The sequence below is a fragment of the Megascapheus bottae genome, chromosome 23 (assembly GCF_031878675.1).
Source record: "Megascapheus bottae isolate mThoBot1 chromosome 23, mThoBot2.hap1, whole genome shotgun sequence".
Classification (NCBI taxonomy): Eukaryota; Metazoa; Chordata; class Mammalia; order Rodentia; family Geomyidae; genus Megascapheus; species Megascapheus bottae.
The window spans coordinates 11,930,260-12,183,040 of record NC_143531.1 but is presented as its reverse complement, the minus strand read 5'-3'; the positions used below and the strand labels follow the sequence as shown (position 1 = coordinate 12,183,040).

Below are 252,781 nucleotides of genomic sequence, written 5' to 3'. Positions count from 1 at the left end.
ACTTGAGCCACAGCACCACTTCCAGCTTTTTCTATGTATGTGGTACTAAGGAATCAAACCTGGGTCTTTGTGCATGCTAGGCAAGCACTCTGCCAGCAGGCCATGCTCCTGGCCCATCAATTCCAATATTTGCACATGCTGATGGATTTTTCTGTATGGTATGGTCTATAAGACAGCTGGACACAAAGAGAGAGCTGGTAGAACAGTGAAGCACATAATCCCCAGAGCAGGTTCCTCTAGCATCTATGGTAACGTTGCTATCTTATCTGTCTCCACCCAGCCTAACTATTTAATAACACAGGCATTGTAATGTCCACAACCACAATATCCATTCAATCCTATGACATAGGTCTTGGTGAAATATGATGGATTCAGCAGGAAACTTTAAGACAAGTTTTATCAATTCTCTTTGGAGAAATTTCAAGAAGTCTGCAACAAAACAGACTGGATCTTCCAAGCAAGATAAACACAGACCTGTGACGTTATTCTAAGCTATGCTGAAGACTGGACTTCTCCAAATCCTCCAGGCTAAGGACACAGGGAATCACTTCGCTGACACCAGTGAGGAGTTACCTTTGTCCTTGCAGTTGGGCCTCACAGTTGTCTGAGACGCTTCCAGACAACTACGTTGGTACTTGCACTTCCGAAACAGATACTGACCTTTGACTAGAGTAGAAATTGTGTCCAAAGTCAGGAAACTCTGGGAAACTCCAAGGGTGAAAAGGAAATACATTAGGTAATGTGTCCACAAGGATGAAGTCATCAAAGTATGTTTTAGGGAGAATGTCACTTTTCTTTGTGCCTTTGTTGATATATTCGGTCTCAAATTTTCCCAACAAGCAAATATAATTTAACAGTTTTAATTCATTAATAAACTCAAACACCAATAACTATCTATCTAGTGTGCACATTTAAATCTTACTTGAAAAGTTACCACATATATAGTAACAACTTGAGAACACAGATTTACTGAGGTAATTTTTCTTTTCTTTTCTGTGGTTCATGGGGCTGAAACTCTGGACTTGAGTGCTATTTCTGAGCTCTTCAGCTCAAGGCTACCACCCTATCCCTGGAGCCACGGCCACCACTTCCCATTTTCTAGTGATTAATTGGAGATAAGAGTCTCACTGTCTTTTGTGCCTGGGCTGGCTTTGAACTGTGATCCTCAGATCTCAGCCTCCTGAGTAGCTAGGATTACAGGTGTGAGCCACTGCACCCAGCTTGATTTTTCTTTTGTAGATATTTTTTCTTTTTCCTTTTCTTTTATTGTAATTAATAGAAGGGTTACAGTTATATTTGCCAGATAGAAGGTGCATTACTTCACACACATTGATACCCCTTCTCATGTTTTTGTCCCCATTTAAATTTTTTTTATAGACACATCATTTTCCTGGACACACCTCTGCCACAGAGGAAAAGAAAAACTGGACTGACACCCATTTTATAATGTTCCTTTAATTAAGGGGGATATTAACAAACTATTAAATTCTTTCCTGGTTTCAACAAGAAAGAAATAGCACATCTTGAGTAATAGCTGGGATTTTAGCTGAGCTTGGCCACTTAGGGACCTGATTCCTTTATGTATGATGCTGAGCACCAGTGGTTCAGACCTGTAAACTAAGCTACTTAGGAGGCTGAGAATGTGGTGATCCTGGTTCAAGACCAGCCCTGGCAGAAAAGCTCCTGAGATTCCATCTGGATCCAAAGCTGGACATAGTGACATATTCTAGATACTGCAGATGCATCATTCAAGACAATTTATGTACATTTTCCCAGGTGATGTTCATATTGTCCCAAGAAAGTTGTTTCAGTAATGGAGATACCTATCATTTCCCCCCTTTCTCTGTTCTTTTTCACTATTTCCTCCACATCTTTATCATTACTCCAGGAAGGGATGGAGTTTCATGTTATAAGAACTTGATCCACCATTTCAAAGTTGACTAGACCATAGAGAGGTACTTGATTCATGTAAACTGTGTCAATTATGTAAATAGTTGTAGTTTTCACTTGGCTTGGGATATATTATTTGAACTAGCAAGGCTTCTAATGGAGACATCATGTTGGATCCATTTTTAAGCTTTGAGAAAAATGAAGAATAAATAAAGATGACAAGACAACTTGGTTCTAATAGGGACCGAGGGATTCAGAAATTCTATTATACTTCATTTCCTAGATTCACTTGCTTCTGAGGCCCACCACACTTCTTGTCTTTGGGGATTTGTAGACACTATCCATATTGTTATTTCTTCTTTGTTCTTAAATTAAGTTTGAGTAAATGGATCTACTCCATGCACTCTACGATATTGGTTTCCAATGAAGAATTCATATTTTCATTTTGTGAAAGCAACAGGTCATACAAACTGTTATCAGTGGATTATTAAAGATAATTCACAGTAAGATAAACAAAACTCAGCCCAACTCAATGACTCTTAAGTTCATGTTGTTCCCTAGATTAATTTAACTCTAAAAATATCCACATTTTGTCTGCTAAAGTCATCCCAGCCTACTAAGATAGAAGCCTCTGTGATTTTCAGCAGCTATTTCTGTGCCTTATTAAGAGTTTGAGATTCAGAACAATTGCTTATTGAAAACAGGCATTGAGCATCCATATATTCATCTTCATCATAGAATCTGGGGAAGCGAAACTTCCTGTCCTCTTGCTGAGCTGGCCTTCTTTCAAGGACTCCATTCTAAATTGCTTTTGCAGAAAACATCTATCTCCTGTTGTCCTCATCTCCTCTTAAGGAAAAATTTCATTTTTTGGATCAATTTTCTATGCACAATTTATCATCACTAGAGCATCTTGATTGTTTATCTTCATGAACTGTTTCCCAGAAGTAATTGACATATATTAATTTTTTCTCTTCCAAATTAGCCATGAACCCAGCATTACTCATGTAATTTCCCAATAGCTCAGCGTTAGACTTTAGCTCTTAGCCTCCCTTTATGGAGGAAGCAAGCCTCACTTAAGTGATCCTATTACCACTGCCGAGCTCACTTGGCTCTTGTCCTGGGATGGGGGACCTCACAGTTCTATCATTCTATATTGCTTAAGCTCCCAGAAATCTGGATTCAGGCCATTCTTTAACTCCGTGATTATGTGTATAGCTTATGGTAAAATGCCTTTAGTGTAGTTTAAGCAAAGAATCCACCACTTGCTATCAATCCATCAATTCTAATAAATAAATACATTATCAACAAAAAACTTAAAAGGAATCATCTTGATGTCCAATGCTAGCAAGTTGTCTTCCTTAGATTATTTTCTTGTGCTATTCTTACACATGTACAGTTTTCATCTACCTTTACTAGTAGCAGATGCTATTTTGTATTTGGCTTTAAGTTCTAAGAAAACATTTTTTTCCATCTTTTATCATTTGATTGGTCATGCCTATCAGATTAGAAGTATTTGTTTCCAGTTACCTCTTAAAGCAAGGTTAAATCTCAATAGGGAGTAGGTCGGTGACAAGCTCACACTCATTCCACTTACCAAGCTTGTTGGTCACATGCAAACAAAAGCCTCCCTGGCAAGCATTGTTATGGATTCCAGAACATTAGTGTTGTTATTTTTGTTGTTGCCTGGTAGGAGATGAAAACATACCCATCTCTTTCTTGACAGTAATCTGTGTGGAAAACACTGAGGCTTTTTTTTGTTTTTTAAACTGAGTCCAGAGGTAGCAGAAAAAGTAGGTGGGAAATCACTGCAATGACATGTTTTGTGCTGGGACTGATACAGTCTAACAGGGAACAACATGCAGCACAGACCAAAGCAGTCTTTCCTCTGGGCAGTCCAAGGAAGGAGCCACTGTCTTCTTACCAGTGAGGTCCCAAATGTCCTTGTGACCACTTAAGATGGCACTTTCTCCTTCTGAGCACATTTGAGACTCAAAGGACTTTCAGCCTTTCTATCACTATTACTGGATATCTTCAGTTCTCATATGGATGCTCAGTGCTCACGGATTTCTCTCACATTCTTTTTGTGTTAGTATGGGGCTTGAACTCAGGGCCTGGGTGCTGTCCCTTAGCTTTTTCAATCATGAATGATGTTCTTCCACTTGAGCCACACCACCACTTCCAGCTATATGGTGGTTAATTAGAGATGAGTCTCACAGACGTTCCTGCCTAGGCTGGCTTTGAACCTCAGATCTCAGTCTCCTCTATAGTTAGAATTACAACTATGAGCCACCAGTGCCCTATTTATCAACTCTTTCTTACTATGAAGCTGTCTGGCCATAGACTCCAAATGGGCACTGACCCTTTAATGGTAGTGTCATTTCCTTCCTTACATTGGAAGGAATTCTAGGAAGGCGATTTTTTGTGTGTGTGAGTTTTCTTGAGGCCAGAATTTTTATACAAATTTGGCCTCAAAGGTGCCTGGTATATACTAAGTAACAGTCAAATTTCTGTTTGTGGAAAAACCTAAGATTCATTGTTTCTCCTTTTTCCTCTGAAAGCACAACCTTAAACCATATACGTTGGGTGTAGACATAAATCACTATTAAAATATGAATTATATCCTTCTTAGGGGAAAAAGGTAAAATTAAATGCAGTTGCTGTATTAAGAGCATACCTCCTTTCTTCAAGAAAATTATCTAACTTGAACTGCACCTTAAAATGAGGGACCTTGTCTGCATTGAAATGCACTTTAAAATCAGGGGCATGGTCTGCACATAGGCATCAGTGAGTAGTTGTTGGTCACACCAATATCTGATTTGAAAGCATTCTGAACATGCTTAACATAATGTGTTCCTAATGACAGACTGCAAAAAGCTCTTCTAGGAGGGACGATGACTTACAACAAATGAATCTGGGCCATGGAGTTTCTGGGCATATCAATTTCAGCTCCCATACCACCTGCTTTCTCTCCACTTGTCTTTGTTTTCAATGTTGCATTCAGTATGTATTTGGGGAAATACTTTGGACTGGCAATTCTAACAGGCTGCACTTTTCTTGCCTACCATGGGAGAAAATATCCACATAAACAGATGTTAGGACAAAGACAGGTGTTTTTCTTTGAACTCAGGGACCTAGACTCTGCCCCCTTTTCTTTTGCTCAAGATAAGCATTCTACTACTTGAGCCACAGCAGCATTTCTGTGTTTGTTTGTTTTTGGTATTTTATTAGAGATCAGGCTCATGGACATTCCTGAGCTGGCTTTGAACCGAGACACTCAGATTTCAGCCTTCTGAATTGCTAGGATTATAGGCAGGAGCCAACAATGCCCTGGGAAGGCAGTGTTGTTTTTTTGTTTTGTTTTGTTTTAAGAATACAAACTTTGTTTCTCCATTTGCTTAATGTACTAAAGTACTGCTTATATCAGCACTGAAGAACTTAAATTCACACACTATTGCATTGTCCAATGTAATAATAAGGAAAAGGAGGCATGGTTTGCATTTTTTTCCCTTCATGTACCTAGCATGAGACTTTGGTAGCACAGACTGTCTCAGTATGAGAAAAGACCTACTATCACAACTCAAATTATGGTTTTGAAAGATTACCAAGAGTCCTAAAATTTTCCTAAATAGGAATTTTAAATTAGTCTAGGGAAAGAAAAAGGTTTCAGAGGAATGACATTTGGTATTACATGAAGTAAAGGAAAACTAAACTTGTCTGTGAAAAAGTAATCTGGAGTCCTTCTAAATGGAACAGATGCCCTTCAAAACTATTTTCACGAGGTTTTCTCAGTTGTGCTATTTAGATTCACATGGATTCTGTTTTTTTTTCTTCTTCTTCTTTTTACCAAACATTACTATTAACTGCAGGTCTTCTAATGCTGTGCTGCTCAGTATAGTTCTGATTTGCCAATCAAAAGATGTTCCTTCCACTTTCAAGTTCAGGAAATCAAACACGAAAGTAATTATTGATAATTTTGCCAAAACCCATGGAAGATGCTGTAGTAGAACAAGAACCGTGGCCTCTGAACCCTGAAACTATTTTTGTTGTCCAGTATTTTAAGTTTATTTTTGTCTCATGTTCTACAAAAGAGCAGCGGTAAACATGCGATCATCAGCCTTCATAAGCTAAGCTTTGTTCCCGGGGGCATTAGAAGAATCTTGTACAAGAACTCTCTAAATGCCCTGAATACTTTGAATCCTAAGCTCTTTCCCAGAGAATCTTACTTTTCTGGATAACATTTATTCACTTGGGGGAAAGGAAAACCCAAAGTGGGTAACAATCAATCTTTCAGAAAACACAAGATGTTCTGGATGCATCAAAAAAAGTATACAGAATGTAAGAATGAGGGCTGGGTTTTTGTCCTGACACTAGGCAGATGGTACCATGATAAAAAAGATAATTTATAAGAGCTTTAAGGAAGCAAGAATAACTAGGTGGGGAGGGGAGGGAGAAAATTAGTAATTTTACATTTTAAGGTTATAAGTAGCTAGTTCAAAGCCAGCCTGAGCAGCAAAACCAGAAGTGAAGCTATAGCTCTATGGGTAAAATATTAGTTTTTTGAACACATACACAAAGCTAAACTGAAGTTATTATTTAGATATTCTAACTTACATTTTTCTTGGGTGATCTTTAGTATGAATGGCTCTCCCTCTTCTCCTAATGGTACCAGAGTTCAAACTCAAGACCTCGCACTTGCTAGACAGATGCTCTTACCACTGAGCCCCATCTCCAGCATGTTTTCTTACTGGTTATTTTTGGTGTGGATTCCCGCCTACGTGTGGACCTGGGCATAATCGGCTTGTGTTTGGCTTCTTGTCATAGCTAGAATCGCAGGTGTGCACTCTGCCTGGGCTTCTAATGACAAGGGGATTTTCCTGAATTTTCTGCGGGGCTGGCCTCAAACCACAGTCCTATCCATTTCAGAGTCCCAAGTAGGAATGATTACAAAACTGAGCCACCAGCACTCATCAGAATCTTATGTTTCCCAGATCTTACATGGAACAGTACAGAAAAACCCCTCTAACTTACTTTTTCCACATGAAGTAAGAGAAGATATTCAAGATGCTGTTATTTCCAGAAATCTACTTTTCTCTACACTTTAAGTTAAATGGATGCAGTATCTTCCTGATACTGTGCCAATGTAACTCAACAGTTAATATACACTATAATGCAAAAAGTATTATTATACAATGTCCTCAGCTAATTTCTAACTCAGTAATAGAGCCAATATGACCAGTTCTAAGATAAACCAGAATCACCTAGATGCCACACAAGAGAAACAAACACACAGTACCACCCACCACTCAGATGAGAAGGGCTGGGAACAGTATACAGAAGAAATAGCATTGGAGCTGAGCACCCAAGGCCAGAATCTTATCATGTTTTAAGGTAATGCAGAGAAAGGCCTTGGTGTCAACAACAGCTGGAGTTGGGTTGATCCTGCCTCATTACTTTAGATATATTGGTCTCACTGTCTTATCTATTTATAACATAGAGTATTATTGAAACCTTAAAAAATTATCTTAGTTGTGTTTGAAGCTTAACAAGAAGCAGTAATAATAAGGGTATCCCATAGCTGGTCCCCCATCAAATGAGGGAAGTTAGAATATTCCACCTTGGCTTGCTCAGTGCAGCATAAATACTTTTAGGGTCCAGACTTAGACTTCTGACATTGGACTTGGATCTAGTATTCAAGACCTGAAACTCAGAATGTGACAGAAACTGATGAACACATTACGATCAGGTTAACTAACCAGGCCAAGAAAATGTACACAAATCAAATAATATAGCTAGTTAAGTATATAGGGAAAAGTTAAATCTGTTGTGAGAAATAAATATCCTATCCTTGGGAAACTAGAGAGAAACCAGAACTCACATCTGGGGATAGCAATAAAATTCAGAATAACTCTTCTGAAATAATATTTGGTCAGAGATGGAACCTCTTCCCAGCCCTGACTTGACTCTAAGGAATTACACTAATAAAATGATCTCAAAGAAGGGAAAGCCTGTACAAGTTTATTACATCACTACAGAAACCCTGTGAGTTATCTTTTGTTCCCCACTCATGCCCTCAGCCCCAGCATAAGGAGTTTTCAATGCAGTGGTTGTAGCGGTCAGCTTATTCATCAAGGTACAGGCCTTATCTTCTCGACAGTGGCAGGCCCCATGGTCTCCTTGACACACTGGGGTTGTATTGCCGTGGTTCTGCTGTACTCCATCCTCTTCTTGCTGTCTCAGGACCTGTTCTTGGTGTTTTCTGCATGGGTACTCTGTCCTGACACCTACTTGGACTCACGCTTCTTGCTTTTCTTCCCAAGAAAGCCTACCTGTACCGGCTCAGCTCCTCCTCCCAATATTCCCTTTCTGTAAGTTCTATGTTCGCAATTGAAGAAATCAGTATATTAATGAAAGCTTAAGCAATTTATCTTCCCTTTGTACTCCATGCTGTCTCTCAGAGATTCAAATCAAGCAAACAGTTACTACTCTTAACTTCTTCATTAAACTCCCTGTGAGCATATCCCCTGCTGTAAAACAGGGCTGCGCGAGTTTCATCTTCATCACAGGGGACGGAGCGCATGTAGCTTGGAGACAGCCAGCCAGGATTTCTTTATGTTTCTTTCTTTTTTTTTTTTTTGGTGGGTCATGGGGCTTGAACTCTGGGTCTGGGTGTTGTCCCTGAGCTCTTCAGTTCAAGGCTACCGCCCTACTCTTTGAGCCACAGAGCCACTTTTGGTTTTGTGGTGGTTAGTTGGAGATAAAGAGTCTCACGGACTTTGGTGCCTGGGCTGGCTTTGAACCCTGATCCTCAGATCTCAGCCTCCTGAGTAGCCAGGATTACAGGCATGAGCCATGGCATCGGCTTGACAGTCAGGATTTCTAATTGACATGTATAAGCTGTGTGACTAGGGTAATTTATAGAACTTAATCAGAGCCTCCAAAAGGAAGTAGGCAACACTTGCCTTATATGGTATAGTCACATATAAAACCTAAAACAGTGCCTGGTGCACAAAAAGTAGTTAGAAAAGCCATGCATGGTGGCTCATGCCTGTAATCTTAACTACTCCAGAGGCTGTGATCTGAGGATCTCAGTTCAAGGACAGCCAAGGCACTAAAGTCTGTGAGACTCTTTTGTTTCAGTGATTTGCCAGAGGCTGGCATTGGATCACTGTCTTCTACCTCTCCTGCGAAACTGGTATTTCAGGAGCATCCCCACTGTACCTCGCCGCAAAGTGAAATCTGCATGTCAGGAAGATCATGGGAAATGTGGAGAATAGGATGCAGAGAAGCCAGAGAAAAGGCCAGTATTTAGTTTGTGGATGAGGGCAGTGGGGTTGCGGCAGACGGTCTAGATCTCAGAGTCATGGAAAGGGGCAGGAAACTGTCACAAGAGTCCAGAAGAGCAAAAATTTCCCAAAAACATTCATTCTAATAAGCACAGGGGAAGGATGAGGACTGATGGATCACACCTGTGATCTGAATTACTTAACAGTCTGAGACCTGGAGGAGAGAGGTTCAGAAAGTCCAAGAGAGTCCATTAGATAATCAGCAAAATGCAAGATGGCTCAACTAGATCATTGTACATGAGTGAAAAAGCCAAGTGCAAATATGAGGCCCTGAGTTCAAGCCCCAGTACCAGCATCTAAAACGACAGAAAAGAAACAATGAGAAAGAAAAGCAACTGTCAAGTTTGAGGACAAGAGGGGTCAAAGACATCATTTAAAAAGACATCAGTAAGCAAAACACAAGATCAAGACCTGGGATCCTTCCAAAGACGTGAAGCTATTACCATGGAGAAGAGAACTGAAACAATAAAAAAGATGTATCTCCAAAATACAGGGAGGAACTCAATAACTATAAGGAAATTATATACACTGGCAAGAAAGGGGAGAGGCTGGCTAAATAAAGGCTTTTCCAGCAAAGAAATAACATGGCATGAAAGAACAATAGCATCTATAAACATTTTATTCATGTACTGAGTTGGTGGTTTTAATCTATCAAAATCATTGTTTCTTCATTTATAAAAATTAGAACTCTTTAAAACAATGTCCCCAAATATCTGCTATGAAATTAAGCCAAATCTTTTCTTTTTATATATCAATAAATGTCCAGAGGAGACAAATAAAAAATTATTTATTTACATACTTCATGTCTCAAAAGTGTCAATGACATTTCAACAGAAAGTTAGAAAAGGCTTATAGACCTGCTTATCTCTTGCATTTGAGAGTTCCTTACAGGCTGGAATCTTGATGGCAGAACTTCAAAAACTCCATTCACTTTCCAAGGAAGTGCCAAACTTGCTCTGGTTAAAATAAGGGAAATGGTAGGGAAGGAGTGGAATAGTAGAAGAAGACAGAGAGGAAGAACAAATTTAATTAAAGACCTTTAGGAAGCATTTAGGCAGATAAAGAATAACCTTAGTAAATCATATTTCTGCTTTCAATACTACTTTCTTCTAAATTCTCATCTAAGTTTTGTTAGTTGGCTCAAACATTATGCAAAAAGACAAAAAAAAATCCTAGAACCAGGGCTGGGAACATGGCCTAGTGGTAGAGTGCTTGCCTACCATGCATGAAGCCTTGGGTTCACTTCCTTAGTACCACATACACAGAAAAAGCAGAACTGCTACTGTGACTCAAGTGGTAGAGTGCTAGCCTTGAGCAAAAGAAGCTCAGGGACAGTGCCCAGGCCCCTAGTTCAAGACCCAGGACTATAAAAAAATCTAGAACCTTCCCACCTTATTTTCTATACTTTATGGGTTTAGTCTCCAGTAAAAAAATGCAGACGTTAGTGTTCTTCCCATAAAATTTCACTGCCAGGGCCAGGAGTTTGACCTAGCATGCACAAAGACCCAGGTTCAACTCCTCGGTACCACATACATAAGAAAAAAAAAAAAGCCAGAAATGGTGTTGTGGCTCAAGTGGTAGAGCTCTAGCCTTGAGAAAGTCCAAGGACAGTGCCCAGGCCCTGAGTTCAAGCCCCAGGATTGGCAAAAAAAAAAAAAAAAAAAAAAAAAAATTCACTGCCATCAATCAACTACCTGAAAAGAGACACTATTATACTCTCAGAATTACAGCTTTGCTTTGCAGGGATTTGCTCAATTCTTTACATCTACTAAGGCATTCAAAGTAATAGTTATTATTTTCCTCTAAATTCGTAAGGTAAATAATTATTCTTGTAGCATTTTACACTAAAAATCCTTGCAATATCCCCCAAAACAAATGTGATGTACATATGCGTGCATTTGGAAAAATTTACCCAGAACATTATTACTTGATTTTCAAACAGCTTCAAATAATACTAATCAAGAACACAGATACATTGTAATGAACTTACTACCTGACAGATGAACTGTAACACTTCTATACATGACCCTGATAATAAAATACAATAAAAATAATTTTCAGTACTACACATTTTATTTTATTTTTTTGTCAGGATACATTTTATTTTTAAGGTCTTCAGTTAAAACTCATTACTTTTATAAAGTTGGGCTTGAACCCGGAGATTCACCAAAGCTGGGCAAGTGTTTTACCACATCAGCCCTATTTTTGTTCATCTGTTGTTTTTCAGGCAGGGTCTCTCTAACTTTGCTTGGGTTGGCCTTGAACTCAAGTCCTCCTTCCTCTGCCTTGAGAGTAGCTAGAATCATAGGTGTATACCACAGTATACCACAAGCGTGTAGTCTTTTACAAGTTTATCAGAACTGCAACTTAATTATACAAAAGTCATTGCAATAATTTTCTAGCCTAAAAGTAATAAATGCATTTCTCTTTATTTTCTAAAATTAGGAACTTTGGTATCTTAGAAAATCTCAGTATTTAAAATGTATGCCACTAATTTATATAATTTTTTGTTAATTATATACTTTTAGCTCTCATTACCATAATAAATAAACTTAGCTAACTTGCTCTTCAGAATCTAAAATATACTTTACCTTCAACATTACTGTCTTTATTCACTGAAGATGTTGCTACCTGAAAAGAACAGGAAAACAAATCTGTCGTAAATTATATTTGAATGTGAAAAATGAACTCAAAAATAATTTCTAATCAGAAAAAAATATTCCCTTTTGCCTTTTATTATCATTGCTCATTCTTTCCCACAAAGAACCACAGATGGAGAGTCAAGTGAAAGAGTGCACACTGGCAAGCATTTCCTAACAAAATCTCAAGGGAACCACTAAGGGCTTAGGACTCAGAGCAGGAAGCTTCCTTTCAGTTGCTTCCAAGGCTGATGTCTTAGGAATGAAAAGTCAAACATAACACATGCAAACACATGGCATGTGTGTGCATGAAGATGCTATATATATAATTTAGCTGTATTCCAGAACTTGCCTTTTCAATTTATTTTGGTGGCCAAGGTCAAGATTCTTAGAACAGAGAAAATATAATCTACAGAACCCACATCTGAAAGATTTTCCTGAGATAAAAGGCTTTTTAAATTAACAACAATATCTTTAACATTTTACCAAAGAAATCCAATATTCATAGGGAAGGCATAAAGCCTATTATGTAGTTTAATAAATCATTAGAAAGGACTGTGTAACTTTTCAGTAAATTAGGTACTAACTGATCCATGTGAGAGGTAGAACATGCCAGCCACAGCCCATTTATAACAACTTCCTTCTTATAATAACAAACCTTTTAAGATTCACATTTAATAATTATACTTTCTAATTCTCTGATTGTGTCTATCCATCCTTACTATAAAAGACCTGAGGAGGACAGCAGACACAAATGGAATACTACATGCCATATACATAAACATCTAACAGTTAAAATAGTCCAAGTTAGCAAAGTAAGCAACAGGATATAGAATATATCTGGCCCAGTTATCTTGGTATGACCCCCCCTTTTTTTTTTTAAATGATGTGAGAGCTCCATTTACAATTCTAGACACTTCAGAGGCATGTGACTTGACTTGGAAACAGGCACGTGGCCCTGGTTTTGTCTCCCTCAAACATAGGCAGAAATCCCAGATGGCACACCTGTGCCTGTCCTACCTCCAAATGGTCATTCACTGGCCCCTGCAGAAGAAATGGTGCGCATACAGTCCACACAGAAGTGTGGAAGTGTGGATCTGGGATATTTGGCAGATGCAGGGCCTGGTTTTTCCCAGGCTCTGGAAATAGGACTAAAGCTGTCTGGACAAAGACTTCCACAGTCTTGGGTAGTCAAAAAATACCTCAAATGAGGACTCCTGATGAGTCCATAATTTTGGCTCCTTAGTCTTTCTGCTCTGTGAAAAAGGGATGTAACTTTTCAAAGTAGAACCTCTCTGAAAAAGCAGACCTGAGGCAGGCCCCTTGCTTTGGGTAAGAAACCCAGTAGAAAGAAAAGTTTGATTTTTCTCAAGATTATATGAGTTTAGAGCCAAGCATAGAGGCTCTTGCCTATAATCCTAGCTACTCAGAAGGCTGAGATCTGAAGATCAAGGTTCAAAACCAGCCTGGGCACAAAAGGACCTGAGACTCTTATCCCCAATTAACCTCTAGAAAATGGGAAGTGGGGCTTGTCTCAATGGTAGGGCGGTAGCCTGGAGCTGAAGAGCTCAGGGACAACGCCCAGGCCGAGTTCCAACTTCTGAATAAAACTGCTCTCCATAAGTAAGTAGAAGACATAGGTGTGGTCCTCATTTTATTAGGAAAGTCTGACAAAAACAAAGACAATGGACTCTCTTAAAAGGAATTTTGCAGTAGGATGTTTACAGACTTCGTACAAATGACTCGCCTGGGTTGCTAGCCTACCTTCACTGCAGATTTGGGACAGTGTCTATAATCTCATAAGCCAAACTCTGACAATAAACCTCTTCATATGCAGTCATCTGTTGTTTAACAACAGGTATAAATTCTGAGATGTACCAAAAAGACAGTAGTGCAACACCAGCAAAAGGCAAATAAAACTATTAATGAAATTAAATCTTGACAATAGCTCAAAACCTAGATACATAAGGCCATATAGGATGAGGTTGTATGAAAGGATCTCCAGGATATGGAAACAAGAGCTTTATCTTGTATGATTGTTGTTCTTAATGAACTATGTTATTTCTTTTCTCTTTTGTTGCCCTTTGGTTAATCTCATATTGTTACAGTATCTGACTTTGTTACCTGGTATATTGTATATACGTTTATTTGATTATTTGAAATAGGAAAGGGAAGGGGGGGAACCGAGATGATTGGAAGTGGGTGGGGGAGAGAAATGGGGACAAAAACACGAGAAGGGGTATCAATGTGTGAGAAGTAATGCACCTACTATCTGGCGAATGTAACTGTAACCCCTCTATATATTACAATAGAATTAATTTTTTGAAAAAGAAGTTAAATCTAACTCATATTATGTTTTCTTCACCTTTGCTCTAGAACTCCAGTAGTTTTCCACTTCATTCAGAAAAAGAAACCTGGGGCCTGGAGTTTAGTCTAGTAGTAGAGTGCTCGTCTAGCATGTACAAAGACCCAGGTTAGAGTTCTCAGTACCATATACATAGAAGAAGCTGGAAATGGTGTTGTGGCTCAAGTGGTAGAGCTTTAGCCTTGAGAAAGCCCAAGGACAGCATTAAGGCCCTGAGTTCAAGCCCTGGGACTGGCAAAAACGGAAGGAAGGAAGGAAGGAAGGAAGGAAGGAAGGAAGGAAGGAAGGAAGGAAGGAAGGAAGGAAAAAAGAAAGAAACCTGCCTCTACTTCTATCCTTAGATCCAAACATTTCCTGTCTGAGCTCCCTCTTCTCCAGACTCTCTGTCTTCCAGGAGTTAGTACAGTCTTCTTGAACACTCCCTGAACTGAATATGAGGCATCTGCAGTGCTCTTCCTTCCAGTGGTTAGTTGGCTCATTGCTTTACTTTCTATAATGTTGAGCTCAAATGGCAGCTCTCTTCTCACAGGTTGTGAGCACCTTTTATATAACTACAATTCTCATCATTCTCCAGGAATGTTAGCCCCTCTCTCTGCTTCCTTTTTATAGCAGCATTTTTGGTGTACTGACGTACTATGTATGTCCTGCATTGCTTATAAGAAAGTATGCACTAAAATCAGATCTCCATCTCCACAAATAAAATCTGATCTTCACCAAGGAGAGGGGTTTTTGCATTTTTAACATTGCATACTCATCTTTAATACTGCACCCCCAGCATGGAACTCTTACCACACAGCAGGCCCTAATTAAATAGTTAATGACTTAGTAGAAAATAAAAACCTTGAGAAATTAAAGGCAGCCATAATGAGCAAATAACATTTATGAACATTTTAGCTGATCCTAAAGTAAAAACCTAAATTCATTAGTTTTTACCTCACAATTAGTTTTTAAAAGCCCTTAATTTATAAATAGGGTTTCAATTCTAAGATGCCTGCTGAATGCTTCCTTAGATACCTACACTACTTATATGAATAGTAATTTTTTTTAATTTAGTATTCTCCAAATGAAACCTTTATACAGCATTGTCACTGGGACATGTAAAAGTCTATGGATGTCTTCCTGGCTTGGAGAAGGAACACTATGAGATAGGTGAACTAAGTGGAAATAAAAATGGTACTGCTGTAGGAAAAAACTAGGAGAAAAAGGGGTGAAATTGTCTAAAAAGAAATGTACTTTTTACCTTACTTAAATCCTTCTGGACATCTCCCTTACAATACAAAAAAAAAAAAAAAAACAACAACCAGGAGTTTGGCCTAGTGGTAGAGTGCTTGCTAGCATGCACGAAGATCCGGGTTCAATTCCTCAGTACCACATACATAGAAAAAAGCCAGAAGTGGTGCTGAGGCTCAAGTGGTAGAGCTCTAGGCTTGAGAAAGTCCAAGGACAGGGCTCAGGCCCTGAGCTCAAGCCCAGGACTGGCAAAAATCAAATCAAAACAAAACAAAACAAAAAACAAAAACAAAAAGAAAAGGGCACTCTGAATCTATTTTATTTCCTTCTTTTTCCTCCAGCCAACATTCATCAACACCAAGGGCCAGTCCCCACACAGAAACTATACATGACAGATGACTCATGGAAATATGTACATAATAATGAACTCCTGATGCCTAGAAACATTTGAAAATGCTATTTAAAAATTCAATAAAGGGGGGCCAGGAGTTTGGCTTAGTGGTAGAGTGCTTGCCTAGCATGCATGAAGACCCAGGTTTGATTCCTCGGTACCACATACGTAGCAAAAAGCCAGAAGTGGTGCTGTGGCTCAAGTGGTAGAGCTCTAGCCTTGAGAAAATCCAGGGACAGTGCTCAGGCCCTGAGCCCAAGCACAGGACTGGCAAAAAAAACCAAAAAAACAAAAACCTTCAATAAAGGGCCGGGAGTGTGGTCTAGCAGCGTAGTGCTCACCTAGCATGCATGAACCCCTAGCTTTGATTCCTTGGTACCACATACACAGAAAAAGGCCAAAAGTGGCACTGTGGGCTCAGGTGGTAGAGCACTAGCCTTGAGAAAGCTCAAAGACAAAGCCTGGGCCCTGAGTTCAAGTCCTAGGACTGGCCAAAAAAAATAAAAAATAAAAAATAAATAAAAAAGGTGCCAGGAGTTTGGCCTAGTGGTAGAGTGCTTGCCTAACATACACTAAGACCAGATTTGATTCCTCAGTACCACATACAAAGAAAAAGCTAGAAGTGGTGCTGTAACTCACATGGCAGAACTCTGGCCTTGAGAAAACACAGGGAGAATGGTCAGGTCCTGAGCCCTGGCCCCAGGACTGGCAAAAAAAGAAAAAAAAAAAAACAACACACACACACACACACACACACACACACACACACTCACACAGAATTAAGGCTAGAGGTATAGTTCAAAGGGAAAAGGCCTATCTAGCAAGCATGAGGCTGTCAGTTCAACTCCCAGTACCAATAAGAAAAAAGCAAAGCCAAAAAAACCCAATACCAAACACAAATAAAACCAAAAGAATAAAGCAAAGCCAGACCGAGGTCCTATAATCCTAGTTACTCAGGAGGCTGAGATCTGAGGATCTAGGTTTAAAGCTAGCCCCGCCCCCACCCTTCAACTAAAGTCCATGAGACTTATCTTCAGAAAACCGAAGTGGCACTGTGGCTCAAGGGGTAGGGCAGTAGCCTTGAGCTAAAGAGCTCAGGGACAATGCCCAGGCCCAGAGTTCAAGTCCCAGCACTGAAAAAAGAATAAATTAAATCCCATGAAATTATTCCCTGGAATAAAGATGATAATTTTTTTTAACATTATGCTTTCCAATAGAGCTGGAACTATTTCATTGCTATATATTTCAGTATTTCCATGAGACTTCCCAGGACACTTATTCAATTAGAGGGTGCTGTAGATACTTTCTCCGTACCGACTCGACTAATGATCTTGCTTCCTCTTGAGTGCAATGGAAAGGGCTATCACACACTTGCACATTTGTGCTGCAGAGCAAAAGAGAACAGTGTTAAATACAATGCAAAATATGCAATTGCCAAAAAAGAAAACCAACTCCAACTTGACTGTGTAATTTCAGTCAATGAGCAGGAACTGAATGGATATAAATCAAGACTATTAAAGTAATACTGTACTGTCTAGAATTTAAAAATTCCGAATAATATATAAATCCTAACAATTTTCTGGCATGTATATAAACCCATACAACTCCAATTCACTTACATTACAGAAAAGTAAAAGTTGATCCATAGCATGTGAGAAATTTTCCTCTATATGATAAATATTTTAACTAGTAATGGAAGGTGATTTTCTTTTTCAGATTAAAGATAACAAGAAGCTATATGAAGATTAAAAATAGACAACTATAGATCAGTTTGGGAAGGCAGAAAAACTCATCAGTCAGGGTAGGTAAAGTCCAGGCCTTTCCTGGCTGCCACCACACAAGGCGTGCTTCCAGATTAATGAAGAGGGACTATTTTCCCCCAGTTACTAAGGCTGAACTTTCAACATTTCTTTAAAGAAACCGGCATATTAAAATTGATAAAGGAAACTAAGTATGGTAGCTCACGCCTATAATCCTAGCTATTCAGGAGGCTGAGATCTGAGGATCGAGGTTCAAAGCCAGCCCAGGCACTAAAGATCTTGAGACTCTTATCTCCAATTAACCACTAGAAAACTAGAAGTGTGGCTATGACTTAAGGGGTAGAGTGCTAGCCTTGAGCCGAAGAGCTCAGGGACAACACCCAGGCCCAGAGTTCAAGGCCCATGATTGGGGTAGAGGGATGGGGGGAGAATTTGGGTTTAAATACTCTTTACTAAAGGTTACTTTAAATGAAGAGTATAATGTATTTTATAGGGTTCTTGAAATTAATAGAAAAACACATATAAGACACTCAAATTGTGGAACTGTATAGTACTCAGTAAATGTTACTATTATAATGCATTCCCTCTTATTCTCTAGATGGGCTACTGCAAGAAAACACCATAATTTAGAAATAAAGTTCCCTTCAGAGCAAAGATAATTAGAATCAGCTAAGAAGGAATGATGGCAGACAGTGGATAACTGGGAAACAACTGAGCCATGGTAGGGGATGCTATCAACTTTAGGAAGTGTAGCTGTGTGTTGATGAGTGAATTCCTTCCGTTTCTCTGGATTCAGAGGGGCCACAATGTTGGGGGGCTCTTCCCACCAGGTTCCCACACTGACACTCACCATGAATCCTTTATTGTCAGCTGTAGTTATCACTACCATTTCACAACATAAGCAGTAATCACTCTCACTGATAAAAGGAGTATAAGTGCTACTGTGTAAACCTCACAGGCTCACAATTAGGGAGTCTGTAAACAATATCAAGGCTATATAAAGCCTCAACAGAGGTAAACTACTAGGTGCCAAATCAGATGAAAGAAAAAAAGAACACTAAAATATGTAAGTTTCTTTTTTGCTGATGGTACTTGGGATTTGAAACTCAAGACCTTTTGTTGCTGGTCAAATGCTCTTCCACTTGAACCAATCTCCCAGCCCCTGGTTTATTTTAGTTATTATTCAAATATGGACTTGTTTTTGCCCAGGATGACCTGAATCACGATCCTCTTCTTCGTATCTTCCACGTAATGGGGATGACAGGCATGCACCACCATGCTAAGCTTACTAGATTTGGTTATGGGGTCTCACTAATTTCTGCCTGGGCTACCCTGAAACATGGTTCCTCTTAATCGCTACCTCTCTAGCAGCTGGAATTACAGCACTGTTCCCATCCTGCAACAGTTTTCAAGTTGCAAGAAATTTAAATATTATAAAAAATCTTTATTTTTTTATTCTGCTATATTAGTGTATGTAGAGAAAAATCTACATGGGATCCACACAGAAAAGATCTGAGGCCCACATCCAAAGACTGGCAAATAAATATTTTAAATGTTTAAGATTAAAGTTTAAGTTATGTATGTTACATGTAACTACTGTTTGACTCCTCTTACTCAGCTAATAATCCTGATTGTGTTGGACAAGATTTACTAAGAAATGATGCTGGTGGTATGTTGGGAAGGATGGGGAAAAAGAAAGGTGAAAGGGGCAACACCAATCAATATGTACTGAACTCATAAACTGACATGCTGAATGGTAAATCCTCTGCACAACTATTTAAAAATAATGAATGAAATAGCATCACTCACACAGAAAAGACAATTTTGGGGAGTGTGCATGATTCAAGTGGTAGAACATCTGCCTGACAAATGCTAGGTCCTTAGTTCAAACCTCAGTAATGCCATAAAGAAATACCCCAGGACAAAAATTGTAATCCTAGTTACTCAAGAGGCTAAGATCTGAGGATCATGGTTCAAAGCCAGCCTGAGCAGTCCATTGTCTAACCAAAAAGCTGAAAGTAGAGCTGTGCCTCAAGTGGCAAGCACTATTAGTGAAAAAGCTAAGGGACTTGAGTTCAAGCTCCAATACTGGCACAAACAAAGCAAAACAAAACAAAAGACAAATGCTTACCATTTTATAGCTCCTCCATCACACTTCTTCATAAGCAATGCTTTCCAACATTCATGAGCAGATTTAATGACTTCAAGGGCAAAAGCCTAGGTTCAACCAAGAACAGATATGGCAATCACATTGTTATGTTAACCCAGAACTAATCTCACTATAACACTTACCTGTTACATGATCAGGAGCTCCAGAGCCAGGATAACTTAAGCATACACCTGGCTTTCTTATTTGCCAAAGTGCAACAATTCTAGGGGTATTCTTAACCTCACTAACTAAATGAGTACAAGAGATAAATCTGTCTCAGGGGCTGTGGATCACATCAGCCCTACCAGTTGTTGGCCTATGGCTGCTTTAATAAATATTGCAATGACAGACTAAACTATGGGACCTAGAAAGCCTTCTGTGTATCTAGGATTATAGGCATGAGCCACTGTGTCCAGCTGGGAAATTTAAAATTTAAAATAAAAGCTCTCTCAGAGCTACTGTTGGCTAAGATAATGGAGAATAGTTTAATTTTCAACAAGGCAGTGCTGGGAAATCTTGCTTAAGATATAAGATAAGAAAAATAATTCATTGTCTGAATCATACAAGAAAAAACTTTCAGCCAAATATGTTCAGTTAATTCTAAGTACTTGGAAAACATTCCAGAATTTGCTTAAGGAGCTGGCAGAAAAATCCTAGAATAGAAAAAAATAGAAGCCATCCTTTGAATCGTGCTAAAGAAATGCAATTAAAAATTTTTTTAAGTTTGACTCCATGTTTTTTGTTTTTGTGGTAATTCTGGGCTTGAACTCAGAACCTGGGAACTGTTCTAAGGTTTATTTTCTTTGTTCAATACTAGTACTCTACCACTTGAGCCACAGTTCCACTCCCAGCTTTTTGCCAGTTAACTGGAGATGATCCTCAGATTTTCTGCCCGGGCTGGCTTCAAATCATGATCCTTAGATCTCAGGCTTCTGAGTACCTAAATCAGGCATGGGCCACCAGCACCTAGAAGGCTCCATGTTTTTAACCTTGCAGTAAAGAGCAATGTACAAAATGACTGTACTATGAAGGAGTTATAAAAATGACCCAGTCTTCAGAGAAGAATTGACAACTCACTCTTCCTAAATTCATGACATGATGGAACTACCCTATGTCAATAAAGGGATACAAAATACATATTTACAGGGACATACATAAAAATAATTTATCATACTGATTTCACACACTCTTTTATCATTCTTATGTAAATTTTAAGCTCTCATTATTGTGTCTCATTTCACTTATAAAACATGTTTTACTTACTAGTACCAGTTTAGAAGTTTGTGGGCAATTGCAACTTACTGTAACAATCTGAAAAACTCTGTGACTTCATGGTCTATTTTCTCCATTGGTAGCACATTACAATTTATGGTGACTGCAGCATTCTACTAGAAAAATCCTGACAGTAAGGAAACCCAGGCTTCTTAATTACTTTGTAGCTTATCTTAATCAGGTCAGGATGAACAGTCAAGAAGGAGGCCTCTATGGAATTACATTAAGGATAAGTATCTTTCTCCTCAAAAGAGTAAAAGGAGAGTTTTTCTTCATAGAAAATTTGCAAAGTTAAACTGATCATAGAATTCCTTCATTTTCTGAGAAAGTGTACAAATTTTACATGAGATGACTCACATGGCTATTTCTCAGCCTTTTGGATTTACTTAGATCTGAATTATGTCCTTAAACATGCAATAATAAAGCACTTTTGTCATTATACTTATACACACATTCACATTAAAAAACACAAATGAAAGAAGTATTTGTGCACAACAGCAGGAGGTACATTTAAAAGTAATAATTCTTATGTTTACCTTGTTTTTGAATTCTCCATTAAAAGCAAACTTGTTTTCTGCTTTTCCTTCTGGTACCTTATAAAACCTGAGCCAATTCAGAGTAGCTTCCAAGTAACCTGGTTTGAACTTCTCTACATCATCAATATCTGTAAAGGAAAAACAACAACAACAAAATATTTTGTTAAAAAACACACTTCATTTCATTTAGCGCTAAGGTCCCAGACTACAACAGCAAGGAAATAGCCCTCTTCTCTCTATAAAATACTGTTTCTTCATTCTACATTTACTGAGCACCTTCAGACCACATGGTCATGTTTGGGTATATGCAGTTAATGGATAAATAAGGAGAGAGAAAGAAAACACCACAAAAACTGGGAGGTACAAGGGCCAATCAGACAAGGAGAAAGGTAGAAAGAAAATCACATGAAGGCAAGGGTGTGTACCCACAAAAATGGCTTTGCATAGCTGGGACCTGGCTGCTAGGAGGAAGTGGAAAAGGAGACACCAGGAAGGGCCAGGTCACTGAGGAACATGTACATTTTACTAAGGGATCAAGAGCATTTTACAGACATTGGCGGGATTAAACCAGTGAAAGTGAAAGTTAACCATGGATGAGGCCTAATCAGATGAGAACACACTAAAGCTGTGTGTAAATGCATTTTTACCCAGATATTTATTAGGTTCTATGTGTCTGTCTCTGTTCCAAGTAAAAGTGTACTAGCTAGCACAAAGCTCACACCTCTGTTTGCATCACCAAGCATCATGTGTTTATTCCCCAGGCATTTATGTTTGTAATTTTGTTATAACTACGAAATATCACGAATATTATACAAACCAATGGTATTAACAACCCAAGAGTTCTGAGAATGGGGGGGCAATACTTAAGTGGGGGAGAACTTACATGTCAAGTGCAAGGCTCAGACACCCTCCCCCTGCAAAAAAAAAAAAGAGCCCTGGTCTCTGTGAAATTAATTTTGAATGTTTTAAAAGAATTCAGTAAAACTGGGGGCTAAAAGCATTTGCTATCAAATTAGGCCTGGGTAGGAAAACAGAAAAGCAAAAGCACTCTACAATGCTGCTGGAGGCTTTATAAGTCAAGTAGGAAGAGGAATTTAGATAAAGAGTCACAGATGGCATCTGATAAAATGCATTTTAGTAGACTCTTGGATGAAGCTATATGAGACTTTTAGCAGTATATTCCAGGGAGGAAGACAGTGCAAATATTCTTAGCTAATACCATACTGCTGATGAGTAAAAATCCTGAGGCTAGAGCAGAGTGAAGAAAGAGGATTGTGAGGAAAGTACAGAGAAGCAACCACAAACCAATCCCATGGACAGCAGTCACATGCACTCCTGGGTCCACACCAGACACTTATGGCTTGAAATATGAGTTCATTTGGGCAAAGAAGTCTATGTTTTAGGGTACTCTCTCTCCATCTACTTTCTGTTCTACCTGTATTCAGGGAAAAGTAAAGCAACAGGTCCAGTTTATAACACTAATGAAGCCCTTAAAAAAATCTGGAGTGGGTGTATGCTCTATCTACCTACCTACCCACCAACTTATCTGTCTTCTATCTCTATATATGTGATGACTGCTTTTGGTTTTAAATACATAACTTGCTTTTTTTGGTGGGGGGACAGTATTAAGGTTTGAACTCAGTGCCCCTAACTTGCTAGGCAGACATTTTACCACTTAAGCCATGTCTCCAGACCTTCTTTTAGATTTTTCTGATTTAGATTTCTTAATATTACAGACTTGTCCCTCTCAGCTCTTTGACACCTAGAATCCTGCATACTTAAAAAAAAACAAAACTGACTTTCCCCTTCTAATAGTAATTCTTCTCAATTCTTTCAAAAGTGTACCAAATCTGACCATTTGGCATCATCTGCCACAGCTCCACTGTGGTTGGCACTAAAGATTAAACTCCAAATGAATTGAAAAGCATTTTATTTTCTTTTTTGCTGGGCCTGGGTTGTGAACTCGGCCTGGGCACTGTCCCTGATCCTCTTTGTGCTCAAAGCTACTAGCATTCTACCACTTGAGCCACAGTGTCATTTCTGGTTTTTGAGTGACTAACTGGACACGAGAGTCTCATGGGAACGTTCTTGATCAAGATGGCTTCAAACAGTGGTCTTCAAATCTCAGTCTCCTGGTAGTAACTAGTATTACAAGCCTGAGCTTTCAGCACCCAGCTTTTACTTTTAATTAAAAAAAAAATCTGTAATATAAATTTAATGCCATGCTTTTGTCATTATTTTAAAGAAAAACCAATTAATCAATGAAAAAACAAACCAGGGAATAGCGAAAAGCTAACATTTTGTTCAAAGTTATTTTAAAAAGACAAATTCTACATATATACTTGCATACTCAAACAGTCCTAGAAATATTGGTAATTTTTTCCAAAAATAGGTTTATTACAAGCTTATAAGAAATCTCATATGGTCAAGAACTTGAAAGTGGTTGAAAGCATAGCTTTGGATCACACACATCCACTGAACTTCCAGCATCATCTAATAGGAATTCTCCTGAAGTACTTAGTGTCCCCAAGAAATCTAACTCATGAGTGATGTAAGCATTGTTTCTAAGATATATGGAGATATCATAGTGAATTCTATAATATGTACAATTATTATGCTAATAATAATGATGGCAATAAAACCAAAACTGTTTCTTTCACCAGGGCCTTTCCACTAAAAATAATGGGTTAAAAGTATTTCCTGTAACACAAACATAGATAATCATCTCAGCAATTTTAGACATGAAGAACTCAGACTTTAGGAGTTACTCTATGAGTTTTCCAAAGCCAGATAACAAACAGGCAAAGGGGAATACTTTAGAATCTACTGCCTTCCTCATATTTTACATGATAGAATTATGATTGAAACCTAAAAACTATAATATGTCAAGGTTCAAAAAGATCAACAGACTCCCAGTAATTTAATTTGTAATTATAGTGCATTTAACTCAATCTGTCCCTGTTCTTCAACTACCTCCTCCCACACCCTACCCTACTCACCCACGTCTCTAAAATTATTCATTAATAGAATCAAAGGGAAAAAGATGAAAAAAGCTACCTTCTCACCGGACCTCTAATTATCATCTTAGTGATGCCTTCATTATTTAACAGAAAATGATCCTAAATCCCAGAAGACAAGACATTCAGCCAACTAACAGAGTAGTTTTTAGAAGAGCTATGTGATGCAGCTTTGACCATGAACTCCTGGAACCAAAAGGGACTCAAAATGGCAGAGGGGTTATTTCAGGAGTTAGTAACCACTCCCCATCAGGTCTCTGTTTCCTTATTTGAACAAATAGCAACAGAGGGATCTTGAGTGGAGTTATGATAAACTTGCTTTTGGTGCAGCTAGCATGAAGACAGTGACCCTTCCTAGCTCAAGCGTGCATCCTGCTTGCTAACCCCATACAGATTAACTTGAATGCTCTCCCTAAAGATTATCAGACTATTCCTTCTTCTATTTTTTTCTTTCCCAGAAACAAGAAAATCAAACACTACACTTGGATTTGATTGTTTAAAAATATAATTATTACAGGGGCATTTCAAGTGTTTGCTCAATAAATGAAAGGTTAAGACATTCAGATTCTACATTTATTCCTCTCCTAAGAGACACTAAAAGGAATGATGCAGGTTTGACTTGCACAAAACTCTCATAACTTTAGAACAAGTGGAGAGCTAAAATAATTTCCTTAACTTTTTCATTCAGAATGCATCACACCAATATGATTGGTCTGATTTCGCTATGTTTTAAATCTTTCATATATTTTTTGGGAGGCCAGTCCTGGGGCTTGAACTCAGGTCCTAGCACTGTCCTTGGGTTTTCTCAAGGCTAGAGCTCTAGCACTTGAGCCACAGCACCACTTCCAACTTTTTCTATGTGTGTGGTACCGAGGAATTGAACCCAGGTCTTCGTGAATGCTGGGCAAGCACTCTACCATTAGGCTAAACTCCCGGCCCTGCCTTTCATATTTTAAAACTGTAAAATCACTGCACAGGCAATACGTCTAACAACACTCTGTTCATTTATAAAGGGAAAAAAGCAACAGAAATCTTCCGTATTCACCACGTAGAAATCGATACTAGGCCTTAGCTACCTGGTTCTTGACATTCCTTCCCTACTCTAAGGTCCCACGGTACTAAAAGTTCTGAGGAGAGTCAAATATCTATTTGGAGCTTGGTGAATTTCCAAAGCTCTCTACATAAGGGTACCCAAGAGAGAAGTGAGAGAAGCCCCAGTATTTCCATTTTGTGAAGAGCTCTGAATTTGGTTATTTTATAAGCAAGTACTATTATTTCCAATGGCCCAGTCATTCTCTGTAGCCATGCCTTAAGAGTTGTATTAACTTTTTTAGGCAATTAAGGTACTATTACAATCATTAGGGCCTGGAACCTCATTGCAGGGCACAAATGGTCTCCAAGTGTTAATGACTCTACCAGTGACCCATTTTATGTTTGAGAGAACAAGGTGTTTGTGTTCCAAGTGTTATTTAGACATTTTTGGGGGGAGATATTCCAGTCCTAGTTGGTAAAACTTGAAGATTTAGTAATGTTAAAATTACAGAAATAAGGTTTTCACTAATTGAAACATGCTCTGTGATGTAATGGTAAATTTTAGTTCACTCATATCAAAGTTAAAAATTAAAATATAAGCCGGGCGCTGGTGGCTCACACCTGTAATCCTAGCTACTTGGGAGATTGAGATCTGAGGATCGAGATTCAAAGCTAGCCCAGGCATGAAAGTCCTTGAGACTCTTATCTCCAATTAAACCGCCAGAAAACTGGAAGTGGCGCTGTGGCTCCAGGGGTAGAGCACTAGCGTTGAGCTGAAGAGCTCAGGGACAGCACCCGTCCACAGTTCAAGCTCTACAACAGATACTCCCCCTCCAAAAAAAAAAAAAACCAACAACAACCTAGACTATAAGACAACAGACTATACTTCATCCAGGTCTGCACACAGGTCCATTAGGAGCAGAAAAGCTATTTTATCACACAACAACTCCAAAACCTCTTTGAAAACATCACAGATTAAATATGTTCATAGCAATATAGTATTAAAAAAAGAAAAGAAAAAGTACCTAAATAAAGGTTATCATGGAGATCAGGCCACGCCCTGAAGTTATTCCGCACTATATAGAATGGGAGCATTCAGGTCGTGCTGGCTGGGGCAGCTCCACGTTATAAGCAGACGGTGTTAAGGCAGGAAAACCCCAAATCTTGTTTGTGATAGTAACCAGCCACCACCTGTCTAGTTCAAATCATGAGGCATGACCGATCACTTACTCAAATAAACAAATATCACCACTTGTGAATTATCAAATTAAGTCAAGAATAAATGGGTATATTGGCATATCAGAAGCTGGGCCTTGGTGGTTCATGCCTATAATCCTCGCCACTCAGGAGGCTAAGATCTGAAGATTTTGGCTTAAAGCCAGCTGGGGCAGGAAAGTCCATGAAACTCTTTCTCTTCTTAACCACCAAAAAGCTGGAAGCAGAACTTTGGCTCAAGTGGCTGAGGTAGAATGCCAGCCTTGAGTAAAAAACAACAACAAAAAAAAACCACAACTTGGGGCCGGGAGTTTGGCCTAGTGGTTAAAGTGCTTGCCTAGCATGCATGAAGACCTGGGTTCGATTCCTCGGTACCACATACATAGAAAAAAGCCAGAAGTGGTGCTGAGGCTCAACTGGTAGAGCTCTAGCCTTGAGAAAGTCCAAGGACAGTGCTCAGGCCCTGAGCTCAAGCCCAGGACTGGCAAAAAAAAAAAAAAACCACAACTTGAGATATATTCCTTAAGAGTTATTGCAATAACTGAAGGAAATATAATATAATCAAGAAATGTTTAGAGATGAATTCTCTGTCTGAGAGTAGCAACTTAAGTCCATAAGAAAAAAATAATTAAGAAATGAGGTGTAAACATGTTATTTGCAGAACTGGAACAATCAATCCATAGAGCTAAAGACAGGGGTGAAAAGACAGGAACAGGACAAGAGTGGGGTTGGAACAAAGGGAAGAGCTGAAGGAACAACATAAAGGGATATGAGTCAGTGGAGGAGGAAACAAGGAGAGAATGGACAGGAGACAGCAGCATACACTTTCCTACGTGACAATACCATTTGTTGACATGTCTTCCTCTCTCGTTTCCCTTACTCCGTATGACACTACTCAGACAAAAGATTAGATTGCCTTTTACAATCTATGGGAAGAAAATTAAAAGTAAAGTATGTATACTAAACCACACATACATCAATTGTGCTTTACATGACCATGTTTTAAGTTCTAAGGATTTTAATAACACAATTGATTTTTTTCTTTCCTGGGAAGTTTCAGACTTACCATGAAACTTTGCAGCTTCAGGATCATTTACATTGATAGCAATTAATTTCCAATCTGTCTCTCCCTCATCAATAAGAGCCAAAACTCCAAGGATCTTCACCTGAACCACTTCTCCCCGAGAAAGAACCTTTAAAGAGAAAAGGAGATGGCACAATTTGCAAGGCTCTAGAGAGATTACCCAAGTAACATAAGAACCCATGCAAATGATACAAAACACTAGACAGAAATTTAAGTTTTAATACTAATGTAAAAGGAACCATGAAGTTTGCTTTGCAACATCCCTTTAAAACCTATTATTTTATAACTTTCTTTTTTGTCTTTTTTTCATATATTTTTTATTGTAATAGAAGGGTTACATTATATTCGCCAGATAGAAGGTATATTAATTCACATACATTGATACCCTTTCTTATGTATAACTTTCACTTCTACCTCAAACACCAGTATTACCCAAGGTGGGAGCCAAGGGTGTTTTTTTAAATTCTTGGGACTCACATAAAGCTTTTAAAAGTTCATTCTAGAGCTGAGGGTCAGTGGCTCACATCTTTAACCCTAGCTACGATCTGAGACTTGTGGTTCAAAGCCAGTATGGGCAGGAAAGTCCATGAGACTTTTATCTCCAATAAACTACGCAGAAAATACCAGAAGTGGCACTGTGGCTCAAGTGGTAGAACACAAGCCTTGAGCAATGAGAGGCTCAAAGACATAGCCCAGACCATGAGTTCAAACCCCAGGACTGGCAAAAAAAAAAACACCTAAAATTATTTTATTATATATTCAGAAATTTATTTAAATTTTTTTATAGGCAAGAAGAGAGCATGTCTAATGGATCATAATGTTTCATTAAAAATATGTGCTCTTTTATTGCATAAGAGCATAGGAACATTTTATTTCTGAGAAACTATTGCTCTAACATCTTTATAAAGAAAAAAAATCAAACCAAAAATGCTTAGAAAAAAATGGTAACTTCAATCTGTATCAGTTTAACGAATTTATACCAACTTTATAATGCTTAATTTTAGATACCAAATGAATAATGCATCACCTCTCAAGAAACTTACAATGCTAAAAATTTCTGCCTGTGGCTCACAATCATATTATCAACTTCAAGGATTCTGTGTGATTTCCTAGGCCTATTAATGTGTGTTAAAGGAGACTTTCTATCAGTGTTCTATACATCCAACTAAAGTATTATTCTCATGATCATGCACAGAAGTCAGACTTTACACCACACATCTCCCAAGTCTTCTTTAAATGGTGACTGAATATTTACTTCCTCTTTTTTTTTTTTACCAGTCCTGGGCGTGAGCTCAGGGCCTGAGCACTGTCCTTGTACTTTCTCTAGAGTTCTATCACTTGAGCCTCAGCACCACTTCCACCTTTTTTCTATGTAGGTAGTACCAAAGAATCCAACCCAGGTCTTTGTGCATACTAGGCAAGCACTCCACCACTAGGCCAAACTCCTGGTCCTTTACTTTCTCTTTAGTAAATATTATGACAGACCATATAGACAAAAGGCATAAACTGCTCTGCCTGTCAGGAAAAATGTACTTTCCCACTGTAAGTCTACCATTCCAAGAAAATTACACAGCAATTTATTTTTAAAATCAATACTGCAGGACTAAAGTTCATCACATTTGAAAGTAAGCTGGGATTCTGTATACCTCAAAGGTTTTAAGTAAAATCAAACTTGGGTTATCAATTTTGGTAGTCACTGCAAAAAATTTCAAATGACAGGATTTTTAGTTATAAACTGTGTGGTTGTATTCTTCCACTATTGTTACAAGAGGCAACCTGAGGAATACCACTTCATACAATATTTTACATGTTTCTCAACAGGAAAATAAAGACAATATCACTTACCCACTATGGAAAGTAAAGAGCCTAGGGAAAGCTGACTATGAACTAAAAATCTACAAGATCATCTATAGATACTCCTGTTTTCCTCTTGGAACTCTACATGGACTTGGCACACACCTACCCACTACTGATCCTTTAGAGTCTGGTATGAGCAGAATGCCCGAGGCCTCAAACGTGTGTTCTATGTGGATTCAGAAAGTTCTGTGGTGATTCAGAATTTAAATGGGGGTAAACTTCAACCAGATCCAGTCAATGGAGGAAAATAATGAATACTACTTTAAAGTCAAATGTGACATGAATTGGGTTTTCCAGTATTGCATCATAACTTACTAAAACTGAAAGGTTTAAAATAGTATGTATTTATCATCTGTTTCTTTCTATGGTTCAGGTGTCTTGGCCCACAGTCTGCCTTCTCTGCCTAGGGCTACACAAAGCCAGAAACAAGAAAGAGGATTCTCTTATGCTGGTTTCTTGTAGTTGTAGGACAGAGGCCACAGTCTTCTCACTGGATGTCAAACAGGGACTGCTCTCTGCAACTAGAAGTTAGCCTTGGTCCTGCTCAAGTGCCATGCCTTTCTCATCTCCAAACCAGCAATGAGACATTTGCCCTTCTTGCATGATCTGCTCCTATGACCCTCTTGAGTCTTCCACCACTAACCAGAGCAAACTCTTTGTCTTTAAGGGCTCACATTACGACACTGAGCTCTCATACTACCCACTGCTGAGCCTCAAGAGCCTGGTCTGAGCAGAATGCCTGGGGTCTAAACTGCTCCTATGTTACAGCAAGCTAGGAGATAAAACAGCACAGTCTAGAGCGAAATGTCTCACCATGTCCACAGAGCCAGACATCTTTCAAGGACCATGCTGGAAAATCCATTTATCCCAAAAGAAAAGAAAGGAGAAGTTCTAGAACAAAAATAAATTGTAAAAAAGAAAAAAAGCCCCCTCAAACCCAAATACGTACATATTTATCTGAAGAAAAAACATGGACAATATCAAGTGAAAACAATATCATTTATTGGGATAACAGCATTTTAAGGGAAGGTTTGTCTTTAATTGCTTGAATAAAACTAGAGTTTTCTGTAATAAATAACATTGAGGGGGGAAACTTAAATATTTGGGAAAAAAAGGCCAAAAATAAAAACAAAAGCAGATAAAAATTAAAGAATCTTTTCCTAGAGAAGAAAAAAGTAGCATTTTTGTGATCACTGAATTCAAGTAATAAGCAGGCTTACAAAACAGTAAGTTTAGTATATAATTGCAAGATTGCTTACTAGTAAACCATGGTGTCTAAGAATCTGCTTTTTTCTCCCACATGCTTCTAATAATTTCATCATTCTAGACTAGCTTTTCAGTAGCTCTTGTTAATTCTCCTAACATCTTACCGTATTCTAATCGATATTCAAGTGGAAGTACTTTCATTTAATCATTTGTAATTAACATCTTATTTACACAAAACATTACAAAGAATAGTCACTAACTTCTTCAGAAATTAGTACATACCGGCTATATACTAAACTTTAAAGGTAATATGCTTTCAATGCTGTGTTTAAAAATCACTTATATTAAAAATCTTTAATTTTATTCTGCATATTCAGTGATTGACACATTTATATATTGAGTTTTCTGAGAGTTATTAATTTGTTCTGTCAGTAACAAATTAGTGTCACTAAGTCAAATCAATTTAACAGATACAAATATTTTCATAAGATTCCTTCCAGTTAACCATCTCATTAATTATATGTTCACTGACATATCTGTACATGGATGAAAATAAAGACACTCTAAATTTAATCTTTTCACTCACACTTAACACCTAACACCTACATAATGTTTCAACCAATTTAACATTTTATATTAAATATAAACTCATTGCACTCAGAGAACACAAATTTTATATAATCTTTTCATCAATATAATATTATTTAATTTAGTGGCCTTAAGATTATAAATGTTACTATTTTATGATAATACTCTATCAAGATACATGGATGTGGTTGAAAAATACAGCATAGTATCTGGGCACAGGAGGGATTCCTTAGACTGTTCATCGTTCTTAATCTTTCTTTTTTTGGGGGGAGGGCAGCCTTGGGGTTTGAACTCAGGGCCTGGGCACTGTCCTTGGGCTTTCTCAAGGCCAGAGCTCTACCACTTGATCCACAGCACCATTTTCTGGCTTTTTTTCTATGTATGTGGTACCAAGGAATTGAACCCGGGTCTTCATGCATGCAAGGCAAGCACTCTACACTAGGCCACACTTCCAGACTTAATCTTTCATTTTATGTACAATTTGCTACCATCTCTGGGGAGAAAAAGTTCAAAAAATAAATTCTCACAACTACAGCTTAAATTTTAAAAGCAAAACTTGTAATTTGTTCTTATTTTTGCTGGGGATACATAGGAATTATAGTCACATACACATATGAATCATAACTAATCTGTATAGGAAACTAGAAATATTCAGGAGTTTGAGATCTGAGGATTGTATTTCAAAGCCAGCCAAGGCAGAATAGTTGTGAGAGTCTTATCTCCAATAAAACTACTCAGAAAAAGCCAGAAGTGGAGCTGTGGCTCCAGTAATATAGTCTAGCCTTGAGCACAAAGAGGCTCAGAGACAGTGCCCAGGCACTGAGTTCAAACACCAGGACTGGCAAAACAAACAAACAAAAATCCCTAGAAATACAAAATGGAATGAGGCTTTTTAACCTGCAGGAAAAGAGTAAGAGGGAGGGCAAAAGAAGAAGGAAAAAGGAGAGGAAGAAAAGGAAGCAGAGGAGAAGACAGTGGAACAGAATAAACGCAAGAAGCAAAAGAAATACAAGAAAGATGAAGAGGAAGAAGTAAAACAAATGAAAAGGAAGAGAGGCTAGAAGCACTTGGCTTTCATTGGTATTAAAGTTTGTGCGTGGATAATGTTAGGGAAGCTGAGGACAGACAGGGCTTGGCAAACTTCCAATAGAGGGGCAGATAGTAAATGTTTCAGGCTTTGTGGACCCATGATCTTTCCTACAATTCCTTTTTTTTTTTGACCAGTTGTGGGGCTTGAACTTAGGGTCCAGGCATTGTTCTTGGACTTTTCTCAAGGCTAGAGCTCTACCACTTGAGCCACAGCACCACTTCCAGCTTTTTTCTATGTATGTGGTACCAAGGAATCGAACCCAGGTCTTCGTGCATGCTAGGCAAGCACTCTACCACTAGGCCAAACTCCCAGCCCCCTTTCTTACAATTCCTCAACCCTACCATGTGGTACAAAAGCAGTCCTAGACAATGCACACATGTTAAGCATAGCTATATTTTACATATCAGGGGTGGCTGTATTTTCTTTGCTATCATTTACCAACCCCTAGGTTAAGAGAAGGAAGTAAATATATAAGAGACCAGATATCAGAGAAATCAATAGCTTGTACTTTGAAGAGTTGAAGGACTAGAGGCAAAAATGAAACTTTATAGCATGAATAAATCAAAGCACATGTTGTACCAAACATAGTCTATAAAACCAACCTTGGAGCCTATTTCACAAACATCAATAGGGTCATTATCTCCACAGCAGTCTGTGTTCTTATCTTTCTGATTGGGATCTTCCCAAGTCTGAAAGAGAGGCAGAAATGTAGGTTAATGCTCACTGTAATAACTTAATCTTTCTACATGATCGTCAAGTTTTATAGATAGCTATAATTCAAAGGGGGGAATTCTCGGAAATTACACAGGCCCAAGGGCAAGACGCCAGTATGTTCCTAAGCATCATGATAATTAGAACAGATTTATAGTATTTCCTCCCGGTCTCATTTGTCTGTATAATCATGTCTGAAAGTGGGTGGTCCTCCAAATTTGGTCAGTAACTTAATTCATGCTCACAAATCTCAAGAGCTTCAGTTTGTGTGCTTCTACTGTCGGTGCTCTTGTTTCTGAGTTTCTACTGGCAGCCTCAATAGTGGCTTCTCACTGCTACCTGGCATAGTGACACTAGAGAGATCCTGTTTTCCATTTTTGAAAATAAACTTCCTCATCTTTAAATATCTTTAAATGTGTAGAAACAGTTTTCCCTTCATAAACAAAAGAACAGGACATTATATACTACAGAAAAGAAAAACCCTTAGGAGGGATGAGGGAGAATGATGTCAATCAAGAAGCATTGTACTTATAAACTGAATGGTGACCTCTTGGTATAACTACTTAAAGACAGCAAAAAATAACAAAAAAATTAAAAGAAAAACCTTTTTATCTCATTTTTTCCCCTAAAGAAAAACCTCGGTATCTTAAATTCAATATACTAGGGGAAAAAATGCAAAGAGCCAATACCAGTGGTTCATGCCTGTAATTCTTCCTTCATAGGAGACTGACACCCGAGGATCAAGGTTCCAAGTCAGCCTCAGCAGACCGATGTGAAAGACGCTTATCTCCAATTAAACAGCAAAAAGCCAAAAGGAGAGATATGGCTCAAATAGTAGAGTGCTAAACTTAAACACAATGTTAAGCAAGAGCGCACAGCCCCGAGTTCCAGCACCAGTACCAGACCAACAAAAAGTCCACAAACCAATCTGTGAAAAGAAATTCATTCAGTTTACTAAAAATATTATATTACTGGGTACAAAACTGTGTTGTAGTTTTATAAACAGACAGCACAACAGATCTTTGCTATCAAATTTAAATATCCTCTAGGACCTACTACTTTCCCAAAGCTTCCTAACTGCTTGTTCTAAATGCAACTCTACAAGTTTCTCAAAAGCTTCTGGAATTTGCACTATAAGGGCTATAGACACTGTGTCAACTCAAGATTCAATTTATCGCTACTATCTTGGATTTCAGATTACTCAAGTTTAGTTGTTATAATTTTATGTCAGTAACTAAAAATGCATACTTATTAATAGCCAACTCCAGAAAAATGTTTTTTCTCATGCTAATTATAGTATACATAGAAATAAACTGTCCTAACCCTATTAAAAAAAAGCAACCATGTCAGACAAAATTATACTACCCAAATATTAATACTACTAATACAAAATAAAAAATAATTCTTCATCTTCCATACTACTTATAGATAATAGGTAACTTCTAAGTCACACTCATAAACACTGGGGAATAGGACACTATTATCCCCATTTGTACAGATAGATAAAGTGAAATAAAGTGTTTAACTTGTCCAAGTTTAAAGTTTCTAAGCATTTATAATGCCCCCCATTTTCTTTATTTTTTTGGGCTTAAACTCAGAAGCTAGATGCTGTCCCTGAGCTTTTTGCTCAAGGTTAGCACTCTACCACTTGAATCACGGCATCACTTCTGGTTGTTTTTGTAGTTTTGTGAAGATAAAAGAGTTCTACAGACTTTCCTTCCCAGACTGGCTTCAAATCATGCTCCTCAGATCTCGGTCACTTGAGTAGCTACGATTAGAGGCATGTGACATCAACACCAGGCATAATGTCCAAATTTTTATAATGATAGCCAATTCTATTTTGTTTTAGATACTTTTTTTTTAGCTTTTTTTAATTAAAGAATTTATTAACATTGATTTTTACATATTTCAAATGACATGTTTAACAAACAAGTATTCAAGAAGGGAATCTCTATATCCAATCACCGGTACTTAGTTTTTAGAACATAATCAAAATTAGGCTAAGGGTTTGTATACCATAGATACATATTAATTTATGAAATAAAACATTATGTCTATAGAATCATAGGTTTTTATGTCTATGTAGTTATTTCCAATACCATATCCATAGCATTGGGTATGTGAATATTGAGTCCTTGCTCTTGCCCTGTTTGGGTCTAATAGCCACATATTAAGGATACCATGCGCCTTTTGTTCCTTTGCTCTTGACTTGTCTCATTTAACATGATTCACTCTTCTTTTAGATACTTTTATCAGACTCACCTAAGCACATTTTCCCACGGAAGTTCCATTCTTCCTCAGTTTTCCCATCACTCTACGTTTTTCTAATTGTTACCAAACACCCATCTTGAAGATGAGTACAATATTTATTGAAAACTATCTAGACCAGGAATAGTAATGAATAGGAAACAGCCAATACCTTGAAGAGTATCAGCCTAATGGAATTTATGACAAATCCTTCAGCATTTGTGCTGGGGGAAATGTAAGACCAAAGTACAGTTAAAATCAAAATCCTAAAGATAATTTCTCCTAAAGCAGGATCCTTTCTCAAGCCTCTTAACCCCACTCCCACAGTCAAAGAAAAAACAAATGTGGTAAGCCAGAGAAACTGCCTTAATTAGGTAAAGCAGCAAGATTCCATCCTCCTCAGCCACAAACTATTATGACTACAAAATCAAGACCCCCTCAACTGAGAAATTTTTCAGATATATTTTCATTCTAAAACCGATTTTTTAGTATTCATTCATTATCTGCATGGATACTATCAATGAATATGAAGCTTACTTTGGTTAGTGTGAAGAAAGCCTTTCTTTATTTTGAAAAAAACCCAAAACTGAACTTCTATGACTTGCACTAAACTTGGTTTTGGTGAGCATTTCTGTCTATTGACTTGCTTTCTCCCATAACTATATTTTCAGTATTAGCCATGGATTTAGTTTCTACTATTAGGTAAAGCATGCTTAAAGTATACAATGATATTAATTTTAAGGCCATGAATTCCTGTACAGAAAAAATACCAGGCTGATTCCATGTCTGCCTCTAATGAGTTAAATCTTCAGGCCCTTGGTTTTAGTTGAAGAAGAAATACACCCTAAATGACTTCAATTTTAACTTGAGGTCATTTAGTATAATGTCAATGAGAGGAACACTTGACTAATTTAAAACTTTGAACATGCCCTCTTGTGGAGTTTTAGGCGTACGACAAGGCAGAAAAACTAGAAATTAAGGAAGTTCAAAATCACAGTATTTCTCTCAGGAAAATGAAAATTAATTTCTATAACTAAATATATGGACAACTCAACTAAAACAGGCTTTAGACATGAACAGGCAATTCAAAGAAGCAGAAACATGAACAGCTTATAAATGCACAAAAAGGCCAATCACAAAAATAGACTCTAAAACCACAACACTACTTCAAAGACTTAAAAAGAATCCGATAGTGTTAATACTAATAAGGGTATTTATGAGTATAAGTTACTGCTGAGCAAAAGTGGCTCATATCTATCATTCTAGCTACTCAGGAGGCTGAAATTTAAAGATCAAAGTTCAAAGCAAGCCTGAGCAGGGAAGCTGACAAGATGCTCATCTTCAATTCACTACCAAACACTGGAAGTGGATCTATGGCTCAAGAGGCAGAACGCTAGGCTTCAGTAGGAAAAAAAAAATTCAAAGCCAGCATGCAGGCCCTGAGTTCAAATTCTCAGGACCAGCACACATACAAAAAGAATATAAGTTCTAAACAATTTGGGAATACTTACAGAAAGCCATCTTAAAAAAAAAAGCTTTAAAATAAACTATTAACAGGAACAGTGTTTTATACATATGACAGTAAAACTATAAAAAAGGTACAACTCAAAATGTGTAGCCTAATTTAAAATGTTTGTAGTTTTGTTGATTCTTTCTATAGATTTTTTGGATTCCAATTCATTTAATTCTGCTTTGATTTTAATAATTTGCTTCCTTCTAGTGGGATTAGGGTTGGTTTGTTGCTCTTTTTCCAGGAGCTTAAGGTGACACATTAAATTGTTGGTTTGCGATTTTTCCAATTTGTTATTGTAGGCACTCAGAGCTATAAAGCTCAATGGTTTCCCTCATTTGTCATAATCAGTAGAAACCTTGGGCTCTCCTAGCAGAGATTTGCAATAGAGCAAAACCTTGATACAAAAGGTCATATAGTATGATGCTAAGTGAAAGGACCTCTAGGATATAGAAACATAAGCCATATAATGAATGATTGTTGTTCTTAATGTACTATGTTATCTCTCATCTCTTTTGCTGTCCCTTGGTTATCTCATATTGTTACAGTATCTCATTTTGTTACCTGATAGATTGGATATATTTGTATTTGGTTATTTGAAATTGGATAAGGAAGGGGGGAAAACAAGATGAGGGGAGGGGGTGGGGGGGAGGGAAATGGGGTCCAAGACATGTGAAAGGGTATCAATGTATGGGAATTAATGCACCATCTATCTGGCAAATATCATGTAATCCTTCTATTAATTACAATAAAAAATATAAGAAAAAAACAAAACAAACAAAAAAACTAGGTCCATCACTTTCAGAAGGATTTTGTAACAATTAAAAGAGATAATATACACTTAACACGATGTCCTCTTAATACATTATAGCTGTTATTCATTTACTGGCTCAAATGAGCCCATAATGTTTTTTTCCCTTAACTAAATAAAAAGTACACAGAAGGCAGTAAAATAAATAAATAAATAAATAAAATGTTTGTAGTATGTTTAAGATCATTGCTTTGTCATTTCTTTCTTTTCTTTTTCTCTTTTTCTTTTTTTTTTTGGCCAGTCCTGGGGCTTGATCTCAGGGCCTGAGCACTGTCCTTGGGCTTTCTCAAGGCTAGATCTCTACCACTTGAGCCACAGCACCACTTCAGGCTTTTTCTACGTATGTGGTACTGAGGAACTGAACCCGGTCTTCCTGTATGATAGGTGAGCACTCTCCCGACCCCATGCCCTGTAACTTCTAAATATCAACCAATATACTTGTAACCATCATGCTCTGGCACAAAGGTTCATATGTAGGAGGGTCCTGAGAATTCATTCCTGATTAAGCAGGATTCCTATCACCAATCAAAGGGCAGTAATAGCTACCCAGTAAGAAACTGGATTCCCAGCTTTCAGTCAGCGCAAGAGTATCTTTTAGAGGCTTTGTCATGGACATCATCACTGAGACATTACTGAGAATTCATTACATAAACACTCTATTGGCTCACCTCATTTGTCACTCACAACCACCTTGTTGGGACACATGGTGGGAACATATATAGGGATCAACAATCTTTAGTATTTTGTTTCAAGCTCTAAAGCCAATCTTCCAAGCAGTTGACTTGATGACTGCTCTCAACAAATTTCCCACTGTTGTAAGATATACCATAGGTGAATAGCCAAATGTAATATTCATATATGCCTATGAAGTTGAGTACTTGGATATAAACAACCATCAACAAAATTCCTGCCTCCTGAACACCTGTTCTTTTTTCTATGCTTTATTTTCCCCCTTTCCACACCTCCCACACTGTAACCTGCTCTATAATTCATTTAATTCATTGTGCATTTCTTCTGGCTAGAATGCAGTCTTGATGAGAATAAGACTTTTTACCTGTTTTGTTGACAGTAATATCCCAATTGCTCAGCTTAGGGGGTTGGCACTATTTTTTTTGCTGTGAATGAATGAATGCATTGCATATGTGCTATTCATAAGAGTATATGGGTTGGTTTTCTTTTCAACAACTTCCGTTCTAAGCATTTTAAAAAAGCATTGAATTTAGTTATTTTTATTTGGTCGATGGCTGGGATATGCAATCTGTAAGCTTAAATGTACACATGAATACTCATAAGACTAGCTAGGATTTAAACACTTATCAAAGATTTTTGCTTAAAAATAGTTTATTTCTTCTCCTCCACTTGCTTTCAGTCACACTGGCCTACTGTGTTACTCAAATATGCCCAGCATACGTCTACTTTGGGCCTTTCTCTGTTATTGTTTCCTGTTGGATTGCTTTTTTCCTAAATGTCCACAGTACAGTATCCCTCACTTCCTTTAGGGTCTTTTACTGAAGTAATGCTTTTCATTGAGGTATTTTCCATGTCTAAATGTCACTCCAAAGTGCTGTTCCCTCCCTTCCTCGCAGTTATTAGGGCTTGAATTCAAGGCCTCCTGTTTACTAGGCAGGAACTCTTACTACATGAGCCATGTTCTCAATCTTCTTTGCTTCTTAGTAATTTTTCAGGTAGGGCCTTACATTTTTTTTACAGGGTTGGCCTACGATCATATTCTTCCTACCTTTATTCCTGTGCAATTGAAATCACAGGCGCACACTACCACTCCTGACTTACGGATTTGCATGGGGTCTTAATATCTATTGTGCATCCCAGCCTTGAACCACTGATCCTCCCAATCTTTACTTCCCAAGTAGTGGAGATTACAGGAGAGAGGAGGCACTTAATGAGCCACCACACCCAGCCTCTCTGCTTTGTTTTCCCCCTCCTCCCATGCACTTACTACACTTGGTTTATTGTTCATTTGTCTGACTAGAATACAAGTTCCTCGTGAGTTTTTGTCACTTTTATTATTGCTTTCCTACAGTACTTAGAATAAAAACACTGCCTGGAAATAATTAAACACTCAATAAATATGTATCAAATGGAAGAACAGTTCTGTAAGCTTGGAAATTAGAAACACTGCAGAAGTTGTGTGGAATGGAAGTAAGGATGAAGGAATAAAGTTGCAAAATGAGGATGGAGAAGTAAAAGCAGAGGCTGGATCATGCAAGGTCAGAGAGGAACTTTTTCTTTTTGTGGGTCATGAGGCTTGAACTCAGCCTGGCCACTGTCCCTGAGCTCTTCAGCTCAAAGCTACTGCCCTACCCTTGAGCCAAGCCCTAGTTCCTATCTTCAGGTGGTCAATTGGAGATAAGAGTCTTAGGTCCTTTTGTGCCTGAGCTGGCTTTGAACCTTGATCTTCAGATCTCAGCCTCCTGAGTAGCTAGGATTACAGGCGTGAGCAACTACACACGGCTCAGAACACAGATTCTTAATAAATGTCTAAAGAAATGAACAAATGTGAACTCTATTCCTTCTTGATCTTCCTTACATGCTTCTATTTTTGTCTGCCTCTAATTCAGTGGCTTCTTTGGCTGGCCCTTTTCCGTTTATCCTCACCTCTTATCATCCACAGAAGTTCTTTAACCTTTCCCTGTTGCGTTAAGCAGAATTGTCTATTAGGCACTTAAGGTGTCAAAAAGTCTGCTTTTCATTTCAGAAGACATTTCCATCCTGAGCACATCCATTTTAGGAGTGCCAGTTAACCAAGAATGCATCCACGTGGGTGGTCTAACTGTAAGAAAGGCAGCCTGGCTCTGCAGAGAACAATTTTCCTTTTTCTGTGAATGTTTATTCAAAATGGGCAGCTGTTTTGCTGGGTTGGAATAAAGCCAGAAACCCTCTACCCCCTTTCCTAGAAATTACTTAAGCACCATCTTTGAGTTTCGTGTAAGATATTAGCACTAATACCTGAAAATACAAAAAATTAAACCTCCAGGGAGATGTTCTAATGGGGTTATAAACATAAAAATACATGCTTCTTTCTCTCTGTCCCCCAAACCTAGACTTTAGAGCAAGCAAACATATTGAAGGTTCTTAACTAAGCTGAAATAGGAAAGAAAGTTAAAAGAGCAAGAATGACTGGAAGGATAGGAGACAAACCTGTCCAACGAGAACACTGTCTTGTCATTACATTGTCATTTAGTATTCTCATCTTTCCTGCTTTCTACTTAGAAATGATAAACTACTAAAAGTGAGTCAGTAGACAATGTAACTCAGTTCACATGTTCTGAAAAAGCTAACAATTTAAAAAATAAAATTCGCTGTATATGAATGGATATTACAAAATTACAGGAATGATTACAGATTAAAAAAAATCAACCAGGTTCTGGTGGCTCACACCTGTAATACTAGCTACCCACAGGGCCAAGAGCTGAGGATCATGGTTCAAAGCCAGTCCCTGCAAGAAAGTCGATGAGATTCTGATCTCCAAATAACTACCACAAAGCCAGAAGTGGAGCTGTGGCTCAAATAGTAGAGTAAAAAAGCTCAGGGATGTACTCAGGCCCTGAATTCTAGCCACAGGACCTGCGCGCGCGCGCACACACACACACACACACACACACACACACACACACACACACACACACACACACACACACACACACTTCATAGTGGAGTCCAGAAAAAGAAATGTGCTCCATTGTCTGGCAAGTGATCACACTGTGCCAGACCTCAAGATCTTCAGCACAGACACATATATAGTTTGAAACAAAATTTATTGATACGATAAAACTGTGCAGTAAAGAATTTTAAATTTACCAATCTCTCCAACTGTCAGGTCCTCAGAATCAATTTAAATTCAAGTAGCTCACAGGATTTACAAGGCAATTTTTTTTGTGTGTGAAGACAGACAAGTTTTACCATTATAAGAAACGTTACCTGAGGGAGGGCCCCGTAGTTCCATATATAACCCTTGTGAGGGAAGATGTTGGCCACGAAACGCAGCTTGCCGTGCTTCGCGTCTTGTTTAATGGGATTCAGTGGTTCCTTGGTGGCAATCTGAGCAGACCAGAAGGGGACAAAAAGCAGTGAGCACTAGATGTGAAAGGGTGTATCCTACGTCCAAGTACTTTTTACATCTTCCATATTCAGACAAAATATGCATCTTTTAACTCACTGGTCAAAAGTACTTTCAAATAAATTAAGTCAGCTCCTCCTACTACTTTAGAGTACCATATTTAAGATGGAAAGAAAACATCTAACTAAGGGGTTCGGGGTGGGAAACTGGGACAAAAACATGAGAAGGGGTATCAATGTGTGAGAAGTAATGCACCCACTACCTGACAAATGTAACTGTAACCCCTCTATACATTACCCTGACAATAAAAAAAAAGAAAGCATCTAATTATATACAGAGGCTATGTAACATTTTTTGCACTGTGTTGTTCCTAACACAGGTAATAGCATGATTGGAATGGCAATAGGATAAAGATTAATCAAGCTGTTTCTTGTCATTATTCTTGGGCCTATTGTTACCAACAATCTTTATGATAATAAAATTAAGTCAAAGATTTTTTTACTTGTGGTTTGAGATTGAAAATCCTTTGTAAAAAAAAGAGAAATAAACGACACTCACTCTTACTATCTTTATTCAACATAAATTTGGAAGTCCTTGCCAGAGAACAAGTAGACAAGAGAAAGAAATAGAAGGCATCCAAGGAAGATGTGGAACTGTCACCATTTATAGAAGATACAATCATATATTGAGAAAACTCTATAGTATGGTTTCATAATACTAACTACACTGAAGTTGCAAGATAAAAATCAATACATAAAGCAAATAGCATATGTATCCCAAAAGAAACAGATTATATTAACAACACCCTAAAAGGCCTAAAAATATTTACGAATAAATATAATAAATAAGAGAAAGACCTGTACACTAAAAACTGAAAAAATGTTGATGAAAGTGATTAAAGAAGACTCATATAACTGGAACAAATTCTACAGTCATGGATTGGAAAAAATTAATAATGTTAAAATATCAAAAAAAAAAATAAGAAAAGAAATATCCACACTATTCAAAGTAACATGAACTGGGTTCAATACAATGCAATCCAATCTAAATTTTCAGCCATTTATTTATTATTTTTTTGTGTGTGTGAGTCATGGGGCTTGAATTTGGGGCCTGGGCACTGTCCCTGAGCTCTTCAGCTCAAGGCTACCGCCCTACCACAGGAGCCACAGCCCCACTTCAGTTTTCTAGTGATTAATTGGAGATGAGTCTCACAGAATTTAGTGCCCGGGCTGGCTTTGAACCATGATCCTCAGATCTCAGCTTCCTGAGTAGCTAGGATCACAGGTGTGAGCTACCATTCCCGGCTCTGGCTTTATTTTTAAAGTAGAAATGGAAAAGGTAATTCTTAAGTACACACACACACTCTGAATAGTCAAGAAAAACATGATCAAAACAAAAACAACAACAAAAAAAGATACCAAGCTGTACTACAAAGCTGTGGTAAGAAAAGGATAGGAGTATGGGTGAAAAGAAATCTGTCATACTGATTAGTAAAAAAGAAAGCTCAGAGATTAATCTTTCCTCATGTTTGATCAGTTGATTTTCAATAAGAGCCAATAATATACAATGGGAACAGGAAAATGTCTTCAGTAAATAGTATTAAGACAACTGGATAGCCACATCAGGAGAATGAAGTTGGATCCTCAGACTTTATAAAGAAAAATCATTATAAAAATGGTTTAAAAGACTTGACTTTCTAGATTTGATTCCAAATACACAAGTAACAAAAGCAAAAATAGACAAATTGACTACATCAAATGAAAAAGCTTTTGCAGAGCAAAGGAAACAGTTGACAGTGGAGAAACAATGTACATAGTATATACTGTATATGCAATATATACTACAGTTTGATATATATTATTATACATAATATATATATATATGATAGTTACAGGTAACAACACACACACACACATAGACATACCTATTAAAATTACTAATAATTTCTCCAAATATAAATTCTGAAAATTATACACGTTCATAACAATGCTTAACTTTAACTTAAAATAACACTTTTCATCAGCTCCTAAGCTGTAGTAGTTAGCTATCTAGAGTGCCAAACTAAATTTCCCTATCAACTGTAAGAGATCTCATCTTACTGAGAATAAGTTATAAAGAAGTCTGCAACTATCTCTACTTCAAAATATGCCAAATAGCTAGGGAATGCTTTTATATCATCATTAGACTAGCATTTTATTCTACATTGATAAATACATCCATACCTCCATTTTAGCATTTGTCCACCGAGGTACTTCTACAACCATATTAAACAAATTCTGTAGAAAAAAGAGAACATGAAATATTTTATCTACTTTTTTTCACTTTGAATTAGAGAACCTACTCCTAACTTAATAAATACAGCCTTTGAAAAAAGACTACAGGTTTTTGTCCCACAAAAAAACGTTCAGTGTCTACCTTATACATCTACCTATTCCTTGTATTACTTGTAGAAATTATAGACATTGTATGAAACACAGCAGAACTGAACCGATCACATTTGACTCCTAGTGCTGAGGGCTATTACCTTTAGATGTTCCTTTGCAGTGCAATCACAAAAGTAGAATGGAGTTAAGAAGAGGTGGCGACTGTCATTTTCTAACTAAAACAGGAGAGAGAGCCAGTCCCTCATCTCTGTTCAGGGAAAGAAGTGAGGCCATCTCTGTCCCACTTACCACAAAGTAATTAGGAAGATCAGTAACATAACTTAAAGAAAAATACACACAGTTATGAAGTCAGATTTTTGAAAACTATATAAGAATATTTACATCTAAGATGCAATGAAATGGAAAATGAAAAGTATCAGTATAGGCAGATATACTTTGCAAGGAATCTTCTAACCACAGCCATCAGATGGCTTAATTTTCTTCTATACTTCATAGACTGCTTCATCTAGATGAGACTAGATCAGTAGAAGTAAAAGCCATGCCACAGCATGTCATACAAAGGGAGAATATTACAGTTATAGGAGACACAAATGCCTTTTTAATCAGGAAGAAGCAATGGTTCCAGATAGAACTACCCCAGGCATGGCCCTGGAGCAGGCTAATCTGCCAACTGGTTGTTACTCACATTTAGAAATCTATACAGGAAGCTGACAGCACTTTTCATGTCTGTGAATCTAATCATCAAACACCGGAAACTGAATACTTTTCATCATTCATTTTGATCCTATTTCTAAACTAGTTCACAACAGACAGAAGAACACAAAAAACCACAGTTAAATATACTTATTCTCAATAGTGCACACATCAAATCACCTGGTCAGCTTTAAATAATTCAAACAATGCCATTTGTACAATTAAATGTAAATATAAGTTCGATGATATTTATTTTTTCAGGTGAGAATAAGTCTTTCAAATGGCAAGAGGCAAACCCATAATGAGGTAAACAAAGCCTAGAGTGAGTTCCCAGCAAATACTCCTTAGAAGAGTATCTCCTACCTAGCTCAGCAACCTTGGCCTGGCCCTGCTGTTCTGTTTCATTCTCTATGCTCTTTCATGAGGTGCCCCGCACCTGTTTAAATATGTCTCAAGAAGCCGTTCAAGGAAAAACCCAAGTAAGTGGCAGATGTTCACATAATGTATTCATTCCCTGAAAGCCTAGCTGCAGAACAAATGCACGTGGATGAATATTCAAGATGACAGAGAAGACCAGGGCCAGGAGGACTGCAGAACACAATGACACCTACCAAAACCACTCACACAGACCTGAATTAAGCCAAAGCACAATGGGCGAAGAATAGGTCTGATTTTTTTCAGCCTGGAAGTCAGATTCCCCTTCCTCATCATTTACTCCTGATCACTAAGGGCTGATTTCTAACCTGCCTTTCTTCTCTCCAGCTACAATGCATTTGGCCTGTAATTTTCAGAGCTCACGTTAAGTCTGGGTTTCCAAAGACTGGTGTTAATTATAAGCCAACAATGGTCTGCCAGAATTTATTAGAAAGACACAAAGATAAAAGAAGGCACATATCAAATCAGACAATTACATATGTGGCAGGGACATTTAACCTTTCCTTTAGACTTTTTCTCTCTATTTCTTCCTCTGAAAATATAGAGGGAAAAAAAACCCACAAAAATTTAAAACATTAAAAAAAAATAATAGCCACTAAGTTTTGTGTAACAGAGGAGGGGATGAGAACAGGAAGCTTGCTCTTCTTTCCTCTTAACTCTTTCAAATGAACACACATCAGGTAGTCTTTAACATGTGAACTTGATTACAAGAATTAAATTTTAATTTCGTCATCTGGACTCAGAATATACTTTTTCCACTCCTTCAAGCAAATACACACACACAGGCTAGTCCAACATCAAGTACTTATCTACAAGGACACTGGCTGTCAGACTTTTTGTCTAGGATGAATCTGGAATACTTGCTAAGCATGTAGAGATTCTGATTTAGCAGATAAGAGACCAGAGGGTCTAGGACCTCAACTTCAATAAACTCTGCAAGTGGCTCCAGATAATTCAAGGATGATCTGACAAACACTAACTTGAGAAAACAAAAGAAGGATGGGAGGTATTAAACAACCCTCTTGCCCATGTGTGGAAGAGGGATCACAGACTAGGGACAAAAGTCTCAGTGAGAGAAGAGAAGAGATGCAATGCGGCTGGGAAGGTAAGGCAGCAGGGAAAGCTACCTGGTACCAGCAGGAAGAATGGGCACCTAGAGCAAAAGGTGTGGAAAATATCAATCACATGATATTTGAGACATTCTAAAAGGTTTAATAGTCACTTAGTTATAAACTCTTTTAAATATATCGAAGGCATTTATTCTATCAAGCCTATAGTTGGTATAACATTTTCTTTCTTATTCCTTAAAGTTCTACAATACTTCCACTACTTTCTATTATAATTTAACAAATAAAGAAAATCTGATGCGGTCTCATGAAGTGCATTTACTTTAGGCTAGTCTACCATGATACATAGTTTGCTACCGAAATCTAGTTTTATATTCATTCTCTTAGGTCTTTCCCTTAAAAAATGAAATGGTAAAGTAGTTTCTAAAGCAGAGAAATCAAAAGACAAAGCAGAATAGAGCATATCAGGAGGGGTTAAAAGGGACTGTTATTTATCCACGGGGTGCAGAGTTTCCATTTGGGGATGACAAAAAACTCTGCAAACAGTCAGTATACTTAATGTCACCACACTGTACATTTGTAAAGTTTAAAATGGTAAATTTTATGTTAGGAATATTTTAGCACAATATGAAATTAGGTCATAATACCAGCTCTAACTTCCTTAAAGAAATACTAGAAGAAAAACATTGTAATGCACAAGAGTCTTACATGGGAAAACTCACGAGTTTACAAGGTCCCAAGGAGACAGTATAAAAGAGATTCACAAAATAGAAACTTTCAGGTATACCTCATATTCATCATTTCGTGCTTTCTTCGTGGGAATACCATTTTCCTATAAAAGAAAAGACAGCATTTATGAATGTAATACTTCACAGAAAAATACAGATGCTCTGTAAAGCAATACAAATACACTTGCTGTCTACATGTCCCATTAGAGAAGCTACTCAGAAATTTCCTCCACCCACCAGTAATGTCCAGTGAACTAAGCACCAAAGTGTTTTATAAAATAAATTATTATAAAAGCTAAGTCACTGTCAAGAGTTTTTCCAGGTTTTTATGAAATAAGCAAAGGTTCTGTGCAGTCTTTAAGGAAAGACTGGCAGTTTCCAGTGAGTACACTTAAAACAGTCATTTCATTATTGAAATGAAACTCCAGGGAGCATGACTAACAAGCCATGAAAGTATCGGCTGCACCTCCTGCCTGTGAATTCTACCCAGGTGTGATCATTATGCCTCCACGAAGCATTTTTAAATTAAACTAGACTGTGTGGTGGGTTGGGGAGAAAAATTATTCCATTCACAAATGTATACCTGGTACATATAACATTTATATACCAAAATGACTACTAATGAAGTAAACAACAAAAAAAAACTATTATTGTCACTATTGTTAAAAGTAAGCCCATTGTTTAACTCAATTCTTACCTTTAATCTTCACTTCCTAACGAATTCTAAGCTTTATGTACCACTAACACCCCCTTCCTTCCAAATCCTATCCTTACCCAAATTTTCATTCACGGCTGAGGCTTACATCCCTGTCACTGCGTCTGCTTCTCTTCTTGACCTCCAACTACAACTCTTTCTTTCAGGGTGTTCTTAGAGAAGCATTTTATGGGAATGACAGAAATACTGTCTTTATTTCCAAAACAAGTAGAAATCATACCTCTTTAATATCCACCTTCAGGGGAATATCATGAAAGGGGGAAATGTAGTGACCTGCCACATTCTCTGCAAAACAAAAATAAAAACCACAATTAAGCTATGATGCCAGCTCTTTACAATGATAACTTGATTTACTATGATCTGTACTTACTTTCTCCAAAGCTAACTTAAACCCCCAATATTAAGCTCAAGTCGTTTTGTTCTGCTTTGTTGCCAGTTGTGGGGCTTGAACTCAGGGCCTGAGCACTGTCTTTGGGCTTTTCTCAAGGCTAGCATTCTGCCACTTGAGTCACAGCACCACTTCCAGCTTTTTCTATGGACTGTGAACCGAGAAATGAAACCTGAGTCTTTGTGCATGCTAGGCAAGCACTCTACCACTAGGCCAAATTCCCGGCCCCAAGTCAAGTTTTAAAACTTGTTCCTGGACCTAGAATGTTGCCTAGTGGTAGAGTGCTTGCCTAGCATGCATAAAGCCGTGGGTCTCATTCCTTGGTACCACATACACAGAAAAGCCAGAACTGATGCTGTGGTTCAAGTGGTAGAGTGCTAGCCTTGAGAAAGTTCAGGGACAGTGCCCAGGCCCGGAGTTCAAGTCCCAGGACTGATAAAAAAAAAAATTGCTCCTATCTGAACAAAGAGAAATGATACCATCTAAACTATACTATGATGCTCAAAATCATTCGCTAAAACACAGAAAATGCCTAGAATAGAGAAAAATGCACAAAAATCTCATTGAAAAGACACTAGTACCCCTTTTCCCTAGGAGAATCTTAATAAAACCTCCAGTTTCTACCCATCATCCACAGAAAGGTGAAACAGTCCCCTTTTATAAAAAGAAACGATCTGTTTGCACTTACAGGGGCAAAGAAGTCTATATCAAGATAAGCTGATAAAGAGTTGCATGATTAATTTTCAGACTATATGAAAGGAATCTAAATTAGTCATGTTAATTTTCTTTTTTTTTTTTGTTTTTTTTTTGCCAGTCCTGGGCTTGAGCTCAAGGCCTGAGCACTGTCCTTGGACTTTCTCAAGGCTAGAGCTCTACCACTTGAGCCTCAGCACCACTTCCGGCTTTTTTTTTTCTATATATGTGGTACTGAGGAATCGAACCCTGGTCTTCATGCATGCTAGGCAAGCACTTTAACCACTAGGCCAAACTCCCAGCCTAGTCATGTTAATTTTCTAAGCAAACTAGTTGTCTATTCCATAGTAGCAAAAATCCAAATTATAAAAAGTTTACTAAGAAAAATTTTATAACTCAAAAAAATAATTTTCCAGCTATTAACACAACAAAACAAGGTATCAAAGAGCAGAAGTAAGCAATGCTAGATCTTTGGTCCCATGTAAATGACTGTTTTAGTTAACTCAAAAGACAAGGCAGTATCCATTGAAATTCTTAGACACAGAAATTAATAAACTGGAACATTTAAAATAGTTTTATATACAGTCTCTTTGCACTCTCCACAGGAATTAATAGTAAGAATTTGATGAGAGAAGTTTCAAGATTGTAGATTACATCTACCCATTCTTGGTAGCTGATTTTTTTTTTTTTTTTTTGCCAGTCCTGGGGCTTGAACTTGGGGCCTGGGCACTGTCCTTGAGCTTTCTCAAGGCTAACGGTCTGCCACTTGAGCCACAGAGCCACTTCCAGCCCTTTCTGTGTATGTGGTACCGAGAAATCGAAGCCAGGTGTACCTAGCGTATCTGTGATATATTTGCAGGTTTGGCCAGAGTAATTGTATGGCAAGAGCGAGCCACACACCCTGTGCAAATAAAACCATCCTGAAGGCTAGAGGAAGAGGGCAAACCTGCTGCAGATCAGCCAGAGCTGACACTAAATGGTGCACATAGGTGAAGGCCTAGGGGAAAGAAGCAGTTATCCTCAGAGGGTGTCATGACCCAGGATGTACACTCTGGACCTTGTGTGGACCCCTCCTTGATTGCTGCCACACCTGACTACAGCAGCCCAACCAGAACTGCTGCAACCCTGGAAGAGCCCTGCCCATAGCCCTCCCCTGCCAGCCCTACCCTGCTCAAGTTGATGCCCTGGTCAGAGCTTTACAACTACCTGCCATCATAGCCAGTTACACAGTAACCACAGATGATCCCACTCCCGACGGCAACTGGGTGTGAACACAAGAGGAGAAGCAGACAGAACACAGAGGGCCAAAGACGGGAGGTGAACCCTGCTCCGCTGAAAGCCCCGTCCCACGGGAAGAAGTGCTGACATTTATCTTATCAAATATATTTTTTATTTTATTTTGCTTTCTGTTTACTGTTACTATTAGTTTTCCATTCTTTTATTTCTTAATAACTATATTTTTCTAAAATAATTAAACTATATATATATATATATATATTTTTTTTCCTAAGCACTGTCCTTGGACACTTTTTGCTCAAGGCTAGTGCTCTGCCACTTGAGCCACAGCGCCACTTTCAGCTTTTTCTGTGTATGTGGTACCGAGGAATCAAACCCAGGTCTTTGTGCACGCTAGGTGAGCACTCTACCACAAGGCTACGCTTCAGCCCAAACTATATTCTTATATACTATTTCATATATCCTCAACCCATATGAAGAAAATCTACATCTTTGTATCTAGCAAAGCTATCTTTCAGGCAAAAATTTTCCATGGCATACAAAAACTAGAAACGCTGCAGAAGATATGGAAAGGAAAACAAACATGGCCCTGAAAACAATGGGTAAAAATTTCACTAGACAAGTAGGTAAATGAGTAATAATTAGAAAAAAAATTGAACACTACCAAAAAAAAAAAAAACCCTCAGGAATTGTGTACCTTTTACAAAACTCCCAAATGCTAATGATCTCAATTCTTTAATCAAAAGACACAGATAGGTAGGTTCAACTAACAAACAACACCCAACTGGGCACTGGTGACATACACCTGTAATTGTAGCTCCTCAGGCAGCTTAGATCTGAGGATCATGCTTCAAAGCCAGTCCAGGCAGGAAAGTCAGAGAGATTCTTAGCTCCAATTAACCACCAGAAACCCAGAAGTGGAACAGTGGCTCAAAGTGGTGGCAGCTTTGAGCAAAAAAGGCTGAGAGACAGCTCACAGGGCTTGAGTTCAAGTCCCATAACTAACAACAACAACAAAAAGATATCATAATCATAAACAGGAAAAACATACAAACCATCCAGTTTCATAAAACAAACACTAATGGACTTCAAAACACAGATATACTTTAACACAGTAACAGTGGGTGACTTCAATATTTTTACCAATACATAGATAACACAGACAACAATCAGCAAAAAAAAGCATCAAACATAATAGATGAAATGGACTTAATAACTGCAGAATACTCCAAAACAGTAGCTCAAGGACATTACCCCCCCCCCCACACATATATCTGTCCTATGTATCCCATTTTAGGATATAAGGAAAGTCCGAAGAAATACAAGAAAACAGAAATAACTTTTTATGTTCAAACATAATGAAATAAAACTAGTAAACAAAAGTAAACAGCAAGAAATATATAAATAGTGGGGGGGGAGGGTAATGGGTACCAAGACATGTGAAAGGGTATCAATGTATGTGAATTAATGCACCTTCTATCTGGCAAATATCATGTAACCCTTTTACTAATTACAATAAAAAATAAAGAAAATAAAAAATAAAAAGAAATATATAAATACACGGAAATGACAAAATATATTTCTGAATGCTCATTGAAAAAAATAAAAGGGAAAACCAAACGCTCCTAGAATCTAGCAAAAATTAAAACACAAGTTACCAGAATCTTTGAAATGCCACAAACATGGTACCAAGAGAAGGGTTAACAGTTTTGAGTGCTTACATTAAAAAAAAAAAATCAGAATCAAAATCAAATCTCAAAACTAGGAATATGTATTCCATAAACACTATTTAGGGAGAGCAGATAATAAATAGTTGGTCATCAAATAAATGCATTTATAAAAACAAAAGTCAAATATCTTAAAAGAGGAAAAGAAATATTTCCTATGTGCCGCATGCAATACAAGTCATTTCTACACAATCGCATTCTACAGAATAAGTCCATTTTACAGATCAGAGAAACTGAGCTGAAGGATGTCTTTGAAGATAAGAGTGGTTAGGCCAGTCATAGGACTGTGTACACTACTGGAGCCAGGATTATAACCTTATGTCATTTTAACTGCTAGTTTAGAACTTTTAGCACAGCACAGCTACTTTTGGAAGTCACAGAAATTCCCACATGGTGCCTCCTGAAGTAAGTCCCAGGATTCACTGGGGTTACTAAAGTGTTAAGTGTGTTAAGAGAAATAAGTGCTTAATGGTTTAAAAGTTTAAGGCAAGGGACTGGGAGTTTGGTGTAGTGGTAGACTGCTTGCCTAGCATGCACAAAGACCCAGGTTTGATTCCTTGGTACCCCATACATAGAAAAAAAGCCAGTCTTTGGTACAACATAGGAAAGAAAGCCAGAAGTAGTGCTATGGCTGAAGTGGCAGAGCTCTAGCCTTGAGCAAGCCCAAGGACAGTGCTCAGGCCCTGAGTTCAAGCCCCAGGACTGGAAAAAAAATGTTAAAAAAAAAGTTTAAGGCAAGTTATTTTACATCATAATTTTAATATCTGCGTTATTATTCTCTAAGACAACAACAAAATCACAAGTGTTCTTGTCTGTTAAATCATGAAATCTTTTGGAAAAGAAAAGGTAACTGCTGGGGGTAGTGGCTCCTAGCTGCTCAGGAAGCTGAGATTTGAGGATCACCATTCAAAGCCAGCCCCAGCACTAAAGTCCGTGAGACTCTTATCTCCAGTTAACCACCAGAAACCCAGAAGTGGCACTGTGGCCATTGGGGTAGGGGTGGTAGCCTTGAGCCCCAAGATCTACCAAAAAAAAAAAAAAGGTAACGATAACCCCCTGGGATGTTCGTGTTCAATGAAGCACAGTTTAGAAAATGACCACCTCCTTGTTCCATGGTTTCATAACGTGAAGTTATTAACAGGGCTAGGGAGGGCACCAAGTCTACCTGAGGACCCAGTAACATAAAGTAAAAAATGTCTGTCTTCCACTGTATTACTTCATATACTTGGAATAAGATTAGGAACATAGCAATTGTTTCAGCTTTAATAACAGAAATAATCAATTAATGCTGAATAACAATACTCAGATAAGTAATGCAGTGAAACCGAAGTATAACCTCATTCCTAGGTACCTAATACTGCTATACATGCGGCTAAATTTAGAGTCAGCATGTGTTAACATGTACACAATATGTAAATGATCAAATCAGTGTAGTGAGCATTTCTCATTTGTACTTGTTGGGAGCCTTCAAACTTTTATTCTCTAGATACTGTAGGTATCATTATAAAAAGTGATTTCTGCATCATTTTCCCATTACTCATCTTCAAATGGCTTCCTACCGCTTCTATCAAGTAGTGAACAGCCCTAAGTCAACACTGCCATCTGGTGGCTAGCTCAGGAATTACTTGGCCCAATACACCTTCCAATCAGCACCTCACCATTTGGTCCCTCCCCAAACCAGAATTATTCTACTTCTTGTACTGATCCCAGTAAACTCCATTTTTCTTTTGTGCTTTACTTATCAATGGAATAATAACAATAACATTTTACTGATAGAAATGCTATCACTTCAAATCACAATTATGATGTACATTTGCAATGCCCCTAAACCAGCCTTGTACCTCTAGAAACTATTACTCTTTGTTATTCATCCAATGGCTTCAAGAAATACCAGTGCAGCTGGGCACCTGTGGGCTCACAAATGGAATCCTAGCTATTTTGGAGGCTGAGATCTGAGGATCTGAGTTCAAAGTCTGCTGGGCATGAGTCATGAGACTCTTATCTCCAATAAATTTAGGGGAAAAAAAAATCTGGAAATGGCGCTGTGGATCACTGGTAGAGTGCTAGCCTTGACTGAAAGAAACTCAGGGACAATGTCCAGGCTCTGAATTCAAGCTCCAGGACCCCCTAGCACTCCCCAAAAAACCCAAGAAGATCGACCTTGAAGAGCATGCCAAGTCAACCATTACTTATTGTGGCTGACAAAATGGCCCCATAATCACCTGTCCCAACAGCACACAGTGGAAGTTAATATAAAACCAGTATTAACACCTCAGTGTTCATTCCAGAGTACCAGGCTCCAGGTTCAACACTGCTTCCACTCAATCTCCACATCCATACCTAATCAGTGTCAAGCATGTTTCCTATTACCAGTTATTTTTGTTGTTTATAACTAATTTCTGTAGCAACTGCAAGCCCAGAACACCTCACTATGCTTGTAGTTAGGCTTTGTCTGCCACTGTCACTGCCATGTTTCTATGGAAAATGATTCTGAGTAATCACTATATTGTAACTTTAGGAACACAATCCATTCAGAAATTTAAGACTTAATGATAAGTTTCTTGTCTTTCCCCTAACCCCTTTTTGAGACAGGTAATTTCCATGTGTAGCCAAGGATGGCCTTGAACTCGTGATCCTTCTGCCTCCGCCTCCCAAATTCTGGAATTTCAGGCCAGAACTTCATCAGGAATTAAGGAGTTTACTGTTAAGTTTCTTTGTCAGATCAGTCTTGACTAAAGAATAAGAGTGGCAGTTTAGCAAACAAAAATTAACCAACATTGAAAGGAAAAAAAAAAAGAAATTTTAGGCCTAGTTTCATTATAACCACAGACCTTGGGGCAAGCTTTGACTCTTTTCCCCCTTCATGAATTCTTGGGGAGTCTCTTAACTCTCATCACCTTCAGGAAGAGCTGGAAACATTTTCCCAGGTTTTTATTTATCAACTCTTTTATCATAAATCCTTGCTAAAACTTAGAAAAGAAATCAGGGAGGTCATCTAATAGGGTAAGGCGCTGGGCCTGATGGACGGCGGGCATGAGGCCATTCCCTGAGGCCGGAAGGAAGGTCCCGCCGGGTGCACACTTTCAGGCTCTGTGCCTTGGCTGCCATGGCACAGGTGGGGGACATTTTCCCCCCCACCCAGCGGTGTGGGCCCTGGCTGTGGGCCTGGCCGGAGGTCAGCCTCGATGTGACCCCCAGATCGGAGTGCACGTGTGTTGGGGGGGTGGAAGCCGGTGGGCTGGGGTGGGGCTGGGTGTGGGGGGATTGCGCGGAGGGGTCGCGCGTGACCCCGGCCGGGTGGGGGGGAGGCCTCGGGCGCGCCCCGGCCGCCGCCGCCGCTCCCCGAAGGCGGTTGGCTCGTCCGCGGGTCCCGGCCCTCCGCCTGGGGGAGGGCTGTGGCTCGCCCCCATACGCCCATTGGCGGGTCCCGAGTCTGGGCGCGGGACCCCCGCCTCCCGCGTGCGGGAAGGCAGCCCGGGCCGCGCGGAGGGCCGCAGGAGGCCGCCGGGGCGCGCGGGACGGCACCGGGGCCCCCGTGTCCCCCTCCCGCGTCCCCGGCCCGGCCCGGCCGCTTCCCCGCCGGCCACTTACTGAAGAAGACGCGGTAGTCCAGCGTGTGAGGCCGGCCGCGCTCCTCCGTGCTGAACCCGGCCATGGCGCGGCGCGCCCCGCCGCCCAAGCTCGCTCCCCGAGGCGGGCAGGCGGCCGCGGCCCCCGCGCGCCACCCCAGCCCCGAGCGCAGCAGCGGCAGCAGCGCGCGCATGGCGTAGAGTGCGACCGGGCCCTGCGCGCCGAGCGCGGGTCGGGACGGCGTAGGGGACGGAGGGGGGGGGGGGGGCTGGACGGCCGCTCGCGCGCCCCCTGCCGCCCGGAGTCGTTACTGCAACCCCTGCCGGGATCCGCATCCCTGTGGGCGAGGCCCCCAGCGCAATGGGGCTTGCCTAGCACGCTGAGGCCTGGAGGTCAAACCCCAGTACTTCCAATAAAAGAAAAAAAAAAATGCCAGGCAGCACTGCCTCACGGCTGTAATCCTAGCTGCTCAGGAGGCTGAGACTCGGCGGATCAAGGTTCAAAGCCAGTCATGCAGGAAAGTCCAGGAGATCAGTTGACCATCTAAAAGCCCAGAAAGAGAGCTGTGGCACAGGTGGTGCAGTGCCAGCCTTAAGCACAGAGGTGAAAGACTGTGCTGGGGGGCCTTGTGTTCAGTCCCAGCAGCAACACACGCACGCACACACACATACACACACACACACACACACACACACACACACACATTTACGGCTGGTTATTGTGTACCTGCCTTGCTCAAACCCCAGCACCTCAACATAGAAACAAAACGACCAACAGTCACGCCCACCCTCCCTGAAGAACTCTGCTGTCATTCATTTGCTCATTCATTTACCCCATCAATAGTTACTATCTCGATAGAGTTTTATTACACTCAGTAAAGTAATAGTGATCACTCTATGCCAGGGCTTACTGTAGAGTAAACCATATCCAAACATAAGAGAAGACTAACTGTGCAAAAACATCAATATAAGACCTTCTTGTGAAAATTTGACCTTGATCTGGCCTCTCGAAAACTCCTTTCTCCAAATGCCACCTCCTCCTAATGTGGCCCTCTAATATTTAACCAATGGTAAAGGTGACTTCCCTCAAACTGCATGAACTAATTGTCTTCTATCCCATTAGACAATGGTCACTTAAGCATCCTTTATCCTGGGCGCTTATGGGCCAGTCTGACAATTGGAGGCGAGAGCCATGCTACTCAGAGTAGAGGGTGGTGGTAGGCAACCACGGGCAGTGTGCCACAAATGGCATTTTCTCTTACTGTAAACCAGCTTCATCAAGGAACTGCTAGAATACTGCAGAGACCTTTGAGAATTCTGGAGGTTTCCACTCCAAAGGGAAACAGAGCTCACTAGAGTGCTTCCACGGGGCTCAGCATTCTTTGAGATAGTTGGTGACAGTTAATATTAGAAGCCTGGTCCAACCATGTCCCACACATCTTTTGAAGGTGTCACTAACCACTAAGGCTCTCTACTTCAATTGTAGATCCAATAATAATCATGATAATCATAATAAACTATTCATAAGTATGCATAGTATTTACCAGTACTAGGGTTTGGACTCAGGGCCTTACACTTTCCTAACTAGTTTTTTATCACTGGAACCCTATCCCCCTACTAGCTCTGTTTTTTGGTTGGTTAATTTGGAGATGGAGTCTTACCCACTTTTCAGCCTTGACTGGTTTTGAACCACAGTCCTCTGGATATTAGCCTCGTGAGTTGGTAGAATTACAAATATGAACTGAGGATGTTTGGCCTAAAATATTTTTGTCAACATGGGTGGCTTTATTATGTGTAAATTTGACTAGGCTAAACTATAAGGCAAATGCTCTCTTAAAATGAGAAGACATTTCTTTCATGCATACATCACAGTGGTGTACAGTACAATTTTCTGATTTATATTTTTAAAAAGATCTTTGAAGACCACATGTTTCACCAAGACAAATTCCTACTAAGATGAAGTTGTGAGTTCATAGCAAACGGTCTATTATTTCTTAACATAAAATCAAACTTCCACTGCATAGGGCTTCAGGGCTTGAGAAGCAATGGTTTTAGATAGAGAAACAGCAAAAAGACAAATTTTCTCAAAGCACTATTCCTCAAATGAACACTATTATATGTATCCTAATGCATATATCGATTCAAGGAAAAGTCTGGCATATACTTCCAACACCTATATGGGCAATGACTTTTCCCACCTCTGACAGCACTAAATAAACTCACCTGGTTAGTTAGGGACACATTATGTTCATTCTGATGTGTGAAAACCATTGAAACTCGGTTTGTACCTTGGGATCCAAACCATTAGGCATCATTTGTAAATTGATCTGGGTTCCTTGTTGCCATCCTATAGAGGTGACCACCCTTTCAGAGAAACTGACAAGCACGCTATTCTTTATATTACTGGGACTACTTGGTCTGGGTTTATTTCAAAGCCAATGTCCCTTCTAATTTTCATTTTATTGAGAGTTCAGTCATCCTTTTGGCTGCCCACACCTCTGCTAGCTCAATGAGCAAAACCTAAATTCCCACAGTTCAATTCTAAAAAGGTTTCTAAACACCTAATAGAAAATATCAAAATTCTTTTAATATATATACATACAGCTATTCCATCACAGCAATTTTTAGTTCTCCAACTCAGGGGCTTTTTAAAATATAAATAGGATGAATGAATCAGCATTTCACTGATAATCAGTTTCTCTTTGTATTTCATAGATTATATAGACCTGTCAACTCCATTCCTATATGATTATTCAGCAGGGCTTTTGTTTTTTATATATTTGAAAAAATAATTCAACTTAAACATTAAGACAAAGTTCTGAATACTGTGTTAAAAAAACTACATACATGGTCAAAGTGAAAAGGAAAGTTTCAAAGTGTCTGAAACCTCTAACAGGCAAAATGACTGAATTTCTAAAAACCATTTTGATGGCTCAGCCTTTAAGATATCCAGTAGCAAACTACAAAGTTTGCCTTGTGCCTAAAGTGACATTATTTTAAAGTTCTTTTCTGACCTTAGATCAATTCTGAACATTGATTTGTTTGAAAGCAGTTTCTAACTGGCTGCTCAGAAAAAGCCACTGTTGCTCATGTTCACACTGGCTGCTTGATCAGTTGGAACAGATCTGGGGTTATGTATCCCAGAAATGTTTTCCTAAAGCCCAGAAGATGTAAACACAGAATCCAAGCTGCCCAGATGCCTTACAGTACCCCGTTCCTTAACCACAAAGTAACCTAAAGATAAATGTCAAGATAATTCTTTGAAGAGTTGGTGTCCATCTGGAGGTAGGAGACAGGAAAACTTTGCCATGTGACTTCAAGATTTCCTGTAGCCAACTTGATCATAAAATGTGAATGACAGCTACTTAGGAATGACAGGCACTTTGTGAAGAGAATAAAGAAGTTTCCAATGATTTGAGGGGGAAGTTTTACTATATATGGTAATATGTGGCCTTTTCCTGAGACTGGCTTTGAAGACTCCAGGGTTGTTCTCTTAATCCTTGAGCAGCGGGATTTGTGATATATTCACACAATATTCCCTAGCCATATAATTTGACCATAAAACAGAATGCGGGCATAGCACAATTTACAACTTGGATAAACATCAAAAGCATTAGACTAAGTGAAAGAAGCCAGATACAAAGGGTCTAGCTTAATTAATTCATGATTCCTTTTATGTGAACCATCCTGGATAGGCAAATCCACACAGATAAAAAACAGAGGAGCTTTTGTCAAGGGGCAAGGAGAAATCAGAGATGATTACTTCCGGGTTAGGGGGTAATGAGAGTGTTTTGAAACCAAAGGAAGTGGTGGTTTTACAGTGTCATAGCTACACAATGAATGCTGCTAAATTGCATGCTCTAAAATAGTTGTAAGGTATATGAATTTCTTGGGAAGTTTTTAAAGGGGAAGTTATGTCCAATAACTTTGAGAACAATGACTTTAGAGTATATTGGCCCCCCCTTTTTTTAAAAAAAATAAACTCTTGTTGGTAACCTTATTAATCCTGTGCAATCCTTCCTAAAGCAATTGTTTAAATGGGGTTAGAAGCCTGGCTTAAGTGGTGGGGCAGCTACTAGAATGCATAACCCTGAGTTCAAACTCTGGTACCACCAAAAAGGAAAAAAAGGTTATAAATACATAAGTTAAAAGACACAATTGAGAGCCGGGAGTTTGGCCTAGTGGTAGAGTGCTTCCCTAGCATGCACAAAGACTTGGGTTCAATTCCTCGGAACCACATACATAGGAAAAAGCCAGAAATGGTGCTGAGGCTCAAAGTAATAGAGCTCTAACCTTGAGGGAAAAAAAAAAGACCAAGGACAGTGCTCAGGCTCTGAGTCCAAACCCAGGACTGACCCCCCTCCAAAAGACACAATTGAAGAAGAAACCAATCATATTAAAATATATTTAGAAAAAAATAAAATATATTTAGAAATCCAGAAAATTATTCTAATAATACGTTTGTATTTTTACTTAGGCTACAGCTAGCAATAGATGACTTTGCCATAGTAGTGAGTGTAAAGTATAGTTAAGAATATCTGGACAGAGCCGGGAGTTTGGCCTAGTGGTTAAAGTGCTTGCCTAGCATGAGCAAAGACCCGGGTTCGATTCCTTGGTACCACATACATACAAAAAAGCTGGAAGTGGTGCTGTGGATCAAGTGGTAGAGCATCAGCCTTAAGCAAAAGAAGTTCAGGGACAGTGCCAAAGCTCTGAGTTCAGAAGCACCAGGACTGGCAAAAAAAAAAATAAATAAATAAAGCAAGACCCATCCTTCAGTTATCTTTCAGAAATCTAGTCAGAGATTTATGTTCCAACTTGCATTGAAACAAATGGGCCCAAGAAACCAGACTCACAGCCAATAAAAACATCACTGGGGTACCGGGAGTTTGGCCTGGTGGTAGAGTACTTGCCTAGCATGCACAAAGACCCCAGTTCAATTCCTCCGTACACATACATAGGAAAAAGCTGGAATTGGTGCTGAGGCTCAAGTGGTAGAGCTCTTGAGAAAGTCCAAGGACAGTGCTCAGGCCCTGAGCTCAAGTCCAGGACTGGCAAAAAAAAAAAAATCACTGGGATTGAGAAATGGGAAATAAGTTTAATTCTCTGAGGGGGAAAAATGTGGGGTTTGTGGAGTTGTTAGAAATTATTTTAGACTGATCATATCTAAGGGAAAAAAAACACATGTCCTAAGAAACAAAAAAAGAATAGGTTAATCAGGTTGGTTTTAACCCTGTGCCAATGATTTACATAATATATCTGGTATTAATATTTCAGTCTTTATGGATATTTACTGAATTGGACATAATAAAATTTATCATACAAGAATCACATGTGATTTAACTACATATTGATAAATGGTATAAAAAAGAAACTTGTGCTTGATTAAGTATTATTGCTGCTTCTAGGTGAAATAATATTAAGAAATTGTACCTTCAGATGACACTACAAATCCCTTGTAATATCACAAATATTATAGTCATAGTAATACTTTAATCCAATTCAAGGTTTGAGCTACTAAATTGGTAATAATAGGTTCTGCACAAAATCTAATGAGACAATCCATTTCCTCTGTCTATTTTCTAGATTTTTCCCCTTAGGCCGTGAGCAGTGGGGATTAATTTTTTAAATAATTTATAGCATTTCTATATTTTCCTCTTTGATACATATCTGACTACATGGAATCACAGGTTTCAAACTGGATTCAAAAGAACTCCAGGTTACAAAGGCAGTTCCTTGGAGAAAATTTTATATAATCCATTGGAAGAAAATTAATTATGTATCAACCTTATCACCACACCCAAAAATAATTTCAGGGTACCTCCTCCCTTAATGCAAAGTAATAATCCATAGTTTCAGTTGATGTTTTTAATGAGAAGGGTTAAAAATTTGACAGTTGAGGAATTTTCCTTGTTTAAAAGTAGTATTTTTCTGGGTGCCAGTGTCTCATGCTTGTAATCCTACTTATTCAGGAAACACAGATCTGAGGACTGCTGTTCCAAACCAGCATAATCAGGAATGTCTGTAAGCCTCTTATCTCCAATAACTCCACCAAAAAAAAAATGCTTGAAATGGAGCTGTGGCTCAAGTGGTAGTGTTCCAAACTTGAGTTGAAACAGCCAGCCTTGGCAGAAAAGTCTGCCAAGGAACCTCCATCTCCAATTAACTAGCCAAAGACCATACTGGAGGTGTGGCTCAAAAGTGATAGCCCTAAGCAAGCAAGTCAATGAAGAGACAGAGGGAAAAGCACAGAGTTAAACTGATGCTATTCTATAATTGCTAATATTTATGAAGGTCAAGCTGTGTTCTTTACAATCATTGAGTGTTTTAGTATTCTATGGAGTTTTTTTATGAGCTAATTATCAGTGGAGAGGTAGATCAATTTAATACATCTTAAGTACAGAATTTCAAATCTCTATTTTTTTTTTTTTTTCTGCTGCTTGGGAATGTAGTAGGACAAAGGCCCTGGGAGCAAGAGCTTTGATGAGTTGAGCTTCCAAGGAAAGGAAGCTCTCTATTTGTCCCAAGTTTCCCATACAATAAAAGCCTTTGAGAATTGGTAACTACCTTGATCACCACAAGGAGGAGCCAATAGAAGAAGGAAACTGAGCTGACTTCCCCCGTGGAGCCCAGAATTAAGGAAGTGAAATTTTTTTTTTGCTCTTTTGTTTGATCTTTGCTGCTGTTGTTTCTGAATCAAATCTATTCAAACCTATATTTAGATACAATGGTCACTGTACCAATAAATCTCTGTGTTGTTTATGCTAATTTCTGTTGCTTCCACCCAAGGGCACCCTAACCTACTCAGTAATCCTCTTTGATAATCATGTTAAGTATTGTGTATTTCTCTATACTGGTACTTTTTCATGGTTCTGTGTTTATCAACTTGTTTTTGTTACAGATGAAATATATATATATATATATTTAATTGTAATTAATAGAAGGGTTACATTATATTCGCCAGATAGAAGGTACATTACTACACAAAAATTGATACCCTTCTCAGGTTTTTGTCCCCATTTCCCTTCCCCCACCCATCCCCTCATGTCTTCCCCCCTTCCCTATCGTATTTCAAATAAACAAATAAATGTATATACAATATACCAGATAACAAGGTAAGATACTATAACAATATGAGATAACCTAGGGATAACAAAAGAGATGAGAAATAGCATAGTACATTAAAAACAACAGTCACACATTATATGGCTCTTGTCTCCATATCCTGGAGGTCCTTTCATTATTTCCTATTTTAAATGACATTCTCATTCTTCTTGTATACTGATCTGTCTCTACCAGGTACAATCTCAATGAAATCTGGAGTCTGTTGAACATATACGAAGAAACTATGCCTTCAAAGATACTCATACCATTTGATAATAAATTTCATCAGTTGTACATTATTTGCGTTCATTGCCATAGTCTCTTTTTATAATAAAAATACAGAAAAGCACACAGATCCATGCATGTATCCAATAATGGACAGATATGTACATCGCACATCCAATGGAGAACTCAGTTTTAATTCCTTCTTTTCTTTTATCCACAAATACCATTATTGTTTCCTAGATAGGCAGACCAAGATTTTAAAACAATACTATTCTGTATGGCATTAAACATATACGCAGGAAGAATTGTACTTGTATGTAATATTTGCTAACATGTTTTACAAAGTAAAGGTATTTGTTCTTGACATTTGTCAAGTCTTCTGTCCTCATATTTTGAATCAAGGATTTTCCCATCTAAACCCATTTTTCCCATGTAATTTCTTAATTTGGGAGAAAATTTCTAACCCCAAATCTGTGTGAGGGTAACTGCGATTGTGATTTCTCAAAGGCAACCTTGAAAAATCAACAATCAAGTACAGATACCAACATCAAGTATCACCATCAGAGACAAATACATCAGTATGTTTTTCTGAATCATAAGGACCAGGTTTGACTATATCTAGAATTATGAAAGGGAAAAGAAACAACAAAAATTAACAGCAATTTCTTATAATTCTAAAGTGTTCAAGGTTTCAATGATCTCAAATATATAAATTGAACAGTTCTTGGGGAAAAAAACTAGAAGAAAGGGCTTTTCTTTGAATGTTTTCACTACAATAAAATGACAAATATTTGAAGACATAGACACATTCACCCTGAGATCAATATTAGACAATGCATTCATGTGAACATACATGAAATGACATGCCACAAATATGTGATTTCTGAATCAATTAAAAATTTCAAAATAACAAAATTCTAAAGAGTGAATTACATTGATAAATTTTTTTTGTCCAGTCCTGGACCTTGAACCTATTAGGGCCTGGACACTGTCCTTGGGCTTTTTCAAGGGTAGAGCACTACCACTTGAGCCACAGCACCATTTCTGGCTTGTCTTCTATATATGTGGTACCAAGGACTCGAGTCCGGGTCTTCATGCATGCTAGGCAAGCACTCTACCACTAGGCTAAACACCTGGCCATACATTGATGATTCTTTAACAAAAACAAAATGGCATACTGAAAGGCCAAGAAATCAAAACAGGGTCAATAGTTACTAGAGTGCATTAATAACCATTTTCCCCTTCTAGGTAATATCACGTTTCACCCACTTTCACTGACTAGCTTCTTGGATTAATGGTGTTGGCTCTTTCATTTATTTTACACAATTGTCTCTTTAATCTCAAGAAATTGGGCTTATGGCATTTGTTCTTCTGAAAATAACATTCAGGGGTCACCGATTTTACCCCATCCAGTGGGGTTTCTTAGACTGTTTTCTAATGAGGATTCTCTTAGCATTTGATAGCAGCTTCTTCCTTTACAAATTCCCAGCAATTACTTTCCAGTATTTTTATCAGGGAAGTAAATATGATTTTGCACTAAAAAAAGCACAATAACACAGAAAAGACCATTTGTATTTCCTCTGTGAGACATCTGTTCATAACCTTTGCCCATATTTTATTACTGGGGTGTGGGTAAATCTTATCAGTGTCTTTGAACTCTTTCCATTAGGACATTAGTAAAAATAATTCTTTTCACTCCCTGGGATAATTTTTTTAGCTTATAATTTATTCCATGATTTTTACTTTAAATATTTGGGTAATCAAAATTGTATGTTTTTATATGTATTGCTTGGAAATAAACTCAAATACTAGAGATATTTATAAATTGTAGTACAGCCGGGTGCAGTGGCTCACGCTGGAAATCCTAGCACCTCGGGAGGTGGTTCAAAGCCATCCTTGGCACTACAAAGCCAGGAGATTCTTATCTCTAATTAATCCCCAGAAAATGGGAAGTGGGGCTATGGCTCAAGGATAGGGCAGTAGCCTTGCACTGAAGAGCTTAGGGACAGTGCCCAGGCCCGGAGTTCAAGCCCTTGACCCCCAAAATAAATAAATAAATAAATAAATAAATAAATAAATAAATAAATAAATAAATAAATAAAATTGTAGCACAAAAGGCAGGATAACCTGGTACTGAAAAAAAATCATTCTGACAAGCACTTCATTTTATTCATGCAAAATGGAAAATGGAAGAACGGTTACTTCCAGAGATTGAGGACTATGTGAGGGAGAGTAGAGAAAGGCTGGTAAGTTACAGTTAGATATCAGTAATATGAGCAGTTTCAGTGTCTGTTCCACAACAGGGTTGCTTTAGACCACAAAAGTGTACTTTATTGGTCACCAAGCTAGAAGGAAGGGCTTCATGGCTTTTTTTTTCCCAACTGGAAAGAGAAGCCAGAAGAGAACAAAGTGTTTAACTTAAATTGAACATTATACAATATACACCTGATTTAAAACATTCCAGGAAGCTATGTACATATGATCATATAAGACGAGACTAAATGAAATGAAATCTACGATATGGAAACAAGAGATTTATCTTTGTGAATTTGTTCTTAATGTACTATTTTATTTATTTATTTATTTATTTATTTATTTATTTGCCAGTCCTGGGCTTGAGCTCAGGGCCTGAGCACTGTTCTTGGACTTTCTCAAGGCTAGAGCTCTACCACTTGAGCCTCAGCACCACTTCCAGCTTTTTTCTATGTATGTGGTACCTAGGAATCTAATCTGGTCTTCGTGCATGCTAGGCAAACACTCTACCACTAGGCCAAACTCCCAGCCCATACTATGTTATTTCTTTTCTCTTTTTTCCCTTTATGGTTAATCTCATGTGGTTACTGTATCTGACCTTGTTACCTGGTATATTGTATATCTGTTTATTTGTTTATTTCAAATAGGGAAGGGAAGGGGGAAAACAAGATGATTGGGAGGGCTGGGGGTGGGAACAGGAACAAAAACATAAGAAGGAATATCAATGTGTGAGAAGTAATGTAACCACTACCTCACAAATGTAACTGTAACCCTGACAATAAAATAAAAATTAAAAAAGAAACATCCCATGGTCTCCATTACTTTGGATTCTTTTTGTTGTTCTGTATTAACTAAAACTAAATGTAATAAAATTTAGGAAGCCATTTAGCATTCAAACCACCCTCCTTTCTCAGGCATTCTCAGTTTATTCGTGGCATTATTCAGCTTGTGTGTGTGTATATATATATATATATATATATATATATCTGTGTTCCCATTTGAGATTTTCATCTCTCCAGGATAGGATGGTATAAGATTATTTCAGGGAGAAGAGACAGTAGAATTGTTGTTTCTCTAATGTACCCACTGCCAAATATTCTGAAAGGAATTATTACTGACCTTATGTCACATTTTTCCAGAGTTTTTATTACAAGTGAAACATTATTTTGGCAACTGAAGAAACAATATAAATTGACTCTATTTCAGACATGCTGACTTAGGTCATCTACAAAACAAACAGAAAAAGAAAAAGGACATCTTAGAGAAGCCATATTAATAAAGTTTTAGTAATTTCTTATAAGCACAAGCCCACCAAGAAATCACGAATGGGCCATGTAATGCTAATATCTACAATACCATATAAAGTGTTTTTTTCCAATCAGGAAAGACACACTGCAATTTGGCAGGAATATAAAGCCCACCCAGAGATAGGGTAGATTAAGAGTGCTAGTATTAAAAATAAAAGAGTGGTAGTATTTACTGGTCTTGGTTCCCTTTGTAAAAGGCAAAATGGCTAATCCAAATTTGTTCAAAGGACCAAGATAAGTATCTTGTTGAAAACCTTCCACGTTTCCTAGGATGATGAACTGGGATTCTGTTGCTCACATCTGTGTTGTGTTTGTAAAGATTCTCTCTCAGCCAGGCTTTGAAGACCCATGTTTGTAATCCTAGCTACTTAGGAGGTGAGATCTGAGGATCATGGTTCAAAGCCAGCCAGGGTAAGAAAAGTCTGTGTGACTCTTATCTCCAATTAATCACAGAAAAAAACTGGAAGTAGCCCTATAACTGAGGTGGTAGAGCACTAATCTTGAGCAAAAAGCTCATAGACAATACCCAGACCCAGGTTCAAACCCCAGGATGAGAAAAAAGATGTCCTCTTCTCTTCTCTTCGCTTCGCTTCGCTTCGCTTCGCTTCGCTTTGCTTCGCTTCTCTTCTCCCCCCTTCATGGATTCTCCTCTAAACTTCAAACATCAGGCTTTTCTTTTCTGCTTTCTATAAAATGTTTGCTCCACTATAAGCTCCCTATAAGCATAATTTAGCATCTCCACCAGAAGGCTGAAAGTCATGGGTTCACCAATCAGAGACTGAAACCTACTAAAAACAAAAAACAAATAGCAAAACCAACCCTGGGTCAACATAACCCTTTTCTCTTCATAGGAGAATTATCTTGGGTATTTTGATACAGTAATATAAAATGGCCTCATACATTGTCTAAAATGAAACTAAGAATTCAATATGTAGTAGATAAAATCAGATGGTTGTTGAAATAAACTTACCCCAGACAATCCTTAATAAATGGATAAAGCACTAAGATTCCAAATAAGCTATATTGTTTTAGCAGAAATAGTATTGTAATGATAACATGTTCTTAAGTCATTTATAGAAAACATTATAGAGAGAAAGGCATTTCAAGGAAACCTTTGGACTTTTTATGGTAATAAGCTAGAAGAGCTCAGAAAAGTTAGCAGCAGTAGTTCAAATCAACTTGTACCATACCTGCGTAAGTCTGGGGAAGGCTTGAATAACATGGAGATTACCTTTCCCTTCTTTATGAGTTTCATTTTTATGGGAATTGATGCTTATCAGTGGAGGAAACACTGAATCAATCTACTTCAAAGAGACTCCGGTTGTCTTGCTTTCTGATGCATGAAGGACAATGCGGAACAGTGAGGTAAGAGAGTGGATTAGGTATAATGTGAGTAATTGCATGTTTCCAATGCACATTTTCCAGTACAGTGTAATGTTTCTCAAACATTGTTAGAGGCTTAATTTATGAAAAATGATGAAAAGCCAGAACCTTGTATAGGGTTTGGATCCAATTTGCTTTTGACAGATTTATAATCTGTCATAGCACTGAGCACATGTCACTAAGGTCAGAATCAACACAAATTATTCTGTACATCCTCACTAGCTGAAGTTATTTTGGCAATCGCCAATGAGGTCAGAATTCTGAGAAGTGATGATCTATTCTTGTCAGGAGCAAACACTCTTATGTACAGCCAACAACAGGCACTGGACAAGTATTTTAACTGGCTTGGGTGTCTTCTTGTTTTGCTCTGATTTGCCTTTAGGATGAATGATTTAAAGGACATACGACTGATTACAACTAACATAAAAATGTGTCTGTAGAAGTGATCATCAAGTGCATGGGAACAAGTTGGACAAGTCAACTTGTCACAGGCTATCATTACATGTGGCTTTTTTATTACACTTAAATTGTGACACTCATTTGCACACACATCATTATGTCTACTCCTGAGGACTCTCACCTCCCTTCTATTCCTGGAGATGTGATGATGGATATCATGATGGTTATATACTATTTCTCTCATAAGCTTAACCACAGAAGGGTCAAGACTCCTTAGGTTTAAACCCAGCTTCTCTCCTTAGCAGTAGATTAAAGCTACTGTCCCCTCTTCTGCTTGAGACTTGATCGAACAACATCGTGCTAACAGTATGCTGAAGGAATTTCTCTGCATACTTTTCTATTGTGAGGTGGGCATGATCTCAGTAGGTACTATCTCCTCTCTTGCCTTTTATGGTCTCACATAACCTCTCTTACTATTTCTTGCTGCAAAATCTTTTTGTTTTACCTGCCTACTCTTCTTCAAAACAAGCTTTTTCAAAACAAATCTCAGTTCTGAGAGTCTCATAAACGTACTTCAAACATTGTGTACATCTTGTTTGTAACAGAGTTAATAGTCAAATAAAATTTAGTTGGTTTAAAACCAGATGCATCTTTGCTTTTGTTTCTCTCTATTCTAGATTATTGTTAATCCATATATGTTTTCCTCCCACTAGGGGAAGAGAGTAGCCATGCAAAGACTACATGGCCAGTGAGCCCTTTCCTCTAAGAGTCTAGCCTGTAATCTTAACTAATTAGGAGGCTGAAATCTGAGGATCATGGTTCAAAGGCAGCCCTGGCACTTAAGTCCTAAAGTCTGTGAGACTCTTATCTCCAATTAACCACCAGAAAACCAGAAGTGGCACTGTGGCTCAAGGGATATGGTGGTAGCCTTGAGCTGAAGAGCTCAGGGACAACACCCAGGCCCAGAGTTCAAGTCCAACAACCAACCAAAAAAAAAATTCTTGGTTGTTGCTGGGAGCCAGTAACTCATGCTATAATACTAGCTACTCAACATACTGAGATTTGAGGATAGCAGTTCAAAGCCAGCCCAGGAAAGGAAGTCTGTGAGACAATTATCTCCAATTAAGAGTATGGAGCTGTGCCTTGCAGAAATTCACAGTAGAACAAAACCTAGATACATAAGGCCATATGGTATGATGCTAAATGAAAGGACCTCCAGGGTATAAAAACAAAAGCCATATAATGAGTGACTGTTGTCCTTAATATACTATGTTATCTCTCATCTCTTTTGCTGTCCCTTGGCTATCTTATATTGCTACAGTATTTCACCTTGTTATCTGATATATTGTATATATGCATATTTGGTTATTTGAAATCAGATAGAGAAGGGGAGAGAATAAGAGGGGCGGGGGTGAGGGGAGGGAAATGGGGACCAAGACATGAGAAAGGGTGTCAATGTATGTGAAGTAATGCACCTTCTATCTGGCGAATATAATGTAACATTTCTATTAATTACAATAAAAAATATATGAAAAAAAGAGTTGGAGCTGTGGATCAAGTGGTAGAGCACTAGCCTAGAATAACAGAGCTCACCTGGGCCCTGAGTTTAAGCCCTAGGACTGGCAAAAATGCACACATGCATTATACAGTTTGCATGAAGTTTTTATGAGTGTGCAGATCACAAATAAGTAATAAATCTTTCCTAGACGGTACTCAGCCCTTTTCTTGCAAAGCTGTTTTCAATGGACATTACAAGCACAGAGGATGGTTGGGAAAGGATACAGATTCTCCTCTAAGTTCAGACTGTTCCTCTAAGGGCACACTGACCTAGATATAGTTGCCATGGATACCATAATTTTGAATTTAATAGTTTTCTCTAGAGGAACAGCAATGTAGCTCTATGAAATGCTAAGCTCAATCCGGAGCTCTGCCTTGAAAGGTGAAGAAACTGAGTCAGGAGGCAGCTGGGTAGTTTATCTGACATCAGAAGGGTTCTCAGAAATTAGTGAAGTTAAGGTCTATGATTCATTCAGAAACCAGGATGTTTTTAAAACTCAGTCAAGCTGGAAGACATGCTTCTCACTATAAGTGATTTACATGAGTTCTTATGGCATTTATTAAAAGAATACTTTTTCCCCGGTCATCTATAACTTCAGTTTCTCATCTATAAGCAAAAAGCACAAACAGCTACTTAGCAGCAATATCCTGAGCTCTACATAAGACAGGTTTCTTCATAAAAGAAAACCGAGTGAAATGGCAAAAAAAAATGTCTAGAGAATGGAAGAATTCAGGATCATTTGTTTTAATTTTAGTTTCCAGGATGATTTGATGGCCATATTTTAGGAGACTGCAATATATACAATCATGTACAAAAAAGATGGCATTATGACATAAATTTAATCTTCGACCATAATTGTAATTTTTCTTCTTTGATAAATATTATCAATTACTAATACTCATAATAAATTTTGTTGTTTCTCAAAACTAAAATAAGACCTAGAGTGCCATCTAATATTTAGAAGCTAACTAATATCAATTTAGTACTCATTTGAAGACATAAAGTGAGGAGAAATTGGAGAGAGGACAAACAGCAGAAATCATTTAAATGCTCCCTTGAAAATGAGAACAGTTCATTTCATCTTCCAGCTGTTTTGGCCCAAGTTTCTGTTCCGCTGAATAATTGTTAAATGAATTCTGAAAGATCACATACAATTGGAAATTGAACCCAATGATCCAACATAGACCTGGCATTATTAAATAGTTTTCAAAGATTCTAGTGGCACTTTTTCTTGCTTATGTGGCTGGTTTTGCTCACAGGCAGGCCATCTCATGCACTACCAAAAATGTTCTTCCTTCCTAAGATAAATTTCCTCCCAACAACCTTGAAAATCTCGTAATGGATGATTCATTATAGCTGAGACAAAGGCCCAAGTCCAATCATATGTCATTGCTAACATTACTTCAGTCAAGAGGATAAAAACATTAGGAGGTTTGCCTCCTTCCAGGCCTCAGCTCCCATCCATTGTTTGCTGACAGGGTTATTATGCTGTGGCTTGGTCTAGTGCATTAACAGAAATGGTTGCTTTCAGGAAGCACATCAGTGGATATAAAAATACAGCTACAAAATAGCAAGGCTACTGTGAGCAATTGATAGTTGAATAGGGAGTACTCAAAGCTGGCTTTATGACCATCTCACAGATGCATTAATGACCTCATCTTTGAGGAAATAATATCCTTTGGTTCTTCCTTTTGTTTCCACCTCTATACTCTCTTTTCTCAAGAAAGCACTAATAAGAAAAAAAAAACTTTAGCTTTCCCCCAAAATCGGTGGGCTGATTAAATAACCATTTTTTGCCAGTCCTGGGACTTGAACTGAGGGCCTGGGCACTGTCCTTGAGTTTTCTCAAGGCTAGAGCTCTACCACTTGATTCACCCACAATACCATTTCTTTTTTATTTATTTATTTATTTTTTGCCAGTCCTGGGCTTGAGCTCAGGGTCTGAGCATTGTCCTTGGACTTTCTCAAGGCTAGAGCTCTACCACTTGAGCCTCAGCACCACTTTTGGCTCAACCCTTGGCTGGTCCAACTACTTGCTGTTTTAGATTGCAAACATCTATAGGAATGACTTCTTGGGTGACAGAGACTTCACAAAACTCCTGTCTCACAAAAACTACGTGTTAATATAATAGTAATCAATGTTTCAAGTAACGAAGTTTCAGGGCACAGGGGTATAATTTGCTATTCAGCAATCAATGACCAGAACAGTAAATAATTGGAAATTAAATTAGATACTCTAATTGAGGCCTAAGGTTTCCTTCTACAGGCAGTGGAATCAATTTTTTTTTTAAATTTTAGCTAGAAGATTGAAACCACAGAAGTAGTTCTGAAAGGGTTTCATTATTATTTTTATATTTACACAGGAACTACACTAGTGGAATTAATACAAATAATAAAGCCATTACAACAATAGAACAAATTCTCCCAGTCTTATTCCACTGAGATCAATACATTCAGGAGGTGTTAAGACATAACATAATTTCACATTTGCTTGTAGGTGAATTTTTTATCTATAAATGTGTAACTAGAATGTTGCAATGTGGATAATTTGATCACATGGGAACACAGAAAACACACACACACACACACACACACACACACACACACACACACACTTTGTCGCTCACCTCACTCACCCTCACTCAACTGAGGAGAGCAACCTCAGCTCACTCCTTGTGTTATCAGCCATACTCACGCCTATCTGGTGTTACAGATTCCTCTCTGATTTCAAATGCTTCTCCTACTATTTCCCAATAACTCATACATCACACCTTTGAGAAATGTTTTTTTTCCTACTAAATTCAAAGTCTTTTTCAAAAAGAATCTATCTGTTATAGTAGTTCTGTATTTCATAAACAGCTTCCATTTGTAAAATCACAACAAATGATTTCTATCTGGTTTTATTGAGTTTTTATCTGGGTTTCATGGGCCACTGGCAAACTTTCTAAGTATGTGTCTAAGCCTGTGTTTCCCATGAAATTTTAAATTTCAATTGCTCAGTTTTGTAGTGGTCTAATATTAAATGGTATAATTCTTCTAGTTAACAAGTGAACATATATATATATATATGTATGTCTATATAATATGTAATACTAGAAAACAATTAGATATTTTCAGCATAAAAACCATTTTATTTTGTATCTTTGAGGTGAATATGGATTTTAAAGTATTTATTAAAAGGCCAGGTGCCATTGGCTCATGCCTATAATCCTAGCTTCTCAAGAGGCTGAGATGTGAAGATTGTGATTCAAAGCCAGCCTAGGCAGGAAAATCCACGAGATTCTTATTTATAATTAATCATACAAAAAGCCAGAAGTGGTTTTGTGGCTCAGGTGGTAGAGTGCTATCCACAGTTCAAGTCCCAGACCAGGCTTAAAAAAAGTATTTATTAAATGTATCTGGGAGGGTTTATGTGAAGAGGCTATCAATTATATTAGTCACTCAACATGCCAAGCTATCTATAGATCTTTGTAGTGGACAGTCATTTACCATTAATCTTTTTAGGTAATGATGCAACTTTCATCTCATCTACCTATCTTGAGTTGGGAAAATGACTTTTTGTCTCTTGTTTCTTCTTTTGTAAAGCTTACTCTAACAATGAGCTAAGCTAGAATCAAAACAGATGAATTTGGACCAGTCCTTTTACAAAAGAAGAGAATCTAGCTTCCTCCTTAGTGTCTTTCTCTTCCTTAATGAAGGCTTAGAAAACACTCTGCACATTCCCAGAGCTGCTGAAAATGTCTCCCTGGAGAATCCCAGTATATACAAGGAAAAACAACTTCAAAAAAATTTATGAAATACTATTTGCTTTCTCCCTTCATCCCACCCCTTTCCACCCCACCACCCCTCCACCTACCTTGCATATACGTGCCTCCTCAATTTCAACCACTTTTCCTTTCCTTTTCCCAGAGCCAGCCACCCTTTTCTGGCATGATATCTGCAAAGGGCATGGGGGAAAGATCTAACAGAAATCAGACACTTTTCCTGAGGCCCAAGATATAGAAGGCCAGAGTTGGGACCACAAAAAGGTGATTTTAATCAAACAAGATATTGAAAAGATTCTAGAACTCTTTGGGCATTTCCCTTCACTTCTTGCACCTGTTGCCAGATCACTCTTAAATGTCAGTATTTATTTTCTCAGGAATACTAACCAGGGTGTGGCCCATACATTATTCTTTTAGTAAATAAATGAAATGTTCAAGGTTGAAAGGCAGCAGCATTACATGGACTGTTCACAGATAAAACTTTGGAATGATTCCACACTCACTATTGTGGTACTAACACAAATTCTTACACTCCCATGCTAACTCCAGGGGTCACAGGTGAGTGACTAGTCAGAAGCCACACACATGCACCTTTTCTGCCTCCAGGCAACAGACCGCAACACAGTGTCCCCAGAGAGCACACCTGTACACACCCTTAGGCACGTATTCAACCTATGAGCTGCAGGTTAGACTATGTGTCCTTCTTCCTCCTTGCTCACCCCCTCCCTCCACCCCACACAATGGGACTCTTGTTTGCTTCAGTAGCATGTGACACCACCATCCCTGCTTTGCCTAACTCCGGCTGCAAATCTCTCAGGTAACAGGTGGCAGCTTCCCCTGTTGGATTCCAGGTAGAAAAAAAAAATCATGACTTCATAGGGGTGGAGCTCTGGGACTCCACAGAGGTGCAGGGGCAGCCAGGTGAGCCTGCAGGAAAAGCTGTTTAGTTGGAAGGGGAGAAGTTCAAGTCCTCACTCCAGTGGCTTTCACTCTCACCTGGAGGCACCTGACCAAGCAATATTGCCAGCACACAGTTGAAGCTTGTCCTTGCTTCAGATGGAGCCCAAAGAAGCCACTTGGAAAGAAAATGTGGGCATCAAGAAGAAGAATCTGACCTTCTTGAGGTCCAGACTGTATATGCTGGAGAGAAGGAAGACTGATACTGTGGTGGAGAGCGGGGTGTCTGGGGACCACTCGGGTACTTTGAGGAGAAGCCAGTCTGACAGGACCGAATACAACCAGAAATTACAAGGTAACCAAAGAGAACTCAGTTGGTCCCAATTGCTGCACTCCCCCTTCAAATTTTAGTCTCCCCTATCTGCAAACAAAATACTTAAGGCAGAGGAAAGAAATCAAATATGACTCCTCCTTCACACAGAACAAGAGAACAAAATTGAATATGACTCATAAGTAACAAGGAAAAAATTTACTATGCGGATCAATAGTCAGAGGCAACTCTGAAGTATTCTTCATGTTAATATTTTCTCTACTGAGGCTAATATTTTTCCTTCTACCTTCCTCTTTCTTCTCCCTTCCCCACCCACCTTAAAAAGTGGAAAGCACTAGATCGCAAATGCTTTAGAAATGGACATATATATAGTTTATCTCCATAGGCAGATGCAAGATGTCACCCCAAGAGACTGATCTAGGTAATTGTACTGAGTTGTGATTGTGGTTATGGTGAATGGTGATATGAAACTACCTTTGTGTCTGTGGCAAATAAATAAATAATGGTATAGTGAGGGGGATGTTAGTGAGAGAATTTACTGAGACTCACATAGGTGGTCAGATCCTTAGAGAGAATTGAATAAACAGCCAAATATGGGAAGAGATGTTTAGCAGGTGTATGTTAAAGGAATTTGAGAAGAAAATTTCAATTTGTTTTTGTGAAGGCTAAAAGATAATTCAGCACAGCTACTAAAACATGTCCTCTGTCTCAGGCACTGGATTTCTCTTTTTCAAATGACCTTTTCCTTAAAGGTCATTTGCTGTAGTAAAATTTCCTCTTAATGTTGACAACACGCAGCATCACCCGTGCAGTTGTTTGGATCCAGCCTCTCTTGTCTGTTGAACTTCCCTTATCCCACCATGGGCTTTCTTCCTGGATTTAAAAACTAATGACATTAGAAAAACCAGTGGGACATGCTTGCACTTGGTAGATCACTTTACTTGAAAAGATGGTTAGAGTTGGCTATGGGAATTAAGAGAGCTAAATTAAATGCATTTAAACGAATTATAAAATTATAACTTGTAGTTAATACTGTTTTTTTTTAGAAAAAGGTCTGTCTATTCAGCATTAAATTACCATCAGTCTTGCACTAAAAGAATCTATTTTTAATGGGGGAGGAATGAAGAACTTAATGTCTGCCAAGGCAATATTGGAAAGAATGGAAAATCTTGAATCACAGACATTTGTTTCGCAATTCTGCTACCAACTCAAAGTATGAGCAAATTACTTCAACTTTCTGAGCTCTAATATCCCCATCTATGAATATGAAACTTATGATGCCATATAATGTTCTTGGAAGAATAAAGTAGATGAATACATGAAACATCTAGTATATTGGCTGATACTTGTTATGGATTCAATAAATAGTAGCCACTTTCAGTGTTAGAAATAAGGCATACCATAATAATAGAATAATGTGTGCTCCAGACAACTAATCTTCACAAAACCTGCCTTGTTAACTACTCTATTTGTGCATGTAAAGTGATGCCTAACACTTAGTAAGTCTCAGTAACTCTGTGTGTGTGTGTGTGTGTGTGTGTGTGTGTGTGTGTGTGTGTGTGTGCTGGTACTGGAACTTGAACTCAAGGCCTCATACTCTCACTTGGTTTGCTTGCTCATGTCTGATACGCTACCATTTGAACCATGCCTCTAGTCTGGCTTTTTGCAGGTTAGCTGGATATCAAGGCTTGCCTTGAAGCATGATCCTCCAAGACTCAGCTTCCAGAGTAGTTAGGATTTCAGGCATGAGCCACCACTGGTCCTTGGCTTGGTAAATGAAATAGAAGGAATAGACTGGAATGAAGTTTTTGGTGGGTTGAGGAAAAGCACCAAGGCTTTTGTATGTATATGTATTTATGCGTGAGGACACAGGTCTCCACTAATAAACACGATTCTTCAGTAAAAAATTAAACAGAGTAGTGTTGAAACTATGCAGTATTGCCCATCTAATAACTGAATGTAGTAAGTCTCATCACAGACAGCATTCCAGGGCCCACGATGGCTGTTCTTTAGTTCACTCCTTTTCTTCCATTTATTGCAAGGGCTACATCATTATAGTTTCCAAGCTATCTGTGTCTCATTGCCTTTCTAATGGGGCCAGACATGATCTCAGTAGGAAAGTTGTAGAAACTGGAAAATGATTTTGTATAGAATCAGGCATGTAAATTCTTCGATTGAAATGTGCATAGCTTACATAAAACTGTAAACAGGGCCTGGAGTGTGGCCTAGTGGTAGAGTACTGCCTTGCATTCATGAAGCCCTGGGTTCGAGTCATTGGTGCCACATACATAAAAAAAGCCGAAAATGGCTGTGTGGCTCAAGTGGTAGAACTCTAGCCTTGAGAAAGCCCAAGACAGTGCCCAGACCCAGGACAGGCAAAAAACAAAACTGAAAATAGATGTAGACACCTATGTAGATGTAGAAGTATTTATGTATATACAAAATTTCCCATAATTATACTTTTTTATAAATAGTTTAAACCATTCATCAGTCTTTCCTAAAAACCATACATAGTTATTATTACTGCTATGACAAGTTACAGCTCCATCTGGGTACTATGATCTGAATGTTTGTTTTCCCAACAAATAATTTCGTTTCCCAGCAGAATTTTCAGGTCAAAACTTCATTTCCAATATGCTGACCTTCAGAAGGGAACGAGGTCATGAGAGTCAAGCCCTCACGAACAGAATAACTGCTTTTATAAGGAAATACACAAAAGATCTTGTAGGCTCTCTGTTTGGTAGATATGAACATCTGCAAACCAGGAACTAAATCTGACAGGACTTTCACCCTGGATTCCTCAGGGTGGCTTAAGGCACAGAGACTATGATGCGTGTTTACAGTAGCATCCTTGGCCAAGACAATGTGCCCTATACTTTCATCCTCTATAGTGATATTGAGTCATAGCTTACTCATTATATTTATTGAATATATTATATATCATAACTATATATTTATAAATATACATGTATTAATATATATATTTATAAATATACATGTACAACATATTGTTAGTCAAGTGCCAAGAGCAAGAATGAGAGTGAATGGGTATAATGTTAATAAAACAAGTTAAAAAATACCCATCTAAAAGCCAATGGCTGGTGACTCATGCCTATAATCCTTACTACTCAGGTGACTGAGATCTAGAGGATCAAACTTTAAAGCTAAGCGAGGCAGAAAAATTTAATATACTCCATCACCAAAATACCAGCAAAATAGAGCCAGGCAAGAGCAGTTCATGCCTCTAATCCTAGCTACTTAGGAGACTGAGATATGAGGATTGCCAGTTCAAAGGCCCCAGCAGGAAAGTCTGTGGCGCTTTTATCTTCAATTAATCACAGAAAATCCAGATGTGACACTGTGGCTCAAGTGGTATACAGTGGTAGCCTTAAGCAAAAAGGCTCTCAGGAACAGTGAGTGCTCAGACCCAAAGTTCAAGCCCCAGGATTGACAAAAACAAAGAAGCAAGCAAATGAAGAAAACAAATAAAAGCAAAATGCAGAACTTCAAATGTTGCTCTGATAGTAGACTAACAACATAACAAATCAGCCAAGCAAGTTTGAGGCCTTGAGGCCATACTCTTACCACAAAACAAAAAATAATCTACAGGCAATATCATGATGTAGTGCCTATTATTTTCCTTTTACAAAGATCATTTCATCTTAATTGAGAAAGAACTGATTGGTTGTCTTGTGAAATCTGAAAGTTTTCTTACTATGATAATAATAAATTATCTGAAGGTATGGACTTCACACAGAATCACATATTATGCAATATGAGGACAAATCACTCACTAACAAGTTAGACAAGAAGCACGAGAGATTGTGTCATTTATAATGTTTAAAAGAAAAATAAATGAACAAAATAATATGGACGATCTAACGCATGTTAACAATACTGGAAGATTTGATGGTTTTTGCTGAAGGCCTAATAAAGGCCTAATAAAACCAATTGTTCAGCTTCCTGTCCACTGTCAAGCCCTTTTCATAGCTACCTGTTATTTGAGTATTGAGTAGTTCTTTCCCTTTTCCTATTCTAAACACTATTTAGTAAACGCGAATTACCTGAACCAGTAATGTGACACCAGTACAAACAGATGTGTGTCATGATTTGAAGGGCAAAACCTTCATGAAAGTCAAAGCACTTTAAGTAGGTTCTGTCTCATGCATGCATAAAAACCAAAGAGAAGCAAGATATGTTAATTTCCTTCTTTTTAAGTAATAAAGGTATCTTGCAGTCTTTAGGAGAATTGTTTGTGTCAAAATGTGAGTCACAGAAATCAAGAAGCTTTTAGCTATTCTACTATGACCACATTGTAATAGACAAAATTATTCCTCTTGTGTTTGATGTGATTTTAGATGTGACTTTCTTGAAAGTGGCACATAAATTCAAGTTGTGCTCTTTAAAAAAATCCACAAAACCATGGGCCTATCACAATATAAAATGAGAATTCAAAAGGGAGGTCAGGATATAAGAAAAGAAAGAGAGAAAGAGAAAAAGAGAGAGCAGGGATGTACCAGGCATGACTAGAAATGTCTTTTAAAATAAATAACAATGTCAGGAAAAAGGCAAGAGACAGGAGCTCAAGATGCATTCATCTTTGTTTCTGTTGATATAGGAAATAAAAATGCCTCCATTTATGGCACTGTTTTTCCTTGATTGTCATAATTATATCGACTTATGTTCTTTTATGGGTTTTGATTTTCTGGTGAGATGGAAATAACCACAAGAATGGTTTAACTATATAATAGCACACTTAGTGCTATCTTTAGATTGTCCCTCTGAATCTTTCTCCCAAGAAGTTGAGGAGTCCTTCCTCCTTGGGCCTCCTAGCCTTCAGGTACATGGAGTTGTCTGTTCCACAGATCTCAAAACTGACTCAAGGTCTGCTTGAAACTGTTCCCAATCTGTTCTCATAGGGACGGACAGTAGCTGTAGCTGTATGTACTTTTAGGCTGAAGGGGTAATAGGGTGTTTCTGAAGCCTGGTCATACTAGATCTTCACTCTGCATACAAAGCTCTCTTACGACTTAACATGAATAGAAAGCTTCTCAAGACTGGACAGCAATCAGTGTATCCCATAGCCCTGGCAGAGTTTTGTAATGAAACACTCAGGGGTCTGAGAACTCTAAACCAGAATTTAGCTTCCAGATTGTTATGAATGTAGATGACTGCAGATATGTCATGTTTTATTTGGCAGTTTACTTGGCAGCTAAGCATGATATGTTGTAGCCTTGCTCAGGCCCCAGAGTAAAGCAGCCGTATTTAGTTTGGGATTGTAATTGATGATCATCACCTCCTACTAGATCCAGGAAAGGAAAAGGGAAAAGGAAGGAAAACAACACTTTTGGGGATTGCTGGTGAGACTCAGTTGGTAGAAAGCCAGCCATTGAGTGAGAGGATCAGGTACAAAGTTCAAGTCTCAGTCTCGGAGCTAAAAAAAAAAAAGCCAGAAGAAAGAGGAAGGGAGAATTAATGTTATCTGTCATTTCAGAGACTGGACTAGCCAGAGACTTTCATGTACGTGATTAAAATATCTTTTCCATTCTGATTTCATAAGTGGAAAAGCAGGTGGTAGAGACTGGATTTGGACTTAGGTTTTAAACCTCTATAAAACAGAATGCGTCTGATTAAGTGTTGCAGTGGGTATCTTGTATGTATGGTTTGCTAATATGAATTTGGTGATTGCTATGTATGTTTTGCTATATGATGACATTCACGCCTGTGGAAAAGGTTTTCTCTTTGAAATAGGCAATCTTTCAAATTATTATGACTGTATTGTGGATCAATAACTCCTTGTCAGTTGTTTATTAGGTTACAAAACTGTAAAATTAGTTTATTTGCCCTAAACTAGCTTAATGGTCTTTATTTCCACTTCACTATCTGGATCCTCTCCTTCAATTTTATACCTGTGCCATTGTATCCTGAGACAATTATACATCGACATATATGTATATGTATATATACATATATGTACACATGTATCTATAGACTGAAAGCCTCTTCTAGTGCAGACACGGGAAGGCATTCTATAGTTACCAATGGAAAAATGGAGTTTTATATTGGAAACAAAGAACTTCATGTGAGGGGTAATATTTCAATAGAGTTTTATTAAGTCAGCTATAATTCTGAGTTGTAACTTAAATGTATCAGGGTTGTATAGTGTTATGATTAAAAGCCTTTGTTTAAAGGTATTCTGAGTAATTTTTTAAATCAGAGAAGAAATGGATACTCCAGGATACTTGCACTGAAACATCTTGATAAAGAATGAGAAATTATCAAGCCTGCATCCAGTGGTGACCTAAGGAAGAAAACAGAAAGATCATACAATCTAGCTACAGGCCTAAGTATTTGAGTCACTGTAGCACCTCAGAGAAATTGTTTTTCCTGAATGCTTCATAATGATAGGTCTCCAATGCCACTACCAAAAATGATCACAGATTTCTGATTCTGTGTTTGTTATGTGATGGTTGATGGAGATATTGTGTATTTCTCTTCTATGCCAGACAGACTTTACCCAAGGAAACACTCTGATTCTCCTTAGGAATTAGAATGTGTTTCCTCCCTCGATAAAAATAAACAATTCACTATACTTAACAATCAAGAGTTTAGTTAAGTTTATACCCACTGCCTGACCTTGGTATTAGTGTTTTTCTCTGCTTAAGAGTTTCTTCTAAATTGTGTGTGTGTGTGTGTGTGTGTGTGTGTGTGTGTGTGTGTGTGTGTGTGTGTGTACTGGGGCTCAACTCGGGGCTTAGGCACTGTTTCTCAGCTTTTTGCTCAAGGTCAACATTCTATCCTTGAACCACAGCTCCACTTCTGGCTTCTTTTCTCGCATTCTTTTTCTTTCTTTCCTTCTTTCTTTCTTTCCTTCCTTCCTTCCTACCATTTTTCTTTCTTTTCTGTAGTTAATTGGAGAAATGAATTTCATAGAGTTTTTTGTCCAGGCTGGTGTGGAACCGCAATCCTTAGCCACCAATGTCCAGCTCCAATTTATCTTTAAATGAAAGAATCAGCTTTGACAAAGCTTCTCTTTTACCTTGACTTTGATTATTAGTTCATGCTGATTTTATCTCCAAAATTCCTCTCAATTTGTCTATTCTCTTCATCCTGTTGGCAACTAGAATAAGTTTAATAGCTTCCTTCTCTTTGCATAACTGAAAAAAGTAAAAGATGTTGACATTAGCCCTATGACATGACCAGAACCAAGACCACCTTCCCTGTACAATTCTGCTCAATCCCCTTCATAGTGAGACCTCTGACCATCCCAGCTTTATTTATGTCACAGTGCCACAGCACTATTGCGTGTGTCATACATTTTTTCATTCATTGTTTGATTGTGTCTCTTTCCCCACTAAAAGACATTTCAGGCGCGCTGGAGTCCTCTTGATTTCATTGTTGTGTTGCTAACACCAGAACATCACTTGTCAACATGGGCATGAACTTACATTTTGAGCTAGATAATTCTGTCATCCCATGCCTGTAGGGAACTAGCAGCATACTTTCCTCTCTCTATCCACTAGTTGATAACCAGCAAGAATGATTCTAAGCAAAGTGCCAGTGGCTCGTGCCTGGGATCCTAGCTACTCATGAGGCTGAGATCCGAGGATCGCAGTTCAAAGCCAGCCTGGGCAGGAAAGTTTGAGACTCTTATCTCCAAATAACTACTGAAAAGCTAAAAGTGGAGCTGTGGCTAGCCTTGAGTAAAAACATGCCCAGGGACAGTACCAGGATGGCACACACACGAAAAGAATTGCTCTAAACATTTACAAATATTACCTGAAATGAGGCGTAAAACTACATGGGTAAGAATCTCTGACTGGGTCCGGGAGTTTGGCCTAGTGGTAGAGTGCTTGCCTAGCATGCACAATGACCCTGGTTCGATTCCTCAGTACCACATACATAGAAAAAAAAGCCAAAAGTAGTGCTAAGGCTCAAGTGGTAGAGCTCTAGCCTTGAGAAAGTTCAAGGACAGTGCTCAGGCCCTGAGCTCAAGCCCAGGACTGGCAAAAACAAATAAATAAATAAATAAATAAATAAATAAATAAGAACGAACTTCTGACTGCCAAAATGAGGACCCAAAAATATTGTATAATGAGCAAAGGGGACATAATGAATATGACTCATCTAGCCAAAGTTTTGCATTCTCAGCAATGGGAAAATTTACAACAAAAATAAAATCAAGTTCTAGGAAGGTTTCCTGTGTTAATTTCCCGTTCTATTCAGGATAGAATCTGTCCTTTTTTCATTCATCCTCTCCTGCTAAGGACTTTGGATAAAGACATTTCACAAAACAGCCATTGAGTTAATTCTTAATTATTCTTTTTGTGCTATGCTGATCATTGCTGGAAGCCTGTAAATTCAAACCAAATGCCACTTAAATATTTTTCAAGCCAGGTAAGCTTTGTTGAATTCTTTTTTTTGAAATCTACTTCTCTACTTTGGGCAGCAATTAGCAGTCAGAGGAAATAAATCACATACCTTTCAAATGAGGATAAAGCATTCCCCTACCCCAATGTGTGAGCCTTTCAAATTCAGAGGAGTGAAGGGTCTGCTTCTCTACATTCTCACTTAATACCTCACTGGCTTTTCTCCAAAACCTGTCTGACATGTAATTATTTTCAACCTATTTCACAGAAGGCCTGATCCATTCATCTTTCTGTGGGTCACATTTCCATTGAAATTGATACAAAAGAAAAAAAAAAGATTTTACTGTGTGAAAGTTATGCCAGCAGGATTCAACACAATGCTAAGCCAAGGTTTTTAAGGTGGGGGGGGCTTTTCGGGAGGGGTAGATATGAAATATAGCCGGAATGAAAGAACATTTATAATATATCTGAGTGGAGTCAAATTCTAGGTTGAATTGTGAGAGGGTATTTGCCCTGTGTATAGAATTGGGGCTTGACTGAGCTAGGTAGAGTGTGGTGAAGGTCTGTAGTCAATTTTGGCCTGCCACTTAAGAGATTTACTCTCTCTAAAAATCACTTTTATTCTATATAAAGCATAGCACTGGTTAAATCAGATCATCTTAACTCCTCTACTGTCTTCCCCATTGGTCTCCATTACTTTAAATGACACCATGACCCAGTTAACCAACTCAGAAATCTGAGAATCACTTTGACTTCCCTTCTCTTTTACTCCTATGTGGATTATGCATTTATGCTCATTTTACCTCCAAATCCCTCTTAATTTGCCTGGTTGTCTTCATTGTGTTAGGAATAGACTAAGCCTAACAACTTCTTTCTTTCCCTAACAGCTATCAAATGGCTACTTCTGCCACCACCCTTCCTCTTTGCTTCCCATCCTGAATATGGTCATAGAGATGCCAAAGTGATCATGCTAAGAGACTCTGGTCATGTCATTTTTGTTTTTATAAAGAAAACGTGTCATTTCCTTACCAGCATTATGACTTGAATATAGTCTCCCAAGGCTTGGCTGTCTCTTTGGTAGATCAAGTAAGTCATTGAGAGGCGATTGGGTTGAAGGCTCTGATAATTCTGACATCACCAATGGATTAATCCATTGATAACTTAATCATTTGATAGCATTTTTAAAGATAGTGGAAAGTAGATGGAGGAATTAAGTCATTGAGACCTCAAGATGCCTCTTGCCCTGGTTCCTGTCTTTCTCTGTCTGCATTGTAGTTGCATGAGATAAGCAGCTCTCCCCCATCCCTGACTTCCACCATGATGCACTCAGTGGGCCATGGACTAAAATCTCCTAAACTCTTTCCACCTTTAAGTTGTTTCCCTCAGGTATTTGTCATAGGGACCAGAACTTTACCAATACACCCACTGTCCTTCAGAGGCTCAGATTACCTAATAAGGCCTTTGAGATCTGTACCTTGAAAGATTCCCTCTACTCATTGTGTTCTCTCGTCCTCTAATGTTTAGACTTCCCTCACACCAAGGTCATTTTTTATATCTTGTTTTGTAGGCAAGACTTTTAACTCTTTACCTCCTGATAGCTCTTCCAGATGTTACTTCGGTCACAGACTCTAGCGGGCCTGACCACGAGACTATGCTGTGCTTCTTAGAGCAGGTTACAGTGTATTTTAATTATATCTGTATACAAATGTCAGAATATTGATGGATAGTTTAAATTTCAAGGTGATTGATTTATAGACTCTTTCTAGAATAATTCTCTATTCAATCAATTTTAATTGCCTCATTTGACTCCTAACACAGGAGCAGCATTTTGGCAATTTAACTTTATTAAATTATTTTAAAACATTAAAGCATATCCAATTATTATTCTTTTACTCCTGTTTCCTCAATGTTGGTAAGCTTAGTTAAATTAGCATAATCACAATACAGAGTCCAGTTGATATTTTGTGGTTGAACATAACTGTGTAATTTGTGGAAAGTGTACAATCTGATAGTGAAGTGGAAAAGCACATACACATCTGTGTATGTTTGAGGGAGAGGAAGGAGTATGTAGTTTATCTATCATTTTAATGATGTATCATTACTTCTAGATTATACCCTTCTGATAGTAAGGACTGTTGTTGTATTCAATATGACATAGAGAAACAATACAGGATCTATTCAAATCAACTCGGTAATTTTAAGATGATGTGAAATTAAATATAATTTAACTTCAAAAACTAGGGAATTGGCAAAATTATTTACTGCCAATTCTTACATTTATTGATTCTTACTGATGAGCATGTTTGTGGTGGTGACATGAATGACTTAGGGATCTTCTTATTCACCCTTGCTTCTGTTATATTACACTGCTCTCCAATTCCATGGATGTGCAAACTGTTTGATAAATAGATGTTGAATGGGGCAAGTGGAACTGCTTAGTCTTAGTCTGGTGTTGGGAGAATAGAGTGAAGAAGGGGTTACCAAGTGAGGCATTAAACAAAACCTTAAACTTGGTATAAGAAATGTCAAGTTTCAGCACTTCTTTATTAACAGATAGGTAATGTTTCAATATAAATAACTGGAACTATCAAAAGAAAATTTCAATTGTCATTATTGAGAAATAATCTAAACTAAGGATCTTCATCTTAATAATGGCCTAGGATTTTTTAAAGTAATGATAAACTGTGTGCTTGATCAGGTTAGAGCTATTTAGTCAATTTCTTTACATTTTCTTGAGAAGTACATTTTCAGTGAATTTTCCAAAACTTATTTGCATCAGTGAATTAGTTTTGGGATAAATGGAAGAGAATTCTATTTTTTTAAAAAAATTCAGGCATTATTATGCAATGTCAGACAACATAAAAAGCAATAATCTCATCTCATTGGAGAGCCCATCAGGCCATGCACTGAACTGGCTGTGTAATTGTCCTTGATGTTTTTGTCCATTCCAGACAAGGAGGGCAATCTCCTGATGGACACTCAATCTTTCCCCTCGCCCTTGGAACATTTCCAGGGAGGAAAAGAGGGGGGGTGGAATCAGGTGCAGCCTTTCAGAACTAGACATAGAATAATGGCAAGTAAATCACAGTCATAAAAGCAAAGAATGGCATCTTTTTTAGAGAGGTTTCTATGTGTCAGACACCAAGTCAAGTGATTTTTGTACTTTATCTCAATTTTTATAACTTCCTAGCAGCAAGGTTAAAAATGTAGGTTGAAAAGCCAACAGCCTCAGGTTTGAATCTAGCCCCACCACTAACCATGGTGAGTTCTGGGCAAATCACTTCAGCCCTGGGTGTTTCAGCTATTTTCATTCATAAAAGGATGGAGGAAGTACACATTTGTCTTATAGTGGATGGCAAGAAAGATACAGCACAAGACAAGCTCAGTATCTGGTGCAGTGAGCATTCTAACTATGAGCTTTTGTTACCACTGCCATTACTACAAGCAGGTTAAGGACACCACATGGCTTGGCTAAAGTCACACAGCCAATGGTTAGCATTTCTGGAACTGAATTCTATGTACTGTCTGTGATGGTAACATAGAAGTTAGGGGTAGAATAGAAAAGCAAAGATTCTGGGCTATTCACATCTGCTTTGAATCCCAGCTCTTCTGCACAGTCTGTTTTTCTGACCTCTAAAATGAGTATAATTGGAGTTATGAGGAAGATTACAGATTATGTATATTTAAAGATTGGTGCAAAATAAACACTTGAAAAAGTTGCTCTTATTAGGCTTTTGATAAGATTACAATTAATGTAATTGTAGTAAAATGTATGACCAATTATTTTCAAGATCAATTTTAGTACATGCTTCTAAAAACAAAATGTGGTACACATATGCATTGGAATATTTCTCAGTTACTTTTGTGACATTATTGGAGTTTGAATCCAGGGCCTCCAGCTCTTTTTGCTTTCATTTCATTTCATTTTATCTTATTTTTAATGGTCCTGGCCTTTGAACTCTGGGCCTGGGTGCTATTCCTGTGCTCCTTTTGATCAAGACTAGTGCTCCACCATTTGAGCCACAGCACCACTTCTGGGTTTTTCTGTGATTAATTGGAGAGTCTCACAGACTTTCCTGCATAGGCTAGTAGCCAGGAGCCCCTAGCACAGAGCTTTTTTTTGCACATTTTGGGACTACAACTCAGGGCCTGGGCACTGTCCCTGAGCTTCTTTTGCTCAAGGCTAGCACTCTACTTCTTGAGACACTGTGCCCTTCCCGCTTCACTCATGGATGGTTCAGCTATTTTCATTCATAAGAGGAAGGAGGAAGTACACATCAATCTTTTAGTGCATGGTGGGGAAAATCCTAGCTACACAGGAGGCTGAGATCTGAGGATCATGCTTCAAAGCCAGCCCAAGCAGCCCAAGCAAGTCCATGAGAATCTGATCTCCAATTAACTACCAGAAAACTGGAACTGGAGCTGTGACTCAAAGTGGTAGAGTACTAGTCTTGAGCCAAAAAGCTCAGGGACAGAACTCAGGCCCTGAGTGCAAGACCCATGACCACTGCCACAAACAAAAGTACATTATGGTAATGGGAATAAACCAGAAAGACAAGTGTTCAAAGATGTACTGACATGATGGATCCAAAGTAATCAGATGCCTAGAAACAAAGAGTAGAGACAGATGTCAAGATGGAAGAGAAGAAGGCATGAGAATTGTTGTTTAAGGGGCAGAATTTCCATTTGTGAAGGGAGAAAGACAGATTAGGCGATATTCCATTATTGATTACCCAAGGTGGAACTTCTTTAATGCTGCAGAACCGCACACTTAGAAACAGTTAACATGGCAAACTTTATGATATATAATATCATATATGTAGGTATGTACTAGAAAAGAGAAAGGAGTATAACCTTACAAAGGAAGAAATAGACTGTTAACATTGTCTAAATGATAACCAGTCTTAGGATCAGCACATTTTTCTCCAGCAATGTTTTTGACGTTTTATGTTGAATTCCATCAGGAGGTCACTCTAGCCTTCACACTTTGTAGCAACGAGTAGGGGCTTGTGAATGTTCCTGCAACAGATGTCTCTATTTGAATTGGCACCTGAGCATTCATCAGTGTAGATGCCTCTGTAATGATACTGTCACAGGAGAGGTAATATTGTTCTGACACTCGGAGAAGGTTTTTATTGTACACATTACCTTGAAATAACATTTTTGCCAGGAAATGTGAGGCAGCATACACTGAATGTGATAGAAAGGATCCAGGCTGAGTACATTTATCATGTGAATAGCCTGTGATGTATCGCCCAACGGCCTGGGAGAAGAGGATGAAGTCAACTATGAAGGTCGTTCTAGCAGTGAGAGTGGAGCAAAGATGAATTCCATTATGCTGTTACTCTATTTGGACTTCAACTCTTCATTGTTAAGCTTCCTTTCTATGTGATTTTTGTAACTCCCATAAGAATTCTTTTTTTCAAAAAAGGTGTATTTTGTTTAAATTGCCTACACTCCAAAGCCAACTCAAAACATTTTGAATTGTAAAACATGGTTCTTCTGACACTGAAACATTTTTCGCTCTCTTTTCAATGACTATAATCAGTGTTCAATTTTAGGGAAAGAATGAATATGCCCAGATGGCCTTGTATGTGTCTGTCCTCTTCACCTCTGCTTCAGAGTCTTACTACATGATTTCTGTGACCTCAACACCATTCTTAAAGGGTAAAATATGCATAAAATTTATACATAAAATTTATTACTGTAACCATTTCAAGTGAACAGTTTCCGGATATGAAATATGTTCACAATCCTGCCACCCATACTTTCCTTTTACAAAAGTGAAAAGCAAGACTGGACATTACATATTGCTCTTGTAATCCCAACTACTTGAGATGTAGAGATTAAGATGATTGTGGTTCATGACAAGGTCTGTAACAAAGTTAATGAAACCCTCATTGCAACACACAAGCTGCATATGGTGGTTCACTTCTATAATCCAAATGACAGGGAAGGCATAAAGAGGAGGACCACTGAAGAAAAGAAAAAAAAGAGGCCGGCTTCTCCAACTTCACTATTCTCTATTGTATTCCATATAATTTCATCAGCACAGTTCACTAATATCTTCAGATTTTTGTTTGCTTTTTGTTGTTGTTGTTGTTGGGTTTTTTTTGCCAGACCTGGGCTTGAACTCAGGGCCTGAGCACTGTCCTTGGACTTTCTCAAGGCTAGAACTCTACCACTTGAGTCTCAGCACCACTTCCGGCTTTTTCTATATATGTGGTACCAAGGAATTGAACCTGGGTCTTCATGCATGCTAGGCAAGTACTTTAACCACTAGGCCAAACTCCTGGCCCCTTCAGTTTTCTTTTTTTTTTTTTTAAATCAATAAACCATTTTATCTCCCCCCCCTTTTTTTTCTTTTAAAATGAGTATGTCCACATTGGGACTTGAACTCAGGGTACTCTTTCCCTTGAGTCACAGCTCTACTTTTGGCCTTTTGTTGGTTAATTGAAAAGAAGATATCTAAGCACTTTTCATCCTGGGCTGGTTTGGAAGCCTGATCATCAAACCTCAGCCTTCTGAGAAGCTAGGATTGTGAACAAAAGCTTCTGGCATTAGCCTTGCAATTTTAACTTGAAATCTTAATGTAAAAATATCCAAAATTAATGCCTTCACATTTGATGCAATACTACAAAAACATGTAAATGTTTACATTACCTGGGCCCTACAATCTTTCAGGCATGTCTTATATCTCCTTCCCTGCCTGAGCACTCCACTTCACAAACAGTTCCTCTTGACTCCCAAAAAGCATATTCAGTCCTGCCTCTAGCCTACTACTTTCTTCTGGAAACCATTTCCCCTGACTCCTTCATCTTTCAAGACTTTCCTCAACTTTAGACCTTTCCTGCACTTGAATTTAAAATTGCATACTTTCCAGGTAATTCTTTTTTTTTCTTTCAGGTAATTCTTTTTTATTGCCAGTCCTGGGGCTTGAACTCAGGGCCTGGGCACTGTCCTTGGACATTTTTTGCTCAAGACTATTACTTTACCACTTGAGCCATGGTGCTACTTCTGGCTTTTTCTGTGTATGTGGTACCGAGGAATCAAACCCAGGGCTTTGTGCAATGTTAGGCAAACACTCTACCACTAGGACACACTCACAGCCCTTCAGGCAATTTTTAATAGCTCTCAAAACCTTAATTCTTTCCCCTATACCAATTTTTAGCATTCTATGAAGTATTCTTCAATTCTGTGTGCTCTCCTCCCATGAGAAGTAAGCTCCATAAGGAAAAGGATTTGTTTACTGATATTTTAAAATCCCCACACCCTAAGCGTCTAGAACAGTTTTCATAATTATCTGTTAAACATTCAACTAATTCAATCCATAACTCATATGAGAGCCAGTTAATGTCTCCAACAAAGAACCATTTTTCCTTCTCACCATCTAATGCTAAAATTGAGATAGATCATTTTTATTGCTGTCTCATTTTGAAAAAATTATTTTACTAAGTATATTTCCTTCCCTGATACTTTTCCCAAGTGTTCTTTAAAAAGGGTTTTCCCTTGTTTGGGTTTTGTTTTGTTTTTGTCTATTCAAGGTTTAGTTCATGAAAAACAAATGGGAGAATAGAACTTAGACAGCAAATATCAGTGTCTCACACAGCTAATACCTCTATGAAAAGCAGTAATATATATGCACATATAAACACAAAAGATTGGTTTACCACACTCTGATTTCTCTGAGTGGCAGAGCTGATCTTAAGTCTGATTATCCTTGCCAGGCACCAGTAGTCCACTCTGGTAACCCTAGCCACTCAGGAGGCAGAAATGAGGAGGATATCATTTAAGTCAGGTTGAAGCCAGCTCATCAAGAAAAGTCCACAAGACTTAATCCCCATAAAACACTGGAAAAACTCAAGGCTGGGACTAAGGTTCAAGTGGTAGAGTGCCAGTTAAGCAAGTAAGTTCAGCAAGCATGAACCCCTGAGAATTCTATCACTTCAAAAACAAATGAGTTAGGGGTGAGGGTGGGGGGGAGGGAATTGGGGACCAAGACATGTAAAAGGGTATCGATGTATGGGAATTAATGCACCATGTATCTGGCAAATATCATGTAACCCTTCTATTAATTACAATAAAAAATATATGAAAAAAGAAAGTCATAGGACTTAAAAAAACAAAAACAAATGAGTAAACAAAAACCAAGTAACAACAACAAAAACAAATGATAACCTTTCTACAAGCTACAGCAACCATCTTCAAGGTATATGTGGTTGGTTAAGAATCACCATATATGTCACCAACACAATTTGGTGAAATAGTGAAAATTCACCATTCCTTTGAAAATAAAGTTAGAGGTGAAAGAAATGGAAGTCGAGAAGAGGGGAAGAAACAGTGTGGTAGTTGTATTTTCATATACAGTGGTATATTTTTGTTATAGCAATTAAATATTTTGTTTTTACTTTCAATTTCATTTCTTAATATGATCTCGTCCAACTATTGGAAACTACTGGAAGTTTTCTTTTTTTCTTCCCCCTTATAATTAGTTTCTCTTTTTCTTTATTCAGAAATAAAAGCCTATTGTTGCTGACTACTGACTTGAGTGATATAGATTGGCAATATTATTCTACAAATATCTTTTTACATGTAAAAATGTAGTTTAACTAAAAGGTAAAAGAATCTCAGGACAGAGAAAGATATTATAAAAATAAAACTTAGTGGGCTGGGAGTTTGGCCTAGTTGTTAAAGTGCTTGCCTAGCACGCATGAAGACCTGGGTTTGATTCCGTGGTACCACATACATAGAAAAAAGGCGGAAGTGGTGCTGAGGCTCAAGTGGTAGAGCTCTAGCCTTGAGAAAGCCCAAGGATAGTGCTCAGACCCTGAGCTCAAGCCCAGGACTGGCAAAATAAATAAATAAATAAATAAATAAATAAAACTTAGTGTCTATAATACATTACATATAGTTTGTTGGTTTAAGAAATACAAACATATAAAGAGATCTGATCATAAAATGACGCAAGACAAGTCTTTGTTCCTGCAATAAACTTGAGTCAAAAGAGCAAACAAATATATCTCATAATATTGCTCAATTCTGAATTGTCTGAGGTTTTTATATCTGAAAGGAGAAGTTTCTGAAATTGAGTATCTTGGCTTGTTGATACTTTATTTCAATATATGGTTTTAGACAAGTTTCTGAGAAGTACTAGGATATGTAAGTCATCTTTTATTTAAAAAAAAAAAGTCCTCCATTGGACTCTGTAAGTAAGAAGTGTCAAGTAACCGAGTGAAAAAGCATCAGGAATCACAAAACAGGGATAGGACAGAGGAAAAGTAGGAAATAGTCTGTATATTCAACCCTGGCTCTTCTGGGAGAGAAATAATAAAAGGCACAACAGGAAGGTAGACTAGTTGGCCCTGGTGACAGACTTAGCAAATCTCCCCATGGGATAAGCCCAACTTTCTTACATGAGTAAGAGATTGGTGTGATAATTATTACTCCCCCATGACAGGCTGACATTAGAGAATAGAGACATTTCGGGGTATTTAGCCAGGTGTTATCTTAAGAAACATGGTGTTTGAGACTCGAATATTCTGAGACAATGAAAACAAGGAACACTCATGACTCCTTAAGCCTGGGGATGTCATGCCAAAGTGGATGAAAATGGCCACAAATGTGGTAGGATCTGATATGGACCATGTGAGAAGTTTAAATGGCAGAAAGCTTGGGCAATGATAGAAACCGTGGTTAGTGGCTCGATTCTCTCTAGAAAGGCATGAGTCCTATGGCCAGATGTTCATTGTAGAGGTACTACTATGGCTCGATGTTCACTGTAGAGGTACCACTCTGAGCCCATGGCTGGCACAGTGTTTGGCCTCTTCCTCACCACTCTGTGGGGATTGAAACTCGGCAGAAGTAAGAACTCTGAGTCGAGGTTCCATAGACCATGTGTTTTGCTGAGACTTTTGCCTCTGAAAGAGGTGTTTTCCCTCTGAAAGGGTTGCTGTGACTAAAAGGCCACAGAGGTGCCTGTGGAACAAGTGGGAACCCATATGGTCAACAATCTACATTGCTCCTTGTGGCCAACAATGGCCCAGTACACAAAGGATGTGTCTAAAGTAAAAGCAACCCCAATTGGGCAGTTAACTGACCTTGTACTCACCCCACATATAGCCTACATACAGCAGCATGAGCCTGAACACCAGGAACTAGACGGTACTACAGCTAGGTATTTTCCTCTCTGAAAGTCTTAGTTGTCCAAAGTCCAGTCTTATAACTCAATGTTGCATTCTCCACAGATGCTTGATTTCTAAGATTTTGCTTGAACTTATGAAATTAGTGGAGCAGGAAGAGATAAGCATATTATGTCTCCGAATGTCTGTTCACATTCTTGGGTCAGCCTCTTCACACTGAATCGTTAACTCCCCTGGTAAATATTTCTCTTATTAACTTTCTTTGTGCAGTCAGCCAAAAGGATACCTTCCTTTGGCATACACTGTGACCTATAAGGATTTCTTTCCCCTGTAAGTCCTGTATAGATCCTTTGTAGAGTTCTACATTCTCAGAAATGTCAACATCGAGGATGTCTTACCTAGTAGCTACTAGAATTGTATGAATTTTAAATGAGACAAAATGACTTATGAAACTGAGGAGACTAATATGAAAATTAAGCTTCAAGCTTGAAGTAAGTTTATTTACACACACAAACACACACACACACACACACACTGCCCTGGTGTCTATAACTGCTCTGATTTCTTGGTTTATATCCTGCATTGATAACATATTTTTGGTAGCTTTCATATTACTTTGGGAACTTGTCCCTGAATTATATAGTTTTCTTATCTTATTTCTTTTTCTTTTCTTTTTTCTTTTTCTTTTTTTTGCTAATCCTGGGCCTGAACTCAAGGCCTGGGCACTGTTCCTAATCATCTCTGTGCTCAAGGTTAGCACTCTACCACTTGAGTCAAAGTGCCACTTCTGGACTTTTCTATTTATGTGATACTGAGAAATCGAACCCAGGGCTTCATGCATACTAGACAAGCACTCTACCACTAAACCACATTCCTTAAAACTGTAATTTTTAACTAAATCTTTTGGTTTCATAGCTCAATAATTTTGAAATAAAGGATATACATAAGATTGGAGATGAACCATGAATAAAATTATAGGTGAAATTTAAGCACCACTGCCTCACTTTGTAAATTAAAAGAAACCCCCTATCATGTAGGATTGTTTTTTCATTTCATTGTTTGAGTATCACCCATTGATAGTGAGGGGTAATAAATTTTACTAACAAGGAAAAAACTTAGAAAGGAGTTCTCTTAATTAAAATCTTCTTTTAATTCAAAAGCAAATGTCCAGAAGTTCTGAACTGTATTTCTATACAGGATGAAGACCTGCTTTAAAGACAAGCAATCTAGAAATGGGACGTTTTAAAGAGGCCCTGAAAGTCGTTCATCATTTAGTGACTTGTTAGAACAGGTTGTTCTTTTCCTCATAGTTCTGTAGAATTCAGACCTAGAATTCTGACCTGGTGAACTAAGATAACATTTCTTCAGGGCGCATGTGAAGATACCCTAAATCTTTCTCCTTCCTCCCAGCTCTTTATATTATTTGTATTCAAGGGAAAAGAAATCTCAACAAGGGTTCTCGTTTCATAGAAATGTTTTCATTTAACAGAAAAGATGACACCACAAGCCGCGTGTTCTGCTGCTGAGCTCTCAAGCCCAGAGGAAGAGCATCAGATGAGGAAGATGATGGCCAAAAGGGCAAAAATCATCAAGGAGCTGATCCAGACAGAAAGGGACTACTTCAACGACTTGGAACTATGCGTTAGGGAAGTGGTTCAGCCCCTGAGGAACAAACAGGTAGACACATGTTTGAGTTTATTTTTGTTTTTTTCAGGTCATTTCTTCCATATCTTAAATAGGATCACCAGCACCTTAGAAAGTACCCACATGCTTTACCAAATGGGGTAACATGATTTTCTCCAGTCACCAGGTTTATTTCTGGTTTCAAGCAAACACTGCTGTCCCTCTGTTTAGCAGGAGAAGCTTTCATTGAAATGTGATGGGAAAACTGAATTTCCTTTAATGTGTAGTTTTTTTTTCCCTACTTTGAAAACTGTAGTTTTCCTTGTTAGAACAAGTTGCTAAGCAGGCCAGGAACAAGATACTTAATTTACTTCAATGATAATCATGAATTCAAAAGAGAACACTATGGAAAATTTTCCCTCACCTTGAAAGCTCAGTTAAACTTGTGTGACTATTTTGCTAATAAAAATTCAACATAGAAATATGCCAAATGTTAGGAAAATTGTGCTCTTTGGTAGGGTTGACCTCAGGGAAAACCTAAAGTTTCTTTCTTTTCTTTTTTTTTTCATCAGTTGTGGCGCTTGAACTCAGGGTCTAAGCTCTATGCCTGAGCCTCCTTTTGTTCAAGACTAGTACTCTACACTTTTGAGCCATAGCACTTCTGGTTTTCTGGTGGTTAATTGGAGATAAGAGTGTCATGGGAACTTTTCTGCCTGGGTTGGCTTTGAACTGTGATAATCAGACCTCAGCCTCCTGAGATCTAGGGTAATAGGGGGAGCCACTGGTGCCCGACAAAACCTGATGTTTTGTTTTTGTTTTTGCTGTTGCTAGTCCTGAGCTTAGGCTAAGGGCCTGAGCACTGTCCATGGGCTTTTCTTAAGGGTAGAGCTCTACCACTTGAGCCACAACACCACTTCTGGCTTTTTTCCCTCTATCTATGTATACCGAAAAATCAAACCCAGGTCTTCATACATGGTAGGCAAGCACTCTACTACTAGGCCAAACTCCTGGCTCAAACCTGAAGTTTTATAAGCTCACTGGTCTCCCTTTGTTTAGGCCTTTTTGAGGAATTTCTTATAAGATATTTACCTTAGAATGAAGGATGAACACACCGAGTTATTTTATGTATTCATTCCTCACTTAGTAAGTACTTGATACATGATTGGCACCAATTCTCAGCATTAGAGTTACAATATACTACCAGTTAGTAAAATTCTCTCCTTCAGTATGTACAACATTCAGAAGCATTGCTTGTATTAATCAATATACAACCCTTCTTGAAATATTTGAACATCAATCTGTCATATAAATTAGGAGATTCCACCATAGCTGACAGTATCCCAGATATCAAGGTAATTGATATTTGGATTTTAAGACGGTGTTCAAAGAACAGCAAAGCAAGCGTGGTGGTCTTCACAGAAGACTTTATAGAAACTATCAAGAACGATATTTTGTTCTTCTATTTTGTAGTTGTTGTTGCCAGTCCTGGGACTTGAACTCAGAACCTGGGCATCATCCTTGGACACTTTTTGCTCACTCTTCCACTTGAGCCACAGTGCAACTTCCACCTTTTTTTGATATATGTGGTACTGAGGACTCAAACCCAGGGCTTGGTGCATGCGAGGCAAACACTAGGCCACACTCCCGGCCCATGAATGATATTTTATTAATTACTTACTATTGTCAAATTCTATTCCAAGAGCTTTCTCCATATTCTCATTTAATCCTTTGATTAAGTAAATAAGTGATCAGGAACTTACATGACTTATACGCATTTCTGTAAGTGCTGGGGGTAGCTAATTGGTGCCACCAGTTCACTAACTGAATGTTTTCTCAATAGCTCCTTCACATCCTCACTAACTGCCTTCTAACTGCCAGGCTGCATATACTACCCACCTGTTATCAGGTAGTATCCAAATATTTAAATTAGCACATACAGTTTTCAGGTCACCAAGGGAACTATCATAATTGAACCTGAGGTAAATCACACTTAGATTAAACCTGAAGCAATGTAAGTAAATATTTCACATGTATACATTAGGCAGGGAGGAGACATTCAGAAACCATCTGATCCTTTGTCTTTTCTTTATGTAAAATGAAATTTAAACCACTCCCTTTTCATGTACTTGAAGACCAGAAGATGGAAGTTGAAAGCTGAGGAAAGCACAAGTTTTATTTAACTTCTCTGAGTGCACAGTGTATAAACAAATGGCTAGATCCAGCCTTGAATAACAACTGTTTGAACTCATCATAGTGATAAACATTAGTCTCCACTGCAGTGAGATGAGTATTGCAAAAATGGCCAAAATACACACAGTGTTCTGTGTTGAAGTATTTAGTGGAGAAATGAGTTTTAGTCATTATTCAAATAAGACAGACTATGTATTTTGGCAGTGAATCCCCATACATCAAACCACACCATGCAAATCTAACAATGTATAAGGAGAGGACAAATAAAAGAGGAAAGAAAAGTTGAGTTAGAGGAATTTAGTATGTATTTTTATTTCAACTCCTGAAATTCATATGGAAGGAAAGATCTCAAGGGGACAATAAAGTCTGTCCACTACTCAGTTTCCTCCCCTAGAAACAAGCTGCATTATCAGTTTCTTGATACCTTTCTAAGACTATCCTGTTTATAATCATGTATGTTAGAATGCACATTTAGATATTTTAAATTCTGTAACAAGAAAGTTACGTGTACTTATTGTAGATCTATAGTCTAATTGTATGCATTATGCTTAAAATAATTGTATGTTCTGGAAAATAGTTTTAAACAACTCTAATTTCATAGCAACAAAACACAATTTTGAGTTAAAATTTGGAATACTATATGATAAAAATTTTGTCATCAAAGCACCCCAAACAATCACATTGCTGCTGACATACTAGATAGTGATTAAAACTTAAGTGATATGACATCCTGCAAATCCTACAACTGTGAAGAAAAGTAGATGCAGAGTGATAGTCTCTGAAGAGACATGGACAATTTTGTTGCTGTTATTGTTGTTGCTGAAATCAAATACAAAACTGTTTGCCTAATTTGTGATGATGTAGTAGTAACAACAAAAATGCCACTTTGGAACATCATTACAGCTTAAAACATGCTAAACTCAATAATTTTGAAGTCAAATGGATTCCATATAACCATCCGGAGAACAATGGAAATCCTTGCTCTTTAATGGAGTAGGAAATTACAAGTTGCTATCCCTAAAGCCTTGCAACAGAGCAAACATTCACACACGTGATGTGGAGAGTGAAGAAGTGGATGTTTTGTGTAGAGGTGGATTTAGTAAAAAAAAAAAATGCATGATGACTGCAGAAAAGTGTTAGCACTAGACAAAGAAAGCTGGTTTCAGAATGTTAACATGTTAAGGAGAGTTGTCTCAGATCAGATCACTGACTTGGCATAAGATACTGAGAAAGACACTAATGGATTTTGCAGATTATCAACTATTCTCTTGGAATGTGGTGAGACAAATATCACACATAACAAATACTGTCCAACTGTTTTCATTCAGGGAATGATTTCAGAGTTGATAGAAACCAAGCACTGGGGGATTGTTTTACTTAGCTTTCAGTTCATCATGGCTTTGTCACTGAATAATTTCTTCCCATAGGTTATCAGATCCATCTGCTTGTGTCACACTAGATAGTATAGCAAAAATATTTAGTTCCATTTGTTGATTTTCTACATCCTAAAATCTTTGATTAAATGCCTCCATTAGTTTCACACATTCACAAGAATATTCTAAGTGTCATAGAAAGCTTTGGTCCATCCAGACTAGGGAAATAAACCATATTATTCCTGTGAATTATATTTTCCACAATTTTAATTTAGTTTCACATAATCTTGTGTGTGAAAGCAGAGAGCTGAGAATCTGGATGGGGCTCTGCAAGTTGATGTTCAGCTTGCTCTAAGAGGTACTTAGTAATATCCACCATGCATACTAGATCACACGGCCACTGGCAACCACTGAGTTCCCAGACAGGTTTTCTCTTCATCTCTACAAACTGCATTGTCTTGTGACTCAGCTGCCACACTTCACAATGACAAATAAGACCACATGCGTGACACTACTTTTGACATTGTATTGTTGCATTGAGGTTTTCTTGTATGATGTTGGGGCATGTAATTAATCAAGATGGAGAAGATTCAATTCTTTCTCAGAAAATGGAAATCCCCTCTTTTTGTGAGCCAGTCATGGCTGGAATTCCATCTGTAGTAAGGCCACACAATTTTTTGAATTTTAGCTCAAGATTTTCATTCATAAAGCACAAACAAGTCTTTATTTCATGTACTGTCTCACATGGCTTCCAGTGACAACTTCCAGTGACATAGACACACACTGAAATATGAACCAAAGAACCAATTGTGCTTCAGATGGGAGCAAACTTACAAAAGGAGTTGTGAGTAGTAATATCATCAATACCAGCTATATCATTATATGCTTTAGAAAGAGAAACAGTTCTAGGGATGACATTACTGGTGAGTTAATTAAATGTTTGACTAAATAGTGCAGGTTCATTTTTAAGTTAATAATTTTGTATCGCCCTTGAATATTATAAATATTCAATTGCCTTTGACAATTGAATTCTCATTAGGCGATCATGCCTAGGCACAAGCACAGGTAGGAAAAGATACTTTATTTCAAAAATGAATGAACAATAGTAGGGTTGAAAGCATGGTGCAGTAGTAAGAGTACATGCCTAGCAACTGCAAAGATCTGAGTTCAGACCCCAGTGCCCCTAAAACCAAATAAAAAAAAATACCCAGCAGGTCAGAAAAAAAAACTTGTTGGGAAATTACATCTCTTATTAATAAACATTTTATAAAACAATTTTGATATATACAAGGTTGATGATTACATATCTAATTATTTTAGGTCCTTTGGAGCAAATAAGGACATATGAAACACTCCTTATCATCAGGGAAAACTGTAGAGTTTCTCGTTAGATCTGCTAAGCCTCTTTTAGCTATGAAAAGATGGATTGCACTGCAGAGCAGTAATTGCTAAGTGCAGATAATAATTGCAATTGGAGTTCATGGGAGAGACAGATCATTTCTGGATAGATTTAACTGGCCTATATTTCATGAGAAGTGTGGTATTCTGTTGAATATGCAAATTAAAAGATGATCTGCATGTGAAGTGTTATTGTCACCATGCCTGCTGCTGAGTTCTCTGTGAGAAGCAAAGAAGTTTGTGTCATTGTTCTGCCCTAGAAGTTGGTCAAGAAAATGACTCATAAACACAGAGAAGCACAAATAACAATTACCAATCTATTTCATGATGGTATAAATTATCCTGACAGAAGGCAATTCATAATTGGTTATGCTAATTAGTTATAAAGCAAATAATTGCTTTGAACATTAGCAGAAGAAAGCACTTAACTTCCCTTACCTATTAGCACCAAATGAAAGAAACACTTCTTTCTGTCTTTCAGAACTCCACATACTGCATCTTTCTACCACTCTGGCTGCCCTTTCTCTGTCTCCTTTAATGGTTGATTCTCATCTCTGAAGTAGTTCAGGGCTCAGAGCATGGCCGCCTTTCCTCTACATTCACTGTGTTAGGATCGATCACATCCCATTGCTTAAATCCCCCATGTAAAAGATCGGCATTTAAAACAGTTGGGATTTACACTCAGGCATCTCTCCAGCCATTTGCCTTCTGATGTGAAAGAATGCTCTCTCCAGAGGCTAGCCCCATACTTTTAGATTTCCTACCTTCCAGAACTGAAATAAATAAATCCCTGTTCTTTATGATAGTGTATAAGATCCTAGAGGATCCTTCATCGATTTCTGCTTTCTGGTTTTCCCATTGTTCCTTGCACACATCAACACTGCTCTTGCAAGTCCTTAGCTTTTGCTGTCTTTGCCTTGAATGATCTTCCTCAACTTGATTGTCTCAATCGATCTTAGACTGGGCTCCTACTGAAATGGATGCAGATAAAAGAATCCCAAAGGCAGTCATTTATTTGAGATATGACCCCCTGGAGAATCCATAAAGGAATGGAGAAATGGAACAGAGAAAAGAAGACAATGTAGGGCACAAGTGTGCCCACTCATTAATGGCACATTAATGCACCCAATTTGGTCTCACCTCTCAGTGGGTGCCCTTGCAGACTATGTGGAGAATACTGATCCTCCAGTTTCCTTGAGATATTAAATGAGAAACTTCATCCTGAGTGTTCATTCCTGACCCTGTATATAATCAGAACAGACATCAGAGTCCCCTTTCAAGAGCATGGAAAACTATTGGAACTACTGAACAATCATAATTAATATAGGTAAAGTTATCAGAGGAGTAAAATCAGTGAAGTTCTTCAAGGGAGAAAGTGAAAATGAAGGTGGCCAAATGACTCAAACACTAAAAGCTCACAAATTTACAGCACAGATACTTCCTACACAGATAGGATTGTGGTTCAAAGCCAGTCCAGGCACAACAGTCTGTGAGACTCTTATCCCCAGTTAACCACCAGAAAACCAGTAGTGACTGACTTAAGTGGTAGAGCATTAGCCTTGAGCCGCAGAACTCAGGGACAGTGTCCAGGCCCAGAGTTCAAGCCCCGTGACAAAAAAATGAAATATTAGACACATACACATGTACTTTAATTTCTACTAGTTGGCAAAACCAACCACAGTGGACTTAATTCATGGACTTTTTAAGTTTAATCACAGGCTGTCTTCTAGCCTTTCTTTACCCCTTCTGGCTCTGCCCTTCCTCATACTCATGTTGAAGTTTCTCCCAGAGCCCCAACCTTCTTTCTGCAAAGGAGGTGACAACTTTGTACATCTATCCACATTAATATCTTCTAGCCTGAGTGTTTTGGGGCAGTTATCAGATGACGTAGCTACTTAGCTACGTGATTAGTTAGAAGACTGGCTGTCTAGCTGTGTTATTGATTCAACTTGTAGTTGGACTCAATTAGCCAGCTGAGAAACTAGTTCACAGCAGGAAATTTCACACAAGCAAATCAGTGGGTTGGCAAACCCTAATGAAATAATGGCTAGTTTACCCTGAAAAGCTTTGTAATCTAGAAGTCAACTATCTGAGCAAATGTCACAGTTATTCAACAATTAGCCAGGCCCAGTGGTTGCCAGAGCTTTCTGCCAATATCGTCTTTTCCACTTGATGCAATTTCTGTCTCCCAGCATTCTGCGTCTCAGATTCACCATTGAAAAATAAAGTCAGACACAATACTTCCATTTTATAAGGTCCCCACTGGGTCTCTATTTTTAAGTATATGTGCTATGCTCTCACACATTTTGCTTTTGTAATTCAGAATATTATTGGGCTTTGACTGATTGAGCTTTGATAACTGGATGATCTAGTTTGGGAAATGTGTTCAGGTAGGACCACTGTTCTGTTAGAGTGAGTTACATGACAAGACGTAGAGACTTCAAATTGAACCCACTCTGAACCTGGACTCAAATAGGTGGTAAAATTCAAGGAATGTTTTATGAGGTACCCATGTAATACAAAGTAATTCTATATCAATTATTGTAGTCTTTGCATTCATGTAATTTTATAAGTATGATTACTGTTAGTCTTTCGTGCTTTGGAAGTTTACTATAAATTCAGTTTTTTAAAAAACAACATTCACAATTGACAAGTAAAAGTTGCAAATATTAGTGGTAGAAAACACAGTGTTTTAAGTAAATGCATACATCTTGAAATGGCTAAATCAAGCAACTGAACACATGCATTATCTCACATACTTACCCTTCTACACGTGGTGTGGTGAGAACATTTATGATTCACTCTCAGCAATTTTCAGGTATAAAATAGGTTTCAATTATCTGCTGTCATTCTGAGCAGTAGATCTCTTGAGCTCAGTCCTCCTTTCTAACCTAAAGTTTATGCCCTTGATGAACATCTCCCCAAGGCTTTCTATGCCCCCACCCCACCTCTGGTAATCATCACACCACTCTGTCTCTAGAGTTGACTTCTTTATACTCTACTTATAAAACTTTACACTCTACATATGAAAAAGTGCATGAAACCATGCACTACTTGCTTTCTGGGTCTGATTTCTTTTCATTGATATTTTGTCTAGGTTCACTCATGTGGTAACAAATGACAGGATTTCATTCTTTTTGAAGGTTGACTAATACACTCCTGTGCAAATGCACTGTAGTTATCCACTCATGCATGGGGCAGGCACTGCGGTTGACTTGGGTGCCTTGGTTATTGTGAATGCCGCTACAAGGAATATAGAGTGAAAATGTTTATTTGACATTCTGATTTTGATTCTTTAGGGGATGACTCTAGTCATGGGTTTTCAGATAATATGGTAGTTGTAATGTTAATTTTTACGTATTTCCATATAGTTTTCTATAATGGTCATATTAAACAAATTTCCACCAATTGTTTAAAATGCCTTCTTTTCTCCTTTGCGCATAGTGAGTTCTTAGCACCTTTTGTTGAAAATCAACTAACCAAAAGATGTGGGTTTACTTCTGGTCTCTCTAAACTTTCCATTGTTTATATGTCTCATTTTATGCCACTACTATACTGGTTTAATTAGGATAGTTTTATAGTAGATTTGGAAAGCACTTAAAACCCCTCAGACAATAATGAAAGAAACAGATAAATGGAAAGATACCAAATGTTCATAGACTGGGAAGAATTGTTGAAATATCTTTACTGTCAAAATGACTCAGAGATTTCTATCAAAATCCCAAAGGCTTATCTTTTCACAGAAACAGAAAATACAATCCTAAAATTCATATGGGACCACAAAAGACTCTCAATATAAAAATGCCATCTTGGGAAAAGAGAACAAAGATGAAAATATTGATTTTAAAACCTAGTAGTTATTATTTTTTGCCAGTCCTGGGCCTTGAACTCAGGGCCTGGGCACTGTTCTTGGCTTTCTCAAGGCTAGAGCTCTACCACTTGAGCCACAGCACCATTTCTGGCTTTTTTCTACGTATATGGTACCGAGGAATTGAACCTGGGTCTTCATGCATGCTAGGCAAGCACGCTACCACTGGACTAAACTCCTGGCCCCAAACCTAGGATTTATTTAAATGCAACAAAAACTTGCTATTTAAAGTATATTCCATAGTGAAGACTTTTATAAAGCTATAAACTAAGTTGTGAACGTAAACTTTTATATTTTATAAATTTGGAATTACTACATATTTATTTGGCTCAGAAGAATGTTTACTTCAACTATCAATTTTAAAAAAAATAATTTTTAATCCACTGAAAACATAATTCACTTTTAAGCTCTTAGAACATTGTTTGTGCCTAGTAAATGATTAATAACTATATATGGATCATTCTATGAATTTACATCAGTAATCATAAAATCATCTATCATTTTAAACCAAGTACTTGTTAGCTCCTTGGCACAGCAGTGACTGGATGTGAATTCATTTTATGATTCACAGAATCCTCATGGGCCCATGAAATATTATTGAATCCAGGCCAACTAATGTTTTAATCCTTTCTGTCCTTCAGGAAGTAATGACATTAAGAGCTAAGTTTTTGTTATTTCGTATTTGTTGCACTGAGTTAAGATTTCAGATAGAATGTGGAATAGATTCATCCTAAATGGATTCATAATCTAAATTAGATATGCAAGACAGTGCCATAGGGAAATAAATGGCAGAAGTGACAACTTGCTGAAAAAGCCCAGGAATAAACCAAAAACTGTTCAAACGGATATGGTGGAGAACCCCAATGGTAGTGCTTGGTAGAATCAGGTAGCTCTAAAACACCTTGAACTTCTTGTATAAGCAAGGCATTTCTCCTCATCCTGCTTTAGTTCATTTATCTGCAAACTGGTTTATGCTTTATAGAGGAGATGGAGTACTATAGGAAAATAGTAAATGCAAAGGATAGCAAGTTTCTACAACAAAGTGAAATAATGCCTTTTATAAAGTTAAGGTAACTTAAAAAACTGCATTTTCAATTATACTTGGCTCCTAAGGTTTTTATTCTAGTGTTGTCTAAAATATTCCTTTATTAAGTATTCACTCTAAGAGGAGAGGACACAGGAGACCCTTATATCTGAAATGTGCTCTTGTGTCTGACATGTGCTCGGGACGTCCAAATTCTACATTACAAAATTTCTCCATGATGTGATTGTCAATGATTTGCTTATTCACCTATGAACACACACACACACACACACACACACACACACACACACCCCACAAGTAAACAGCAATGACCTGTGTTCTGTGCCATAGCCCAACAGAACCTGCCCCCAAGGTGCTTATGCCCTGAATAATCATGATTTCAAGAACACATTTTTGAATCTGAATCAGCAAAAACAGAATATATGTCTGATCACCCTGAGAGAGCTGAGCGTGGTTGTCCATCTCTCTACTAACAACCCACTACCTATGACAATATTTCTCTTCTATTACCATTCCGGGAACATAGAAGATGCTCTGGAAATGCTTGAAGACAAGATGGTTTCACAGCAGATAAAAGATTTTAAGTCTTGTATACATTTACATTGACTGAAAGAATGTTCTTGAGCCTAAGTATGAAGTTATAAAACATGATAACTCCTTAGCATACGTTTGGTAAAGATTTCTATTTCTATTTATTTAAAAGTAAAAAGAAGCCAGGCACCAGTAGTCTATGGCTGTAATCCTAGCTACTCAGGAGGCTGAGATCTAAGGATTGTTATTCAAAGCCAGCCCAAGCAGAAGATCACAAAACTCATATCTCCAATTAACCATCAAAAAGTCAGAAGTGGAGCTGTGGCTCCAAGTGTGGTAGAGCACAAAAACTCAGGGACAATGCCTAGGCTCTGAATTCAAGCCCCATAACTGACAAAAACAAAGGAACAAACAAAAACCTAAAAAAAAAAAAGCAAGGAAGCAACTTAGTATATGTATTTGTCATCACTTTTAGATATTTGTGACATAAAAACAGTTTTTTTCACATCATCTATGAAAGCAGTAAATTAGTCTAAAACCACAGTAGCACCTACTTTTATAGAGGAAAGTTTTATAGAAATACCATTCAGATCTAACAGATTCTCCCATTCCGGTTTTTATTCAGATATATCACTGCATAACCAATTCAATTGTTATTATAGAAAAAAGACAGTGGCAACAAATAGCATCCTAATATCCGGGATGAAAAACTGTATAGCTACTCTGGAAATCCTAATGAAAATATTTAGAGAAATGGTTGTTGAGTCAGCATGGGGTATCACATAAAACACTGCTTAACAGAAGGAAACACTATACGATGGTACTCAGTGTTTGTGTTTCTTCAGATTGATAGGCTGGACGTGGAGAGTTTATTTAGCAACATTGAATCTGTGCATCAGATATCAGCCAAGCTGCTATTCTTGCTGGAAGAGGCCACAACCAACGTGGAACCAGCCATGCAAGTAATCGGTATGTTTATTCTCTTCTCCAGTTCCACCATAGAAAAGGAAATAATATTTTAATGACCTCCCAGTGCTTTGGTTTTATGCTTCTGACTCACAAAGCTTCCCAGGAGATATATAAATGCTAAACCCATCTTCAGGCTCAGTGTAATTACACAAACTCTGTATTTATTTTCAGATGGGTTTGCAGCCATTTGCTCAAGTCCCTAAGTAGTACTAAGCCCAGCATTTGCTCTTTAATTTCTCATCTTTCAAGGTCTGTGTCTTTCTGATGTTCTTTCATTTTGTTTTATGACTAACACTTACTTGATCCTTAATGAATTAAGCATTTAAATATTTTATTTTATAGCTTTACTGACTTCACAATATTTTTCCAATGTTATGCCTACAAATTGATTGCTTTCTGGGGCTATGGATTTTTTTTAATTTTTGTATTTTATTGTCAGGATAATGTATAGTGGGGTTACAGTTACATTCATCAGGTGGTGGGTACATTACTTCTCAAACCTTGATACCCCTTCTCACATTTTTTGCCCCGTTTCCTTCCCCTACCTTTCCCAGTCATCTTGTTTTCCCTCTTCCCTTCCCTATTTCAAATAAACAAAAAAGTGTATATGCAGAATACCAGGTAACAAAGTCAGATACAGTAACCACATGAAATTAAACCTAAGTGGAAAAAAAAGAGAAAAAATATAACTTCACATAGTACCTTAAGAACAACAATCATAAAGGTAAACCTCTTTTTTTCATAACCTAAAGTTCATTTCGTTAATCTCTTTCTGTGTGACCATATGTACATACTTTTGGGGCTATTGTGATCCTCTGCTAGGAGAATCCTAGGTGTGTAGTAATTACTACAAATGAGGGAAACCATGGAGCCCATGTTTCTTTGGGTATGGCTTACTTCACTTACTATGATTTTTTTCCAAGTCCTTCCATTTCTTTTTTTCCTTTTCCTCATTTTTATTAGTTTTTACATCATATTTTAAATGACAGGTTTAACAAACATGGTTCAAGAAGGGAATCTCTATTTACAATCACTGGGACTTAGTATTTAGAACTTAATCAAAATTAGGCTAAGGGTTTTATGTCATAGAAACATATTAATTTATGAAATAAAACATTATGTCTATAGAGTCATAGGTTTTTATGTCTATATAGTTATGTTTATATTTCCATTACCATGTCCATAGCATTGGGTATGCAGATATTGAGTCCTCGCTCTTGTACTCTTTGAATTTAATAGCCACATATTAAGGATGCCATGTGCCTTTTGTTCCTTAGGTCTTGACTTGTCTCACTCAACATGATTCGCTCTAGATTCATCCACTTCCCTGTGAATGCCATTATTTTATCTTGTCTGTTGGCTATGTAGAATTCCATTGTGTATATATACCACATTTTCTGTATCCATTCATGTGCACTAGTACATCTGGATTGTTTCCATCGCCTGGCTATTGTGAATAGTGCAGAGATGAACATAGATGAGCAGGTGTCCTTATCATATCTTGGGTTATGATGTTCAGGGTAGATGCCCAGAAGTGGTATGGCGGGATCGTAGGGAAGGTCTATTTTCAGTTCTTTAAGAAACCTCCACACTGCTTTCCAGAGTGGCTGAACTAGTCTGCATTCCCACCAGCAGTGCAGTAGGGTTCCTTTTTCTCCGGGGTTGTGGATTTTTTATACATTTATTTGATCCATAAAGAACTCATACAACTTCTATTCTTTCAATTCATTCTACTCTCAAAGAGCAGTAGGAATATGTATACATGTATGTACTTATTTACTTGTACATATATTTTTCTAATTCTTGTAATTTTTTAATAACCACAGAAATTACCATATGAAAAGTGTTGAGCCAAACATTTGCTCTATTTCTGGGGAGTCCCAAGGAGCTTTTGTGGAAAATGTAAAATAGAGTAACTCACTATGAAGAGAACTGATTCTTTTCTTTTAAAGTAAACCCATTCAGAAACAAAGGTTTCATGCACTCTGGTTCCATATTAATTAAACACAAATTTTCTGTTTCTCAAGAAAATTAACAGTGAACACACATGTCTATCACAAAGTCTACTAAATGATAAGTAGGAGACAGATTCTGCTGATGACGGGATCTAGGTCAAAGTCTCCTCAACACAGGTAAAAAACACACACAACTTGGGTAATATGTAGTTACATAGGGCTACACACAGCATGCATTTTCATTTAGGTCAAATTTCGGTTGTCTTCTATTAAATTCACTCAATTCTATTTCTAGGTTTTCCTGAACCTACCTACAAAAAATAGAAAGCAATTCCTTCTAAGGAGTTGACATCTTTAGCCAGAACTGTTTGGCAAGCAGTTAAATGATAGCCAGTTTTATAACAAGGTAGCTGATGAGCAAATAGAAAAATCAATTGATTCTAATAATGGTTCAATTTTTCTTAATCCAATTTACGGAACCAGAGAAGCATTTTGGGAAATATATGATGCCAAAAGTATTTTTTTTTTTCTGGAGATAGAGTTCAGTGATACAACACTTCCCTAGCATGCAAGTGGCCGTGATTCCATTCTAAACAGGAGGGGAAGAAAAGTAAATGTCTGATGTTTGTATTAAGGCTGCTGTCATTTGGAAAATAAAAATCATGAATACAAGTGGCAGTTAATACAAATACTGGTAGAGCATATTATAATCGCCAAATCTTTTCACTAAAATTAAAATCAATGATGCAGAAATATTCTTGAAATCAAGTGGATTGCATATAGAATGAGGCTATGATATCTAACTTATTTACATAACCACTTTAAACTTTCACATAACATTATACACATAAAATTTGAACAAAAATTTCAAAATTCAGCATCAATTTGAATTCTGAAATATGACAAATACTTTTTTTGTTGCTAGTCATCAATCAGTTTATAGAAATGTTTGGTACTTTCATGTCTCTCTATAAGCCAACCAAAGTCTCATGTTGACATCAGTTTATTTTTGCAATCAAGGTCTCAGAAAATCTATTCATTTTGTTCCAAATCAGTTAGAGCTTTTTCCAGGAGGGGTATTTGAACTTGAACCCCATCTAAGCCCCAACGACTATTGAGTAAACTTCTCCTAATTTATCTAGGTATTAGGGAAATTTCCCCTTTGGCACTGGAGCTGTGAATCACAAACTCTTCATCACTCCATCTAATGATGTAGAAATCAAACATCTGGCCTTTGTGTTTTGCAGTAATACGATTTTTGAAACCTCACCAGGTGTCAGTTTATCTTATGAGATATAAGTGCCTTGGTAAAAGATTTTCATGATAATCTCCTTCAAAATCCGCAGCATGGGGCTTTGTAATTGCAGCCAAGATGGCTCCTATCCTTTCAAACATTACTTTCTTCTGGCAATAAAGGTAAAACCACTGCCTTGTTTAGTCCCAGAAGCTGGGCCCTCAGCCAAGGAGGATAAGCAGAACTTAGGGAACACACCTTGGAATGCCTGGGTTGCAAGCTATCTTTTTATCTGGGGACAACTCTTTTACTCAGTTGTGTGTGTCACTCAAGAAAACAATAGCCAGAGGCCTGTATTTAATAATAATGCACCCAGACCTCTAACCTACCTCCCAGACAGTGGGCCACAATCTACTCTATGTCCTCAAAACCACAACACTCCTTTCTTGTATTCTGGGTATTCTGTTTTGATAGACAAGTTCTATTTAGAACAACAGATAACTTTCCCTTCTGATAATCACTTTGTTCAGTTCTGTATCATTACCTAATGAAAGCCTGAAATGTCCTTGGTTTTACCCTGGTTTCCTTATTCACAGACGAAATTTGTTTGGAATGGAATCAAAGTAATATAGAGCACACGTGGTTTGGGATAGCCCTTCTTGGGGCTGAACATGAAAGCCTGAGAGGAAAAAGGTGAATCAGAAAGAACGTGAATATAGTTACACCAGTAAAGACAGCAATAGGCTGTGCTCTGGTGGCTCACACCTGTAATCCTCGATACTCAGGAGGCTAAGATCTGAGGATCACAATTTGAAGCTGGCAAGGCAGAAAAGTCCCCCTTACACCACTCCCCCAAAACTGGAAGTGGTGCAGAGCTCAGGGACAGCACGCAGGCCCTAAGTCTAAGCCCACAACCAATGAAGAGAGAGAGAGAGAAAGAGAGAGAGTGAGAGAGAGAGAGAGAGAGAGAGAGAGAGAGAGAGAGAGAGAGAGAGAGAGAGAGAGAGAGAGAGAGAGAGAGAGAGGGAGAGAGAACAATATATTCAAAATAGAAGTAGTTCCACTAGGATACAGAATATGCTCAGTCGTTTTTAAGGGTGGTAACAAAGGATATTTAAATGATTGCATCTTTTTCCTTGACTTTGCATGCAATTGCTATTTGGAAAGTTAATGCAGGAATTCTTAGTCTGCAGATTTTTTTTTTTTTAAAGAAGACTATGGTAGTTTTATTTCACAGGATTTCAACTTCTTTGTGACAGGCAACCTGAAGGAAATTACCTTCTGTAGTTGTGGTTCAATCTCCTAATCATTTCTTCACATACATTAGACAGAACTGTTGTCCTTCACCACAGAAGGAATGCAGCCCGGACTTAGGTTACCGTGGAAACAGAATCACTTTGTGCTGAGACATACCTTGTGCTTCATCAGCACTATTATGAAGCAGAACACATTAGTTGGGCTGAGAAGGGAATAAAATACGCTGTTGTCAATTTTCTGCTCGACCTTCAGGTGAATAAATGCTATTCAATTAAAACACTTAAATATCTTTTAACTTAGGTAGCTATTATTACACTGCCATCAAAATTTTATTTGGAAAAGAGTAAATAGTATACTTTTGCTGTAAAGGGCAAAGCTACACGTTCTTTTAAATTGGAATGTTTCTGTGAAAGATGATACAAGGATATTGGCAATTAATGGCTTGATTGCATATAAAATAAGTCTTTTTTATTGCTTGACTGTGATTTGATCATAATATTAATTTATGAAACTGTCCTTTCGTCTTTCCTTTTTTGATCTGTAAACTTCTTTGTAGTGAAATACACATTTACAATGCAATCCTATTCTAAGAAGTGTGTTTCTCATCTTGCTTCCACTCAAACCTATACTTGCACCCACTTCAGTCCCTAATTTCCTGCTCCAACCCACAGCACCAGACCTGTCTATTACCTAGTCCTTTACTGAGAATCTCTCTTCCATTGTACAGGCTTAAATGCAGTTTGTTCCTCTTTTGCTTTGTGTCAATTATTACTGTCTTAAAGAGAAAATTCACATTCATAATAATAATCTATATGATTAGATAAATCAACTTAGTAAAATCCCAGAAACAAATCTCGAATCCTTCATCCTTCTGCTCATAATAATTGAGTTTATTTACAGACTCCACTAAACAGACTAATAAAAACCTTAAGACACACACATGTGCCTGAACACATGTACACACACACACACACACACACACAACTGCACCTCCAAGTCTATATGAACAGGAAAATTATATATGCTCTATACTATGACTACTATTTCATGAATGATGAAACAGATATAGAGAGTGAAAGTATTTTGCTCAATAACAAAGCCAGTTTGTAGCATAGCATGATTCAGACTCATACTTAGATCCATGTTTTCTTAGCTATAACCCTGCACACCAACCTGTTAAATTCTTTGTCCATCAATTCATAAGAGAAAGGAAGAAGGAAGGAAGGAAGGAAGGAAGGAAGGAAAGAAGGAAGGAAGGAAGGAAGGAAATGGGGAATTTATTAAAGCCTAACAACCCTCCAAAGTAACCTGTTAAAAAATGAACATATGAAATTCTGTTTTGGTGTGACATGACATCATTCTGCCTTTGTTCTGCATTTATCAGGAGACGTATTCTTGCAGATTAAAGGGCCACTGGAAGATATTTATAAAATCTACTGCTATCACCACGATGAAGCACATAGTGTACTGGAGTCCTATGAAAAGGAAGAAGAGCTGAAACAACATTTGAGCCAGTGCATCCAGTCCTTAAAGTAGGTCTTTTCAAATGCTGATTCTCATCCATTCTCAGTTGCCTAGCAGGGAACATTCTAAATGGATCTAAATGAAAGCTCTCACTAAAAGCCTATGTTTTATGCTTCTTGTTGGGGGCTTTGCTTTGTGTTACTTTATGAAAAACTGTCATGTTGACAGCATGGATTGACTTCCTTTTTCTCCCTGAAAGATTGACTAAAAATAACATGGGAGAAGATTCAGGGGTCTGAAAGATTTTTTTTTCAAGTCCCAGGGCTTGAACTCAGGGCCTGAGCACTGTCCTTGGACTTTCTCAAGGCTAGAGCTGTACCACTTGAGCCTCAATACCACTTCTGGCTTTTTCTATGTACATGGAATCAAACCCAGATCTTCGTGTATGCTAGGCAAGCGCTCTACCACAAAGCCAAACTTCCAGCCCCAAGATTTTTAAAATACAATATAAGAAACTAAAATTGCTACAACTTGCTCCCATTCCGTTCAAGGAATATGTGAGACAGCATGGGCCTACCTCAATGACCCATGAGCACATGAATTATTAAGACTGGTGAGTGGCCTGAATGTTCATATTCCCCACCTTATGAAGCTGGGTCAGGCCTTGCTAAAGTTAGTTTGAGGACAATTCCTCATCCCTAGAATATTAGGATGGATACTCCATATATATATATATATATATTCCATATGAATATATACACTCCATATATATACATTTTCTTGAGAAAGCTATATTTTCACTATAAAAGCTAAAAAATATGTAAGTGTGAATAATTTTTTTAAAGTTGTTACTCCACAAGGTTTTTAACATTGATAATCAGAATTTGCATTTTCTTCTTTTTTATATGTATGACACAGGCCTGGGATCTAGCTGTATATGCAGTTTCCTAGGAAACTTAAAGCTAAAATTATTATCCTATTCCTTATCTTACCTAGAGTTCTCTTATGGCCTTTCACTTTTAAAGCATTATCCACTGTCAGATGGCCTTGATCAAGTGAAGGATGGGACAACCAGAGAAGCTGTAGTGTGTAAATCATTGTACACCAGTCTGATGCCACACTCTGTTGTGTGGGATAGGAACGAGAAGGGTTTTCTCTGTTATAAGAAGTTTGTAGTGGCACAGGAGTGAAATAATGAGAGTCCTCTGGAGGAGTCTTTTCCAAGCTATGTCTAGTCTTAGTGGGTTTAAGAGGGACCCCGTGAATTTGAATTTACATAAATACACAGGAATTAGGGATTTTGCCCAATGGAAAAGCACCTGCATTGCAAGTGCAAGACCCTGAGTTCTGTCCTCAGCACCCCAAAACAACCTACATACAAAGTCCAACTTCATTGCCCCTTCCAAAATGTACATTGCAGCTCATTTTTCTGGTTTTCTTTAATATCATAGAAAGAATATATATTCAAATCACTAAATTGGGAGCATTTATTTAGTATTCATAATGTGGCAAACTACTGGGAAAAAATAAATAAGACTTTCATGTACACCCTCCTTCTAAATAGTTCAATATTATCTGACCACTCAAATAGGTGACGAGAAGTCTTTTCTGACTGTTTTTACTTCAGTCCAGTGCTAGCATATCAGTTTACAGAAAATGTAAAGTTTAGAATTATATTCGTCTTAATAAAGCCATGTTAGGAACAAAGATGTCTACATGTAGAGCTACCTTCCCCTTCAGGAAGCTAAAGAGGGCCTGAATACAAAGGAACATTTTCCCTTACCTTAACCAAGAAGAGAGATTCAGTCCAACAACTGTCCCTCATAAGTCATCTCCCTCATTCAGTTCCTAAAACTAGAAGAGAGAAATATTACAGCAAGAGAGAAGCAAACACTATGGCTCACTACGACAGACCCAAACACGGGGGTGGAGGGGCGGGATATGGATTTTACTTGGTCCTCACCAGAAGACATCTTTACCTGGAGATGTTGGAGTTAACCTGCACTGGGGTTGTACTTCTGATTGCTCACCAGAAACCAGGTTTTCTATTCAGATCGAGATGAGCTTGTATTTGTTGTTTATCAAGCTTGTGACTGCTAGGAGAAAGAAATTGATCCTTCCAGAATATCTCTTATGCAATATAGCTTAGTATCACACACCTCCAAAACAATGAGAGGCAGAGGTCATTTTGCAACTTCATCAGGTACTAATGACTGCAAATGACTTCCAGACCCAGTGGTTTACATGATCTTTTTCTGCAAACTCCTTGGAGTCACTGTCCTATGAAGACACAAAGGTTGCATATTCAGAACCCTCCTGGTTTTGAAGGAATTTCAGCCTCTGAAAGGTACTAAAGTTTAGAAAGCACAAAATTCAAAGGAATCAATTTTGGCATGACAATTACTTAAGGGAAAGGAAATCCAAATAAAGTAGTTTAAGGTAGGGCTATTTTCCCAAAAGTTGCCTTTCCCCGAAAGTAAAGTTGATGATGAATTGTACTGGGGTGCCTGAAGGCTGCGAGCAGTAGAATTATTGACATTACTATAATACTGACCTCGATTGAGCTAAGCTTTAAATTCTGAGAAACAGATTTTCAAACAGGTTTATAGGCCACAGAGTGTCGAGAGCACCCTGAGGGCTTGGTTTCCCTAGCCAAGTAATCAGTCAAAGCTATTACTGTCACTCTGACTTTTCCTACTGGTTAAATAAAGAGCCCAAGTGCAGTTGCCATTTCTAATGAAAATTAGGGGCAGTCTCCATTTTCTATCATGCAAAGAGTTAGAGGAACAATTCCATGTGAAGCAATATCTGTAAGAGAAGTGGCTTCAGGCTTCAGAAGCTAAAGCTGATCAATTTGAAAACCATGTAGGTTGCAGTTTATTCAAAATTAAAATATGTTTATTGAGGGCCTAATAAATATTTATTGAGAGTACTAGCTAATGTTGAAAATACCTTGGAAAAATACTTAAAACAGTTCTTGCCTCCCATAAATACAAACTATACCTGGGAAAATAAATTAACCTATAAGGAAGGTTTAATAACTCACACAACAGGTCATTTAAGTAAACAACAGATGCTGTCTCAGTTCAAGATTAATTTTTTTTCTTTCTTTTTAATTGTTGAGGTAATGTATAGAGGGGTTACAGTGACATTCGTCATGCATTACTTCTCGCACATTGATACCCCTTCTAATTTTCAAGACTATTTTGTTTGCCAGTCCTGGGACTGAATTCAGGGCCTGAGCACTGTCGTTGGGCTTTCCTCAAGGCTTAGTGTTCTACCACTTGAACCACAGCACCACTTCTGGCTTTTCCATGTATGTGGTACCAAGAAATCGAAACTGGGTCTTCATACATATTAGGCAAGCACTCTACCACTAGATCAAACTCCCAGCCCTCAAGACTAATTTTGAAAGTATGTTTCCAGGTTCTATCAGATTTAAGCATATAACTTTCTCCGTTATTCTTTGAAGCCCATTATAATTCAGAGGATAAAATAGACCTCTTTTTTTTGCCAGTCCTGGGCTTGGGCTCAGTGCCTGAGCACTGTCCTTGGGTTTTTCTCAAGTTTAGAGCTCTACCACTTGAGTCACAGAACACTTCTGACTTTTTTCTCTGTATGTGGTACTGAGGAATCTAGCCCAGGTCTTTGTGTATGCTAGGCAAGCACTCTATCACTAGACCAAACTCCTGGATCCCTTTTAAATGTTAGGGCAGAACTTCCTGGTATGCCATTTGCCTGGGCCCAGATCCCAGGAATATGTGTTAAAAGTACATTTTCATATGTTCTTCCCCCAGATTAAAGAAAGACAGGATGTATGTCTGGGTCTGCAGTTTTAACCAGCACCTCGAGTGCCCTTTGGTAAACATTCAACAACTGCTTTGGAGAGGAATCATGTCTAAAGCACCCCCTTAGTGCTTTCTCCAAAGTCCATGGGCTTTTCCCATTAGTATAGATATGTATTAAACACTATTTTCAGAGTTTGGAGACCTTAAGAACCAATAGAGTAAAGCTATCCTAGAAATAAGAGAGTTTCTTTCTTTTTTTTTTTTTTTTTTTTTTGCCAGTAATGGGGTCTGAACTCAAGGCCTGAGCACTGTCTCCTTGGGCTTTCTCAAGGCTAGAGCTTTACCACTTGAGCCACAGCACCAGTTCCAGCTTTTTTCTATGTATGTGGTATCGAGGAATGTAACCCTGGTCTTCCGTGCATGCTACGCAAGCACTTTACAACTAGGCCAAATTCCCGGCCCAAAGAGAGAGTTACAAATTTTTATAGAATCAATGAGGAAGGTTTAAAAGAGAGCATTACTGACCCCTGGGATGTGTGCAATACTGTATTAATGAAGTCTCTACAGCTATATAAGTTGTGTTTACTAAAGACCTAATTACTTAGCCTCTTTGGAGTTACTGAAGATTTCTGATCTGCATAAGGAAAAGTGGAGCCAGAATGGCTATAAATCAAAGTATAATTGTACTTAGAATAGCATATCTGCTACCTTTTCTGTTTTTTATTCTGGTTATAAATATCACTAAAGACTTTGCTACATGTCAAAGGCCCCACAGATGTATTTATTTTTAATGGAAAAAGAGTGATGGACTTTCCAATATTTGGGGGTAGCTTCATACCTCATTGCTTTATTAAATAAAACTGTCTTTTTCCCTCACAAATATTACCATACTCAAGAGAAGAACATCTCATTTCAAATAATCTTGATAGCATGTTTCTATCACCCCTGTGGCTCCCACTACCCACACCATTCAAGAAACCAAAAAGCCATGTACCATCTAGAGGATGTACATGTATTCCTATAAATGGAGTGAAAAATAAGATCACTTTTCAAAATTATTTCAGTTCCTTATTATATGACCTTAGGTTTGAACAAAGATCATAATCTTTAAAGAATAGTTTCATTTAAAAAAAAACTTTTGTGAATCAAAATGTGGTAGTGGAGATGTGGTAGTGGCTAGATTATATAGCTTTATGAAAGAGGAAATAGACATAATTTAACTTCCTCCTTGCTTAGGATATGCTTCTGGAAAGTTTAGCCCCAAAGAGATTTTTTTCTTTAAATGATAAGCAAATAAAATTGTGGGTTCCTCTATTAGAAAATTTCTAGGACTCCCTTTTATGAAATGTGATACTGCATTAAGCAAAATGCTGACCTTGTATTATAATGTTTAGGTAATTTGGTTGAAATAAATGAAATAGAAAGAGAAGCTGAGTGCCAGTGGCTCCCATCTATAATCCTAACTCTTCATCTGCTGAGGTTTGTAGAATCCTGGTTTGAAAACAGCTCAGGCTGAAAAGTTTGCTAGATTCCATCTCTGAAATAACTAGCAAAAAGCAGGGCTGAGGGCATGGGTAAGTGATAGAGTTCAAGTGAAGCAAGCACAAGTACTGAGAGAGGGGGTTGGGAAAGAGGGAGGGAGAGAAGGAGGAAGGGAGGAAGAGAGATTTTATGTCTTCAGAAGTCAAAAAGTACTGACCTTTCCCCCTTCTCTCCTTCCTTCCTTCCCTTCTTCCCTCCTTCCCTCCCTCCCTCCCTCCTTCCTTCTTTCCTTCCTTCTTTTCTTCCTTCCTTCCTTCCTCTTTCTTTTTGCTAGTCCCGGGGCTTGAGCTTAGGGCCTGGACACTGTCCTTGAGCTTACTCAAGGCTAGAGCTCTACCATATGAGCCAAAGCACCACTTCCAGCTTTTTGTTTTTGTGGTACAGAGGAATCGAACCCAGGGCTTCATGCATGATAGGCAAGCACTCTACCACTAGGCTACACTCTAGCTCTAATCTTTCTTTTGTACTTCGAAGTGCAATCACGTTGTTTGTTTCCATGGAAAATGGTGGTTTTACTTTTTATTCATCTTTTCCAAATTGTCTGCTCTGTTATCTAGAAAGAATCACAGACAAATTAAATGCCTCACAACGAAAGGACAGAAGTTAGGCAAAGAGTGTGAATGGAAAGAATTAAGGGAGGGAACTGATGGCAGGAAGGGGTTAGCAGTGGGTGATTCCTAGAAAGATTTCTTCCGTGGCAGTAGAAGCATTCTTTAAAACATTAAGAATATTTTTCTAAAATTATAACAGCTGCTGCTTTGAAAAATCTGGATAGAGGAAGGACAGTGTAAGAACCTGAGTCCAGAGGATGCCTGGCAAGGATTTGGTGTGGTTTGCAAAACTCTAAGTCCCATGGAAGGAGGGGGGTGGTGGGGTTAATGCCACATAATACCTTTCCATGGAATGGCTTCAGTTTTGCAGAAGCAAAATGATAGCCACAGTTGCTATCAGTACCTCTTTTTTTTTCTGAGAATTATTGAGTAAATAGTTCATACCCTGTCCAAAATGGTAGGTTTTATAGAGTATTTAACAACAGTTTTCTGCAATCTTGTTTATCCACAATGTTATATTTAATAGCTTTTTCTGATAATGTAAAGAAAATTTTAGTCTACTTTTATTATTTTTTTATTGTCAGGGTAATGTATAGAGGGGTTACAGTTACATTCACCAAGTAGTAGGTGCATTACTTCTCACACATTGAACAAAACCCACTAACTATAATCTGAATCACAAGTTTTCAGTTTTATGTAAAATATAAAGCAAAAATGGTAAATAACTAAAATGAAATTTTAGGGATGTGATTGTAAAGCCATGAGACTAATTTAACTCTAATGGGTGGTCATGAAACTATTTTCAGTAACAAAATAATAATTGTTTTATAATGTTGCATATTACTTCAGATATTTACATAATTTTTCTTTTTTCTTTCTCTTACAGGAAAATATACATGCAAGAGTAAGTGCTTTTTTGAATTAACATATTGTAATTGTACATGTTTGTAAGATACAATCTGGTGTTTTTTATAGTATAATTATAATTTACTTTACTGTTATTATAGAGGTGATCTACAGAGAAATTACAAGAGTCAAGTACTGAGTACATTTCCTTTCATACAGTGTTTTCTGTTCCCTTATTATCTCCCAGTCTCTCCTCTCTCCCTCCTGTAGTTTATATCAAGGAATATAAAATTTACAAAAATAGAAATTATGTCAGTTTAAGGCATGATTATCTGTCATTAATGTTTGGCTACAGAATAACCACAAGGAAGGACAAAATTCCAGAAGCAAAATAGAGGACTCAGATACCATGTAAGACTCAGTCAAACTGAGAGATTCATTTTGAGGACATCAGTTAGGTACCCATTTCACTGCCTTTGATTTCAGAATTGCAGAAGTGAGGTGCCTTTTTGTCCTTTTACATATAGGACACCTAGCTTCTCTGAAATGGAGCTTTGGGGTAGGAAGAGAGAGAAGTGGCTACGTCATTATAAAAGCCTGTGCTCCTTGCAGTGTGTCAAGTACCAGAGCTTCATAGTTGGTTGTGAAAGCCATGTGTCACAGTTCAGCTTGGGTTCCACTTGCTGAAGTTTACATCTTTCTAATCAAGTGGTAAAATAGAGACAGAGATTCAGAGCCGGAAAGGAAATATCTTGGCTGCAGTCAGCATGCACAGATTCATCCATAAGAATATTGAAACTGTGCTTTGTATTGAAACAATTGCCTAGAAAACGGCCCTAGCTCCTGCAGCAATCCTGCTGTGTAGGAGTCAGCAAGGTTACTACTGTTCTCTCTCTAACCTTTTCATTACATCCCAGGGCAATCACTGCATGTGTCTGGACGAACATCAAAGCCAGCTGGGTAGGACTTATTTTCCTCCTGTTTCTCTTGCTGAGGTCAGAGAGGCCACAGGCTGCCAGAGAAAAGGGTAAAAGGCAATGTCAAAATGCTGTGTAATTGTGGCTATTTAGTAGTGAAGGCCAGGCTTATGGAAGCTGAGTGCATTGAAGTAATATGAGTTTGTAAATGCCATGCAAAACATTTACAAGCGAAAACTGCCTATTTTTCTACAATGTACATTTTAAATGTCAGATATTTATAAATTGTAAAATGAATTATAATTTTATACAAACATGAAAGACAGTACTAGAATGACCAGAGGAAGTTCCCAAGAAAGCTTCTGACCCGTCCTTCACTTTCTAAAACAGAAAGGAAAATGTCTATTCTAAATTTAACTAGCTAGGAATTCTTTCCTTGCTATTCATGTAAAAACATGGAAACCTATAGATTTCTTTTCCACATATGTACCCACTCTGACCAGTTATTTCTACCTTCAGAACTCTTTCACAATTCCTACTAATCTCAAAATGACATCAATGACGGGTTGTTTTCTTTGTAACACTGCAAAGCCAAATAAGAATGAGGAGATCAGGGAGGAGGGAAATGGGAATAAAAACAATGAGACGGGGCATCACTGAGTGCGAAGTAATGCACCTACTACCTGGCGAATGTAACTGTAACCCCTCTATACATTACCCTGACAATAAAAAAAGAAAGTAAAAAAAATCAAATGTATATTTTTTTGATTAAAAAAGAATGAGGAGATCAGTAATTAGTAGTCATGTCCCAGAACTAAAACCTGTGACATTTCAATAACCCCCATGTCATTGCAGATTTTTTTCATATATTTTTATTATAATTAATAGAAGGGTTGCATTATATTCACTAGATAGAAGGTGCGTTACTTCACAAACATTGATACCCTTTCTCATGTCTTGGTCCCCATTTCCAAGATGAGGGGTGGGGTTGGGACCCTCAACTTGTTTCCCCCCTTCCCTATCCGATTTCAAATAACCAAATAAGCATATATACAATATATCAGATAACAAGGTGAAATACTGTAACAATATGAGATAACCAAGGGACAGCAAAAGAGATGAGAGATAAAATAGTACTTTAAGGATTACAATCACTCATTATATGGCTTTTGTTTCTATATCCTGGAGGTCTTTTCATTTAGCATCATCCTATATGGCCTTATGTGTCTAGATTTTGCTCTATTGTAAATCTCTTCTAGGAGAGCCCAAGGTTTCTACTGATTATGACAAATGAGGGAAAGCATTGAGCCTATGTTCCTTTGAGTCTGGCTTACTTCACTTAATATGATTTTTTTCTAAGTCTTTCCATTTCCTTACAAATGGGGCCATGTCATTCTGACAGCAGCATAGAATTCCATTGTGTACAAATACCACATCTTGTTGATCCACTCATCAACTGAGGGACATCTGGGTTGGTTCCATATCTTTGCTATGGTAAATAGTGCTGCCATGAATATCGTTGTGCTAGTGGATTTAGTGTGTCCTTGTTTCTGGATTGGGTAAATGCCAGGTAGTGGAATTGCTGGGTTATAGGGGACTCTGTTTAGTCTTTTGAGGAACCATTGCAGATTTTTTAAACACAGATACACACACAGAACAAAATAGATCATGTATTATTTTTTGTTAGCTTGCAACTCATCTATCAATGCATCCTGGACCTCTTTCTATATCAGTCAATATAAATTCACATTTTAACTGTACAATATTCTTTATATATATCATCTATAGTTTACAGATCACAATTTATATGATATATAGTTTATAGACATAAGTGACATAACATAGTTTATAGATATTTATCATAGTTTAACAAATCCTTACTAACAGTTGAATCATGTCTGTCGTATAAATATCAGTGTTAAATGTGCATTGTTATACATGATAGTTATGCAATTATCTCATTATTGGCTTAAGATGAATTTCTTTTTACTTTTTTATTTTTATTGTAATGTATAGAGAGGTTACAGTTACATTTGCCAGATAGTAGGTGCATTACTTCTCTTCGGATGAATTTCTGAAAGTGGAATTGTTCCATGAAAAGGCTTTTGATGACCTGTAAGAACATTTCATAAAAGCTAATTTATGTTCTCACTATCCATACATGAGTTGTCTATTTATTGATTATATTTGTCAACACTAGATACTATTAATATTTTTAACTTTATACTCTGGTAATGTTATAGGTCCCAAATGGTATTTTGTTGTTTTAATATGCACTACTAATAGTCTTGAGCATTTTAATGCTCTTTTTATTGTTTGTTTTGTCTCTCATGGCTTGAACTCAGGGCCTCGGCACAGTCCCTGAACTCTTTTACTTAAGGCTAATCCTCTGCCATTTTGAGCCACGGAGCCACTTCTGATTTTTGAGTTCATTGGAGATAAGAGTCTCACGGGGACATCTCTGCCCAGGCTGGCTCCAAACAGAAATCCTCAGATCTCAGCCTCTTGAGTAGTTAGGATTACAAATGTGAGCCACTGGTGGCTTTTAAATATTGTTAGAATGTATTAAGATATTCACATTTTCCTAATAGACATGTATTTTTTAGTTAGTAAGTTTATTAACTCTTTGATAGTCTATGTATGTGATAAGTAATTTCCCAGCTTATTATTTGAATTATGGTCAAAAATTATTATCTTATTTTTCTTTCCTTTTTCTGTTTTTAAATAAAAAATATAGATATGCCTTATCATGATCTATTTTTTCTGTTTTACACCAAAGGTTTCATATTGCTTAAATGCTATTATATTTTCAGAGTCCAGAGTGCTAACCATTACACCATAGAACCGGCATGCTATTATATTTTCACTGTGTAAATTTTTCCCTCTCTTTGATGTAAAGTTCTTTGCAACAAAACTAGATGCTGATAAAACAAAGCCAGCTGTGTTTACTTAATTTCATAAAGTTCCAATAATAATTTGTAGTGAAACTGGTGTAGCTAAAGATGGCACTAACATCAAAGTATTTATGATAAGGCAAAGGAAGTTGAAACAGAAATACAGATGGATAACTACCTTACATTTCAGCCAGCTGTTTATCGGAAATTGTTTCACATTTGCTACTTACCAAGGGGCAGGCAGGTAATAACCAGCTTTCTGGCAGACACAGGGATAGGATTCATCTGCCTCCCACAGTTATCTGAATTTAATCTTACGAGGTGGGATTAGATGAGGTGAACTTTCGACACCAAATGCCTGGAGTGTCATTATCTTATAACACATCCTCTATCTTTTCTACCATATTGCTTGTGTGTCTGATGCGGATAGGAGAACATCATTGCACATCACTTGCACAACTGTCTAAAGGATATGTCTGAAGGCCAAAGGATATTGACAATTTCTCATTTTTCAGAAAGATGTTTCAAGGCTTGCTTTCTGATATTTTTAAAAGGAACAATAGCCATTTGAATATTGTCATTTGAAACATGAAAGGGAAGAAATAGAATTCTGATGCCCAGCTATGATGCAAGAGAAATAATTGTATCATTTAAACAGACTTAAGGTCTAAGTCGGTTTTGTGACAGGTATACACATGAAAGAAGGAGGACAGTTCAAAAATGTAATTATGCTCTTTAGTACAGCTGAGCTATTTTTTGTTTAATGTCTTTAAAATATGTAATATATATATACATAAAATAGACAATTCTTATAAATAACCACGAGAGATAGATTTCCTTTGAAACAGTTTACTATGTATTGTGAAAGTATTTTCTGTAGCTTAAAAAACTTAGAAATAATTAAATGAAAAACTTAAAATCTAACCATAATTGTAAAGCTAATATGATTTGTTCTATTATTTTTACATTTCTGGCTTGCTTCTTCTTTTTTTTTTTTTTTTTTCGCCTGTCTTGGGCTTGTGCTCAGGGCCTGAGCACTGTCCTTGAACTTTCTCAAGGCTAGAGCTCTACCACTTGAGCCTCAGCACCACTTCCAGCTTTTTACTATGTATGTGGTACCGAGGAATCGAACCCGGGTATTCGTGCATGGTAGGCAAGCACTCTACCACTAGGCCAAACTCCTGGCCCCTGGCTTGTTTCTTAAGGGAATTATTTCTAGATAAGTGTGCAAATTGTCACATTGTCAAAGAATCTCTTCTTTAGATACAAAAGAAAATGCTATCTTTCATATTTTGGGATTCTGCTACTGATATGCTTTTCATTAAAATGTTTTTAAGTATAAGAGTTTTCATTTATTTCACTCAGTTTTCTTGGAAACAAATAATGAAATACTCATTTCTCCCACTTCTGGCTTTTAGGTGGTTTACTGGAGATAAAAATCACACAGACTTTCCTGCCCAGGCTGGTTTTGAACCATGATCCTCAAATGTCAGCCTCCTGAGTAGCTAGGATAACAGACATAAGCCACCAGCACAAACAAGGCTTTGTTTGTTTTCATATAAGTATTTGCTTTGTAATATGCTCATTCAGCCTTTCTTACCAGTTTTTTTATTCTGGCTTCTTTGAGCATTTTATGTAGCCAAAAGGGAGAGTAAAGTCTTAAGAGAAATCATTAAAATCCACAAGTTAACACAACCATTGTATGCACAAGTGGCATTATTTGTCTCTGTTACAGAGGCAAACCAAACCTATTGGACATGGGTTCTCTGATGATCAAACCAATCCAGCGTGTGATGAAATACCCACTACTACTGTGTGAGCTTCGGAATTCCACCCCTCCCTCCCACCCCGATTACAGGGCTCTGGAGGAGGCCTTTGCTGCTGTGAAGGACATCAACGTTAACATCAATGAATTCAAAAGAAGGAAAGACTTAGGTAGGAAGAGATATGATGGGTTGGGTGGTGTCCATGACTGAAATGTTCTGTTCTTGTTTCTGAAAATCACAATATCTTAAGTACTACTCAGCGAACATACTCTTGAAATCTTGAATTCGAAGTTGGAGAACAGACGGTGTCTTGTTTTTGTTGTTGTTTGGACAGTTGAGTTTATGAGGACATTCATAAAGCAGGAAGCACTGACCCAACAAACAACAAAGCAGCCTTACTCAAATTCTCAACCTCATTTGTTCACTACATTCCTAGTGGCAAATTGTGGGCAGCAGATTTCCACAGCATATTGTCTTCCTGACACCAGAAGGCTATGTGGTAGGGAAACATATACAGGTAGCTAGCTATAGCAGTAGAATGCCACTGCACAGGCATGACGGGGCCGGGTTAGCAGATTAGAGTCAACTGGAATAGAGAGTTGGAGGTAGTGATGCTTTCTGATGAAAGCATACCTACACTTCTTTCTAAAATAAGCAAATGATCCTTAGCTGTTTGTGTGTGTGTGTGGGGGGGGGGGTCATGGGGCTTAAACTCTGGGACTGGGCACTGTCCCTGAGCTCTTCAGCTCAAGGCTACCACTCTACCCCTTGAGTCACAGCCCCACTTCCCTTTTTCTAGTGATTAATTGAAGATAAGAGTCTCAAGTTTTTTAGTGCCCATGCTGGCTTTAAATCTTGATCCTCAGATCTCAGCCTCCTGAGTAGCTAGGATTACAGGTGTGAGCCACCGCACCTGGCTCCCTTTACTGTTTTTAAGCTGAGACATAACATTTATGTCTAAATGTCTAAATTGAAAATTTTCATCTCAAAACAGAGATAAATTACCTGCACCCTGTATATCCCTGAGGTAGGGCGTCTGGGTCTTCTCTCAGTGTGATTAATGTCCAAAGAGTTCTTCACTGGGTTTGTACTTCTAATGGAAAAAAAAAATCTCAGTTCAATATTGAAGGAATAATAGGAACTTAGAGCCAAATGACCACAATACTTCTTTTGTTTTTGTTGGCTTCAATCTCAAATATTTATTCAAAAAGTAATATGGTTCTGTTACTAAGTCAAACTTACAAAGAAAAGCTTAGAATGAAGATTAAAACTGTAAAGTAAAAGACATGGTAAATAAAAGGAAAAGTACACACGAATAATTACTATCTAGAATACACAATTATCAATATTAAATCAAGAGCAGTGGAATAAAAAGAAATTCACAGAAACAAGTATTGAACTGCTAAGCACTAACAAGTAGTGAAATGAAAAATAAACTCACAGAGACTTTTCATTCCCAGCCCAACTGCTTGATAACATTTTTAAAAGGCTAATATTAAGTTCTGCATCTCAATCTGAAATCTTGAGGGGATCACCCACTTTAGAGAATAATTGGACAAATGTTTACTAAAAAGTTGACGATGTATGCACCAAAGACACAGTAACTCAATTTCCAGGTATTTGTATTAGAGAAAATCTTGCCCATGTGGTAAAGAAAGAAGTACTAGGTATTAACACTTCACCATTTTTAAAGGTTTGCATAATCATGCAGATATTAAATTAACCAAGGTTTTTAAAAATCAATGAAATAAAAATACATGTATCTATGGGATTCATTTCAAACATACAATCTTTCTAGAAAAAGCAAATCAGCAGGTTGAATATGCTCAATATTTGTATAAATTTGAAAACACTGAATACTATGTAATATGCAATTTCATCCATATATTGTAATGAACCCCAGCATTTGGGGCATAAAAGTAAGAATGAGGCTTCAACTATTTTGTTTGCTTTTGTTTTATGTATGAGAAGAGCCTTGCTATTTAGCACAATCTGGTCTCAAACTCAGTATCTTCCTGCTTCAGCCATTTCCTCAAAGGCTGGGATTATAGGTATGCACCACCATATCCAGATCATACTTTTTTCTTAAAAAAAAAACATAATGGGTAAAATGTGAAGACCTGACAATACTCAAAAGTAGATTTTTGTTATAATTTAAACTATATCAAAATTTAAATTTTTCCCACTAATGTGACCTAAATTTACATAGCTAACAGTTTATTGCTTTCTTTAGACCTTCTGTGTTTCTTTTTCTTTGTCCCATTCTGTTTGTGTGTGTGTGTGTGTTTGTGTGTGTATTTCCTTTCTTCCCTGCCTGAACCACTGTGGTATATCAGCCTGATTTTTATTGTTTTAATCATTCTTTTTTCTATGTTTGTGTGGTTCTGGGAACTAAACCCAGGGCTTTGCCCATGCTAAAAACAAATGGTCTGCCACTGAGCCCACCTCCAGCATGCTTTTTGTTGGAAGGAACAATCATATATCATAAACATTCTTCCAGGTAATATTACCTTCCTTTTCTGGTTCAATAGTATTGTATTTATGAGTCTATCATCATTTATTAGACTGTTGTTCCATGGGAAAATTTTTCTTATACCTTGCAAATAGATGAAAAACCACAAGGAACAAAACAAATTATCATATGCTTAGTTATGAAAAGTAGATTCCTTTGCATGGGCTTCCTACTCACAGACTATGCATGTTTTCATTTTTGTTAGATTCTGCTATGTTTTTCTGTTTAAATCTATGATGGCTTAGTCAACATCAACCGTGTATATGATTGTCCACCTTTGTACATGCTTACCAACACTAAGTTTAGGAGTATTAACATTTTGAACTCTATGAGAAACATAAAATATCTTTAAAGATACATAAGTAAAGGGCTGGGAGTTTGGCCTGTTGGTAAGAGTGTTTGCCTAGCATGCATGAAGACCCAGGTTTGATTCCTTGGTACCACATACACAGAAAAAGCCAGAAGTGGTGCTGTGGCCCAAGTGGTAGAGCTTTAACCTTGATAAAGCCCTAGGATAGAGTTCCTGGGCCTTGATTTCAAGCTCTAGAATTGGCATAAAAGAAAACAAAGATACATAAGTAAACTCAATTTGTCCCCAATTGCTGAACTGGTAAAGAGCTATTTGAGGATGTAAGAATACCTTAAAATAGCTACAGCTGTCTTTTTGATACTTGGGTCATCATATAGTATCTCAGATACTATAATAGATGCCTGATAATAGATGCCTATCTGAGATGAGAAACTTATTTTTTCTAGTGTTAAGGATTTCTTTTTTTCATACATGCTAAGCAAGTAAGTGTTCTATAGTAGAACACTTACTATTTCTCCAGCCCAGAGATTTCTTTAATATGATAGGTAAATTAATTTGCGGCCTTGAGGATCAAATTCTCAAGTAGTTGCATTTTTGGAGGTTGTTCAGATAGTGGTGCTTCTGGCAGATTGAACATCAGGCCTACAGTGGATGAAATTTTCAGAAGAGGGTCAAAAGCCATACAAATAAATACCTTTAAGACATCTAGTGAAATTCACATCTTCTATGCTGCCTGTGCACTGATATGTTAATGCACTCTGCCTTTTCAGTTCTAAAATACAAGAAGAATGATGAGGATGAATCACTTAAAGACAAACTGTCCAAACTAAATATTCATTCAATTAGCAAGAAATCAAAAAGAGTGACGAATCATCTAAAGATTCTAACCAGAGGAGAATCACAGGTAATTTTTCTTCTTCTGTCACCTGCATTTTCTCAGGGAACACAAATGCTGACATTTTTGTGACATTTTTGTTTTGTCGATACCAAGTTATATCTGGAGCACTGAGAATCAAGGTACAGCAGTTATCCCGTGCACTTTATTTTCCCTCTCTCCTTAGGAAAGATGAAGATGTAAGTAGGGGTAGGTGGTTTTGATCTCAGCTGGGGTTTTTCCACTAAGGAAGCAGACAACGGAAAGCTCAGGTCACAGGGACATGAGATAAGAATGTTCCCAGGAATCCAGAAACTCACCAAAATCCAGCACATAATCTCCACCACAACATTGTCCTGCCAACTCTGTTGTAAACATCATGTTCCAACTACCAGTAGCTCACATCAATAATCCTAGCTACTCAGAAGGCTGAGATCTGAGGACCAACTTTTTTTTTTGTATTTTTTTTATTGTAATTAGTAAAAGGGTTACATGATATTTGCCAGACAGAAGGTGCATTAATTCACATACATTGATACCCTTTCACATGTCTTGGTACCCGTTTCCCTCCCCCCCCACCCCCCCACCCGTCTTGGTTTTCCCCCCTTCCCTATCAAATTTCAAATATCCAAATACAAATAAATTCAATATATCAGATAACAAAGTGAGATACTATACCAATATGAGATAACCAAGGGACAGCAAAGGAGATGAGAGACAACATACTACATTAAGGACAACAATCATTCATTATATGGCTTTTGTTTCAATATCCTAGAGGTCCTTTCAATTAGCTTCACATTATATGGCCTTATGTATCAAGATTTTGCTCTATTGCAAATCTCTGCTAGTAGAGCCCAAGGTTTCTACTGATTATGACGAATGAGGGAAACCATTGAGCCTAAGTTCCTTTGAGTCTGGCTTACTTCACTTAATATGATTTTTTTCTAAGTCTTTCCATTTCCTAACAAATGGGGCGATGTCATTCTTTCTGACAGCAGCATAGAATTCCATTGTGTACAAATACCACAACTTGTTGATCCACTCATCAACTGAGGGACATCTAGGTTGGTTCCATATCTTTGCTATGATGAATAGTGCTGCAATGAACATTGTTGTGCTAGTGGGTTTAGTATGTCCTTGTTTCTGGATGGTTGGGTAAATGCCAAGTAGTGGAATTGCTGGGTCATAGGGGAGTTCTACAGTGCCTCAAAAGGAGGACCAACTTTTTTTTTTTCTTTTGAAAATCAAACATAGCTTTTTAATACACAGGCAGTCAATAGATTTCAGCATCAAAATTTGTTTGGAAGCAAGAAAAACAATCTCAAATTTCTTTAGTTCCCATAAAATATATTAAGAACAATGTCAGTAAATTAGACAGCAGAGTTTTATAATAGAATACTGGAAGAGGAAACCCTTGATCTTGTATCAGTAAGTTCTTTGAGAAAGGAAGGACACAAAAAGGCTTTCCCTTCCAGGAGAGATGATGGTGGCTAAGGGGAAAAAAATAGTAAGCCTTTTAGATGAAACTGCAAGGTTAACATCATGGGAGGAAACAAAAATCATGGGAGGGTGAAATTCTAGTTATTTTAAAGGAAAGCCGAAAGTGGACTATTCTGGCCATAAGTAACCATGAGACCAGCCTCTGAATGACATTGGGCAAATAGAAAAAGGTTACAGTATTGTTGTGCAGTGGGAGAAGTTGTTAGCAAGTCCTCCTTGGCAGATATTCATGATTACCTAAAGCCTACACAAGATATATACAATGGCCTCAGAAGCCCTTGCTTATGTCAAGAGAGCATTACTAGTATTTTCGAGTTAAGCTGTGCCCTTGTCCTCTGCACCATGGCTGCAATGTAAAGGTCAAAGTTCTGCTTTAACCAAGAATTTCTAGGTGGGCAACTGGGAATGCATGGGAGATTCACTTAGAATAAATGCAGGGTCTTCAGTGCCAGCAACAATTAAGAAAGGATGTAGTTAAGAAAAGAAGGAGGAGGAGGAGGAGGAGGGATGGAGTTGGAGGGGAAGGGGAGGAGGAGAAGGAGGTGGAAAGAAAGGTTAGGGCCTGACCTAATTAAGACAAACAAACCATAGATTTTGTTTATTAACACAGTGTGAAAAACAATTCTAAAGAACTGACCCAAAATTACCACAGTTAATGAATATCAGTAGTTGGAAATTCAAGAACCAAAATAACACATAAATCATACTGATTTTCCACCCATCCAATGAAAATTTTCAGCTGTCCATTAAAATGCCCTTTGTTTTTGTCGGTCGGTCTTGGGACTTGAACTCTGGGCCTGAGCATTGTCTCTGAGCTCCTGAGCTTTTTAGCTCAAGGCTACTGCCCTACCCCTTGAGCCACAGCACCACTTCCTGAAATGCCTTTTATGAAGAACCCAGGTACAGAATAAATAGGAGGACCAACTTTTTAAAGGCAGTTTGGGGAGAAAAGTTCCCATGAGACTCTTATCTTCAATTAACCACTCAAAAACTGGAAGTGGAGCTGTGGTGCAAAAGGTAAACTGCGAGCCTTAAGCAAAAAGAGTTCAAGGACAGCACCCAGGCCCTGAGTTCAAGCCCCATGACCAGAAAAAAGAAAGAAAAAATGAAAGAAAGAAAGAAAGAAAGAAAGAAAGAAAGAAAGAAAGAAAGAAAGAAAGAAAGAGAGAGAAGAAAAACTTTGGCTTTCCTTTCGGGCTCTCCTGATGTTCATTTTATCTTTATTTCATCTATTTAAAAAAGAAGTGTTAAGATGCCTAACTTATTGGAATATTTCTCTCAGTCCTTTCCTCACAGACTCCCTAGACACACATTATATTAATAGGTAACTGTTCTTTGTCAGCTGTTTGGCTTGGCTTACGCCACCTTCATCTCAACCTTTAATAAATAACGGATAGATTAGCAGAGGCTCTTAAACTTTCATGTGCTTAAGGAGAATTATCTGAGGAGCTTGCTGAAAGGCAGATTCTAAGGTTCAGCCTGGATCAAGGGTATGACCAGAAACTGCAGTTTTACAAACTTTCCAAATGTTTTGAAGCTAATGATCTTGAAGTGAACGTATCTTGAGAATCACCCAATAGAAAGCTCTTGGCCCTGAGATGGGCTTCTGGTTAGAAAGAACAGTTTTCAGTCTACTACTGTCCTTCTCATTTGCCTCTTTTTAATCACTTTTTATGTTAACATCCCTAATATTTTTAGTTTGAATTAGTGGCAACTGTGTGTTGATTCAACATGGGTGGGTTTTTTTTGTATTAGAGAAAATGTGCTGTTTATTTTTAGAAAATCATTAGTTATACAAAAAAGTTGCCATTTAAAACAAAACAGTTTATGAGTACGATATATCTTAATCAATGTCGCTCTTTCATCATTCTCAGCCATTCCTCTCCTACTCATCACTTCCCTCCTCTTAATTTTATAGATTGAACATTAGATTCTTGACTGCCTTCCCCGTCCTCCCTTGTTTCATTCATCAATCCTTTTCCCTTCAATCCTACCTCATTTCTTTCACGTACCCACATGCTGGCATTTGGCTGAAATTTGATTTTGCCTTTCTAAGAATTACAATATATTTGAAATCTCCCTTGAATCTAGCATATTTCAGTTAATACACTTGTACCCCTTTGCATACCGCCCAATGTAGTTACTTATGAGTTTGTCAGCACTTTTAAAACTACTTATTGTATTTACCTCATATTTAATTGTTGTGCTCCTCCTCCTCCTCCTCCTCCTCCTCCTCCTCCTCCTCCTCCTCCTCCTCCTCCTCCTCTTCTTCTTCTTCTTCTTCTTCTTCTTCTTCTCTCATTAACACTGCAATTTTCTGACTATTTAAGTAGAAATAGTCTTTTCTTCCTTGGATGACAGATCAACTGTCTCTTTCTATTGTAACTTGGGCATCTTTTCAGGAATCAGCACAGAGCAAGATCTTGGAAGCTATTAAGCCTTAACATTTAAGTATTTGACTTGGGGGGCATAGCTTCAGTTCAATGTAATATCTGTACACTGGGGATTTTATTAGTGCTCGACACATGGAATAGTTCTAAGGATTAAGTAGAGATAGTACATATATAAAAATGCACCTATCGCAGTATGTAAACACGCAATATATTGGTTGTTATCATCATTATTTTATGTCATTGTGTCACTTACCTTCTTGCTTTGCATGAGGCTGAAAACTTCTTCATACTCAGTGTCTTTCTGGTAGAGACTGACTGACCCACTCTCAGGAATAACAAATTCTTAAAGAAAGAAAATATCTGGGAACATTTTTAAATATACAAACCAATAATCCTGAGCCCAATTCACTTTCTCCACTAACACTAAGAGAGTATGCCAATAATTTTTACCCTAAATCATTCCAGAGGTAGGCACCCAAGCAACTAGAAATCAGCTCTGTAGCTCAGAGCCCCTGGAAGACTCAGAGTAGGCAATACTAAACTACTTATGCTTCCTTTCATTGATTTTCCCAAGGAAATCCCAATAAAGGCATTAGTTTAGGCCTCTATTTTCAGCCACATGGTCAAAACATGGTACTCCCCGTGGTCTTGTATGATGTGTAATGATCCTTTTGTAGACATATAAATATAGTGTATTTCTTTCCAAGCCTTGATCTCATTTTCTCTGGTGGTGGCATGATTTTCCATACCAATTTTAACATGGACATTCTTGGGACCTTTGATAGTTATTGTTCTTGTGTTCATTTCTTTATAACTTTCTAGGGGCTCACTAGATCCACTGAATAGAAGAGGCTTAACAGAGAAATATAATGTGGAAAGTAGTATGAGGAAAGTATAATGTGGAAAGGAGTATGTAGTATGAGGATAGGTCAGGGAATGGACAATCAGGACATTTCTACTAAAGGCCACAGTAATAAAATAAAATTGAGAATTAATTTGGCAAGTATGGAGTTCAAATAATTGTCTTCTACATTTTTGCTTCTGACTCAACATAATGCTGTTGAATAAAATAAGCAGCTTTTAATTTGGGACATGCTCTTAGGTAAGCTGTTATATTCTTTATCACATTTATCAACTTATTATATTTTTCAATTGTGAACAAAAAGTGAATTGTAGTTAAAGGAGCCTGAAGGGATATTAATTAGATTTTTCCCCTTAATCTTTTTAGAGGATGTCCTGTCAGCAATGAAGCATTTCACAGTTAATCAGAAAATCAGCTGCATAGGCTGGACTGGAGAAGAGATAAATCTCAAATCAATCAATTTTGCACTTGTCAGCAGCTCAGGTGAAATATTGGTAGAGTTAGGGTATAAAGCTATTACCTAAGAGGAAGATTCTGTTCAATTCATCATACATGTATTGAGCTCTCAGGTACAGAACACAGTGAGAGATTAGAAATTCAGAAGTGAGTAAGTTAAATTCAGGCTGCATGGTTTGAATCCTACTTCTATCTATTAATTAATGTGAGTGTTTCTTTAAACACCATCCCCACCCCTCCACCATATTAGAGCAAAGACCATGCATCTATTGCAATGAGATTTCAAAGCATAGTAGTTTAAGCTGGGAAACTATTTTTCTCTCTGGGAACAGATGGGCTCTGCTTCCTAAGATCCTTCCAAAATGGTTCCCCTGACTTTGTGCAGTATTTTTCACCAGTGTAGTGTCTTTATCTGCCTGGTTAAAGCTTGGACATTGTCAAATCTTCATTCAAGTCCCAAGGACAATATTATAGCCCAAGACTTCAAAATTACACTTCCTTCACATCCTGTTTACCCCAACCCGGTTACAAGGGCAGTTCTAGATGCAAAGGAGTCTGGGAAATGTGGTTTCTAGAAGGCATCACATGTTCAACTTAATTCAGAGGTGTAGGGTTTATTAGTTAAAGCAAAACAAAACAAACAACAAAAATACCCCAAAAATCCAGTGCAATGTTAATAATACCTGTGACCTCCTAAAGCATTTTTTAATCTGTGAAGTGAAATAAACCATATCTACTCACTCCATAGTTATATGAAAATTAAAACGAGCAAGGGAAACAAACATAATTAGTGTTTAATAAATGCTAACTACTATTATTAAGACAAAAATATTTAATCTTAAAAACCTGACATTGATCCAGTGGAGAGACTTGTTTAAATAATCAATTAGGGTTATAAGTGCACACAGGAGGGAGAATTAATTTTTCTACAGTGGAAGGAATAGCAGTGTGGGGAGAAGTCATAGAAGAGATGACACTGAAGCTAGTTTCTAAACTTTTTTTTTTGCCAGTCTTGGGGCTTGGACTCAGGGCCTGAGCACTGTCCTTGGACTTTCTCAAGGCTAGAGCTCTACCACTTGAGCCACAGTACCACTTCTAGGTTTTTCTGTGTATGTGGTACTGAGGAATGTGATACTGAGGAATCGAACCCAGGTCTTTGTGCATGCTAGGCAAGCACTCTACCACTAGGTCACACTCCCAGCCCCCAAAATAAAGAAAATTTTATGCGGCAGGAAAAGGATGGTAGCATATTTTAGTAAAGCAGCATGAGAAAGGAAGGCTTGGTTATAGGGAAGGAGTCGTGGGCAATATTTCTCACAGTGCAATCCTTGCACCTCCCATATTAGATTCATGGGATTCAAGGACCTAGGTTGGGTCCTTGACAATATATGCAAGGTAAAGGCTCTCGGGAAACTACAGTTCCATCCATCAGTCCCAGAATATTGTTTTCCATACCAGATCAAGTTGGACATAGAGATCCCAAGACTGAGGGCACTGGATGTTTTGTGTCTTACAAAGAACTTTGCAGCCTATTTCATAAGGAGTTTTCTAGATAAATAATAAGAAGTTTTAAAAATGAAATAACATGCTATCATTATTGTTCATTAAGTTCTAAAGTTTGCTGGGTGAAATTGAGAGCCAAAATAAATTACAAGTATTACCAGTGTCAAAGTAAATTATTTGAGGGAGTATTAGTTTGCATGTCCACTCAGGCATTACCAGCACTAGGTTGGGTCTGAGCTTGCCTTAAGACCATTTTGGTTGCCAAGAAAAATGTTCACCTCCAACTTCACTATATCTGTCTTCTAATAAAATGCCCAAACCGTATAAAAGCCACATTTATCTGAATGCTAGTAAGTATCACATGGCAAAAAAAAACCATAAACTAAACCTATATGACTCCTACCTTAACTTTGAAGATTGTTCCCCAGTGAAACAAATAAGATTAGATAAATTCTTCGTATTGAAAGGTTATATTAAATTGAATAGTTAATAGTCACGTTTCTTTAACTATGGACCTAAGAATATTTTATAAATAAGCCCTGTAAAATATACTGAAATGATTCCTATAAGAAAAACAATATGTTCTAGTTAGTTGATCAAGTTTTGCTATCTTATAAATCTGCAAGGTAATATAATTTGAATATATGCATAGTATGTGCTATTAAAAAAGTTCAGAGGGCGGGGATTTTGGTCTAGTTGTAGAGTGCTTGCCTAGCATGCACGAAGACCCAGGTTTGATTTCTTGGTACTACGTACAGAGAAAAAGTCAGAAGTGGTGCTGTGATTCAAATGGTAAGGTGCTAGTGTTGAGAAAGCCCAAGGACATTGCTTAGGCTCTGAGTTCAAGCCTCATGACTGGCAAAAAAATGCAGAGAACATTTTACAATCCTGCAACTGCTGTGACATAGGTGCCACTGTGAAAATGAGCAACAGCAAATTAAGTTGCATGACATGACACAGCTTTACAATAGTAACTGAGTGTAAGTTTGTTGTGTCCTTAGAAAATACGTTATGTGGAGATTTTTCATATCAATCAGGGGTAATTTTTGTAATGCTGGGCCAGTATATTCTGTACTATTTCTCAAAGATCAAAGTCATTTCAATTACAAAAATAAACTATATATATATATATATATTGTAGGTAAAAGATAATACCTTTAACAGAGAAGAAAAGCTATTTAGAGCTTTAGAGAAGACGGTGAGACATTGTGTGAAGAACATTTCATTTTGTCTTCAGCACATACAGGTAGGTGAGACACAACTTTTCAGTGTTTCTATAAGAATTCATTGATTTCTATTATCATTATAAAATGTGATCTTTCATTCATGTATATGATAAAAACTGACTGTGTCAAATTTGAAATTCTGAAGAATGGTCATAAAGGAAGCCAGTGTAAGTGGGCTTTACTCTTTAACCCTACCCTACCTCTTCTACTCTACCCACAATCCAAAATACTTTTTCTTAGGCAAGTGTTACACGAACCACCAGTCTGTTTTATAATGGAGGAAAATTCACTCACAAAATTGTACAAGAGGCAGAAATTGCTGTCATTTATCTAGTTTTGCTCTTTCCAGTAACTAAAATCAGCATAAAGGAAAATCACAATACAAATACAAAACCACAATAAATTCTCTCACACAATCATGTTACATGACAAAAACATCTACGCAAGTTTTCAGTCTCTTTGGAGGTTGCTGTGACCCTCTCGGTCATCAATTTCAGCAAAGCAATCGGAGCCCAGACAACTGTTTTCAATAAAAAAAAATGAACAAAGAAGTCAGGAGTTTCTTCTATGGGACTTCCTGAGGACACAGTGTTTTAATGAAATCTTCACAAAGGCCAAGATTATGAGACATAAGAAAACAGCAGAGCTCCGTGAAAATTGGGTAATCCATGACCTCCTGTTTCAGACATTTTTTTTTCTCTTGGATATCTACTTTGGGAAATAGATGTTTGCACACTTAGATAAGATGCTATACCAGCAAAGGATTAAGGTGACAAGCGCACTGATTTGGAAACAAGATTTCATATTCTGTGAGGACAGGTAACCATTTTGGCTGCAATTCTGGTTATTTTGTGATCTGATGCAAAGCCTGATTCTTGCAATCAAGTTTTCTAATCTCTTCCTAGAGCTCTGCCTTCCATTAAAAAAAACCTCAATCATAATTATAGCATCCACCTGGCAGCTGGAACCTGTCCTTAATGTGACTTTCAGGGAGAAAATACCTCTTAGGTACATTTAAAGGAAAGTCTTTTATTTTCAACAAAAAAATGTAAGCATTTTCTGTTAAAGAGATTCTTACATTCACTAAGGAAAGCTGGTGCTTAAATCAAAGATGAGTGATTTCTAAAATAAGGAAGAGGAATTGAGTGCTAAAAATGGACAAAGAGAGAACGGAGCAGAGCTTTCTCTTAGCTAAAGCAAGTTTCATAAAGATTATGAGAAAGTGATTTGAGGCAAGGAAAAGAAAAATAGACTCTCACGTTTGGCCTGATTATACACAATTTTTTTTTGCAGCTCCTTTTTTTTCCTTTTTGTCTCAGGGAAATAAATGGAGGTTTAGGTGAAGAAGTTTACCTTCAGGATATGTTTAATTAATACCAACTTCAAAACTTGTCCTTTTTCTAACTTTTTGTTTGGTTACAGGAAGCTGTGCCCTTTGCTCTGCAGAGTGTAACACAGCTCCAGGAGATTTCACACAACAAAGATGAGGAAGAGGAGGAGGAGAAGGAGGAGGAAAACTCATCAGAGACCCCAAGTAATGCCCTAAATCCTTGTCAGAACTTTGTAAGTTATTTACAGTCATAGATACTTACAGATTAAGTCATGGGATTTTATGAAAGCTGCTTTTCAGTATTCTCCTGGAGTGTACACTAAAGCAAACACTAAAATCAAGATGAAGAGACTTTAAATAGTATCACAAAGGGGTTGCAATTCAACAAGTCAAATTATGAATACTGTGTATCTTGACCAATGTCATCCTTCCATCATTCTCTCTATTAGATTTTAAGAGAGGATTTTTAAAATTTTGAAATAAAATTTAAAATATTTAAAAAATAAGTTAGTGAAGATTTTTTTAAAAATCGTAATTGAAATTTAAGACAACCTTAGACTTGTCCCTTAGTTGTTGCTGATAATTCTTAGGAGCAATACTGAGGTTCAGACCAGGGCTTTACTAAGTTGGAAAGTGTGATTTTTCTAAAAGGAACCTCTGGAATGCCGTGAGTCCTTACTTAAAGAGCACAGATTCTCTCTGAGCACAGGACTCTTATTAGTATGTGTGCATTAACCAGCAAAACCTTCCTCTTGAGAAAGAACTTTTACATAACCGATAGTTCTTCTGTTCCATGATAAAATATCTGTTACCTATGACTTCTGTCAAACATAAAACCATGCTTGAGTCAAATAAAAGAATAGGGCAGTAAGATATAATGAGTGATTGTTGTCCTTAACCTACTATATTATCTCTCATCTCTTTTGCTATCCCTTGATTATCTCATATTGTTACAGTATCTTACTTTGTTATCTGATATATTGGATATATTTGTATTTGGTTATTTGAAATTGGATAGGGAAGGGGGGAAAAACAAGATGAGGGGTGGGGGGGGAGGGAAATGGGGACCAAGACATGAGAAAGGGTATGTGAATTAATGTACGTGAATTAATGTACGTGAATTAATGTGCCTTCTATCTGGCAAATATAATGTAACCCTTCTATTAATTACAATAAAAAATATATAAAACAAAACAAAAAAGAATAGGGCAGTAAGCTAGTCTGGTTAACATTAATTTTAACTTAGTGTCTTACATTACTATAAGTATTATGTCATAATAGCATTTTATATGTTATATGGAAGATTAGTAGGCTCCTTCATCATGATGTAAGTTTTGTGTTTGCATGAATTGGTGTTCTGGGTCAGATAAGACTTTATAAAAGGCCCTTGTATTGCAGGATGTTTAGCATTCAGTGGTAGCTTATCAGGCTGAAAACCTCAGTAAGGTGTCCCAACTTCAAATCATTGTGATAAACAACACATATTGCATACCTTAGCAAATGATTCAGTCTCATCATTCTAGAAAAGCACTCTGAAGCTTCTTACTTTTCTTAAATTGTGAAATGGAAAGTCAGGGTTGCATCTGAAAATAATTGGTCATTCAGGGATAGATGGATAGATAGATGGATAATAGAATAGATAGATGACAATCATTTTTAAGTCATAGGTCTAATGGAAAATGCATAGTTACTTTTTATTTTTTTATTTTTTATTTATTTATTTTTTCATAGTTACTTTTTAATGTCGTTTTTAGTCTAATTACATTTGAGAAAAATCCTTAGATTTTGCTCTTTAGGTTAATTCAAATTCATTAAGTCAATATTTATTGAGCACCCTCTGAGCATTTGCTATATAGTTTCTGCTTAGAAAGTTTCAAACTTTGACAAAACTATAACGTGATTAATTAGGCTAAATTAAGGTATCAGAAAGTTTAATATAAAACTAACACTTTATTGATGACAAATAGTTATGAAGAATGAAAAATCTGTCTAAACGCAGAGCAGTTGATTTTTAAATCTATGAATAAAATCTACAAATTAGATTATGAGATAGAGTATAACGTTTTGTCCATGAATAAAATTCTATTTATTTATAAATAAAATCTGCTTATTTGTCCTCAGCATACTGGTAAATGTTTGTACCTGTGAATCACTGGATGGACATATATATATGTATTAATGTATGATATATAGTATGTACATAATATACACATTATATATAGTATTTATATATATCATTGTGATTATATAGCCTGTACAATTCAGCCAAGTTATAAACACAATTGTTCATCCTAGATACAGAAAATAGATTTTTTGCTTAAAGTTCTCATTAAGCAGTGTGCAGCTGTATATTGATTATTTCATAAACTAGACATCAAATTTAATCTGTGTTGGTTATTGGTGGTGCCAATAAAAGATTGATTTCCTACTCTTCTGGATTTCCCATGAGTTGAGACTGAGTTACCAGAGGCCATTTAAGTTAATAGATGCAGGCTGCTGCTCAGATACTGATTTTCTGAAGATATCTTTGGGTTATACCAAAAAGAAAACCTACTTGCAAATTACTGTAATCATGTATTACCTGTATATGTGATAAAGGGTAAAGTAGTGAAATAGGAAAATACATTATTTCATTTCAGAATCTAGGGGAAGATGAGAAGAGGAAGTTCAACACAGAGTGGCCCACTATTGATATGGAGTTGAGTGTTAATATAAAGTGTATTTCCAATGATTTCGCCCTAAGGATGTAACAACAATTCAAGATACAGGATCAGCATCAATTTAATTGTTCAATGTACTTTAGAGAAGAAAATGATAACTCCAGTTGTTTCTGTTATGAGAATAAAATGCTTATCTCAGAGGGCTATCATTTGAATAGGGGGTGCTTTCCATTCCTACAAAAACCCTTGAATAGTCAAGCATTTGGGACTGAAGTAGAAGGAAGAAAATACAGCCAACTATCGGTTGCTGTCAACAAATAGTCCTTGAATAGGCTTAGCTAGACCCTCTAATTTGGATGCTTCTCTGCTTCTTCCGAGTTCTGCAGAGAAGAGGTTAGCCTACTGAGGTGGTCAGGGGAAATGCTGACCTGCTGTCTGCAATGGAATTATTCTTTCTTTCGGTAGGCAGCTCTCTTGCAGAAGCACGTCCTCATGCCCCTCACAGCCCTGTTGTCCTTATTCCCGGGGCCTCAGAAGCTCATCCAGAAACGCTATGACAAGCTTCTGGACTATAATAGCTTTCTGCAGCGGTCAGCAGGAGATGAGTCAGACTTGGCCAAAAAGGAGTACGAGGCCCTCAACGCTCAGCTTGTGGAAGAGCTCCAACCATTCAACCAGGCTGCTCGGAAGATTCTGCTGAATTGCCTGTGCAGTTTTATCACCCTCCTCAGGGACCTGATGCTCAGGGCGCAGCGAGCTTACTCCACAGATGGGCCGGTAAGCACAGCCCTGGAGAGGGCCACCTGGGCCTCTCCAAATTCCATGCAAAAGACGTCATGTACATGTGTGTGGCCCTGCGCATATGCCACTTAAATGAAGCCAGCCAAATAGTCTTCTGGCCACTTGATCCCAACTTTGATTTTTTTAAAACATGTTTTTAGTTTCTGTTTTAAATGATCTAAAACTTTTTCATTATAGTTCACAGTAGAAGAAATGCCAAGATTGTTTTTGAGAAATCACTAGTAGACTAAGGTTAAAAGTTTGAAGAACTTTATCATTAAAATGGTTCTGTTATGTGGTTTATATGTTTTTTGTTTGTAAAGTTTAACCTTTAAAGTCTTTTTTAAGAGGTAATATACAAGAAGTTGTAAGAAGCAATCTGGAGATTCTGTATACCATTCATACACCTTTCCTAAAGGCTGTATCTCATATGACTAAAGCTAGCGCTCTACCATATGAGCCGTAGCACCACTTCTGGCTTTTCCTGAGTAGTTTACTAGGGGTTAATAGTCTCATGAACTTTCCTATCTGGGCTGGCATCAAACCATCATCCTCAGATCTTAGCTTTCCAAATAGCCGGGATTACAGGGGAAGTCACTGGCGCTTGGCTCCTGTCTCAGGTTCTAAAGTCAGAATACTAGGTGGAGAACAGACTGGTACTAGAGCACTTGGTTCTAATATTCAGGCATCACCATATTACCCTGGGCAAATATCATTTATCCTTCTGGATTTCCATTTTCTCATATGAATAAAGTGATCATAATAATAGTACATTATTTGTTTTTGAAGATTTTGGTAAAACCTTTTTGTGAGCAGCTCTGTGAGAAAGAATAATGGACAATCTATATTTCAGAAAAATGTTACACTATCACTACATTGAATTAACAGTTTGACTGGATTTAGAAGTTGATCTCTCTTGAGTTTGAGCACTCCATTTTTCTGTTCTGTTCTAATTTTCACAGTTTCTGTGGAGAACTCCGAAGTTCATCTGACCCTTTGTTCTCGTTCTTATTGTATCCCTTGATGGTCATACAATTTTCTCCTTGCCTCCACCAGTCCCAAATTTAATATTATTGAGTATATTGCTGTGCTTGATATTTGGTAATATCATTTTAACCTGAAATTTTATACATAGAAGCAAACTACATACAGACTTCACTGTCTTTCTTATTTTTCTCTGCTTCCTGTGTTGTAACTCTAATTTTATTGCCCTTCCTACTTACTTTCAATTTCATTACAATTTTGCTCTATTTCCTATGAAATTTTCTACTTTAACATCTAGCTCATTTGTGATTCTATTTACAGTTATAATTGGAACATTCAAGGTCTCTCTTTTTTTTTAATGAAACAAGTTTCTTCCTTTTAAAAAAATCAGGTTCTCTCATGTTAAAGGTATGCCTGCTAAGACTAGTGTTCTTGTTCATCACTGAAGAAGAGTTAGGGAACAATTGAAAGCATTGAGCATATAGATGGGAACTGTAAATTATAAGCCTCACTATTTGATTGAATAATCAGTCATTTCATTTGGGTACATCCTGATCATTGAGTCTTTAAGTCTTTTCTATTTAGCTTGTCAAAACATCCAATGACAATTCTTCAAGTCTCTTTTTTTTTTTTTTTTTTTTTTTGCCAGTCCTGGGCTTAAGCTCAGGGTCTGATCACTGTCCTTGGGCTTTCCTCAAGGCTAATATTCTACCCTGAGCCACTGCACCACTTCTGGCTTTTTCTATGTATGTGGTACCTCGGAATCGAACCGAGGTCTTCGTGCGTGCTAGACGGGCACTCATATCACTAGGCCAAACTCCCCGCACGTCTTCTTTTTTTTTTTTTTTTGCTAGTCCTGGGCTTGAGCTCAGGGCCTGAGCACTGTCCTTGGACTTTCTCAAGGCCAGAGCTCTACCACTTGAGCCTCAGCACCACTCCGGCTTTTTTTCTATGTATGACGAACCCGGGTCTTCGTGGATGCTAGGCAAGCACTCTACCACTAGGCCAAACTCCCAGCCCTCTTCAGGTCTTCTGCCTGGGCTACTACTAGGGGTGGTAGTGTGAGTTTTAGAGTTAATGTCTATTTGTACCCTTATTCTTTTCACAATTTGGGTTACCTACCCTTATTTGTACCTAATGTCTCTTATTCTGGGGATTCTGTTTTATCATTTGCAGAGACAGAAACTTTCTTTTCTGCCAATGTAGGAAAGAGATAATTATCCAACCTCAATGGAAATGATGAGGAATCTGGAAATCTAGTCAAATTGCAATAAATATGGTAATATAGTTATTGGTATTCTTATCTTTCATAGCTCCACAGCTTCACTGAGCTCAAGTTGTTCTCCAAGTTTCTTGTGAGGCTACAGTCCAATAATCACTGGGAATAGAATAACCTCTAAATCTCACAGATGCATGTGTCAGGTTGGTGATGCGATAATCATGGAAGAGTTAAGTAGCTGCGAATGGAACAGATGGGCTCTGAAGACCTCTCTTTTGGATCTTTTAATATGGTCTTTTTAAAAGGTGGCTATAGTTCAACTAGATTGCTTTCTACCATGACTAAAGGCCTCTAGAGAGTGTCCCAAGAGAAGTTAGCTATCACTGCATTTTTTTTTTGTAGCCGTATCTGAAACATAAGACACTACCTTCCCACAGTTCTGTATAGTTCAACTTTCTATTTTTCATGGAAGTCAGCACAAGGGGTCACCTTAACTGGAAGAGGCTTAGTGATAGGGTACTTATATTGAATGTATAATGTCCTAGATTGGATTACTAATACCCTAGGCCCTTTAATTGAAAGAACAATAAAGTCATCTTAGTTTTGAAAATTAGGAACCTAGATTTCCCCTCTTGATGAGAAATATGTCAAAGAATCTATGACTTAGTTGGTGCTGCTTGTTTTAACCTTGCCAAGTCTCCCACTGCATCAGTATTCACTATCATTAATTCCTTGGTCTTTCTCCTAAGTCTTTATGGCCATTTTTAAAAATCTTATTTTCCTTTGATTCATGTTTAAAACTTTAAAATATTTGTATCATTCTTGCAGGAGTTTCAGAGATCTGACATTCTCTCAGCTTACCATAACAGTTCTAGTAAATTTTTTATTGCTTTTTTAATTAAAGAATTTATTAACATTGATTTTTACATCATACTTCAAATGACATATTTAACAAACAAATATTCAAGAAGGGAATCTCTATATACAATCACTGGCACTTGGATTTTAGAACATAATTAAAATTAGGCTGAGGGTTTGTATGTCATATATACATATTAATCTATGTAATAAAACATTATGTCTATAGAATCATAGATTCACAGTCTAGTAAATTTAATGCCCAGTGCCATTACCTAGTTATCTGGAAACAATGTCTGTCTTTTGTACCACAGGTGCCACTCTTGGTCTCAAGCATCTCTGAGATCCAGAATCGAGTACTGGAAGAAGTTCACACTCTAAATTTTGTAAAGGACAACAGTGTCAACTTTATTGAGAGGAAACTTAGTTTTGAAAAGAAAAAGCCTATGCAGATTCTGGTGAGCTTAGGAGCATTTGTGATATCACTTGGACCTAGTCTAAATCATCACATTATAATATTTTCCACCTATTTCATTTTTTTTTGCCAGTCCTGGGCTTGAGCTCAGGGCCTGAGCACTGTCCTTGGACTTTCTCAAGGCTAGAGCTCTACCACTTGAGCCTCAGCATCACTTCCGGCTTTTTTCTATGAATGTGGTACCAAGGAATCGAACCTGGGTCTTCGTGCATGCTAGGCAAGCACTTTAACCACTAGGCCAAACTCCCGGCCCCCTTATTTCATTTTAATATCCTATCATTTGCTTCTGTATTTGGAATCATTTTCAGTGGTACTGAGAGACTTGAACTCAGGCCCTTGTATTCTCATTAGGTTTTTTTCACACAAGGCTGGTACTCTACCACTTGAACAATACCAAGTGGGTATTTTTTTCACATGAGGCCAATGCTCCATCACTCCCCATTTTCTGTTGGTTGATTGCAGAGAAGAATCTGTTGGATTTGTCTGCTGGGGCTGGTTCTAAACCTCAACCCTCCGATTTCAACCTCCTGAGTAGCTAGGATTACAGACGTGAGCCACTGGCACTTGTCATCACGATTTTGTCTCTGATTTGACGCATTCCTAACATTCCGAAAATATGGCTTGTCAAGAAGTAAGACCAATAGATATTTGTTGACTAGAAATTTTATTGATAAGATAATTCATAAAGACTATCCTTTTCATACATAAAGTATCCCAGGCTCCAGAGACAGTGGTTATTTTTAAAAGTTACATGTTACTAGAACTTATGAAGGGCCTGTACCTCTTGGTTCCAGCCTAATTATGTAATATTTCTCAAAAGGAGAAACATATATATGCTAAATTTCTATAATATAAATCTCTATAAATCAAACACTTTTCAAGTTCTTAGTATGTATGGGATTATCCAAAAAGAGCGAAGAATTAAAATGTTGTTTTATATTCACGAGGGATTAGAACCTCTTCTTATTATCGCATCAGTTTTCTTTCTTTTCTACAATACTGCCCTCATGTGTTTATTGGGAATTTTTCACTGAACAAATCTGTCAAGATTTCTTTTTTGCATTTTAAAAACAACTTAAGCCTAATCTAAGCCTCAAACGTAATGTCAATCAGCATATAACTCCTAAATTAAAAACAATCTTCAGATAAGCAATATTTACCAATTCAATGATGACTCGATGACATATCCATCTAAACAAGATTCCAAATCTTTTCCTAGCAAGAAGTGCCACGTCAAACTGACATGCATCGCTCCAAACTTCAATCCATATACAGCACGGAGGAACTCTACCAAGCCAAACGCAAGTGTAATGCTACCCAAGAATTTGACATCAACCTTCTGGAAGGAGAGTTGGTGGCTGTGCTGGAACAGAAAGATCCTCTGGGGAGTATCAGCAGGTGGCTTGTTGACACAGGAAGTAAGGGTTTCTTCTTCCCCTTCCTCATGGAACTGTGTGCTTTTATAAAAGCCTGTTTTGAGAAGGTGCACTTGTGACCTTGAATTGTGTTTCTTTTCTCTCTCTTTCCCAGTTGAAAAAGGATATGTATATTCTTCCTTCCTAAAACCCTACAATCCAGCAAAAGTGCAGAAGGTGGATGCTGACAACAGGTTCTGTGATGAGGATTTTGACAACCTCAGTCTCTTTGTGTCTTCACGGCCAGCTACTGACAGTGTCACAGGTACTCCAGAAGGCAGCATAAGTGACAGCAGCTCATCCCTGAGTGGTACTTGTGGAAAGTTGGAAACAAATGGCACTGATGGTGACAGTTTCCAAGAGGTTGATGAGCAGGTAGGAATCAAACCCTTGATGTAAAAATGCCTGGCTGATCAAATGACATATCTCTAAGCTCGCATGTTGTTGTGTAAGAAAACGCCAACTTTGACAACTCTCCCTCTCTATTTGCATGTACATTGTGGACTCTTTTTTTTTGTTTTTTTTGTTTTTTTTTTTTTTTTTGCCAGTTCTGGGCTTGAGCTCAGGGCCTGAGCACTGTCCTTGGACTTTCTCAAGGCTAGAGCTCTACCACTTGAGCCTCAGCACCACTTCCGGCTTTTGTTGTTGTTGTATGTATGTGGTACCAAGGAATCGAACTCGGGTCTTCGTGCATGCTAGGCAAGCACTTTAACCACTAGGCCAAACTCCGGGCCAGATTGTGGACTCTTTTTGCAAAGAATTTAAATCTCTGTAACAGAGGCGAATCATTCCTCATTGCACCAATCCTGACATAAAATGCAAAGCATTTCACAATATCTGACAATTGTGTGAGTAGCATGTTGTCCTTAGCACTTTGCAAAAGAAGACTAAGCTAAATAATGGCTTAAATCCAATTATAGAGGGCAGTTAAATATCTGAGAACCAGGGCTCTTTTCATTTCTGATATGAGAAACAACATTTTTGACTTGCAGCAAATTAGTTGCTTTGCTACTATGGTCTAGTCCTTTATGTTATTCAAATACTGTTGTAATGATGGTACATGTCTAGCATGACATAATTTACCAAGTATTTTAAAGATGTGACTGGGTGTATCATAATGTATTTAATCTTTAGAACAATGCTTTAGAGGACTATTTATTGATATAAAAAAGCTTAAAATATTCTGAAGTAAAATATTCTGGAGAAATTTTATTGTTATAACTCTTATTTTTTGCCAGTCCTGGACCTTGAATTCAGGGCCTGAGCACTGTTCTTGTGATTTCTCAGGACTAGAGCTCTACCCTTTGAGCCACAGCACCACTTCCAGCTTCTTTTTCTATATATGTGGAACCAAGGAATTGAATCCTGGTCTTCATGCATTCTAGGAAAACACTCTACCATTAGGCCAAACTCCTGGCCCTATAATTCCATTTTTATTATAACTTCAGGTTGGTGATACAGAAAGGAGAAAGTACGGACAGATGGACGGACGGTCGGAAGGAAGGAAGGAAGGAAGGAAGGAAGGAAGGAAGGAAGGAAGGAAGGAAAGGAGGAAGGGGAAGGGAGAGAAAGAAGGAAGAAAAGGAGGGAAGGAGGAAGAAAAGGAGGGAAGAAAAAAAGAAGGAAAGAAGGAAGGAAATAGAAGAATATAACATTTTGATAGTTTCTTATTTTTCCCTTTTTCTTATCTATCTTTAAAATGATTTCTTGATGAAAACTACTTGTCTAATGAAAACACACATTTTCCCTCCTTTTCTCTACCACCCCCACATATGTAATTGTTAAATGAAGAATGTAGAAGTTTATTTTTCAAGCATGACACAGAAGAATATTTTTCATGACATAGAGTAATTTGATTTTGGAACTGTCAATGATATAATACTGTAAATGTTAATTTTGAAGCATGTTAATTTTAGAAAGAATTATTCAATTTTGAATATTCAATTGAATTATTCAATTTTTTTGCTAAATTGACGATTAGAATGAAATTAAAATAATATGCAGCGAAGACAGGAATGTGGCTCACCATAGTAGGGAAAATCAAATGTGCAAATACAGAATAAGGAATGCAGGCCTGTCAAAAATATTACATATACTGTTGATGATTTGATTCAGTGAGTCATAAATTGAATGCAAGTCAATAATACAGTGTCATTTTTAAAAAGGAAATATTGAAGAGAGATAGGTTGCATCTATACTAATTGTAAAAAGTAAGCCAGAGCTTTACTAAGTACAAAGAAACTACAACTAAAATATAATGTATTAAATGTCAAGAAAAGAGGATTATATGATTGTGGTATAGGTTAATAATGTTTTAATTAACGCATGTGGACCAAATGTTAACATTTAAAGTTTAAAAAATACACCCTAAGAAAATTAAAATATTGAAAGTAAAGAGAAATATTTTAGCTCATAAATGTATGACAGGTTGAAAACATCTAAAGATTAATGAAAATAAAAATAAAAAAGAGAAAAGACACTAAAGATCTCAAGTCTGTATTTGTGCAGATTTGTTTCCATTTTGAGTATGTAGTATATGCCTCCATTTAACATAAGTTATATAAAAATGGAAAAAAATTATCATCCTAAATAAATTTTGGGCCACAATCATCTAAAGTATCAAAAGTATATACTATAATTTTGTACTTTATTTTTCTTGAGAACTCATATTTAATGTATAAAACATACACTGAAAAACCTGTAGTTGCATTGGTAAAACATGCATATTATTTATTTTTATGAATTACAAAAGATGCAAAAAGATATGACTACTAATGTATGATCTATCAGATTTCACACCTTTGAATGTTTCTATTTTTCTTTTTTTTTTTTCTGCCAGTCCTGGGCTTGAGCTCAGGGCCTGAGCACTGTCCTTGGACTTTCTCAAGGCTAGAGCTCTACCACTTGAGCCTCAGCACCACTTCTGGCTTTTTTCTATGTATGTGGTACCAAGGAATCGAACCCGGGTCTTCATGCATGCTAGGCAAGCACTTTAACCACTAGGCCAAACTCCCAGCCATGTTTCTATTTTTCTTAAAATTAAAAAAACTTTTCCTTAAGTAGTTGTAGGAAAGTGTTCAAATCAACGTTTCAGTTTGTGCGTACAGTGAACTTCATCATTTTGAATGCTTTCACGGACCAATCTTGTAGTCCACTCTTAATCTACTCAGTTCTCACTTTCCAAACTAAAAACAATAACAACAACAAAACAGTAGCAACATATTAAAAAGCCCCAGTCCCTTTCTATAAGAACACACTCTGCATATCCTTGCTAGAACAAGAATTTGGTTCCTGAAGCATTATTAGAAGTGGACCAAGTACAGGATTTATAGTTAGAGCTCTTCTACTCATATTAACTAACCCTATGATTATGCTTCTTGAGGAGCAGCTAATGCTAGTTTCAAACACAATCAATGGAACTGGGAGTTTTCCAAAATTTAAATCTCATTTTAAGACTTAATAACCCAAGCTATGATATGTAGTCCTTCAAGTCTCTTTTCCTGTTCAATGACATTACCTACTTCCCCAGAGCCCACTTCATTTGCCCCCAATTTTGGAAGTTAATTTGTATATCTTTTCTTACACATTGTTTTCATGTCTTATACTTGTGAATGACATACTACTCCTGTTTGTTGACATTTCTTATTAGCTAAAGTTTAAGACTATGATGAAATAATATCTGGCACTTAATGGGTACTTTGTACTTTGATTAAACAAACATATAAATGTCAGGTAATTGCTCAGGTTTAAAGATTGCTTTTATTATGTGTATAATGATTTTTCAGGAAGATGGACTAAATATTTATTTTATGGCTTCCAATGCATCTACCAATTATGAATTGTTCTTGTAAGGTTTGAGAATAAGTATTGCAATCATGTACAAAACATTTTATTTTCTTCTAGGTCACTCAACATTTTTAATATTTTTTATATATTTTTAATTGTAATTAAGAGAAGGGTTACATTATATTCACCAGATAGAAGGTGCACTACTTCACAAACATTGATACCCTTTCTAATGTCTTGGTCCCCATTTTCCCCCCACCCCCACCCCTCATCTTGTTTCCCCCACTTCCTTATCCGATTTCAAATAACCAAATACACATATACACAATATATCAGATAACAAGGTAAAATACTGTTAACAATATGAGATAACCAAGGGAGAGCAAAAGAACATTAAGGACAACAATCACTCATTATATGGCTTTTGTTTCTATATCCTGGAGGTCTTTTCATTTAGCATCATACAATATGGCCTTCTGTATCTAGGTTTTGTTCTATTGTAAATCTCTGCTAGGAGAGCCCAAGGTTTCTACTGATTATGACAAATGAGGGAAACCATTGAGCTTATACTTATCATTCTTGAAATTATAAATTTCATGTAATGTGATTATTAAAGCTTGAAAAATGAAAGAAGAAAGAAGTAAAAATAAAAATTATCACCAATTCAAAGAAATTACATAGGAATTTCGGGCATCTATTGGTCACCTGACTTCATACTTTTTTGTTTGCTATTTAATTCTAAGCACTTTCCATGTTATTAATATTAGAACTCACCACTTTAATGGCTACAAATTTCCCTAGTTTGAGGATCCTACAATTTAGTTCTCTTGCTAAACTTTTAATATAGTCCTATATCACTCCCCCTTTTCACCACACATAGATATTACAGTAATATTGTTGTGTAAAAGTACCTGAAAGTCTTTCTATTTCTGCAGAGAAGATTCTTAAAGATGATATTAATTAAAAAGAAATTAACATTAAAAATATTTGTGTGTGAGTGCGTGCCAGGCACTGTCCTTTAGCTTTTTTTACTCATTTCTGGCACTTAATACACCTCTGCTTCTGGCTTGTTGGTGGTTAATAGAAGATAAGAATCTTATGGACTTTCCGGCCCAGCTAGTTTTGAACCAAGATCCTCTGATCTCATCCTCGTGAGAATACAGGTGTGAGGCACCAGCACTCAACTTAACGTTTAAAACATTAAACAAGTGCAAAATTGCTTTTATAAAGCATGAACAACTTAAGCACCTTCTGATGGAATAAGAACGATTCATTTTGTTCCATTCTTACTTAGGCAATATTTTATCTAAATAACTCCATCAGAAAAAGCTATTCAATATAACTTTAAAAATTAAATTTGAGGGAGGGGAAGTGGGAGTAAAAACATGGGAAGGGGTACAATGTTCAAGAAGTAATGTACCCACTACCTTACTAATGTAACTGTAACCCCTCTATACATCACCCTGACAATAAAATAAAATTTAAAAAATAAAATTTGAGCATCATTTCTAAAAGTTCACCAGCCTTATTATGGCTTTCTATAAATTTAAGTTCTGGTTCCAATAATATCGCTTGCTTCTCTGTTTTCTAGATTTTCTATGCCGTTCACGCCTTTCAAGCTCGGAGTGACCATGAACTCAGCCTTCAGGAGTACCAAAGAGTCCATATCCTTAGATTTTGTGATCTAAGTGGAAATAAAGAGTGGTGGTTAGCGGAAGCTCAAGGGCAGAAAGGCTATGTGCCAGCTAACTACCTTGGAAAGATGACTTATGCTTAAGAAAAATAAGCCTCTGACCTTCATTTCCTGGCAAGGTACTGATTGACTACCTCATAAAACTGACATCCTGAAACTGAACCAGAAAGCAAGAAACCTCCAAAATGCATTAACTAATGTATCAGATCTTAAGGTAGACTATACTTATTAATAGCATTGTTTCTCATTTGTATACATGCTGTAGGGAATACTAAACTAACAGAGCTCAGGCTCGCTCCAACTATGAACTACAAGGTAGAGATCTTGTGAAAGGGTGTCTGTTCTTTTAACATCATGAAAGTCTAGTTCTAAGGACAATATTCCTCACTGCAATATTCATTTACTATGTTATATGTTTTGCTTCAGCTTTATTTTTATGTTTCCCACTTGTTCATACATTTATGTATACATATTTGCTATGTAGTTTATGTGTGTATAACATAGATCATACACACATATGTGTAAACCTGAGCTTCTTTGAAAAAGATTACCTTTTACTTCTATGGCTTCTTTTAAAAACTCAAATTAGAGTTGGGCGTGGTAGCCTATAATCCTAGCTACTCAGGAGGCTGAGATCTGAGGATCAAGTTCAAAGCCAGCTTGGGCACAAAAGCACCTGAGACTCTTATCACCAATTAACCTCTAGAAAAATGGAAAGTGGGGCCTGGCTCAACAGTAGGATAGCAGCCTTGAGCTGAATTGCTCAGGGACAGCATCCAGGCCGAGTTCAAGCCCAATGATCCACACACAAAAAAATCAAATTAAGGTTTCATTGCCCATATGAAATGTGCCAATATGACATCAAAACTTAAGACCTGATTTTTTACTTTGAAATATTTATTTGACTTGTATTATATATCTTAATATTACTGAGGAATGCATGTAACAAAATAGAGCTATTTCTCAGAAGACAGATGATGGCAACACACACACATACACACACACACACACACATACACACACACACAGAGTCAACTTTATAAATTCTTTTTATTTTTATTTTTGTCAGTCATGGGGCTTGGACTCTGAGCCTGGGTGCTGTCTCTGAGCTCTTCAGCTCAAGGCTATACCACCCTTCTCCTGGGCCTGGGCACTGTCCCTGAGCTCTTCAGCTCAAGGCTACCACTCTATCCCTGGGCCTGGGCATTGCTACTGAGCTCTTCAGCTCAATAAGCCTTCTAAATTCTTAAGATACTTAAAAGGAACATTTACTTGTATAATACTTTTTGTAAAATAATTCATCTGAAAATGACTACAGATGAGTTGTTTTGCATGAAATTTTGTTTCAAGTGGTGCTGAAAGAAGACAATTTAAAAATGCAAGTAAGCTTATTTGCTCAGGGTAAAGATACAAGAAATTCAGTCTTGCTACTCATAGGAGCCATGAATATGCCCAAAGATCAAAATAATAGGCGCGCTCACACACACACACACACACACACACACACACACACACACACACACACGTATATCCATACCCATATATACATATATATACATTTATATAGATATATACATATGAGTTTTAAACAAGACTCCTCAAAGAATGAAGACATGTATAAAGAGCACTGATCTTTCCCTAGGACTGATGTGACTTTTGAAGAATATACACCACCAAAACACAGAGCTACAGGTGGCTACTAAGCTTGAGTTGTGATAAAGGAACTTACTGCAGTCCCTGATTGTCTTGGTGAACAAAAGTTACACTACCCTGAGCCAGGAGTTTGGCCTAGTGGTAGAGTGCTTGCCTAGCATGCACGAAGACCTGGGTTTGATTCCTTGATACCACAGACATAGAAAAAGAGCCAGAAATGGTGCTGAGGCTCAAGTGGTAGAGCTCTAATCTTGAGAAAAAGACCAAGGACAGTGCTCAGCCCCTGAGTTCAAGCCCAGGACTGGCAAAAAAAAATACACTACCCTTATTTTTTAAAGTATTTTGTTTAACATTAAATATTGTAATCCAGAGATATTTTATTGGTCACCAAGGAAATAAACCACCAGGAGAACTATGAAATGTATGTCTTCAAGAAATTCTTAAAAGATAATTTTATTGGTAGCATATGAATTAAGGTTTGGCATGTTGACGTAATTGTTACATTCCCTTTTATGGTGTGCCAGTCCTGGGGCATGAAATCAGGGCTTAGATGCTGTCCCTGAGCTTTTTTCTCAAGGACAGTTAGTACTCTATCACTTAAGCTATAGCTCCACTTCCAGATGTTTTATTTTTTTTTTTTTGTGACTAATTGGAGATAAGAGTCTAATAGAGTTTCTTGTTCCGGCTGGCTGTGATCCTCAGACGTCAGCCTCCTGAAAATCTATGTTTGCAGGCATGAGCTGCCAGTGCCTGCTTTATTCATGAAAAATTAATTCTGTATGGGACGGGAGGAGGGAACATGGGAGAGAAACATGGGAAGGGGTAACAATGTTCAAGAAGTAATGTACCCACTACTTACTTGATAAATGTAACTGAAACATCTCTGTACATCACCCTAACAATAACAATAAATAAAAATTAACACTGTATAAAACAGGATTCTCAGAAAACACTTTCTTGACCAAAAATGAAGGGGAAATTTTGTAGCTAATTCTCTTTTTATTTACTTATTAATTTTTGTGTCATGGGGCTTGAACACTGGGCCTGGGCATTGTCCCTGAGTTCTTCAGCTACCGTCCTACCCTGGTAAACAGCCCCACTTCCCATTTTCTAGTGGTTAATTGAAGATAAGAGTCTCACGTTGTTTGGTGCTGGCTTTGAACCACAGTCCTCCGATCTCAGCCTCCTCAGTGGCTAGGATTACAGGCATGAGCCACCATGCCCAGTGCTAATTCTCTTTTTAGAACAAGTGACTGTGTAATATTTTTGTTTGACAATATACATAGATGCTTTAAAGTATACATATTAAAGTTTAGAGAGTATAAATTAATATAATACAAAATTGCTTTGGCTGATGAAATCACGGTAAAGGGGTACAGTGCACACACATACTTCAGAAAAGTATCCCAAGCATGAAGGTTGAACTGTGCAGATGTACAATGCACCTTTTCAATCAGAGCAGTGCAATGCATGTCATACTTTCAGTACCTGAAGATTACATATAATTAAATTACATTAGATTTTTAGATGGTTATTAAGTGTCTCTCAGTATTTGGGATGAAAGTAGTTTAGGTGATTTATAAAACTTCCCACTACTGAAATACAGAATGTAAAATCTTCTCTAGCTCTTTCCATTCCAAAGCCTCATAAAACTCTGTAAATACAAGAAAAAGAAATCTTTAAGATGGCAAAAGCCAAAGAATCTTAAGTCCCATTTAAAGTAATTACAGTTTCATACTGTAGTCAGTGCATTACTAAATATTGAAAATATCTAGATTGTATAACATTCAGCTGAATTAGGCGCATAATTACAATATAGTTGATAAATTAAAGTTCATTGACTAGAGTATATTGGACTTTGTACTTTCCAGGGAGAGACCACTAGTTTAAAAAGTTATGGTTTCGTAAGTCTATTTTTTTTTTTTACTAATACAAACCTGTTTTTTCAAGCAAGATCAATGTATCGTAAGTCTATTTTTATGTCTTCTCTACCTTCTTTAAGTGGTATATACAAAACTCCTTCACAAATTCTCTGTGATTCCAATATAACATACCTTTACTTCAGGGGTACTAGACTCAAACTGAGTCTCTGCAGGCCAGCTGCAGCTTTCACAACATACTTTTGCTAAATAAAACTTACAGTCTGCCCTTTTGTTCTTTCACAAAAATAACCCACACTTTAGAAAAGACTGGAATGGATTATTAAATAATCTAGGGAATATGTTCTTTATTCATTACTTAAAATATCAATAAGGTTTAAAAATGTCATCTTGGCTTTCTATAATTTCTTATATAGTTTTAAATATTGTAATTATGTTCTATTTTGGTAAGATTTTATTTTCTCTGCAACATATGCATAATCTGTTACTAATAAACAATACTACCACATCTTTGTTAGGAACTGGAATCATATAAACTTGTAATTCAGAAGGGCTTCAACTTATGATGGGATTTTTGATAAACCCACTGTGAAAATCATTGAAAATGTACTTAATGTATCCTGTCATGTGAAGCCAAGAAGCAGGTCAGGGGCCAGGCTTAATCGTTTAAACTCTTTGCTCTTGTGAGAACTTGCAGATCACTTGTGAGAACTTGAGAAGCACTTCAGTTCTTCAGTCCAAGGGCAACCGTTAGGATTTTCTACTAGGCTTCACAGGAAGGCTTAAGCAGTCCACCATGTTTTACCACTGCCACCATGGGCACTGAATTTCTAACACATGACCTTCAGAAATCAATCCACGTTCAAACTATACACGCTTTCTGACTTAATGTGCAAAACAATGTCTGGAAGTGATCATGACCACAAGAGCTTCTTGTATATAAAGTTAACTATAATGAGGTGGACGGCTGTGACACTTTTGGGCAGTACAAGTTTTTTTTTTTCATGGTATAGGAACAAGTTGTAAGAAATCATAATTTCCCATCTATAGATTTAAGAAAATAGTTCTCTGAGGAATGTGCACAACGAGGACGAGTCAAAATTCTGCTTTTATTGAATATATACACGCATATATTACATTGGTAATGTGGGGGAATGTGGGCACTATAAGAAAAGGGGTATTAAAGGGGCATGAGAATGCACAATCTGTTGGGAGAGATCAGTTCTTACAAAGTGAAATGAAGTGAATGGGAAATCAATCATAAAAATTTTGAAAAAAGACAAAATAATTGAAGAGATGAGAATCAGTTCCTGAGAGGGTGATGATTGAACCAGAACACTCAGAATACTGGAAAGAAAGCACTAAAAAATATCCATATGCTGGACCATCTCTGTAAGGCACCTCACTCAGCAGGATCAACTCTTGGGGCAATTTTCTAGATGAATAATGTCTTTTAAATTTGCATATATTATCAATCTATCTCGGTAAGCATCAGTCATTTTAACAAAAACGTTAGACTTATGAATGGTTCCAAGTTTGACTAAATACTATTTTGCATCATAAAGAAACAACACAACTTTGATTCTCAAGATTTTTATTAAATTGTATTTGTGTGCTAACAATAATTGTCATTTTCTTGTTTTTTACCATTAAAGTAGATGATTGGTATAAAAACCTGCTTGGCTACACTACTTCTTTAGTTTCTTTTGGGCCGCTTTCTTCTTGACCATCTGCAATCGCTTCATAGCATTGAGCTGTGATTCTTGTGAAGTGGGGCCTTTAAGGGATGCTGAGGGAGTGCTGCTTGAGTCTGAAGTGGTTTTGCTAGCGGTACTTCCACTGGGGCCTGAAGCACCGCTATTTCCATTCCCACTGAGTTGGCTGCTGCTTCCTGGAACTAAACTACTAGGACTAGGAAGACTTACTTTGCTGACATTGTCACAGCTAACTGAGCGACTCAGGCCACTTTTGCCTAAGGTTAGTGGGGGAAGTGGTTTTAATGGTACAGTGGGTGTGGTGCTATTACCAGAACCTATTTTAGAACCTATTCCACCTTTGGATGTTGTTGCCAGACCAGTCAAGCCCACAGGCTTCTGGTTAGCTGAAGAGGTAGTAGGTTTCCCACTATTGTTTTGTGTTGTTGAACTCAATTTTGCTGTTGAGGGACCAGCAGAGGAAGTTTTGGCTGCAAAAGCAGCCCATCCAGTTAGGCCACTAGTTACTGAAGAGGAAACATTGTTACTAGAAGAGTTTCCTGAAATAACTGTGGATGGCTAAAACAAAACAAAACAAAAAACAAAGATAAATCTTACATTAGAGCCAAGTATAACCAATACTTATATCCTTGAATATAACAGGCTTGTTAAGTTTTTATACAAAAGTAATAGCTTACAAAATTTAAATCATATTACAAAATTAGCTTTCCATTAAGCTAACCTGAAATAAAATATGCAAAACTAGTGTGTTTGCTACTATGCAATTGCCTCCTCCCAACAATCTCTATCCTATACTGAGGCTTGAACTCTGGCTTTGCCTTTTTGGTTGGCTTTTTCATTCATGGCTGGATCTCTATCTCTTAAAGCCACTTTCCCCAGTCTCACCATCAAGGGGATCTGGCTGACTCGGTGGCTTCCACCCACAATCAGATCTCAACTTCCTGAGCAGCTAGGTAGGATCACATCCATAAGTTAGCAACTTCTTAACGACAATGTTCTTGTTGAAATGATTCCAAAAGAAAAATGTATGAAATGCCTTTTTGGCCACTGCTTTAGGATCCAGTAGAAAACTATAGCAAAAATCTGACTTAGTGCTTTCACTATTTTTTAATCAAAAAGGTATTATGTAGCCCAGAAAAACATCTAAATCTTTAGATTTTGCTCTCAGTGACTGAGACTGAGGATCATTCGTAAGTTGAATCCATTCAGGAGATTCAGGAGATTCTTGAGATAAAGACCCAATCAGTAATTATTTATTGAGTAACTAGCTGAGAAAAAGGCAACAGTTGTATACAAACTGTAAAGTCATAAATTACCACCACTCATTATGAAGTGATAGCTCTAACACTATAAACTATACATATATACATTAAAACAATTATTTGGAAATATATAGCACTTGTAAAATATTTTTTTAAAAGATTCAGAACTGGCCGGGAGTTTGGCTTAGTGGTTGAGTGCGCTTGCCTAGCATACACGAAGACCCGGGTTCGATTCCTCGGTACCACATACATAGAAAAAAGCCAGAAGTGGTGCTGAGGCTCAAGTGGTAGAGCTCTAGCCTTGAGAAAGTCCAAGGACAGTGCTCAGGCCCTGAGCTCAAGCCCAGGACTGGCAAAAAAAAAAAAAAAAAAGATCCAGAACACATCATCCTAGCTATTCAGGGGGTAGAGAGCAGGAGTACTTTGGTTTGAGGCTAGCTTGAGCAAAAAATTAACAAGACATCCCTCTCTGATCTCTGTCAATAGCTTGATGGCACTGTTCCATATCTCAGCTACGTGGAGAAACATAAATAGGAGGATCAGAGCCCACATTGACTTGGGCAACATACTTTCTCCCCCAGGGGGAAAAAAAAAGTGACACCTATGGTATAAGCAACTGAGATGTGGCTCAAGTGGTACAACACTTGCCTAGCAAGCAGAACTGAAAAACAACAACAACAAAAAACGGGGACTCCAAATAAATAAATAAATAATATAGATATAGGTACATATGCATGTAATATAATCAGGACACAGACATTTATTTTTTCACTCATTGGCTGTTGTTCTACCACTTGAGCCATGCCTCCAACCCGAAAATATTTTTCAAGGATATAAACACTTCAACCTCTCTGATCAATTTCCTAACTTAGCTAATAAAAGGTTCACACCAATATCAGTGTCCCAATGTAAATATATATTGTTCATTTTAACACAAGAACAGTTGATGTCACTTTCACAGAAGGCAAAAATGTTCTATGCTCAAAGTAATTCTGAATTGAACTTACTGACTCTCACTTCCTGTTAAGAACATTTTACAAAAGTGTTGGATTCACACATCAGTCAGGCGTAAAGTGTTAATTTAAAAATTCATGCGTTAAAAACTAGTTATTAGTCAGGTACCAGTGACGTAAGCCTGTAATCCTAGATACTCAGGAGATAGAAATGGGGATCACAGTTCAAAGCCTGGGTAAACAAATCCAAGAAACTATCTCCAATTAACTTGCTAGAAGTGGAGCTATGTGTGGCTCAAGTGGTAGAGTGCCAGCCAGCCTTGAGTGAAAAAGCTAAGGGACAGTGCCCAGGCCCTGAGTTCACATCTTAGTACAAGCTCACACATTCACACGCACACAAAAGTTGTTACTATGCTTCATATGTACGTAGTTTGATTTTGGAACTGTAATCTGGAAGAACAGATAAAATATTTAAAAGATAGTCTTCCATACTGTCTGTATGTGAACATATTTAACAAAATTAAAACAGAGGGCTTTGAGACCTTTGTTTTATAAGATTTTTGTTCACATGTTCTGAAAAATGGTAATTTTTATAATACAGCACATGAAAACTTCACAAGTACACTTTTAGAAGAATACAAGTGGTAATTGGAGAAAAACTCAAGAATGCAAAAGGGCATAGGTACAGATAAAGTATGTTTTTCATTTTGAGAGATTTATCTTTTTTTCCTTTTTCCTAATACACATTATATACATATATACATACATACATATATATGTGTATATATATGTACATATGTATGCTATATAACTAAATACCTTTCCAACATACCTAATCAAGGAAAACTCATATATAACAATTTAAAAAGACCAACATTTATGAAATATAAACAAGAAACAAGTTCTCTGTGTTTGGCATTTTATTTCAATGTTTTGCTATTGCAGGGTCCTGCTTTTCAACATGAAGACAAATAGCTTGTAATAAAATCAGGACAAAGAAGTTAAAGAACACAAACATGGAGGCAAAGTAATTTCTTACATTTCATTGTAGAAAATAAAGTTTCTCAAACTTTTTTTTTTGGTGCTTGTCTTGAGGCTTGAACTCATGGAATGGGCTCTGTAACTGAGCTTTTGTGCTCAAGACTAGCATTCACTTAAGCCATATCTCCACTTTTATCTTTTAATGGTTAATTGGGAGATAAGTCTGCCTTCGAACCTTGATTTTCAAGATCTCAGCCTCCAGAGTAGCTAGGATTATAGATGTGAGCCATTGGTGCCTGACTTAAATTTTTTTGTTTTTAGCTAAAAATATCTTTTTGCATTACTGTATAAACCATTTGTCTGTTATATGTGAACAGGAACAAACTTATTTTCACAATAGAAATTTATTCTAATCTCAAAATACCAAAATTTCCCAGATGAAAATGATAGCTAAGATCTGAATTTATTTGCCATAAAATGATTTGTGTAGAATTTCCTAAAAGTAAACTTTTTTCTTTTTTTCCTTTGGCCAGTCCTGTAGCCTGCACTCAAGGCCTGGGTACTATCCCTGAAATTCTTTTGCAGAAAGCTAGCACCCAACTACTTAAGCCATAGTGCCACTTCTGGCTTTTTCTGAATAGTTTCTTGGAGATAGAAGTCTTATGTACTTTTCTGCCTGGGTTGGCTTTGAACCACAATCCTCAGATTTCACTCTCCTGAGTAGCTAGGATCACAGGCATGAGCCACTAGTTCCCAGCTAAAATGCAATCTTTTTCTTTCTTTTTTTTTTTTTTTTTGCCAGTCCTGAGCCTTGAACTCAGGGCCTCAACACTGTCCTTGGGCTTTCTCAAGGCTAGAGCTCTACCACTTGAGCCACAGACCATTTCTGGCTTTTTCTATGTATATGTGGTACGGAGGAATCAAACCTGGGTTTTCGCGCATGGTAGGCAAGTGTTCTACCACTAAACCAAACTCCCGGCCCAAAATGTAATCTTTAATAGTAACAGGTTAATAAAAATCTACCAAAAATAATTAAGTATAGAATATAACTATTCTAATTTTAAAAAATTCCTGTCCTATTTTCCTTCACTACATTCCTTTATTATTAATAAATAATAGATACCCTTTAGATATCAACTCTACCCTTTGGATATCAACTCTTTTTCAGTAAATAAAGTAAAAAAATTCTTCTTCAAGCAAATTTACCAGCATCTTTTTTAGAACATTTTATATTCATATATTTTACATCAAAGAAAAGTTCTGAGCTTGCTATATAGCTACTGAGACAAGGTAATACTGTCAATATTTCCTGGGGCTAATCTTTGAGAATTGGGAAATAAAATATTTTTCTTCTATGTTCACAGCTCTTAAGTGGAATAAATAGTTCAGCAACAGTATTCTTTGTTCTATAAATTATATTAGGAAAACAGGTTATTCTATGACATCATCACTATATGAGAGCCAATAATGGAGTATGAGAACTCAGGAAATGAAAACAGTGGTTCTCCCAGTACTCTGTATAAAAAGTAAGTACTATGAAAGCTCATAATAATAAAGAAAAATCCATAAGACCAAGTAAGAAATTTTCTTTAATAGTCAATCTACTTATTGAAAAAACATTTAGAAGGCTAATGAGCTCTAATGATTTGAGTACTAGTGAAATTATCCCTACAATTGGCAGTGATAGTAACAATGTAACCCAAATTCCTGCTTAAAAACAACTATGTACCCTGTAAGAGAGGTAAGAAGTGTCATTCTGAAATAATCCTAGACTGTCTTTTTTTCTGATAAAGACAAATAGTAGGTTTACATAATTAATAATTAAATGTTCCCTTTCTAACTAGTTAATAAAATACAGTCTTCATTTCCAACATATAGTTTTCCATTAGATCTTTAAATTATCATGCATTGTTTAGTGTAGATTAAGATATCACTGTAGATAAAAATGGACCATACCTTGACTTCTGTTCTCTTGAAGGCTAGGAAGGTTGTCTCTTGCTTTAGTTTAGTTTCTGGCTTCTTAACCAATGGATCTTTGATGGCTGGAGCAACAGAAACAACTGTGGGGGCTGGTTTCTGTGGTGGTTTTTGGGATTTTTGAGCCTATTTAAAAAAAATCAGTGGATTAAGTGAAATATAAAAACAAAAGACATAGTAAAACAATAGTTAAATTTCTACTATTGTGATAACACTGAAAATACAGACTGCAAGACAATTATTTTAGCATTATTAGTTTTATACATTTTATGAGCTTCTAAACAGTAATGAAACAAGGAAGACATAAATGGGAAGATCAATGTGAGAACCATGATCCAAAGTTAGCTCAGGGCAAAATTGAGGCTGTACCCCAAAACTGTAACTAAAGAAAATATGAGCTAAGGCCTTGACTCAAGTGTCACCTCCCAACAAATGCAAAGCCTTAATTTCAAACAAAAAGAAGGCTTCATCAAAGGAAGAAGAAAACTTGGGAAAGAGATACGTCACTGGAGTGGATACCAACTTCTTGGTTTCTAACTCATGTACTTTTTACATTAACTGAAATTAGAAAACTATGCAATTTATTGTATGCTAGTGAACAGCAAAATGAGATAGGACATTGGGAGAATGAGCTACATGGCCACTCTAAGACGAGGAGGGAAACAGGGACAGAAAGAGAGGGCACACATACAAATACTGCCTCTGTAGACTTAAAGAGAGCTGATGGTTTCAACTCAATCAAGAACCACAATTTCTGTTTCCTAACAGCCTCAACAAAGATAGTATGAAGTGCTTATAAATACACTAACATACTAGTAAGGATTATTCACATGTTGTGGGACTTTAATCCTGTTTATCTGGATTAGAAGCTTAAAGCTGAATAAAGGAAAATACGCATACTATGGATCTGGTCTTTAGGCAAAGAAACAAAACACATATACTATATATAAATAAACACTTAAACATCAGCTTAAACTTTATTTTTTAATATGCTAGGTCTTCAATTTTTTTATTTTGAAAGCATGTATCAAAAGCTGGTTAATAGCAACATAAAATAATTCCTACCATTCTTTTCATTTGTCGGGTACATCGAGCACAATACCACACCAGGCGAGGGTCATTCACTTCTTTGTCTGTTACCTGGGGTTTATGGCAATCTTGGTGGTAGAGGTTATGGCACTCCTGACATTCTACTAATTGATTACCAGATGCCACTGTCATTTGTCTAAAAACAAAATAAAAATCACAGACTTGTACATTATACTTGCTTGAATATAACAAGTGAAATTCATTTCGGTGGTTCCTGTTACATCTGATATATTAAAAAGAAAAAAGAAATTTTCACTAAAAGTGAAAATAAGCAAATCCCAACATATGGACTGCACAAACACTTCATTTATTTTGATGGTAATATATAATATGCCATGAGTTTGGCTATATTTTTCTAGTCAGCTCTTCTGTATTTTTCCCTATTTCTAGAAGACAGCAGATTCTTACTAGTCTGCAGATAAGTGCTACCAATAATTCAGAAGTAAAGGAAGCAATACAGGCTTCTTAAAAAGAACAATGGAAATAACTTTCTGCTTAATATATTCTTCATTGTTAATAAATGCAAACATCACTTCCTCTAGAACCCCAGAATTAAAAATTTAACCATTTTTAAGATGTTAAATCGCTACATGGGCAGTTGATAAGACACAACCTACTTATTTCTTTTACACCTTCAAATAACAAAAACAAAATAGGAAATGCCCAACAACATGAAGAGATTGTTTGCTCTTCCAGAGAACCCAATGTATAACTTACCTACACACAACACAGGCCAAGCCCATTTCCATAGCAAAATCATCAGCACTAGTCTCCTCAAAGCTAGAAAGGTCAGCCATAGCCAAATCCTTGCTGGTCTGGACAGTAATGGGGGAAGTTCGAGTATCTGGTTTCTCCAGTCTAGGTTTCTTTAGAATGTCACCACCTTCAGTAATTTCTGATTTCATCTATTAAAAAAAAAACCCAATCAGAATAACAAAAGTAATAACAGGATAAACTTTAAATCTTTGAGAAGTAAGATGGAAAGTAGGCAATAAACTAGTTTACAGATATGTTCACACAGTTGAGACAAATAGGAACATTAAAGATCTGTGAAAAAACTAACTTGTGCTCATACTTTTTTAAAAAAATAGCAAGGCTGGATGTCAACGGCTCACTCTTATAATGCTACTCAGGAGGCTGAATGAGGATCTTAGTTCAAAGCCAGCCTGTGTGGGAACGTCCTTGAGACTCTTATCTTCAACAAACTACTAAAAAGCTGGAAATAGTACAGTGACTCAAATGGCAGAACGTTAGCCTTGAACACAAAGAGGCTCAGGGATAGTGCCCAGGCCCTGAGTTCAAGACCCAGAACCAGTCAAAAATAGCAAGGCAGAAATGAATAGGTCAGAACAGTTTGGTATATATTTGTATTTTTCCTTGTATTCTTTTACCTAATAAAGAATTCTAGAAGTTCATTGGATTTATTTGTACTCTCATTCATACACACATACACACACACACACACACACACACACACACACACACACAAGATGCTTAGACTTACTGAATTTAAACTCTACTTAAAAAAGTAAATGATAGCTATTCTACTATTATCCAGATTTAACACAGGATCCTATGTGCTTGAAAGCTAATTCTGGCTCCTTTTAAATATGACAGTGTAGATAAACCTGTTGGACTATACACTGATATTTGGTAAGACATAGAGAATTTGGAGATCTTTGTTGGTTAGAACAAACTTCAGTACAGCCACTTTACATATCCATTTGGCAATACTTAGTAGTTGAACATTACAGATCCTATTTTTCCACTAATAGGTACATCATGTTCACAAGAAGTTAGCATAATAGACAGACAGATCCTAGTTTCTTATCAGTAGGTAAACAGATAAACTGGTTTATCCACAGAATATTATACCGTAGTTAAAAGTTATCTAATTCTACGTGGATACCATAAATTCTATTGCCAAGTGGGGAAAAGTTACCAAAGGACATAATGCCCAATAAGATTATCATTGTGAAAATTTAAAAGCACAAAAAATAATATACAGTTTATGAGTAGCTAGCATTTAGCAAAATAAGAAATTTCTATAATAATATTGTCTACCTTGAGGGAAAGAGTTACTGAGGAAAATCTTAGTTTATTTTCATTAACTACTAAATTTTTAATTAGTATTTGAAAAATTTATCCAAAATATACAACCCAAGCATATTGTCTATGGCCTGTTAACAAGCTTTCCTAACACAACAAAGTTCATGCTTAGTCATGTTTCTTTACCCTTTCTATTTTTACTTCTAGCAACCATTTTAAACAGAATCTCTCAGGGCACATTTCACATTTGAAATTACTGCATCTCCAAAGGCCCAATATTTGTTCAAAATAGTAAATGGTTAAAGGAAAAGTTTCTATATTTTACTCATTTTTTCAAAAAGTTGGTGCTTATCCAAATATATTTACTGAGTGATACAGTCACAAATGGCTTCTCCTTATGGAAAAATAATTTACTTTTTTTATGTACAAAATTAAAATAGAATCTTACTTTATCAGCAGGTCTCTTTTCAGCTTCCTTTTTTACTTTATCAGCTGTGAGGACTTTGCCATTATTATTGCCAGAAGGAAGAGTGGATGATGTTTTAGGCTCTTGTTTAATAGAAATAGATTTTGTGCTTGAAATTTTTGGTGGCTCTACATCCTAAAGTGTAAAATAAAAAGATACCAGTTCAATATTCATACTACCTAATAGGTCATAAGCAATAGATAATAAACCTAAGCAATTTCCAGCTAAAAACTGAGATAATATTATGGCCAATGAAACATCCTTTTCTTAAATAGCTTTACTGAGGAAAACTAACATTTAAACTGCACCTACTTAAGTATGAAGCTTGCTAAATTTGACACTAGCAATGCAATCAATGTAATAAACAAACCCATCATACTTCCAAATTTCTGTTGGTCCTTTATAATCAAAATCTTGTAGATATATATCCTAAGGAAAAAGTGCTGAGTCTGGGACTTAACTATGTCTTGAGCTTCAGATTGTGATTGGACTTGAGCTAATTATATAGTGCTTGGTGTTTTCCTTCTTAGTTTAGTACCAAGTTTCTCAGATCTGGGTGAGTTTCAGGGACAGAAAGAAGAATTTGAAGAGTTCCGAGTAGATATAAAAGAATATAATAAGCATTGTCATTCACTAAGAACCTTTTTATGTTCCAGGCAAACATTACACTAATTGACTCACGTATTTTACCTGTTGTAATATTCATAAGGCTGCAAACTAGTCCTTATTATCCCCATTTGCCAATAAACAAACAGCAGCTGGGTGAAATGAAGTTACCATACAACCCAGTTTCCTTATTGTAAAATGAGAAAAATAAGCAATAAAAATCTCAAAAGATATATTATCATAATTGAAATTGCATATAAAACCCTCAGAAAAGTGTCTGGGACATGATAAATGTTCATTATACACTATCATCATCGTACAACTATAAGAAGTAAACTGGGATTTAAAAAAGGTAATCTTTGCTTCCAGAATACTCTTATTACATAAAACTCACTAACTGCTTTGTTATTATCAAGATTGGAGCTATACTGTTCTGACTTCACCTATACTTCTTTTCCCTTAAATCATATTCTAGTCATCTTAGCCAATGCTTGAAAAACACCATCCTTCACTTCATTTATATGCATGTCATTAACCCAGTACAGAATAATTAATACTAAGCTGTGGTTACATTCAGCAACTTAGAAAACTGACAAATAATTGGAAGTGGAATTCTGTATATATTCTCTCAATATACTTTCTGTGAGGCATATGAGTTCTCTGAAAGCTTAAGGAAATGAAGGAAACTGAAGAATATATTTCTTCTACTTTGAGATGACCTAAATGTGACTACTGTATTAAGGCATTACAAAACTCTATCCAAGTTTTAAATTCATGTATAGATACCTTTTGAGTTGGACGGTAACCTGAGTCAATACCCCGAGCCAATGATTCATCAAGCAATGCTTTTAACTTTTCAGCAGAGTCTTTACTCTTCGAATGTAAGAAACCTAGAGCTTTTAGAAAAATGGGATCAAGTTCCAAGTTCACAGCAGCAGCCATTGTAAATACCTGAAAGAAAAATAATAAAAATTTTAAAAGGTGGGAAGTAATTTAGAGTCAAAGTAAATTACTGATATCCATTTTTTTTCATTTTGTTTACAATAATACTGTGTATACTTAAAATGACCAAGAGGTTATTACAGAAAAACTGAATTTTCTATCTTGGACTATAATAACAACAGCACTGTCAGTTTTGAGCCAAGGTCAGTCTCGCTATGCATAGGCGCTGAGTTGCTCTGGGTAGACAAAGTTGACCTGTAACTTAATTTGTTGGAAATTCATGTAAGCACCAACATGCCCAGCAATGGCAAACTTTTAAGGCAGTTTACTACTTCTCTGGCACAGAATGCCTTCCTAACTGTTTTAAGCAACAGCTGTATAGTTTCAATGCATAGGAAATTGGCTATTTAGGTCAAGTTTACAAAATTTCTTCTTTTATACTTTATCTTGAAAACAAAACCAGAGATTCGGTATACATATGTGCGGGTAGAAGGTGAATGTAGAATAACACATCTTTCACGATGGTTAAAGGTAACAATGGTTAAAGATGTGGCTGCAGAGGTCATTGTGGCAATATGGCAATATTCGTGTGTCTGCGCATGGACGTTTGTGTGTGTGTGTGTGTATTCCTCTTTCCCAATTTTAAATATCTCAGAGAAACTAGATGTCTCATGCATTAGCCATTTTTTAAAGGTCTTTGAACTACATATAAAGTATATATACATACATGTATATACATGTACATATATGTATATCTCACAAGGCTTGTAACGTTTTGTCTTCTAAGGAGCTTTTCAGAAATAGCCAAGACAATTGAAGCTATATATCATAGTTTTATGAAACTCTAAAACATTAGAATGTTTTCTATGATTAGCAATGTTATCAAGTGGTTCTATTTCTACTTGTCACTTTTCTAATACTTTTCTCCAAAGAATTATTGATATAAAAAAAACGTACTCTTTGTATTTAATCATTTGGTCAAAATACTACAGCTTACAATCTTCTTTGGTCTCTGAAGTTAACATTGTAAAACTGCAACACACACATTGCTACAGTTAAAGAACTATCAAAATAGTAATTCCCATTTTCAGGGTTTATATCATTAAAACTTTTTTTTGCCAGTCCTGGGCTTGAGCTCAGGGCTTGCACTGTCCTTGGACTTTCTCAAGGCTAGCACTCTACCACTTGAGCCTCAGCACCACTTCTGGCTTTTTGTTATGTATGTGGGGTACCAAGGAATCGAACCCGGGTCTTCGTGCATTCTAGGCAAGCACTCAACCACTAGGCCAAACTCCCGACCCCGTCATTAAAACTTGCTGTAGGTAGAATTCTGGCATATGAAAGCCTAAGCTGAAAATCCTCTTTTAAGTGTCACATGACACTCAAATATGTACTCTTCTAAGCTCAAATCCTGTATTCCCAGATTACTAAGTAGACCTCAAATTCAATGATAACTATTAAAGTTGAGGTTATGGTTATTCTCCTCTGGTCTTGAACTTTCTATTCAAGAAATGATACTGCTCTCTGATCATCAGGGTCAGAGAGCAATATATCCACTCTTTATATCCACTCAAAAACATTCCTGCTGAGTCTAGCAACATAACTTTTTTTTTTTTTTTTTTTTTTTGCCAGTCTTGGGCTTGGGCTCAGGGCCTGCCTGAGCCCTTGGACTTTCTCAAGGCTAGAGCTCTCCCACTTGAGCCTCAGCACCACTTCCAGCTTTTTTCTATGCATGTGGTACCGAGGAATCGAACCCAGGTATTCGTGCATGCTAGCCAAGCACTCTACCACTAGGCCAAACTCCCGGCCACAACATAACTTCATCTTCAGAATTATGCCCTAATTTTTTGGCCTAGCATTTAAGAGTATCCATTAACAAGCACAAAGTTAGTATTCATGAACTGGGAGACTGGGAGCTTGGCTTACTGGTAGCTTGCCTAGCATGCACAAAACCCTGGATTCAATTCCTCAGTACCACATACACAGAAGCTGGACGTGGTCCTGTGGCTCAAATGGTAGAATGCTAGCCTTGAGAACACCCAGGACAGTGCCCAGACCCTGAATTCAAACCCCTGGACAAAAAAAAAAAAGGCAATTGGCTAACTTTTGCCACTCTTAGATTCATGTCTGAGAGGCTTATTGCCCATGTTTATATTTCCAAACATCATTAAGAACCTATAAAACTTCAGGAAGAGGCTCTGTATTGACTTGCCAATTTACTACTATTTTGTAGTATGCCAAAATAAGTGAGCAAACTGGATTAAATGATCACAATATTATTGTCTTTTCTCTCTTCCTACCCAATTTTAATTATTTCTCAGGTCACTGCACTAAAAGTCATAAAAAAAAACCCTCAGCTTTTCTCCTATTCAACAAAACCAAACAAGTTTATATATGGTAATTTGCCTAATGCTATTTGCAATACTCTAATTTTTCAATTTTGTCAAAAACTCATTAATTCCATTAGCGATGTAAACTCAGGGAACACACATTTTTTGGTGTGGTTGTTTTGTGCACTGTTCTCTAATTCTTCGAATTTAACAGGCGTTTATAAATACTGCCTGAATGAGCTAGGTTCTTGCTTAAATGTCAATTTCCAGGGCTTTTGTAATCCTCAAATCGAGTGTTCTTATGCATGGAAGTATAAATTTATGCTTTCCTCTAAGTCTTATTTTCCTCCCTACCTGCTAGTCTCCACAGCTGATGCATGTGTAACAAGCCGAAACCAACAACAAAAATCTATTCGTGTAGTGTGCAATAGCAGGGTTGCCTTCCTTTTCTGTCCGCACATGTGTGTGCAAGCTATTGCAAGCTTTTCCTTTTTTCATTCCTCCACTGGCTCTGTGGCCCTACATAGATTACATTGGTGATTTTAGGGATGGAGCAGTAAAGGCCTGTCGGGCCAGGAATGTCACCTCTCTAATCTAAAACCAATCAAGCGGTGGAGGAGCTGAAAACCAAGAGGAAAAACCTGGAAGAGGAACGTAAATCCCTCCATCAAATCGAACCGTTTCGAGGAGCCAGGCAAGCGCCAGTGGCTCACCCCTGTAAACGTAGCTGCTCAGAAGGCTGAGATCTGAAAGATCACGGTTCAAAGCCAGCTCAGGCAACAAAGTCCGAGGCTCTCATCTCCAGTTGACAACCTGAAAGCCGGAAGCTGAGCTGAGGCTCAAGTGGTGGTGCGCCAGCTCTGAGTAAAATAAAATAAAATAAAAACTAAGAACAACCACCCCAGGATGGGCAGGAACGAGCAAGCAAACAGATCGAAGGCCTAGCCCAGGGCACAGTCCCAGACGTGGGGGCCAGACTGTAAGGCCGAGGCAGGGCGCAGTACCGGAGGGGTGCGGTAACCACCCCGGACCTTCCACAGCGGGCTCGGAGCTCCCGATCCCTGGGACTCGGTTCTCAGCCCGCAGCACCCTCGGAGGCACCGCACTCCCCGAGGCGGGCGGGGAGCCCTGCCGCTGGGGCACGCAGCCGCCTGCAAGCTACGAGGTCCATCCTCGAGGAGAAGGTGGAAACTAAGACCCCACGGAGCTACAGTCCCTCTGGGCCCTCGCGGGGGTCTCGAGACCCGCCCCCGCCCCAGAAGCATCCCGGCGCCGGGACGCGCCGGCGCCACTCACCGCTCCGCCCCGCCGCGCAGTCCGTTCCCAGGCTCCCCTTCCGAACGCGTCCCACTGAGTTCTGTCAGCGGCACCACACAAAGGTTCCGGGGAAGCTGGCGCGGAGAGGAACGTTTATCAGTGAAACCACCGGAAGTGACGCAACACGCCCTCTTCCGGCCCGCCGTATTATGAATGACGGGCACCCTGCGCGTGTTTGGGTTTTTTTTCCCCCGTATTTTCCAGACTTTTAATACTTTCTGATTTCTTCTTTTCTGTTTGTTTTCTGTAGCAGCGACTCCCAGAAGGAGCCTCGGAATCTCGGCTCCGGCAGGCCTGGAAGGCGCGGTTGGCCGGCGTCGCCCTTCACGTTCGAGCCTGGCTGACCAGGTGAGGAGGGCGGCTCGGGCCTCCGCAGCCTCGAGGCCCTAGATTGAGGGGCCCCTGGGGCGGAGGAGGCTGAGGAAGAGCGGGCGAGGCGAGGGCCGGAAGCCTTTCCTTGTCCTGCCTGGTCAGCCCGGAGTCCGCTCAGACTTTTTTTTCTGGGCTCATCACTTCAGGGTGCAGGAGGGAGGGCGTCGGGGCCCGTTTCATGGTTTTCCCGGGGCCCACCCTCCCCCGACAGGGGGATGGAGCACCCTTCAGTCATAAGAGGTTTATGGATTAATTGGGCAGGAGGTATAATAAGGAAGGCACTTGGGTTATAACTTGGTTGTAGCTTTGCCTTTTGTTTCTTTGGATACCTGAGTTTCTCATTTCCTACTACATAAATGGATGGGTTCCAAGGACCTGTTTCGTGAGGGGATATTTGCATGTTACACAAAACAGCTTTTGCCTTACGTTATTCAATCCCATAGGATATTGGAGTTTAACGTACAGGAAAAGTACTTGGGCATCGCAGATATTTACTTAATCCAGGCTTTGCATCCCACCTCAACTTGGTCCTGGAATAAAGTGACCTTTTTTTTTTTTTTTAATACCAGAATCCTGTTTCTATGCATACATTCTTATTCTTGAATGTTAAAAAAATAAAAATAAAAAATCCAGCTGGGCTTTCAACTGTAATCCTGACCTGACCAATCAGGAGGCAAAATCCTGTGGGACACTTGTCTCGAACTACCAAAAGCTAGAAGTGGAGCTGTGGCTCAAGTGGTAAAGCGCCTGCCTTGAACACAAAAACTCTGGCACAGTACCCAGGACCGGATTTCAAGCCCTAGAGTTGATATGCACAAACACATCACACACAAACATATGCACACATTCCAGCATTTAATAATATATTGAATTATTGATAAAGGTAGTGTGCTTAAATTTTCCCAAAGCCTACACATACACACAGTTTGACAGAAGAAAACGCAAAAGCTAGCAAGAATCGGTGTTCTGACAGTTTTGAACATGGGCACATGGTCATTTAAATACAAAAATAAAGTAATAACCGGAGTGATTTGCTGTCATATCTAATAAACACTAGTTGTATGTACTTTTTAAACTAGATTGTAGGAATACACCCTGCTGACACAACTGCTACACATGTACTTACTTGAAATTGTGTGTGACTTGTACCAGTAGTCATCGTTTAAGAGGCCTTACTTCAAAAACAGGATTGCACATTAAATTTGATTTCAGAATTGTGAATTGCCTGATCATATTTTTATGTTTTTGTTCTTTCTTTTTTTTTTTTTCAACATCACTGGTTTTGCCTACATTAAACAAAACCCCAAAGCCCTTGTAGTAATGGATCTATGATGTTTTGTTTAGGGCTAGGGGCATGGTTCAAGTAAATGAGAGCCTATTTAGCAAACATGAGTTCCTAAGATTAAACTCCAGTATTGCCCAAACAGGAAAAAAAAAAATGTTTTCATCCTGTTTCACTGTGTAGTTTTGTATCACCACTTACTGATTGAGTTAAGAATAAGTACTTAACATCCAAGTTGCAAGTTTATCCTTCCTTAAAACATCTGGTCCAGTACATCTGTAGTATACAAACACGTGTCATCTTCCTATCCTCCGGGAATAGTACATTACCAAAATTTGCTGTGCCAGATTTCAGATGCAGCAATTTAATCCATGTAGGTATTGTTTACTGAGAAAATTCACTTTTTTTCCCCTATTAATTATGAGGGCACATTAAGTTGTAAGCATTTTGATTTTATAGTAAGCAGATGATTTTCTAGTTCTTTAGAGGAATCACATACTTTTTTTTTTATTTCTAAAGTTATGGCAAGTTTTTTGTTTTTGTTTTTATTTTGTCTTGTCTTTAGGACTTCTTGCCTTGTTGTGAAAATTTAATCAGGCTTTTTTTTTCTGAGAATGTAACTATTTTCTACATTACATAATGAAATAATTTCTGAATGGCCAATGATACTTTAAATTAGCTGTCACTTTCAGAGGGTTAAGCTTTAAAAATATCTATATCACTATGTATGCAAAAAAAAATAGAATGTCAGTTGCAACCAATTAGTGTCGATTTATGAAAAGCAAGAAACATGAGTTAAACTTTAGTCATTGAAATGTCAGACATTTGAAACATTTAAGTTTTAATCTTGGAGAGAAATGTTTGTAATGTTTGTAATGTTTTTTCTACAGTTCATTCAATTAGTATGTATGCAGACTTAAGACTTTCATATTTACTTTATCATTTTGTGACTCTTTCAACTTCAGTATAAAGGTATTTAAATATTTGAAAACAATATTTAGCATGAGTCCTCCATCTTTTCCAGATGGTTAATTTACTGATTGTATTCTATTATTACAATGAAAATAGTTGGAACCAAGAAATCTGAACAGTGAAAATGTGCTTTTATTTAAAAAAACAATAATAAAACAAAGATTTTACAATACTAAGGGAAATTTAGTATACTGATAATTTTCTAGTTGACATTACTAACATTTCAAAGGATCTTCAGAGACAGAACAGCAAGTATACTTTTTTTACATTTTTTTATTATAATTAGTAGAAGGGTTACTTTATATTCATCAGATAGAAGGTGCATTACTTCACAAACATTGATACCCTTTCTCATGATATCCCCATTCCCCCCATCTTGATTTTCCCCCTTCCCTATCCAATCTCAAATAACCAATTAAGCAAATATAAAATATATCAGATAACAAGGTGAAATATTGTAACAATATGAGATAATCAAGGAATAGCAAAAGAGATGAGAGATAACCGTACATTAAGGACAAAAATATACCTTTTTTATTACAAGTTTATATGAGGAATGCATTTAAACAGTGCCATCTAGTGTTCACTCTGAAACTGATGTATTAGGAATGTGTGACTCAAAAGAAAAAAGTCATATCATTTTATTTTATTTTTGCAGGTCCTGAGGCTTTACTCAGGGCCTGGGCACTGTTCTTGAGCTTTCTCAAGGAAAGAAGGAATCCTAGCTACATAGGCGATTGTGTCTGAAGGACCTGGGTTCAAACCCAACCTCTGGTAGAAAAAAATCTTCAAAACTTTTATCTGTAAGACTTTAGCATAATGAATCTAGTGGTAGAACACCAGTCATGAGTGACAAAGCTAAGCAAGATCATGAGACCCTCCTTCAAGCCCTGATATTAGCACAGAGAATAAAAAAAAAAAAGTAGCATCAGCAATAGAAGTTAAAAGGAATGTTCTTGAAACCTGAAACGCCATGTATGAGGATCCTGAAATGGGAAGATGCTTAGATTTTTAGGGAATACCTGTCTCTACTTTGGGTGGAATAGTGACCAAGGAGAAAAGCAGAAGACATGAAAAGAATAGATCAAGAAGATCTTGTAGGCTGTTGTAGGAGCTGCTTTTTCTATGACTGGAATGGGATGACACTGGAAGATTTAAACTGGGTGGCATCACATAAGTGGTGACATTACTTCAGGTTTAACAGTCACTTTGCCATGTTGAGAGTAGTAAGGTGATAAGTAGATTTAGGAAGCAGGTGATACAATTCAGAAGAGGGTAATGGTAGCTCAAAAATGATAGAAATCTTGTGAAATAATCATTCTAATTATGTATTAAACATAGAATCAGAAAAAATTAATAGATTGGTTATAGGGATGTGTAAGAAAACAGCAGCTGAAAGTACTTTCTATTACAAAACAATAAATTGGGCTCATCTAACAGGAACCAACTGTAAAAGAATTCCTGACTAATTTGTTGCACAAAGAATAGAAAAATTTCCTTTGAAGGCATTTACTTAGTTGTAGGGGACAAATATTACATTATCACAAATTCTTACTGGGTTTTAGTATAGGCATTGATCTTTAACTTTAGCTTCCAGATTGTTATATTCTAAAGCATGTGACTATTTCCATTTGTGCTTTAGGTGACCCAGTGAAAGAAGAACATGAAAGGTGTTAAGAAAAGTCTTGCAGAAGAATACTTATACCTGGACTTTTCTCACCAAGTAGAAGGGTGCATCTTCCCTCTTCATACATCTGTAACTTTATTTTTGTTGTCATACTGTGACTGCAAAATCCTTAAAGTTTATTTAGTCCTCACCAAGGAAAGTTCTGATAGTTCACCTCTAAGCAATGTACCATCCCAGGATCTTGAAATACAAGTTATTTCTAGGGAAGAGCTCCCACCCATAGTCCAGACTTGCTGTCTGCCTGCAGTAGTAGAACAGCCCAACAACTTTTGTAGAGCTGGACTTGCTGTTGTACTAAGACACATAATCCAGAAATCCTATGAAGCTGACCCCTCAAAGAAGGACATTTTGGAACTTCTGGGTTTTAAAAAGACTTGCTTGAAAGCCTGTGCTGAAGTAAGTATAAGGTCAGGTCTCTCTTCAGTGATTAAAGGTACAAAAAAGTAACACCTCATTTGAATATATATATCTTCCTGTTGGGAAAAAGATTTCATTTATTTGGAGAAAAAGCCCCCAGACAGAATACAATAGCCAATTGCTGGTGACTGTAATCTTAGCTACTCAGGAAGCTGAGATTTAAGGATCATGAGTTTGAAACTGGTGTAGGCAGTAGATCTGTGGTCCAAAAGGTAGAGTGTTAGCCTAGGGTAAAAAAGCTAAGGGACCAAGTTCAAGCCCCAATACCAAAACAACAACAAAACAACCCAATAACCAATGAAATATCTAAAGTAAGCTGGGGGCTGGTGGCTCATGCCTATAATCCTAGCTACTCAGGAGGCAATCTCTAAGGATTATGGTTCAGAGCCAGCGAGGATGAGAAAGTCCATAAGACTCTCAACTCCAATTAATTACCAACACTCCATTTCTGGAGTGTTGGCCCAAGTGGCAGAGCACTAGCCTTGAGTGAAAAAGCTCAAGGACAGCACCAAGGTCCTGAGTTCAAGCCCCAGGATAGTATAAGGAAAAAGGAAACAAAAAACTAAAAGTAATCCTGTGTTCCTAAGTCTTCATATTTCAGTGTTGTATTAAAAGATAAGGACTTACAAGTTAACTTCTTTTTGTCATGTAGTTATATTGAGAATCTTCAAAGGAAGCATTTACGTATAAACAGGAGCTCAAGTCCCAGTGCTTTGTAAACCCTGCTTTTTTTTTTTAAATGAAGGTATATTTATTCAGTAAGAAGCTGCTAGAACCAAAAAGCTCCATCATAAGCCTTTTGATAAAGCATAAAAGCCTAGCCCAGGGATAGTTTAGCCCAAGACTTAAATTCTCTTCACTAGTCTAATTTCCTAACATGACATTATATTTCTTGTTTTGTTTTATAGGTTAGTCAGTGGACCAGGCTATGTGAACTCACCATCCCTTTGGCTATTGAGAATTTCCTTAGAGAGAGTGTTGAGCAGCCCCCGCCTATCCCTGCAGAAATAATACAGCTAGAGAAAAAGCTTAGCGAGCCTGTTAGAGTACACAATGATGACAAACTCCGAAGGCAGAAACTGAAGCAACAGAAGGCTGCTGAAAAGAAAACAGCAAAGACCAAGGTCCATTCCCAGGAAACATCCAAGGACTTGGACTCTTCATCTAAGAGTCTGGAAATGAAAATGGCATTCTCAAATCTCAATGTGCAGGAAGAACCAGCTCCTGCCAGCAGGGAGCCTTCTCATATCAGAAAAGCAAAAGCCTCTGACCTTCCTCCTCTGGAGCATGTGTTTGCCGAAGGACTTTACTTCACTTTGGCAGACATTGTGCTTTTGCCTTGTATCCATCATTTTCTGGTAAGGTTTTATCTGGTTTAAATATATTGCCATGAATTTCAATCTGAAATTGGGTAGTTTGCATTCAGGTTCCACTTCTTAACTATCATTATGCACTTGAGCCAATTATTAGTATCTCATTTCTTTTTTTAATGTATGAAATGGAAATGGTGTCTCTGCCTTTGTTGGGATCTTGCTTTCCCCCACCCCCAGCAGAATTAGGGTTAGAACTTAGGACCTTGCATTTGCTAGTCAAGTGTTCTCAGCCGTTTCCTGTTGAGTTAGACTCTTCCAAAGACTGGAACTGCAGTCTTCCTGCTCTCAGCTACTTTCCATGTAGCTCAGAAGAAAAGCATATACTACTTTGCCCATCCATTGGTTGAGGTAGAGATACTTGAATACTTTTTGCCTGGGTTGATCCTCCTATTCTCACTCTCCCACCCTATAACCCTAGGATTATAGTTGTAGGCCATTACACCTGCCTTTGAGTTTTAGGTTTAGAATTTTGTAGGTATGCTATACTTTTATCTATTCACTTACTGAATGAGGTCTTGGGATATACTGGGAATATACTCAGAATATACTCGGAATATACTGGGGGTAAGTTTAAATGTCTGTACTGTTTGGCATTTACCAGGAAGGAAGATTTCTGTTCCTCTGTTCCCTTATGGTCATGTTTTTATGTTATTTGTAGCCATCTGTGTATCTCTTTTGGTAATTTATTTACTCACATTCTTTATTTTCTTAACTGAATTGTTAGAATTGATCATCATTAGAATTGGAATACCAGATTTCTTTTTTTTTCTTTTTCTTTGTTTTGCTAGTCCTGGGGCTTGAACTCAGGACCTGGGCACTGTCCTTGCACTTTCTCAAGTCCAGCTACTTGTGCCACTTCTGACTTTTTCTGTATATGTGGTACTGAGGAATCAAACCCAGGGCTTTGTGCATGCTAGCCAAACACTCTTATCACTAGGATACATTCCTGCCCCTAAAACACCAAATTGTTTTTCTGAGATGAATGATTAAAAACTTTCAAGACACCTCCAAAGAAGTTATCTAAATTGCAAATAAACATGAAAAGATCCTCAGGATCACTATTCATAGGGAAATGCTGTACAATGAAATATTACGAGAAATGCATAAAAATGCTTAAAACTGACAATACCATGTATTGACAAAATAAGGAGAAATTTGAATCTCCATGTCTTATCAGTGTGAAAAAATAATTTAACTTTCTCTAGAAGTTAAACTTACAGTTTCCATATAATCTAGCAACTTGACCTGTTAAAATATCTACTCCCAAGAAGAGAAATTTGTACATAAACACTGGTGTGCTAAACATATAGCATTGTTACTAAAATAACCTCAAATTGGGAGCATACAAATGTCCATAATCTGTGGTGTAGTTAAGCAAAATATGTCTGCCAGAAAACTCTTAACTCATAGGGGAAAAAAGAGTGACTTTATAAGGACAAACCTCAATAATCTGAGAAAAGACATTTTATTATTCTGTGTATATAAAATTCTAGAAAAAACAAAAATATACACACTAGAACAAAGTTTGATAACAAATGGACACAGGATTTTGCAGGGGGGGATTCATTATACTAGAACTGGACTGTGGTGATAGCTCCATATTCCTTTAAGTTTACTAAAACTCATTGTTTATATCTTCAAATATGTAAATGTAATGATATCTAAAGTTATATCATCACAACTGTTATAACAAGTAATCAAAACCATAAAATGTGTTCTGTCTTTTCTTACCTAGGTTATTATCTGCAAGAAATTTTCTGAGAAACTGATAGAATTTCCACTGCTAGCTTCTTGGTATCAGAGGATTCAGGAAGTGCCAAAAGTAAAGCCAGCAGCTTCCATGTGTGGAATCCAATTTCTCTGTTTGCCAAAGTTGTTAAACACATCAAATGAACAGCATCAGAACTTAAGTGAGGTATCAGGTTCAGAGGAACGAAATGACCCTTCATTTACAGGAGGACCAAGACCAACTCTGTCTAAGTTAATGGTACTTAAATTGTTCTATTATAATTTTCTTTGACAAATTACATGTGATAGTGTTGACTACCCTATCTGGTAGTCATTTGTTGACATAATTTTTGTTATTTTATTTATAACTCTTCCACTTTTTTGTTTTTTGGCCAGTCATTGAACTTGAACTTGGCCTAAGCACTGTCCTTAGGTTTTCTCAAGTCTAGCGCTCTACCACTTGAGCCACAGCACCATTTCCAGCTTTTTCCTATGTATGTGGTATCAAGGAATTGAGCCTGGGTCTTTGTGCATGCTAGGCAAGCACTCTACCAGTAAGCCAAACTCCTAGCCCCTCTTAAACCATTTTTTACCACTAAATATTTCTGTGAGTCTTTTGCATTGCAGGATTTACTTTTAAGATTCTTATTATTATGTATCTTTGGAGCAAAGTAAATCACAATATGTACTTTGAAAATTTATTTTTTCTGAAAACTTATTTTTTTGTGTGTGTCATTTTAAGATGCAGAAAATGGGCCTGTCATACCTGTTCAAGTGTATTGTCCAAGCAGAGACTTTTCTATTGCAAGGTTTCAGACTCAATGTATAAATCTGACTTGATGATTTGAAATTGAAGACACTTTAAAGATATCTTTATTTACTAAACTTTTACCTAAATTTTTGATTTGGGGATTATTTGAACCTTTTTAAAATTTTATTTTATGATTTATTTTGTTAGTTGTACATATATATGTTGTTTTCCTCTCTTTGGAACATAACTTGTTTTTAATAGTAATCATTGTTGTTTATTCACCAATTTGACTTTCATTATACTATTTCTTTATTTGAAACAATCTGCAAAAATGCTTTGCTTTTAATAGACTAATGAAGATTTCTTTGAATAGAGAATTCATGAAATGATGCATTCATTTGAGAAGAATTAAAAAATTATTGTTTGGGGTAGGAAGTATTTACACTCTACTATTAACAGGAAAAGTATATTTAGAAATGAATAAAAAAATTTTAGTATTGATACCCACCTACTGTCTCCTTAGCTAAGTTCTGTAGCCTGTTGATAAGATAATGAATATGTTTATATAGTTGATTTTAGAAGTTATCATGATGTTTCCAGATTTGATGTTTTATTTAAATTTATTTACTGTTGTAGAATTTTGGTTTACCTCTGTAGGTGTGCTTTTGGGGGTGATGAAAGTATTCTGAAAATAGTGATGGTAATGTTTTAAAATACATCCAATTGTATGCTTCAAAACAGTCCATTTTTTGATCATGCACCAGTGGCTCACATGTAATCGTAGCTACTCATGAAGCTGAGATCTGACTTTCTCAGTGTGATGCCAGTCAAGGAAGAAATGTCTTGAAGCCTCTCATCTCTAAAAAATAACATTGAAATGCTACCTAGACAGGAGAAATGGCTCCAGGGGTAGAATGCCACCTGTGAGTGAAAAACCCAAGTGAGGGTGTAAAGCCCCGAGTCACACCGTGGACATGCCCTAGAATGGACAAAATAAAGTAACAAGATTTTTAGTGTCTTAATATGGCTGTATTTTTTAGAAGGGACCTAATAAGAATGAATTTGGCAATGAGAATTAGCAAAGTCAATATGGCTAACCTAGGGTAAAAGAGATTAAAAAAACAAAAGAGGTAAGATAATGTCAGAGAAATGTGATTATCTTTTAGAGCTGAATGAATGCTCTAGACTTGTAGCTTAAGAGCTATTATTTCTAACTATAATGAAAGAATCTTTTCCTCTTGCCTTTCATGTCAAAATTTAGCTCATTTTCTCTGGAAAGTCATCTTATGAATCAGCTGATACATAGTTAATGTTCTCAGCATTTTTAAGTTAATTAATGTTTATTTTGAGACAGACATCTCATTATGTTGCTCAAGCTACCCTGGAACTCAGACTCAGAGACTTACCATCCAAGAGCTTGGATGATAGTTGTGTGCTACCTACTGCCCCGGCTCTAATTTTTCTTTTGCATAGGTTGCTCATAGGAATAAAAACACGTGTACCATGGTTATTTATTTTGTGGCAGGTGATTGGAAAGGTATCTCAATCTATGTATATGTTTTGTTACCATCTGTGTATGTAATAAATGCACAGCTAACACCCATAACCATGGTTATTTTTTAGCATGTAGACCCAACATGTGATTGGAAAGATGTCTGAATCTGTCTACATGTCGTGTACCATCTATAAATGTAATAAATGCACAGCTTCTAAAAAGGAACATAGAGGAAGTGGCACTGTAGCTCAAAGTGGTAGAGAGAGAGACAGTCTTGAGCTATAGAGCTCAGGGACAATGTCTAGCCCCAGAGTTCAAGCCCCACGACCAACTAAAAAAACAAAAACAAAAACAAAATCCAACAGCAGCAACAAAAGGAACATGGAAAAATATATATTAAAAAGTGATCCTCTTAAAATTTGGAAATATATTTGGTTAAGCCAGAGAAATCCTTCTCTAGAGATACTGAAGTTACTTATTATAAAGGACTGATATGGGTGATATATGGGGTGTGATTGAAAGTAGTAGCTTTTGTTAGTATAAATCTTGGAGGTCTGGGCAGTTTTCATATATGTAAAGGTAGACCTTGATGGATATATAATCTCTAAGTGGATTGATTTTGATAGTTGAATGCATTTGATAGTGAATTGATTTTGATTGCTAGGTGACTTTTTCCATGATACCTGATATATTTCTACTTCTAGATGGCTTTTGGGTTCTATATGTTTTTATTACCTCAATATAAAAATATAGGAAAGTCAATATGATGTCAGCAGGCAAACATACTGGAAATATCTAATGATTATTACTATTAATGCTTCTCTTTGCCACTGTAGAAAATCTAAGATTTTATTAGCTCATTCACTTGGAAACTTACTTCCTTCTCTAGGAACATGGCATTGAAGTGATGCTTGCTCCTCACCCTTCTCCTATGTGGGCCCTTGATTGGGATGGTCTTCCTGCAGCAGTGAGCCCAAAGGAAGGTGAGTTTCTTTTTTTAGTTTTAGTTATAATATGGATATTCTCTTCATAGCCATTTTCTAATTCTCTAGTTATATCTTTAGCTCTATCTAATATTTTCATGATAATATCCATTTATGTGCCAGTATTGGGCTTGAACTGAGGGCCAGGGCACAGTCTCTGAGCCTTTTTCACTCCAGACTGGTATTCTACCTTTGAGCTGCAGCTCCATGTCTCTCTCTTTTTTTTTTTTGCCAGTCCTGGGCTTGAGCTCAGGGCCTGAGCACTGTCCTTGGACTTTCTCAAGGCCAGAGCTCTACCACTTGAGCCTCAGCACCACTTCCAGCTTTTTTCTATGTATGTGGTACCGAGGAATTGAACCCGGGTCTTCATGCATGCTAGGCAAGCACTTTAACCACTAGGCCAAACTCCCGACCCTCCATGTCTCTCTTTTTGCTAGTTTATTGGAGATAAGAGTGTTGTGGACTTGAGTGACCAAGCTAGCTTTGAACAATGATTCTCAGATCTTACCCTCCTAAGTAGCTAGGATTACAAGCATGGCCCACCTATGCATGGCTCTGAGTCTTTTTTTTTTTTTTTTGGTTTGGTCATGAGCTTGAACTCAGAGCCTAGGCACTGTCCCTCAGCTTGTTTGCTCAAGGCTAGTGCTATACTAATTTGAGCCACAGCTCCACTTCTGGTTTGTAGTGGGTTTCTTGGAGATAGGAGTCTCATCGACTTAACTCTCTGGGCTAAGTGTTTTATTTTGACTGTCATAGTGATCAAGTGGATGAGTTTGTTTTGAACTTTAAATTCTGCTTATGTGAATATAGCACAGTTGTATACCATTATACTGCTAACTCAGTCACTTCAAATCACTTTGCTATAAGCAAGACTTAAAATAATAGCAACATTAAATACAAGCTTACTATTTCAAAGTCTTCAAAAGAAAGAAGTTACAGGGCCAGAAATTCTTGAACTAGGAAACACTGGTAAAATAAATATATAAAACCTCATAGCTTTAATACCTTAAATCTCTTTCAATATATGACTTTGCTATTCTGTTGTTGCTTAAGCTATAGTTTCTTCTTAGAAAAATAATATGACTTCTAGAAAAAAATGTGTTATTAACTATGGCAAATGATTAAAGAAGAAAATTAAAAGTTTTTTTTCTTTCTTTTGGAAGTTAAATCCCTTGTAATTTTACCCAATTATGCTTTATTATATCCTTTAGGGTTAGACTTCCTGAGAACTCAGTTTATGGATAATGCTTGTAAAATCGTACAGAGAACAATGATGACTGATTAACCAGAATTTTTTTTACAGTCCTGAGGCTTGAACTCAGGGTGTGGGCACTGTCCTTGAGCTTTCTCAAGGCTAGCTCTCTACCACTTGAGCCACAGCACCACTTCTGGCTTTTGCTGTGTATGTGGTACTGAGTAATCAGTCCTAGGGCTTCATGTGTGCTAGGCAAACACTCTACCACTACGCCATGCTCCTGGCCTCCCAGAAAAAATTTCAATAGCCATTATGTAGGGTGACTTACACAGAATCTCCTAAGAGTATTGCTTTTTAAAAAAAAAAAAAAAAAAGTAAAAAATACTTAACATGAGGAAATGTATATGTGATTATATCAATTTATTTGGAACTTAGTCTAATTTGGTCAAATGTACGGTTTAAAAATGATTTCAGTCCCTCGCAGCAGCGGCTCATGTTTGTAAGTCTAACTTCTCAGGAGGATGAAATGTGAGGATTGTACTTTGAAGCCAACCTGTGTTGGAAAGTCTATAAGCCTCTTGTCTCCAATTAGCCACTAAAGTAGAATTGCCAGGTAGAAGTGGAACTTTGACTCAAGTGAAAGAGTGCTGGCCTTGGGGGAAAATAAAATTCAGGGCCACCATTTCAGTAAAAATCTAGGTGGTAGTAATATATCTGCCTAATTCCAGTTAACTAGGTAGGAGAATTGTGGTCCTAAGTCAGCTCTGAGCAAAAAGCCAGACTGCATCCAAGAAAAATAAAAAAAATCTGAGGCTGTGCTTCAAGTGGTAGAGGATCTTCCTTGCAACCACAGGATCCTGACTTCAAGCACCAGTACCATCAAAATTGAAGTTACTTGATATTTTTTTTTCTTGTTCATAGACAAATGAACTAATTGAATCTTGTCAGATAATCAAGGAGATTTGAATTTGTACCTGCCTCCACCAACTCATTTATTGAAGCATTGGTCAAGTTTAAGAATTGCCATGGTTTGCCAGGCCTGGTGGCTCACACTTTAATCCTAGCTACTCAGGAGACTGAGATCTGAAGATCTCAGTTCAAAGCCAGCCCAGGCACTAAAGTCCATGAGACTCTTATCTCCAGTTAACCACTAGAAAACCAGAAGTGGTGCTGTGGCTCCAGCGGTAGGGTAATAGCTTTGAGCTGAAAAGCTCAAGGACAAGGCACAGGCCCAGAGTTTAAGCCCCATGACCACCAACAACAACAGTAACAAAAGAAAAGAATTGCCATAGTAACTATTGTTTGCTATTAATAAGTTTCAGAAACTACACTGCTTTAAAACGGGGCTTGCATGAATAAGGAAATACATGTTTCTGTAGCTAGCTATGGGTCCTATTTCTAGTATTGAGATTGCAGTTGTGGTGAGGCTAATTTAATTCAGCAATTAATTCTAGTAAATGAGTCTAGAGTATTGTTCCTGTTGTATCTCTTACAGTACCTACATTAACTTAGAGCTGGAGATGTATTCCTACTTCAAGAAAAGAATTTTCTGTGGGCTATATTTGGTGCCTCATGCCCTGTTCTAACTACTTGGGAGACAGAGACCAAGAGGATTATTTTCCAAGGCCAGCCTGGGCAAAACTGAGAGTTCAGGGCCGGGAGTTTGGCCTAGTGGTAGAGTGCTTGCCTAGCATGCATGAAGACCCAGGTTCTATTCCTCAGTACCACATATACATAAGAAAAGTCGAAAGTGATGCTGTGGCTCATAGTAGAGCTCTAGCCTTGAGAAAGCCAAGGACAGTGCTCAGACCCAGAGTTCAAGCCCCAGGACTGGCAAAAAAAAAAAAAAAAGAGTTCATCTCGAGTCATAAGCCTGGTGATGAGTTGCATGCGTGGATTGACAGCTAAATTAGAGACACAGATAGGAGGGTTTTATTCAGAGACCGCCATCTTCCATCAAAAGTGAAAATGATAATCAGAAAAATGATGAAAGTGTAGTCAAAGAGGGAGTGAAAGTGTGAGGGAACAGAAGGCTCTGCACAAAAAGAAATTACTCAGTACCTGACTTATACAATTGTAATCCCTCTATGTACATCCCCTTTATAGTAACAATAAAGCAAATTTCAAAAGAAAAAGAAGAAAATTCTAAAGCAAAAAAGGGCTGGGAGTATAGCAGGCTCTGAGCCTTGAGTTCAAACCCAATACTTCCTGAAAATAAAATAGACTTTTTCTAAGAATTTCTTTCCATCTTTTTTGAGTTTTTCTTATTATCACAGATAATGAGTACTTTAATAATAAGCTTGACTTTTTTCTTAAATAGGGTAGTTTTTAAATAAAAATTTGTAGATATTTTGTATACATTGTTGGGTGAATTTTCAAGAACTCACTTTTTTAATGGAACACATTCATTTGTTGGACATCATAAGGAACAGGGACTATCTTCTGCTTGAAAGAAAGATATCTGTAACAAAGCATTCAGTTCTTCCTATAAACATCATTTTCAAGAAATGAGCTATAGGAAACATTGGCAGAGATATGTATAAAGTGTATATAACTGCCCTAAAAGACTGTTTATAATTAATACAAAACTAGCTCTCTACTAATTCTATTCTACAAATTTATAGAGAGGAATTTCCCCACATAGTTTATCTCACAGGTTGTTTTCCCATACTCCTTTTGAATATTTCCACAGCAATTTAGTTTTTAAGCTAAAGACTTGATACTGCTAAACTTGCAAGAATTATTTTTTAAAATAAATTTTGTTTTATAATCACACTTAGGAGACAGGAAAACTAATAATGAGGATCATTACTTTCCTGCAAATGGAAACTAATTAGTACTAGTGATTTGAGTTTAAAATTGGCATACTCTGTGTTATTTCAGATAATTATGATAAGAATCAACTCAGCTACACAATGGACTATTTATTAAATTCTGTGCTTTGAATCGGCTCTTCCTGGTTCCTAAACTAATTCATTATTTTTATTTAATTATCCTAACTTACCTTGCAGAGACACCTGAAGCACGGAAATATTTCTCATAGTGATGCAATAATAGCTCACAGCATTCAAACAAAGTAGTTGTTTGAGATTGAATCACCAGCAGAAAAAATTGCCCTTGACCGTAGGGCAAAAATGTAAACATAGAGAGCAAACTTATACAATAATAATAATAATACAAAGTATGATATTTGTAGATGTCAATTTACTATGTATTTGTAGAATTTTTAAAAAATGACTGCTTATATTAGTTATACAGAGGAAGGGATTTCGTTGTTACATCTTCACATATATGTCCCATCTTTTCTTTTTTCCTTTTTCTTTTTGTCAGTCCTGGGGCTTAAGCTCAGGGCCTAGGCACTGTCCTTGAGCTTTCTCAGGCTAGCACTCTGCCACTTGAGCCACAGTACCATTTCTGGCTTTTTCTGTGTAGGTGGTACAGAGGAATTGATCCCAGGGCTTCCAGCATACTAGGCAAAGCACTCTACCACTAGGCCATTCTCCTGGCACTACATCCCTCCTTTTCTATGAGACTTAGCTTTCTTACCATCTTTTTCCAACTGCATCTCATTTTTAAGCATACATAATTTCCAGGTTTCTTTAGGGATTACTAAATTGGAAAAAACAGAAGCTATAGGTGTTGTAAAAGACCAGAAAGGAAGGAGATTTGGTATTTTTTTGTTGGGAAAGGTTCCAGGTGTTGGCTTTGGCCACGGAACAAAGTGATCCTTGGATTCAAATAAAGAAGCCTGTAAAGCATTTGAGTGAGGGAGAACATGAAGAAAAGTGGACTGGAGAAAATAGGCATGGGAAGGAAACTTTAGAAAGCTGATTATATGAAGTAATACCACCCCATGTGTGGATTAGAAATGATGGGGCTAGTTCATTGAAAGCCTATTTCCTGAAAACCTTCCTAAACAGAAGAGAAACATCAATACTTTCATGGTTTTATAATTTTCTGGCCTATGGACATTAGTGTGACATTGTAGACTATGACTGTCAGAAGCCCTAGCTTTCTATTTAAATAGCAGGATTGAATATTTATACTTGAGAAAAAATTCTCATTCAATTTACAGTATTTACTGAAGATAGAGCATATTTTTGGCTTCTTGATTCTGCATTTATTTGATTGTTCTATTTTGCATAAAGACTATATAGCATTTCTAGTCTACTGATGACTCATACCTATAATCAAAGCTGCTCATGAGGAAGAGTTAGGAAAATCATGCTTCTAAGCCAACCCTTAACACCTCTTCTAAGTGACAAAGCTCAATGTGGTGGCTTGTGTCTCGCATTCCAGCTATGGCAAGAAATGTAAATAGAAATATTATTAATCAAGCTGATCTGAGCAGGAAAAGTGAGACCCTGTCTCAAAAAAATCACAGCAAGAAAAGCTGGAGGTCTGGCTTAAGTATCTGCTTAGCAAGTGTAAAGGCCTGAGTTCAAACCTTAGAATGGGGGTTTGGGGGGGTGGTTATAATATAATAAAAGCCTGGCATTTCCACAGTCGATTGCTGTTTTCCTTTTGCCAGTTGCTTTTGGAGTGTAGCAATGTAAGGATGTTGTATTGTGTTTAAGTGCTCATTAGCTTTTCTTTACCATCTTTAAATGTTTATGGTTGTACACCCTCAATTAAATCTGTTAACAGCTTGAAAATTTTGTTTCTAGAACTAAACTTTCCTTAGGTATTGACAGTAGTGGTTTATTCCAGACCTAAGTTACAAGAAGTGGAGAGTCTCCCTACAATTTGTACTCCCCAGAGGAGAACATTTCTAGACATTTTGAGCAATACAGCAGTACAGTTCTTCCTGTCAGGCTAAAAATGTTTGCCATCTTTGAAGCCACATTTCAAATGTGTCCAGGGAAACTTCTTACAAGGGAAATAGTCCTTCCCTATGTAATTTTTATCACTTAATAAATGACTTTTTTCTCTTTTTGCCAGTCCTGGGGCTGAACTCATGGCATGGGCACTGCCCATGGGCACTGTACCCCTCAAGCCACAGCACCACTTCTGCTGTGTGTGTGTGTGTGTGTGTGTGTGTGTGTGTGTGTGTGTGTGTGTTGGTTTGAGAAAGTGAACCCAGGGCTTCATGCATGCTAGGCAAGCGTTCTACCACTCGACTATGTGTGTGTGTGGGGGGGGGGGTGTGATGTTCTGAGGAAGTGAGCCCAGGGCTTCATGCATGCTAGGCAAGCGTTCTACCACTCGACTGTGCTTCTAGCCCCTAATAAATGACTCTTACTGAGACTATCAGTACTGTGGTAGATGCCTGTCTGTAGGGCACATGAATGCAGATTGCAGATATAGATTATGTATTTTGAAATCTAGACCTAAGTGAACATATTCCAACTCACTCAGAATCTCCCCAGTGTTTTTGAAGGGTATTAACATTTTTTAAACAAGTCAAACTACAGTTTATTTGGAGTTAGCTGCTTGTTTTGAGTCCATTTACACATCAGGTTTAAAAGTGATGAACACTGAAACAGATGCGGAAATGATTCTTGGGAGGGTATGTCCAGGCAGATAGACTGTTGTACTGACCTGACTAGTACGTTTGACCTCTTACTTGAAGGGATGTAGCAGCATATTTTCGCAAACAGGAGCTTGGTTATGTTTCGTGAGTATGATCAGTACAGTGTAAAATTGACATTTCAGAGCTCCTGGTTGCCATTTACAGTGACCGATTTCTACTGATGAACTTTTCTTTCTTTTACCTCCAGACACATAAACTTTAAAAAATTTATTCTTGGTTTGAAATTGATTCGTTTTTTTTTTATTTCAGATAAAGTAGTTTGAAATTCCCTGAATAGCTTTGTGTGTGTGTGTGTGGAGGGGCATAGTACCTTCTGAGAAATGGTGTTCATTTCACTTCTGTCCTGTTTCTAAGTAAAAATATTTTACTGAGTTTGATCTCCAATACTGCAATAAGGCATATACATAAGTGTGTGTAAACACACAATGTAAGTAATTATATGTACTCAATACATCTCTAACCTGAGTATAAAATCTAACATGAATATATAATAGATTTTGAAACATTCAATTCAACTTCTTTAGTTAAAAGCAGACTTATTTTTATCCCAGACAATCATGTTCTATTACATTTAATGATATATTCTAAAGACAAATAAGTTTAACTGTCTGTTGAGTACCTACCATTCTGTCCTTGTTTAGGTAATGCACAAGATAGTGACTAACATGGTTTCATTATCATATGAAACCAGTAACAATTTTTCACAAACCTGGAAATGGCACAGCCGATTAGAATGTATGATTTTAGAAGATACTTAAATTCTTTGAACAATACTCTTGCTAATGTTCAAAGCCCTTCATTGATAATCTACCATGAAAAATAGTGCTATGCTGATGGACCAAAGAGAAGTGAGAGAGAAAGAGAGGGAAAGAGAGAGAGAGAGAGAGAGAGAGAGAGAGAGAGAGAGAGAGAGAGAGAGAGAGAGAGAGAGAGAGACAGAGAGAAGGAAACTCTGCTCAAGAATTTTGTAGTTGAACATTTTTCCTCTTAGCTAACATTTTATAAATCCTTAAATTTTTTTCAAAGTAGTCAGTGTATGGAAAAGTCAGAGCTGGCCAGGAGTGGCCTAGTGGTAGAGTGTTTGCCTAGCATGCACAAAGACCCGGGTTTGATTCCTCCGTACCACATACATAGAAAAAAGTCAGAAATGGTGCTGTGGCTCAAGTAGTAGAGCTCTAGGCTTGAGAAAGCCCAAGGACAGTGCTTAGTCCCTGAGTTCAAGGCCTAGGACTAGCAAAAAAAAAAAAAGTCAAAACAATACTATGTGTACTGTAATCATCCTTGTGATAGAAATGGAGACCCAAGATAAGAAATTGGGTTGTTTGCTCAAGGTTCCACAACTACTAAAGTGTAGATAGATAGATAGATAGATAGATAGATAGATAGATAGATAGAGATTTAAAAACAATGCTTCATATAAGGGACATGACATACATAAGTAGTAGGGTACATTAGCAAGGATGAGGCCATGGATTCAAACCCAGTACCACAAAAAAGCGGGGTATCGTAGGAGGAGAGGGAAAGAGACAGGGGCTGGGGGAGAAAGTATTTCCTCTAGAACTAGCACTTGTCAACTCTTAACCATTTATACTGTGGTGCTTTATCATCTACTAATTTTTTTAGTACTAAGCAGTGATTATTGACACAATGTGCAAATTTTGATATTCTTGGAAATGTGAATTACACATCTGAGCTTACCTTTACCATTTTTCCATGCCCACTGGCAGGGAAAAGGTTTAAGCATCTCCCATTAATGTTTATTTGTTTGGGTTAGTTTTTGAGATATTTGGAGGAAGATATTTTCTGCCCTTTACATAGATAAATACGTAATAGCCTTTATACCTGGTTTCTTTTTTAGTTTTTTTTTCATCTTTAGAAAGAATGAAATGTACTTCCTGATTAGAAAACCTGCTGTGCAGATTTTGAATCTTAATTGCATGTTCCATATTGTTCCTTTCCAATGAATACATGTTAATAATAATAATCAACCTTGCTTAACTAGAACAGCAAAGAATATTTTTCTGCCTTTCCCCTGGGTGGAAAGAGAGAGATGCTTCAGAGACTGTCCTTACCACATTGGTTTTCAGTGGCTTAACAGCCACCTGCTCTAAATGATGAAGTGTGAAATGGATAGGGCCTGCAGGGAATTTGTTTTGAGCATTTCAGGCAAGGAAGACTTGTCTCATAATATTCAATTGCCTTCTTCATTGACTCACTGCTTTTTCCTAAGACTTGTATTTATGGTGCTCTGGAAAATTCTTCCTAGCAAAGTTTACATGTCTGCTACTGAATCTGGCTCACAGATTGTTAGGATAAAACTTCTAGGAAATTTTATTGTACCCTATATCCTAGAAGTCTGAGCCTTCTAAAACTGGACAGAGAATGAATGGATGGGATATTTGAGTCATTTTGAGGGACCATACCTTTCACTAAGGAAGATACAGACTTGAAAGTAAATACACTGTTGTCACGTTTAAAAATTTTTTCTATTAGTGATTCTATTGGTGATTTACTACAGTTAATACAAATCTGAATATTAATTTTCAGTGATAACAATTTATAATTTATACTTATTAAGTTGACTAATCAAATTAAATATAGATTACTTCAATTGAGTCTGAAAAATTTATGTCCTTATAATTCATTTAAAAATGTTTCACTTATTTTTGACATTATTTTCCACTTTAGTATTTTAAAAAAAATTCCAGTTGTGAGACATGAAACTTAGTTTTCCAGAAGGCCTGCATTTAAAGCCATGGCATAGCTGTGCAATCTTAGACAAATTACCTAACTTTCTTCTGCCTTACACTTCTCAAAAAAGGAAACCATAATACTTAACTCATAGTAAATAAAATAATAAGTAGCTTACTTAGTATCTACCTTTATTATCTTCTTTTACCTCAATACTTGGATATTTTTGTTGAGACATAAAGATGGGAATATAAATGTTGCCTGTGTTTTTTGTCATATTTTATTTTGAAACAAAATGGATTCATGGGTATATTAACATTCTTAGGAGTATTCTGCCTCAGAGCAGAAGCTAAAAAAGCAAAGAAATGTGAAAATACTATTATTGGTAAGAGGGAAAGAAGAACTAAATCCTGCATTATTTTTTGTAAGATTACTTACTAAAAATGAAATCCAAAATTTTAGGTCTATTTTTTCTTGTTTATATATCTCCCTGCTTCTAGTTTCCTAATCTGTATACCTTTTTCTTTTGACAAGACTAACATAGATTTGGGTTATCACAAAGCAACTGTAAATCAAAGGGAACCTTTCCCTCAGCTGTCAGGGGTAGCCAGTGCTACTCTCTGCAGTTCATAGCAGCTCAGTGGGAGATAGTTTGTCTTGTGAAACCCTAGGACTTTCCCAGCAGGAGTTGTTTTTCAGTGAGATGCTGGAAAAGGTTTAGCTTCATTTAAATGTCCTGTCAGAATAAATTTGCTACTTCTTGTGCATGCCCTGTGTGAAGGTCAGCAACCTCTGTATCTCCCAACTACCACTAGCAAAACTAAGCAATGCTTTCCGCTTGCAGAATAGTAAAGGGTAAAAGAAAGCATAGGAGGGGAGAAAGAAAAAAAGGCATTCATGACTTCATAATATATAGGAATTATTATTGCTTCAGAATTCTTTTTATTATTATTAAATAGTTATGCAAAGGGGTTACATTTCCATAAGCCAGGTTATGAGCCAATGTCACCCCCATCCTTTATTTTCCCTGCCCATCCCTACCCTCAGTTACATAGTTCCTTTTTTTTGGTTGGTCATGGGGCTTGAACTCTGGGCCTGAGCACTGTCCCTGAGCTCTTCAACTCAAGGCTACCACCCTACCCCTTGAGCCACAGAGCCACTTCCCCATAGTTCATTTTTTACAAAATATGTATTAAGTATAATGACTACATTCATACACCAGTCTTCCCTCCATTCACGTTCAAAGGAGTTACACCTTTGGATTCCTCTTCTAAGTACACCCTCCCTTGGTCAGTTTGTTTGTGTGTAAATGCATTGAGGGCTGTATATGTTGTTTTTGTTGGGATCATGTATAGGAATCATTCCTCAGGTAATGGGTACATTATTGCTCAAACCTATATGTTCTATTTTAGATCTAGTATATTTTAGATCTAGCTTCCATTTATAGGAGAAAATATGTGCCCTAAAAGCATTAAAAGTCAGGATATGGTAGAGACACATGCAACATCCATATTCATTGTTGTACTATTCATAATAGTCAAGTTATAGAAGCAGCCAGATGCTCTACAATGGATGAGTGAATCAAGAAATTGTGATACATATACGAAGTCGAATGTTACTTATCCATTAGAAAGACTATTATGTCATTTCCAGGGAAATGAATAGACCGACCTAGAATAAATCATGTTAAGTGAAGTAAGCCAGGTTCAGCGAGACAAATGGCCCTTGCTTCAGAATTCTTAATCACTTCTTACCTTTTATTTTTAACAAATATACAAAGATTTTTCATTTTCATCTATTTGAAAGGAATTACTGTGTTTTGTATATATTATATATAGAAAAATAACTATACTAAGTTGGCTAACTTCAAGTAATTTTTTTTCTTCAGTGTCAAAACCATCTTGTTAATAGCAGCTGTGTTAGAAAATAAGGTCACTTTATTTGTACCGAGTACACATTCTTTCCCTGTTTGAGATGGACATTGGTTAAAATTTTGACCTCTCTTGCTCCCAGAGGCCTTCTAAAAATCTATCTTTAGGCTGATTGATTTAGTGAAGATTGCATATCGCATCTGGCATGGATACTATACATCTTAGGAAAATTGAACTTTTTCTATTTGCCCTAAAGAACAAACAGTTTTCTGAAATGAATGTGCTGGAGACATTGTTAGCTTTTCTGATTTATTTATTTATTTATTCACTCTACTACATAGGAACTCTTAGTTTTTTTTTTTTTATGTTCCTTTCACTATATGTCTTGTTGTATTTATTATTATTAAGTAGTTGTGTAAAGGAGTTAAAATTCTTTGTATCAAGTTATGGGTTCAATGCTTTTGGTCATTGTGACCCTTTCTTTTGTTTTCTCCCATTTTCACCCACCAAACCCTATCCTCAAATTACTTGGGTCATTTTTTTTTTTGAATAATGTACACTGGATATAATGACTACATTTCTCACCCATCCTCCCTACATTTCTGTGCACCCTTGTTGCTCACACTCAGAACATCTTTCCACTTCCTGGTATTCATTTTGATAAACAGTTTACTAGTTGTCCAGAGGAGTTATACCTTTAGAAACTTCCCCTAAGTATATCTTCGTTTTGTCTGTGTATGTGAACATGCATGTGTGTGTGTGTGTGTGTGTGTGTGTGTGTGTGTGTGTGTGTGTGTGTATGTTTCTGTTTCTACATGTTTTAAAGTAGTTTTTTGGCCTCACAGAACATTCCAAAGTCATCTTAACATCATGTCATTTTCCTGGCCTAGCCTTGGAAGTAATTAAACCTCCATGCTTCTAGGCCATCTTAGTGGACAGGAGTAGAATACATACTGTGTGTGTGTGTGTACATATATCTATCTATATATATATGTATGTGTGTGTATATATATATTGTGTATATATATATATATATATCAGTTTGTTTGTATTCTAAGTCTCCCTGGTTTGTGGCCCTTCCCTATATTTGTATCCCCCTGTCCAACTGGCAGAAATCTAAGAATGCCAAACAAACCTGTTATATGGTCATTGCATAAAAAATAACTAGAGTAATAATAACCCTCATGAATATAGATGTGAAATTCTTAACAAAATATTAGCTGACTAACTCCAGCAATTCTCCTCTATAATCAGCTACTAACAATTATTTGGAATTGAAATATTCCTAACCTATAATACTTTATGACAGATAGCAGTCTTTTGCACTCTAAGTAATAAGTCTTTTTGTAAGGGTTCCTTGTTATCCTGCTAGCTAATGTACAAAGCTCAATCTCTAAACAAAATATTAAAGCAAATAATAAGATTATTGTTAACTATGTTGGATATTATATCATCATCTTAGAAAAAAGAAAGCTTTTCCTATTAGAAATGCATTGTGAAATACTTAGAAGTGAAATATTATGATTGCTTGGGGTTTTCTTAAAGATTACAACAAAATTCATCTAACAAATCCCCTAATAATAGTCTTAATTTAATTGAATTGCAAATAAATTGGATTCCAACTTTAACTTTTATTTCATATTTACTCTTCCTATTTTATTACCTGTATTTTCACATGGCTAAATAAGGAAATGCCCTTTACAGTACATAGCTTCTTCCTCAATTATCAGTGTTTTTCTTGTTTCTCTTCCTCCCCTCCAGTACTACCTCCCCACCCACCTTCCCCCTCCCTCACAAAATCTGTCTCTTTTCTACAACCCAATAAAAGGGTTAAATAGGTTTTTATCTGCATAAATTATAAGTATAGCATGAAGCCCACCCTAATGAAACTAAGCTGTGCTCCCTTTATTTTGCCAGTCCTAGGGCTTGAACTCAGGGCCTGGATACTGTCCTTGAGCTTCTTTTGCTGAAGACTACCTCTCAGAGAGTGTTCAAGGCACTTTACCAATTGAGCCATAGCACCACTTCCGGCTTTTTCTGTTTATGTGGTACTGAGGAATTGATCCTAGGGCTCCCTTCATGCTTGGCAAACACTCTACCACTGGGCCACACTCCTATACCAGCTGTGCTCTTTTGAAGTTGAATAAAGGGCTCAGTAAGTAGGGTGTGTCTTTTAAATTATAAGGTTGTAAAATCTGAGTCCTGATAGTACATAGGGCTAACATTTTGAGTTTTATTTATTTATTTTTTTTTTTGCCAGTCGTGGGCTTGAGCTCAGGGCCTGAGCACTGTCCTTGGACTTTCTCAAGGCTAGAGGTCTACCACTTGAGCCTCAGCACCACTTCCGGCTTTTGTCTATGTATGTGGTACCGAGGAATCGAACCCGGGTCTTCATGCATGCTAGGCAAGCACTTTAACCACTAGGCCAAACTCCCGGCCCCACATTTTGAGTTTTAATAGGATTAACTGTACTGTGAAAGAATTTGAGAACATATGTATGGTATAAAAAGAGATGAGTTGTTTTGACCCTGTACTTAACAGAAAAGCTATTTTGGTTTGTACTCTGTAGCTCTTATGGAATATATAGGTAAGTAACATCCCATGAAGTATTTTAATCTCAATCTATATAATATTGTTTTCATACTCAGGTTCTTATTAATATAACATTAAAAAGATATCTTAACTATGTGATATTAAAAAAAAAGACAAAACTATGGTCACAGTTTAAAAAAAAAAGATGAAAAAAAAAATGATGGGTGTTGTAGGAACCAATAGGGAAGGACCTACAAACTGTCTTCTCTGGTTAAACATGTCCTTACCAGCAAAGTATATTCTCAAAAGAAATAGAATAGCTGGTATCTTTTACATTTCTGAAGTTGAATGAGATTTTTCTGTTTTTCACCATGTTTGTTTTTTTCTTTTTTTGTCTTAAATTAAGAAATAGTTTAAATCCCATCAAATTTTCATATTTCTAATAGTTACAAAATATTTTGTTTTTCTATATGTTATCTATCTAGCATGTAAGTTGATGAAGGCAAATAGCCTTTCTAGTATTAGTTTTTTGTTTTTGTTTTTTATTTTAACATATTTGCTTATGGATACAATGCATCTTGATCAGTCACTGTACCATCCACTTTCCTCTCCCCTTTCCTCTTCTTCCTAACCCATTAGTTTTTTTATTTCTTGCTTAGCGATCCTGTTATTTACTTGACTAGTTGAGATTTAAAATCTAATTCATTTTTTCCATGCTTTGTGTATTCTTTTCCACCAGCCAATAAAATGTATTAATTCATTTCTACGTATTATTTTCTCTGCAAAAATGATGTGACTATAGAATGTAACCAATCCTTATGGAGTTATGCAGTGCTCAGCAATAGTAACCTACTTCCCTGAACATTTGATAGTAAGAAGCAAATCTTTTCGCAAGCATTAAGTTGGATTTTTTTTTTGATGTATAGAGGTGTTACAGTTATATTTGCCAGATAGAAGGTGCATTGCTTCTCACACATTGATATCCCTTCTCATGTTTTTGTACCCTATTTCCCTTCCACCATTTAGGTTGGATTTTTTTAAAGCCAGAAACATCAGCTGGGGGTGACACTCATTTTTTAATAGTGTGTAGTTCAGTTCTGATTAGTATATCCATCTAGTACTTACTTATGTGGTGTTCTTAACTTCTTATTTCATCTTATAGTAATAACTTAATGGCAGATTTTGAATGTCTTCCATATTGTAACCAAAATCTGTAATCCTGATTTATGATTAACTTTTTAAATATTTATAGTTTTAAAGTATTTTGTCTATGCTTGATGGTAGTTTATTTATGTACACATGTGTGGTACATAAATAAAATAGCTTAGATGCCTTAGAAACTTATTCTCCTATCAATAACTGGAGAAAACAGAGTAGGAAAACTTTCCTTTCATATTCTTTTGGAAGTTGTGTTCTTTTCTCAGTACTTGTCAGTTGTATACACACACACACACACACACACACACCTAGGACAATTTGTTAACCACTTAGTCTTTTTATAAAGTTGTAAATTTGTTTTGTAGCTTCCCACTTTAACTTATCTGTATCTTGTCTTTTTGCTTTTTTTTTTTTTTTTTGCCAGTCCTGGGCTTGGGGTCAGGGCCCACTGTCCTTGCGTTTTCTCAAAGCTGCAGCTCTAGCACTTGAGCCACATCACCACTTCTGGCTTTTTTCTATGTATGTGGTACCAAGGAATCGAATCCTGGTCTTTGTGCATGCTAGGCAAGCACTCTACCACTAGGCCAAACTCCCGGCCCCTGTTTTATGTATTTTGATATTCTTTTTCTGTCATAAGATTCACTTGTCTCATTCCCATAGAATCTAGCTTTCATGATTGTACTATGTAATTATTTTAGCTTTGAATTCTTTTGTTTGTAGTTAACATTTAATCTTCTTTTTATGGTCATTTTGCCTATTTTATTTTAGCTGATAATTATTAACATAAGCATCTATATCTTTTTTTTTTTAATTGTGGGTCATGGGGCTTGAACTCGGCCTGGGCATTGTACCTGAGCATTTCAGCTCAAGGCTACAGCCCTTCCCTTGAGCCAAGCCTCACTTCCCATTTTCTACAGGTTAATTGGAAATAAGAGTCTCAGGTCCCTTTGTGCCCAGGCTGGCCTTAAACCTTGATCCTCAGATCTCAGCCTCCTGAGTAGCTAGGATTACAGGTGTGAGCCACTGCGCCTGGCTAGCATCCATATCTTTTCATAGCCAAATAAAATGTTTATCATGGTGGGTCTCATTTAGGCTGTTGTTTTTTTTAAATTACTATTATTGCTATTTTCTTTTTGTGCTTAGTTTTCTCTCTTCCTGAATTTGCTAAATTGATACCATTTTCTTATTCCTAACTCCTTAGTTTTGGTCATAAATAAGGTCATAAATAATAACCATAGGCATATATTGATTAGCCACACTTTTAAAAGCCTATAAATCTAAATACAAGTACATTTTGGAACTGGCTCAGGAGCAATTCAGTTGACTGTATTTAGTTTGGACTAAAGGGTCTATTTTTATGTGTGTAGAGAATTGGCTTCCAAAAGGTTCTTATAGCCCCTGTACTGACTCTATTCCTTCCTGGGCAGGAAAAGCTTTATTGCCTCAAAAAGATTGATTTAGGCATTGAGAAGGATTGAGGAGGGTATGCCAACAAAAAGCTACTCTGTGTGTGTGTGTGTGTGTGTGTGTGTGTGTGTGTGTGTGTGTGTGTGTTACTACAACGTGTTTTGTGCTTTTTTTTTTTAACTTTTTTCTTTATTTCTCTCTCTCTCCTTCTCGCTCTCTCGTTCTCTCTCCCTCTCGCTCTCTCGCTTGCTCACTCAAGACTAGTACTCAGATACTGAAGCACAGCTCCACTTCTGGTTTTCCAGGTGATTAATGAGATATAAAAATCTCAGGGATTTTACCGACCAGGCTGGCTTTGAACTGTGATCCTCAGATCTCAGCTTGAATGTCTAGGATAATAGGTGTGAGCCTCCAGTGGTGCCTTTTATCCCTCATTTGAAATGTGTCAATGATTGGAATAAACATTCTTGTATTAATGCACCATATGTTAGAAATAAATGAATTCTAAAGTAAGTCTGGGTACAGAGAAGATTAATGTACTGTAATGCTATATAGTAACAGTATTTGGTTACACACTTCGCTCTTTCATTTATATTCTCTAGTAGGGGCTGTACCTTTGTCATCTTTGTTTGTTTGATAGTCATTCTTTTGCCTTCATCTGTAAATGTAGCTACCTTAGAAATTATTCATCACAGTCATCTCTTTAAATATTCTCCATTGTGCCATGTAATTCTAAGACCAAACTTTTCTTTCTGAATATGTAGATAACCTGGTAACCTTCCTTGATGCCTTAATACTGATGTCAGAACCTCTGTCTATTTAAGTGCGTTTGTGGGAAGGGTGATAATTCAAAGGCAATAGTTTGTTTTCATTGAATTTTCCATAGCATGTGAGTTATTCTCTAATGTAATTTCTATCCATCTTCCACCTAGTTTACCTTCTTCAAGACAATATTAGTTTTCACTTATACTGCTCTTTTCTTTACCATCTTCATATTTTGAAGTCAGTGGTATCTTGAAGCAATTGTGCAACATCCATCTTCCTCCAAAGGGAAGTGAGTAAAATAGGTAGAATATTTTCATTTACTGAGGGTCAGTGGTTTGGCTGGGACTATGCTGTAGTGTTTTTTATTTCTCATAATAGTCATATCAAGTATGATTGCTGATGAGAGAATAAATATTCAGAAAATTTAGTAAATTTACTAGTTCAGATGGCCAATGAGTGCCAGAACTAGATGTGAAATGCAAAACCTATGTTCCTTTCTTAATATCATTCTGTTTCATCCACTGGCAGCACACATTTCTGTAGGAAAATTTTCATTCTTTCTTTCAATCATAATCTGTTTTTTCTTCTCCTTGGTATTCTCAATTGCACTGGCTGGTTTCCTCGTCTATATAGCAGAAATTGAAAATAGAGAATGATAAATTTGAAAATTTTAAGAACCTGTAGCACCAGAACAAGTGATAACAGAGAAGAGCTATTTAAAAAGCAGAACAAATATATTCATTCTAATATAAATTAAAATGCATGGTTTTATAACCTCTGAGAGTATTGTTATAATACCATATTATATAATTGATATTCATAAATATGGCTTAAAGTTAGTAGGGAAAGATTAGATTAGATTCAGTTTTCTTGGGAAGACCAAGAATTATATAACTGACGAGAAACTTCAAAATCATAAAGGACATTTTGGGTTGTTTATAATAGGAAAAAATGAAACATTCCAAATTATATTAATAAGAGAATGGACAAGTTTTTCTACAATGTTGAAATCAAGTCAGAAATCTCATAGGAAAACTGTGAAGATTTAGGAAGTTTTATGTATTTCTTCACTATCTTTTCATTTCAATTTCATTATTTCACCATAATTACAAATTAACATTAATGAGGAAGAAAAACTATCTGTTCATTTCTGTCAGCTCCCCATTGGTCAAACAAATCTCTAAGTCAAAAACCCTGAAACATATTTTTGAGCAATGTTTTTTTCTTACACAGTGATTTTTAATGACCAGTAGTTTGGAAAGGGAATAGATGGTTGGATTCTGCAGTTGGATTTTGATTGGGTTTAGTTTGGGAGGGGGGTGTTGATCTCTGGATGCCTTCAATTCAGAGTCCTCTTTATATGCAAAATGCTTTACTTTTCCTGGAAACTAATCTACTTAAAAGCTAATACTCAAATTAAACAATGTCCTTTTTAGTGCTGAATAAAAATGGGTTAAGAAGGGATTAAATGAAGTAGTGAGTTTTGTTTCTTTAGGCTCCTCCCATTTGTGTGAGAATTCATGAATTCTTAGTTTAGACCTATTCTATGCCGCCTTTTCCTTGCTTTCCCATATGTAAGCTCCAATTGTTCACAGATGTATTAAACATTGATTTCTTAAAAATTTTCCCATTACATCTATTAGAAAGTTTTGATTATCAGTCAGCATTGAGTCCAGTTTGATTCATCTGATGTTTAACGTTGAATGCAGAAAGAGGCTGATTTTTACATAAGCTTTACTGCACCACTTTCTTCCTGTGTTCTTTCTTCACTTGCCTCTCCTTTTCCTTAGTGTTAGATATCATCTGCACTATGATCCTAATAGTCTCCACATTAACTGAAGTGTTAAGTCAATAAACACATTTGAAAACATAGTAGGGACAAAAAAAGTAGTCATCATAGAGCAGGATGAGGTTCAAAAGTTTTTAGTCTCATTGAGAACCTCTTAAAATAAGACCAGCTTGACAACTTCAGTACAAATGTAATATCCTCCCCATACACTGAAATAACGGTGCTACTGGGAGGATAATGCCTATTCAATGGAAAGTGAACATATAATTTATATTTGGCCAGCTAAACTCATGTTCATTATTTTTCTTACTCTCAGCTTATCTATTATAAGACATATTCACATCTCTAATTTTATTGTCTATAAAATAACTAAATTTGACTAGAAGAGTTTTAAAGGTTCTTCTGCTTGGGTTAGCCTTGTACTATGATACTAGATCTCAGCCTCTGGAATAGCTAGGATTTCAGGCACCCTGCCTATTTTCCTGAAACCCGTTATGATTAGGCTTTTGTTCAGTGGATAAGGTTACCAGTGACTTCCTTCTACTGACTCTACTAGACAGGTCTTACTTCTTACTTTGTTTGGTCTATCAACTGCATTTGACAGATTTTTAATTCTCTTTCTTGAGAAATGGTTTCTGAGAAACCAGTAGAATTGACTCCTTATCAGTCTCCCTTTTCTGGTTCTTCTTGAGCTCTTGAATCTCTTAAAGTTGAAAAAAATCTCAGGGATTATTCTTTTAATCTCTCCTACAACTCAGAATATGGCAATTTGCTTAGGCTCAAAACTGAAGTCAGCATAAATCTTCTCTTTGTTTACTCCCCATATCTAATCCATTAGTAAATTCTGTCAGCTGTATTTTCAAAATGCATGTTTCATCAAATCATTCCTTACTCCTCCATTGTGGTATATTTAGTCTAAGCATCTAGTCTATCTGGAGTTGATTGTAGTATCTTAATTAATTAGATTCTTGCTTCTACTCTGCTTGCCTACAGAGATCTTTTTAAATTGTACATCACATAATGCCTCCCAAATCTTTCTAACTTAAAGTAAAATCCATCTGGGTACTTCAAGAGGCTCAGATCTAAAGATCATGGTTTGAAGCTAGTCCAGCAGGAAAAGTCTGTGAGACTGATCTCCAGATAATCATCAAAAGGCTATAAGTGGAGCTGTGGTTTAAGTGGTAGACTGCTATCCTGGAGCAAACAAAAAGCTCAGGTACAATGCCCAGGCCCTGAGTTCAAGCTCTAGTCTCTGCCCCGCCCCTCCCCAAAACAAAGTAAAATGAAACAATTCTACACAGTTTAAAAGATTTGCATAATCTGACCCTTGGATTGTTGGCTTTCTTCTCTTCTGCTGATCTTCTATTAAAATATTCTTGTTGCTCCTTTTGTCAGCAAAAGTTTTCACAGATAATCCATGTAAATTTCTTCCTCACTTCTTTTATAGCTTTAATGTTACCTTTTCAAGACATACTCTTTCTTGTCTAAAAGAAAATCTACTTCTTTCCCCTTGGTCCCTCTTTAATTTTTCTTTTTGTTACAGTGTATGTGTATCTGCTTTGTGTATATCATGGGTCCATTCCCATTGGAATATATACTCTGTAGCAGCAGAATCTACTGTATAGCCAGTCCATACGACCATGCCCAGCCCAATAAATTTTGGTTGAATTAGTTGTTGAATTCTTTTAATCCTTCATTAATAATGGAAAGAAATGAGGTTTTTCTTCCATTTCCAATGAAAGCCTTACTCTTGTAGCTGTTCTTCTTTCTTCTTGACAAGTATTTACAATTTTTATACTATCATGTAGAAAATAAATAGTGCTATTATATAAATCAATTGGTTATTTATAATTTCTCTTTTTGTTCTAATCCAGTATGTTATTCTCAGTGTTTTGATATGATTCCCTAAAAGGCAACCAAAATTCTTGTATGCTAACCTAGTGTTATTTCTATAAATGAAACACAAGGTCTTTTTCTAAATCATCCATTTATGCATTTTAAAGACCATCAGCATAATAGTGTTTATTTTACTGTCCTACATAATCCTCTAGGAAGTCTACTTGTTTTATATTGACTAGTGAAGGGATAAAGTTCTGAAATTTTTTATTCTAACTTGAAAGTAAAATCAAATTGAATGTTTATAAGATTAAACTGATAAAAGCTGATGGAAACATCTTGGCTAACCACCATCTTCCTGGTGTTTTATATTCTGTTTATTTGGTTTCTCTGTGTATCATATATGTGGGATTTAAGTAATGGGAAGAAATACAGAGGACCTCAAATTTGGATTTAGCAAGGCTTAGAAGCCTCCAAGATACGATTCCCAGTTTTAAAGGAAATAGGAGGAATAGGAGGAAATCCTATGCCTGCTCTGTGGGTATGCAGACTTGTGGGTGTTACTCATAAATATTCAGATATTTCTATGTCTCTGTTCCTAGCATCATAGGATAGATTTTTAGGGAACAGTATGTTTATATTGCATTTTTGCTTTGAATGTCAAGAAATGTTAAATACAAACCATTTTCCTCAAGTTCTCATAAGAATTTGAGTATTTTTTATGTAAATAAAAACTTATGTGGGCACAAAAGTAGCATTTTTTTGAACTCTGGTTGTGGCCTGAAGAAGCACTTGCTGTTGACATACAATAATCACAAAACAAATCTTGAATAGTCTTTTTTTTTGTAAAAACTAAATCTGAACTATTTGTAGATATATGCTTCAACTCCAGTACTTCACCACATACCTTTACTTGGGGTAATGCTTTAAGTTTTTTTCTGTCTACTTTCCTCTGCTGTAAGTTGCTCAACATTCTTTGCAGTTGGACCCAAGTGTAAAATTGAGGTTTATACTGCTTTGGAGTGTTAATTCCATGATAGTTATTGTTATATATAATACCAGTGTTGTTTTCTGTATACATAGATGCTCCTTAACAAATACTGCTCACTGGTAATAATCTTCACAATGCCAATGTTAGAACACTACTCTATTTTGTAAGTACTACAAAATTTAGTGCCGTTTATTCACAATTCTGGTGGGAAGCTTGACTGTTCATTATACACCATCAGCATGTAGAAGATTGACTTCTTAAAAATGTGTTTCAAGAAAAGGCATCTTAAAAAGATTAGAGGTTGAATCAACTGAAAAGGGGCACGAGGTTGTTCCTTTGTTAAGTAGGCCAAGCAGTCATGGAACTCAGAATCAGGAAGAACAGACATAAATACCACCAGTCAAAGGGAATATTATAATCAATATAGCATTAGTATTATCAAATAACGTAAGGCTATGTCAGTAGAGACATTTAGTTTTCATTTTTGAAACAAAATGCAAGATGAAAACCTATGTATATGATCATACTAAAAATTAGAATCTTATGCACACCCTTATTTTTGTAGTCACTTGACTGGGAAATTTGACCCTTTTCCATTTGAGAGTAAGAGAGCACCTACTTTTTAACCTACTTAAAGTGAAATACACCAAATTGGAAGGTAACCAAGAATTATTTGAGTGGTCCCAAAGTTAATGAAACTATTAAAATACCTTCCTGGTTGTTAACTGAAGAGTCTGAAAAAGAAGAAACGTTTCTCCAGTTAACTTTTTAGTTGTAAAAGCATTTCAGTGTGGTCTTGTGGTAAGTTGGAAGATACTGTGGATTTTTTAACCAAAATACCAGAGGAAAGTTATGTTTATTTTGTGTGGTATATGCCATATTTGAATGAAATGAAAATATATGTATTCAATTAAACTCTGGGTTTTGATACTCTAAGATCAAAATACTTTATTCATCCTTGGAAAAAATAGCAAAAATATAAAGGTCTTAAATTTCCACCCTTCACTCCTTTATAAACAAAGCAAACACTTTGACTTGGTAAATAATGTGATTATACTTTAACTTGTGTCCCTCAACCTACCATCTTGCATAAACATTTTTGGCTATAGGCTTTTCAAAATATGCTGCACTTGGATATGGAAGAGTGAGAGGTACATGCTATTTTTAGTTAGCATCGTCAGTACTACAACCTTAAAGATCATCCCAATCTATTTTTGCTTCTTTCCTGTGGCTGAAACATTGAGGATGTAACCCAATAGGTCAGCTAATTAATTAATCAGGCTTAGGTCACTAAAGACTTTATTTTCTTGCCAAGAAGTCAGGATTTTCCTTCACATAAGGAAGAAAGAAGCAGTTAAAGTGTTTGAGCCAGCGAGAGGTACTTCATTGCATAGCATTGAAAAAGACTTTAGGACTATGTCAATTAAGGTATACTCAGTGGTTAGCTATGGCAGAGACAGTGCTTGTGACCAGAGCACTTTAGGAGAAGATGGAAATTCCAAGAAGTCTAAGAGATTTCATGAACCAAGTTTCAAAATAATTTACTCGATTTAATTCTATTTTCCTAATTGTATAACTTAATGACAGCATCAATTAAGATTGAGTGTACCAGAGAATTTTATGAATAAGCTTATCTGAAGACATATATAATCTAGAATAAACATGATTCAGGCCAGTATTTTTCCCCTTCCTTCCTTCCTTCCTTCCTTCCTTCCTTCCTTCCTTCCTTCCTTCCTTCCTTCCTTCCTTCCTTCCTTCCTTCTTTGTCAGTTGAGGGCCTTTTTAACTCAGTGCTTCAACACTGTCCCTGAGCTTTTGCTGAAAGCTAGCGCTCAGCATTTTGAACCACAGCTCCACATCCAGTTTTTGAGAGGTTAATTGAAAATAAGAATCTCATGGGGAACGGTAACTCCTCTATATATTACCCTGACAATCAAAAATAAAAAGAATCTCATGGGGGCTTTTTTGCTGGGCTGGCTTCAAACCACGATTCTTAGATCTGAGCCTCCTGAGTAGCTAAGATTACAGGCATGAGCCATCAGCTCACATCTTTACTTCAGCTTCTATGTAAGAATCTCTAATGATAGATTTTTTTCATATACTTTTATTATAATTAATCTAATAATAGATTTTTTGCTGATGTTCACCCTCCCACCATGGAGGAAGTATTAATACGAGTACAATTAAACAACCTTCCCACTGGGGGAAAAAAAGAATGTATTTAGTATGTAATAATATAATGATATGATCAATTCAGATAGAACTAGTCTCAAAGGACCTCTGAGCACTTGACATTAAATATTAAAGCAAGGATACATTTCTTTAGAATGTGAAGAGGCAAAATAATAAGCATAACCTTTTCTCAACTGGACCTGTTTATATTTACATGTCTATTTGAAATTCTACCACCTCCCCATGATCTTTTTTTTCCCAACACAAATGTGTTATAGTTTTCCTCTAAAAACCTGACTGTTCTTAGCGTGCCTTCCCTAGCCTTTTGTGTCTGATAAATTTCTGTTATTCTTAAAATAATCATCTAAAAGATTCCAAGTCTCTGAAGTTCTTCTCTAATGTGTCAAGCAATTAATTCATCTTCAGCATGATTACTTTTTTGCCCAGAGTTAACACACATACATTTTCATAGATACCCTGAAGGCTCCTTTAGGACAGCGATTATGTTTTCTTCCTTTGAAGGAAATGGACTAGATGCATAAAGAGGTGCCTTAGCACCTACTCTTTTCTAAGCAGGAAAATCATGCTACTCTGGGGATGGAACCTGGATGTTACTGTTAATTACCCTGTTATTACCCAATCAAAGATTTTTTTTTGTCAACTTTCTGTTCTTACTGCTACCAATCAGGCCATTTTTGAAAACATTAAAATTTATAGTTGTCACCTTCTCTTTCACCTGTCAGAGATCCTAATTATTGCTTCCTTGTCTATACAGTTTTCTTTTTGAGAAATTTGCCTTTGCAAACCTCTTGATTTTATAAAAATTTCAAGCAAAAATGTTTTGCAAATCTCTAAACCATTAGTTTTAATCTTTTTCTGTTTCTATGTATACTACATATATTTCCTCTTTACAAGTTACAACATGCAATGTACTTTGTATGTAAGTTCAGGTTAAAAAACAAAAAAATGAAGATCTGCCCAATTTTGGGATGTAAGTTATTAGACCATCTTAGTTTCACACCTGCACAATTTTCATTCTAGTTTTGTTACTTTGAATCAACCCAAAATACTGCCTTACCATGGATCCTCCTTAACTTAAAAATAGGATGTCCTGCTACGTACTTATGGCAATGCAAACACCATATCGTCAAAAATAATCAAATAACTCCCAAATTGAAGACTCCAAGACTACAACTCAGAAAATGGCATTATTTGTATTAAGACATTCTTTTCTTAGGTTTATTTTCCCATTGCCAAAAGAACCATCATTTTAGTCAAGCTAAAAGTAGATAGTAATTTAATGCTTGTAAATGATGTTTTATATACAAGGATGTCGAATAAAAATAGAAAATAGGGTGAGAATGTTGAAAGGAGTAACAATGATCAAGAAGTATTCTGGTCATATGCTGCATCACTGAATGGCAATTCCTTCATGCACTTACTTAAAGACAATTTTTTAAAAATCCCAAAGAGCAGAAAGTAGGATTTTATTTTTTAAATGAATACCATATTCCAAAATACTGTTGTTTCACCTTGTTGCATGTATTCCAAATCTTGTTCTTGTTTCTAGGAGTTTATATTTATAAAACTGGAGTAGGAAGAAGGAATGTTTTATTATAGGCAGCTTCTCTTTAAAGCATCTAGGCTTCTGGCTAATATACTTTCAGCTCCGTTTTTCTGAATATTATATGCAATGTAATATTCTCCACTTAAGCACAAATCTGGAAAGTACCTCTTCAATCTTCATTTCAGCATGCATTTTATATGCAAAGAAATTCTTAGCTCCCCCCCCACCAAAATCTTCATCAGCATTTGTTTCCAAAACAGACCTAAGGATATAGATAATTCTAAATTTCGAGTAGAAATATGTTATAGGATTTTCTATTTTATATTTCATTTAGTAAACTATCCTGCTGCAAGAGTAATTATTTGGCTAGGAACTGTTAAGAAATCCACAATCAAGGCTAAGGCAGAAATGTACCTACTACTGAATTATTCATCTTAGCTTCATTTAATAGCAACATTTTTGCTTCCCTAAGAGCCTTAAAATACAGTTAAGTGAAGTTTGGTTTTATGGGGTTTTTTTGTTGTTTTGTTTTTGCTTCTCTCTGTTTTAGCCTTACCTGTTCTTCTCTTCCTTGTTTTTATTTCATCCTTCTCCAAATGAAAGCTAGTATTGCTGTAACAATACGTATGGGTTGAATAGACTTAATAGTGTAATCTAGGTTTAAGGTATAAAGGTTTCCCACACATAAACCTTTACCATATGGCAGAGGTTTCATTCCAAGGGTATTGTTACTTATTGGAAGGTAGCATTGAGCCTTGAAGAGGTAGAAGCTATCAGAAGGTCATTTAGTCATAAGGAACACTGCCCTACAAAGGGAATATTAATCTTCTGGAGTAACTTCTCAAGTGGAGAAGGTATCACAAAAGCCTGATCTGGATCCCTGAGTCTCTCTTGAGCTTCCTGCTTTGTCATGTGATTTATTTTTCCTACACGTGTCAGTGCTCACAACAACCACTCTGCTGGTTGAATTTTAAACTTCTAAAATTGTGTAACAAATGGACTTCATCTGTTTGCACATAACCCCTCTGTAGTTATCCTGATAGAGCAACAAAAACTAACTGGGAAGTACACATGCATTTGCTGTAGATTTATTGTAAAATATTTAAAATTAAGCTGTTTTTTGAAAATTGTCAGTAAAATCTCTTAGGTAAATATCCATAAGGATGGCATTACAGGACCTTTCACTTATTCCTGATTTAAGTTTATTACTATTGTATTAGTAGATAAAAATGACCCGGAATCAATCCTTCTTGGCTCTATCTGCTGAGTACTGGTGTTACAAGCACATACACCACACCAAGCTAAAATTATTCTTTAAAAAGCTGTATCAGTTTGTCTTACAAATGCAGTCACTAGACTATTATTGACTTACAAACTCTTCACTAACAACAAAAAAGATTCACTAACAAAAAAAGGTACTTAAAACATTTTCATTCTTGGGCGGGGAGTTTGGCCTAGTGGTATATAGTGCTTGCCTAGCATGCACAAAGACCCGGGTTCAATTCCTCAGCACCACAAACATAGAAAAAAGCCGGAAGTGGTGCTGAGGCTCAAGTGGTAGAGCTCTAGCCTTGAGAAAGTCCACGGACAGTGCTCAGGCCCTGAGCGCAAGCCCAGGACTGGCAAAAAAAAAAAAAAAAAATTCATTCTGACCTGGAAGTTAAATTTATGGATATAATGTATAAATATTTATATTATGTATATTTATATACATATACATATGTGTGTATGTTACTTCTTTTTTCATATATTTTTTATTGTAATTAATAGAAGGGTTACATTATATTCGCCAGATAGAAGGTGCATTAATTCACATACATTGATACCGTTTCTCATGTCTTGGGGTCCCCATTTCCTTCCCCCTACCCCCACTCCTCATCTTGTTTTCCCCCCTTCCCTATCCAATTTCAAATAACCAAATACAAATATATTCAATTGTATGTTACTTCTGAATTAGGAAATCATGCTTTCTATTTTTCCCAAGAAAAAGTTCTTAACTAATTTACTGTTACAAGAAAGGAAAAAAAAGGAAAAAATAACTTACTATTTTCTACTAGCATAGAGCAAGGAAAACTTGATATCTTCACATATTTTTTAGGCAAACCATTCCTATAAAGAATGTTCTTGATTGTAAAAACAAATAGTATCATTCACCCTTCTGAAGATATTTTTGTGGGTGCTGCTAGTTAGTGGCTTTTGAAAGGGAAATTGAGATGTTTTCATGCTATTGGGCCCAAGGCATTTCATACTTGGAAAGAGCCTATCTTTAATCTCTAATTGCATTTAAATTTCTATGTCTGACTCATACAGAAAGGAAGCTACAAAGCAGGAAAAAAATTGCTAAATAAGTAACCATTGATATGATTCAGATAGTGTGACACCTATATGTCAACATTCTTACATGTCCAACAGGAGAATTAAGGATTCAAGGATGCGTCACTTAAATAGTAAAAATTTTATTTACTATGAATCTTTTTCTAAGTATATTAAGTGATTTATACACATATAGTATAGCTCTTCTTATAGCTCTCTAAGAGGAATTAAGAGGTCAGATGATTATTGTGACTTTTTTCCATCCTGCCAAAATTTCTCTAATACTTTATGGCTCTGAACTTTATGTTTTCAGTTATAGCTTCTACTCTTTTGAGAAAAATAAGATAGCAATGAAAGTATAATCAGAAAAAAATATGATTAATAGGAAAAAAAATAGGATCTGTGGGCTCCACAGATTCACTCTTTATATGTATACACATAAGCATGTATTCACCCATTCTCCTCTGTCCTAGTGATGTATTCTAACCATATCTACCTACTGTCTCACCATGTGTAATTTTCTCTTTATCTCTTGTCTTTTGTAGGCAAAATGTCTACTGATAGAGCTTTGAGGAAGCAGCAGCAATTAAACAACCTTGTTTATGTGGTGATGAATCAGGCTAAACCTGGTGACAGAATTGTGGACTTCTGCAGTGGTGGGGTATTATATATTTACTTTTATCTTTTTTAGCCTTTCCAAAACTGGATACCTTTTCTATATTACATTCAAGGTCATTGTTTTTATTTGATATGATTATTATCATGGGATGAGCAAAATCTATGTGGATTACATTTAATTTGATTCTTTTTCAGGGTCATGTTGGAATTGTTCTTGCTCATATGCTGCCATCATGCCAGGTAAGGATGAATAAGAGATGAGATACAAGGAAACATTTTTAGCTACACAGTTTCAGCTACCCAAGACTGGCCTATTCTTCCTCCTTTAACTACTAATCTTTTTTTTTTTTTTTCTGGTGCTGGGCTTGATCTCAGGACCTGAGCATTGTACTTGGACTTTCCTCCAGGCTAGTGCTCTACCACTTGAGCCACAGCACTACTTCCAGCTTTTCTATGTAGGTGGTACCAAGGAAACAAACCCAGGTCTTTGTGCATACTAGGCAAGCACTCTACTAACTAGGCCAAACTCTCAGCCCTTTAACTCCTACTAATCTTTCACCTACTCAGGTCAAATAAATGTGTTTAGTTTGCAAGCCCCATTTTCTAATGAAAACCTTCCTTAGTCATCAAGTCTGAGTATCTCCCCCTCACGCTGTCTTCCACTAAGCACTTCAACACTATTGTATCATTGCTTTCACTTATATCACTGTCCTATTTGCTTGAAAAACAGTTCAAGGTCTTGTTTGTTTTGTATCAGTTAATCTGGTATAGGTCCTGATATAGGCTAATGTTCAACATTATTAAGGCTTATGAAATAGAATGGTAATGTTTTACCTTAACACTTGAATTATGTTACTGAATTTACTATTTCTTACTGGGTATAATCTAGGTTACATTAATAGAAAACAAGGAATTATCATTAATTCGTGCTAAGAAGAGAAGTGATGAACTAGGTTTAAGCAACATTTGGTTCATTCAAGCAAATATGGAGTATTTTACAGGAGTGTTTAATATTGGGGTAAGTAACCCAATTTTTAAAATTTTAATTAGCTACATAAGAAAAAAATAACAATAAAAAGGTGGATAGTTTTATATTCTTTCCTGTAGTCATGTCTAAAGTGTCACATTGATTAATATTTCATTCATGGCACCTCGTGCATAAAATTCTTACACAAGATTGGAATTTACTATTTTACTAGAAATTCCATAATGTTGAAAATAGTATTTAGCGTATAGAAAGTACCTAAAAGGTTATGTATTCAATGAATAAATTCAAATAATGATGATTTACTTTGGCTTATTCTGTACTTTTTGGAAAAAAAATAGAATTTTGCCACACTAATAGGTGATAAATAATATCTTAATGTAGTATAGCATTTTTCTTTAATTTTGAGCAATCTTGGACAACTTCTAAGGATTCTTCACATGTTTTAGTTTGTATATTTCTTGCATATTGTAATTCTAGATTATTGGGCTTTTTCCAGCGATATTAACTCCTGATATGCTGTAAGTTTTAAATCATTTTCGTATTTTGTCAATTACCTTTTTACTGTGGAGTTTATGTGCCACTCAGATATTTTCTTTTTCCTATTTTTAAAATTGCATTTTATTGTAAGGGTAATGTCAGAGGGATAAGTTCAGATCCAACATAGTGTCTTGTGAGTATTGCTGTTGCATTGGTTCACCCTTTGTCTTTTGTTTCTACATTCATCCAGATGTTTTCTTTTACCTTTTTTCAATTTACTAGCCTTACCCCTTCATGTTTATATAACTTTAGAATCTTTAGGAATTATTTACAACTTTGCTAGACTATGGAAGAATTCACCCATGTTTTATTGTTTGCATTTTAAATCTCTAATTCATTTGACATTTTCTATATGTAATGAGAAAAAACTAATTTTTATTTTATATAAAGCTATCAGGTTAATCTAATATCACTAAAAAATCTTATCTTTCCCAGTTTGAAATATCACTTTTTGGATATGCTAATTGCCATATTCAAGTGGTTCTATTGGTCTGCCCCTTCTCATTATTTTCCTGTTATATCTGCTATGCATTTGATGACAGTGGAAATTAGGATTATGGGACTTAAAATTCACTTCATAAGTAGCTTAAATTTGTTTAAATAGGGAAAGAAACTCATTCCTTTGCATATAGGAGAAGAAATGTGAATCAAAGTAGAAACTTACTGAAATAGAATTGTCTAACTTTTCTTTGTTCAAAACCTCAATAAGGGCTTATTTTTATTTTATTTTATGGAGCAGCCCCTGATGTACTTAATACTTGGGATCATGCTTTGAAGTTCTGCTTCTCGCTAGCTGTTTTATTGCAAGCAAGCTCTTAATGTCTACAGGCCTTAGCTTCCTCACTTCTAATATAGAGACGTAATCCATTCTTTGGGGGCTGATGTAAGCATGACATTATCTAGCACAGTGGTGCAAATAAAAGGCACTCTGTGACCAAAAGTGGAAAATGCATCCAGAACTTGTGCCATGAGATTTTTTCCAGCTATTCCTGAAAATATAGGTAAGCCAAATTTTTTTCGTGTATTTTTATTGTAATTAATAGAAGGGTTACATTATATTTACCATATAGAAGGTGCATTACTTCACAAACATTGCTACCCTTTCTCATGTTTTGGTCCCCATTTTCCTCTCCCCATCCCCGCCCCTCATCTTGTTCCCCCCCCTGCCCTATCCTATTTCAAATAACCAAATAAACATTTATACAGTGTATCAGATAACAGGTAAAATACTATAACAATATGAGATAACCAAGGGACAGCAAAAGAGATGAGAGATAACATAGGACATTAAGGACAACAGTCACTCATTATATGGCTTTTGTTTCTACGTCCTGGAGGTCCTTTCATTTAGCGACATCCTATATGGCCTTATGTATCTATGTTTTGCTCTATTGTAAATCTCTGCTAGGAAAGCCCAAGGTTTCTATTGATTATGACAAATGAGGGAAACCATTGAGCCTATGTTCCTTTGAGTCTGGCTTACTTTACTTAATATGATCTTTTCTAAGTCTTTCCATTTCCTTATAAACGGGGCCATGTCGTTCTTTCTGACAGCAGCATAGAATTCCATTGTGTATAAATCTCGTTGATCCACTCATCAACTGAAGGGCATCTGGGTTGGTTCCAAATGTTCGCTATGGTAAAAAGCCGGATTTTTTAAACTGCGAAGCTGAAATTAGATGAAAGGGGCAGATGAAGAATCAGAGTTCTTTACTTCCATTACCTGGTTGTTGCTGCTGTCCTCCCTGCATGGCAGCCTTTCTAGATTCATTTTCAGCATGAACCAGGAAAGATGGATTGACGGCCACAATCAGGATTGTTGACTGTGCCAATGGGGAAAGGAGGTCTTGGGGCTTCAGCTCAGAGCCTGTGTACTATCACTGTGTACTATCAACACTGGTGCCTTACCACTTGAGCCACAGCTCTAATTAACTTTTTTGTTAATTGGAGATCAGAATCTCAAAGATTTTTCTGCTTGGTCTGGCTTCAAACTGTGATCCTCAGATCTCAGACTCCTAAGTAGCTAAGATAACAAACATGAGCCACTTTGTTTTGTGTAAACAAATCTGTACTATTTCATCTCCATATTGTTCAGTTTTCTGTAACCCATGTAAATCTACAGGAGGGGGCAATTTAGGTGGCAGGGTGGTGGTAGTTGAGAGCTGAGATCTTGTTTTTAACTTCAGCTCAGAAGGAAAATCTAGCTATTATACTTTATATCCAAAAATTCCCGGACAACTCTCCTCTTCGTCAGAAGCTTCTCCCTACCATTAGGTTGATGAGATCCATCCCTCAAATGGAAAGTATAATCCAGTGCAATTTGTCTGTATTCTGAATAAAGATATGAATATCTTTTGTCTACTCTAGATTATAATTAGTATAAATGCATTTATTGATCCGTGCTTTGAAATAATTTTAAAATTTTTAGTTATTTTTGTATCTATGAACTATTGAGACCCTAGTCATTATTCTGATCATTTCATTCCTTTCTTTTAAAGTAAGTCCACTAAAAGCAGTTTATGCAATCTATCACTGTGTTAACAGTTGTTATATTTAGAAAAACATAGACAGATGCTATATAAATGACACTCATATATCATCCAGAAAATGATTTTCAAATACATTTCATTTAATTTCTGCAGCAGTATATCAGCACTGTTAAATATAGTTTATAGTTGAGAAGATAAATATCCAAAGAAATTTAAGGGACTCAGGGCCTCACAGCCAACCTAGAGTTTTGTCTAGAAATTCTCATTTTAAGTCCAGTGTTTTTGCCACAGTGCTACAAGTGAAGTAAATTTATAATCAATAAAGGTGCTATTTTAATTATGCAGTTTTCTACATTTATGATTATATTACATTTTCTATTTGTAATCCTTTTTTTTAACACTCAACCTTAATTTTCTTAATTAGTAGCCACTGGCATGTCCAATAAAGAACTAATTAAGCTATTAGAAAATGATATTCTGATCATTTGAAATCCCCTAAGATGTCAGTTTCAGTCACTCTTTTGTTTATAGACACAAGAGTTGTTTTAGAGTTTAGAATGAGCCTAATGGTAATGTATAATTTTATTTTCTAGGTAGCATTGCATGCCTGTGGTGTGGCAACAGACATGGTGATTGAGCACTGTATCAAGACTCGGGCTTCCTTCGTCACGTGCCCTTGCTGTTATGGCTTCATTCAGAACACTTCCAAGTTTAATTTTCCCAAAAGGTGACAATATTTTACATAAGATGACAATATGGAGATAAATCAGTACAGACTTGTTTATACAAAATTGTAATTTTTTAGGGCGGGAGTTTGGCCTAGTGGTAGAATGCTTCCTAGCATGCACAAAGGCCCAGGTTTGATTCCTTGGTACCACATACACAGAAAAGGCCAGAAATGGTGCTGTGGCTCAAGTGGTAAAGCTTTAGCCTTGAGAACACCCAAGGACAATGCTTAGGCCCTGACTTCAAGCCCCAAGACTAGCAAAAAAAAAAAAAAAAATTGTAATTTTTCATTTTGAATCCATGCTCTTCTACAATGACAGATATTATTTATAAATTGTATCTATCTATTATTTTCCACTGGCTCCCACACTAGGCTGAAAGTTGGAAGCAAGTCTACCCTGTAAATTAGCCAACTACAAAGTATGTCAACTTCAGCTCTTGTTCTTCTAAGTATAATCTGAGCCAACATTTCTAAGAAGCAGTGCAGTGTACTGTTTGTGTTTAGGATCTGGAAATACACTACATTGATGCAAATACTGCCTCAGCATTTTATTTACTTGTCTGTGTCTCATATATAAAATGAGATCATAATAGTAACTGTCAAAGTTTTGTGAGAATTTAAGGAGATATATAGAGAGAGAATTTAGAAGTAGAATACAGTACATACTTAATAGATGTGAACTGTGGCTAATAAAAGTAGTATTTTTAATAGTACTCATTGGTGTTATTAAATTTGACAGCCATTTTTATATTCCTTTTAATCTCATTAAAAAGGAGGAGGAGGTGGTGGTAGTTCTTTCCACTTTAATACAACTTATTAATAGATCACCCTCTCATGTTTATGGCATTTTTATTCTCCAGTTCGTTATTCAGAAACATGAATATCATTTTTATTAGGGAATAGCTAAATAAGCTTATCTTGGAACTTTTGCCCTATTTATCACTTGCATTATAACTTATAGAAATATAAATATCCACTAAGATTTATACTTAAAGGCTCTTATATAAGTTACAAAATAATAATGTGAACAATGTCCATATCTTCTTTCATAGTTTTGTCACAACTCACAGTTAGTTCAGAGAAAAACAAACCAGTAAGAACTAATATATGGAAACTTATTCAGCAGTTTAAACTCACTTTAAAATAATTCTATACTGATAAAAAGTATATTTTATAACTCACTAAGAAACATAAATGTAGCACCATAAGATTTTTTTTTTCTCTTAGTGACACTGGGATTTGAACTCATACTTGCTAGGCAGGCATCTCACCACGTGAGCCACTCCTTTGCATCAGTCATTTTGTCAGTGGTGGTGTTGAGATAGGATCTTACTTTATGCCTAAGCCAGCTTAGGCCATGATTTTCTTATCTATGCTTCTCGATGTAGCAGGGATGACAAGTGTACACCACTGTGAGCATCCATTAGTTAACATGAACTTTTATGAACTTATGCCCTGGCTATCTTTGAAAAGAGACTCCTAAGAGATAGAATTACAGGCTTGAGCCATTGCACTCAGATAATAAATTCTTCAAACACTAATTTGACTTGTTCATTTTATAGTCTCACCAATTTTTAAGGCCTCAATTTTGTTACCACATTCCCCCACTCCTATAAATGTGTTACCATTTTCCTTACTCTTCCATGGAACTTATGTCCTTAGATGGTTAGATGGTCTGTAAGACTTACCTCAATCACCAAAGCCAGAGAACATTTATAAATAATATAGTATTTTTTTCCTGGGCCAGGAGCTTGGCCTAGTGGTAAAGTCCTTGCCTAGCATTCACAAAGACCCAAGCTAGAAATGGCTCAAGTGGTAGAGCACTAGCCTTGAAGAAAAAGTCTGAAGACAGTGCTCAGACCCTGAATTCAAGCCCCAGGACTCCCCCCCCCAATATATATATATATATATTTATAAATATATAAATATATATAGAGAGAGAGAGAGAGAAAGAGATACACACACAGTATTTTTTTAATATGTGGAAATACTCATTTTTAAAAGTAATTGACACTAATAAAATTAGCATCATTGAACAGGTACATCATTTGGAATAAATAACATAAAAATGAAAAAATAAGTTAGTTTTTTTGTTTGCCTTTAATAAGGCTCTTGACAGCCTTGGCTTTTGGGGGCATATTCGTCATACTTCTTTATTTTCTGATGTTTGCCTATGATTTCCATATGCAAACCAATTATTCCATAGCCCTTACTCCTCAACTGCCTCCTTTATCACTTTTATACTTCCAGACCACTATCCCCTGCCCTAATATCCCAGAAGTTTGTACTAGGCAACTGGAGACAGCCAGAGACCAATGAACTAGTCTGTTCTAAGGCTGGTTCTCTCTCCTCGTCTACTGCCTCCTAGCAGACATGATGCATCCTTTTTGTGTCTCTTGGTGGTCTGTCAGGCTCTCTTGAGGGGAACTGTGGAGAACAAAGTACCTTTGCTATGCCAGTTACCTCCTGACTTGTTGGCCCCACAAAATCCGAAAAATATTTAAGCGCAGAGTGAAACACTAGGTATTTCTTTTTTCTTTTGTTTTTGCTTCGTCATGGGGCTTGAACTTGGCCTAGACGCTGTCCCTGAGCTCTTCACCTCAAGGCTACTGCTCTATCCCTTGAGCCACAGCACCACTTCGCACTATGTGTTTCTTTTTTGGCCTGTCCTGGGCTTGAGCTCAGGCCCTGAGCACTGTCCTTAGACTTTCTCAAGACTAGAGCTCTACCACTTGAGCCTCAGCACTACTTCCAGCTTTTTTCTATGTATGTGTTACCGAGGAATCAAACACTGGTCTTCTTTTTTTTTTAATTTTTTTATATTTTTTATTGTAATTAATAAAAGGGTAACACTGGTCTTCTTGCATGCTAGGCAAGCACTCTACCACTAGGCCAAACTCCCAGCCTCCACTATGTGTTTCTATGAAGAGAAAAGTTGTGCTTCTCTGTCTTAAGTTGTGGAAGATATTCTTTAATGTTAAAATACTAATGATATGATATGCTTTCATCTTTTTTACATTAATAACATTTTAACTAAAAATGCTACAATAGTTTTATTTATAATTTAGTTTATTCTATTTTCTTAACATATAGAATGATAATTCTTTTTTCCTTTCTATTTCAGTGAACAGTTTAAGAAAACTTTATCATACAAGGTAAATTTATAAAGATCTAAATGTCTTCCTAATATATTTTTGTATTCTCTTTTGTGTTTCTGCCTCAAATTTCTAATGGATTAAGTGATCTGTAGCTATCTTTAAATTACTCGTAACTGTCACATATGGTAGATATGTATATATGTATGTATATATGAACATATCTCCAAATGAACTCTTCCATAAGTTGATAAGATTGGTGAAGGATCTGAGGTTAGCTTGCTATAGTGGGTGTTAACAGAAGATAGGAGTCCTGAGGCAGAAGCAAAAGCTTGTTACTCACAGCAATATTGTAGCATGGCGCCATCCTTCTCAACTGACTCCCCAAGGCCCAGTATCCTGAAGCAGAAAAGAATGGGCAGGTGATACCTGCCATTTGCTCCAGAGAAAGACTTCATAATTTTCAAGACCTCTCACTGTAAAATATGCTTGAAAACATAATATGGAATAGAGGGACATTTTTCTATAAATGAACAAAGCAGTGAATATTTTAGGTATCGCTGGCCACATAAAAATCCCCCACATATTCTTCATAATTCTTGACATTGATATTATTATTGCCAAGGTATAACCTCTTAAAATATTAGAAACTATTAACTTATTAGGCATTCATAAACAATTCATAGGCTACCTTCCCCCTTTTGCTAGCCTCTGGTCTGGATTAGTGGCAGTCAGTGTCTACTTACCAGATGTGAAAACACAAGAGACCCTTAGAGAATTTTCTTCTAAAAATAGTTAGAATATTACATCGTTTTGCATCATCAATCTGAGCAATAGTTCTTTCTGAACATCATCAGTAATGATCAATAATAAGACATATATATTCCTAGGCTAAGATCAGGAGGATTGTGACTTGGGTAAAGAGATCAAACCCACCAATCATTCTGATAAAACCCAGCAATAGAAGAGAATCGAACCCTATCTTAGTTGTGATTACCTTCACTTACAGCAAATTTTTTTTTACAAACACCGCAAAGACATAGACAATTCAGTTTCTTGTTTTCGTTTCAAATCACAGTATTCTAAACTCTTCTTTTGTCCCTTGGATGATAACGAATAGTTAGTTGGTGACAACTTAATGAAAGTTGTTTGTTCAAACCATTTTATTTCCTACCTATTGCCATTATTTTTTAATGAGTATTAAAATGTTTTTGTAATATATAGAAGTTGAGACAAGGATACCCCTGCTTTAAAAATACAACACATTGCTACATTGATTTTATTTACTGATCAAGAAATGGAGGTTTTGCATTTAGATGACTAAAGCAAACAGCTCAAGAGTCCATGACTAATTTTCCAAAATAGGTCACATTTTAGGGCATAAAACAAACCTGTGCAGATTCTGAAACACTGAAATTATTCCCTGCATTCTCTCAGACCACAAGAGCATCAAATTGGAACCGAATACCAGTCTTCACCAACGAAAACCCTGTAGCTCATAGAGATTGAACACCACATTGTTGAATCACCAATGGGTAGAGGAGATCAGAACAAAAATTCAGCAGTTTATGAAATTTAACAAAAAGGAGCACACAAAATACCAGTTCCTTTGGGACACAGCAAAGACAATATACTCAGAGGAAAAATTATAGCTCTGAGTGCTTACATTAACAAATTGGAAAAATCACAAACCAACAATTTAATGTTATACTTTAAGCTCTTGGAAAAAGAGCAACAAACCAGTACCAGTAGAAGGAAGCAAATTATTAAAATCAAAGTAGAATTAAATGAATTGGAGTCCAAAAAAACTATAGAAAGAATCAACAAAACAATGAGTTGGATCTTTGAAGAAATTAACAAAATTGACAGACCCTTACCAAATCTTACCAAAAAAAAAGAAGGAAACACACCCAAATAAACAAAATCACAGATGAGAATGGTAATATCATGACAGAAATTACCAAGATCCCTTGGTTATCTCATATGGTTACAGTATTTTACCTTGTTATCTGATGTATTGTATATATGTTTATTTGGTTATTTGAAATAGGATAGGGAAGGGGGGAAAACAAGATGAGGGGTGGGGGGTGGAGGGAGGGAAATGGGGACCAAGACATGACACAGGGTATCAATGTTTTTGAAGTAATGCACCCTCTATCTGGTGAATATAATGTAACCCTTCTATTAATTACAATAAAAAATATATGGAAAAAAAAAGAGTCCATGACTAGTCTGGGCTGTATAAGACCTACCTCACTAAGAGGACAATTGGTAAATATGAATCCAACCTGTTTGCCTAGCCAGTGGGTGAAATTATTGCATGCTTGGGCACTGCAGCTGTCTGATGTGAGCTATGAGCACTGCATTCATTACTTACTTTCCTCTTGCTGCCTGCAGATTAAAGAACACTGCTGTTACAGAGTATAACCTCATTGACTTGCTTTTTATTAACAGTCCCCCTCCAATGTCCTCTAGTCTTTATAGTTTGTCTTAAAGCAGAAGGAGATCTACCTTTTACATCTTATTGGAGTGAGAAAAACTGTCAGATGCCCAATGGGTAAATCAGAGAGTTGGGAGAAGCTAAGGAGTAGCCTGACCTATTCTAGGAGACTCATAAAACTACAGAAGTCATAATCAGTGATGTATATGGTATATGGCTTCCTTTTCTTCTTGTAGAATGAGAAGATAGTGTGTTTTCCTACAGCCAAATGCATGAGATTCAAATAAATATTATCAACAAAAATATAAGTGAATCTTAGTTTTTTCATTTATACATTGTGATCCCAAAATGTAATCATGTTGTCAGATTCCAGATAACAGGATCTGGGCTGAGGCCCTGAGAATTTTCTGTGTCCATGTTGTTGATAATTTTATCTTTCGAATAGTATCCTTGAAGGAATGAAATAATGAATACCATTTCTTCATATTTTTTCAAAAGTATTCTTTAGCACAGCACTTTAATGCAACCAAGCACTTTTGAACTGTAGAACAAATGACCCAAATTTATGTTTGTTGTTACAGTTTTGAAGCAGAAAATTAAAATTAACCAACATCCTCTTGCTTTTTCTTTCAGGAACACATGATTCTATGCAGATTTGCAGATCAGACAGCAGTCCAGCTTCCACCCCAACGGAGACTCACAGGTATGTGTTTTCACAGAGTAGCTGTTGAGTATATTTTGTGCATAGTATATCCAGGAATAAGTGGATCAAGTCTGTATGAGAGAAACTGGTCAATTTATCAAGAACAAACTGAAATTTGTTCTTCCTAAGAAACTTAATCCATACTGAAAAGGGCTTTTTAACTATAATAACATTGTATTCCATTTTGGTTAATGTTAATACTTTGAAATATATCTTCAGTATTGGTACATGAATAGAGCTTTGTGTTAAATCTTTCTTTACGCTTGTAAACTGCAGACTCTATTAAAAGCCAAAGAATACTAAAGATGGAAAAATCATCTCTGCTTGCCAGAACTGATGCATTAAAAGTATAAAATAGTGGGTGAAAATATTTTCTTTATCAAAAAATATATGTGTATATTATTCATCATAGAATAATTTATTTAGCATTTCCAGTATTAATCATTACCTAAAGTTGGAAAATGAATGAAGCATGTCAAGTTTGATTTATCAAATACTACTTTAGAAAAAAAGAGGTCAAATTTAGACAAATAATAGCAACTGGTATTATATACTTAAATACTGAGTTAAATGCCCTACTTATTCTCTCAATAAATTCTTACAAAAGCCACACTGTGAACCCAGTTGTTTGATTCCAGATGTGGAGCAGTTGTTTATTTTTGCAGTATTGCTTCCCAGCACTCAGAAGCTCTATCATTAGAAGTTTAGGTTCTCAAAGCAGGGCTTTTGAATAAATGAATGGATTCAAAACTAATCTTAAAAATTTTTCAGAGAGCTGAGTGCAGTGGCTCACGCCTGTAATCCTAGCTACTTAAGAAGCTGAGATCTGAGGATCTCAGTTCAAAGCCAGCCCTGGCAATACAAATCCAAGAGACTCTTATCTCCAATTAATCACTAGAAAATGGGAAGTGGGTCTGTGGCTCAAGGGGACGGAGGTAGCCTTGAGCTGTAGATCTGAAGAGCTCAGTGACAGCACCCAAGCCAGAGTTCAAGCCCTATGACCACCGCCCCCCCCAAAAAATTTTTTTTTCAGAGAATCCCCATATTAGACAATGTCATATTTTGTAAAATTACAGTTTAGCTCATTTTCTTCCACTGTATTGCCAAATACTAAATGAAGTAATTATCCCGCATTTAGAGACAGTGTTTTATGAGTAATACTTAATTTTAAATTATAAAATCAAGATCAGTATATCTGGTGCTCACATTTGGAGATCGTGAGAGACCAGAGACGAAGGGAACAGGAGGTTTCCTTTTCATTTTCACATGCTGAACCATAGACATACATAAGGAACGTGCTCTCACCTATCTGAAACCTCTCGTTCTCTTTTCTTGTTCCTGCTCTTTTTCCCATTCCCAATACTTTGAATTAGTGAAATGTGCATTTATTTGACTCACAGCTTTGTAAGATAAGTCTAAGATTCATAGGCTGGCATCTGTTAAGGATTAGTTCACTGTATCATGTCACGGCCATAGGTATCACATAGAAAAAGAAAGAGCTAGAGACAGATGGAAGGAAATGCTTCTCTGAGAAGGAATCAAACTTGTCCTTTTTCTGGTACTGGGGCTTAAATTCAGGACCTTGCATTCTCATTTGATTTTTCTTGCTTGTGCCATGCCTTCCGTCCATTTTGCTGGTTAATTGTAGTCTTTTTCTGTCAGGGCAGGCTTGGAATTGACATCCTTCATGTCTAAGCTTCCTGATTAGCTAGTATTAAAGATGTGAGCCATGAGCACCAAGTAAACCTGTTCTTTTATAAGAAGCCTACCATTGCTTCAAAAATAGCATTGATCCACTAACAATGTGCTAATGAACTTAAAACCTCTCCAGGGGTCCCTTATCTCTTGCACACTTTCATTAAGGGATTTAGTTTCCAACACCTGTTTTTTAGGGGACATAGTTAAATCATCGCAGCTCAGTGAAGTTAGTATGTAGACACAGTGTTCATGATAGATATGAGTTATAAGCACTAAACTAAAGGGCAGTGCTGATAGAAGCTGGTAGACTAGAAAAGGAGTGACATTTGGCAAGACTGCTAACTAGAAGGGGGTTGGGTGGAATGTTGCTCACACAAAGCCAGATCTCCATCTTTGCTATGCACAGGTCACCTCTGTGTTCTATAAGCATTCTTAGGAAGCCTACCGGGCCCCCTAGGTAGACTGAACAACCAACTAATCCCAGTTGCAATAACATTCAATAGGTGAAAATAACTTGACTAGGATCAAAGTCAAGGATAAATGAGCTGTAGTGTAAACCCAGGGCGGATACTGGAAGAATGTGGAACATCCCAGTTATGTCAGAGAATGTTTGATTTTAAACTGAAAAGTAGGTGAAGAAAATATTTGCAGCTGTCTTAAAAGAAAGACAATATTTTAAGTGAAGAAAAAGAACATCAGCCATCCAGCTGTTGAAAAGAAGGGTTAATTTTGTATACATGGAATTCTAATCATGTCTTTTTATGTCACAATTCCTAGTTGCCTTGGTTTTTTGGTTTTTGGTTTTTCCTGAGCTGAGATCTAAATTCAGGGCCTGCACTTGCCAGTCAAATGTTCTTCCACTGAGCTCAATCCCCAACCCCTTATGTCACAATTTCTAAAAAGTGTAAATCATCACCTTTTTAAATCTGAGTCTTTGGTTGGTTCTTACCTTCTGATTTCATTTGCCTTACACTGTTTTGTGGTGAGGATTCTTTCTCATGGAGGCATTTTCTATTTCATGACTTCATTTCTGAAACAGTTTTAGTTTAGCAGTGCAAATTATGTTGTTTAAAATAATTATTAGGCAATATAATTAGTGAAGAAAAAATGAAATGAAGAAGCTTACATGGAAGTTTACAATTAAAATTGTAAATGTAAATAATGGCTTTGAAATATTAAGCCCCAAATCATTTTTTTGAAGTTTTATTTGCCAAAGGAAAACAAATTATCTCCCTGTTTGCCAGTCAGCTTTCTTCTTTTGTTTCACAAAGATTACAGAAGAAATATGATTTAGTTATTTTATTAAGATCAGAGAGCTCTGAAAATTACACTTTTATTCTCAGCATTCCTTGAAATAATCAGCACATAAGAGAAAGTTTTCTAGTATTTTTCCTTTATACCTTCAAAGTCCTGAAAAACTCCAGCTACAGAATGTAAACATTTCTTTTCTTTTCTTTCTTTCTTTTTTTTTTTTTTTTGTAGGTCATGGGGTGTGAACTTGGCCTGGGCGCTGTTCCTGAGCTCTTCAGCTCACGGTTGCCATCCCTACCCTTGAGCCAAGCCCTGCTTCCCATTTTCTAGAGGTTAATTAAAGATAAGATTCTCAGGTCCTTTTGTGCCTGGACTGGTTGTGAACCTTGACCCTCAGATCTCAGCCTCCTGAGTAGCTAGGATTACAAGTGTGAGCCACCGTGCCCAGCTAAAACAACATTTCTTTAAGATGGATTTTATTGGCATGTTACTTTAGATATTCAAAGGCAGATTTTTTTTCTCCTTACTTTACAGATAATATAATTTTCTTTTTCTTTTAATTTCATATGTGTGCATGCGTGCGTGTGTGTGTCACAGTCAGTGCTCTGTCACTTGAACCATACCTCTACTTTCAGGTTTGTGCTGGAGATAAAACTCTCATGCACTTTCCTGCCTAGGAAAGTGCATGCTTCAAACCATGATCCTCTGATCTCAGCCTTCTGAGTAGTAGGATTATGGGCATGTGCCACCACACTGGCTTTGTAATGTAATTTTACAGGAATGCAAAACAAAGCCCTTTAAATGGATTTTTAGCCAAAGCAGAAAATTGAGTCTGTAGTTTTGATATTTACTGGTAAATACATTTGAAGCTATTAGCATTCTTTAAATTATTAGCAGACAAATTTTTGAAGTTTTGTCTCCTCTTTACACATTGATCAAGAATTAAATTGAAAGGCGCTCAGCAAGACATAAGGGTAAACAGTATATTGCATAGACTTGTAAATTTTTTCTAAAGAAAGACACTGGCCCAGCGCCAGTAGCTAAAATCCTAGCTGCTCAGGAGGCTGAGATCTGAGGATTGAGGTTCAAAGTCAGCCCAGGCATGAAGGTCCATGAAACTCTTATCTCCAGTTAACCATCGGAAAGCTGGAAGTAGAGCTATGGCTCAAGTGGTAGAGTTACAGCGTTGAGCTGAAGAGCTCGGGAACAGCACCCAAGCCCAGAATTCAGGCCCCACAACTGACCCCCTCCCCCCCAAAAAAAAACAAAGACAAACTGAAATGATACTGCTAGTGTAAGGGTCTTATAATACACTTTGACTGTTTTTCAGGAAAACAATGCATGTGCCTGGTGGATCTGGACCGAGCAAGAGCTGCCGAAGAACACAGCTACTCTGTTCAAGTGATATCCATGGAGCCAGAGAGCTGCTCTCCCAAAAATAACATGATTGTGGGAGTCCCCATTTAGAACGAGATGTTTACTTTTGATGTTTTTCCATTAGCTTTGTGATGAAAGTCCAGGAGCGTCCTGGAGGTGCTTGGTATAACTGGAAAGCAGCATTAGCTATCCTGAGCCTGTTGTGCTCATTAAGAAAGCAACAGGAATACCTTGGAAAAAGGGCTTCCCACAAAGCATCATAAATGCTTTTAGAATGTATGATTAAGAACCGTTGGTTTTTCACAGGGAGAATCCTCTGAAGTTTCTGCTGCCAAAAGAATAATACCAGTGAAGGTTCTGTCACTGGAATATCACAACTTGCTTCTTAGTTCACAGGCATTTCTGATCTTGCCAGCATGATATTCAATTCCAAACAATGTATTTTCTGCCTTTATTTATTATCCTTTAGATACTCACACCTGGAGATTGAAACTAATATCAATGGGGGTTTGTGTTTTTTGTATTTTTTTACATTTGTACTTTTCTAAATATTTTTTAAAATCTAGAAACCTAATTCTACTATGATTATTTTTTAAGGTGGGATTAGATGAACTTGTATACCATTTAGTATTCTTCTTTTTAATAAATTTTCCATAAGCTGTCAAATGAGATCATCTCTAGTTAAAACATTTTCTGTGAAGAGATTACAAAAAAGTTTCATATAAGACCTTGGATTTTGGACATAAGTTCTAACTAAATAGTGAACACAATTATTACTTAATTCAGCTAAATAATAGTTTGGGATCTAAAATGTTCAAGACACTGACTTGGATTTTTCCAAAAATACAAAGAAAAATTTCTTTTCCTACAGGAGGAAATCTTTTATGAAAGATTGATGAATTGGTTAAGTGCATTATGTCATAACGTGTGGTCTTATTTGTATTTTTTAAAATCTCACTGAGTATAAGTTGTGGATATGAGTAATACACATCAGGGAAGCTTATGTGAACAGTTCTCTCTACTCCTTTCCCACCAGCCAACATTTTTAAATGCACTTATTTAGCACATGCTTCTGCATGTGCTGCTGATAATTTAACTTTACATATCCTAGATTATTCCACTAAATTTATTTCATTACTCTTGTGGTTTAAATAAAGGAATGATTTTATAGGATAACATTCATAAGGAGGGAGGAAATTTAAGAAAACAAAATTTAACCATCAACCCTGACTACTTTAGTCATTAGTGCCCATACATATATATTCTTTCATTCTGTATTTTCCTTTTTAAATGGAGGTTTTTTATTTAAAGATTTTATTAACGCTGATTTTTACATCATATTTCAAATGCTATAGTATAACAGGTTTTGACTGTTTTATTTGAAAAGTTTTGGTAACTGTACGTAGCTACACAAACCCATTCAAACATCTGATGAATATTTTCACTTATAAATGTCTGGTATTTTCATCAGATATTGTCAGATATGGTAATATTTTCCCAAGGTTTACTTAACTCAATGTCAGAATGAATGTTTTAATTTTTATGAAACAATTCAATTCTTTTTTATGGTTGATAACTGTCTGTGTTCTTTCTAATAAATCTTTACTTGCCTGTGTTAGTCATTTTCCCATCGTGGCGAGCAAATACCTGACAAACACAACTTAAAGTAGGTTCGACTTAGTTTGGCTCATGATTTCAGAGGCTCCAGTTCAGGGTTTCTGTTTCTGCTGTTTTGGGGGCTGTAGTGAGGAAGGACATCATCAAAACAGGGCATAGCAGAGTAATTCAGCCCAGCTCTCCCATAGCCAGAAAGCAGACAAATGGGAAGGTGTGGGGCACAAGGTATGTTCTTCAAAGACACACTCCCAATTCACACTTTAAGTAGGCTCCACCTAGTAGGAGTCCCTATAAAGCCATCACATTGAGAATCCATCAGTGAATTAGTCTGTTAATTTTATTAGAACTCTCATGATCCACTCACTTCTAAAAATCACATCAGTTGTCAACCAACCCTTTAACAGATGAACCTTTGGAGGAACATTTCCTATCCAAGCCATAGCACCACCCTACAGTTGTGGAGATTTCTCCTATGTTTCCTTATTGTATTTATTTTTTTATACTTTAAGTAGTTCTAGTTCCCATTCAACAAAGCAGTTTCCAGTGCATGCTGACCATTTCTCCTATGTTTCCTTATTGTATTTATTTTTTTATACTTTAAGTAGTTCTAGTTCCCATTCAACAAAGCAGTTTCCAGTGCATGCTGACCAGTGTCATTGATCAGTGCCATTCGTTGTTCTTTCTCATCCCTCCCGAGTCTACCCCTTCCCTTAGTGTTCTTAGTCTTATAGGATATGCACTGAATTTTTTTGAATAGACTATGTTTTTATTGTCATTATGGAAAAGAAAATAATTTTTGATGGATTTTGAGGATGAAACTTCCTCCAAACCTAACCAGGTGATGAATATGTGGCTCAGGTTTAATTAGTTCAACCTTCTAGTCAAGACAAAGTTCAAAGTTGAAGGGCTTACTGGGTTTTTTTTTAGAATTTATTAACATTGATTTTTACATCATATTTCAAATGGCATATTTAACAAGTATTCAAGAAGGGAATCTGTATATACAATCACTGGCACTTAGATTTTAGAACATAATTAAAATTAGGCTGAGGGTTTGTATGTCATAGATACATATTAATAAAACATGTCTCTAGAGTCATAGATTTTTATGTCTATGTAGTTGTGTTTATATTTCCAATACCATGTCCATAGCATTGGGTACGCAAATATTAAGTTCTCACTCTTGTACTGTTTGGATCTAATAGCCACATATTAAGGATACCATGTGCCTTTTGTTCCTTTGGTCTTGACTTGTCTCACTCAACATGATTCGCTCTAGATTCATCCACTTCCCTGCAAATGCCATTATTTTATCTTGTCTGTTGGTTATGTAGAATTCCCATTGTGTGTGTGTGTGTGTGTGTGTGTGTGTGTGTATGTGTGTGTGTATCACATTTTTTGTATCCATTCATCTGCAGTAGGTCATCTGGATTGTTTCCATCGCCTGGCTATTGTGAAAATTGCAGAGATGAATATAGCTGAGTAGGTATCCTTATCATATCTTGGGTTATGATGTTCAGGATAGATGCCCAGGAGTGGTATGGCGGCATTGTAGGGAAGGTCAGTTCTCAGTTCTTTAAGAAACCTCCACACTGCTTTCCAGAATGGCTGAACTAGCTTACAATCCCACCAGCAGAGGATAGGCACGGAATTTTATGACTGCAGTCTCTTCCCTTACTACTATGTTTTTGGACCAAAACCACACACATAAAATTATAATAACTATTATCATGTTAAATTAAGCATATTAATTACACCTTAGGTTATATAAAATACAAATTTTACATCAGGTTTTGGCAACTGGCAAGATATTTTATGTTTGATAATCACATAAATTGTTCTTGACTTGAGGTACAGAAAATGGTGAACCCTCCTGAAATCATATCCAGTCTTGTCAATATCTACATTTTCCTAGAGAGGGGGACTGTCATTTTAATTTGATTTTCCAAAGGACCCCTAGCCCAAAACAACATCAAGTATGACAAAAGCAAGCAAAATATATGTGCTGGTTTACTTTCTGTTACTATAACCAATACCTGAGATAATCAACTTGTCAGGAGCAAAGGTTTATTTTGGTTCCCAGTGTTTGGTTATAATGAGCATTCCCCCCTCACTCTTCCTGGCTTAGAACTTTTGGCAGCACACCATGTCAGGAGGCACATCAGAGTCAAATCATTCGCCTCATGATCTGTACACAGAAAAAAACGGGTTCACATCCCCTTCAAAGACACCACGACATGAGTCCACTAAGACCCATCACTTAAGTGTTCACCCTCCTCCAGCGGTGCCAGATGGTAAACCTTTCACATGTGGAACTTCAGGGAACCTCTCAAGTCTAAACTTCAACAACACTTAACAGGAGGCAGTTTCCAGTTTAAAAAAAACAGCCAGATATTAATACTTTCTAGTATTTGTAATTAAAGAGTCATCATCTGCTTTGGTAGAACTTTTTCATAGTATTATTTAAAAACACAATAAAGGCCAGGTCATTTATTTTTGTTTGCTTTTAGACAAGTTTGTGATTTTAATAGCAACAGTACATAATAGGAAACATTGGGCACCAAGTATGTATTTACTGGATGAGTCATCTAAGAAGTCTTTGAGGTTCCACAGAATGAGTCAGATACTGTGGCATTTTCTATCACTTAGCAGAAGCCTTTTTGTCCAACTAAAGTGATGTCTCAGCAAGACGTTGATGGCTCATGCCTGTAATCCTAGTTTCTTTTAATAGGCTGAGATCTAAGGATCACTGAAGCCAGCCAGGGCAGAAAAGTCCCTGTGAGAATTATCTCCAGTTAACCACTTAAAAACCAAAAATGGCACTGTGACTCAAAGTGGTAGAGTGCTAGCCTTGAGTGAAAGAGCTCAGGGACAGAACCTAGGCCCTAAGTTCAAGTCCCACAACTGATATATACACAAAAATTTTAATGGATATCTCCCAGTTACTCTCATTTCCCCACAGTAATTATACATATTTATTTCAAACATCACAAGAATTTAAATATTAAGCAGTCTTTGGTCCATCATTCTTTCAGCACTTAATTCACATCAGTTACATTAAGAAAGAATTCAGTAATAGTAGAGTAAGTAACGTTTTTAACACCTTCTTTGGGGGAATGCATAGGTGAGAACTACCATATAGTTCACATTTTTGGGGTTTGTATTTGTTTTGTTCAGTGTCCTTAAAAGATACTTATCAAGCCTAATTCTGAATGTAGGTGTGGTGATATACACCTGTAACCCTAAATGTGTTAAGGGAGAAGTAGGAGAATTCTGGTCTGAGACTAGGTTGTGCAAAAACCACAGTTTATCTGAAAACTAAACAAATAAAACTGGAGGCACGTCAGGTCCTTGTACATGCAATCTCATACATCAGTACTACCAAAAACAAAAAAAAATCTAATGCTAAGTGATTGTAAAATGCCTCTAATCCCCATGAAAATGATTCTGGTCCATTCTGTACTGTTTATGGGGGAAGTAAAAAAAGAATAGCCTAAACTAACAATGTTAGCTTAACAGTTACAAATATAGATATTTCCCAGCATACAGCATGGCTCAAATTGGTTGCTTAATAAGTAGCTGTTGAATGGTGGCTATGGAGTGACCATCAAGGAAATAGTAGAAAGTACACTCTATGGAGAGTTGTCACTGCATGGTCACAAGCGCATCTTGCTCATCTCTGATAACTAGGCTTTCCCCTTGACTGGCATTTCAGCCAGGGCAGGCACATACGCAGAGCCCTGGAGTCCTGCACACTAACTTTGCATCTAAGTGTTCTGTCTGCCTGGAGCAGCTAGTTCAATGATCTGAAAATAATGCAAAACTTACTATGGTTTGGGCAAGTAGTACATATTTTGTTGAGAAGAAAAGCTTTGTCTCAGTAGTCTCTCAATAATTAGGAAAAAATATTTAGAACTTGTTGGCTAAGCAAGGAAATTCACCATAGGAGTAAAATTTGTATTGATGGCTTACACTATGATTATTACACAATTATTACACAAATCATATTTGTGTGCTGTGGCTCAAGTGGTAGAGCACTAGCTTTGAACACTGAGAGGCTCAGGGACAGTGCCTAGGCCCTAGGTTCAAGCCCCGGGACTGGCAAAAATAAATATATATGTATATTCATATGTATGTATATAGATATATATGTATATCTAGATATCTATATACATATATATACAAACAAGTAGGAACATATATGATATTAATAAAGGAAATTTTGTACAGAAGTCAAGTTTACTTCACAGAAAATTTGTACTCATATTGGATATTTCATAAATCATCTCTATTTTGAGCTTGATGGCACTAAAAATACATAGATACATTCCTAGGTACATAGCAACTGCTCTTTATAATCTTTGAACTTCAGTGCTACTACAATTTAGAGTGATGACACTGATATTCTTTGAGTAGCCTTCCAACTGACTACTTGCAGACAGGTTTCTTGATGAATTACTGTTAGCCAGTTGCTTAAGAAAACAGCTGTGTATATTTATATTAATTTCAAAATGATATATTCAGTTCCCAAATATTCTAATATATTAAAGACAATCTGATTTTAAAATAGCCTGATATATTAATGTCGGTCTGATTTTTAAAGACATCCATAGCAAGAAACAACCTTCACACCCAGTAAAGCTTTGGTATACTTTTTAAATTTCTTTTGTATTTTAGCCAAATTCTTCATGCTACATTATAAATACATCCCAGGTATTAATCGCATTGGAAAGGGGCAACAAGTAGGAAGTGATTTTCCTTTAAATTAATTACTACTCCTTTAAGTACTACAGAAGATCTTAATTCATAGCCAGACTGGGCAGAAAAGTTTGTAAGATCTTTTCTCAATCAATAGATGGGTGGAGGGGCACAGGCCTGGCATCCCAAATGAGGCTGAGAACATGAAGATGATAGTTGCAAGCCAGCCTGAACAGAAAAGTCCTCAAGACTCCATCATCTAAATGGAAAGAAGCCAAATGGCAACACTTTGCAAACCCCATTACCAAACCTCCACACATAAAAAAGTACTGCTTTAAACAAATGTTTCCTTTATTATTGTCTGTATAGTAATAGTAGAATTATTGTCAAACTGAATTTTCCTAACATTGTGGTTCTTATTTCCTTTTACTATTTCCAAGGCACCCTTCTATTCGTAGTATATCCTCTTCCTTCTCCTTAGCCATGAATTTTGGATGTTATTACTGAACTCACATTATTACTCGAGTACAGAATTATGAATGTCATTTACTCCTTTCATTACCTAATCCTTTATGAGACTTGCTATCCAGCAGAGAAAGACATAATTCTTCCTCAGAATAGTCTTGGCTTTTCTTGTCTATTTGCTCCTCCATCTAAAATTAGGATCTGCTTGGCATGTTCCATGAAAAACTATTTAGAGAATACTATAGGCACTGAATTTAGAGCTCAATTGTGGAAAAATGACTTCCTAATAGTCAGCCTTGTTATCACTGAACATTGTATATATTCCATTCAATTTTACCACACATGTAGTCCTAATTTTTACATATGTCTTTTTATATCCTTTGAGACTATCATCTGCTTTTTCTCTTCAGCATTTCCATGAGATTAATTCTATTAGCAGCAGTTTGTAGTATTAAGTTAACCTTAGAGGCTGGGGGGATTGCTCAGGGTACATTTCCTCTCAGTTACTAATATTTTTTTTTTGCCAGCCCTAGGCTTGAGCTCAGGGCCTGAGGCCTGTCCTTGGATTTTTCTCAAGGCTAGAACTCTACCACTTGAGCCTCAGCACCACTTCTGGCCTTTTCTAAGTATGTGGTTTCCAAGGAATAGAACTGGGGTCTTCGTGCATGCTAGGCAAGCACTCTACCACTAGGCCAAACTCCTGGCCCTCAGTTACTAATATTTTTAATTTGATCTCTGTTCCTGTTTCTAATGCTATTCTGGACTATTGTGGGACTCAAGATCAACGTTATTCTACCACTGTTTACTGATCTGCCAAAAAAATTTTTTTCAAAGATAAGGATTCTGTTTCTTAAATGTATTATTCACTGGTGTATAAAAACCATATATTATGTTGGGGAAAGGGAGGGAGTCAATTGAAAGCTATTTATAATATTTCTTTGGGCACATATTCAGATTTTCCATTTCTTCTTGAATCACTTTTCCAACTTGTATGAACTCAAAACTTCACACTTGTGAAGCTGGGATTCCATGACTTGGGCCATGCTTCCACTTGCATGATTTTTTTTGTTTTGTTTTAAATAGGTTGTTAACTGACATTGAAAAACATCTTACATTATTTTTTACCCTCTAGCAACTTGTATTCTGACCTAATCATTTTACTGCCTGGACCATATTTTCTAAATGTATTGCTTCATACAGCTAAATCACCTAACCTTTCTGGAGCCAAGACAAACTAGAACTGACCTTTTTATTGATCTACTTGGGGCTTTGATATTAGTAGCTCAGGTTATTCTGACAGTCTGTATTCTTCATGAAGACATTCTGACAGCTATCAGCAAACTTGAATGCTTTTTCTTTCAATGATTTTTAAATATACTGACATTCAGTGTATAGATTTATTTTATTTTATGTTTGCCAGTCCTGGGCTTGAGCTCAGATCCCTGTCCTTTGACTTTTTTTTTTTGCTAGAGCTCTACCACTTGAGCCTCAGCACCACTTCAAGGTTTTTTCTGTGTATGTGGTACAAAAGAATTCAACCAGGTCTTTGTGCATGCTAGGCAAGCAGTCTACCACTAAGCCAAACTCCCAGCCTCAGTGTATAGAATTTATAATCATGCAGCTGTAGTTTTTGGAGGCTTTCACTGGGAATACCAGCAAGAAAACAAAATTTAAAAACAGTAATAGACAATACACAATACAATAAAAACTTGAACAGACATGTCTCTTGAAGAGATGTGTTCTAAAGACATAGTAGAATGGAGACACACAGCAATACATAATCTAGGTATTCCATCAGTCATATGTCCTTAAGTACTACAAGTTACTGGTAATAAATACCTATGGATATTTCTAGTGATATAACAGAATTGAGGGGCTGCCAGTTGATACCAAATGCCAATGGAAAGATTTTTATCAGATGTGTTGAAAGAGGAAGATCATCTCATTGATTTCTTGTCCTGTCTTAAATATTTTAAGAGAAGGCAGGGAATCTAGCAGCTGCTGCCCTTTTACAGTGGAGTTGTTTGGTCTTGTAAAAGGAAGTGAGAAAAAGAAAGATTCCTACTTCATAACGACTCTTTAAAATAAATTAAAACATGTGGCCAAACTATACAGTACAGCCCAAGGGTCAAAACTTTATTTTGCAAATAATTTTTTATTGGAGCCTAGCCATGCTCATCTGTTTATATGTTTTCCTTGTCTGTTTTTATTTTTAATTTTTATTTATTAATATTTTTGTTGAGTGTGGGACTTGAACTCAAGGCCTAGTTGCTGCCCTTGGGCTTTTTCACCCAAGACTAGCACTCTACCACTTTGAGCCACAGGGCCACTTCTGGTGGTTTACTGGAGCTATGAGTGCCATGGATGTTTCCTGCCCAGGCAGGCTGGCTTTGAACAGATCTTAGCCTCCTGAGTAGCTTGGATTACAGTCGTGAACCACTGGTGCCCAGCTTTACTTTTCTTTTTGAGAATCTCATTTTAAATCCAGGCTGACCTTGAACTCATAATCTTACTGCCCTGTCTTCAGAGGGCTGGGAGTAAAGATGGGTGCCATTACACTTAGCTAATATGTGTTTTTCTATGACTGCTCTTTTTTGTGGCTGCTTTTGTACAATTAATACAGAATTGAAAGGTTTCAATGACAATCACCTCCAAAACTAAAAATACACACATTTTTGCATTTGACAGACATTTCCTGGCCACTTCATTGAATGATTAATTGAAAGGCAGTAATTAATCAAGAAAATGAGACGATAGCTTATTCAAGGCCAGTGTTTCTCACATGCTGTTCTGTAGGGCGTCTTTGGGCCTCTTTACTCTAGTTCATCTTTCTTTTTAAACTGACTACCACATATCATTCACAATCTCACATGCACAACCTTACCCAGTAAGTATTCATTTTACAGGTGCACAAATTAAAGCTTTTGGAATATATAGCAATATAGCTAGTACTAGCAAAGACTTGATTTAAAAAATTCTATTCCCAAGAGAGTTCAGCATAGAATCTCCTAACCCAACATTAACAGACTGTCAGAAGTTGTTTATGACATTTAATTAATTTAATGCCTTTTTTGTCAGCCCTAGTGCCATTTTAAATTGAGAAAAAACTTTAAATCACTGATGCATTTCAGTGCATGAAATCCATTGCCAGAGGTGTGCCGCACAGCTCTCCCTTGTGAAATCAGAATTTTTCCTCAGAATAAGCAGTGGAGTGTGGGGCTCTGGTTCAGGAGCTCATATTCCCCTGGAGTTAAATTTTCCACTTTCCTTTGACCTTCCTTAAAGTTACTCGTTTGTCTTCCCTCCTTGTACTTATTGTCTTAGCAACAGCCTCAGACTTTTGCAAAGGCAGAAAACGGCTTCATCTTTCAGTTGCTTCTATTTAGATTCAAACAGACCAGGTAAAAGAGAGCGGAATGTAAAAAATGAAAAACTATGTATTTGCAGCAAACTTAGTATCAAGTCTTAGACACTTCACAGCAACAACAAAAAAGATATAAATTTACCCTTTGAAGGTCAGAGAATAGTGTTTCCAAAGATCATGTCAGTTCTACTAGAGATGGATGAGCCAATACATGTTAAAATAGAAAAAAGACCAATCCAGCAACCCAGTTTCAAGGCTGGGTGGGGATGGGGAGAGGAAAATGTAATGGTGTATCTGAGGCAATAGAGGCAGTCCATGCCAATCCAGTATCTTCATGTCATCTTCAGATTATCCATTTGCTATATTTGGAGAGGCCTGCAATCATTATGAAATAAAGTTTACTCTGGTTACTTGAAATTTTATAGCAAACATACATACAGATTGGCAACATTTACCTTAAGTTGTAACTTGCAAGTAGAATGAAATTGTTTGGATGTTGTTACTTGCCTTACCACCTTTATTGACTTTTGTACATGAAAAAAAAATAGAAAATAGGAAAATTTAGCTTTTGCTTATAAAACCTTGTATCACTCTTTGATGTAATGAGCATAATTCTTTATGATACTAGTATTCTGATATTATTTCTAAAGTGTTATTTTGGGAAAGGAATACTACTTTCCTGATACCTATGTATATGATACATATTCTGTTGTACCCGAATTCCTAGAACCCCGAAAAGACCACCAGAGGCCACAGTCAAAGCTAAAAAGCAAGGGCCGTTTATTTATGAGTCTAGACTCCAGCCTCCTCGTACCTATAGCTGGCAACGCTGAAAGGCCCTGGACAAGGATTTTACACAGCTTTTATAGGGGAATTCCGTAGTTACAATCACTTGATTGGCTATTTGGTAACTCAAACCACTGGTCGAATCAGAGCTCAGGTGTCTAACCACTGAGCATCAAGCTGTTGCCACCTGAGGTTCAAGTACATGGGCCCTGAGCAAGGGGGGAGGGGGTCATTCCTAGAACTTGGGACAATCTTGGCACAACGATTCTATCTATTATTATGGATCAAATTACCGTTGGTCTTTGTCACTGCTCTTGAAGAATGTAAGGTCCTGAAAGTGACATTTGTGCTTCTTGAAGTGGTGAATGGTCCTTGTTGATAACCTTTTATAAAGTCATATGAGTGGTATCTAGCCCAATACTGATTGTCCTCTGTTGGGCAGAACATTTGAGCTGCCGTCTTTGCTTACAGCATCTTTTAGAAAGGCTGTCTGTTTCTAGACATTGCCCTATAAGCTTCTGGTGACTAGCCACTTTCAGAAATTGTATTATTGAACTTAGCATTTTAGATCTGGAAGAGTTTTCTCTTGTTTGGAAATTGAAGAATGTGAAGTCAAGATTAAATAATGTCATCTATAATCATAATATTTTCATACTTAGAGACTTATTTTCTATAAAAGATAACCATGAGAAACTGAGACTAAAAAAGTATAATTTTTTACCAAAAAAGAAGCAAGCTATTTTATAACTTGTCCTTAAGGACAATGAGAGGGCAATTCCATGCAGACAGAGGCCAATCCAGAGTCAGGCTTTCTGCTGACTGGGCCTACCTTCAGCCATTGATCAGGATCCTATTACAGAATGATAAGGAGACTTCCTCCTTCATTCCTTTTCTCTCTATTGTTGTTTATCCAAGTCTGTCCAATGCTAGAAGGTAAGTAGTTTGCTTTTATTGAAGTATCTACATTGGCCTTCTCTTCCCTAAGAACTTCTCAGATTACTCTGCTTTCTTCTGTGCAGTACAATTCAGGCAAAAGAAAAGTGGCGGGGGATGGGGAAAAAGGAGGGAAGTTATTTTTCTCTTCTAGAAATCTGTCAACAATTTAAAATTCACTTGCTAACATGATATTTTGAGCAAATATACCAAAAATGTTTAATACCCAACCCTTTTACTTTGGCCTGCATATTAACCTGATTAGAAAATATTTGTGGTTAGATAATCATCAGAAAACAAACATTTGGTCACCTAGCTGTTATTCTCCAAATCATTTCATCATGTTTTAATGGAATTTTTTGCAGACCACAATGATTCTTATATCTTTTCAAAGGAACTCTTTAGTGAGATCTTCAAGAGTATGTTGGCACAAAAGAAATGTATTGAGATCTTTTTTTAAAATAATGGCAAAGCAGAATTTAGTATATTTTTTTGGAGTTTGCTTGTTTTGCAAGTCCTGAGGTTGGAACTCAGGGCCTGGGCAGTCTTTGGGGTTTCTCAAGTCTAGTGCTCTACCACTTGAGCCACAGGACCATTTCTGGCCTTTTTGTGTGTGTATGTGGTAACAAGAAATTGAACCCAGGGCTTTGTGCATGTTAGGCAAGCACTCTACCACTAGGCGACGCTCCTGGCCCCTAGTATATGTTTTTTAAAACTCTCAGTTCTTTAAAAATGAATGCCTACTTCTCAAAAACTATACATAATAATAGCAAAATGGTAGAATTAATTAGCATTGATAAAGCACTTACCATGTGCTAAGCATTATATCTAAGTTTTCATATTTTCCAAGCACTGGTAGCATACACCCATAATCCTGCTTAGGATGTTAAGGCTTGGTTCAAAGCCCCTCTGAGCAGAAAAATCTGTAAAAATACATCTCAAAAGTAACCAGCAAAAAGTTGGGCTGGAGATATACCTCAAGTGGTAAGCCACCCACTGTGAACAAACAAGCCTAATGCATGGCCATAAGTTCAAAGTCCAGAACTGGCAATAAATAAAGATAAAATGGGGCTGGGAGTTTAATTGATTTAAATACCTTCACTACTTAAAAATTACAAATACAAATTAAAGATCAGTTAACCCCAGAAACATTTCGATTTCTCAGTGTTTAAGGAATTGTTTTGAACACTTCCCATATATTGACAGTATGTTTTCTTATTTTGCCATCTAACGACAGCAGATGTGCACGTGCCCACTCTCTAGGAGAATGCACTTATAAGGAAGATGGCAGCTAGGAAATTCTACATAGAAATCCTGAAGGATGATCAAGAAGGAGAAATTGAACCTCTGGCTCAAAAGCCTATGTACCTGCTTTGAGAAAGCTCTGCCACAAGCATGAATACACCACTTCAGCCACCAAATGCAGACTACATTTTGATGAATAGGTTCTAACTAATTTTAACTAATTTTACCCCTGACTCTATAACTTAATGTATGGTCAATCCTGTAGCGTTCCTGTTCTTTCTCACTTTTTCTTAGCTAGTTGGCTACACATGACATGGAAGCCTTTTTTTTTAACTGCATTTTATTGTAGGGTAATGCATAGTTACATATTACAGTTATATTCATCAGGTAGCGGGTACATTACTTCTGGAACATTGATATCCCTTCTCATGTTTTTGTCCCCCTTTCCTACCCTCTGCCCCCTCCCAGTCATTTTGTTTTCCCTCTTCCCCATTGAAGCCATTCTCCAGTAACAATATCTCCAAAATCCAAAGTGTATAATTATATTTGCTTTATTGTATCTTCAATACTGACAGCCTCAAAATACTCAGAAGTAGAATGGTCTTTACATCGTTATGCTCATGTAATCACACTACAGTGAATGTATTTTATGTAAAATAGCTCAGCCTAGTGAGAGTTTACCACACAGCCAATATATTAGCAGCTGATCTCTCCCCCTTTTCAGAGGAGAGCAGATTGTCATAATATTATAGAGAATGTAATTTTGTAGTGACAGAATAGCAACACTCCTGCTATCCCACAATACATCTAGATATACTCAGAATGGAGCTTTTAAATCGAATTGTGTTATAACTAATTCAAGCATGCATTTTCTTTTACCCTAGGATGTATTCTGTGAATCTATAGTCTGAAAAATCAGGCTACGGTACGGTGCAGTGGACAGACAGGGCCTTCTGAGCAGTCAGGCTTGAATAAGAAACCAGATCCCCGCTTCCTGGCTAGGAAACCTTTGGTGAGTTAACCTTTCTGGGTCTCAGGTTCCTCATTGAAAAACAGGGATAATACTGAAACTACCATAATAGTTGTTTTTCCTGGAAAAGCAACTAAAATTTTTTTGGCTTAGTTACCCAATTTCCTTTTTCCTGTGTAAAAAATAAAGGTCAAGGAAAAAGTATATGCGAAATACTACAACACAATCAGAAAAATGTTGTCTTCTATTAGAAGCTACAATTGAAATTAACATACCCTTTGCTATCAGAACAACATACAAAACACCTACCTAGTTTTCTTTAGCTGTTGGCTAAAACTGGCAGCCATCGAAATATATGCAGAAGTTCAACATGAAGGATTTTGTTTTTTTAATTTAATTTTTATTGTTATTATAAAGGTGATGCACAAAGGGGTTACAGTTACATAAGTCAGGTAAAGAGTACATTTCTTTTTGGACAATATCACCCCTCCCCTCACTCTTTCCTAGTTTTTCCCTCCAACCCTCACCCACAAGTTTAGTAGTACATTTTCAGCACAGTGTTAGTGAGGACCACTGCTGTATTAGTTCACTTTTTCCCTCCACTTCTGTGCCTCTCTTCACCCTCCCAAAGACAGATCAATGAAAAAACAAGACAAAAAGAAATAAAACAGCAACAAAGAAAAGCCTGTTTCCATTACCTAGAGTACATTTTGATAAATATAGATTTATATGATCAGAGGCATTGCGTCTGCGTGTTTCTCTCCTAAGAGTAGCAACCATATGTTTTTAAGACAGAATACATTACAAATAACCCTTCCCCTTTCAATAGCCCCCCAAATACCTTTCCTGCTCTAAGTAGGAAAGTTAGAGCATCGAGCTTATTTGTACCAAATAAACTCAACCTCCCTGGTTAGGAAAAAGTTGGATCCCCATGAGCCAGTCTGATTGTTTTCTTCTTGAGCATTTGAACTGCCATTCTGCTGTTGGCAAAAGTAGAGAGTTCCGAGTAATACAGAATGAGAGACTCTAGGGTAGCTATGAAGGACCATGTTCGGAGGAACAACATAGCCAGTCAGCAGAAAGCATCTTACAAGGCAGAGGACACCGAAAAATGTAAATGAGAGAACTATATGCGAGAACACCAGAAAAAAAAGATGCTAATTCCTCATTGGGTCTGACTGCCTTTTCTCTTTTGTGTTCCACAGGGATTGTCTATATAGGAAATTCTCCTATATTTTAAGTAGCCAGAATGGATTTGTTTCTTTCATTCCTATAAAGCCTGAGGCAGAATGAAGCTATCATCTGTTAAAAATTCCACACATCTAATTCCATCCATAGCCAAGGAACCTTTGATAATGACATCTTCTTTAATATACTTCCACTGAAGATTTGTGTTCATTCTTCTCAGACTATCGACATTTAAACTTGATGTTAATTACAGTATCAAATTAGATATATACTGCCTCTGAGAAAGTCTGAACATCATATTTTGTAGTTCAATTTCTCTGCTGAGAGCGAATGGTAAAATTTATGGCTCACTTTACATTTGCCCTACTCTTTTCAACGTAAAGCGCCTCCATTTTTATTGATGAAGAAGAATGCTAGGAGCTCAACAGCTTTGCTTTTCTTCCTGGCATCTATTAACATTTACTGCCTTTCCTCATGCTGGTTCTTCTCTTCCCAAACACTGCTAAACTACCTCTGTTGGTGTTAGCCTTTTTGTCAAGTCTCTATTAATATTTGATCATTTCTGATATGGGTCACTGATTCATTTGTCTTTCAATAAAAGAAATGAGGAAAATGTATTTGGAAGGAAACCAAAAAGTTTCTTTTAAAAAAAAATCAGGAAATGAAAGTGAATGACAAAAATTATTGTGGTAAATAGGTGACATGGGAGTTCCCTTTGTGCATAAGTGAATTTTCTGAAGTCATTACAGGCAAATAACTCTATATCAAACTCTCTCTCTTGACCTCTCCTTCCTAGCATTATAATTGCATATATGTTAGACTTTTTATCTGTTCCCTGTCTCTTATAGTCTTTTGTATCTTTACCATCCGCTTGTTCTCTATGACACAATAGGAATATTTTCTTCTGTGACTAAACTCAGCTACTCAGGAGGCCGAGATAAAAGGATGGAGGTTCATAACTGCCCTGGGCAAGAATATGAGACCCTGTCAGAAAAACTAAAGCAAAAGACCTGGGGGCATGGCTCAAGTGGGAAAATGAATTCCTAGTAAGCATGAAGGTCTGAATTCAAGCCCTTTTCTGCCGTGTGTGTGTGTGTGTGTGTGTGTGTGTGTGTGTGTGTGTGTGTGTGTGTGTGTATCCGGATATATATATGTGGTTATTGTGTATATATTCTTCTGACTTACCTCTTTTTCAACTGTTTTAATCTGTTAGTAGATTCATTCCTCTACATCAATGAAAATGGAGGCTCTTTATGTTGAAACAAGTAGGGCAAATGTAAAGTGAGCCATAAATTTTACAATTCACTCTCAGCAGAGAAATTGAACTACAAAATATGATGTTCGGAGGTGGAGGTGGGGGAAGAGAAATGGGGACCAAGACATGAGAAGGGTATCAATGTTTGTGAAGTAATGCACCTTCTATCTGGTGAATATAATGTAACCCTTCTATTAATTACAATAAAAATGTATAAAAAATATGATGTTTGGATTTTCTAAGAGGCAGTTGTGTATGTAATTTGATACTGTAATTAACATCAAGTTTATTTTCAATATTTAGAATTTCCTTTTTACTTTTCAGTTTTGTTTGAATTTCCTGTTTGCTGCCCAAATTCTAAATTTTTGTTTTCCTTTTTTTCCTCATTCTTTTCTTTTCTTCTCTCTGTCTCTTCTTTATTTCTTCCCTTCCTTCCCTCTCCCTCTCTTTCTTTATCCCATCCTATCCTTTCTGTTTTGGTGCTGGATATTAAATTCAGGCCAAACTGCATACATGGTAGACAAGCATGGTACCATTGAACTGTACCCTCTGCACCTTTGTTAAACGTATTATTTTATAATATGTGTTGAATGTGTCTATTGTAGAAGAATGCAATACTATTTCTGTTTATATTGTCCTCTGTGTTTCTTTCCATCTTTTTTTTATCATCTTTCTAACATGCTTGATTGAAGATCCTTCTTTTTCTATGGTGATACTGGAATTTGAATTCAGGGCTTTGTAAGCTAGGTAGATACTCTATTACTTAAGCCACATTCTCAATCTTGGTTTTGCTTTTACTTTTTGGACGGTGGGTCTCATATTTTTTTCCCAGGTGGGCCTCAGACCTAAACCTTACACCTATGTTTCCCAGCTAGCTAGGATTGCAAGCTTGTCCCACCACAGCCTTGTGAATATGGGAATCACAGAATCTTTTTGCCTAGACTGTTCTTTGAACCAGGATTTCAGCCTCACAAATAACTGGAATTATAGGCCTAAGCTACTATACTTTTCTTAAAAACTTTTCTTTTTCTTGGTACTGGCATTCAAACTGCAAGCCTTGCACTCTTGCACTTTATCAGCAAGTGCTCTCCCTCTTGAGCTGTATACCCTCCTGGGTCTTACATACTTGGATTTCAAATCCCATTCCAGAAGCAAATAAAAAACATCTGTGATATGTTGAGACCATGGGTAATGCTGTCTCTCATTAGAAAGCTTCATGTTTGCCTCTGGCAAGCAACTGGGCGAGGGGAAAGAATGGAAATGTAAGTCACTTCATCCTACAAGGGAATGTTTATGAGGTCTCATCCAGTTTATGTCTCTGCTTCTTTCTACTCATTCATGATTCCAGCTAACCATCTGGGGAGTTTTCACGACCCATACTGTCTAGAAAGCTCTAAAGACTAAATTTGTTTAACTAACCCCCAGATCCAAGTATCTATTGAAAGCTGGGCTTTGGTAACTACCCCTCAGCTCCTACTTTGTGACTGGCAGTGAGTGAGGAGAAGGGAAGGAAGTGCGTCGTCTATACCCACACTGGATCCCAACATCCTAGCTCTCGATGGCCAGGCTGACCTCATGGTTCTCAAGGACAAGGGTGGTTCAGAACATCCTCGCCTGCCATTGATAGGAACAGAAACCTTGCCCCTGTTTTTTTTGTTCTACATCTGATAATCTTGTTCTTCAGATTTCAAGCAGCTCGCAAATTTCTATATTAAAAAAAATGATGTATAGAGTTCTTACTAGCCTGCCAAACAAATGTGTATGGGGGAAAATGGGCTAGAAAGCACGAATAGGGCAATGTGAAAAGTTAAAAATATCACTAAGGGGATCCAAATTGTTACCGTATACAGCAGGGCTAACGTCCTTTACTGTTATAAATCATCCCATCTCCATCATGAACCTTCTGATCCTTCCCCGCCACTCTAGAACGTTACTCAAGTTCTGAGGAGCTTTGATTCCTGAATTCAACATTAAATCTCTTTTCTTCCTGTTTCTTCTGCTCCCCCCACCACCTAAATGCTCATTATCATAACATCTTATGAATAAAAAATGATAAATTGCCATTAAAAATAGACAAAAGGGACCAAGAATTCGCCCCAGTGGTAGAGTGCTTACGTACCATGCATAAAGACCCGGGTTTGATTCCTCAGTACCACATACACAGAAGAAGCCGTAAGTGCTGTTGTGGCTCTGGTGGTAGAGTGCTAGCGTTGAGACAGTACTCAGTCCATGAGTTCAAGCCCCAGGCAAAAAGGAAAAAAAATAGACAAAATACTGGTGACAATCTGCTCTTGTAAGAAAACTAAACCAAATTTGCTAACTACACAGAAGAAGTTACATGAGATGCCTGCTCAATTATTTATGAGAAAAAATAATTCTTTCCTTTAGACCATAGAGATTTGAGCTGGTTGCACCAAGGAGTGATGGAAGCTGAGAAGCTAGAGGCAATTTCTTTCCTGGCACAAAAGACTTGGCACTGTTTCTAGACACTGAGCCTGGCTGTCAAATCTATCCAAGATTTTCTTCTTCTTCGGAGTTGGTATGTGGACTTCCATTGTTATATCGCTGGAAACAATAAACTTTGTGTATCTCTACTTTAGGTGAATCCTTTCTTCTCTAGAAGCTTCTTAAAATGAAAACTATAACATTCCTTAGTCAGAAAAGACTGGATATAGCTCAGTGGTAGAGCATTAAGTTAGCATGTGTGAGGTTTTGGGTTTGATCTTTGATTGTTGGAAAACAAAAACAAAAACAAAAAAAAGACAGGACTTTCTGCCTCCCGCTTATATCATAGTGAGAGACTGGAAACTACCGTAGCAAAATTAATAATTAATTAATTAACTACAAGTAGAGATATGGTCAAGAATTCCTCTGTGTCCCAGATGCTGTAGAGAATGAAAAAGAATACAAATGTTCCATAGCTTGGTATTCATATATACCAGAGCATAGACTGTGACCCAAATCACAGATGTTGGTTTATGCTGGCTGTGTTAGAATTGCTTTTCCTTATCTAATAGAAATGGAAACTGCGGTTCAAGGAAGTTAAATAATTCATAGGTTAAGTAGATATTTGCAAAAAGACTTAAATCTGAAATTTTCCAGACTCCAGGTGCTATTCTATACTAATTTTCCCTTAAGTTCTCAAAACTATTCTATACTTGCAGAACTGCATTTACAAAAATAAATAATAGTTAAAAATAGATAATACTTAAATATGTATTTCAGTATTAAATATCTATTAAATATTTTGTATTTAATAGGTATTTAATAGTTACTGAAATATTAAATAGATATTTTACTAAATGGATATTTACTTAAAAATAGATAATACTTATAAAGAGAATTGACTTCTTTAATCAAATTATTGTATAAATTACAGCTAATATATAATACTTATGTAGATGTCTCAGAACTGAAAGTACTGTAGTTAAAATATATTATCAATACTCTTCCTGTTCAATTTCAATTAATTTTATTCTTCAAGGTATTGTGACATCTTCTGCTCAATAGAAGAGTTTTTTCAGATTCTAAATTCTAGGTCATGATTAGCTTGATCCAAGGTGTATATGTGGGAAATCCAGGGAGCTGAGAGATAGCATCTCCTGCTTAGACTGTTTTTGTTCATACCAGTTAGTTAACAAGAATTTTTATGAGCACAAGTGTGTTGCCTGAAGAACTAGTCGTCCATGTTGCTTGAAAAGTGATTCACACTTTAGAAATCAAAAAGAGGAATTTGACAATTTATTGGGAAGGTGAAAAACATAACTAGCATGTCCCCCGTGTGGCTGTGGGATGTAAGAATATTTGAGGAAACAAATTCCTACAAATCCTTTGATAAACGCTCCATGGAGATTACAGAGTCAACAGTGCCAACTGTTGATGTAGGTAGGAAAAATCCTTAAAGTAAGTGCTTGCAAGATCTGCCTTCCACACTAAAAAACTAAAGATTTGACATATTCAATTCCTAGGAGCAAAAGTCTGCTTAGGCCACGGATGCAATCAACATGTGTTTAATACTTACTCTATGTGTTCTGAGGTGGGCTATATACATTATGCATTTATTTAACTGGTAAGTATTATGTTACAAATTTAAATATATATGTATATATATATATATATATATTGTTGTTGGTGGTGGTGGTGGTCATAGGGCTTTGAACTCTGGGCTTGGGTGCTGTCCCTAAGCTCTTCAGCTCAAGGCTAGTGCTCTACCGCTTTGAGCCACAGCACCACTTCCAGTTTTCTGGTGGTTAATTGGAGATAAGAGTCTCATGGACTTTAATGCCTGGGCTGATTTTGAACCATTATTCTCAGATCTCAGTCTCCTGAGTAGCTACGATTACAGGCATGAGCCACCAGCATATATATATATATATATATATCATAGATAAAGATTATTTATGATATATATGATATCATATATATCATATAAAATCTTTCTCTGTGATGAGAAATCATTGGTTAAATAAATTCCAGGATATGATTTTCCAAGGTAATGGTTTTTTTTTAGTGATGTCAGAAATAATGTTCAACTTTTTTGCAATGGAATAATAAGGTCAATGATTTCTTGAGCATAATACATACAAAATTTTTTTCTTCCTTGGCATATCTGATTTTTTTCCAGTGCCATTGTAGTTAATTTAGGACCATGTGACAAGGTAGTAGCCAAAAGTATGTCTTATAGCCCCATGTGTGACTTCCTGGGTTCTTTCCCTTATCCTCATGGTTACATGAACCCTAGGAAGAAAGAAGAATGGAAGGATTCCAGAATACTCATGGGCCCCTGAGTAGTGACTGGCAAGGGGTTGTATACAAATCATGTCCAACCTTGCATTAAGCTGTGCTCCTATGAAAGGGGTTTTCATTGTAGGTGTTGAAGGGGTGTGTTATAAGTGAGAATGAAAAGTTCATTATCAATATAGAGTAATCTTCCCATTTTTACAAATAAATAATGAGCCAAATTTTCTTTTACAGTTGCATGAGATCATTGACATAATTTTTAAAAAGGAGACTATGACTCTATTTTGTAACACTTGAGATTTCTTTATAATTTGGGGCTCCCTTGCCCATTTCAGTTTTCCAGAGAATATTCAAATAAAATCAAAGGCCCCTCAAATAGCTTTCCATTTTCTTTCACAGAATTATTTGAAAATGGATGAGAAATACCAAGAGTAATAACTGTGTTTGAAGGTATAACTTGTTCTCAGTAGTTTTTACAGCTACTTCCTATATAAATATGCTTATTTCGTTTTTTCCTTTAAAGATAATCCTCACTAAAACATCTTACTCCAACTGCCATTTTATTTCTTAGAATTGTCTAATTTTGTCTCCTTTTTTTTTTTAACCTCTTCCTGTTTTCAATCCAGTAGAACCAGGATCTCATCCTTACCATTCTACTAAAACTACTTTACCAATAGTACCAATGATCTTCTTGTCATATCTGATGATCATTTCTCAGTCCTGATCCTGCTTAACTTCCCAACAACAGATTCTTAAAATCCTTTCTACCCATGGCTTCTAAGAATTTCCTACTACACTCCTGTCTCCTTCCTAGACTCAATGCCTGCGTCTGTCTCCTCCTAGCTCGTTAATTTGGAGTACCCCAGGGCTCAAATCTTTGCTTAATTATACTTCTTCCCTTACTCTCTTCATTGCACAGCTACATTCACTTATTCTTTTCCAGTCTATAGGATCTGTCAACTATCAACTTTCTATCCCAAGCCCAGGCTCTCCTCTGAGTTGCCAATTCCCTAGCCTGTTCTAACTTGTCCATTAGAATATCTATAGATAATCTCAGGCTTAACTTGTTGTGATGGAAATTGTTCACTGCTTTCCAAACTTTGCTTTCCCTCTTTCCATAGTCATAGAGAAAAGGACACAAGCCAACAGGACTGTTTCCCAGCCTCCTTTGCAACTGGGTGTGACCATGTGATTTAGTTCTTTCCAATTTAGGCGAGTACCTGAGCCAGGTATTGTTTCCTGTCTCTGCTCTTGCCCAGGACAGATGTTCTTCATTCACTCTTTCCTTCCTTCTCACTGGCTTGAATGGCAGTAGATCAGGGTGACTGTGGTGGTGGTAAGAGTCACTGTCGCCCTTGGATCAGAATGGCAGCTGCCCACCAACCTGATACTCTCATTTCAGATGATTACATGATGAAGAAATAAACTCTTCCCTTGTAAAAGTCATTACATTTTTGGAAGTCTCATTGTCACAGCAATAAGTACCACAAGTTATCCGTTACCAAAGCCCTGAATTTTCTAGTGACCAGGCAGGCATGACACGTACGTATACAGTTATCTAGGTTAGCCAAGGACAAAGTAGAAGAGTAGAAGGTTATGTATTCATTTATTTTGGTGTGTTTGTTTTTTACACTTGGCTTGTGGTGTGATGTGGTTGGAATGGTAATATGATTGGGACACAGTTTTAAGGTATGCATGTCTACAGCTGCTGGATGTGGGATGGAAAGCTGATGACACTTGTGTGGTTTCATAAGGTCATTGCCTACAAAGGTGATAACACATACCCAGATCAAATGAAAGCTATTCTAAAACCTGAGAATGTTGCCATCTTTTGCTGTTCCTTGGTGCTTTTAGTAAGGTAGCATGAGAAAGAAATGAGTTCAGGCAACAGAAAGAAATGGTGAGGACGTAGAAATTTAGGTCCTCTCAGGGTTGAAAAAGACAGTCACTCTGATGTCCCAAACACACAAATAAAGAGATCCAAGTGTCCTAAAGCAAAGATCAAAGTAAAGGTGTTATCCTCTGAAAGAGCCTAATGATTGCAACTAAGCCTCCAGGTGGCCCCCAGGAGTGTGACATAGTAAAGTGTAGATGAGTATAAGACAGTAAAGAAATAAAGCTACGGAATAGGACTAGAAAAAAAAGTTTTGCAGTTATCTGTGCAAGGAACTGACTAGAAGCAATTAGATCAGAAGCTTATTAAGCTTTTAAGGACATCTAGTTACCACAGAAACCATGACACTGGCCTGGAAATATGTCTCTCTGGTCATTGCTTAAAACAACCCTCAGGCCTTCCCATTTGTGCCAATGGAAAAAGAAAAGATTGTGAGTGATGTATAGTTTGCTAACAGCAACTATACTCCAACAGTTATTTCTGATGTGCCTAGGGAAGATTCTAGACAAAGCAGTTTCTCTGAGAGAAGTATGGCTATCTGATCATTTGACCAGGGCTCTTTCTCTGCTGCTAGAGCAATCTTCATAATTCTTGCTCAGTTGGGAGTCAAGATTGACTTGAATAAGCAGCTGTGCTTGTGCTTCTCCTAATAGGAGTTTTATTTATTTATTTTTAAAAATCCTACTTATGCCACTGTGTTGCATCTGGTGTGGAAAGCAATAGCTTGTGCAACTATTGGCACTATGAAATGTCACCTCAGAACCTGAAGAGAAAATGTGTCCTGTCCTACTATTTGCCTAGACATCATCTACCTACATCCATATGTGGCCCTTTCCCTCATGTCGATCTCTGATGAAATGTCACCTCTCTAGAAATAACCCAACAACTCTATGCAGTGATACACTCCTGTAACCCCAGCACTAGTGAGGTTAAATTAGGAGGACCTCTGTCTCAGAAACAAAACAATACAGAACAACCCCAAACTAAAACAACAACTGCAGCAGCAAAACACATGCTCATTGCCTCCTATCACCTTAACCTTCCTTTATCTTCTCTTTGTAGCTTTCCCTTTCCTTTTTACTTCCTTGCTCTCACACTGCACTATATATATATATATATATATATATATATATATATATATATATATTCTTTTTTTTTTTGCCAGTCCTGGGCTTGAGCTCAGGGCCTGAGCCCTGTCCCTGGACTTTCTCAAGGCTAGAGCTCTACCACTTGAGCCTCAGCACCACTTCCGGCTTTTTTCTATCTATGTGGTACCGAGGAATTGAACCCTGGTCTTCGTGCATGCTAGGCAAGCACTCTACCACTAGGCCAAACTCCCGGCCCCATCTTTTATGGAGGGACTTTATCTTGTCGCTAACTGAATTCCCTGAAAATGTCTGATATTTGATAGGACACCGATTTAACAAAAACTAAATAATTCAGAGGTTATAGTTAGCTTGGTTCTATTTTGTTATTTATTTGTATCATCTTGTGAATCAATGGCAGAAAGTATTTGTGCATGGGAAAATAATGATTATCACTTGGAAGGTACCATGTGGTACCTGACCCCAAGCCTATCCCGCTACTTAGATACAGATACTGCTATAAGCAAGACATTTGATCTCATTCTTGCTGATTTGCTTTAAGACTGAGATAGGAGTGGTAGAACATTTAGATAGCAGGTGTGGCCTTGGTTTGGATTCCAGCTTTCACCCAACCTATGGGAACTCCACTGCCATTTTTGAATGATGGTTAGTGGTCACAAATACAGTACGAAAGACAGACGTTGGGAGTTTTAGATTCTCCTAACACCATGGTTCAACAAAGACTGATTTAGGGCAGGGTTTAGGTGGTAGAATGCCAGCCAATGAGCGAAAGTGTCAGATACAGAGTTTGAGTCTTGGTCTTAGAAAAACAAAACAAAATAAAACAAAACAACAACAGGAAGAGCAACCCTGACTTAATCGGCTACTGCCTACTCAAGGGAGAATTGCAAGCTCTCCATGCAGAGTTCAATCCAATCAATTTGCTATTCATTACATTTAAGCTTGTGCCAGACAGTGGACCTGGCACATGCAATATAGTAACAACATCAGTCTGTTTTCTTATTGGCTAGACTGGTGTCAAGAGGGACCCAGCATGGTAAAGAGACAATTACAGCAATGTGCCAGGAGCTCCTCTTGGGGCATACCCCACTATAGATATACCATGGGAGTCAGCCAAGGAATAACTCAGAATAGTTTTTCTGGGTAAGGGTAAAGCTACACATTTACACTTAAAGTGTAAATGGAGATTGTTCAAATAAGTGAGGATGAATGGAGGGGTTTTTAGGCCAAAAAAAATACATGCCAACAGGGCGCTGCATTTGTACTTCAGACATTCAACCAGCTCTCACACATGGTTTACCTTCCCTTCTATCCTCAGTTTCTCAGCCTGTAGAATAGCCCCCTCTCCACCACTCACTGCTCTTATGGGTTGTATTTGTAGGACAACCAACAAGTAAAGCAACTAAAGAATAGCTTTAGGGCCTGGAACCAAGCCTACAATACACTTGCAAAAATTTGGTTTTCTGGGGCCGGGAGTTTGGCCTAGTGGTAGAGTGCTTGCCTAGCATGCACGAAGACCCGGGTTCAATTCCTCGGTACCACATACATAGAAAAAAAGCCAGAAATGGTGCTGAGGCTCGAGTGGTAGAGCTCTAACCTTGAGAAAGTCCAAGGACAGTGCTCAAGCCCTGAGCTCAAGCCCATGACTGGCAAAAAAAAAATTTGGTTTTCTGCAGGAAAAATATTTTGACTCCTACATTTTTGGACTTCATTTAGAAGGATGTGAAATGGATGACACCAAGCTGTTTGCCTAAAATAATGTCCCAAGCCTGAATTGGCCTGGATGTTTCCTAAGATTAAAATAGAAACATGTTTTGCTAACAGAACACAACTTGGAAATCGAATCGTCATGTAAGTTGAAAACTATTGTTTTTTTCTTACAGTGAATTTCTATTTTTACACATATTGAGAGATCAGTAGCAAGGTAGTCTTGCCACAAGACTTTCCATTAACAAATTGAGTTGGAGAAACCAAAAGAAAGGAGAGAGAGAGATGGGAAGAAAAAAGAAAGGAAGAAAGGAAGACAGAAGAAAGTAAGGAAAGAAGGGAGGGAAGAAAGAAGGCAGGAAAGGAAGGAGAAAGTATAATACAGCTAATTCATTCAACAAGTACTCATGTACATTACTTTGTATGAAAGATACCTACCCTTGGAGAGTTTGCATTCTAGCAGGGGGATAAAAAAGGCAAGCAAAGGAAAAATAAGCAAGTTATACAGAAAAATAGAAGACAAGTAGCAGGCATAAAAGATAATAGGTGGATGGGGTAGTTTCAGGAGGGACCAGGTCAGGACAGGTGGCATTTCAACAAAGACTGGAGGAAGGTGAGCCCATGCAGGTATCCAGATGGTTGGAGAGGGGACAGACTATGGACACAAGGTAGAGGCTGGCAGAAATGGGATAGAAGAGTCATTGAGAATAGGAATGACTGGATGAGACATAGGTTTGAACCTGCATTTTAGGCTACTCGTGTATTTTCATCTAAACACGGTCCTTTAAAAGCAATATTTATTTATTTTAGTGTGTGTGTGTGTGTGTGTCAGTCCTGGGGTTTGAACTCAGGGCCTGGGCACTCTCCTTGGGCTTTCTCAAGGCTAGCATTCTAACCACTTGAGCCACAGCACCACTTCTGGCTTTTCCTGTGTATATGTTACCGAGGAATCGAACCCAGGGCTTCCTACATGTTAGGCAAGCACTCTACCGCTAGGCCATATTCCCAGTCCCTTTGTTTTTTTATATATGTTCCAGTATGCGGGCTTAGATTCTTCGTTCAGGGCCGGGCGCTCTACCTCTTGAATCTCAGCTCCACTTCCTGCGTTTTGTTGGTTAACTGGGGTTAAGAATCTCACTGGCTTGTCTAGCTCCGCTGGCTCCCAACCTTGATGCTTAGATCGAAGAACCCCTGAGTTGCTAAGGATTACAGGCCGAAGCCACCAATGTCTGCTAAAAGTAGTGGCTTTCTTTTTCTTCTCTCTTCTCTCTTTTTCTCTGCAACAACAGAGCTCGGGTTACTTACGTGGTTTCTAAAGGATCCACTCAAGATCAGACCTCAAGAAGCTTCTA

The 252,781-nt window shown here is 37.1% G+C and overlaps 4 protein-coding genes across 5 annotated transcripts; 2 read left to right on the top strand and 2 right to left on the bottom strand.

The window, feature by feature from the left end:
• Positions 1–10,006: 10,006 nt before the first annotated feature.
• Positions 10,007–55,871, bottom strand: Ppa2 (inorganic pyrophosphatase 2). Its single transcript, XM_090356729.1, has 12 exons — positions 55,682–55,871; positions 48,267–48,331; positions 47,391–47,435; positions 44,247–44,300; positions 41,886–42,005; positions 33,270–33,356; positions 27,909–28,035; positions 21,579–21,706; positions 19,753–19,838; positions 17,176–17,245; positions 11,828–11,867; positions 10,007–10,192 (listed from the first exon to the last, which is right to left on the bottom strand). The coding sequence occupies exons 1-12, from the start codon at positions 55,851–55,853 to the stop codon at positions 10,164–10,166; spliced, it is 1,023 nt and encodes a 340-aa protein (XP_090212855.1). The 5' UTR covers positions 55,854–55,871; the 3' UTR covers positions 10,007–10,163.
• An 18,832-nt stretch (positions 55,872–74,703) lies between these two features.
• Arhgef38 (Rho guanine nucleotide exchange factor 38) lies at positions 74,704–151,547 on the top strand. The gene is made up of 14 exons (XM_090356569.1): positions 74,704–74,904; positions 94,878–95,065; positions 106,262–106,385; positions 112,216–112,363; positions 119,063–119,080; positions 124,569–124,768; positions 128,192–128,325; positions 136,154–136,258; positions 137,661–137,801; positions 140,694–141,005; positions 144,384–144,527; positions 145,764–145,962; positions 146,075–146,334; positions 151,337–151,547. Exons 1-14 carry the CDS (start codon positions 74,709–74,711, stop codon positions 151,520–151,522), a joined length of 2,355 nt encoding a protein of 784 aa, XP_090212695.1. The 5' UTR covers positions 74,704–74,708; the 3' UTR covers positions 151,523–151,547.
• A 4,519-nt stretch (positions 151,548–156,066) lies between these two features.
• Positions 156,067–170,683, bottom strand: Ints12 (integrator complex subunit 12). Of its 2 annotated transcripts, none has more exons than XM_090356726.1 (7): positions 170,638–170,683; positions 166,856–167,020; positions 165,446–165,598; positions 163,666–163,853; positions 162,925–163,084; positions 161,839–161,985; positions 156,067–157,244 (listed from the first exon to the last, which is right to left on the bottom strand). In XM_090356726.1, the coding sequence occupies exons 2-7, from the start codon at positions 167,009–167,011 to the stop codon at positions 156,660–156,662; spliced, it is 1,389 nt and encodes a 462-aa protein (XP_090212852.1). In that variant the 5' UTR covers positions 167,012–167,020; positions 170,638–170,683; the 3' UTR covers positions 156,067–156,659. The 2 variants fall into 2 exon arrangements, with proteins under 2 accessions (XP_090212852.1, XP_090212853.1); XM_090356727.1 differs by lacking the exon at positions 170,638–170,683 and adding an exon at positions 169,696–169,990.
• A 116-nt stretch (positions 170,684–170,799) lies between these two features.
• Positions 170,800–226,751, top strand: Gstcd (glutathione S-transferase C-terminal domain containing). The gene is made up of 12 exons (XM_090356725.1): positions 170,800–171,006; positions 174,927–175,367; positions 176,297–176,746; positions 178,497–178,748; positions 181,625–181,718; positions 210,084–210,199; positions 210,352–210,396; positions 211,046–211,174; positions 214,764–214,897; positions 218,022–218,052; positions 221,066–221,135; positions 225,415–226,751. The coding sequence occupies exons 2-12, from the start codon at positions 174,948–174,950 to the stop codon at positions 225,549–225,551; spliced, it is 1,878 nt and encodes a 625-aa protein (XP_090212851.1). The 5' UTR covers positions 170,800–171,006; positions 174,927–174,947; the 3' UTR covers positions 225,552–226,751.
• Positions 226,752–252,781: the final 26,030 nt, after the last annotated feature.

Excerpts from the sequence above, each read along its gene's own strand:
- Gstcd (XM_090356725.1), top strand. The coding sequence starts at position 174,948 with ATGAAAGGTGTTAAGAAAAGTCTTGCAGAAGAATACTTATACCTGGAC. Across the intron at positions 214,898-218,021 it reads AAGTTTAATTTTCCCAAAAG|TGAACAGTTTAAGAAAACTT; the intron begins GTGACAATATTT and ends TTTCTATTTCAG. Across the intron at positions 221,136-225,414 it reads ACCCCAACGGAGACTCACAG|GAAAACAATGCATGTGCCTG; the intron begins GTATGTGTTTTC and ends ACTGTTTTTCAG.
- Ints12 (XM_090356726.1), bottom strand. The coding sequence starts at position 167,011 with ATGGCTGCTGCTGTGAACTTGGAACTTGATCCCATTTTTCTAAAAGCT. Across the intron at positions 163,854-165,445 it reads AAAAGAGACCTGCTGATAAA|ATGAAATCAGAAATTACTGA; the intron begins GTAAGATTCTAT and ends TTTTTTTAATAG. Across the intron at positions 157,245-161,838 it reads TCAAGAGAACAGAAGTCAAG|CCATCCACAGTTATTTCAGG; the intron begins GTATGGTCCATT and ends GTTTTGTTTTAG.
- Arhgef38 (XM_090356569.1), top strand. The coding sequence starts at position 74,709 with ATGGAGCCCAAAGAAGCCACTTGGAAAGAAAATGTGGGCATCAAGAAG. Across the intron at positions 106,386-112,215 it reads ACCAGCCATGCAAGTAATCG|GAGACGTATTCTTGCAGATT; the intron begins GTATGTTTATTC and ends TGCATTTATCAG. Across the intron at positions 124,769-128,191 it reads CAAAAGAAGGAAAGACTTAG|TTCTAAAATACAAGAAGAAT; the intron begins GTAGGAAGAGAT and ends CTGCCTTTTCAG.
- Ppa2 (XM_090356729.1), bottom strand. The coding sequence starts at position 55,853 with ATGCGCGCGCTGCTGCCGCTGCTGCGCTCGGGGCTGGGGTGGCGCGCG. Across the intron at positions 48,332-55,681 it reads GGACTACCGCGTCTTCTTCA|AGAATGTGGCAGGTCACTAC; the intron begins GTAAGTGGCCGG and ends TTTGTTTTGCAG. Across the intron at positions 33,357-41,885 it reads ACTACGGGGCCCTCCCTCAG|ACTTGGGAAGATCCCAATCA; the intron begins GTAACGTTTCTT and ends CCTCTCTTTCAG.